Raw genomic sequence first — 250,992 nt, forward strand, 5'->3', positions numbered from 1 at the left:
CTTTATTAGCTAGAACCAAAGATTTTGCCAGGGCTGTAACAACAACAACAACAACTTCTTTTTCTTCTTCTCCTTCTGAAATGTCCCTTCTCCTTCCCAAATTCCTTACAACTTCTGAGTTTGAATCCAAGCCAAAAGCAAAATTCGTGCACTTGTGAGTCCGGTGCTCCTGTCAGATTCTCTGTCTCCCTCCACATCTTCTTACACTTTCAGTCTGAACGCTGTCCTGCCCTGATGAGTTTGACAGAAGAATTGGCACATGTTAAGAGAGCATTTCCCTCCCTCCCTCCCTCCCTCCCTCCCTCCCTCCCTCCCCAGAGCTGGTTTCCTTAGCGCATTTCAATCGATCCCAAGCCCGCAATGATGCGCGCTCTGCCGGAAAGGGGAAACATGTGCTAGTGAACAGCAGCTCAGAAACAATTCTTTTCTAATGTTACCTGCTCTACTTGACTGCTCGCTAACACAAGTCTCATTTTACCATTGCAGGGAGAAGGCTGAAGGAAAACGTCTGATGAGCAGCCACAAAAGGCCTCACTCCCTGCTACACAGCCTGCAACAACCTCGGCAGAGCGGAGCAGCCAAATCACCGCGCTCTCCTTGCCGTGGGCAAGGGTAGAAGATGACTGGGGGAGGCACATAAAAAGAAGGGAAACGCTCCTATAAATGCACAGCCATTTGCTTTCAGAAGCCCAGAGGTCAGGATCTTCTCTAGGAAGCCAGACGTGACATGATATTTCTAAGATTTTCTTCTTCATCGAAGGAAATGTACGTACATACACACTCTTACAAACGTACCTACGGTTCTGGGGTTTTTTTTCTTCTGAAGCTCCAAGAATGATTTCCCACCTTGATTCATTCAGAAGAAACGGCCCCTGTGACTCAGGTCAGAAGGGCGGCCTGCGTTTTTGATCACGACAGCTTTTGGCTTTACCCTGTGAGCAGGAGCAGCCAGAGCTGAGGCTCAGCAGAGGCTGACCCCGGCCAGCCCCTTCCTCCCTTCCCCGTGTCACAATGACTTCCAGGCAGAAGGATGCAAAGCAGGTTTGTGTCTTTTCTCTTCAGTGCCAAGAGGTAAAAGATGTAGGCTTTGAAACAACTAATGACCCTCTCTTGGAACTCTCCCAAGGACAGTTTGAAAGCAAAGACAGAAGATTGCTGCTAAATCCATATGGGATAAGGATGAGAGCAGCAAGGATCCGAGGCCAGCAGCGTTGCCAGGCAGTGTCACGTCCCTGCCACCTTGTGACAAGGCACACAGCTGCAAAGCCCCAAAGCCTGCAAGCCCTGCAGCTGCCGCACGGATAGACCTGGTTCCCTTCCCAGGTGCCCAGAGGGACACCTGAGGGCAGGTGTCGTCCCACGCCCCCCGAGGGCGCACCCAGAGCCCCGGGCAGGGACGGAGTCACTGACGGCTCTCTGGGGACGAGACCCTCCCTGCAGGTGACACCGGCTTGTCCTCTCCCTGTGGCACAGGGACCTCCAGGCTCTAGGACCAGCCTCATTTTGTCAGCATCCAGGTGCTGTGCTAGAGCCAGAGGGGTCAAGGCTTTCCAGAACCATAGGATCCGTAGCATCCTTGCGGTTGGAAAAGCCTTCTAAGGACATCGAGCCCAGCTGCTGCCCCCCCAAATCAGGTCCCTAAACACCACATCTTGACATCCTTGACATGTCTCCAGGCATGGGGACTTCCCTGGGCAGCCTGCTCCTATGCCTGAGCACCCTTTCAGTGAAAAAATTTTCCCTCCAATCCAATCTAAGCCTTCCCTGCTGCAAGTTGAGGCCATTTCCTTTGGCCGCGTCACTTCTTACCTGGGAGACCTCGGTACTTCAACCTTACCTGCTCCTTCCCTAGGCGGTCTCTGGCTTGGCCGGAGGAGAGGAGGAACACTCCCACCACAGGAATGGCAGCTCAGGAGGTCCCACACCAAGGCCAGGGGGAGCAGCCGTCCTCACCAGAGCTCGCACGTCCCTTCTTCTCAGAGATTGGCTCTGCTTTTCCTCCCGGGCAGATCTCTGCTGAGTGCTTCACAATTGCCTGTTTGGAGGAGGGGGGGAAAAGAGGTTAGCCAAGTTTTTTATCCAGACTTAGCTGCTGGCTTTGCCTCCTCCTGACTTCCTTCTGCTAAGAAAACAGCTGCCTTTGGACTTCTAGGGGCAACTTGCACGTCATGCCTGAAAAGGAACTACAGAAAAGCGCCTCATTTATAAAGCCTCAGCCAAGAAGATAGACAGCCATGGCAGGCACCAGGCCAGCTCTGCTCCTCCTTCAAGTTGTTCCCAAAGCTGCTGGAAGAACTGAAGGCTCCTTTGGCCTTCCATTGCTCGGCTTGTCCCGAGAAAGAGCTTTGAGTGTTGTTACCCCTCCAGAAAGGAAGGGCCTTTCTGTCTCACACGCTCGGTGACACAAGGCTACGCAGCCTCTGCTCCAGGTGGGAAGGGCTTCCTTCCTCCTCTGGCACCTGGCTGGCACAGGGCACAGGTTGCTCAGAGGTCCTGGAGCTGCCCCATCGCTGCAAGTGCTCAAGGCCCGTCGGTGCTCTGCGATGAGGCTCTGAGCAAGCTGCTCGATGGAAGCACGTCCCTGCCCACGGCGGCAGCAGCCTTGGAATGAGGTGATCTTTAGAGCCCCTTGCAACCTGAATTCTTCCATGATTCTGGGAACTGAAAAAAGCGGGGAAAGAAATCTGTAAAGGTCACTAAATGCATCCAAGCACATCCCCATGGATCCAATCCTCAGCAGCCCATGCAAGGCAAGGTCAGAACTCTCTGCCCACCGAGGACACGGCAAGCAGCACGGACTTTTCTCCCACTCTCCAGCACGGAGAAGTGCGAAGCCAGAGGGAGTCTGTCTGTTTACAGACACCGGAGTGCGGCGGGACGGGGCGGGGCGGGACGGGGCGGGCGGTCTTACCTTGCAAAGCTGGCGGCAGAAAGGGCGGGCAGCGCCGCCGCCCCGCCGGGATTTTCCGGCCCGCCGTCGCTTCCGCCGCCTGGAGAGGCGCGTGCGCGGGCTCGGGGGGGGGGTGCAGCCCCGTTCCGACGGCGTTCGCCCGCCCCCGCTCGCTGCCCCCGGCCCGCGGAGCGCTGCGACCGCGCCTCCGCCGCCCGCCGAAAGCGGCCCCGCCGGGCCGCCCCCCCCCCGGCCATTCTTCTCAGCCATCGTGTCCCTTTTGCACTCCTGAACGTCTTTCACCCCTCCCGGCCATTTACGGAGCCCGCCCCGCCCGCCGCTCGCTCCCGCCCCTCGCCCTTGCCTCGCTCGGCAGCCGCGCTCTTGCCCCGCCCCCGGCAGGCAGCGGCGAGGGGCAGGGCGCTGGCTCGGGGGGCTGCAGTACCGCGCTCTGGCCACAGGGCGGCAGACTCCCGGGTCAGCGATATCCCCGCCCTTTTGGCCGCCATTTTGAGAAGGTAAAAAAAAAAAAAATCCCGCGACATTGGCGACGCGCCACTCCCAACATGGCGGTCGAGAGAGGCCCCCTCGGGCGAGAGAGGCGGTTACTCACATGCCGGTCAGAAACACGCCAAAATACGCCCGCCCACGGCGCCGCTGACCACACAGCCCGTGTCGGGCACACCTGAAACGCAAGAGAAAATCCCGCCGGGGCCGCGCCGACGTCGGTGTTCCGTGCAGGCAGTCCGCATAGACACACCGGAGTCCTCCGCTTTCCCGCCCTTTTGGCCGCCATTTTCAGAAGGTCAAACAAACTCCCGCGACAGTGGTGACACGCCACTCCAAACATGGCGGCCGAGAGAGGACCCCCCCCCCCCCCCTCGGCCGAGAGAGGCGGTTACTCACATGCCGGTCAGAAACACGCCAAAATACGCCCTCCCACGGCGCCGCTGACCCCACAGCCCGTGTCGGGTACACCTAAAACGCCACAAAAATTCCGCCGGGGCCGCGCCGGCGTCGGTGTTCCGTGCAGGCAGTCCGGATAGACACACAGGGGTCCTCCGCTTTCCCGCCCTTTTGGCCGCCATTTTCTGAAGGTCAAACAAACTCCCGCGACATTGGTGACGCGCCACTCCCAACATGGCGGCCGAGAGAGGACACCCCCCCCCCCCCCCCCCCACCTCGGCCGAGAGAGGCGGTTACTCACATGCCAGTCCGAAACCCGCAAAAGTACGCCCGCCCGCGGCGCCGCTGACCCCACAGCCCGTGTCGGGTACACCTAAGACGCCACAAAAATCCCGCCGGGGCCGCGTCGGCGTCGGTGTTCTGTGCAGGCAGTCCGCATAGACACACCGCCGGGGGCCCTCCGCTTTCCCGCCCTTTTCGCCGCCATTTTCAGAAGGTCAAACAAACTCCGCCACGCGCCACGCCCAAGAGGGCTGCCTGGCGGCGGCGGGCTGCAGTACCGCGCTCTGCCCACAAGGCGGCAGCACTGCCGCCCACCCCAGCCGGGGGCGCCGCGCGCCTTGGGCCTGCGGGCGGCCAAGGCGGCAAAAAAGAACAGGGGCCATCCCCCCCAAAAACTCCTCGAAAAATAAATGCCAAAAACCTGCCTCTTACCAAACAAGAACCAAATAAGCCCCCTTTCTTTCATGCCTTCTTGAAATAAATTTGATAGTTCTAGTTTTCCTAGTTCTATTCACACCCATATTTAGACCGGACAGTGATGTGTTACGTCCTTTATACCATCTATTATGCCTATTCCTATTATCTGTATTTATTCATACTTTGTGGTTGTAGCAATATCATTACATATTGATTGTATATTTCTAGACTTCCATTTAGATTTCTATCATACTTTTATTCTTCCAAAAAAATCCCATCTCTAACCAAACAAATACCAAAAAACCCTTCTTTTCAACTCTATTGAAATAGTTTTATATTTAGAGCTTGCATAATTATATTCACTTTTATAGTCACCGTTTATACTGATGCATTCCATTCATCATTACATAGCACATATCTATTATTCACATCATATAGATAAATCATTATTTTTATCGTGTACCAAATCTACTGCTACAACTTCTTTTTTCTAATAGTTTCAATTTTTATATCCATCTTGATGTATTCATGAGATCTTTTTACAAGTAGATTTCTACCTTTCTATCATTTGTATTTGTAGTTTTTATAATAAAACCCCTGCTTTTGCCAAGTAAAAAACAAAACCATCCTTTCTTTTAAACTACTTTTAATAATGTTGTTGTATTTACAGTTACCATATCTATAATGGTTTAGATATTATATCATAGTGATGTACTAGATTTATAGCTGTTTCCTATAATATACCATCATAAGATCTATACGGTATCGCTTGTATTACGTGTTGTATGGATTTATGTCACTTTACATTTACAATCCTTTAGTAATTTGATATATATATATATCTGCATAGATTCGCAACACATTTCTAGATTTAAAATTTCCTTTGAGCTGCGTTTATATTTAGCATCTCTATTGATATATCTATCAACATACACAATGCTCTTTGAAAAATACAATATCTTATTGGAATATATCAGGACTTAAGTTACCTGTTAAATTTTAAATAGAGATCGAATAGATCAAAATAAAAGTTTATTCCCATTTCTACACATCTACTCGTTTTGTTTAAAGATAGCTATCCTTAGAATTTTACATTTAAAATCCAATTCCTAAATGCAATGACAAAACAAACAGCATCGAATTCCCACCAATGTCTTCCAAAACCATCAAGATACCTCCACCAGCCAAACGACTGCCAGCGAAAAAAACACACAACACTCTTTTCACTAACAGTTCTCATCACAGCAGAAAAATGGAACCAAACGAAAAGAAAACCCTGGAGAAACACACGCAGCAAATCACAAAAACCTCTAAAAAAACCCAAACCAACTCGCTCAACTCCAATCAGTGCCACTGACCATGAACGTTATTTTAAAAACTAACCGAAGTTCTACATCTACACTAACTCAAAGAATAAGCAATACTCTGTCAAAAGAACTTTAGAAAGCGAACTAATGAACGAAATAGAAAAAAAACCAAAAAATCTCAACCACTAAAAAATAAGAAAATAACTGCCTAAAAAAAAAAAAAACCCTACTTAAAAAGACCCACCATATAAATACCCACGTTCCCAAAAATAAAACTGATCAATAACCACCAAATACGTCAAAGGACAACAAGAAACGAAAAGAAAAAAAGAAAAAAAGAAAAAAAAAAAACCAAAAGAAAATCCATTTGTAAAACAAAAGTCCCCCAAACCAAAGCAACTTTAATTTACATCAAAAAAATTATTCCCAACTGAAGAATAAACGCATAGAGCCTCATTCGATCAAAATAAAAATACCACCCAGAAATAAACACAAAGCCGAAAGAGAAACGTAACCATTGACAAGATCTCCCAAAGGATCCGCAACAATAAAACGTACACTACAATCAAACAAACCAAAGAAATAAAAGCCCTGGAAGACGAGAAACACAAACGCAATTAGAGAGATTTTAAAAACCCCGCTGCTATTAACGACACGACGCCACCTCGAACCCACCGAAACAAACGCTACACGCCCACGCTAATAAAAGCCACCGCGACAGAATTAAAATCCGAGCCGCTGCTTCACGCAACGACCCGTAGAAACCATTGCACGCCTTTAAAAACAGAATAGCCCGGCAAAAAAAATATCCGACTACAGAACTCGATTCAAACCAAACCTTGATCGTCACCACCCGAACCGAGAACCGTACCGGTCAGGAAGAACGCCATAGCCCTTAGCGCACACCCGCTGCGACCAGAACAAACCCGTGCGATCGATCCCTACAAAGCCACCTCCGAACCACGACACCCAAGATTTTGCGGCAGCCCAACCCCGCGCTGCCGGCCCCGGACGGAGCGCGGCTCCCGGCGGCAAAGCGGCTCCTCCGGCGGCTGCTCCGGCGCGCAGGGGCGGCGCCGCCCCGGAGACCCCCCCGCCCCCGCCCGCTCCCCCTGCCCGGGGGCCCCGGCGGCGCCCGAGCCCCGCGCCCGGAGCGGACAGAGCGGCCGGCACCGGCCGGGCCGGCGCAGCAGCGCCCGCGCCGCCTCTGCCGCCCTTGGCCGGCCCGGCGCCAGCTGCCCTCGGCTCCGCACGGCGGCTCGCACCGGCAAAGCGGCTCCGCCGCTGCCGCGCCAAATTCCCCCGTGCGCCTCGGCACCCGCCCGGCCCGGGCCGGCAGCGCTCCCGAGCGGCAACGCTCCGGCCCGGGCCGCGGCCACAAGAAGCGCCCTCAAATGCAGCGGCACAGCCCGACTGCAGCCCTGCAAACGCTGCCAGAGCTGCGGCTTCCCGCAACTCAACCCCGAAACTGACGCCGCGGGCGGCGCTCACCTCGCTTCAACAAGGGCAAAGAAATGGCTTCTCCCCTTCAAGTTCATCCCCTAGGAGAGCAGAAAAGAAGGGGCTTTCCTCCAATGAAATCCTTCAAGCCATGTGCAAAGGGGGATTTTGACCTCCATTCAAACCCTTGCAAAGGAGGGACACCAGCGCTGTCCCCTCCATTTAAACCTTAGGATGATGAAAATGGGCTGGCTACCTTCAAATCAAAGCCATCCGATGACAACAATACTTTGCCCATTCCCGTTCAAATGGAACGCAGGGATTCCCTGTCACCCCTGGGATACCCCTAACAGCCGGGAAAAGGCAGCTTTTCCTTCAATCAACACCCTTCGAACCGCAGGTGAAGGCGGATCCCTCCCAGTTCAAACACAGACAATATTAGGAGAGTAGCTGCTTGCCTCTCCTTCATTTCTTTTGTCTTCACAAGCTCCCTTTTTGTTCCTGGGGAAGCGGGGAGGGGGCGCTGCCAAGATCAAATTGAAAAGGGAAAGGACCAAAGTCCCCGCTCCAAATCCACACGCGCTCACCCGTTCGGCTGCTGCTTCCCGGCACAAAGATTCGTCCCTCAGCACCTCCTTGAAGCGATGCTCCGCGTTTCCAAGCGCGTATCCAGGTGTTCGCCCAGACGCTGCGAGAAGCTCTCGCAGTCCTTCCATGAGACAGCCCCGGGAGCCCCCCATGAACCCTAACCCTAACCCTTTCCCATTATCTGCAAAATGATCTGAATTTACAATTCTTTCCATTCTCAGTCATTCTTCTTCAAGGTATTCACCAAAGTCAGAAATGTTTTATTTTGTTCCTATTTCAGAGCTGATTCTAAAAAGCAAACTGGGAGCAGCTCTCCAACTTCTCAAGGGGAAAAAGACAAACGAAGGACAGAGGTGGCAACTGAGTCACAGGGTCTGAAACCTTGGAAAGCACAGTTTAGGTTCCTGGTAGCTAAAACAGTTGAATGTTGGTTGTGCTGCAATCCCTGCACAGACTTTTAAATCTGTGTGATTTACTGTACAGTATCTTTCTAACTAAACTTGTTAGAAGGTTTAATTTAGGATTTGAATTTGGGCCCATTCACTATAAAATCTTGCAAAGGCTGAAGGATTGGGGTGGTGACTGCTCTCAGCAGAGGTTATTTGTCAATATTATGTCAAATTTCCCTCAGCTGCAGGCAGGAAAGGCAAGGGTTAGGGTTGGGAATTCTGCAAGCAAGAATTCCTTGTTACTGTTGATTTATTGTGTGTGTGTCAGTGAACCAGGGCTGGGACAAGGACGTGTCCCTTACAGAGCTGCCACTGGAGCTGTTGGCCCTCGGAGCCATTCTAAAGGTCTGACTCTATCACATTTTGAGGCTATCCAGAGTTCAGTTAGCAGCTGGGTCTCACTCAGGTGCAAGCAGCCAGGGGAGGGTCCTTACCTGGTGCAGCCCAGTGCCCCTGCTCAGCCTCGCTGCAGCTGCTGCTGGCACAGACTGGCACTGGGGCTACAGTTCCTGGGCACTGGGATCGCTGAGGACTGGTGGTGGTGGTGGCACAAGGCGTGTAGGAACCTGTGCACAGGTGTCCAAACAGAAAGTTTATAACACCACACTAAATCTGACCTTCTGTCATGCAGGAATTTCTTAGGATTTGCTGGGTTTTCTCATGTGGTCAGTACAGCGAAGGTAACGAAAGGTCAAGGCAGGAGCATTAAAAATGCTGATGGTGCTGACTGACAGGTGGGGAGGAGTTGCCATCCTGCCTGGAGCAGCATCCACCTCTGCAGGCACTGCCACCTTCCCCTGGAGGCGTGAGCAGGGCTGGGAAGGGTGAAGAGCCCGACACCACGCTCACACTGCCAATGGTGGCCAGCGCCACCCTGATCCTGATCCGGTGCCCGACACGACCTCGCACTGCCAGCTGTGGGCAGCGTCACGCCTGATCCTGATCCGGTACTGCACGGATTGCTCCGGAAGGGCGGAGCTCTGCATCATCCACACCGATCACCTGGAGCAGGGCATCTCACCCTGGGAGAGCTGGAGCACATCCCACCTGCCGGAAGGATGGAGCACATCTCACCCCCGGGAGAGCTCATCTGCTGCTTGTTAACTGGTGAAATGACTCAAACAGGACAAGCTGTCTCGTAGCAACTTGGTTTGGTGCCATGGGATGAACGCTCCAGGCTGACAATGAACACCTTACTGTGGGAGTGAGACCTGGAAAGATGAGCTGGATTTCTCACTGACAGGCACCTCACTTTACTGAAAAAGCTACAAAAGTTACACCAAACTTTCCCAAAGCAGAAATCTTCTGCTCATCCCCTGTACATGTGTGGAGTTTCTCTCCAGAGCAGCGAGCCTGCATTGCAGTTACTCCTCTGGACAGTGAGTGAAAGGACTCTGGGTACACCAATGGCATTTGCTGCTAGGTTCCATTTGACCCGTAATCAATTACTCTTTTTCTTTTGCTAGCTTTAAAATAGGTACCTTGATAAGCACTTTTATGTAATCTACCAGTAGTTCTTCCTTGTTTATACTGTGTAGTGAAGACCTTTTGTCTGTTATCTCCTGTCTGTTCAATAAATACCTGATTTTATGAACTGACCTGATTTGCCATCCTTAGAACTTGCGGACCAGATTTCTTAAATTTAAGCGGTTGCCAAAAATCTGAGGCTAAGGCAGGGCTTGCCTGAAGCACCCAGTTGTTTCATGACATTTTTGGCATAGCTGAAGACAGGATGGCAAACAATTTAGAGAAACAGACAAAAGGCTTAGGAGATCACCTGCAAAGGCACAGTTTTCATATTGAAACTGGTGATCTTTGGCCAGCAGATAACTGGTACAAGTGGGAAAAAATGTAGGAGAAAATAGATGAAAAATGGGGACTGCTGAAAGATAAAAGGGAGTAAGTTTATTTGTAATGCACTGGCACTATGTTTAAAGTCTGCATGGCAATGAAGGGAACAGATGACAAAATGGTAATTTGAGAAATGAAATAAAGGAAATAAATTGAATTGGTATTGTGAAATTGTCTCCATGATACCAAAATGACAAATTGAAACAAGAGTTAAAAGAATCCAAGGGAAAGACAAAAACCTGGGAAGAAAATTTAAAATTGACAATACTAAAAAAACCCAGAGATGATCATATCCCAGGAGATGGATTTTGGAATATTTTATGGAATTGTCTGAGTAGCTCTTACCTCTTATATTTACATGATCTATTCATGACAGGTCCAGCCTGTGCTTCAACTTAGTATCACTCTAAGCCCTCAGTCTGCAGTGAAATTGATGTTTTGGGAAGTTCTTACAGCTCTATTTAGTGCTGTAAGGGTTAGGATGATTTTCTGGGAGCAGGCTGTCTGTCCAGACCTGTTTCCTTCCCTCTCCCTCTCCGACTGTCCCTTGGCAAGGCTGAGGTGAGACCAGGATCTGTACAATGTGACTGCCTGTGTCGTCCTGAGGCTGGAGCCATTTGCTATGAGTGCTGATGGAGGTGCTGAAGATGAAAACCCCTTCTTTTCCCCTGAATCCCAGGACACTGTGCCCATTAGGAGCTCCTCTCTTGGTGGCACTTTAGGGATGCTCCCCAGGGCAGCAGGCAGAGAAACCTGTGATGGGTCAGCATGGGCACAGTCAGGACTCACTGACACAGCTGGAGGTGCTGGGACGAGGTCACCCTTGGGCTACAGTCGCAGGTGAGGTCAGCGTGGTTCCTTGTGAACATCCCATAGGACCATACACAGAATTGTTCCTTGTGAACATTCCATAGGACCATACACAGAATTGTTCCTTGTGAACATCCCATAGGACCATACACAGAATTGTTCCTTGTGAACGTTCCATAGGACCATACACAGAATTCCACCATGGACACAGTGGCCACAGTTCGGAACTTGGTGAAATTGAAGTAAAGTTGAAGGGTTTATCCACTAAGAGAAGTAGTGATTTATAAATTAAAGCAGAGTGGTGATTCCACACTAGCAGTTTGGGATTGGTGCTAGCTAACCTGTGCCAGACTTCCACTCAGAGACCTACCCAGTGAGGCCACCCCTGTGTGGGGAGGAGAAAATCCCAATGATTCAGGGTCCAGACTGCTAAACTGCAAGTGCCATTACTCCATGAAAAGTAAATATTAGCCAGTCTCTAAGCACTTGTCTGTATTCCAGGTCAGCACACATCTATGGAAATGCCTCTGCTTTAAGTAACCTAGGGATAGATGCAGCCAGTGTATAACCATGTGCACTTCTGTTCTCAGCCAAATCAAGCTGGAGACTTTTTATTACTTTCCTGGGAACTTTCTTTGCTCAGGATTTTCCTGGGAGGCATCTGTACCATGTCTGTACAATGTAATTAAGAAGGATTTGCTGCACATCCATACAGATGGGCTGCAAGCACAGGGAAAAAAATCTCACCTTTAGAACAGTGCTTAAAATGAAATTTCCTTCTGTTATTATCACACATTTGTTAGTACATAAAATATATTTAATAGAAACCAAACCATCAAACAGTGAGTAGATTGATAAAGCTCAGAACAGCATCACTTGTGCCCTGGCTGCAGCAGACACCTGGCTGCACACGTGAATGGAACACGTTCTGGGGACCAGTAAGTGCTGCAGATACTAATGCTGCCTGCCAGAGCTCAACATCTAAGCTCTCAACAGATTGATCTAAGGAATCTGGAGGAAAAGAAACTGCCATCTGATTCCCTCAGCTTCAGGAAGCCACAGTGGCAGATGGCAAACTGCGCAGTCAGTTGGCTCCAAGATCTTTAACTCACATGACCAACAGTTACTGCAGAAAGAGAAATAAAAATCTATCAGAGGAAGCAGTTCACAAATAAAAGTCTTCACTCATGGCTCCGCACAAGTTTCTTTATGCTGTTCCTTCCAAACCTTCTGTTTGTGAAGGTCTCATTCATTCAGGTTGCTTTTTCTCTGGCATTTCATCCGCATGTCTTGCATGAAGTTTCTGAAGGCTGGTTCTTCATGACTCTCCTCAGTCACTGGGGGAAGAAACGACAGTTCAGCACTACTCTACCTCTGTTACTGACAAAAGCTAGAGTCAGGATAGTCAGAACAACATAAAACATCCGTTGGATCTTCAACTACATTCCAGGGTAAAAGAAAGAATTGATCCGAAACACCAGTGGAACAGGAAAAGAATGAAGATTAAGTCTGTGAGCTATAGAAGAGAAAAATCACCCTCTAAGGACTTAGGATATTGCTCCAAGACCATAGTCACAGCAAAAGCCACAGCCAGGGGCAGAAACTGTAAGGTGAAGGAGCTGATAGAACAGCTGGGCATCGATCAGGTTCAGAGGTCACTGCATGCCTCAAGCCTAATGAGCTCTCTGGTTTATGTGTGCTATACACCTATCAATTACTTACACAGAAAACTTACAATTGAACTCTCACAGAGGCTGGAGAGTGATGGGACTGACCAAACATTGCAGCTGGGCTTCTGCTATGGATTCTGACACATGCATTTAGGTGACTGAGTGCGTGCTTGTTTTCTAGGCTCTCTTTAGAGGCCACCCAGGTAATGAAATACAGAGGGCATTTCCTGACTGCATGGGCAGTTTCAGGCCTCATTCCCTTACCTTCATGGTCAATGTCGTCAGTATCACTCTCCCTCTCTTCTTCCTCTTCATTGAGAGTTCCTCGTGTAAGGATTAGCTCAGAGGGACCCATTGCAGAAGCATCATCAGGTCCTTGAGGGGAAAAGAAATGGTTGTACACAAACCAGCTTGCTAAAGGTAAGGTATTGTTAACATTGACAGCTTTTATCCGCACATAAACACAACAATTAACACCTATTCTGGATCATGGTCCCAAAGACAGAGGACAGACTCCATCAGCACGTACCTGTAAGGAACAGTGCAGCCAACAGAACAGCTCTCCCATATTCTAATCTGTTTCATCTTTTCTAAAGTCCCTCATTATTTTTACTGTTTGTTGCTTTAGCTGCACTGCAGGGTTTCCTGCATATTTAGGAATACCTAAATGTGGCCAATCCCACAGGAACTAAAGCCCCATTGCTCTAACATGGAGCTGCTTTCACCCTTTTGCTGTGGGAACAGAGAAGCACTTCTCAACACAAACTCTTCAGAAAACTCCTGCAGTGAACTCAATGTTCCTGGTGAGGTACCTGCCAGGGTGCTGCTCTGCATACACACACTGCCCATGTCCTTCCACAAGTGCTCCAGCTGCTCTCTCTTTTGTTTCTCCTGAGCTTCCTCCTGTGGATAAAGTATTACATGTGGATTCTGAGAACATCTTAAATATCAGTAGGAAAGTAACCTCACCCAAACCCAGCATCTGCCCCCAGCCAGAGTGCAAGTCACTGAGCAGATCTCACATTACAACTAAGGTTACACAGAACTTTTGACCAAACACAGACAGCACCCTCCAGTATGGCAGACTTCTAGAACATTTTCAGAAACATCAGGAAGCCAAGCTCAGTGCAGCTGTGCCTGCAGAGAACTATCCTTTGGGCAGCCAGGACTCAAAATGAGCAGAGCTACTGATTCTGGCACTGCAGATCAGTCTCTGTTACTGTTTAAGTGAAACCAGTACACTTTACTGGTAGGAAGATACAAGGACAGCCTCGACAAATCACTTGAGAATTTATTTTCAAGAACTTTCTATCCTTCTGAATGGAAGATACAAAACTATTTCCCAACCATTTTCTCACAATTAGCTTAAATACTAGCACTAAAGCAGCAAACAATATGTGTTTTATAAAACATCTTTATTCTTGTAAAGACATGTTCCATCACATCTAGGGAAAACAAGCAGAAAGCAGATTTCTTCAGGACAGGGGTTTTTCCCACACCGAGTATGACTAGTAAATGAAATGTCAGACCCACTCAACATAAAGGCACTTGTGTGCATTAAAGTGACCTCAAGATACTCTGTCCAGGCATACAACAGCCAAAACCACTTACCAGTGTTTTTCTCAGGCGTTCATATTCTGGACGATACTCTCTGAAAAGATAGAGTGCATTCAGTCTGAATCAACACATGACTTATATTAAATAAGGATCATCTCAGAGACTTCCTTCTACCCCAGAAAAAGTTTTCTCAAGGCTTTCATGTTTGAGAGACATTTCAGAAGGACTAACAGTACTTTTTATCCAGATTGGATTCTGAAACCAATGGATGCAAAATAAGTGAACATATTTAATTGAAACAGCAAGAGTTCAAACCTTGATTGTTGTACAGAATTAGAGAAAAATATTCCTTCACATATTTGATGGCACAGATAGCTTTTGCTTTTTCACTGAACAGCAAACACAAAAATTCACCTCTGAATAGTTCATTTACACTGCCACTTTCTATGCTGATGCTTGAAACCCTAAACTACCTTGGCTAAGGAAGGCGTAGAGTCCTTCAAATCAAAGGAGCTACAAATCAGAACCTTCAGAAGTGTTCCCTGGGCTGACTGTGGCCTTACCGCTCGTATTCATCCACAGCTTTAGAAAGCTGGGTAAAAAACTCCTCCAGTCCTGTGCCGAGCACCGCAGAAACACCAACCACCTGCAAGAGAAACCACACACAACTGCAGAGAAACTGAACCAGTCTCTAACAAAAAACCAAAACCACTAACAAATGATTATCAGTCTAAACCCAACAATAGCCATTTAATCACAGTAGTGGCACAAGAATGTGCTGTACCACTTCTGCTTCTCTCCATCCTGCTTTCAAACTCCTTGTCCACTTGCTGTTCGTGTTTGTTACCTCTGTCTTTTGGGTGGTGCTGGTTTTCTGCTTGGTGAGTTGTTGCAGTATTTTTGGGGGGTGTTTCGGTTTTTTGACAAGTTGGGCATTTCAAGAGACAGTCAGGTCTTTCTGTCACTTACTTGTTTACTGTTAATAATCCAATCTGTTAATACTGTTAATCTGCTAATACTGTTAATAATCCAATCTGTTAATACTGCTAATAATCCAATCTGTTAATACTGCTAATAATCCAATAGGGTTATAAGTAGTTAGTATGTATCAGTGTACTAGAAGTAGCAAAATCAACAGCTGACCTTCTGGCTCTGAAATTACAAATAATACTTTGTATTTAGCCACATCACACTTGGCCACGCAGTCCAACCCCAGAAGTGTGGGGTGGAGAATTCCATCAGTTACTGCAGCAATACATTCAACGTGCACATCTCCTTCCTAACTTGGGCTCGTCTATCATTACACATCTGGCCATTTGTTCTGTCTGTGGTAAATCAGCTATCTAAAAATACATTTCATTAGCACTATTACTAGCCAGAATCGATCATCTTCTAACAAAAATTCTTCCTCTTGTTTGAAAGCAAGACAGTCTCAACTACTCACTACCAAATGGAAGACTTTTTGCAATACAGCCTTGCACTTGGTCATTAATACAGCAAACGTGAGACAGCTCTCCAAAGGATTTTAAGTATCACTATATGCTGACATATGTTAATATTTCTACTTCCCCTGCATTGAAGCACAAGCTGCAGTCTGTGCTACAATCACCACATGACCTGCTCTCCAGTCATGCAGAGAAATAGGACCTAATTAACAAATAAAGAACATGGAGTACTTAATTCTGTAAATGGCATCACTACAATCCTCTCTGAAATTCTGTATATTGTTCCACATAGAACATGTACATCTGGCTACATTCTTATTATTATTATTATTATTATTATTATTATTATTATTATTATTATTATTATTATTATTATTATTATTATTATTATTATCTTTGTGAATAGAATCACTTATTTTCATTGTCTTTCTTTTAATACCCATAAAGCCAAGAAAGCTTGCTTTTCCTTTAGTAAAAGCTAATGACAAACACAATTAGCTGAAACCTTTTGCACAGACTATGGGAATAGTAACAGCCTCTGATGCACAGGGTTTCCTGAGGAACTGGATTACTGTGTCTTCTCAAAACGTGGTTAAGTGAGAAAAAAACCCCAACTTCTTTTTGCCCAAGAAAATATGGGGGGGCAGGGGGGAGAGGGTGTTTGTTTGGGTTTGAGATTATTTCCATTCTTCCTGCGTACTAAATTGCACAACTGCACTGGACACTTTCTGAACAAGGAAAATTACCTCAGACAGGAAATGCTGCAACAAAGAATGCTGCCTCTCACCAGCCTATCTTCTCATGATTAATCACAACATTGAATTATTCAGGGCTGCCACTCAGCCTGACAAGTTACTGAAGTTACTGTGTTCAAATTAGTAAATCCTCAACATGGCTCATCAAGAGACTACAGTTCAAAAGGGCAGTGCAAAGACCCTTTACAGAAGGACAGAATGGGTAGGACTGGGTGATACATCTGGAGATAATCTAGTCCAACTTCTCTGCCCAAAAAGCAGGATTAACTAGAACAGGTTGCCTCATAACTTGGTCTGTCTCCAAGGTTGGAGACTTCACAATTTCTCTGCACTGTCTGTTTCAGTGCTCAATCAGTAAAAATTAAGTAATTTTTTCCTCTTCTGCTCAAACATAGTTTCCTGTATTTCACTTTGTGTCTATTGCCTCTTTTCCTTTCCCTGAGCACCAGTGATCAGTCTGCCTTTTGACTTCCTCACACTCTACTCCCACCCTACATCAAAAACATTATTCTCTTCTCCAGGCTTTGATGAGAGGTAATAAACAAAAACAAGATTCTTACCTTCAGTGAGCTGTAAAATTCATCCAATACTAAACTCATGGAACGAGTCAGGTTACTGACATAGGAGGTCTCTTGATTCAGGGCATCCTGAAAAGTCTCAAAGTCCTGCATCCATTCTACCGCGAAACTGTGGTCGATTATGTCAGTCTGGAAGGAGAAAGGAAAATATTCACCAGTAATAATCTTAGCCGTAGGCTGTTAAGTGGACAAATATAAAAAATCCATGTTAAGCTTATTTTCAAAATGTTAATCTTTTCAAAATACTCAGCCCTGGTCTGAAGTTTCGCAAGTTCTGTTTTTATCAAATCAACTACATGAATATCTGAAAGAAGACAAACAACCGCTCAGGTTTAAGAAGGCAATGACTGTTAAGGGAACAATCACAGATCTAAAGCCTTCTACGACTTACTGCAAAGGAGCATTCAAACACTGCACACTATATAATAAAGCTTACAGTGTAAATAGCAGATTGTATGATTGAGGCCAGGCAGGAGCAGCTCCCACTGAAATCCCAAGCTTTCCTGATTGCCTGGGAGCTGGGGGAGCTGGTGCCCCTTCCTTGCTGGGCAGCAGCCCAGTGATGGGGGCTCTGTAATGCCAGCTGTGCTCCCACCCAAGGAGCTTACAACCCAAACTCAGGGCACAACAATGGACACAAACAGGTGAGATGGCTCCACAGTTTTACATGGACTCATGTGCAAACAGTCTATTCAAAAGTTTCATCAAAATCTTGCCACAGGCATATCTACCCTCAGCACAACATGAGGTGCCTAAAACTCTGGTATGTTTCATTTCCCTGCACCAGTGGGAAGGAGAAAGATGAAGTATTGCCTAGCATTACTCACAAGATTTAAGACAGAACTGAATCCCCCAAGAGTGAAAGCCCAAGTACTTCAAATTCTATAAATAAAATAAAATAATCTCTACAAATTGTGTTTTTTTTTCCCTCTGCACATCTTAAAATTCTAAAATCTGCACATCAATAACTTGCCTAGGATTCTTCAATTGTAATCAAGAGTCAATTTAAAAAAGCTAAACTTAATTACATTTTGTTAAAAATTCTTAAAATGCTGTTGCCTTTACTCTTTAGCAAAGGCAAACGTTAAATTAAAATGAGGTTTGAAGTTACGAATCCTGCGCCTCAGGCCTACCTTTCCTAACGATCAAGTCCCACTTTTAGTCTTTCAAAAGGAGTATTTTCTTAAGAGAGAATGATTTTCCTACCTTGTGCCTTTTTCTAGGGGAAAAAAAAACCCCAAAATCTTAGAAGCTTATCTAAAATTACTGTCTAGAGCTAGAGAGAAAACAGATACAAAACCTTGCTCAGTAAGCAAGCAGGTCCCAAAAGAGGGTTTGGGTCACTGGGCAGACAGGTGGAGCCGGGGCACAGCAGACACTAAAATGGCACAGGAAAGGCATGGCTGTGGGAGCTCTGTGTGTGTGCAGAGAGCCTGCTGTGCTGGGGATACAAACACAAATGATATCTGTGGGCAGCAGCACCCACACCAAAAATCTAACGGCATCCTTTCAATACCTGAAATGATTATGTTTGATTATGTTTTGAGCCGTTAAACTCGAAGCACTCCTTTAGGACTGCAAGTGCCCTACATGGCAGTGGGTGTGTATCTCCAGACTGGCTTCCTCCTCCCAGCAAACACTGGATCAAACAAACACCTTCTGCTGAGTTTTGCCTGGTGCAGTGCGTGGGACTCCCTTCCTCAGAACATGCAGGGGTTACACCACTCCCACTGTGGGTCACTAGCCTGCTGCTGGGTAGAAACAGGAACAAAGCCAAATTCCATGTGGAAAGAGGGTGTGTAAGAGCAACTCCCTCATCTCCTCCCTCTTACCTTACAGGGTTAAGTGTCCCTATAGCCCAGGCTTAAGGTCCCAAACGTGCTTCAAAGTGATGGTGTTCTGTTTTGGGTGCAACTGCCCATCCCTGGTTATTCTTGTGCCTCCTTTAGATTTGGTTGTCAGCCTGCAGCCCCCTCCCAGTCTCTCTTTTATAGAAAAACCTATTATTGTGGTAAAACAAAGACACCGCACCAAAGAAGCTGAGCAGAACAATGTCCCACTAGGAAATGGAAATCAGAGCTTTGACTTACTTTGTTCATAACTATGATGAAAGGTAGCTTTGTCTTGTACAGGATACTGAACAGGGAGACACAAAATGAAAGTTTAACATCAATTTAAAACTCACTAGAATAGAAAGCATGTTAAGCATAAGGCAGACAAGACTTATGCAAGACTGAATACATTTGACATCAAAAGAAAATTATTTTCCTCTGCAGCAATCAGAATGTAATTTTCACCCAGGTCCTGCTTACAATCATTGAACAAATATGCTTCCCCAAGATGTAAGCACACATCTGTGAGGCAGAAAATCTCTGACACACACAGTTGATTTTGGTCACCATTATCTATGTCTCTCAGATCCCAGTTTTTAATTACATTTGCATTTGACTCAGACCTCAGGTTCTGAGAGATCGTGAACTGAGCAATGAATTCAAATACCACAGAACAAATAAAAAGAAAAACTACCTCAACACAAGAGCTCACACACTTATTGCACTGTATATGTGTTCACCTTTTGCTCAAACCAACGTCAGAAAAAGCAGCATGCAGTAAGACATATTTTGCACACTATTATAGTGATACAGCTCCTGATCTTGATACAAGGATTGCAAGGGTTTTTGAAAACCTTTTACCAACATTTACCATGAATTATGACAGCTTTAGCTATGCTGATCATTCTATAGGTATTTAGTCCCTGATTTAACATGAAAGAAAAGAGATACATTCATGTATGAGAAAGAATACAATAAACCAAAATCTCGTTGCTATGCTGAACTCAAAACAAATCTTGAAAAATCTCTTGAAGTATCAATAACATTAAAAAACAGAATAAGAAACTATGTGTTTACAAGAAGAAACTTAAACTAGACTATCTTGATACTTCTTAGATAAATGTGTTTATAAGCAACAGGCAATGTTAAACTTTTGTAACCAGCATCCACCACACCAAGGTCTCAGGGATTATTTAATGCTTTCAGTGGGAGTTTTGAGCCAATGACCTCCCTATGTCCATTGGCACCTAATTTATTCTGCTTTTTCAATGAGAAAGTCACTAAGGGAATAACCAAGGCAGTAGATGAAGTGGATCTGAGACACCCTGGCCTGCACAAAGAGCAGTGTGGGCAGCAGGGTGAGCAAGGTGAGTCTCCCTTTTCCCTCTATTCCCATCCCACCTGCACCAAGAGCAGCGTGGGCAGCAGGGTGAGCAAGGTGAGTCTCCCTTTTCCCTCTGTTCCCATCCCACCTGCACCAAGAGCAGCGTGGGCAGCAGGGTGAGTAAGGTGAGTGTCCCTTTTCACTCTGTTCCATCCCACCTGGAGCTCTGCACCCAGCTCTGCAAATCAGGGTACAACAAAGACATGCAGTGGTACAGTGGGCCCACAGGAGGCCATGGAAACCATCAGAGCACTCTCCTATGGAGACAGCCCAGAGAGTTGGGATTGTTCAGCCTGGAAAAGGCTTCAGGGAAGCTTCATTGCAGCTTTTCAGTATACAAAGAGGTTTATAAGAAAAATGGAGAGTGACTTTTTACCAAGGCTGTCACAGACAACTTTTATGAAAAATCCTTTCCTTAGGATTTTTCCTCCTGAGAAGCTGAGAGGCCTCAGGAACAAAATGTAAACATTGATTATCTGCTGCTGTGGAATGCAACAGGTGGATCTGTGATTGGTCTCATGTGGTTGTTTCTAATTAATGGCCAATCACAGCCCAGTTGGCTCCGACACAGAGCCTGAGCCACAAACCTTTGTTATCATTCTTTGCTATTCTATTCTTAGCCAGCCTTCTGATGAAACCTTTTCTTCTATTCTTTTAGTATAGTTTTATTGTAATATATATTATAAAATAATAAATCAACCCTTCTGAAACATGGAACATCCTCATCTCTTCCCTCATCCAAGAACCCCTGTGAACACGGTCACACTAGGCTTCTAGGGACAGGACAAAGGATAATGATTTGAAGCTGAAAGAGACATGCTGACAAAATTTTTCATGATGATAGCAGAGAGATATTGGAGCACACTGCACAGGGAAGCTGTGGTTCCCCATCCCTGGAAGTGTCCAAGGCCAGGCTGGATGGACCAACGTGGTCTAGGGGAAGGTGTCCCTGCCCACGGAAGAGAGCATGGACTAGATGGCCTTGAAAGGTCCCTTTAAACCCAAACTATTCCATGATTCCCCTCAAAAGTAACTATTAAAGAGACACAGCAATTGAAGCAGATGGGCTGCATTTCCAGCCTTTCTTACCTGCAGGCATAGAGCATGTTGGACATAAAGGTGATGGGGTTGGTACTGCGAGAGGTGTCCATCACATAGACAACAACGGAAGGGAAGGAGGAGGCCTGGGAACACCAAGTCAGAGATAGTTCAGTTAGAAACTCACTGCTCAACAGCCAGGTCACTCAAACAGCTTCACTGTCCAGCCATGCCAAAAGCACTTACCAAGGCCTCAGTTATGATGGTTCCTGATGCTGACCAAGTAAATACCTCGATTTGCCCTGGTGTGTCAATAATAACATACCTGGTAAGAAGTTACCCCCAAACAACAATAAGGAAAAATTAGTTAAGCACAAGGTCCTATTCTGACTAGATTATTACCAGCATACAATGGCAACTGACATGATTATTCTATAACAGATGAGAAAAGCTTCTCCCAAACACTAATGAGATTTATGGGCATGCCTGAAAATCTCCGGTGTGAATTTTGTAACTAAGAAGCATGTAATCTCATGAGTTGAAGGCATCAATTTGCCAGACAGTTAGTAGTGCAAAATTAAAAAAAAAAAAAAAATTAATTGCTGCATATTTGAACAGTGTGTGAGAGAAAATGATAGTCTAATGGAAGACAAGAAAAGCAGGACTGTAATAAGCAGGCTTTATTTTTATGTATGCAAAGAAAATCTAGTTTATCCCTTCTATGCCCTTTTCCACATTAAATTTATAACAAGGCTGAAAAAGCCAGCTAGAAAGCATTCAGAGAAGTCTTTTAGAATTTTGCAATTTTCCCACAATGATCTCAGAAAAGCACAACTCTGTAGAATGTACTCACTTAGATGCATTTTGTCTTTTTTCAATAAACTTCATCACCTGATTGAAAAAGCAGAAGTATATCTTGTATTTCACAACAGGAAACTTTCATCTTCATTTCATAGCAGAAACTACATTAACTTACACAGCTGCAGGTGAATATCAAAAGGTTAAAGTCTTTATGCTTTTCAGAGTGTGAAAATGCCTTAATAAGGAGGGGTGAAAAATGCTCAGATCCTGCATATGTCAAAGACAATCTTGATTTTGTGTGTGTTCTAGTTTCTAGTACCTGGCTAAAGAAATTAGTGCCTGACTAAAGGCAATTGTTCCATTCTCTTCACCAAGAGATCATCTCAACATCTGACAGCAGCCCCCAGCCCAGAGCTCATTTAGTGGTTGATTTAGAAGGGCTCTCAATTATCAAACAGCCCCAGGAAAATTTAACGGGTTTCCAGAAGTGAGCTTCCCTACTCCTAAACCAGAGCATCCACATGAAAGATTTTACAGGAAACACTCTGCAGCAAGAGTCCTGTACAAAGACTGAAGAATGTTCTGGACCTGTGGCTTCTTCATTTTACTTTAAAACAAACAGAAAGCCTGAAATCTCTCATATGAAAGCTAATGTGCTCTGACAGCATTGTAGAATATATAGTTCTGTATGGAGAATAACTCCCCAGAAATATGAGAAGGCCAACCAAACACAGTGCAGTGCCCTCGAGACTGGACACACACAAAACCCCCAAATCCAGCACACATCATGGAGCAGCACACAGAAACCACCTTGTACCTGGTCAAATCTTGTGGCAAAGAGATTGAGAGAGGTCACTATTCCGCCGTTTGGGCCCAGCCCATATCTGATGCTCCATTCAGGAAAGCAGATGGTTACACAGAGCCCAGAGGTCATCTTTGTCACCTCTGACAACAGATGCACTCTGGATACCCTGAGATCAAGGGACAAGATCCCCAATACATGATTAATACACATCTATAAGTCATTCAGCAGGGTAACAAATACTCTCTTACCCAAACACGTGCGACTGGCAGAGGAAGAGGGGCTACGTGGCTTCCCCTCGCCATTTGTGCTTTAACTGCACAAGAACCAGCACTGACTCATAACACACTGTCTTCTCTATCACTGCTCTCAACATCCAGACATCCTCCTCAGGCCCTTATTAACAAGGCACAACAATCTGGATAACAGATGCAGTGAAGCAAATAATGCACTTACATATTAATTTGAAACTTATATTTAGGATGTTCTGCTGGTAACCCCAAATCAAACAACAGCCAAAATCAAGAATCCTATCCCCCACCACCTTTATTCTTGTCTAAAATATTAAATTTAAGAGTCATACTTCCAAGTCAAAACCAAAGACTGTATTGTCTCCATCTGCACAAGCTATTACATAAGAGACCAAGGAACTCCACAGCCCTCTGGAAGTGCAGCCACTTTAGCACAATGTCACTGCACTACAGTCAGCAACACTGAGCAAGAGCAAACACTCCCATGTCTCTGAGATTCAGAAAGACAACAGTCCTTTGGTTATGGCCAAATGGAAAAATTGTTTTCTCCATCTACTACAGGCAAGTAGGAATTTCCATATTTGTTTATGAAAAATAAAATTAGACTAGTTAAAATATGGGGAAAAGGCTGCTGGCTTCCCCAAAACCAAAAAACAAAATAAAATTAAACAAAAGGGCAGAGTCCCTATTGCTTGTAAAAATTTACTGTTAGGCAAAATCATTTTTAGCACAGGAGAAAACCACCTAAGTGCCAAATCTTGTAGAACACACATTCCTAATATCACATGCAAGAAATACACAGTCAAAACTCTTGATCTTCAGGCAACACTCTGCATTACTGCAATCCCCCCCAACACTTCCTGCCCCTTTACCACAGTATCACGCAACAGATTATTTTCAAAAACTTAAAATTTCAAATATCACTATTCAGACAAAAAAAAGGATACTGCTTCATGACTTCTTTATACTTCACGGTGTCCCTGATATCTAGGGGAGAAAGACATGTAAGCAGTTTTCCAACCCCCTGCTGGTCACCATCAGCTAACAAAGTACATCCACCACATCTCCATCTGTGTTCCAGAGATCCAGCACTGGAACAGACACTCTGGTCACTCAACCCCCAGCTGGTCACCATCAGCTAACAAAGTACATCCACCACATCTCCATCTGTGTTCCAGAGATCCAGCACTGGAAGAGACACTCCAGCCATTCCTCTGACAGCAGCGAAACAACTCACACCCCCACACTGTCTTTCTTATCTTTGGGAAGGCTGACTGGCATCCTTCACAGAGGGTAAGAGACAGGATTGTCACAAAACTAGGGATTGGTATGTTCTTTGGAACAGCTAAACATAAGACCTGTTCTACTGCTAAAATGTTTTCTCTAAAATTCACGTGTTTTAAAGTGCTTTAAAGCTCTTTGTTGTTAGCATATTTATATGTAGGGGACCAGACCAAATCTGCTAATCCTTTCATTACTGACAAAAAAAAAAGCCTCCAGAGCCAAAACACCTCCAGTCACACCAGATGACATAAAAAACGTACAAACGCATTGGAAGAATAGCTTTGGTTCTAAAAATACCCATATTAACCACTGTTTGGAGAAAAGTCCTATAATTTTAACAAATAGTCCTCAAGTCGTTTTATTAAAACTCTTAAGGGAACACAAGCAGCCCAGCTTGTATTCTCTCACGTGGAACACATGAAAAGGCTCCCGCGGAACACACGAGAAGACTCTCCGCGAACGGGCTCGGGATCTGTTCAAGGCCCCGCTCCCTCCCAGCGGATCCCCGGTCCCCCATCCCGCAGCGCTCACCGATGTTGGCGGGGAAGGGCAGGCTGTGCACGGCAGGGTCCAGGTTGATCACGTACGGAGGGCAGCGCTGCCCGTGCAGGTGGGCGGCCAGGCGCTGCAGAGACACGGGGAGGCGTCAGCCCCGCTGGGCACGGCCAGCCCCGGGGGCTGACGCGACCCCTCGCGACTCCCGCAGCCTCTCACCTGCACAAAGGTGGTTTTTCCGGAGCCGGCCATGCCCAGCACCAGCACACACACCGGGGGAGCTCCGACCGGAGCAGCTCCCGCCGCCGCGGCCATGTTCCCAGAACCCCCTTGTCCTTCCGGGGCGGGGGCGGCCGCGGCCCCGACGTAACGCGCGCGGGCCCGGTTGTGGCCCCGCTGCCGCCCGGACGCTCCGCGGGCCCGCGCGGCCTCCCTGCGCTGCTCAGCCCGGCGCGGCCCCGGGCGGCTCCCGGCGCTACTCGGCCCGGCGCGGCCCCGGGCGCGCCACAACAGCGGCAGCGCGGCGGGGCTGGGGGCCCTGCTGGGGCCGGCCGGGAGCGGCGGGCGGGACCGCGCGGGCGGGCGTGGCGCTGACGTGGCGGCGGCACCGGCACCATGCGGGGCGGTAGTGGCGGCGGCGGCTCGGTGAGTGCCTGCAGTCTTTTCAGCGATGCTACCGGCGGCTGCCCCGGAGAGCCGGGCTGCTCCGCGGGTCACCGCGAGATGGGTTCCGACGTCGGGATGGCGGGAGCGAGCCGGTTTCCCCGGCCAGCTGGTGGGGCTGTGCGGCCTGGCCCGGCGCCGTGAGCGGCCCTGAGTGGGCGGCGAGCGGGATCGTTCCGGGCTCCCGGGGAGCAGCGGCGGGAGCCGCCCCTCTCCGCCCGAAGGCCAGGCCTGGGGCCGGGCCCGATTCCGTTCGGCCCGGAGGCGGGCAGGAGCCCTGAGCGGGCGCCGGGGGCCTGGGCCTGGGCCCGGTTCTGTTCGGCCTGGAGGCGGGCAGGAGCCCTGAGCGGGCGCTGCTGGCGCCGGGGTGCGCTTTGTCCGAAATGCCTTCGCTGCAGGAGGACGTGGCTGATGGAGTGTGCGGGTGGGAACGGGAACGCGGGGCTGGAACAGGGAGTTCCCCAAAGGATACCGAGCCCTCCTGCTCCTCGCGGGACAGCCGGGGCCCTGAGGATGCCCGTGGTCCCTGCTGGCACCTCCAGTTCCCGTTCCAGCTCCTCCCCTCGGGGAGTATCGATGCTGTGCTTGTGCACCGTCCTGCCGGCTGGATGCTGTCCCCAGCCTGTGCTCCAGCTCACCGGAATGCCCGCAGTCCGCGGGCACACAGAATTCACCATTCCCCTCTTTTCAGGCTCTGGGCCGCTGTTTCACTTTTTCTCACCTATGCGAGGAACGTGACTTTTCTGTTTTCCTTATGTCCAGCTGTTGGGCATTCCTGCATACATTAGGTGTCTGTTTTTTAAGTAGGAAATGTATAAATGAAAAAACACGCAGAACTTAAACACCAGTTTCTATAGATGTTTCCTTCATAATTGCTGTTATTAACTTCTCAGAGAGGAAAGCCTGACAGATCATTTTCACTCTCCTTTTTTATTGCAGATCCTTAACTGCCACCGAAGTTCTTCATAGTAATCTTCACTCTCATGCAAAATTTTTTAGTTATGAAAACCCCATGAATCTTGATACACATGGCATGTTTGTTATTTTGGTTCTTCTAATCCTAGATTAAGCCGGTGAATTGGAGCAGACTCTGCCTGCCTGTTTATTCATTTTTATCATTATAACTTCATAACTTCTGGCTGCTTCTCCACTCACGTAGAGATTTCCCAGACAATGCTGTTGACGCTACTGTTTGGGTGTAAATCATGCAAATACAAACGTCCAATTGACTTTACTTCCAAGGAGGCAAGATTTGATTGTGAAGTCTTTGATCAAGCAGTTGTGAATTTTGTCCTGCTGCTTCCCTAACGTTTCCATGAGGAGACTCTGGGGCTGGAGGGCATAGGCACAGTTTAATCATTCGTGTATTGATGTTAGTGCCTGCTGCTGAACTTCTTAACTGGTGCTTGGGGTGTCTCTCGTGGTTGATAGTGTGAATCACATTTTTCTATGAAGAAGATAGGTAATTAGCCATAATTTCTTTTTTTTCTTCTGTTTTCTTTTTTTGTCTGTAATTTCTTGTTTTGTTTCATTGGATTTTTTTTTGTTTTGTTTTGGCTGTTGGTTTTTTTGTGGTTTTTTTTGGGTCTTCCAGTTTCTTAGCCAGTTTCTGTTTATGGCAAAATACTACCTTTGTTCCCTAGGTTACAGTTTTGGTATTCTTTATACTTCCACTGGGCTGTGATTTTTATTTTCTAGTCTGTATAACTACTGGTTTTGTGGTGAGTTTTCTAATGAAGAATGGCATTCAGTCATTAGTATTTGGAGGAAGGCGGTGGTAGGTGTATGCACTAGGAGCAACCTACAGCAAATGAGATGTTCAACTGGCTTGTACACATACTTTTACAAGGATGTGTTAAATTACATCTCTTAATAGGAGCACAGCAATTGATAAGTGACAAAAAAAATCTTTGTTAAATAAGAAAAAGGATTCTTTGATGTGGATAACGTGAACATCTGGGCAGCTGATGGGGTATGATAAGCGAGATAAAAAGGAGGGCATGAAGGAGACTGGAAACAAGGTTCTTGGCAGGGTAAATGGAAGAATTACTTCATTAAGGGAAAATAAGTGCTGTATAAAAGCTAGCAAATAAGTATCTAAAATATTTGTCATCAAGTGATAAAGTATAGGCAGAAAACATATAAGTATAGGCAGAAAACATACATGGGTGAATGTACTGGAGACAAAGAACATTCCACCACATCCCACTGCAGGGGAAAGGTTTCATATGGGGAGTGTGGAGGGGCTCATCCCTGGTTTGATTCCAGTCCAGTTCCGCTGGAGTGGGAAAGGTTAAGCTCTTCTAGTTGCAGAAAACAGTGGTTTATTTTTCAAAGGGTGGTGAATGCACATCCTCAAAGTGATGTGCAGGTGGTTGTGCTTGGCTGCATGGTGAAACATGCTAAAAGAAAACAAATGATGCTGCTAATGTGAATTGTTCTTCCTTTTTAGGACACCAGGACTGGACATCACAGGCAGCAGAAGCTCAAGAAGTCCTTAGGAAATAAAAAGTATGTGAATGGTTTTTGTCTAGTTTGGTTGAAGGCAAGAAAAAAGCTGAGAATATTCTGAATTTTAAGAGCTGCAACAATTTTAATTAATGTGTTGAGAGTCTCAGCTGACTTCACTTACTGGTTTGTAGGAAAAGTGCTTTTCTGGCACTTCAGTGTGTATTAGCTTTCGTTTATTTTTTTAAAGGATTTCAGCATTATGAAGATAAATATTTTAAGTCCAAAACCAAATGGTGCTCCGAAATGTATGTATTTTGGGTGTTATTGCAACTTTAAGACTTTAATTTGAGAAATCCTCTCCCCATGCTTCTGTAGTACCTCCTGAAACACGGTGTGTAATGACCTGACCTGGTGCCCTCAGCATCCCCCCTTGTTAATTCCTGGATTGATGTGTTAAAGGTGAGCTCCATAGCTCAGCGTATGGACAGAGTGCCCATCACAGTCATCACTCACTCGAGTGATCCTCTTATTTCAGTTGGTAATTGTAGTAGCAATGGGATACATTGCAAAATGTTTGTGTTCCCTTTCTTTCTTCTTCATGTGAATGGTATTTGCCCAGAGAGTAGATACTCTGTGTTTCTTGGACACCTCATTCAGTTTCCTGTCATGTACAGGAATGTAGGTGTTCAGGCATTTCAAGGCCTGAGAGAAATACTTTGGAACAGTGAAGCAAAGTTCCCTCTGATCTCTAGGAAAAAAATTCAGTGCTGCTGATTAGTCTAAAGTAGTCTTAATGCAGTGTGATTTGTAGGTTGGAAGGTTGTCTTCATTGCTGAAAGCCTCGCTAGTTAAAATTCTTACTGGCATGAAATCTTTAATTGCATAGTGCCAGCCCTGATTCTGGGAGTAGAGGCTGAAGGAGATCTTGCCCTTTGTGTGATGGAAAATGTCTCTTTTGTAATGATGGGCTACAGAAATATTCTTATATTCCAAGAATAAATGCACATTTTTAAATTAAGATTCACTTGCTCCTGCTTCTAAAGTTGAAAGCTTGAGGTAGGAGGAATATTTTTTTCTGTTCCTCTTCTGTTCCTCTTTTCTTCCTTTTTTTCTGTTCCTCTCACTAATGTCATTATCGAAAAGATGTACTGAAAAACAACACTGAGGACAGTGTTTTATCTTGCTGGCACTTTACAGGTCCTAAAACTCAGGAGATTCGGTGAATTGTGATATTAAGTTTTAGAATACTTGGGAAGATGAGAAGGATGTTGTCTGTCACATTTATTGTGATTGTGTGCATCCATACACACAGGAATTTGACTTGATGTGTTCCAGGTCTAAGCCACCTGAGGAGGTGGAAGCTGCTGTGGTAGGAGTGAGCAGTGCCTCTGATGACACAGTCACCAACATCTCCCCTGCCTCCCCAGTGAATGGCAGTGCGGAGCCCCGGAGCAAGCGCACCATTCGCAGGCCTGCCTACTGGCTGGAAATGAGAGGAATGAAAAACAGCGTGAACAAATCTTCAGAAAAAAAAGGTATTTATCACTGGTGGCCCAAGGCAAAACTGATTTTCTCTCTGTTTCTTCAGTTAGAAATTAGTTTGCTCATGAAAGACACGCTGCAACTTAGCCAAAAATTACAAGCTTGCTAGTGCTGCTCATGTATTAGAAGAAATGAACTTTTGCCACTGCCCAAATACAGGTACAGTTCTCTGATATTATACAGTTCCTTTTGAGTCCCTTTCTATTAAAGTAATCATTCTGTGCCTGAACTCAGTTTTATCTGTAGAAGAGGTAAGAGTTACACCAATCATATCAGAAATAAGCTTGAAGAGCTTTAAAAATAGAACCATCAACACTAAAGATGTGGCAAATGGGACCATTCAGTAGTATTTGGGATTAGATACAGCTTTTGTGGTTGGTAGATTATTATTTTTTAAGGATGTCTTCATTTTCTCACATTTGTCAGTTAAAATTTTCTGATTTGAAATGGGTCTAGTTTGGGTCTTAGGTTGTTGCAGGAACATTCAGATTTCCTGGCCTAGGATCTGTTTTCCAAACTTCTTGTGTGGCAGAGAGTCAAAACTTCAATCTTCTTTAATGCACTTCCTTCTTACCTCTAAGTCAGGATCCGTATTTTATTCTGTTGTGGGGAGAGGGAAATCTGATCGCTTGATAGAAGTGAGATTGCTGTAGCTGCACACCCCAGGTGCAGTCACTGGCCAGACTGAGTATTCCTGAAGGAACAACACAGACCCACAACAGACACAAACAGGAGCCACGCAGATCAGCATGCACACAAACAGCACCAGCAGCCTCCATCCTTGTACACTCCATCTGCTCAGTGCCTGACCTTTGGATCCCAGTCTCCTCAGTTGCTGGGCCATGGATGCACTGGCCCCTGAGGCCTGTAGAGCCATGCCAGGGGCAGGTGAAGACTCATTACAGACAAGCTCGTACTCACAGACCCTGCTTGGTGTCAGACATGACAGGATTTGTATCCTGACCAGTCACCTATTTACAAGCAGGTGTTCTTTGCTATCCTCTTACACCTCTATTTTCCCACACTTGATCAACTCCAAATTGGGTAATTCTGGCCCTTTCCCTCCCTTTGATAGCATTCCTGATCATCCTAGTCCTGTGTAATCCTGAATTGTTCTCCACTCAGATCCCAGTTGCTACATAACCCTAGGCAGTGACACCATGCTCTCCCTTCTCACTGTTCCCCCTTCCAAAGGGGGCTTCAGAGAGGGCTTCTCACTGACTGATCCTTGTGGGTCTCCTGGGACAGGCTCAGGAGGAAGCTATCTGTTTGTTTAAGTCTATAATTGGTGTTCCCTGCCTACCATTGTGCTTCTGTGCTCACCTGTATTCATGGAGACAAGATTTTGATAGGCTTGGAAATATTCAGGGCAGGCATGATATTATGTGAGTTTCTGTATGCTCCTTTTTGTGTGAGTGCAGGTGAGGTTTCCATCACATAACCTAGTGCTTTCTGCCTCTTTTCCTGAGGATTATTTTTCCAGGCCCTGCTGTGGCACTGCTTCTTCCATACCTGCTGTATCACAGTACTGTGGGCCATGGGCTGCCTAAGTGTTGCTGTGTGAGAAGGTGGTGTCCAGTTCACTGGTGCCCAGGTACCTCACAAGAACGACTGTTTTTTAAATTTTAAATAAGTATTGAATACAAGGACAAGATGAGGCAGCAGTAGACTCAAAGCTGTTTTCCAGACTGAATACTGAGACTGAAGCATATCTGTTCTTACTTATCAGGAGAAGTACTGTTGAAAGGCAAGAGGAAATCTGAGCAAAGGGAAGGCAAAGATGTTAAAGACTCTCCCAAGAAGAAGCAGAAGATTTCGGGTAATACAAATAACTTGTAATTCCTAATTAGGTACTAATTAGGTACTTTGACTTGCCTGCCCAAATGACATCTTCTGGAGTCTTCAAACTCTGTTTTTGATTCTGAATGTTTTGTTCTAGGAAGCCATTGACTAGTGTCTGCTTCATCAGTGGGAGGTGATCTAATTTCAGTCTGTCTTAGAAGTCCAACAAAGGGAGAGAGGAAGGAAATTATGGGAAGTATAGGCCAGTCTGCATCATTTCAGTTTCCCAAAGGATTATAAACTAAATAATCGGATACATTGCTTGTAAACATCTGGAGATTGAGTAGCTGATAACAGTAGTATGGGTTTATTAAGAGGAAGTCAAACCCAAACACTTTTTTATTGCCACAAAGACCAAGGGGAGAAATGTTTGACACCAGAGGCCTTTCATTCCTGCAGAAGGTTTGTCAGTCAGTGATTAGGTGCAAAGGAAGGTGTACAAGTGGTGAAAGCAGGAGCAGGTGACACAGAAGTGTACATTTGCTGTCCAGTCTTACAAGGATGAGGTTAGGAAAGCCAAAGCCATCCTGGAGTTGAATCTGGCAAGGGATGTGAACAGCAATAAGAAAGGATTCTACAAGTACATGAACAGCAAAGGGAAGACCAGGGAAGCTGTGAGTGCACTGCTCCTCAGAGCAGGGGAGCTGGTGACAAAGGACACAGAAAAGGCTGAGGTACTCAATGTGCCTCTATCAGTTAAAGGAATCCTTCAGGAATCCTAGGAACCTAAAACCAGACAGAGGGAAAGTCTGGAACAAGGAAGCCCAACACTCAGTGAAAGAGATCTAAGTTAGAGCACTTAAACTGGATTTACCCAATCATTTGCCTGTAGTCTTGGTTAGGTGGAAAGGTCTGAGAAGACTGGAGGTTAGCCTGGGTTACACCCATCTGCAGGAGGGCTCAGAAGGAGGATCCTCAGAATGGAAACCACAGACATGTTTGTGGCTCTGGCCTTGCTGCCATGGAAGGTCCTGAAGCAGATTGTCTTGGGTACTGTCGTGGGGCATCTACAGGACAGCATGGTGATCAGGCCCAGGCAGAATGGCAGCTACTGCCTGACTCCCCTGATGTTCTTGTATGACAAGGTGATGCACTTAACCCATGAGAGAAAGGCTGTGTGGATGTTATTTACTTGGACTTTAGTGGAGCCTTTTGACACCATTTCCCACATCATTCTTCTGGAGAAACTGGATGCTCATGGCTTGGACAGATGCACTCTTTGCTGGATGGAAAATTGGCTGGATGGTTGGGCCCAGAGAGCCATGGAGCAGGGAGTGACATCCATCTGGGGCAGTCATTAGTTGTCTTCCCCAGGGCCCAGCACTTGGCCAGTCCAGTTTAATATCTATTGATGATCAGGATGAGGGGACTGAGTGCACGTTCAGTAAGTTTGAAGATGACACCAAGTGGATTAGGATGTGGATCTGCCAGAGAGCAGAAAGGCTCTGCAGAGGAAACAGGACAGGCTGGAATGATGGGCCAAGGCCAACAGTGTGGGAGTCAGCAAGGCCAGGTGCCAGGCCCTGCCCTGGGGTGACTGTAACCCCATGAGGCACTCCAGGCTGGGGCAGAGGAGCTGAAAAAAGCCCTGTGAATGTTGGTCAAGTATGGCTCAGCAGAAGCGCAGGTGGGCAAGAGGCAGCCAGTGGCTGTTGGGCTGTGCCAGCTCTGGTGTGGCAGCAGGGCCAGGGCAGTGCCCGTCCCCTGTGCTGGCACTGCTGGGGCACCTCCAGGGCTGGGGACAGCTCTGGGCCCCTCCTGACACGAGAGACCTGCAGGGGCTGGAGCGTGTCCAGGGAAGGGGATGGAACTGGGAAGGGAGTGGAGCCCCAGGAGAGGCTGAGGGAGCTGGGAAGGGGCTCAGCCTGGAGAAAAGGAAGCTCAGGGGGGACCTTGTGGCTCTGCACAATTCCCTGATAGGGGGGGTCAGGCTCTGCTTCCATGGAAGTGACAGGACAAGGGGAAATGGCCTCAAATTGCACCAGGTTTAGATGTGAAACTGGGAGCAATGTTTTGCCCCAAAAGAACTGTCCAGCCTTGGCACAGCTGCCCAGAGCAGTGGTGCCGTGCCCATCCCTGGAGGGATTTGAAGGGTGTGTGGATGTGGCACTTGGGGACATGGGTTAGCAGTGGCCTTGGCAGCGTTGGGGGAACTGTTGGACTCGATGATCTTGGAGGGCTTTTCCAACTTACAATTTATGATTCTAAGTCCTGTAGGGCCTGACGGGGTGCACTGAGTGCTGAGAGCTGGCTGGTGTCATTGTGAGGCCACTCTTGATTATCTTTGAAAGGTGATGGCACCTGGCTGAGGTTCTTGGAGGCTGGAAGAGAGAAAATACCAATTGTATCTTCAAGGACAGAAAGAAAGAAGATCTGGGGAACTACTGGCCAGTCTACCTCACCTCAGTCCCTGGGAAGCTGATGGAGAGAATCATCCTGGAAAGCATTTCCAAACACATGAAGGACAAGATAGGGATTTGGAGTAATCAGCATGGATTCATGCAGGGCCAGTCACGCTTAAATCAACCTGACAGCCTTCTCCAATGAGGTCGCTAGCCTGGTGAAATAGGAGTGTAGAAAGACGGTTCATGGAGTGTCCCTGTTTTCAATTCTGACTCTTGTTTCTGTCACCGAGGACTTGGAAGGATGTAGACAGCCCATAGCTGAAAGTGACGGCAAGTGTACTGGAGAAAAGGCTAAAAGTGAAAGTGGTCTCGACAACAGAGAAACAATTTAAAACTAGAACAGAGAACAGTGTAAAATTAAAGATGATATTGTTTGGGAAGAAACACTGTCACAGCTGAAAACGAGCAGCCTCCCAGGAGCCAGTGCTTCAGAAGAGGATTGAAGATCCATAGCAGATCAAAAGCTGACTGGGGACTGGCAGTGTCAGAGTGGTTCTTTAAGAAGGCAGATGTTAGGAGTAATTCTTTTGCTCTAATGCAGGGTCACCGTGGAGTGCTGTTTCCAGGAACAGGCACTGCGGTTCAGGAAATGTGTGTGACAACTGAAGAGGACAGGGAGATGAGAGCAAACAGCATAACCCATGCTGAAACAATAAGAGGTTTTTAGTCTAAAGAGGACTGGAATGAGTAGAGCAATGAGACTCCCCATGGTTATCATCAGATGGACTCAGCCAAACTGCACAGAGGATATGTCAGTGTGAAGAGTTCACATCCCCTGAGCTTGGAGTGTGAACAACCATAGAACTTACAAGTGTTTGAGTGGGACTAATGCCTGCCACTATAAACAGATCTTGAAATGGAGTAGGAAACATAACCTTGACATTGCTTTAAAAAAAAAAGCATTGAACATTTCTGAATAACTTTGAGACAGCAGACTAAATAGCAGCCTTCTAGCAAAAAAAAAAATCTGTTTTTTATTATAACAAAGCTAGCAGAACTGACTATTCTGGCTTGTCTTGTTTGTGTTATAACAGGGAAAAACCAGCAAACTGGAACAAAACAAAACTCCAGAACGAAACACCACAGTGTTCAGAAAGAGCCAGAAACCTATGACGCAGGTAAGAAGAGGCAGTAGCTAAGAGTTGCTCATGAAGCAGATAAAAGAGAAATGTGATTCCAGGATTTGAATCTGAGCAACAGCTGTGCTTCTGGTGTTCCCATTCAGCAGTTCACTGTACTGTTGGCAGGGAGGAGCTGGCTGCTGGCCTGGCACTGTGTCAGTACTGCAGAGTAGGACTGAAAGGACTGCACACTGCCTGAGTGTAGCTCCACGTGCTTTGGCTATTGCAGAATGTAATGGTGAAAGAGGAATCACTTTTTGAACTGAACAAAAGCCTGTTAAAATAGTTGCATTATTAAACTCATTAAAATATTTATCGTTTTTACTCAGCAGAATATGTTTGCAGGAAAAACTCCGTAGCTGTTGCTGCCAGATCACCTATCCTGGGAGCCAGAGACCCAAGCAATCTGTCCTAGAAAAATAAAATTAGCCTTGATTCAGTGAGTGGAATAACTTGGTGTTTGTAAATTACAGCACTCATTAAACACCCCAGTTTTCTACCAAGTGCTGTTTGATTCACAAACTTTTCCCCAGGAGAGGGACAGCCTGGGTCTGTTATTATTGGGAAAAGAGGAGAGAGAGGCTGTGGATCTTGTTAGGTAAGAATTCAGGCAGATGGCTGCTAAACCACTTTCTTCCTAGAACCTATTTCAGTAGTTTATAATTCTTGTGGATTATTCCAGACTTCTGCTTGGGATTTCATAAAGAGGCCAGAAACTGAAAACCATGCCACACACAGTGCTTTTCCCTGGCTCTTGAGTAACTTGCCCTGATGGTCTGTGACTGCTTTTACTATGAAAACACTTTGGCCAAAAGAAAAGTTTACTCAGCATGCTAAACTAATTGTGTGACAGAAATTAACAGAGGGATATGTTCTGGCCCTGAGGATTAGGTCTTCTAGCACTGGTCAGGTAGAAGAACACACCTTACAAGAGGATGGAAATCCAAGGGTGTTTGTAAAATGCTCCTTGTCAGTGAGTGCTGTGTGCCTTGTGACAGTCCATACCTGGAGCTGTAGAGGAGCTGCACGTGTTGAGGTGCAGCTGGACACAGGTTTGGGAGCATGTGACCTGTTTCTTTTTAGGGTTCACTGCGCACATTGAAGGAGGAAACAAAAAAGATGTTGTGTTAGCACTTGTGTTCTAAACGTTGTGTTTTGACAGGTAGTATGGAAGAACAGTGGTCTCTAGAGATCCAGGACAAAGGCCGAGTTACCTGTCCCACGTGCCGGGCTGTGGTGAGGAAGACTGTAGAAGGGCTGAAGAAACATATGCTGAATTGCAGAAAGGTAAGAATAGAAGAGATGAGCAAGGGTTTCTTTACTCCTCTTCAGCTTACTGATAGAAATACCTGCCTGTTTTGTGTTGTATTTAAAACCAGTTTCATCTCATCACCATGTCCCTTAGCGAGAGTCCCTTATACGTCTGTAAGAACAGTCATTGGTGCTTCTTGCCCAGCCTTTTGCAGGAGGTTTGGGTTAGTGAACAGAGGTGTAGTTATTTCATTGTTCCACTGGATTTTACACTCCGTAAAATCAGTTCTTTGAAGAGAGTTACCAGGCCCAAATAAATTGTTCTGCTCTCCTGCTCCTTTTCCCCAGAGTTATCCATTGCTTTGGTTAATTTACAGCTAAATGCACCTTGTTTATTTGTTTAATTTCTAGGAATTAATTTCCTTGTTTATTTCTAGGAAATGTTCACGTGTCAGCACTGCGGGAAGCAGCTGAAGTCTTTAGCAGGGATGAAATACCATGTCATGGCAGACCATAACAATCAGGTAACACAGCTGCTGAGCATCTGAAACTCCTACAGGCAGAGCAGGCTTTGGTCCTTTCCTGCTACACACAGACACAGAACATGGAGTGCTTTTTTCCAGTGTTCTAGCTGTCCAAATCTAGTTGAACTATTATTTTTCCAGTGAGACTTGACATCTGAAAAACAGTAGAATGTTACCAGAGATGGTAGGCATGCAACATCATAGAACAAGGGATGAATTTCTGTTTAGGCTGGTAATAAGTCACACATAAAAGGCATTCCCAATCAGAAGGGAAAATATTAGGCTGCAATTTTGAATCCTTTGCTAGAAAGGAGGAAGTTTTTCTTCATCCAGAGCAGACTAGATTTGAGGTAAAATAGCAGAAGCAGCAATTAGTTCTCATCTCTCTTTACTTTAAAAATCCTAATCTAACACTAGATTAGTACTAATACTACAATCTGGTTTTCCTCTTTGCTCTTACTTTAAAGAAGGCAGTGTCTCCTGTTGTAGCTGTGAAGAATTAGAACTTTTGAAAAGGTCATTTGGAAGTTGGTGTAAAGTTCAGATAATTCACTCTGAATTTTTTGTGTGATTCCCAGTACTGCAGTTTCTGAACCTAGAGCTGTATTAGTAAATGAATCAGGCCAGGGATCATGTTCTGGCCCTAAGAATTAGGTATGTCACTGAGTTCTATCTTTTTACTCAGTCTAGGTGTAATATTAGGTAAAGTAGTAAATAATATACAGTAACCATCAGAGAGAGAATAAGGGATTTGAGCTGTAATTCTGCACAGATGAGTAATTGTTACAAGCAGTCTACTTCACCTTAGTCAGGCTTTGTGGAAACAGTAGGACCAGTAAATGTTTAAGATGCATAATTTTCTGTCAGTTTACTCCTTTTAAAGATAATTCCTCTTTGGTTTAACCCCAGTCAGCAGCCAAGCCCCATACAGCCCTTCACTCTCTCCCTCACCTACAGGATGGGGGAGAGAATCAAAGTGAGAAAACTCATGTGCTGAGATAAAGACAGTTGAATAGATAAAGCACACAAGCAAAGCAAAACAAGGAATTCATTCACCACTTTGGTAGGAAGGTCCAGGCATCTCCAGGCTCACAGAGCTTCATCACACATAGTGGTAGCTTGGTACAGCAAATGCCACCACTTTGAACATCTGCCCCTTCCTCCTCCTTCCCCCAGCTTTACATGCTGAGCATGGTAGTTCATGCTCTGCAATATCCTCGTGGTCAGTTGGGGTTGGCAGTGTGCTCTGCAATGTCCTCATGCTCAGTTGGGGTTGGCTGTCCCAGACATGTCTCCTCCCAGCTGCTCTTGCCCCTCCAGGCCACTCTGGCAGAGCAGCACGAGAAAAGCCCTTAGCACTGTGCAGGGGCTGCTCAGCAACAGCAAAACCATCTCTGAGCTATCAGCCCAGTTCTCAGCACAGATCCAAAACACAGCCCCACACCAGCTGTCACCCCAGCAAAACCAGCAGAGATACAGAAAGTCATCATTATAGTAAATATGTGTCTGTAAAATCATTAAGTTGCAGAGATTTAATTATTTTAGAAGCTTTCCTGCCCCAGTGTGAGTAGTGAATTCCCTGTGAGGAGAACTGTAAATGCTGAGCATCCTGTGTTTTTCATTCATCTTTCTGCTGTGCTTTAGCCAATTATGAAGGAGGGAGAAGAAGTGGATGAGCAGCTTGAGCGAGAGCGCCTTCGGAAGGTTTTGAAGCGAATGGGAAAACTGAAGTGTGCAAGGGAGGTAAGCTGCATTGTGCAAAGCATCAATTAAACAGCAGTGTCAATTAAACAGCAGTGTCGATTAAACAGCAGTGTTCTATGCATAGACATGGAACGTGAGAGTGCTGTAGAGTGTGCTCTGGTGCTGGCCAAAGCAAGATTTGCTTCAAGATCCCAGCTATGCTTTTAAGGCAGAGTAGCATAGAATCAGAATGGTTTGGGTTAAAAGAGACCTTTAATTGTCATTTCAATGCCAATTCTTTGTTGCAGATGTTGTCTGTCTGAATAGACAAACATTAAAGTTTCCTACCTGCCTGTCTCTGCTCTGTCAGGATGAGTGCTAGTACTTTGGTCAGCAAACTGTGGATCCTGTTCACACTGGGGGTGGAATCCCTTGAAGAATGGTTTTCTTCCATGTATTTTCCTTTTGTGTTGACAGGGCTGCACAGGCAGCTTCACCAGCATAATGGGATACCTATATCATATTAAAAAATGTGGGAAGGCTGCTTCTGAGCTGGAGAAAATGGCTATGAAGTGCCATCACTGTGGGAAAGCATACAGATCAAAGGCAGGACTTGTCTACCACCTGCGATCGAAGCATGGGCCAGTGAGTGCACCCTGCAGTGGGATCAGGGACTGGGGTGGGACTTCAGCCACTCAGGCTTCAGACACGTGTAGGCTTTGTCTACTACTTTGTTGGGTAATTACAGACCACAAATGTTTGCATTTTTCCTGCCCCTGGATTATTTTGTCCTTGATAGTTACCTTCTAGCAGCAGCTGTTTCTTGTCTGTGACTAGGATGAAATTTTTAATAGTAAATCAGCATGGCAGCAGAAAATCACCTGACTTTGGCTCCATGAAAGAGTGATGCTAACATAACTTGTGAGATGCTTTCCTTTGCTCTTAAAAGACTCACCATTGGAGCAGAACAGGCAGTCTTGTTGTCCATGAGGGTTTTCCAGTGAATGATGGAATACCTTTCAAGACTAGCAACTGCATGAAGCTCTCTGCTGGAGCCTCACTGCTGTGATCCCTGTGAGCAGCTCTGGGGGTCTGTCTGACCAATGGGATGCACTTCTGTCCTGTGTCTGTGACAGTAAACCATAGCTGATGCAGCCTGTTTATGAGGAGTTTGGCAAAACATTTATTCCCAGTATTTAGTGTAACTGAAATAGGAAGTAGTGAAAGAGACTCACCTTTTTGGGCCTTCATTGCAGGTCACTTTCCTCCATGAGGAGAGAACAGAGAACCTGAAGGAAATGAAACGGGAGCAAAACAGCGCAGGCAGAGTTCAGAGGAGATCTGCAAAGGTGGCAATCTACTATCTCCATGAGCTGGCAGGAGAAGAGCTGGCCAAAGAGTGGCCCAAAAGAAAAGTTCTGCAGGACTTGATTCCAGATGACCGGAAGGTATAAGGCCTTAAAAATGCACTATGGGGTTCAAGTTTATACCTCCACATGTAATGAGTCTTGTACTGGCTCCTACCCCGTGTTTATGGCACGTGGAAAGCAGTGTGTTGTGTGGGGACTGGATTCTGCTCTCTCTCTCTCTCTCTCTCACAGTATTTCTGCAGCAGCAGTTGCTGTGCTGCACTGTTTGTTCAGGCAGGCTGTAATCACTGTAGAGTCCTGTTGCTGGAATTCCCAGGGGGCACAAGGAACAGGGGCTGTCATAGGCTCAGATCACTCCTGCCATGCTGTAAGGCCCCAGCAATCCTTCCAGTCTCTGATACATGCTGTGCTATTTCACAGTGCTTTAGACTTCAGAGTTTCCAGTAGTGTCCTTTAGGCTGTGAGTGAAAGCCAAAGGAAAACAATGGATCTCAGCAGAGTAAGGACATTTAGAGCAATTGTAGTCAAGGCAATGGGAGGTTTCAGATTCTGATATTGTGGGGTTTTCCAGATTCAGTTATGTTTCTAGAGGGTTGGTGAGACAAGAGAACATTGATTATTGGGAGTTTGCCTGTTAGGGTAGGAGAAGAGAAAGCACTTCTATCTTGGCCTAGAGGAGGAAATTCTGCATAGCCAGCATTACTTCCAGCTCTCAATTCCATCTTTGTCTCAGCTGAAATACACTCGTCCTGGACTGCCCACATTTAGTCAAGATGTGCTGTGCAAATGGAAAACGGAGATAAAGATGTACCGAAGAGTCCACTGCCCAAATCAGGTAATCCTTAACTGTTTCTGACGTCCCAGAGGGGATAGATTTCAAGTCTGTATGAGCCAACAGCTTCCCACAACCCTGAAAGTGCAGTTGGTCTCTCTGTGGGAGACAAATCCTGCTCCATCTCAGTATGGTTGTTCAGTGTAATCAAGGCCCTGTTTAGTCTTGGGGATGTCTGGGGATGCTCCTTTTGTCTTTTGCATCAAAGTGCCCTGGGTTGATCCTTTTGGGAATGTGTGTGAACACCTGAGAGCCAGTAACTTGGTGTCAGGCTGGTACAGTTTTCTCATCCAGGTGGGCAGGTGGTCCATTTGGAGGTTTGAATAGTGGAAAAATTACAGGCCTCTGCCTTTCTATCTAAATCTATTCACAGAAGGAAGGAGTAGAGTTGGAAACACAAGAGTGAGGAGACTTTGTCTGGGACAGCACTAAAGTTTTATACTAGACCAGCTTTAAGGTCTTTTCAACCTGGCCTTGAGCATTTCCAGGCATGGGGCGGCCACAGCTTCTCTGGAACCTCTGCCAGGGCCTCAGCCCCCTGACAGGGAAGGATTCCTTCCCAGTATCCCATCCAGTCCTGCCCTCTGGCAGTGGGAAGCCATTGCCCCTTGTCCTGTCATTCCAGGTCCTTGTCCTAAGTCCCTCTCTGGCTCTCTTGGACCCCTTGGACTGGAAAACTTGGTTTTCCACAATGCCCTACAACAATCACCAGTCAGATCCAATGGGATCAAATGGCCCCACTGGTGGAGGTGGTGGACATCTTCATGTGGTGGTTGCTGTCAGAGTCAAGGAGCAGTGGCAGCTGCCCTCTGGGTTTGGTGTGCAGATGGTGCCTTCCCCGTGCCCTCCCCTACCCTATCCCCAGCACTTTCTCCCAGTATTCAGGCTGGCATCATTCCCAAGGTCAGAATTGCAGCCCTGTTGTCTGTGGAGAGTGTGCAGAGAGCAGCTGTGCTGTGTCACCAGGCAGTGACCCAGCAGCCTGTCCTGCTTCTGCCTCCTGTTGTGGGCCCTGGGCTGAGGGCTGAGCACAGCGTGGTACCCCGGGGCTGGTGCCTGGAGCTCCCCATGGGCCAGGCCTCTAAAGCTGCTGAGATCAAGGCTGTGGGCCAGGCCTCTGAAGCTGCTGAGATCAGGGCTGTGGGGTGCTGTGCTCCTGCTCTGTGCCAGAGACATGAGCAGTGCACGAGGGAGAAGTGTCTTATGTGTGCTCCACTTGAAATTTTCTCCGTTGCACTTCAGGCAGAAAGCAAACTGTCATTTTAGTCAGGCTGTTGATAGAGTATGAGAGTAACTGTTGCAGGGGTCTCTTTTTTTTATGTCCAAACGTGCTCAGAAACTGGAAATATAAATACTGAGGTACTCTTCTAATGGTCTTTTTACCAGAAGCTTTCTGGCTGTGGAGGATTGGTATCTGCCTCCCTCTACCTCTCTTTTGCACTTTTGGGATTGGCCTCCAGACAAAATAATGCTTTATTGTCCAGGAAGAAGTGATTTCTTGCTAGCATGTAGTTCACATGTGTTTTTTCTACTTTTTCAGGGTTGTGAATCTGTGTATGGCAGTGTCTCAGGACTCAAGTCTCACCTTGGCACATGTACCTTGGTTGGTAACCTTCCTCTTAATGTCCATGTCCCTCTGATAACCTTTGCTCAAGCTCTTGTCCTGCCATCTGCTGATCTGAGATCCTCACAAGTTCGTGGATTCATGGAATGGTTTGGGTTGGAGGGACTCTTAAAGATCACCTCATTCCAGCCCCCAGTTTGGGTGCTCCCCTGTGTGCTAAGGGTGTTGCCATTGTAAAATACACAATACTTGAGAGCAGGAGAAAGCCCCTTGCTGCATTCCTTGTAATGACACAGGAGCAAGCCCCTTGCTGCATTCCTTGTAATGACACAGCAGTTCCACCTGTAGGTTCACAGCTACAAGAGCAGCTTTTCCTGATCTCAGGTGCACTGCTGGAGACCTTATGGCATCTCAGAGAGCAGTTCTGTGCTTCACGGGTACAGCTGCTCACTCATGGCAGTGCTGCCGTAGCTAAAGATGTCTGCTATGGATGAGAACTTCTAGTTTTTATTGCTGGGTTCTATCTGAGCAAGATTTAAATGAAATCTATAGGTTTATCAGCCTCCTGGTCCAGCAACTCCTGATGGAATTTTGTTTGTTTGTTTTGGTGCCAGGGAGACTTTGTGGCTGGTAAATACAAGTGTCTCCTGTGTGAGAAGGAGTTCACTTCAGAGAGTGGGGTCAAGTATCACATCAACTCTGTGCACGCTGAGGTAAGGCAGGCAGAGTGGAACCTCAAACTCAGGATGCTGGAGGTGGGGAGAGTGTCTGAAGAAGAAAATGCTGGATGTGTGCCATGTTTTACTTTTTCCTTGCTTACTGTTGGGAAGAGGGTCATTAAACTTAGCTGGTCTTATGTGTTAGTCTGGGGAGTAAGTGTTGTGTCGTGTCACATGCCTTGTCCCAAGCTGCTGCTGCTCTGTTCAGCTCTGCAGCATTTCCTGTTCCTTTAACTAAGCAAATGTCAAATCAAATCTGAATCCTCTGAGGCACAGTGACACCTAAGGAGGCACATCAAAGAACAGAGTGCTGTTAGACAGTTGTCTTTCCAGATCTTACCTTTCAGGGAAACCTTGTCCCACAAGGCAGCTATACTGTAAGCCCTGATAGGCTTTATTTGGTATTTCCACCACGATCAGTACCAACCTGTTGCTTTCTAAACCTGCAGGACTGGTTTGATGTGAACACAACGACCACCAAAAGCTTTCAGAAGCTAATGAAGATTCGCCAAAGGGAAGAGCAGAAGAAGCAACGGAAGAAACGTCCTTTGAGCAGGGGCAAAAAGAAGAGAGCTGGCAGCCTGGCTGCCAAGAAGCTCCCTGCTGCTGGAGCTGATAAAATGAGGAGGAGTAAGAGAGGTCGTCCACCACGAGCAGACACCAGGAGCGCGAGCAGTGAGGAGGGGGCACCCCAAGTTGCACAGAAAGCTGAAGTTCCAAAAACCAGCCGCAAGCGAGGCCGAAGTAAATCCGTAGAAGATGAGAAGGAGTAATCCTAAAGCTTTTCAGCTACAAGCCTCACTTCTGTCAGGCTCATAACCCACAGCACTAATATAAGCAGCTGAATGTCTTTGGGACTGTGCCTCAGTTCTACAGGTGACTTTGACACTGAAACATCTGGTCAGTCATGAGGAATTCAAACCAAAGCTGTGGTGCAGAGGCTGCTTCTGCCAGTGGAGTTCCTTTGGACAGTGGCACTCACAGTGTGCTCAGTGTGATTCCTGCTCTGGTTGCAGCCTCAGTTTGGTCATACTAGTTGCTTGTATAGTGGTTTCCAGTACAGCGTCTGTTTTGTCATCTTCCTCTGATGTGTGAGATCAGGGTTCTTTTTTACAGTTCTTCTCAAAAGGAACTGACTAGCACAATGTTTAGGACTCTTCAGCGGGGAAATCCTTTCTTGCACAGAATGCACCCACACTGAACATGAGAACAGTGCTGTGCAGAATGCAAGTACTGTGGCTTGCCCTGTCACTCTCCTGTCCGTTGTCAGCAAGGCTGCCACAAAAGAGACCTTCTCAGTATTTGCTGTATCCTGTTGCACAAAGCTCTATTTCATACCCCAGCGTTTAGGCTCAACACCAGACAGCACCAGACTTGGAAGGGATGGAAGATGATTATTACCCTTGTCAGGAACCCACTGTTCCTCCTGCATCTGTCTCCTGTAATGTTGGACATTAAACATGTGTAGAAAGTCTTCCAGTGCTGCAACAGCTGAATGCTCTCAAGCCTTTGGAGATTCACCAGCCTTTTAGAGACCTCGGTAATGATGTGCTGAGGTGGCCTTTGTGTGCCCTCTGAAGCCCACCTGTTCTGTGCTCACCTGGGAGCATCCCATGCATCCCTACATGAGCAGCCTGCAGTGCTGGGACCAGGCTCCACGAGGCTGCCTTGCCAGCATGTGGTTCTTTGTCATGCCAGTGCTCCCACAGTGTCTTTTCCCCCTGCTCTGCAGATCCCCCCCTTTATTGTCTTACATAACCTGTTTCTTTTCAGCATCGCCTCTCTGTGCAAATGAGCTATAATAGCAGTGGCTTCCCTGTGTAGAAAAGGTTAAAAGAAGAGGGGTCACCATTTTAAGTCATGCTGTTGGCATTGTCTCTGGATCATAAGGAATAATATCTTCCTGTCTCTATAAATCATAGAGTGTTAAGGGTTTGGAATGGACCTTAAAGATCATTTAGTCTCACCCCCTGCTGCCAGGAGCAGGGACACGTCCCACTAGGGCAGGTTGCTCCAGGCCTTATCCAGCCTGGCTTTGAGCACTGCCAGGGCTGGGGCATCCAAGCCTCCCTGGGCACCCTGTGCAGTGTCTGAATGCAGCAGATGTCACAGAAGCGAGCAGGAAGCACCAGCACAGGCAGTCCTGGTTTTTAAAGAATGAGTTCTCCAGACTTTGTCATCCAAAGACCCACCATTCCAGAAAATTGCAAAATTTGCACTGTTGGACAAAGTTGCTGGTGCTGAGATTCCCAGGGAAGGCATGGCAGTGTGTGGGGAGCAGGCAGGTTTGTACCTGTGTGTCAGTACCAGCACGATCCCATCATTCTGACAGTGGGGGATACTGCAGGGCCGAGGGGCTCTCCAGAACTGCCTTTGGAACCAGGGTCTGCTGCGTTTGCAGGTGCTGTGCTGAAAGCAGATGTGGAGACTGTGCAGGGCGTGCAGAGTCTGCAGTGAGATGGGCAAGATCAGAAGAGAACAAAATAAAATGTCACCAGTGCGACAATGTGGTTTCTTGTCTGTTTGCTGTGTGGTGTTCTTGGTGCCATCCCTCCTCCCCCAGCACAGCCCAGCCTGCTGCAGGGCTGTGTGTCCTGCTGCAGGGCTGTCTGTCCTGCTGCAGGGCTGTCCTGCAGGGTTGCCCTGCATGCTCTGGTGCTGTTCAGCTGTGTTTGTGGTTTCTCTTCAGCACTCCACAGTGCTGTACTTGGAGCAAATGTTCACTGCATTCCCACTGAGTACAATAAAGCCAGGAATTAAAGAAGGTTTTTCATAGTGGTTTTCAGTCTAGAGTCCTGTTTCCTGTCATTTACGAGTTACTAACTAGACCTGCTCTCTAGACATGAATACTTTGTGACCACTTGGGTTTTGTAGATACTTCAGTGATGTACTCTCCACATAACATGGCACAAGGAAAAAAGCATTCTCCCAGGATCCATCCATGTCATCAGCACAGCAGCAGATTGTGGGATTGGCTCAAGCTGGTATGAGCTGGTGGCACTGCTGCCAGTGCACGGTTTGTGAGGAGAGAGCTCTGTCCTGGAGCTCCTGCATGCTGCTGCAGTGGGGCCAGGGCAGCTGTGCTGCTGCATGCTGCTGCAGTGGGGCCAGGGCAGCTGTGCTGCTGCATGCTGCTGCAGTGGGGCCAGGGCAGCTGTGCTGCTGTGCTCTGAGGGCAGGGGATCCAGCAGAGAGACAGAACCACCTCCCTCACCTCACCTGCTGTGCTCGCTGCTGCAGAGGCAGCCCCAGACCCTGGTGCTTCCTGGGCTGCCAGTGCACGGGGCCAGATTGTGTCAGCCCAGTTTCGTTATCCCTAAGATCTTGTCCCCCAGGCTGCTTGCCATCTATGGATTCCCCAGGTTTTTCTGGGTGACATCCCTCTCCAGAAAATCAACTGCACCAAGCAGCTCAGATGGGCAGCAGGCCCTGGAGGAATGCTGCCCACTGCCCCAGCAAACCGGTCCTTGCTGTTACCAATTCTACTGGAGCAAGTACATGTTTGGGAAGAGATCCAGTTTTGAAGGAATCAGAAGTAACAAAAGAGACCGGCTAGTCACTCAATAATTGTTGCAGTGGTTCATTGTACTAAAATGCTATGTCTTCTCTTTGGAACTTGTTTTATTTCAGTCTCTGTGTCCGACACTGTTGAGTCCTGGTAATGGAAATAGCTTTAGGGTAGCAGAAATTTCTTCCTGCATATTTGTAGTCATAATTAACTCCATACATAATTTGCTGTATGAGCTAAAGAGGCTTGCTGGTGTCAGTCAAAACAGCTTTTTGTTTCTGTTGTGCATTGTTCTTTGCTGACATGTTATGTATCAATTGGTGCATTTTTCACTTTTTAAGTCCAGGGGGATGAACCAGGAACCAGCTGCAGTGTTCTGTAACAGTCTGGTTTATGTAAGATACAAGGATGACCTTGCTCTACTCTCACCTACTTCTTTTTGCCCTCAACTCTCTCACTGTTAATATTCACTTTTACCCTCTTAAGCACATTTTTCAGTTGTTCTGCAAATGGCTCTGAGAACTCATTTCTTTTCTAGAAACTCAACAGGGTTTAAGGCCAGACAGCACATGATGAACACATTCTGAAGCATTGTGGTGTATTTCACACAACTACTCTAGCAGATACCTTAATAACTATGTTTTGTACAGTAACTTTTCCAGAAAGCTTGGGTTTAATATGCAGATTCTCTTTGCAATTGTTATATAATTTCATTAACATTCTTGATAAAGATGTCAAATAGCTGCAGAGTATGGGATTCTCTAGGACAAATCCTTATTTACAATTATTTAATATCAAGCATTTAATGTATTCCACCAATGCTTGTATAACATGTGGGGTCAAAAACAAGGCCTTAGAGAAATTTATGATGTCAACAGCTACTTTTACCAAAATGGACTTGTAATTAATTAAAGAATAACATTTACAGAAAACTCTTCTCTGTGAAACCACGTTGGCTGCGTCTTATGATGCTCTTTGATGTCAGTTGTTGGTGTGCCTGGGAGATAGACTGAGCTGTACTTACGCTCATCACACAGTTTGTCTTTTTTTAAATACTGGCACACTTGAGTTTTGCTTTGGGGGCCTGGAGGGGGTTTTTTTTGGAGGAGGAGAGAGAATATATTTTGGTTTGGGAGTTGTTCTGTTTTGGTTTTTCTTAATCCTTAAGGATTTCCCCATTGTTCCAAGATTTGTTAAATGTCATTAATAATTCAGTAATTTTCATGAGATCACTTACCATCCTTCCTGCAGGTTATGCAATGCAGTAGCTTTAAGATTTAAGCTCTTTTAATAATGCCATTTAATAATGTTGCAAAAAAATGGAGCTGTTCTGTTGAGAGGAAACTGTGACACGGGGTGCACTTCACACAGAGATATCCAGTGCAGTTTGTCATTCCTGCCTGTATGGAACAGTCTGGTGCTGAGTGTGGCGTGTGAGGATGAAATCATTGCAGTCATGCACGTAACTCTCTCACTGTCAGCCTGGGGTACATCCCATTTGTTTGGCATTTCTGTATTGGTGAGGACACCACACCTGTGCCAGCTCTTCCTCTGCTTCACTTTCCTTGGAGTGACAGTACCAATGAATCAAATGTTTCCCTGTGCCACTGCAGGTGTTTGGGAGCAGAGCCGTGGCCTGGGAGCAGCTTCTGGAGCAGTCTGGTCCTCAGTGCTTGCTCGGTGACCTGCCCTTCCTGGCCAGTGGAGAGTTAATGCCATCCTGGGATGCTGTGGGACTGATGCTGGTAATGAAATCAGCACTAAACATGACATTATTTCTCCAAGTGTTGCTTGGCTCTGAAAGCCAGCTGCTTTCAGAATTAAGTAGGTCAATCTTCTCATTAAAATATAGTGGAACGAGAATGAGATTGGAGGGGCGGTGGCTGTATTGGACAGCTCTGCTGAGACATTAATTAGCACAGTCCTCTTTTATGCATGCTGTATTGGGTCCAAAAACCCATCTGAGCTACACTCAAAGGTCTTCTAAATTGGAGGCTTCTGTTTTCAAAGAGTGCAGTTGCATTTCAGAAGCAAGCCTCTGTCATCGGAGGAGGTGACAAAAGGCAGGCAGTTATTCAGACACTGGAATATGACCAGAACCAGAGACAGGGTCCCAGTGATTGCTGGGGAGGCAGACCCAAATTAAAGCTGAGGAAAATCACAGCCAGTCCTGTCAGCTTTTTATCCAGTTCTTCCCCATGGCCAAGGAGGCTCTTGGTCCTCTGTGCCCCTGAGCATGGGCTGGGCCCTCACCTGCCCTTGGTCACAGCCCAGGTAGGCAGAGCTGCCCTGGGCAGGACAGGTGGCACCCGTGGTGCTGGGGGTGGTGGCCAGGACAGGTGGGACCTGGGGGTGGTGGCCAGGATGGGTGTGGTGCTGATTTTGTGGGCAGCTCCCTCATCTCAGCAGAGCCCAGCCCGTGCAGCAGTAAGGGCTGCAGGAAGGAGGAGGGCTCATATGCAGGGAAGGATGTGAATGGGAGATAGACTTTGTCTCTGATTCAAGTACTTGTAAAGAGGTAAACCTCAAAGAAGACATTTCCACACATGGAATCATGGAACACTTGGGGTTGGAAGGTTTAAATGTCAACTTCAAATGTAAACTTTAAGTGTCAACCAGGCCAAGGTCCTGCCATGAGCAAGATTGTCTTCTACTAGATCAGGTTGCTCAGAACCCCATCCAACCTGATCTTGAATACTTCCAAGGATGGGATGTTGCATACAGGTAAAGATAGTATAAAAAAAAGACCTTATAAAATATAGTTTAGGCCCTATTAGTCTAGCTAAGCTAGCAGTTAGCTTGTAACTTCCCATATAAAAAAAAATCATAAGAATGAAAGTAGTTAGCATAACAAACTATTCCAGTAAGAAAACTGTTTGCACCTGTAATAAACAAGAAATCTGTCCCATAAAAATCAAAAACCAAAATATGTGAACTAACCAAAAATAAAGAGATTTAACAAACATATACCCCAGTCATTTACCAACCAATAAACTAAATATCAGTATAGTGTTAGTCAATTAAGTCTAACATGGTACCTTCTAATATTTCCTATAAATATAAGCTTTGTAAATAGAGAATGGGCTTTTTCTGCATGAAGAAACTGGATCGCATCTGTTTTACTGCAACATGGGGACACTCACCACCTCTCTGGGCAGTCTGTATGTGTCTCTGGCTCACTCATTGTGAAAAACTTCCTTTCATCTACTCTAAATTGATTCTCCTTCAGTTTAAACCATTGCTCCTGTTCTATTGCACCAGGCTGTACTAAACAACCCATCCCCATCATTCTTGTGGGCACTGGAGGGGCTCTGAGCTTTCCCCGGATCCTTCTCTTCCCCAGACTGAGCCCCCCAGCTCTCCCAGCCTGGCTCCAGCCCTGGAGCAGCTCTGTGGCCTCCTCTGGTCCCACCCCAGCAGCTCCAGGTCCTTCCTGTGCCAGGAGCCTCAGAGTTAAATATCTTCAATCTGATTTTGCTGCAGCTGCAACTGGAATTCCCAAAAACATTTGACAAAGCCCTGGACCTCTTTAAAAAGCAAGGCTGCCATGCATTAAACAGGATGGTTGTCTTGTTAAGGGCTAGAGGAAGCATTTGGATGAGACATTTGGCATTTTCAGGGGAGTGAGGACACTGGGGAAATCCTACAGGGATCCACATTAACACTGGACTGTTCAAAATCTTTCCCTTATGACACAGGAAATAAACAAGCAGGGACTAAGGTCAGGTTTGAGGATTATATGGAGCAGTAAAAAACAAAAGGTAACCATGAGGAAGGGCTAAAGCATCTTAGAATACTGAGTGGCTGGGAGATGAAATGGCAGATGAAATTCAGTATTATAAAATGAAAAGGGCCCGAATAACATCTATATATTGTCCTCGCAGCCCCTCAAAGATGGTTTGCATTGGTGGTCAAAATGGGGATATCCTGAAAGCCTACAGGATTACTGCATAACTTCTTACTGCTGAACTCCTTCCTCATCAGAACATCTTGCCATGCTACACCAAACACCATCGTTCCGGACAGACTCCAGCCAGCCTGGCCCTGGCCCCTGCCCCAGAGCTGCTGCAGAGCACAGGCAGAGCAGGGAGGGCACTTCCAGCCCAGGGCCCTGGCTCCAGCGGCTCCCCAGCCCCTGCCTGCTGCAGGGACAGGGCACATCCCTGGCACAGGGGGCTGGTAGGAGCTCTGGGGCTGACCTGCACCCAGCTGGGTGCCTGGGTCCAGTCTCTCCTGTCCTTGGCCACCTCCCATCACCAGCCCCCGAGGCAAGGACAGCCCCAGAGCAGCCCCTGAGCAGGACAGGGAGGTTCTCTGTGGTGGCACCACACCCCTGCCAGACCTGGTGCACACAAGTGGCTCTCTGTCACAGGGGCTCTCAGTGCCCTGCGTCACTGTGTCAGTGCCTTGTCTCGCTGTCCCATGTCCCTGGCAGCTCCCTGTCCCATGCCATGGAGGTACAGGCACTGCCCAGGGTTCCCCTCCTTCCCCTGCCCCCTTGGCTCTGCCCCAGCCTCGTGGAGCCCAGCACAGCGGGGCAGGTGGGCTTGGCACTGCACAGAGCACAAACAGGGGGCACAGCCAGGCTGGCTGCCAAGCACACACTCTCCCCTTTCTCCAGAACTTCATCTCTGCTCCCAAATTACAGGAACAGTCAGCACAAGCAAACACAAGGAGCAGATCCCAGTGCCAGTGACGCAGCTGGCAAATTACTTTGGCCCTGTCAGAAGCAATGCCAGGGAGAGGGTGTCAGGAGAATGGCAGCAAGAAAGAGGTGCAGGAGTGGCTGGAAACGAAATCCACATTCTGCAGTCTCACCCTGAGAGGACAATCAGCCCTGCTCTCCATGTGGGCCAAGCCAGCAGGGACTGAAGTTCTGCCCCTGATGTGGAACAGGCCATGCCAGTCTCTGCAGCAGCCACGGAGATGCTTGGCAGCTGTCAGGCATTGAAAGAGAAGCTGTCAGCACATCCCCCTCAGTTTCATAGTTTCTAGGCTAAACAACTCAAGCTAATTTAGGCTTTCACCATAAGCTGCTTTGCCCAAAACTCTCTCTTAAGGGAATTGTATTGGGTTTGCACGACAGGGTTTTGGTAGAGGGCGGGTTACAGGGATGGCTTCTGTGAGAAGCTTCTAGAAGCTTCCCCCACGTCCAGAAGAGCCAAAGCCAGCTGACCCCAAGACAGACCTGCTGTTGGCCAAGGCAGAGCCCATCAGCAATGGTGGCAGTGCCTCTGGGATTTAAGAAGGGAAAAACTGTGCACAGCATCAGCCAGAGAGAGGATCGAGGGTATGTGAGAGAAACAGCCCTGCAGTGCCCCAGGCCATGCAGAAGGAATGAGAGGAGGTGCCCCAAGCTCTGGAGCAGGGATTCCCCTGCAGCCTATGGGGACCCACCCACAGCCCAAAAAGATCCAGTCAGGAGCAGAGACCCACCTGCAGCCCACGGAGGGGCCCATGTGAGAGCAGAGGAAGAGTGTGAGGACCCTCCCCTTGAGAAGGAAGCAGTGGCAGAGACATGCTGTGGTGAATTGATCCCATTCCCTGTCCCACTGCACTGCTGGGGGGGAGGAGGGAGAGAACTGGGGAGTGAAGCTAAGCTGGGGAGGACAGGAGGGTTGGTGAGCACGTGGTTTTATGATTTGGTTTTATTTCTCATTGCCCTACTTTGACTTGATTTGTAATAAGTTAAAGTAATTTCCCAAAATTGAGTCTGTTTTGCCCATGACAGTAACTGGTGAGTAAGCTCTCCCTGTCCTTGTCCCAATCCATGAGTGTATCATTATACTTTCTCTTCCCTGCCCAGCTGAGGGGGAGAGTGATGGGGCAGCTTTGATGGGCCCCTGGTATCCAGCCAGGGTCAGCCCAGGGAGCTTTCCAGGCAGTGCCAGGTGAGTTTTCTCCCTTCCTATCGCCCCAGCCCCTAACTGGACACTGAACTCAGAGGAGATCCCAGTACTAACAGGCAGGGAATGGGGCATAGAGCCAGAGCAGGTTCCTTGCAGGCTCTGTGTCCATTGCAGAGGGCCACAACAGCCCCTTTTGTATGGCAGCTGCTCACTGCAGAGCAGCCTTGCCTTGGCAAAGGCTCAGTGTTTGCCCAGTGCTCCGTTCTCTTGGTGAAGAGGGTTAAGTGCCTCACGTTCAGTGCTTTGTGCTTTTATCTGAGCAATAACAAATAAACTTCTTTCCTAGGGGTGGGCTTTAATAGAGCTGCTCATCGACCTTGATCAGCTGTGTGCTCACTGACCATGACACTGCTGAGTGCTTTTGCTGTTAATAGACCTGTCAGATCACTTGGCTTCTCGGCTTCACCAGGCTCTTGGCTTTGGTGGCTTCACGTGCTGTAAATGAACTGGGAAAGGGCTGAGTAGTAACACTATTATGAATATATTGGCACACATCTCAAACACCATATGCTGTCTACTTGTCCCGTACTAAAAGGGTAAAAAAGAAATTATCAGTTGTGAAAGATGACCAGGGTCTGCTGTGCTGCAGATGGTGCAGTGCAGATAGACAGCAAACTGATATTACTTGTTTCTTACAATAGAAGCTAGGAAGCACCAGAAGAAGTAATTGGGCATCTGGTCTTAATGAAACAGAATAAATTACTTTTCACAATGCACATAATTACACAGCAAAACTCTTGACTTCACAATACCCTGTGATAATAGAAAGTATAAATGTCTGTTCTTGGGCAGTACTGAATTCCCCAAATCCAATTATGCAGCAGATGGTAAAAAGATGCCATCACAGGACATATAAACGAAGACAAAAGGAGGATCAGGAATTATTAATGATTAGTGCATATTAATGATTAGGAGACTGACTTTCCCCATTTAATGAAGTTCATGAAGTGTTGATGAAGTGCTGATATCCACAGACTGGTGACAGGTCTGGTCCTGTTCCTTGGCTGAGGACAATAGGGCATTTCCCTGCAGCAGCTTTATAGAAAATGTCTGTGCTTTGCTCTCCATTATTATTATCCTCACAGGGAATCAGTGTGTTCATTCCCACTTCCATGGGAGAGGAATGGAGGACACAGCAGCCAGCACACAGACTTGACGAAGGGGATGGGAATGAACCCTCACAGCATCTTTGGACATTTCCTTTCAGTGAACATGGAGACACAGCTAACACGAAGCAGCAGCCAGGCAGCCCTGGAGAGAGGACACGGTGGACAGGCATGGGGCTGGCTGGGAGACAGGGTCTGGGGGTGCAGGGGCAGGTCTGGCATCCACACACCCTGCCCTGCCCTCCTCCAGCCCAGGCAGGCACTGTCTGAGGGGCAATGCCCAGCAGGACAAGGCCACCTGAGTCACAGCCACAGCTGCCAGCGGCTTCCAGAGGCACAGCTGGGTCACAACTGGCCATGGGAGGCTGTGGAGCAGGAAAAAGGAGCAGCCAGAATGTGGGGGAAAGAATTGCAGGAGTGTTGTGTCCCAGGAGGGGAACAGTCACAGAGCTCCAGGATCCCCAGATCAGGACCCAGCTATTGCAGTCACGTCGTGCTTTCCTAAATCTGTGAATGCTCACCTCACACCAGTTAGCAGCTAACTAAAGCTTAGATTAGGGACACAAAACCCACACATCCCTTGTGGGTTTCATTTAATCAATAACATTTATACAGTACCAAGTATGGGGCAGGTTCTGCACAGGCAGAATCAATCCAAACCTTTCCCAGTGCTGGGAGCTCTTGCTGGCGTGTTCCTCTGTGGGCAGAGGAAGGTGACAGCAGGGCCACGTGATGCACGTACAGGAGGCTCCTGCATCATGGGCAGGACGTTCTCCTGCTGCCAGCACCACCCCCAGAACCTCGGATTTGCTGGGGCAGCTTGGGACTCCAGAGCCCGCAGGCCAGGCTATAGAGGTGAGGCTGAGATCTCGAGGCTGCTGCTGGATTTCCCCACTGAATCCTAAGTATGAGGCACTGCAAGGCATATAATACAATTTAGATGCATTAGTTCCTGATTTGTGATGGCAAATTGAATTTTGCCTGGCCAAAATCCCAAATACTCAAGTGATAATTAAATGTGTGTGGAGAATTTGCACTCTCAGTATTTATTATTTATAGACTGAACCCACAAATACAAATGCCATTACTGCTCCCAAAGCACACCATGCAGCCTGTGCACAGTCACTAAATTCCCAGGATTGTCCAAGTGGCACAGCATGTCGTTTTCCATGTCCAGGACTGATCCGGAAGGTGTGTGAAGCCTGGGAATTCCAGCCAGCCAACAGTGATGCCTTGGGTCATCAGACACAAAATTCCCCAATCACAGCATAATTCTCACCCTGCACAAGCAGTGGGGCTGCACCCTGGAGCACAGGGAAAGGACACAGAGCCTGAACCACTTTTAAGTAGTTTGGGGGAAGGATGCAAAATAAACTGTCCCACAGTGCTAACGCCACCTGTTTCTGCTATCAAAAGAAAAAAAAAAGTAGTATTGCTCACTGATACCTAACACTGACAGCACTGAGCTTTTCAAATAACGTGTCTGAGCACTCCTGCGCAGGCCAGGGCAGTGCTGGGCAAGCCAGGGATCCTTGCCTGGTGGAGGCTATGGAGCAGTCAGCATTAACACCACAGCTAGCTCTGCAATAACCAAGTGTTTCTCACAGCAACCAAGTGAGAAGGGACCTTGCAGGGAAGACATAACTGGCAAACTGTTCCTGTAAAACCACGTGCAGTCACAGTTTTACAGTTGCCAGCTCTACCCTTGGCTTTCCTGAAGTTCCTTCCCCATAATGCAGACAGAGGGAGAAGGAGCTTTGAAACAGGGCTCTGCTGGGAAAGCAGGATCAGGCTCACCCTCCTCCTCACCACTGTGGACTGCAGCACCAATGAAGCTCAGCACAGGAAAGAGGCAGTCCTGATCTGCCAAGAATATCTGAAAAGCAGCATTGAACAACCCAGATGGGACCATTTTGATCACCTCACCTGCTATGCAGCTGCAGATAACGTAAATTCTGACAAGCTTCAGTTTTCACTTGGCTGGAACTTGCCTTTTGCACACAGGCACTGCAGATTAAATCCTTCACATGGCAACATCACTGCCCTGATCTTCCACAGGTCTCCCCAAAGCACAGACAAATTCTCCTGTAACTAGAAAAGGCCTTTTCAAGTGACCAGGTAAAGACTTTTAGGGGCCCTAGGGCACAGAACAACGGATGTATGTGCCCATGTCTGCACACATGCCCGCACTGATGTACTTCTGTTGTGGGCTGATCTCATCCAGGGCATGGTCTAAGCTGCCATTGGGGTCCAGCTATGCTACACAGCAGGACAATGCAGGCTGCAGCCAAGGACATCAGCTGGACAGAGAGGAGCCCCAGCAGTTCCCAAGTCTGCCCAAAACCACAGCTTGGCTGAGGCACCTTAACAGCCCTTGGAACCATTGATTCCATCTTGGCTTGACTCCTCCTTCCAGTCTGCATTGCTCACAGAAAGTAGTAGGTTACTGCTGCAAGGTAATGGAGGATGATTTGGGTTCATTTCCTTATTTCTCTCCTGCTTCATTAGGCACACCCAGCGCTGCCTTTCCTGGGGATGGGGCAGACCCCATGCCTGTGTCCTCAGGCACACGGAGAGGAGCACCCCGGAGGGTCAGAGCACCCGCAGGTGCAGAGGAGCTGCGGGAGAGTGCCGGGGCACCAGCCCGACTGTCGGCATCTGCCGGTGACCAGCAGCGGCGACACCGGTGCCGCTCGCTGCCCACGCCAGGACACGCGTGTTGTGTGCCCGCTGTGGAGCCTCCCGTGCCGGGGGTCACCGGCAGTACAGCACGGAAGGAGCTGGCACTGGGGATGCTGGCGGTGCAGCACGGGGAGAGCGGACGCTCGGGGCTGCCGGGGGTGCAGCCTGCGGCGGGGCTGCCGGGGGTTACCGGAGAACGATACCGGGAGCGGCGCCGATGGCTCCGGGGTTCCGCTGATAGGGTGGGGGCGGTACCGGCGGTGTCGGGGTACGGCTGGGGGCTGGGGGCGGTGCCGGCCGCTCCGGGGCACGGCTGGGAGGCGGCGCCGGAGCCGCCGCGGTGCCGGAGCCGCTGCGGTGCCGCTCGGGGGCGGGCCGGGCCCGGCGGCCGTTCCGCCCCCCCCGCGCTGCGGCCGGGGCTCGGCCCCGCTCCGTCCCGCGGTGCAGGGAGCCGGGCCGGTGCCAGGGCCGCGCCCGGCCGGGCCGCAGCCCCCGCCGCCATGGCCCGAGTCTCGGCGATGATCAGCCCGGTGCTGGTGCTCTTCGGCTGCGACCTGTGTTTCGTGCGAGCCAGTAAGTGCGGCCGGGCCGGGAGGGCACCGGGGCTGCGCGTCCCGCCGGGCCGGGACACCCTGCCGGACACCCCGGGGGCTGCGGTCCTCGCCAGACACCCCCGCCGGCTTCGCTGCATTCCCGGCGTGGCCTTTGCCGCCATCCCCGAGGACTCCTCGGGCACCCCCGGGGCGCCGCGGCCTCCGAGTCCCCTCCCCGGGGCACGGCTGCTGCCGCGCTGCCCTTCCCGGGGCTCCCGCCGCGGGTGGAACGGGCGCTCTGCCCCGAGGGAGCTCCTGCCCCGGGCACGGACACTCCGGGCTGCGGCGGGCTGGGGCCGGCCGGGTGACGGGGATCCTGTCCCTTGCTGCCGGTGTTTGCTGAACATCGAGCTCAGCGTACCCGAGGTACCGCTGTCCTTGTCTCCTTTGACTCGCCGGGGTGGCCTCTGTCAGCAGCCGCTTCCTGCTGTCTGTTTGCCCCTCGACAGGTCACTGAGACATCAAAAAGAATTGCGAGTACCGGACGTGTTCTGTTACATTCTGCCATGTTGCAAAACACGTACTGACGGATTCAGGAAGAGATGCAGTCAGGGGTGTTAAAAAGGGGCCACTTATTTTTAGATGTGCAGTCTGGTGCTTACTCCCTGCTGCAGCAGTAAGTTGGGCAAACATCTGGGTGCCCTTGAGCAGCAGCCCCAAGGGCATGGGCTGGGGGGCAGGGGTGGCCCACTCTCCGGATCACAGCAGGATGGCGAGGGCACCGGTGGAGACGTGCCCCATCCCTCATCCCTCTGCAGCACCACATGTGCCAGCATCCCTCGGGAAGGGTATCTGTCCAGCCCCTTTGCTGACCCATGGAGCTGGGATGCAGGGCATATCTGGTGCCATGTCCAGCTGCCCACCACCCATCCCTCCCACTGCCCACCACCCATCCCTCCCAGTGTCCAGCCATGGGCTGCAGTGCTGCTAGCTCCTGTACACAGCCCAGCTCTTCCCACCCCTTAATCAGGCCCAGAAGGAGCATGCTGCTGTACAGACAGCATAAAACCTGTGCCAGGCCTTAAGTTAGTGACCGTGCTTTCTGTGGGGGTCCTCCTTTTGTAATATGGCTTTAATAAAAAGTGAAGCTGGATCATTTATAAGTGATGTAGAATTATTAGCAGTTAATGCATTGAGATAAACAGTGGCACACTTTTGCCAGAGAGCCCAGCAGCGTCTTGACTATATAGCCAGAATGTGTTGGCTTCAGAGAGCATGCTTTTTGGAGCCCTTGCATTCACAGACCTTTATGGCAACAGCTTTGGCACAGAATGCTCTGATCTCAGCTGCAGAACAGGCTGAACACTATTAGATGCAATGTGGGGATTATACATAAAGCTTTGTCCTTTGGAGGTCTTGTAACAACTTTGAGGTCTCATCTTGAATTTCATAGAATCCTGGAATGGTGTGGTTTGGAAGGGACTTTAAAGCCCATCTCATTCCACCCCCTTGGTATGGGCAATGATACCTTCACTACACCGAGGTGCTCCAAGCCCCATCCAGCCTGGCCTTGAGCACTTTCAGGGATCCAGGGGCAGCCACAGCTTCTCTGGACAACCCATGCTAGGACCTCACCACCCTCACAGGGAACAATTTCTTTCCCATATCCCATCTAACCCTGGCCTCTGTCAGTGAAAAACCATCCCCTTCTTGTCCTGTCACTTTGTTCAAAATCCCTCTCCAGTTCTCTTGGAGCCCCTTTAGGCACTGGAAAGTGCTCCAATATCTTACCAGAGCATTCTCTTCGGGGTGAAAAACCTCAGTTCTCCCAATCTCTCTCCAGAGCGGAGGTGATTTGGATTAGACATTGCTCTGTGTATCTAGGGTGAACTTCCCACGTTTTTTCTGAGGCTTCTTGTCTTGTCTCTTCCTGACGGATGTGCAAATCCCATGTGCTCAGAAGTGTATTTTCTGCAGTTCATTCAGCATCAAACTGATCAAGGCACACTGGTGGTTCTAATGCAGAGCTGTAGCCTGGACACCAGGTCTCCTGTCACACAGGCCCAGGGCTGCTGGCCTGGGTGTGCACCAGGTGTGCTCGGGGTGTGTGGGGTGTGGTGCATTGACAAGCCACGTGCGTGGTGGCTCCGCTATGTCCCTGTGTCCTCTCACCCTTCTGCTGCCAGTGAGTGACAGTCCCTGCACAGGGCCTGTGCAAACTCTGGCTAAATACAGCTGGAGCACTTGTCACACCCGTGTGGACTCAGCAGAATGGCTTGTGGATTGGTGCAGTGCCTTTGTTCTCAAATCATCAAGTGACTCAGTCCCAGGGCAGCAGCCCCAGTCTGAAAACGTCAGCTGGGACAGGCTGAGCACCTCACAGAAGCCTAGAAAATTCTTGAGTAGAGCTGGACAGCTGCTACAAACTCTGTGTCGCAGAGATGTCAGACCCCATCTTTAATTTCCTCACGTACGCTTAGAGGTTGGTAGTCAAACTGTCCCCATCACGCATGTTCAGGACTTTTAAAATTTGTTAGATGTAAAAAAAAAAAACCCACCTAATTCATTACTATGGATGTATCCTGTGAAGCACAATGTCCTGTTCTTGTCCTGAGGCCAGCTGGCAGGGTCTGGTCATACCCATGGTATTAAACTCACGAGTTCCATAGAGGGAGGCATGTCAGTGCTACTTGTGAGGAATGGTTTTCTGGCTTGTCCTAGCTTCCAAGCCGTGCCCAGGAGTGGTTTGGGCACATACTGGCTGGTGCAGACCAAATCAGATCTTGGACCAATCTCCACCACGGGATTCTTGGGCTGTTCTGACCCCATTGTGTCTGCTAGCACAAACCTAGCTAGCAACCTAACTAGTGGTAACCTGGGACAAGTGTTATGCTTGCAGAGAAGCAGAAATGTGCAGCCCCCCATAGAGCCCCCCTTGGAATGCCTGTGTCTGGGACAGGCCAGGCAGGGGGCAGCTGTTTGCAGGCTGACAGGGTGCTGCCTGAACTCGGCTGTGGGCTGAGCAGCTGCCCTGACCCCAGCCTGACCCCAAAATCCATACAGTGATGGAAAATGGCCCAGTGGGAAAGAACCTGGGGGTGCTGGTTGACAGCAGTTAAACATGATCTGGCCAAGAAAGCCAAGAGCATCCTGGCTTGTGGCAGCAATAGTGTGGCAGCAGGAGCAGGGCAGTGATTTCCCCCCTGTGCTGGACACTGCTGAGGCACCTCAAATCCTGGCCACTCACATCAAGAAAGACATTGAGGGGCTGGAGCGTGTCCAGAGAGGGGAACAGAGCTGGGGAAGGGACTGAAGCACAAGTCTCATGGGTGGCTGAGGGAGCTGGGGGAACTCAAACTGGATAAAAGGAAGCTCAAGGGGGGACCTTCTCATTCTCTGCAACTCCTTGACAGGATGGTGGAGACAGGGGGGAGGATAGGCTGTGCTTCCAGAGAACAGGGACAAGGGGAAATGGCCTCAAGCTGTGCCAGGGCAGGTTCAGGTTGGATATTGGGAACAATTCCTTCACTGAAAGAGTGGTTAAGCCCTGGACAGGCTGCCCAGGACAGTGGTGGATTCATCACCCCTGGAAATGTTCAAGAAATGACTGGATGTGACACTTTGCAATACGGTTTAGTGGGCATGGGGTTATGCAGTCAAAGGTTGGAGTTGATGATCTTGGAGGTCTTTTCCAACCACAGTGATTCTCTAATTTAATCTACAGGAAGCTCAACTCCTGTGTTGACAGAGTACCTACACCCAGGCAATGGACAAGGCTGGGTCTGCAGCTTTGTTCAGCCTGTTCTGCTGTTGGCAGACAAGACTTAGAGATTCCCTCCCTCTCATAGGTTAGTGATGAAGCGGATCCCCATAGGAAAACTCTATACAGACACACTCTTTGTGGGATAAAGAATGTTTGAGTGTATCTTTGAATCCTTTCCAGTTTTCCAGACTCGTTTTCTGAAGGAGAAAATCAGAACACTGTGGTGTCGTTATCTTTGGCAACCCTCTCTTCTGGTGGTGTGTCAAACTTCAGGAGACACACTCAGTCCCAAGGTCTCTCTTAGAACATGTTTTCTGGGCTGTCCTCTCTGTTTTAATTTCCCCTGGCAGACCATAACCCTTAATTTCTCAGAGTGGGAACCAAGCCTTCCTCTGGTTTGATCCAAAGCTGGGTATATTCAGATGTGAATGAATGCCCTTAAACAGGTGGCCTGCAAAAATTGTCTTTTTTCAGTCACTCTAACTGGGGTTGTTGCTGGTGTCACAGTTGTCCTTTCTCTTGTTCTCAGGTGCCCCCTGGAACTCTTTTTCTATATAAATCACAGCACTGACCCTGTAGCCATAGTGCTATGCAGGCAGTTGTAGAAGGGCACTGACTTGTGTGTGGGGAGTTGGAACACACAGACAGCAGCTTCAGTGTCTTTCATGTGCTCCTGTGTCAAACTTCCAGACAAAACTTGGCTTTGTATGCAGGACTGTGTGGGATCCTGTTGTGCTCTCAGTGCTGTGAAATCTCAAAGTGGCAGTGGTGCAGACCATGGGTCAGTCAGGTCAGCTTGCCATAGAACAGCAATGGTCAAGCATTGCTGCCAGCTTTGCAGCCAATGGCACTGCACTGCTGGTGATGCCTAAGATTATTGGGGTTTTATACTTTTCATGTGTTTGTGGCTATGTAGATTGTTAATGCATGGTTGTAGCTTCTAGTACTTTTCCTATCTTTCTTCCCCACATTTAAGAACAATAAGCTAACCTTATAAATACATTCCTAAAAATATTGTTTAGTCTTATTCCAAGAAAAGAGACAGCTACAAGGACATTGTCTTTTTCAACCAGAATCTGGACCAGGCATAACAAAAGTGGGGCAAGAGAAACTTCTGGACTCCTTCCAGTGGGGCAGGACCCCAGGAATTACTACCTAACCAACTAACCTTTTAATTAGGCAGTATATGATAAGTATACTAATTGACTAACCTTATAAAAATCATAGCATTACTGTACCACATGCGATTTTCACAACATTGTGTACCTGAAAGCTTTCAAGTAAAGGTTTGCCTATATATGCACTCTTAATGTAGTTGGGAAGATCTATTTTCCAGGCATCACTGGGACAGCCAGCTCTGCCTTTGGCATTGGCTTTATCCCATGCCCTGGAGCAAGGAGTAATTCCGGGCAGAGGAGATGCCTAGATTGAGTGTAGAGTTGTCTATTCCACAATGCCCCATTTTTCTGTCACAATCAATCTATCATCACTGTGTCTGGGCTGCTTCCTACGCAGTTCTGGGTGGTGTGCCAGGCATTTGTGACTTCCCATCTATGGGACAGCCCCAGAGCTCTGCACCTGCACACTCCTCCTGCACAGAGTGGGCAGCTGCATGCCAGCCCAGGAAGCACCGTGCTGTGCATGTGTTGCTTCTGGCAGGGCTCAGGCTTCCCTATCTGCTGTGCCACTCATCTCCTGGGGCTGGATTCACCAGGGAAAGTGCTCCCTGTAGCCCTAGCCAACGTGCTGCCATTGGCAGGTGTTGGAGAGGCCCCAGGGTGATGTGCAGGGCTGAGTGCCTGTTCTGAGACATCTTCTTTTGCTTCTTTCTCGTGCCTCACCACGGTCCATGCCTGGCTCACCCAGACAGGCCACCGTCCCCTGTCAACGTGACTGTGACGCAGCTGAAGGCGAACTCTGCCACAGTGTCCTGGGATGTACCAGAAGGAGATGTGGTCATCGGCTATGCCATCCTACAGCAGGTATCCAGCATCTGTCCCAGGGGACTGGGGACACTGATTACCAGCATGCTCCTATGTCAGTCCTTTTGCCACACTCGGGGGCTCCTCTGGCATCTGCCCGAGGACATCTCTGCTGCTGAGCAGCCCTTGCCAGGGTGCCCCACGTGAGCCATCCATCCTGGTGGAAGGCAGAAGACTGTGGGCTGCATTGGGTATAGTCCCTCCAATAGTTTCCCTGGGATTTCTCTAGGTAAGGATGGTGCTTTGGCCATGACATAACCCTTCTTTGCCTTGCTCCACCTATGCAGCCCTGGGTGATGGTGGCTTCTCCAGGGAGGTGCCTGGCTCTCAGGCCATGCAGGCATGCTGAATAGGCAGTGCTGGCCAGTCTGGCCCACCCTGGGGTGGGTGGTTGCCTGGGAAGGGAGGAGTGAGGCACAGTCCTGCAGCTGGGGGCCTGTGCCTGGTGCAGCTGGCAGCAGCCTCCCGGGGGTGACAGCTCTTCCTTCTGGCAGAGGCAGGATGGGCAGATGCAGCGCTTCATCCGGGAGGTGAACACCACCAACCGTGCCTGTGTGCTGTGGGACCTGGCAGAGGATGCTGACTACATCATCCAGGTGCAGAGCATTGGCCTGTATGGGGAGAGCCAGGCTAGCAAGCGTGTCCACTTCCGCACCCTGAAGGAGACCGACCGCCTGCCTTCCAACAGCTCCAACCAAGGTGAGTCACCTCCTTCCAGCCTGACCAGGTGCTGCTGCTGGGGCCACACCTGGAGGCCTGTACAGCAGATGGGCAGGGATTCTGCAACCAGTGAGGAAGGTGCTGCACTGAGCAGCAGGCTCCTGGGACACGCAGGGCTGTACAGGCTGCTGTCGTGTCCACTAGGTGTCCATGATAATGTCCCCAAGCCATGGTTTGCAGCCCTCCTATCTCAGGTCTCCTATTCAGCTGGGCAGACTGGCCAGGACAGCTGCTGGGGCCTGCCCAGCTGCTGCCTGTAGGAAGCCAGTACTGAACAGACACTCAGATCTCCCAGTCTGCAGGCTACCCAAGGACAAATGACAGAGCACCGTGGTCTCCTTTGCTACTCATGCCTGTGTTGCCTTGGGGTTGCCTAAATGCTGGTCCATGAGAGAGAATCAGGAATCCAAGAGAGATGATGCCCCATAGAGGGCATGGCAGTCTGTCTCCAGCACTAACCATGAGAGGGGTTCTGAGTATGGCAGGACAAGCAGATGGCTTTCCTCAGAACTTTTGTGTTAAACTGACCTGACCTGCCCTGCTTGCTGTGTAGAGAGAGACCTTAGTGCATTGCACAGTCCCTACATGAACCTAAACAAGCCCTTGGAATCCCTGACTGCCTTTGTAGCAAGGATGGTTTATCTGACCCAGGAAGGCCACAGGATGCATGTCTTCTCCCCATACAGGATGTCATCCCACACCCTTCCTTGTTTGGGGGAGGTGGGCTTCTCTGCTTTGGGGTTTCTCAAATCCCACTCCAGTGGGAGGGTATCTGCTGCCAGCCCTGCTTGGGGTCTCTTCTCTGCAGGTGACATCACCATGGAAGGGCTGGACAAAGACCGGCAGCTGCAGACAGGCGAGATTATTATCATTGTGGCTGTGCTGCTGATGTGGGCAGGTGAGTGCCACAAGCAGTGCTCTGGCGGGCTGAGGCAAAGTTACAATCCATGGTTCACAAAGAGGATGTGGCTCAAGAGAGTGCAGAGGCACATTGCTGAAGATCTGGCACCCTTCCTCATCAGTCCCTTGAGAATCTGTAGGTGCTGGAGCCAGTGGGGTAAAAGAAGCAACCACAGGCACTGCTCAGCAGTAATGGCCTGGAGTATGTTAAAGAGCAGGAGACAGAATGGGACCTGGAATTACAGGGTGGGAGCATCCCAGCTGACAGTGACCTTTGAGTTGCTTGGGCCTTAGATGTTGTGACTGAGAACAGTACTGCACTAGCTGGTGGAGGCTGTGCCTCAGTCTGCTAAAGCTGCAGAGTGGGTGGTTTGCTCTAGTATAGCACGAGAGCCAGTGCAGGCAGCGGGCTGCCCTGGGAGCATGGGAGCCTAGGAGGTAAGTCAGCTCCTGACTTGTCACATATAGCTGCTGTGAATGGGAAGTCATTGATCCCCTGCTCCCTCCCCAGTAAATGTGGATTTTGTAGTGGCATCTTGCACAAATTTATCTTTGCCCTGGCCTTGACACTTTCCTAGGGCACTAGGAAAAAAATGCAAGATGACTGCTGGTAGTTTACACCTGGCCCAGGTTGATGTGTCAGGATGCCAGCTGGGAGGAGTCAGGCCTGGTCTGTGTGTGCCTGTGTGTTACCACGCACACACTGGGGGTTGAGTGAGTCCAGCATGGTCACCCCTGGGGGCATTGCTCCAGACTCCTGTGCCCAGGTTCCCAGGTGTGGGACATGTTGCATGGGATGCATGCTGTGAAAGCATTACAGAGGGACTGACTGCACAGCCAATGTGCATAGACAAGGGCTGGCTTTTGTGAGGGTCACAAGCACCAGCTCAGTAACTTTAGTGCCTTGCTGGAGGCACTCCAAAACCCACACAGCTGCCCACTGACCTCACTGTCCCTGTTTGAGTGCCTCAGCATCTGCCTTTGGTGAGTGCTGAGCACCTCATGTGTGGCCCAATGGCTGTAGCCACATCCGTGCCCAAGGAAGCTGGCCTGGCCACACATGCAGAGGTACCTGGGGTGGTGCAGGCTGATGCAGGTGAGGGTGTGGGTTTGCAGCACCCCAAGGAGCCCTGGGCACAACTGCCCTGCAGCTGGGATGCTGTGGGGAGGGCAGACAGGCAGGCACTGCGAGGGATCCTTCATGCAGTGTGTCTTTGGGCAGCGGTGATCGCCCTGTTCTGCAGACAGTATGATATCATCAAGGATAATGACTCCAACAACAACAAGGAGAAGACAAAGCCCTCCTCAGAGCACAGCACGCCAGAGCGGCCGAGCGGAGGGCTGCTGCGGAGCAAGGTGAGTGCGGAGGGCTGGCAGCAGGGGTGGCACGTGGCTGCCTGTCTGCTGGGGCTTTGCAGCCTGCACAGAATCTGGCTCTCTCCAGGAATGGAAACACCCCGGCTTGTGCTCTCACCCCAAAGACTGAGGACTTTTAGGGTTCAGTGAGCCCTGGTCTCTGGGGCAGTGTGTGTACCCCATGGGTGACTGCAGGAGAAACATTGGAAGAGACAACAAGGTGTAACAGCTGGGATGGCTCTTGCACTGCAGGGTGGTACCTGACCTCTGACTGTAACAGAGCCTTCATCACACCCCTCCAAGGCTGCACCTCTCCTGCACACATGGACAAATGGACATGCTAGGCAGCTGTTCTCATGGTTCCTGCACTGGTCTGTCCCTGCTCCCTTTCTGCCTGCACTGCAGCTGGCTCTGAGTCATCACCACACAAGTCATTGCAGAGCCCCTTCCTCACCCTGATGAAGTGCTGTGCCAGGCTGTGGATGGGGAGGGAGCAGTACTTTTGTCTGGCTGTTCCCTCAGCACCTGACATTTCTCCCTTTGTTACCTGCCAAAGACAGTGATTTTTAGCCCCAATGCTCTAATGGGACCATATGTTAGGGTTTTGCTTGTGCTTCACCTGCTGCCTCTGTCAAGGGTGGGAACTCCCCTCCCTGTGTTGACTGACTGCCCCACTGATTCCACATCTTGGTTTCCAGCAGATGTCAGGAGAAGAAACGTCCTGTTTGGACTTCAAATCCCCAGTTCCCCTCCTCCAGATTTTTCAGCTAGCTGATTACCCTTTGCTAGGAGATCCCTCCTCTTGGATCCCTACTCCAAACTGACCCTGCTCTGCTGAGGTCTGCTGGTCTTGATGCCTGCTGCAGGTTGAGGGGCTCTGACATCGGGTGTGATCCCAGGGGTGCAGCAAAGCAGGTTCTTAAAGCAGATTTTTCTCTCATAGAAGAAATCTCCCTCGGTCAATATCATTGAGGTGTAAGTGCAACACCAGCTCTGCCGTCTGGGATCTCGGGTGTCCTGCCAGAGCCACAGCAGGCCTTGGAAGAAGAGGCAGCACCAGGCACGCCGCCTGGAACTTAGCATGCGACGATCCACATACCAGAACTCCCGCTTTCCTGAGGGCACCTGTCTGCGGATGTGCACGGAGCCGGCTCCCAGCCATGCATGCAGAGCGTGGACGTGTCCGTCCCACCCGGCCCTCCTCCCCTCCGGGGGAAGCATGACCTTGAGGATGGGTGGGAGGGAGCCAGGGGGAGCCGATGGGCTGAGGCACGGGCATGAGGGGAGCCCAGTCCCTGTGCACCGCCTTGGCCAAGGCCCGGGCTGCAGCTGAGGCGCTGGATGCCTGCCCGGCAGAGGGGCAGACCTTGCTCTCAGCTGCCCGTTTGGCCTTGGGGTTGCCGCAGAGAGCAGGAGCTGCTCCCCTCAGGGCCCCGGGGCTGCAGGAGCAGGGCGGTGCAGGCACTGCCCTGGCACTGCCAGGAGAGCTGTGGCCTGTAGGAGGGTTTGTCTAGGAGGCCCAGCCAGCATCGGGGATGAGTGGATTGCTGCTGGAGAACAGGGCTCCACTGTACCCTGTCATGGCTGTGCAGGGCCTTCCAATTCTCTGTCTACTGCAGAGGACAAAGACACGAAGGACGATGAGGGGCTGGTGCTGTCACAGTGCCTGGCAGCCCGCAGGGAGTGCTGGGCTGGGGGAGCGGGCACTGTCAGGGCATGGCTGTGGCTGCGCTGTGTCCCCACAAGGGCTCGGTGCTGGCACATTCAGGCTGCTTGAGGGGAGCTGCCAAGAACTTTCTGAGCAGCATGGTGCCTGTGCTGCCTGGAGGAGACAAAGTGGTGAGGCCTGCAAGGTCTCAGTTGGAGGGAATGGGGTGAAACACGGAGGCTACCTGCTGCCCTGGCTGCTGCTCTCCCTCCATGCTCTGCTCTGCAGCCTGCCATAGACAGGCTCTGCAGCCCTGGACTCAAGCATCACAGGATCCAGTGTCTTCCAGGAATAAATCTCCCAGTAAAAGCACTTTCAAGACTTTTCCTTCCAGGTGCTGCTCAGCTCCTGCTGCAGGACGAGGTGGGGAAGGGACAGGATAAGCAACTCCTGTGGCAGGGTCTTTTCAATAAAAGCATCCTGGCTCAAAGGCAGCATCAGAGCTTCAGGTCTCCGTGTGTGTCCATGCATGCATGCATGTACAAGTTCTTGAATGCGCGTGTCCTAGCCCATAGGAGATCTGCTCCTGCATGCTGTGCAAGAGCTGGAGGTCCTCCATGGTCACCTCGCACCCCCCTGGCCATCGAGGGAGAGCTGCTGCTGCTGCTGCTGCTGCAGGCTGGGCCCTGTGGTGCTGCTGGAGAAGCTGCAGGCTGTCCCACTGAGGGTGACATCGTGGCTGCTTCCCTGCAGAGAGCAGACACATCCCAGCAGCAGGGCCGAGAAGGGGGATGGGGTCTGACCCCCTCAGGCTGCTGGCCGGAGGGGCCAGGGCTGCTCCCTGCTTGGGTACCTGAGCACCAACAGCACCATGGCAGTGGGATGCAGCTGCTACTGCACTGTGACCTGGGCTGTAGGGAGCATGGCCACAGCTCTGGTGACATGAACACCTTGTTTTGCCTGCTAGCTTTTTTTAAGGAGGTACATTAGAAAAACTAGGGCTGTCAGGGAAATACAAGAGTTTTAACAATGTTCTAGTGCCCTGGAAAATGTTTAAAAGTTCTGTCTTGGAAAGTCATGGCAGACATGCCTGCTATCATGAGATTTTTTAGCCAGGCCAGAGGCACACACAAAGAATCACAAAGGGTCAGACTGTGTAGCAGAGGTGAGGAACTAGAGCAGGCACAAAAAACCGGTCAAAATGCAGAGGTTTTGACCAAATAAAAAAAGGAACACAAGTCTGACATTAAAAGTAAAATCAGGGTGTGTTGTTGAGGAAAAGGCTCTTTCCCTCTAAAAAACCCAAAAACCAAAAAACAAACAAACAAAAAACCAACAAAAAACCCCCAAACCAAAGCAAACCCCAACTCACCACTTCTCAGACAATGGCTGTGCAGGAGGGCAGGGAAGTGCAGAAAGGAGTGCTGGAAGCTGAGGGCCTGACAATGACCTGCTCACCCTAACAAGTTACATGTTGCTCTGTACTCCCAAGTGAGGGAGAAAAGCCATGAAACCACATTCAATATGCAAAACCTCAAGTGAAAAAACCATGCACAGTTCCCGAGTGATCCATGGCACCCCAGACCTCCCCAGTGCCTATGGCACTTTCTGGGAGCCTGGCCCTGCCACCCCAGCTGCAGCCAGCCCTCAGCGCCCAGCTGGGCTGAGCTCTCAGTGCCACCAGCCTGAGAAGGGCAGCTGTGCAGAGATGTGACAGGAACACAGCAGTGAGGGGCTTGGCCAGAACACAGTTGCAAGCTGTCACTTGCCAAAGAAACCAGACGTGCTGCAGCCTCCCCTGTGCCATCTGGGAAGGAAACCAAGTGCATGGCTTGCCTCTGTAGAGCACAGCTGGGGTGCAGCAGGGCAGAGACACTTCAGAGCAGCTGGCACACAAGGGCTTGTGCCTGCCTTGAGCTCAGTGTGGTCAGCATCAACTCCTGTCAGTGCAGGTGACATTCACAGGTGCTCAAGACACCAGTGCAGCACAGCCTGAACCTGCTCTTCCCAAGTCACAAAGGCACCCTGGGCCCTGGCAGCCCTCAGTGCAAGGAGGAACTGCTCCCTCATGGCTTGCAGCCAAGGAAGATGTGGGAGTTCCAGGCTCCATGAGCTTGGGGCACAGCAACCCTCACCACAGGCAGTGCAGGAGACACAGTGCCCTGCATGCTTATGCATGGTGCCTATCCAGCACTCAAACCCAAATGACAATAGTAAAAAACTCAGTTTATTTCTCTCTAAAGGCAGAGCTTTCCTTTAAAAACCAGGTCATTTCACTTGTGAGAGGGTGTGGGGCTGAACTGCAAGGGAAAGGCCTTCATCACGCACTGCTCCAGGCCAAGAGCTGTTGCTCCCTGAGGGTGGACACTGCCTGCATCAGGCAGGCTCAGGGCATGCAGGATGGCCTGCACGGCCTGGCAGTGAGGAGAGCGAGGAGCACGGGTTCCCTGCCCCAGCTGCATCAGGCAGGCTCAGGGCATGCAGGATGGCTTGCATGGCCTGGCAGTGAGCAGAGCAAGGAGCACGGGTCCCCGCCCCAGCTGGGAGCAGCTGCAGCTCGAGGCGGTTCATGCAGGTGGCGCAGGACAAGGAGCAGGTGCTGCAGCCTCCATGGCAGCAGTGCCAGCAGCCCCCGTGCCAGCAGGGCGGTGCCAGGGCGACGGCAGGCACTGGCTGGCCCAGGTGCAGGCACAGGGTGAATCCTGAGTGGCTGGTCCGTCGTTGCAGAGATTTGGCTTAGCCCAGGGCAGCACTTGGGCCAGCAGTCCTGGTGCCGGTGCTGGGGGAGTCTGCAGCCCCTCCCAGCCCCGTCCAGCTGTCCGGGGGTGGCCCCAGGTGGCAGCACAGCAGCTGTGCTGTAGGAGAGCTTGATGGGGGCACAAGAGGTATTAATCCTGAAAAGGGAGAGAAAGGAAGACATGGACCATAAGGTGTACAGCTGGGAATGCAGCACAGCCTGCAAAGGGAAGCAGATGTTCCCAGGTGAGCATCAGCCCCACCTTGCCTTACAGAGGACATGCCGGGGGACAAGCCAATGCAGCACTGAAGAAACTTACCTGCTGGGCTGTGGAGTCCCCTCCCCAGCTCCTCCATGCTGCTTTGGAAGAGAACACAGCATCCATCATACCCTAAGCATGGCCTCCTGAGAGACACGGCATGCTCATGGCCCTGGCATGGCAGGAATGGCACAGCAGCAGCAGGCACTGGGGGTGCAGAAGGCCCTAAGCCCCCTTGCTACCAAACTCTCCTCCCAGGCCACTTGTCCTGAGATTGCAAAGCCATATCTCCTTCCCATCAGGAGCTCCATGTCCAAAGGGCTGGTGTTTCATTGGGCTACACATAGACCTCCAGCCTGTGCACACACTGGTTCAAGCCAAGCTCAGACATGCCAGACCTAGCTGGGTGCTCACTGCCATGTGCATGGAGAACAGCCATGATGGAATGAGCCTCACAGGCCCAACACCCCCACGTCTGCAGACCTGCAGGTTAATCCTCTGCTGCTGGACTGTTCCATCAGCTCCTCCCCAGCACAGCACACACCCCATCAAGCTCAGCCCACAGCCCCAGGCCATGCAGAAGTCAGCATGACCCGGCCTCCATCCTGGTCCAATCCCCAGGGAAATCAGTGAGAGAAGAGGGACAGCTGAGTCCCATGTGAGAGGCATGTCTGGACAGGCTGGCCTCAGCAAAGACTGGCAGAAACAGAGTAAGAAACATCTCTGGGTGCATCCTAGGGGTCAGCATCTGTACCCCAAATCTCTGCTGCAAAAGCTGGACTGCATGGTCTGTTCCTCCAGCACTCAACCCTCTGTTCACTCGAGCTCTCAGCAGATAGAAGCAGAGAAATACCAGGAAGCTTCTCCCTTGGTTCCATGCAGCTCTCCTCCATGATCCCACCATGCCCACAGCCCGAGCAGCTCCCCTTGCACAGGGTACGGAGAAGGAGACAAGACAGGCTTCATCAGAGAGATCCCTGAATACAAGCAGCAGCTCACCACCTACCCAGACAAGGTTTCACTGACATTATCATCTTCCTCCTCCTCCTCCTCCTCCTGGCAAGCAAACAAACAAAAACCCACCATGACATCTCATTGCATGGGCAGGTCTCTGCCAGGAGCGAGGCTGGGCCCCTGCACAAGACAGTCACTACCCAGGCACAGTACAAAGGTTTCCCACAAGCAATGAGGGGAAGACTGGAGTGCTGGGTTGCCAGAACCCTCTGGGCTTGGGCACTCAAGGACAGACACGCCATAGCTCATCCCACATGCCCTCCAGGTGCAAAGCCCCAAACACAAGCTGTGAGCATGGACCATGCTGACAGAGCTGCTGATACAGTGCATCTCTGCCCAGGGACAGTGGTGGGTGGGCACACCCTGCAGCTGGAGGGGCAGGCAGAGACCACCAGGAGCAGGCTGTGCACAGGTACAACCCCAAGCACTGCCAGGCTAGACTCACACTGGAAGCATGAGGCCAAGGACCAAGCATCCAGAAGTTCCCAGACAGGGATGTAGTGAGACCAGTATGACAATGCTCTGAGTGCTGTGGCCATGCAGGAGGTGCAGGGCGGATGGGCTGGGCTGAGCCTTAAGCTCAGGCTGGCAGGATGATGATCCAAGGGTCCTCTCCTTCAGAGGCAGCTCTCATCCCAGCCATGAAACCAAGTGTGCAGCCCAGGTCCCAGGTCCCTGGTCCCTGTGTGACAGGGCCAGCAGAGCAGGGCTGAGGCTGCAGCAGTGCTGGGCCTGACAGCAGAGCTCCTGGAGCACAGACACCAACCAAGGAACTGCACCTGCTGTGTGAGCCACACAGCACAGTGCACCTCCTCACATCAGGCTGCCACGTGCGACGGGGGCTGTGCAGGTATCAGCAGGGCTCTGGGAGGGCAGGAGCAGGGAGCTGCAGAGGGGTCACTCTGTCCCTGCCCTAATCCAGACAGCCCTCAGCATGGGCCTGGCTTGCACATACTGTACCCCAAAGTGGTGTGTGAAGGGAGCTCTCCCTGCAGGGGCTGGCTCACGGGCTCTGCCGGCCTCACTGCTCTCCAAGACACATGAAGGGTGAAGGGGCTGATCCTGCCTAGAGCCTGGCACGGGGCAAAAGCAGCAGAGTTAGTGCCTGCAACCTGCAGAAAACCCAGCTGGGAATGTACAGGCAAGACTGAGGGTGAGGAACAGGGAATCCCTGCTGTGCTGGCAGGAGGATGCAAACAAAGGTGAGGGGTCACTGCTCAGGCCAGGTACCAGCAGCCCTGAGCTGGGCTACAGCTCAGGCAATGCACAGCAGTTCAGCATAGAGAGCAGCTACAGCTCCCACCCCAGCTGAAGATGGAGTGGCAGAGAACACAGCCATAGGGACAACATTCTCCCTGCCTGGTGTGTTTCACCAGAGAGACACTGATTCCAGAGCTATGCAGTGAGATACATCTGAGAAATTCCTCCTACCTGCATGTGTTGCTTCCCAGAGATCCAGTGCCATCTGAAAGGCCTGGGCCACAGTCAGAGTCACAGCCTGGGCCTGTGTACATGAAAGAGAGGGAATGCCTGCTTCCACCTGGGCCCTCAATGCAGGATAACATTCAGATGGAAGGCCAGAGCTCAGCTCTGTGTCTGTCTGCCCCTGGGGGCCAGCCACCCCCAGGAGCAGACCCTCAGGATCTGGGGCAGGAAAGCCCCCTTTCTCACTCCCTGCCTGTGCAGCACATGAGCACACCTGATCCCTGGCTCCAAACCCAGCTGAGGCTCGCACAGGTAACGGCCTTTTCTTGCTGAAGGGGAAGAAAGCAGGACCTTGCTCCCACCCATACCTCATGGAGCCAAGAGCAGAAGGTAAGTGCTTACAATCTTCTTCTTGGGTGAGAGGAAGGCATGGCACTCCAGTGCCCCGCTCTCCTGGCTCTGAGCAACATAAGCAAAGACTTTGTTCTGCAGCTTGTCTGTTGTGCAGTAGGAGATCCTGTGGGCAGAGAGGAGTCGTCAGGACAATCCAGGATGCTGGCATGGCACTTCTGCTGCACTCCCAGGACATCAGCAAGCACTGCTGACAACCTGAGGCTTTCACCGGCCCAAGCTGACCAGGCAGCCCAAACCCCCAGCAAGGGCCAGAGGCTGCCTGGTACCTGCAGCAGGTAAGAGATCACTGCATCCACAGGCACTCCCTCCTGTGCCATCCCAGAGTGCCCTGTAGTTTTCTGATGGCCAGCTCAACCCAGTGAGTGAATTCAAGCCCTGGGACAAGAGGAGCACAGAAGGGTGGGCAATTGCCTCCAAGGACACAGCTGGAGGCCAGACAGAGAAATGTCCTGTCTCTGCTTCCCATTTAGCCACCAGACTGCACACTTACTGCCCCTCACACCCAACCCACAGACACCCAACCCAGCCAAAGGACAAGTGGCAGCAGGAGAAATCAACATCAGTTCTCACAGCAACTGCCTTTAGCCTTTCTAATAAGCTGCAGCCAGAAGGATGGTCCCATGGCAGTGGAGGCAGACACGCAGTCCTGTCCTAACTGTGGGGCTTTCCAATCACAAGCCTCAAAATCCTGCTGAATGCCAGAATAGAGAGGCAGGGCACAGGGAGATGATGGATGGGCTGATGAACTCAAGACCACCCAGGACCCTGCCTACACTCAGCCTCAGGCAGTGCTGGGAGCACAGCAGAGAGAGGGCACAGGCCTCAGGGAGCCAAGGAAAGACCTAAGCTTGAAGGTACTGCTGACAGAAGGCCCAGCCCTCCCTGGCTGCTCAAATTCCCATCAGTCTTCAGCTGGCTGCTGGGGAACACCCAGCCCATACCTGTGACATGCCCACCTGTAGATGGAGATGTTCTTCACCATCTCCTTTGTGTCTGCATCCTGCAGTGAGATGCCCCTTGGAGACACTGTCAGAATCACCTTCTGAAACTTGCGAGCTCCAACCCGTGCCTGGCAGTGAAAAAACACCAGCAATCTCTGCAAACCTGGCAAGGGTCTTCACCTCACCCACTTGCTGGAAGGAGCCCCACAGACTCTGTACAGTATCACTCACTTGGATACTTGCCACAAAGGCTCTTGCTGTAGGATGGGACAGCAGAGCCTGGCAATCAGGCATGCCCTGCACAGAACACTCCTCAAATCTGTTCACTCTACTGCCACACACACAGGGAGGGACAGACCCCTCTTCTCCCAGTACTTCACCCTTCTCTCCGTGCTGTGGCAGGCACAGCTCTGCTCACAGCTAGGTTCAGGTGTAGGAGCAGGTGGCTGGGGCTGTGCTGCAGGAAGACAGCTTCCCCACAGCACACAGGCAGACACCAGTGGCCTCCTGCAAGCCACCCTCCTCTTGGGAAGGGCACAGTCCCTCACTGGAGCGCTGGGACGCAGACACTTCCCTGTGCAGGATGGGCTCTGACCCCACACACCAGGGCCCCAGGGTCTCACCGTGGCCACGATCCTGCGGATGGCAGCAGCAGCCATGTCTTCTCCTTTTGGTTTTTCTACCAGCGTCATGCCCAGATACTTGAGGGTGAAGCACATCCCCTCAAGCAGCGGCTCCTGCATGTCAGCCCAGCTCTCAGGAAGCTCTGCAAAGACAAAAGCCCTTAGAAGCCATGTGCCAGCAGCCCCACAGCTAGTCCTGCCACAGCCACCCCACCCATGGCTCCCAGCAGCAGTGTTGCTTCCTGCCCTCAGCAGGACACTCTCCTGGCTCTGTGACACTCTCATAAGAGGAACAGAAAGAGTGGGCAGTTCACCCTTGAAGCTTTAGTTCTCTAGCCCTGGAAGTCCAGGCTCTGTCAGCACTGACAGACAGCTCCTGCTTATCTGCACAGGGCTGAGGATGCTGCAGCCCTCATTGCTGTCTGCAAAAACCTTGTGTTCCTGGGTCTCACTTGTTTCATTACAAACAAAATGTTCTCTGTAGTGCATTCATCTCGGCCACCTGAGTTATGGCACACCTGAAGAGCAGCAGCATTCACTGCCACGCTCAGATCAAAATCCCCAGATTGGCCCAGTGTAAGCAAAGCCAAACCCCTTGGCATCTCATCTGCAGCAGCAGGGTGCCAGGGCAGGGGCAGCTTAGTCAGCACTTGTGGTCCCAGCTGGGATGACTGAGGACCAACTGCACCACAGATGCTTTGTTAAGAAAGAGATGGGAACTGCCAAAGTATGTACTGTTCACGCTAAGCTAATACTTTTCAGGGTTATTTTCACCTCTTCCCTGGGATTTGCTCCCTGAGAATTACTGGCACACTTGCAGAAGGGTTCAACTCATAACTGGAATAATCTGAACCCACAGGGAAATCAGGAGACCTTATTTGCACAGCATACTCTTCCACAAGTGACAACTATCAGGGAGGCTGCCTGGCGCCATGCAGGCACCAGTGACCTCCACCCTGTGCAGTAGAACCCTGTGCCACTCCAAACTCTGAGGACAATCCATGTATACTAGGGCTGCCAGGGCAAGTGCTGGCGCTCCAGCAAAGCCTTGGGAAGCTGACTGAGAACAGCCAAACACAGCCCTCCTGTGCCACAGGGTACCTGCAGCAGGGTCATGGGGTCATGGAATCATGGAACGGTTTGCGTGGGAAAGGACCTTAAAGCTCGTCCAGTTTCACTCCCACAGGCAGGACACCTTCCACTAGACCAGCTTGCTCCAAGTCCCGTCCAACCTAGCCTTGAACGCTTCCAGGGATGTGTCGTGGGTCGGTCTCGGATCCTGCCAGGCCGCAGACAGCGGGGGGGGGGGGGGGGGGGGGGGGCTGGCCTGGGACGCTGGCAGAGAGCCAGGCGTGGCAGCCCGAGGAGGTCCCCGGTGCAGTCCAGCGTGTTCCAGCCCTGGCACGGCCGCCCAGGCCCGTCAGCCCCTGGCGCAGGCGACCTCGATTCACAAGTGGGGCAGGAGGCGACAGCCCGGGGAGCGGGGCAGGGAGAGCTCGGCGAGGAGCGGCAGTGCTGCGGTGCCCCGGCCGGCAGCGCTCCGGCCCCTGCGGCCCGACCCGACCCCCCCGCTCCCCTAACCCGACTAACCCGACTAACCCGACCACCCCTACGGCCGCTCTGCCCGCCCAGGTCCTCCAGGCCCCTCGGACTGCCCTGCAGCAGGCAGGGGCCGTATTCCGAGCCCGACTGCGCCGAGCTGCGGGCTCTCTGCCCGGAGCGATGCCCGGCCCCGGCCCCGCACCCGTCCGCACTCACTGCGCCGTCGGCGGAGACCCAGACCGTGCCGGGCGAGGCGCGGGCTCCGCAGCACGGCGCGCCCCGCCGCCCGCAGCGCCTCCATGGCGGAGCCGGGATCGAGCCGAGCCGATCCCTGCCGGTGCGCGGGGGGTCGGTCCCGCGGGCTCGAGCCGAGCCGAGCCGATCCCTGCCGGTGCGCGGGGGGTCGGTCCCGCGGGCTCGAGCCGAGCCGAGCCGATCCCTGCCGGTTCGCGGGGGGTCGGTCCCGCGGGCTCGAGCCGAGCCTGGCCGATCCCTGCCGGTGCGCGGGGGGTCGGTCCCGCGGGCTCGACGCGCTCGCGTCAGCGCGGCGGAGGCGGCGGGGTTGCCACGGCAGCGGGGGCGGAGCGAGGCGGGCTCCGCAGCGGCGGCGGCGGCCGAGCGGGCCCGTGGGACCCTGTGGGACCGGCCCGGGCCCGGGCCCGAACCCGGCGGAGGGCGCGATGCAGCTGCGGCACGTGCGGACCCTGCTGGCCCCGCAGGTCGGACCGGGCCGGCCGAGCCGGGCTGGGCTGGGGGGGATCGGGCCGCGGGGGAGCGGGCCGGGCCAGGCCGGGTCGGGGAGAGCGGCCCTGACCGCTCTGGGGCGCGTAGCGGCGACGCTGAGGCTGTAGTGTGGCTGCTGAGCCGTGTGTGCCCGCTGAGCCGTGTGTGCCCGCTGGGGCTGTTGTGTGCCCGCTAAGCCGTGTGTGCCCGCTGAGCCGTGTGTGCCCAGCCGCTGAGCCGTGTGTGCCCGCTGAGCCATGTGTGCCCGCTGGGGCTGTTGTGTGCCCGCTAAGCCGTGTGTGCCCGCTAGGGCTCGATGTGTGCCCGCTGAGCCGTGTGTGCCCGCTGGGGCTGTTGTGTGCCCGCTAAGCCGTGTGTACCCGCTGAGCCGTGTGTGCCCGCTGGGGCTGTTGTGTGCCCGCTAAGCCGTGTGTGCCCGCTGGGGCTGTTGTGTGCCCGCTGAGCCGTGTGTGCCCGCTGGGGCTCGTTGTGTGCCCGCAGGACGGGACGGCGCGGGTGACCTGCATGGCCTGGTCGGCCAGCAGCGCCCGCTTCGCCGTGTGCACCGCGGAGCGTGTGGTGCTGCTCTACGACGAGCAGGGCGAGCGGCGCGACAAGTTCTCCACCAAGCCGGCGGACGCCAAGGTGAGCGGGGCCGGGCAGCGCTGGGCATGGGCCGGGCAGCGCTGGGGCAGCCGCCTCCCCACGGTCACACCGAGCCTCTCCGCAGTACGGCAGGAAGAGCTACGTGGTCAAAGGCATGGCCTTCTCCCCGGACTCCACTAAACTGGCCATCGGGCAGACAGACAACGTTGTCTACGTGTACAGGATCGGCGAGGAGTGGTGAGTATGCAGTGAGGTCCAGCATGCTCCATTCTGCCTTAGCCTGATCCTCACCCTGGCACACGCTGCAGTGCCCATCACCCGGCCCGCAGGGAGCCACACACGTGTCCGTGGGGAGCAGCAGGTGAGGTTTCCTCGGCAGGGCCCTTACAGAGCCCGGGCTGTGCATGCAGCTAGCTGGAACCTGTGTTGCCATCATGTGTCACAGCTGTGCAGCGGTGGCACACATCTGCCCCACTGCAGCCTCATTTGCTGGCAGGAGTTGTGCTAACGGTACTCAGAAAGGCAGTTCACCAGGAATTTGGAAGCTCAGACTCTAGGGGTCTTCTTGGTTTTTTGCCCAAAGTTATGATAGACTAGCAGCACACAAGATTTCAATGGACTGGCATTGTTTGGCAATATCAAACCAGACGGTGTATAAACGGTAGGGTGATCAGAATGTGTAGGGTTGCTGATAGTAATTTTTGTTTCTATTTTTCTGCAGGGGTGACAAGAAGGTTATATGCAACAAGTTCATCCAAACGGTGAGACCCAGACTTCTGTTTGACTTCATTTTCTCCAGTATATGTTGGAAAAGACAATGAGAGGTCTCTCTGCTCATACTCACAGGTGTATTTGGCCAAACTGTACTTGACCTTTAAAGATCCTAAGAGAATCTCTAAATTCTGAGGCATGTATTGCTCATCAAGCTCCAGAAGTGTCCTAATGCCTGGGTACAACTGAGTAAATTGTTGAACGATCAATGCAGTCAGTTACAAAACTTTGGGGACTACTTTATGCATCAGTGGACAGACTGTTTTAAGGGAGTTGAAAGGGAAAGATATGCCACACTCAGAACCCAACTATTTTTCACAGGTTTGCAGCTCTAAACTCCAAGATGCCTTATTAAACAAAATGTAAAGTGTGCAGAATTCAAACTGTGCAGTTTCCACATGCTCAATTGCCTCAGGTTTATGATTTCCGTCAGGTTTGCTCCTTGGCCACCTCTGTGTTCTGCTGCTCTGGCTTGGCCTGCCTGTGTCACAAAGCAGTCTGCCCAGTAGGTGTTTGCCAAGGCTTGCCTTGGAAAAGGCAAAGGTGTTATGAATTCCTTGCACAGAAAGCCATCAGAGTAAGAAAATACAATGCACTGACTACTTCTACCTTCAGAGGCAAAAGTCCAGCAGCTGCCCCAGGCTTTCCAGGCAAGTGCCACATGGTCTCTGTGTCACCAAGAAAGTTCTCTGCAGGGTAGGAGGAATCATCCTTCATGTCCAAATCCCCAGAAGACATAGAGCTGCTCCTGACAGAGTTGCTGGAGTCTGTGCCAGGCTTTCTCAAGCTGTCTCTCAGGTGAAGGGTAGCCTCAGCCTCTGGGTTGGGTCATGGCCTGCCACTGTGGCTGCTCTGACTGCTGCGGGGAGCATGGAGAATTCTGTGGCTCTGTGACAGGAAAGCTGCTGCTCAGCCTCTGTTTTGTATGCAGTTGAGCTGCTGCACTGAGTGGTCATGAGAATAGAGTGTCATGAGGAAAAGAGAGCAACAGGGGCTTGGTGTCCATTTGTCCCTTTGCTGAGCAGGGTGGCTATCCCCGGTGTGGGCACATTGAGCCTCCCTGCAGAGCTCTTTCCTTGTGTGCTGCTTGCTGCCTGCCCCTCCAGCTGCCAGCCCAGTGGGGGCCTGCTCGCCTTTCACAAGCTCAGATGCTGTGCATGGCACATGTACAGGATTTTGTATTTTTAATATAGAAATTCAGTATTTTTTTCTCCTTTCTCATTTCCCCATGCCTTTTCATAATTTGTAACACATTAAATCCTTTCTTTTTTTCTGATTCTGTATGTCTGGGGTTTTACCACTGTGTCTGGCTTTCTCCTGTAACTAAATACTGTTATTTACAAATTTTTGAAATGTTCAGTCAATATGAGAGGTCATTTATTGAGCCCTTTCCCTCTCCTGCCACTGGGCCCTCTCCCGCTCACAGTGATCCCAGTGTGTGCTCACACTGGCAAGCCAAGCCTCCTGCTGAGAGCCAGGGGGACAAACAATGAGCACATCACCAATGTGTGAGGCTTGTTCCCAAGCTTTTGTTGTGTTAGAATGGAAAATAAGTCTGACAGATAGTGGGGGAAACACACAAAGTCCTGGGAAACAGGGGTAATGAAAATGGGTCTTGGTCATTAGTTGGGCATTTAAATTATGAACAGTTTGGTTACCTTGAGACGTTTTGTTGTCTGATTGTAGCTGTGTTTGCTGATATGAATGATCAGAGCAGGGATGGAAGATGAGATAAATAAATGAGGAATGAATAAATGCTGATATGTATCTTAAGCAGTCCCACATGCTCAAAATGGGACAGAGAGCCAGAGAGGCTGGTGCTGGTGGCTAACACCTGCCAAACACAAGCCCTTCTTACTGACTGAAGTTCTGCAGGGTAGATGTGAAGGGCTTTCCTAAACTTTCTTGGCCCTCTCTTACAGCTGGGTTTTGTGGTCAGCTTTATTCATTCTGACTCCACCTCAGATTCTGAGAATACCTTTGGTTTGGATTTAATGAGCCTGTTTCTACCTGGCCTGCTTGGAGCATCTAATAACCATCTTACTCGTCAGTGAAAAAATAAACACTATTTCTTACTTATCAAATAAAGATCCAGTGGACAAGTATTCTCAGAGCTATTACAGAAGTTGTCACAGTGAAATTATTTTTATATTTTATACTTGTTGCAAAAAGCCTTTTAAAACAGCCATGATTTTATACATGCAGCATGTATGCTTGTATGTGGCAAGCCAAGCACTGCTCAGTAAGTAGTACTCAAAAAGAGCTCCAAACTGAACACATCCCTGTAACTTTTTTGCCCTCCCATAGTCCTCCTGTGCTCAATTACTTTGCCCCAGCTCACTTTACCTAGTTTAAGCTTCAGCATGAAGTAAGGCTTGTCAGCTACTGTAAGGCCTGTCCAAATGCCCCATCTCTCCTGCCTGAACAGTGTCTGTTCATGAATTATTTTAGGTGGCAGTGGGGCAGGAAGCTGGGTAGGGTGGAGCTCTTACCTCTCTTTTTACCTCCTCCTTTGCAGAGTGCTGTGACCTGCTTATTGTGGCCAGCAGAGAATATAATTGTCTTTGGTCTTGCTGAAGGAAAGGTAGAGAAACTTGTTATTTGTGTGACTTTCTTTCCCTTGTGGGGGCTGTCAGGGTCTGCCAGTGGCTGGGCTGAGGGGTAGGAGCCATCACTGGGTGCCCCAGTAACAGCAACAGAGGGATTACACTGTGGACTTGAATTTTCTGGTTCACAGTTAGTCCCTGGAGGTTCTACTGGATCTTTTGGATCTTTCTCCAAACTTTTCTAGAAATGTGGACATGTGACTTCAACTTTTCCACTTCTATAACATACTGGGAGTCAATGAGCTTCCTGTGATTTCTTTTTCTGATAGTGAACAAGGAAACCTCATTGCTTACACTGGAGGAGATCCACATTCTACTGATGAACTCAGCACTGATCATTTTCTCTTTCTCAGGTTCGTTTAGCAAATACAAAGAACAACAAGTCTTCCACCATCTATGGGACAGATTCCTACGTGGTCTCACTAACTTCCAAGTGAGTGTGGCATTGCTTTGGCCTGCCCTGCTTTGGCTCAGTCTCACACCTGCTGCTGGCTTGGCATAACAGGGACCAGTGTGGCAGCTTGCCAGTGTTCTTTTGCTGTCACTTTGTTGTCAAGATAATAATATACTGTGCTCTCCAGAAGGAATTCCTTCCTAAAAATCTGGTACCTGGCTGTGCCACATGGGCAGTCTGTTGTTCAGACACAGTAGAGGATGAAAGTCTCCATGAGCTTACTTATATTCATTGATGTATTTGAATCTGTGACTTTATAAGGATTACATTTGTCAGCTTCATCTAAGTAATAACTAACATTAATCATGTTTAAGGGCTAAAAAAAGTAACATCATTCTGCCAGATAAAACCTTTGACAAGCTGTAATTAGGAAAATAACCATAAAGTGCAATTTAAAATTATTTTCATTAATAAGATTTCATTTCAACTACTTTAGTATTCTTTACCTAAAAATTGAGATGTGTCATGGTCCTAGGAGTGGAATTTTCACTAAATGCTGTCATTCTGGTGACAGGTACATGATTGCTGGATTGCTACAGTGTCCGTAGAATTTGTATTCTGTTCTTGAATCTTCTAATCATCACTAAAAGGTGTTTCCCTGGGTACAAAAACAACAGGTTTTCGGCCTGTTTCTTTTTCTTTTCTCTCTTCTCCCTGCTTGTGTCCAGGAGCACAAGATATCAGTGCTATAAAACATGGACTTGGGCCTGGAGTTTTTGCCCAGGTGTTTTTTGCCTACATTGTGTTTCTTTTAGGGATTCCCAGTATCATAATACCCAGCCTCACTTCTGGAACAGTTCCAGTGCAAGAGCTGTTTGATGCACATTGCTGTAAGCACTTGTGAGCAGAGTCATTATTCCACTGAAGAATTCCACTAGCTTCTGGGTTTTAGTAATACAGAAAGTTTTTTATTGTGATTTTACATGATAAAGACACTTAACTGGTCACTCTCCACTCTGGGTTCTTTTGTCTGCTTTCTTTTTACAGCCACTGGCACAGGTACCTGATGTTTGTCTTGTCTTTGAGGAAGGTTCCTTTGATGAGGAGCATCAACCATGATCCTGGGAATGGCTGCTCTGGGCAGGGATATGAGTATGAAGGTGCATGTGTTCCTGTGACATTGCATCATTCTGTGTTTTTCTGCAGTGTGTCGGGGAGAGGAATCCTGTCTGGCCATGCAGATGGAACCATAGTGCGCTTCTTCTTTGATGATGAGGGCTCAGGTGAATCACAGGTACCAAAGATCCTTCCCAGTGAGCAGAATTCCTATTTGCATAGCCTGCTTCCGAGCTCCAGAGCTCTGGAAAGGGATCAGGCTGTGGAGAGAGTGGAAGTCTGGAGAGGAGCTGCAGGCTGTGCTTGCTAGCAAAGGTTTTGGGAAGCACTGATGGAGGCAGAACAGTGATTAGATGCTTTGGAATACAGTGAGGGTGGTGGTAAGGGGGGAATTCATGTTTTTGTGTATGAGGCATAAGGGTGTTCAGGTGTCTGGAAAGATCTGACGTTCAAGGGTCCAGGAGAAAGATGCTTGAAGAGGTGGGGTTCCATGGAGTGGCTACTATTGTCCCCACACTTAGTAGGGTGTAGTTACCACAGTTAATGTTGAATCTCAGGCTCAAATTTTGTCCTTGGACACCCAGCATTTCTCCTGAGCCTCCTCTATGCCAGGAGTCTCTCTGTGCTTCAGGCTGTGGTGAAGGGGATGCTGTTCTCAGATCTTTTGTCTCCAGCTGAAGCAGTTTGAGCATGGCTGCTCTCTGCCATGCTATCATGAAGATCCATCTATACTCTGTTGTGTTGGGAGTTCAGTCTCAGTCTAGTTAATGGTATCGATCTTCTTACTGGCATTGCAATTCTTCTCACACAGTTGATGAATGTAATAGTTAAGAAATCTCTCAGTTCTGGTTTGTCATCCTACAGACTAGGCAGGCAGACAAAGCTGCCCGGATGAGCTGGGCTTTACAGAGGGTCCCATACTGGTCCCCACTGGGATGGCTGAGAACAGAGGCCAGCTAGGATTTGGGGCCATTCAGATGTTCAGGGTGTTCTTGTCTGTTGTAGGGTAAGTTGGCAGTGCATCCCTGTCCTCCTTATGCCCTCGCCTGGGCTTCCAGCAGCATTGTGGCTGCAGGCTGTGACAAGAAGATTGTAGCTTATGGGAAGGAGGGCAGTGTGATCCAAACCTTCGACTACAGCCGGGACTCGTCAGAGAAGGAATTCACCACAGCAGCCACCAGTCCCAGCGGCCAGTCCATTGTCCTTGGCAGCTATGACAGGTACCACGTACCTGACAGAGAACTCTCCTCTTTGTAGTCCTTCCTTTGACAGCCATAGACAGTTTTTAATGTCACTCTTACCTCCTCTCTCTCCCAGGTTACGGGTTCTGAACTGGAGCCCACGCCGCAGTGCCTGGGAGGAAGGCAAGCCCAAAGAAATAGCTCACCTGTACACCATCACAGCTCTGGCATGGAAGAGGGATGGCTCACGGATCTGTGCGGTTTGTGTTGTCAGTCAGGAGGCCTGAGCCCTCCAGTGTCCCACCAGGGGGATGTTTGTGCATAGAAGCAGCATGCTCTGCTCAGGGGAGGCTTTGATCATGGTCATCCTGGTTGGGCACACCTCACCCAGGGGGAGGCTTTGGACATGGTCATCCTGGTGTGGGCACACCTCACCCAGGGGGAGGCTTTGAGCATGGTCATCCTGGTGTGGGCACACCTCACCCAGGGGGAGGCTTTGAGCATGGTCATCCTGGTGTGGGCACACCTCACCCAGGGGTGCAGGGCAGGCACTGAGGCCAGGACCTTGTGCTGGGGACCTGCTGCAGTCGGGTGTGCCAGTATGGAGCTGCAGAACCTCCTGCATGCTGCTGTGATGGCTCACTGGTTGCAGCAGCCCTTCTCTTTTCTCAGGAGCCTGATGAGGTCAGCATAGCTTCTCCAGAGCAGTCTTAGGAGCGTTCTTTCCTCTGGGCACTCATGAGAAGCAGTATACAAACTGACCTGCTAATCACATTCCGTGTTTCTGTGCTGTGTTTTCAGTTTAGCCTTCTCTTTCTTTGACCTTTAGCCACCAAGCCTTAATCTGCCTTTCTCTAAAGTTAGATTATTCCTTAAATCTCTTTAAATTGATCTTTCTGCATATTTTCTGTAGTAAGTTGACTAACTTCAAACACTTAAATTATTTATGAATTATGTTATTTATGACTTTTCTTTATTAGTTTTTTATGGTTTTATGTTAAACAATCAAGAATCCTTGAAATATTTTCAGACCAAAAATTATTGAACACGTGAACAAATATTTTCAGAAAAGGGGAAGGGGCTAAGGGATAGGAGATCAGTGGAAAGAAGGGGGATGTTATAAAGAAAGAAAGAAAGGTGAAAGGATTCTTCTGGAAGGAAGGCTGGGAGGCTGGGAGACGGAGCAGTGGGAAACTGAGAAGAATAATGGGAAAGATGAGGATAAAGGTGGTTTTTAACCCTGCCTCCTCCCATCCCAGATTCATGCCAGCATTTGGTAATCTTCATTTTTCTGAGAATGGCTCAATCTTTCTGTTGTCTAAAGAAAGTCAAGATAGGGCTGGTCCTCCTGCATGTGGGTGCTTGAGCCTTGTTTTCCAGAGCAGCTGGGACCAGTGTGTTTGTGTCTGACCTCTGATCCTCTTCATGTAAGCAGGGTCTGGAGTCTCTCTCCTTAACAGAGTTCACTGACCGTGTGTTTTTGTCCCCAGGGTACGCTGTGTGGAGGAGTTGAACAGTTTGACTGCTGCCTTCGCAAAACCATTTACAAAAATAAATTTGAAATGACATATGTGGGACCAAGCCAGGTAAGAGAGTATCTAATGAGGTATGAAAATGGGATGTTTGCCAGAACTAGGCATGTTTGGGGTTCTGCACCTGTGGTTTGTTCATACCAACTTGTTGAGAAAGGCAGAGGGGATATGCCTGGGACAGGGCTAAGGTTGGGTGGGAATTGGATAGCATAAGAGACCATGGAGTTCATTTCCTGCCGTGTGAATTTTTGTGAGGTACCTCCATGTCAAGTGCAGACTTCTAAAGTGATTTCATTTCAGCCAAATTGACCTTGTTCAGAATGTGGCAGTAAGGGTGAGCTGGCAGCCTGGGCACTCCTGTGCAGTCAGGGGAGAGAGTACAGGACTCTGCAAAGGAGGCTTATCCTTGGGGGCCTGAATGGGTCTCCAGTTAGGCCAGTAACTTGTAAATGGCAAAAGTAAGAATCCCACATGTCTACTACAGCTGCCATCCTATGCAAAAGGAATAGTAAGGATTTTAAAAAAAGCAGAGGGAAATGATGGGGATATCTAAATATCCTAGTATCATCTGTTGCCTAATCTTCCACAGGGCAAGAAGTCTGTGCTGTTCTCTGTGCATGGCCTCACATTGCTTTTCCTCACTTTCACCAGGTTATTGTGAAGAACCTCTCCACAGGAACCCGAGTTGTGCTGAAATCCCAGTATGGTTATGAGATTGATGAGGTGAAGATCTTGGGGAAGGACAGGTACCTGGTGGCCCATACCTCAGACACGTTGCTGCTGGGTGATGTCAGCTCCAACAAGCTCAGTGAGGTACTGGAAAATCGGTGGCGTTTCTGGAGTGTCAGATGCTTAACTTCATAACTCAGAGGATGTGATTTCTGCATGGGAACAATCCCTCTTTTCAAAGAATCATAGAACAGTTCAGGTTGGAAGGGGCCTTGGGAGGTCTCTTATCAAACTTACTGCCCAAAGGGAAGTCAGTATTAAATTCAGATGATGTTGCTCAGGTTCCACAATTGCTTTAGTCCTCTATTCCAATGCTTTACTGTACTCATGGAGGAAAGTGTTTTTCTAAGTCATCTTGGTATTTTGACTGCTATTTTATAATCATTTTTCATCCTTTCACTCTGCATCTGCCAAAAAAAGCCTGGCATCACTGTATTAGAGGTTTCCTAAGCCTTCCCTTCTCCAGGCTGAAGAAGCCAAATTCCTTCAGCCTCTCTTCACAGTGTAAGTGCTTTGCTCCCAACCGTCTTGATGGGCAGTGTGCTGAACTTGCTCCAGTTTATCAGTCTTTCTTGTACATGGGGGCCCAAATCTGGATATTTTACACATATACATTCCAGATGTGAACGTACAAATCTTGTACGTTCTGTTTTTAAAAGAAACAAAAAATTCTGTGTTTAAAAGAAACAAAATAAAAAATCATCAGAAAACAATTCATGGCTGCATCCCACAGGTCATGCCAGTGCCATTTTTGGTACCAGACAATTCACACAAAATTGTCCATCCCCTGATCCTCTCAGTGCACTGAGTGCTGAGACTGGAGAATGTGGGCAATAGGCTTATGTCTAATAAAAGCATGAAATAGGCCTCAAGGACATATTTGCTTTGTTCACCATGTTGTCACATACCTTTAATCAGACTGATGTGAGCTAATTAATCTCTCTTGGAGCAGGAGCTCTGGAGGTTTGTGCTGGAGAATGCTGATACTTGGTAATATAACTGAGAATTTGGCCAGAATGAAGCTCCCAGCTTTCTCTACATCTTACTGCACTGAGTTCTTCTTTTGATTACACAGCTATACTCAGAAAGAGCAAGGCTGTGAGATGTCCATTTGCTCTCTTGCTGTCTCACTGGGGTTCCTTTGAAGCAGTAAGTTGGAGTTTGCACTCAGTGAGGGAGCAGGGCAGCTGTAGCCTTGGCTTTCAGTTTTCTGCTCCTCTGGTCAAATGTCTGTTGTTACCACAGCAGCTGTTGTGTTACCCAGTGCTCTATGCAAATTTTCAATCAGTTCTTCCCCCACTGGCACCGTGGTGATCAGTCATTGCTAGAATAACCCTAAAAAAAAGGGGTTCAGCTACACATGGTGAGGAGATTCTGCTCCCACAAGTGTTAGCAGTGATTCCATGGGTGTGATTAACAGAGGCAAAGGAGCTGTTTGGGTGCTTTTTTAGTAAAGCTGGTCAGGGGAAGGGGGAGAAGGGCCTGTGAAGGATAGGATAGGATAGGATAGGATAGGATAGGATAGGATAGGATAGGATAGGATAGGATAGGATAGGATAGGATAGAAGGAGTACCTTGTTCCCATAAAGGCCTCTTGTTTGGAAGGCAGTAATGTACTATACAAAGAGAGCTGGAGTCTGAAGCTGAGTCTAGAGAAAGGAGAGGACCATGTGGAATTTGCAAGCTGGGAATGACTGAAAAACAGTGTTGGCAGCTAAAGTGATGGATTATGATCCATTGTGCAGTGTAAGTCATGCTGTCTGTGGGAGCCAAAGGCTGGACAGAGGAGCCCATCACCTGCAGACTGGTGCTGGTGGGGCTGTCAGCCTCAACCCATGGCATTGCTTTGTAGGTGGCCTGGCAAGGATCTGGGGGAAATGAGAAGTTCTTCTTCGACAATGAGAACGTGAGTAGGATGGGACAGAGTGCTCCCCATGAATGGTGTGTAGAGCTGTGTGTGCATCAGCAAGAAAGGTGTCACCTGCATTTGTGGAAAACCCTGTTTCTCAGCAGTTTCTGCATTTAGCTTCTTCATGGAGATCCCAATCTGCTTCTTCCCTGTACTTGCCTTTTCCACATGCCAGGTACAGAGTAAACTCAGTGTATGGACTGATGAGTTATATAAGTCATAACCCTGAAGGAGAGAGAAGCAATAAAAGATCAGTGGCCAGAGAGGATGTTAGAGATACAGAATACAGCTGTCATGGGTAGAGCTTGACTCCTGCAGGACTGATAGGCCCACAATTAAAATCCCCAGCCTTGAGGAAAAGCTGTCAATCATAACAAAAAGACAAGAACAGCTCCTTAGTCATCCCAGAGTATTTAAATTTAGATTTGTGTGCAGCAGAGTTGTTTCCTGCACCCTTCACTGGTAGGTGTGAGTGTTTCTGTCGCTTTACTCTGAAAGTGTATTCCCCTCTCACCATCAGGTCTGCATGATTTTTAATGCTGGAGAGCTGACACTTGTGGAATATGGAAGCAATGACATCCTGGGGTCTGTCCGCACAGAGTTTGTGAACCCTCATCTGGTCAGGTAAGGGTTACATCTGCCTGTGTGACCAGCACAGGCAGTTGGTAGAGTGAGATCAGATATGTAGCACTGGAGGTGTCCCGCACTGCAGCATGCAGCCCTCAGACACCCACTTCTCACAGGGACCACTGATGGGTTTAGTTGCCATGTTACTGGCTGTCAAGTTTTAGAAGCACAACAGCCTCTTTTCCTCTGATCCTGGTGCAGCCTGCCATGGCTGTTGCTGAACCTCCTGTGCATATTCTCAGGCAACTCTGCATCCACCTGCTCCTGGTACAGCATCATTAGGGACTCAGTTGCCAGCAGGACCTCCTCTGTCCCTCCAAAATTCCATACCTCATGTTCTGATTCAGGAGAAGGGATGATCGTGGGCTGCTCAGAGCAATGTAACCAATGTGTTATTGGGGACCCCTGAACCAGAGGGGCAGCTCTGGGGGGAAGCCATGGATCAGAAAGCTTTGTTCTCACTTGAGGCAGCTATAGCTACTGGGCAAGTGTCACAGAGAACTTCCAGAGGCTCCATGTGCTCAGGGAAACTGCAGGGAATCAGGGAGGGACTCTGTGATTCAAACGTGTATTTTGGGAGTAGTGAAGGTAATAGTCATTCCCTTCAAATCACAGTGTCCGTATCAATGAGAGACAGCAGCGGGGCGTGGATGAGAACAAGAGGCTGGCTTACCTGATAGACATCAAGACTATAGCAACAGGTGAGTGTGACCCTCCTTCCCCTTCCCTGTATTTTGCCAGCCTTCCTCATTCCTTTTCATTTTTTGTGCCAGGCAGCACATCCCTGAAGCTCCTCTGTGCATTCCCTGTACCAAGCAGCAGATTCTTGCAGTTCCCCTTTGCATTCCCTCGCCTAGCAGCAGCCCACTGGAAACCAGGCTGTCCTGCTTTGGACAGGATGCTGCCTGTCATGGACACAGCCATGGGTGGCTGGGACTGTGTCCTGGACCCAGACTCTGTGTTGCCTGCACTGCCCATGAGCTGTGCATGCTCACAGACAGTGGGAGAGAGCTGCTGCTGCTGAGAAGGCATCAAAATGAAGTCACTGCTTTTTGGTGTCCATGTCACAGTGTCTTTGCGGAGGGTCTTGTCCTAAATAGGTACCAGGCACCTGATTCCCCTGGCACAGCTGTGGGTGTTGAGCACTTTGAGGTACATCAGGTACTGACACTGTTTCCTTTCTTTCCTTCCCCAGTGGACCTTGTTGGTGGCTACAACACTGGCACAATCAGTCATGACAGCAAGATTGACTGGCTGGAGCTCAATGAAACAGGCCACAAACTGCTCTTCAGGGACAAGAAGATGAGGGTGAGGCAGCCCCTCGGGCCATGTGGCAGGATGGTGTGTGTGGGGAGAGGTAGGGACAGATATGCCTGAATGGAGGGAGGGAGGTGAGAAGCACATCTGAAACACTCCTGATTTTTTGCTTACTGCTCCCTTGGGGAAGATTAGCCATGGCCAGATTGCATGAGCTGGCAGTGTTGCATTCTTGAGTCCTAGCTAATGCTGAACTTAGTTACTGGACATCTTGCTTCATCTCATCACACCTGACAATGAAAATCATAGGTTCTCCTGCATACTTCTCCTGCAGTCTGTGGTATTCAAAAGTCATGTCAGTCAGGTGAAGCCCCAGTGACTGGAAAAAGGAGAACATTGTACCCATCTTTCAAAGGAATAGGAAAGAGGACCCTGGCAGCTACTGGCCTGGTAGCCTCACCTCTGGGGCATGGAAGATCATGGAACAGATCCCCCTAGAAGCAATGCTAAGGCAGATGGGGAATGGGAAGGGATCCAGGACAAGCAGGGCAGGTCATTCAGGACAGCCAGCCTGGCTTCACCAGCAGAGAGTCCTGCCTGACCCACCCCGTGGCCTTCTCTGATGGGGAGACTCCATCAGTGAGCAAGGGAAGGACCATAGATGTCATTTACCTAGATGTCTGTAAAGCCTTTCACACAGTCCCCCACAACATCCTTCTCTCTCATCTGGAGAGAGAGATTTGATGGTGGACTCTCTGCTGGATAAGGAATTGGGTGAGCATTCACATCCAGAGGGAAGTGGTCGCAGCTCAGAGTCCTGGTGGACATCAGTGACAAGCAATGCCCCTCAGGGCTCTGTATGGGCCAGTTCTATTTTATATCCTCATTGTGACACAGATGGAGGGATTGAGTACACCCTCAGCAAGCCTGCAGATGACACCAAGCTGAGGGTGGAATGACACACCTGAAGGACGGGGCCATCCAGAGGAACCTGGACCAGCTCCCCAGCTGTGCCCATGGGAATCTCATGAGATGTAGCAAGGCCAGGCATAAGCTGTATCCTGAACCAATCCCACAGTGAGGGCAGCAGGGGAGGGTGGGCTCTGTTCCTCTGCCCTGTTTGGGTGAGACCCAAATCTGCTGCTTCCAGATGTAGGGTCCCAGCTCAGGACAGACATGGAGCTGCTGGAGCAAGTCCAGAGGGGCCACAGAGATGGTCAGAGGCCTGGAGCACCTCTTCTGTGAGGAAAGGCTGAAAGAATTGGGATTGTTCATCCTGGAGAAGAGAAGGCTCCAGGGAGACCTTAGAGCCCCTTCCAGTGCCTAAAGGGCCTCTAAAGGAGCTGGAGAGGGGCTTTGGACAAGAGCCTGGAGTGAGAGGATAAGGGGGAATGGCTTCCCACTGCTAGAGGGCAGGGTTAGATGGGATACTTGGGAGAAATTCTCCCCTGTGAGGGTGCTGAGGCCCTGGCACAGGCTGTCCAGAGAAGCTGTGGCTGCCTCATCCCTGGAAGTGTTCAAGGCCAGGTTGGACAGGACCTGGAGCAACCTGGTCTAGTGGAAGGTGTCCCTGCCTATGGCAGGGGGTTGGAACAAGATGATTTTTAAGGTTCCTTCCAACCCAAACCATTCTGGGGTTCTATGATTTCTCCAGCCATTTTGGTACAGACTGAAACAGGGACATTCTTGTTCTCTTTTGATAGGTGTTTCATGAGACTAGCACTGTTCTCTCTTCTGTTTCTCATCTTCTCTAGGTGAGGACAATGAATAGAGGCAGTCTGGGACTTCTCAGTCACAAGACATCATATATATAGCAAAGTTATGCCATATGTCAGGTTACACCTTCCAAACTGTTGTGTTTGGTTTGGGGCAGTGTGTTCCACAAACAGCTGACCTCTCACCTTATTGGTAGTAGTCATTGCAACAGGACTGTGCCTGGGATGGAGAGTTCAGCCCAAAATTGCAGAGGAGAGCCCTCCTTGGTCCCTTTGTTTGTTTCCATTAAGGACTTCAGAGCCCATTTTCCTGTTCCAGCTCAGCAGTTGAGAGGCAGCTGAAGTAGCATGAGGCATATTCTGGTTTATATGTGTCTGTGCCAAGCTCTAAGGGAGGCAAGAGTGCTGCAAGGGTTTAAAAAGGTCTTACAGGAGTGTATAAATAAGTATGAGATTTTAGGATGTGTGTCTTGGAAAAGGTCTATTTCCTGATGGGTGATGTCTGTTCCCAAGACGCCTGCTCAGCTCAGTTCCTGCAGTGAGCCTGCAGCCCAGCCAGAGCCCAGCTGAGCCTGTTCTCCCTTCCCTCTGCAGCTGCAGCTCTATGACATTGAGAGCAGCACCAAGACCACCATTCTGAACTATTGCTCCTACGTGCAGTGGGTCCCAGGCAGCGATGTGGTGGTGGCTCAGAACAGGAACAGTCTCTGCATTTGGTACAACATCGATGCTCCAGAGCGAGTCACCATGTTTCCTCTGAAGGTAAAACTCTGCAGACTTTGATTGTCTCCTGCAGGTTCTTCTTCTTCTTCCTCACGTGTGTGGGAGTAGTAAGGGTGGTATGGCAGAAAGGAGACAGAAGGGAACTGTTAGTTTCTTCTGGACAAAATACAAGCTCATTTGTCAACTTTGTGGCAGATATTTCTGGCAGAAGATGGAGCAGGGAGCTGCTTCATGGCTCAGTGCTCAGTGCTCACTCATTCAGAAGAGCCATGACTGGCAGAGCTGTTGCAGTGCTGCCCTCACACCCCTGAAACCCCCCACACTTCAGATGAGCAGGGGAGTATTGACAGCTGGTCCTCTTTCTAGGGGGATATCGTAGGCTTGGAAAGGAATGATGGAAAGACTGAAGTGATAGTATCTGAAGGAGTGAACACTGTGCCCTACACCCTGGATGAAGGTCTTATAGAGTTTGGAACTGCCATTGATGATGGGGACTATCACAGGTAAGCGCTGGATGTGCCAGAGGGGGTGGCAGGTAGCTCATGTCACATGCCAGGCACCTGGGAATCAATGACCCGTGAATGGCAGCAGCACAGCTTTCCACAGTTGAACTTGATGTTGGTGCCAGGTCTGGCTATAATGAACATCAGAATCCTTCAGGAGAGATTTTTCAGCTTTTGCCTCCTTTCAGCTTTGTGGTTTCAGACTCAGGGAGAGACTGGCCAGTCTGGTCCCACAGACATCAGCAGGGCTTTGCTGAAGGTAGCTGTCAAGTAATTGCAGTGAATAAGAGTCTCCAGAGCAGCCAGATGGGCAATCGTGCTTGGGTGCTTTTACTGCTGCCCTTCCAGGGATGCTAGCAGTATCATGGAAACATCTAGGAGCTGTGCAGAGTGAAATTTGACTGCCTGAAGCGCTCATGGCAGCTGCCCGGATACTGCTGACACTCTTAGAGGCTTTTAAAAGTGACCAGGGAAGAAAACTTCACCTGTTCATAGCACTGTTGTGTCTTCAGAGACTTTCTCAGTAGGGACTTGTGTCAGACAGAACACTTTAGATTTGTCCCACACTGCTACAGCCTTCTGCTGATAATCTGCCAGGTAGGAATAACCTGGATGTCTGAATTTCCCCCTGCTCTGTCAGGCTCTGTGTTACACTCTTCAGAGCTGGGCACACCCAGCTGGCTTTGGTTTCAGTGCCACTCTGGTTAGGAAGCTCCCGTCTCAGTCTGGGATTTTCTTCAGAGAGCTCTTCTGTCACTGAAAGTCTGCAAATCTCTGTCTCAAGGGCTGCTGCATTTTTGGAGACGCTGGAAATGTCCACAGAGACTGAAGCCATGTGGAAGACCCTCAGCAGACTGGCTTTGGAAGCGAGACAGCTGCACATTGCAGAGAGGTACATCACACCTTCATGGCTTCAGTGTGCTCTTTGCTGAATCCCAGAAACCAGGGTCCAGCTAAAGATGGCTCTGTGTATGGTCTGGAGTATTCCCTGCATTGGAGACCTACCTGTTCTCTGTGCCAGGCCATGGCTTTGCCTTTTCATCCCAGCTGGTAATGCCAGAACCAGGGCTGGGAACACCTCTGTCTGTAGCATAAATGTTTGTTGATGTTTGCCCAAAGCTGTGTATGGCAAGGACTCAGAGAGCTGACAGACATCAACAAGCACTGCTGAAGCCTGGGGAGGTGAAACATGAGCCTTGGTCATGTTCCTGGATTCTCCCATGGAGCAGGGCTAGAAGGCACATCTGAACATAGGTCTTGGCAAAATCTTTCTCTTGAAGTAGGGCCACTCCTCCTCTCCCATTGCTGAGCTGAGTCTGCTGCCTGGTTTCTGATTTTCTTATCTTGGGCAACAAAACCTGGGTATTGACTAACTGCTTTGCATTTTCCAGGTGCTTTGCAGCTCTGGGAAACATGGCAAAGGCTCGATTTCTGCATGAAACCAATGTCATTGCTGACCAGGCAGCTCAGGAACATGTAAGTGAAACTTTTCCTGCTCTGCAGAGCAGCAGTTTCCCTGCAGACACTCGCATGCACATGATCTTCTGTGTCCCTGCTCACCAGTGTCATGCTACAGACCAGTGTCTCTTCATGTAGAAACTGCTGACATTGTCTTTGTCCAAGGCTGGCCATTTTATACTGTCCTGGCTTGTCACTGCTGTGATTCTCAACTGTCTTTTGTTTCTGTAGTGACCCAGCCTCCAGCTGCAGTGCCCTCTAGAATGTTCCATTCTTGAGCCTGTTCTTTCCCTCAGCACACTGAGCTTGCTGCTGTTGTCTGCAGGGTGGGGATGGCACAGACCATTACCTGGTGCGGGCCCGCCTGGCCATGCTGGACAAGAACTACAAGCTGGCAGAGATGATCTTTCTGGAACAAGTGAGTAAAGGAACAAGGAGTGGAAAAGGTTCTGTTTAATGCTGGGTGGGGAGGTGTGTGCCCTCTACTGTAAGAGGGAAGGAAGATGTTGCTTGTTCCTAGCAGAAGAATTTTCTCCATGAAGTAGAAAAGGTATTCCTTGTTCTGAGGTGTGGAATTACCCTGAGGTGTAGGAAGAGTGTGAGGGAGGATGTATATCCAAGTAATGGAGACAGTACACTTTTCCAAGTGTTTTCTGCACATCTAACCCTGCCTGCTGTGAGAGCTCCTTGGCAGTGTGTCTGCCGGGGTTAACACTTTGCTTTCCAACACAGAACACCCCAGAGGAGGCCATGGACATGTACCAGGAGCTGCACATGTGGGATGAATGCATTGTGGTGGCCAAGGCCAAGGTACAGAGTACTGCTGCACTGGCTATAGGCTGGTCTTGCTTGGTAAATCTTCTGGCTGGGAGTCCATTCCATTCAGGGTCTGTGTTCTTTTCACCTGCCCTACCTTGCTTCTGCTTAGAAGGGCTCCAAGTAGAAGGGAAGGTTGCACTGGTGTAAGTACAGACCTGGATGAACAGAGAGAAAAGCTACTGAAATTGGTTTGGGAGTATCTGTGCTTCAAAAAAGAATGGGTAGTGCCCATTGGTACACAGGGCTGGCATTTTAGTTTCTGATAACTGGGCAACAAGAGGCCTGGTGCTGTGAGCAGCTGCTCAGAGCCTGCAGGATGAGCTGGACAATATCTCATCCTAGCCAGGACTCCCAGTTCTGTGTTTCTCCACAGGGACACCCAATGCTGGAGAAGTTGCGTCGGGGTTACTACCAGTGGCTACTGGATACCCAGCAGGAGGAGAAGGCTGGGGAGGTCCAGGAGGGCCAGGGTGACTACCTGGCAGCCATCAGCTTGTACCTGCGGGCAGGGCTGCCAGCCAAAGCAGCACGGCTGGCCATGAGCAAGGACGAGCTGCTCACCAATGGGGATGTCATCGACAGGATCTCCACAGCGCTGATCAGAGGGGAGCTGTATGAGCAGGTGAGTGCCCTTCCCACTGGGCTCCCAGCTTAGGGGCATCAGGACCCTTACCCCATCCTCTGCACCTGTGAGACTGTATGAGCAGGTGAGTGCCCTTCCCACTGGGCTCCCAGCTTAGGGACATCAGGCCTTTACCCCATCCTCTGCACCTGTGAGACACAGGGGCACTGAGCTGCAAAGTAGCAGAGGTAATTCTGGGTCGATGAGGTTGCAATTAACATTTATGAGGAAATCCTCACTGTGCCCATTGTACATGGGTGAGGTCTAGAATTACTCTTATTAATCAGTAAAAAGGTCACATCTGATTGGCGACATGTCTCCAGAATATAGAGTGTCAGTAATAGTTAAGGAGGCCTTAGGAAGATTTGGAACAGAACAGAATTGTGAATCAAACTGAAAACTTGATATCACTGTGGAAATGTCAGTGCTTCCTCATATCAGAATAAAATATGGTGTAAGGATGGTCTAAATGGAAAAGTTAAGGAAGGAAAACAAAGGAGTTGAAGACTGTCTGGAAAGCCATGAATATCATAAAGAAGGGATGTGATTTTTCTCTGTGTCTAATAACACCAAAAATGGGTAACTTATTGTGACGTGACAGTTTTAAAACCAAAGAGTGTTTTTTCCATAGCACATCATGTTAATGCAAGAAAGCAGTTCTGGGTCTGCCCACTGCTCAGCAGGCTGGCCGACAGTGGCCTCTGGCAGGTGCTTAAGAAATAAGCACCTGCCAGAGGCACTTACTTAAAATAAGCATAAAAAATAAAGGACAGAGCAGGCAAATACAGGGTGGCACTTCCTATAGTGTGTTTTCACTGAACTGAACTAGAGGTTCAGCAGTTTGAAGCCTGTAATATACCTGAACAGCTCTACTTCTGTGTTTGAGAGCTCTTGATAGATTTTACTTCTATGAGCTTGTCAAATTATTGCTTGAACCACATGCAGATTTTAAGTTACAATTTTGGCTTTGAGTTACCCAGTTCAGTTAGATGTTGTGTGAAAAAAAACCCACTGCTTTTTGTTAGCTTGTTTTATGTCTCTTTTATAAATTACATTTCTTTAGTCTCAATTTATCTTCAGCATTTTCTGGCCATTTCAACACAAGACAACTTTGTACTTTTTCAAACCTGTCATCTTTTCTTAAGCTTTCAGTTGAAAGACTAACTGGAGCTCCCAGCTACTGGATGTTGTTACCAAAAGTATAAATAGTCCAAAAATTATTAGACAAATCATGGAGGTAGAGTCTGTCAAAAGCCATTAAATACGATGATCTGAGGGCATCACAAAGTCAGGCAGCTCCTACTGTGCAGGCTGTCAGAGACGGACAAGGAGAGGAAAGGCTGGTATATACTTGCTCTGTTTTTACAGTTCTTTAGATGTGTGGTCTTGCCACCGTTCAAACACTGAAGGGGATGAGCCTTTGGTCTTGCAGGATGGCTGTGCTGGAGTCAGGCAGCAGGAAGGACAGTGGTCTTGGCTCCTGCTGTCTTTCCTAGCAGTTCATCAATCGCCATACACTTGGTTAGCTGGGAGGGCAGGGCTGGTGCAGAGTGTGCATGGAGCTGGTGGGGGTTGGTGGCTCTGGAAACTGGCAGCTTGTCTCTGTCCTAGGCTGGAGACCTGTTCGAGAAGGTTGGGAACACACGAAAGGCTCTGGAGTGCTACGGCAAGGGCAGTGCCTTCCTGAAAGGTACTGTGCTCAATGTGCTCCTCCCACTCATCTCCAGCAGGAGCCTGGCTACTCTGGCCTGGTGGCAGCATGAAATATTGCCCTGGAGCCTGGAGATGCCTGGATGCTCTGCAGCTCCCACCTATCCTATCATTCAGTGTATTTTCACATAGTTGTACTCGCACATGCAGTCCCAGGAGAGTGTCTTGTTCCCAAGCCCTTGGCCATGCTGACTGCAGCAGCATGGATTTGACCCAGCTCCCTACAGGGTCTGGGCTGCTGGGTAACCCATGGGAGCTTAGGCAGTCACCATTCCCCTCCTCCTGTGCCAGGTCCAAGGCCCATGTTTGCCCCACAGTTCTGCTTCCCTGCGGGCCTCAGCATTACAGCTCTTGTGTCCCCTCAGCTGTGGAGCTGGCTCGCCTGGCATTTCCTGCAGAGGTTGTGAAGCTGGAGGAGGCCTGGGGAGACCATCTGGTGCAGCAGAAACAGCTGGATGCTGCTATCAACCACTACATCGAAGCCAGGTGGGAGCAGGGCAGGGCTGTATGAGCTGCAGGGTGCTGGCAGGGCATGGAGTTGATACCTTTGCCTCTGTCAGCTGGGGGTTTGCCTGAGTGAGCCCCCACTACCCCGCTTAGGAGTGCCCCACTTGCTTGTGTGCACCAGCTATTGATTGATGCCTTCCCACATCTCTCCCAAGGTCTTACAGTGCTGATTGCTCTTCCCTGCTGTCCCAGTCCTTTCATCCCGCTCAGCACTGCCAGTTACTCAGCTGCTTTATGCTGCTCTAACTCAGGCAGCTGAATCAGGCAGCAGAGCACTCTAGTCTCCCTGGCACGGTGTAGCTAGAGGAGATGCCTACTGCCTGGCTCTAAAGGCTGATGGGTTTGGTGCCAGGTGCTCAATTAAGGCCCTCGAGGCAGCTTTGGGAGCCCGGCAGTGGAAGAAGGCCATCTACATTTTGGACTTGCAGGACAAACAGACAGCAGCCAAATATTACCTCAAGATTGCCCAGCATTATGCAGCTTTGCAGGAGTATCAGGTGAGGCCACAGACACAGTCACCACTGCTCTGTGTGTCCCTGGGCTGTATTGAGTGTGGTCCTTTCCTGGCAGGTTGCAGAGGAGCTGTACATCAAGGGAGGCCAGACCAAGGATGCCATCGACATGTACACGCAGGCTGGGCTCTGGGAACACGCTCACAAGGTAGAGTCAGCAGCCAAAGCTTCTGTGAGCCTCACTCCACTTGCTGAGATGTGTCTTCCATCAGCAGGTGGTGGTGCCTTGTGCACCAATACCTGATCAGCCAGGACTCTTCCCAGATACGTGAGCAGGGACATCCAGGAGCCAGCAAGAAATCCAGTGTTCCCATCCTGACCTTAGCCTTCCCTCTCACAGCCCCATATGGGTGGACCTCTGGCACAAATGGCCTTCTCCAAAAGCTGGTCCTGTGTGCTTTGTGACAGTGACAAATGACTGCCCATGCTTTGCATAGCATACAGCACAGATATCTGTCTGTCAGATGGGAAGGAAATATGTTTTCCCTTCTCCTTCACTGTCATGTGTCAGGAAATTGCTGTTCATTTCTCCCCTGTGCATTCCTTTTGGCAGCTGGCACTCAAGTGTATGAGCCAGGAGGAGGTGACAGTGCTGTACATAACCCAGGCCCAGGAGATGGAGAGACAGGGCAAGTACAAAGAAGCAGAGAGGTGAGTTTCCTCCAGTACCGGTGTCAGCCCAAGACTGAGCCCTGAAAAATCAGCTGTAGTGAAGAGAAGCCCTTTCCTGGGTTAGAGGGAGAATTTGAGACTGGGGTTTGGAATGTCAGAGGAGCTTTCTCCACACACAGAGAGCTTAAGCTGGTATTTCAGGATGTGGAGAGGTTTCAGGGACTAGTCTTGGCTGAGCTGTTTGGATGTGCTCGTGTTGCCAGGCTGTACATCACCGTGAATGAACCCGATCGGGCCATCACCATGTACAAGAAGTGCAAGATGTATGATGAGATGGTTTGCCTAGTAGCCAAGTACCACAAGGACTTACTTGGAGATACTCACCTGCACCTGGGCAAGGTGAGTGCATCTCATGGCAGGGGATCAGCTAAACCAAGCAGGGGCAAGATTGTTGTCACAGACAAGGTTTTGAGATCGCTTAAAAAATCAGTGGCAAGGGTATGAGCAAAAATCAGGTTTAATATTAAGTATCAAAGCAGAACAAGTTTGTTGTCAAGATTCACTCTACTACTTACAGGACAGCTAAGGCACAACAGGGAAAAACTAGCAACAACAAAACCAACCAAAGTCCAGCCAATCAAAGAAGAAATTAACTAAAAACTATCTATGGGGGTGGGTGTGACAAAAGACAGTGTGGGCAAGGATAAAAAGGAGCACAGCCTAAAAGCCTAACAGCACTCAAATGTAAGAGTACTTTAATTTAACTTACACCTTAAGACTAACAATTTAACATAGGAAAGCATTTAACTTACACCTAACTTAATTTATAGCTTAACCTTAACAATCTAACAGAGGAATAACACTTAACAGCATTTAGCCTAACTTATAACTTTGAAGTTATAGCTTAATTTATAGCTTAACCTTAACAATCTAACAGAGGAATAACACTTAACAGCATTTAGCCTAACTTATAACTTTGAAGTTATACTTAGCAACTCAGCAGAAGAGTAACACTTAGCAACACTTAGCTTATAACTTATGTTTAACAACTTAGCAAGAGAACAACACAGCAGCATTCAAGTAAGTTTATAACTATAACTTAATCTTACTTACAGGCCTAACTTACTTAGATATCCGAGACACTGAGACATTTAAGAAAGCCACATTTCTCCCAGAATTGCTATAGCATGCGTGCATCTTTATGCACCCAGACAGAAACAGTCAGTGCCTACAAGGTACCTGTGAAAAATTCCCCCCAGAGGTCAGTGAAATCCTCACTTTGGAGGCCTTTGCATCTCCCAGTGGGTGAAGGACCAGCCTCAAGGAGTGAGCTACTGGCCCAGGACACATTGTGTTTGGGCAATCCTCCAACAGCAAACCTGAGGTTGCTGGCTCTGACAGGTGTCCCCCCCAGAGGGAGGGTGCTGGTCACAGCCCACTGTGGTGCCAGGACAGCTCGGAAGGGTCTCATTTTGGACTGCTGTTTATAGGATCACAAGGGCTTCAGTCATAACAGTGCTTCATCCTGGCCAGAGGTTGGGTAGGCATTTCCTTTGAAAGTGTGAGAACAGGAGTGTTACGCTATTCAGGCAAGAGGAATATTTTCCAAGGCTGATCATAAGGAAAACAGCAGCAGTTCCTTGGAGCAGGACAGTGTTTCTGATAAGCTCAGGAAGAGCTGAGCCCAGGTGGTGTTTTCAAGGCCAAGGGCTAACAAGCTTTTCTCAGCTCACACTGCAGCCTGTAAAGGACAAGGGGGAATGTACAGGTGTTCACACAAGTGTCACTGCCTCATTGCCTCTGACTGCAGGAGCTGGAGGCAGAGGGGCGCCTGCAGGAGGCTGAGTATCATTACCTGGAAGCCAAAGACTGGAAGACCACAGTGAACATGTACAGAGTGAATGACATGTGGGAAGAGGCATACAGGGTAATAATCACTCACAGCTCCCCACCTGTGCAGGGGTCAGCTTCTGGCTGTGGGATCCTGGTGGAAACTGCTTTGTCTCTGTTCACTGCAAGATCAGAACACTTGGTGTACCCTACCCAGCCTCAGAACTGCCCCAGTCCTGGAGCCCTCTGGGCCTCTCAACCTGCAGGGTTTGAGCCTTGGCCTTTCTGCTGGGCTGCCTTCCTTGAGGCTCTGCCCTGATCACTCATCCTGTGGTACCTCAGGGGTGTTGCTCTGGCCACAGCCCCCCAGCACTGCTCTCCTCCGTGTGGCCATGGAATGCTGGGGTCCCTCCTGCTGTCCAAGCAGTGATGTGGCTCTGCTGTGGCAGCAGCTGTTCTGCTGCACCTTGTGTGCCTTTGTCTTACTGTCCCCCTCACCAGTGCAGTGGTGCTTGCAGAAGGGTTTTTTGGGAGGGGACAGATGGTTTTGGGGCTCCCTCCTGCTGGCAGGCAGCACATGAGAGGGGCTCAATCTGCTGAGGGTGAAACATACACTGGTTTTTTCCATTTCCTTTCCTTTGGACAGGTGGCCAAGGCATACGGGGGTGCAAACTCCCACAAGCATGTGGCCTATCTGTGGGCAAAGAGCCTGGGTGGAGAGGCAGCTGTGAAACTCCTCAGCAAATTTGGACTTCTGGAGATGGCCATTGACCATGCAACGGACAGCGGGTATGCAGGTGCCCAGCACCTCCCTCCCCTCTGCCAACCAGAGAAAAACGTGTGGGCCAAGATAACTGTGTGCACATGGCAGCTGCAGATCCAGAAAATGACATGTCTTCCCACCCCAGCATGCTTCACACAGGCCTTCCACATCCTTGGCACATCCCACTTCTTATCTTTGTGTCAGTCTCTCAAATGCCAAGCCTGAGCTGGCAGGCAAATGCAGTTTGTCCCTCAACCTCTGCAGGGGAAGGCTCGTGAGAGCCTCTGAGCATGAGAGGAGGTGCTCCTCATGTCACTAACATGAGTAACTGTGTGCCACAACGGCTTTGGCCCTGCTCTGCAGCTGGCCAGGTGTCTGCCTGTATGGCCATTCATTACTGCTCTTCCCGAGGCTCCCACATCTCTTGGCTCCTGCCTTGGGCTCTAACAGCAGGTGTGAAGGAGCCACATTTCCTTAGTAGGGACTCTAAAAGCCCCTGGTCAGGAACAGGAGGAACAGACAGTGCTAATTCACTTGGGGCCCCCTGTATTCCCCTCTCTTCTCTCCTAGTGTCTTGTTCTTGATGAAGGCACACACTCACAGCACAGTCCTTCTCTCTTGCATTGCAGGGTCTTCGAATTTGCTTTTGAGCTGGCCCGCCTCTCCATGAAGCAGAAGATGCCAGACATCCACCTAAAGTATGCCATGTTCCTAGAAGATGAGGTAATTTTCCCCCTGGAACAGGTGCAAGTCCTCCAGTCCCTCAGGTAACTGAGCAGCTGTCCCTGGGCTGCTGCAGCAGCCACAGTTGTGGCTGCAGTCCCTGCATTTCCAAAGGGCTCCATGATGACAGTGCCAAGCTCCACAGACCTGTGCTTCATAAATGCTGCCTTGGATGAGTAGAGGAGGTCATGTGATGGTGCCAGAACAGGAAGGTGTGCAAACAAATCACTTCTTCTCCTCTAGGGCAAATTTGAAGAGGCTGAAGGAGAGTTCATTAAAGCTGGGAAACCCAAGGAAGCTGTGCTGATGTATGTGTCCTCCCCATCCTGCTGTGTCTGCTCTCTCCATGCAATTCCAGCCTGGCTGCCTCTCCAGCACTGGGCTGCTCCTTATTATCCTTGTTCCACCTGTTGTCCCTGGTACCTCTCATCCCCCAGGTTTGTGCACAACCAGAACTGGGACGCTGCACAACGTGTGGCTGAGGCTCACGACCCAGACAGCGTGGCTGATGTGCTGGTAGGACAGGCACAGTTTGCCTTTGAGCAGAGAGAGTTCCAGAAGGCAGAGGCCTTCCTCCTGCGAGCACAGAGACCTGAGCTGGCCATCAAGTACTACAAGGTGAGTGCAGCTTGTAGCAGCAACATCATTGCCTTCCTCACTGGACAAGAACCCAGTTTAGATGGAGGAGTGAAATTCACCTCCCAGCTCCCCCTGCCAGCTTAGTAGCCAAAGAGAAACCATTTACTCAGGGTTTCTGGAGGAACTGAATTCTGGCCTGAAGACTGAACCAGTGGATTTCATATCATAGCTTTGCTTTCTCATGGTTCTGGAGGATGGGTGGTCCTTGGGGTAGCACAAGTGGGTGCATTTGGAGGCTGAAGTGCCCATTCCACTGAGGTAGCTGGAATGGATGAACATGTTCCCCTGAGGTGGTTAGGGCAGGTGGACAGACACAGGTGCCATTCTCAGGGAGGAGAGAATTGGGTGGTGCTACTGTGGTTGTTTCTTCTGGTCAGTTTTCTGGCAAGACGAAGATGAGGGGGTAGGTGTGTTATGTGATAGCAGGAGTGTGGGGGATCCTGGTGAGCTGGTGAGAACTTCTCCCCGTTGTGCCTGTGCAGGAGGCTGGCATGTGGAGCGAGGCCCTGCGGATCTGCAAGGAATACCTGCCTGGTCGGCTGGCAGAGCTGCAGGAGGAGTGTGGCAGAGAGGCTGGCAAGAAAGGCTCCAGGTAAGGAGTGCTGTGGTCAGGCTGCAGGAAATAGCCTGGAAGCTCTTCCCCATGGCCATTTTGCTGATGCCTTACAGAGACAGCCTGATGGGATCCCTGACATCCACTTGTTTCCTTCTTGAGGACTCCGGACTTCTTACTGCATAGGTTTCCTATCATCCTTCCTTATTTCTCTGGGAGTCTTATTTCTGCCATCCAAGATCTCCCAGATGGCATCTTGCCCCACTTACCAATCTCCATGGTCTCCTGTAGTGCCATTGCATCTCCCCAGGGTCCTTGGTCAGTTCTTTCCTCAGCACTGTCCATGTTCTCTGTCACATGCCCTGCTCTGTCTGAGCTCCCTGCTTGCCTGTCGTGTGCACCTCCCTGCCCACCCCCTGCACGCTGTCTCAGGATCTGTGCAGCATCCCTGTCCTGCTCACAGCCTGCATTCCTCCTGCAGTGGACCTGAAGGGCTGCTGGAGCAGGCGCGGGAGTGGGAGCAGTCTGGGGAGTACGCCAGGGCCGTGGACTGCTACCTGAAGGTGCGGGACCCCAGCAACAGTGTCCTGGTGGAGAAGTGCTTGCTGAAGGTACTGTCAGGGGCTGGGATTCCCTTCAGCTGCTCTTCTGCCTGGGAGCTCTTCCACGTCCTGAGTGCCCCTCAGAGATGTGTGTCACTGCAGGGCTCAGGAGAGCCTGCAGGGCTGAAAGCCTTCATAGCTGTTCTCTTGTGTCACGACAGGCTGTGCTTACCCTGCGTGGTGCTGCCTGCCTTACTCTGGCACCTCTGCCTGTGGCAGGCCCATGTCTGTGTGCCCACGGCAGAGCTGCACTCTGTGATTCAGCCCTTGCTAGAGGAGCCCCTTCCTGTGCTCCATGCCACCAGCCTTTGTGCTGTGCTCTTGCTCATACTTCTCACTCACACCCATGTCCTTGTACCACCTTCAACTACACTTATGTCCTTGTCTGATCTTCTCCCATGTGTGAAAGTGGCTGGGCTTTGCTCCTCTGACTTGCCATTTCTCCCCTTCCTCCATCATTCAAGTGCTTCCAAGTGTCAGTCTTGTAGCTGGGACGGAGCACTTCCCAGCTTCATCCCACTTTCCCACCATCTTCATCAATTAAGCTGCTGACAATTTCTTTTCACAGGCTGCTGAGTTGGCTGTGAAATTCTTGGATCAGTCACAGAGCATGGAGGTGACACGGACCGTGGCTCCTCAGCTGGTGGCCATGAAGAAATACAGCATGGTGAGGACTGGCTCCTGCCCCAGGGCTGCTCAGGAAGCAGTGACATTGGAAGGGAGAGCTCTGTCCAAGGGAAGGAGGTCAGGTCACATCCTGGGGTGATGGGTGAATGGGTGGCCTTCTCTTGAGGTAGGCTGTGCAGAATCTTCAAAGAGGATGGAAGAGGGGAATTAATCAAGTCCTGGGATAGTGTGAGAGAGCCAGGCCTTGGGAGAAGGCAGGAAGCAGAGGAGAGGCTGATCTTTTGGGAAGAGACTTCCTGTTGTGTCTGTGTGCTGGTCCAGCACCAGCTTCAGCCTGGGACACAGGGAACCCTTGGGGTTTTGCCTCCCATGGAAGCGTCTCTGGCCCTGCAGGCAGCTGAGCTCTACCTGAACCTGGACCTCATCCGAGAAGCTATTGATGCCTTAATTGAAGGGGAGGAATGGAGCAAAGCCAAGCACACAGCCAAGGAGTTCGACCCCAGGTATGCCATGAGCTTTGCAAACTGCACTCTTCCTGTTCCCCCTCCCACCCCCAGCTGGTCCCTTGTCCTGTCCTGTACTGTCCCAGGTTTCCTGGATTCTCCCCACAGTGGCTTTCCCACATTCAACAGGGTCCATTCTCCACCATTCCCAAGCCATTTAACATTCTGACACTTTCCTATTGCCACACATCCCACAGAAACTGTTTTACCCTTTGGTTTCACCCCATCCCTATCTCCCTTTCCTTTGCCATAACTCTGTGCATGCACTTCCTTCTGAAAGCCCTGTGATCCTTTGTTCTCCTCACATATTATGTTGTGAAGAGCTGCTTAGACCCTTTCCTTCCCCGTCCATCTGTGCACCAGCAGCCTGCTAGCAGGACACAGCACAGCTGCAAGACTGCTGATTCCAAAGTTGAATACAGCCTCTGCACTGCTGCAAGACATGAGTCTTGCTGCCTTTTGGGATTCTTTCTGCCCACAGGTCAGAGGAGTACGTGGACCAGCGTTATAAGGAGTACTTGAAAAAACAAGGAAAGGTGGATTCGGTACGTATTTGAGGTGTCTGCAGGCTGGGGAGTGATGTCAGGACCTGTGCAGATCCTGGGGTCTTTGCCTGGCTATGAGTACGAGTGAGGAGTCTGTATGTGCCTGTGAGCAATGGCTACTGCATGCCAGAGCACAGAATCACAGAGGGGTTTGGCTGGGAAAGGACCTTAAAGCTCACCTCAAGCTCATCTCAGTCCACTCCTGCTTTGGGCAGGGACACCTTGCACTAGAGTGGGGTGCTCCAAGCACACATTGCTAGCTCATGTGCAATTTGTTGCCCACCAACACCCCCAAGTCCTTCTCCTCTGCGCTGCCCTCCATTCTCCACCCAGGCTGCTTCTGTGTTTGGGGTTGCTCTCACCCAGGTGCAGCACCTGTCACTTGTTGACCTTCATAAGGTTCACATGGGCCAACCTCCTCAGCCTGAGCAGGTCCCTCTCAGTGAAGATGGGTCACACAGGCTCTGTGGTTTTGTGCCGTGGAGGGGAAGAGCCTGTGTGTCTGGGAAAGAAAGACATGGCTGACCTGGTGCTTGTGTGCATGTGAGCAGGAAGCCCGGCCTGCACAATGAATTCATGGCTGTTTCCATCCTCAGCTGGTGGGAATTGATGTCATGGCAGCTCTGGATATCTATGCAAAGCAGGGGCAGTGGGAGAAGTGCCTGGAGGTGGCAGCTAAGCAGGTGAGTGCTTGTGTGAGCCCTCAGGGACACACCTGGGCTCCTGGAGCCCTACAGTGGGTGGGCAGCATGGAGAGCCACTGCAGGTGGGGGTGCCCCACACCACTGTCCCCATCGTGGCCAGTGAGGCTGAGGGGGGAAGTGCTAGAACCTGGAAGCATATTGTGCTTAAATTTTGTGATTAATGGAGCACTGGAAGAAGCTAAATGAGTTGTTTGGGCTGGAAGTAATTGGTACCATGGAAACAGGGATTTGTAGAAGAAAGCCTTCTTTCTCTGTGTTCTTGGGAGCTGTGGTGTCAGTCAGAATGAGACATCCTAGTCAGGAAAGCAAATCTGACATTTTTTCGGTTTTACTGACCTGAAACTAACAAAGTTACCTCAGCAGAGTAATAAAATGGAGAAAAGCAAAATGAAACTGTTTTACAGTGCTCTTTCAAGGAAGTAGCAGGAGAAGACAGCTCTCAATTACCAGGATGTACTTTGAGGGATGGTTATTGATTGGTGATTGGCTGTTAAACAGTTATTGGTTAAATAGTTGTTGATCATGGAGGTAAGCAAGGGGAAGCAGTTCTTTGGAGTGAGATATTGGTTCAGATTGAATAACAGGGCAGCCTTGGCAACAGCATCTGCAGTTAGTAGGGACATCACAGCTTGTCACCCAGGCCAGCTGAAGCCTTGGAAAAGCTCTGGGAATGTCTGGGACTGTGGTTTTATAACTTTGGTTCCGATAACCTACATTTGGATTCTACTAGAGTGGACTTGGTGTCTCTTAGACTTGGGCTTCTCTGTGATGCAGATGGTCTCTGTTGAAGTCATTGTTCTCTTGGGAGGCTCTCCTATTGATGCTCTGCTTATCAGGAGCCAGAGAATAACTGCACACTCCATTTAATGGGAGAGACTCAGTTTATTGTATTGGGCACCACAAGGCCACGCTGAGTCTAAGATCTTGGTGTCTGCTCCAAGAGAGCATTGGCATGATCCTTTTCCATAACCAGGGCAGAATATAATCACTGTGACTCAGCTGCTCTCCAGTGATTATACAGCAAGAATGGTACATTTATCAAAACAGGTCACACACCAGATATTGGAATATGATCCCAATATTACCGGGTGGAACATGCCTGGGCTCATCTGACCTTTGCTGCTGGACCAGAGGTGGCAACTGTGGTGTTTTCACCTCAGAGACTCCTTTGGCTGGCTGGATGTTGCAGCTGACACTTGGAACAAGTCCAGGCAAGCAGGAACTCAGTTTTACCTCTGGTGGAAAGGCTTTAGGCGATGGCGAAGGAGAAAAGGAGACGGATTCTGCTGGAGGGTTTAATCCGGAGCTTTATTCCAGGGTCACAGGTCTCTGAATCTTGTAACAGCTCCAACAGAATCCCGACCGCATGGTCCCAGTGTCCTTTCAAGCCCCGGGGACAGGGGGAGGGAAGGGGTGGGTGGGAGGGGGGAAGGCTCAGGAGAGAAGTGGCACTTAGGCAGCCCAATGTCCCCAGGGCTGAGGGGCATCTTTTGAACTTTTGCCAATCAGATGATGCCTTGCTGGAATGTCAAGATTGACAGACAGCTCTCAGCAGGAGGCAAGGGGAGGGGAAGGGAGAAGATATTGGTACACCTGGGAACGGACTGGGATAGCTAAAACAGGATATTGCATCAAACTGCAACAACCAGACCCAACCTTTATCCCAGGCTATACTGAGCATGGTGCTTCACCAGCACCCACCTGGGTGTTGGAGTTCTGGGCATCTGCTGGGACACTCGTCCTTCTTCTGCATCATAAACTTGTTTCCATTACTCAGTTTTTAACAGGGTTGCACATTTGGTGCCATTTTCTTCCTCTCATTACTATATTTATGCATGTGTGGAGCAGCTCTTTCCTCCCTTGAATTTCTGTGAGGCCAACAGCAGTTCTCAGCAGTGTCGGTGGGGTGAGCACTGGTGTGAGCAGCACTCTAAGAAGGTCTGCAGTTCTGGAGCTGTGACAGAGCGTGCGTAATGGGCTAGAGCAGCTTTGTAAATTACAAACATCTTCACCCAGGGTTTTAGTTACTTTCTTTGTTAGACTGAGGGCTGCTTTACAGCCTTGTTGACACATAATAGAGGTGCTGCATCCTTCAAGTGTTTGGCAGTATTGCTTTGGCAAGTGGTGGGCAGCTGCAAAACAGCTGTGTTTGCATGTGTGGAGGATCAGCACAGCATCAGCCAGCCAAGACAAAGGTGTCAGTAGGGCTGAAATCAATCCCAGGTGTGCTTAGGGCAGTCTGGCTCTGGCTACCTGTTTGTTTCACCTTTTGGGACTCAGGTATGTGGGGTTGTGCACACATGGCTGCTGAATCCATACCCACCAAGTTCCAGAGCCTCATGCTGCTGCTTTCTGTGTGTCTTCTCCAGAGCTACCAGGTGCTGCACAAGTACGTGGCCCTGTATGCAACACACCTGATCTGTGAGGGCTGCTGGGACAGAGCCCTGCACCTGTACACCCAGCACGGAGCCCCTGCCAACCCCCAGGTGAGGAGGGCACCCCAGCTGGACTGTCCATGTGCTGTGATCTGCTGCAGGGTCTGCTGCAGGATCTGCTGCAGGATCAGGCTCCCACCTGAGCTGGGATTGCTTTGAGTTCAGCGTGCCCAGCCCTGCAGGGCGTTCTTCAGAGGGCTGAAGGAAATCTCCTGGCTTGTTCTCCATGGGAAGGAGCAGGGGAAGTTGAGTGTTTGTATTTGTTTTGAGCACCTTGAGCACCAAGTTCACAGCAAAAGGAAGCATTTGCCTCTCTGAGAGCATTGGCTGCAGGAAGCATCCCTGCATCCTTCCCTGTTTGTCTGCCTTGTCCCCAGCCCCCCTTCCTGCAGCACTGCCCCTCTGCAGCCCTTTTCTTGGCCTGTGCTTGGCAGCAGGAGAGCTCTGGAGTCTGCTGACTCCTCACCTGTCTCCTTCCACACTTGTGTCCTTTTTGTTGCAGAATTTCAACATCTACAAGCGCCTGTTTGTGGAGATGGTGAACGCTCCTGGCAGGAACTGTGCCGAGGCGTACTCGGGCTGGGCTGAGCTGCGGGACGTGCTCCTGGCTCTGGTGAGTGTGGCTGGGGCACCCCTGCCTGCTCAGCTCCTGGGGAGAGGAACCAGGCTCTCCACAGGTGACACAGACAGTGTTTGTAGAACACAAGCTAAGAGTAGAGAGCTGGCAGTGTGGACAGTAGGAAAACAGGATCCTGGGAGGTGGATGTGGCTGAGCAAGAGAAGACAGAGAAGGAGACCCTGTGCTCCAGGCCACATCCTAGGAGTGGGTCTGGACTCCAGCCCTTGCAGAGCTCCAGGTGTTGCTGTGACATGGGAGCTGTTGTGACATCCTCTTCTGATCCCACCCCACATTCAGCAGCCTGCATGGGGAAAGCACAGAGCTACTGAGCCTGGGAAATATGAATTCTCCCCATGGAGGCTGAGAGCCTTCTGCTCCTTGTTCCTGTCCAGAACACCTCAGCCAGAGCCACAATTGCCTTATCTCCGTTTCTGTCCTTACTGCAAACATAAGCAAAATCAAAAAATCCTCCCTTTGTCCATGCAGGCTCACCCCTGCTTGCAGTGCTGGCTGTTGTTGCAGTGCTGGTGACTCCCCCTGGCTCCCACAGCCTCCTTCCTTCAGCATGCTTTCAGAGCACCCAGGCCAGCCCTCATCCAGTCCCTGACGTGTTTGGATATTCCAGATCCTTCTCTGTCCTGACTTCCCTGTCTCATGTGGATGAAGAGTGCTGTCCTGCTCTCCTGCTCTCAGTCCCTCTCATTTTCTCTTCCCAGTGTGAAAGCTTGGTGAAGAGCAGCGAGGCAGACCCTGCAGCCCAGGAGGAGTTTGAGAGGATGCTGCTCATCTGCCACTACTGCGCCGCCCGCGCTGCCGCGCAGGGCCTGCAGCAGCTGGTGAGGCTGGGGAGCTCCTCTGCCAGAGGGGGGACCCCATGGGCATCTGCAGGTTTGGGGCTGTTCATGGGTCACTATTCCCATAAATCACCCATCATGGATGCACGAGAATGGGACTGCAGTAACCTGGGACCCACCACGACAGGCGGAACTGTAGGTGGCGTTTTCCGCTTACCACGGGTGCTGTCCCAGCCTCTGTGGCTGAGCTGTAAACCAGGGCAGGAGCTGATCCTTGTGCTTGGCATGACTTGTGAGAGCAGAGGTGCCAGTAGAAAATTAGGAATCACAAAACCCCTGATCTTCCCAAGAGAGGCATGGCTTGGCTTCCTCTCTGCTCTCCTGGCCTCCAAGAGCTGCTGGGCTTCACACGTGGGCTCCAGAGCAGATCCTCTGCCCAGGGCTTCAGCAGGTACTGGTGCTGTGTGCTGGGCCTCCTGGGGGGCTTTGGGAGCTCATGGGCCTCTGTGGGGGCATCACAAGGCCCTGTGACTCTTTTGGAGTCTCGTGTGTGCTGGGATTTGTTCTTGGCCTCCCTGCTGAAGTCTTGATCCATGTGGGATTGTGGAATTGTTCCAGAGCTCTGGATGGATGTGGCACTAGAGTTGTGATGCAAAAGGCTGGGAAAAGGAAAAGAACCCCTGTGAAAGCCACAGGGAAGACTAGGACTTCCCCATGGCTGTGTGTGTGGATGTTGGGGGTCCAGAGACATGTCAGACAGCAAGAGCCAAGTCTGATGTCTTGGAAACCTGTACAGATCTGCACAGCTGTGGAATGTTGGGCTGGGCAGTCTGCTTGGGATCATAAAGAAGGGGTGGCCTTGACAGTTCTTGTGTGACAATGGGTATTTGGCAGCAGAAAAGTGAAATTACCCTTCAATTCCTCACCCCTGCTCCAAAATTCTTACATAATTGCATACAAGAAAAAAATCATTGAGACTGTGGCCGGAATAGGTTTGTGGAGAGGCTGGAGAGTCTCCATTCCTTGAGATGGTCAAAACCTGACCAGGCATGTTCCTGAACCAGGCATGCAGCTGCCTCTGCTTTGACTGGGGCTAGGGGCAGGATTTGGGGACTGCCAGCAGTGCCTTCCAACCTCACGTGTTCTGTGACTTAGATGGGGATTGTTTGGGTGTGGCCTCTCGTGAAAAACAGCAAGGCTTATAAAGCAGAAGAATTTCACCCTCAGGTGACAGTCCCATGTGTTCTGTAGTGAGGGAACTCAGGGTCAGGACTGAGGTTTTTGACCTTTTTTACCTGTAAGGCCTGTGTGGGTGCAGAATCCTTGGTGTGAGTGTGGGGGATCTCCTGAGATCCCCTCCAGGCTGTTTTCTCTTTGCTGAGTTTGTGTCTCTGTGCCCCAGGACACCATGGCTGCCCAGCTGTCCATCTCCCTGCTGCGCCACACGGACCTGATCCCTGCAGACAAGGCTTTCTACGAGGCTGGCATGGCTGCCAAGGTGAGAGCTGCCTGCCTCTGCACCAGGGAACAGCACAGGACCCCCTGGGCTCGGGGATTCTCAGCTTTATCTTCCCAAATCCTGCACTCTCACTGGAGGCTGTTCCTCAGGCAGCTGGCCAGACCTCAGCCAGTGAGCAGATGGGACCTACAGCCCCAGGGGTGGGCAGAGGCCACGTTCTGGCTCTGTCAGTGTGGATGTGAGGCTGCTCTGCATCACCCAGGTGTCCAACAGTCTGCCTGGCAGCTGTGACACCTGGCAAGGACAGCAGCATGTCCTCACTGCCTGCAGTAATAGAAACATGGCATGGTTTAGGTGGGAAGGGACCTTAAAGCTCTTCTTGTTCCATCCCCTGCCATGGGCAGGGACACCTTCCACGATCCCAGGCTGCTCCAAGCCCCATCCAGCCTGGCCATAATGCCTGTCTGCATTCTGTGGGACAGCCTGTGGTGATGAGCTGGTTGGGCACTGTGGCACACACAGAGCCACCTCCTTCCCAGCCCTGGCTCTGGGAGAAGAGCTGGCTCTGAGGATGTGTGCCAAGGTCACATTTAAAGGGAGGTGGAAACTGAAAGTAGATAACATTTTACTCACCAATAAGTGACCCTAGGGGATGGGTACTGGGGGATGGACATTTAGGACAGCGTGTGGGGCAAGGCTTGGGGGGCTGACCCCTGGCCTCTGGCTAATCACTCAACATCCTGGACCAAAGCTTCTGGATGGAGGGGATGGGAGGCTGAGTGATTGACAGAGAGCCAGGGTGGGGGTTTGGGGATGATCTCATCCTGGGAGAGGGATAACACAGGTAAAGGGAAGGGGGTACAGTCTGGGATAAACCATTTGGGAAAAATACGGGGATGCAAAACAAAACTACTTCAAAGTATTACAAAAACTACTTTAAGGATGAGCTGCCCACTCTCACTCAGGGTTCCTCTCCATACCAGGCAGTCAGCTGGGAGAACATGGCATTTGTCTTCCTGAACCATTTCCTGGACCTCTCAGATGTGAGTATGCTCTGTGGGGCAGGCAGGGCTGGCTCTCTAAGGGGACAGTGCCATTGCTGCCACAGGGCCACCACAGACCCCCAGGCCGGGCAAGGCTCACCTGAGGCTCCTGCAGGGCAGCACATTGGAGCTTGGACTGATGGGGAGAGCCCCCAGACCCCACCCAGAGTGTGCCTGGAGCAGGGGGCACCCTCACACTCCCTGTGGGAGGCTCTGCCATGCCCTGCCCAGGTCACCCTGGGCATGCCAGTGCCACTGTGCACGTGGCAGCAAAGAGCACATTGGCCTGACAATTGAGGCCTGAAATCCTCGTGGCTGCAGATGCCATTACAGCTTTTAGGGTGATCACTCAGGTTGTTCCAAGGGAAGAAAAACTACTTGGGAGGTGGAGGCCATGGCCCAGTGCTTTGTCCACTGTGATAAAGGACTCTGGAGTCCCCTCAGTCCCCTGCTTGTGCAGCAGGCTGGCCACCAGAAACACCAAATCCAAGGGAGCTGGCACACCCCACTGTGCCACACTCTCAGGTGCTGTCAGCAGCAGCTGGGGGAAAACAAAAGCACCCAATTGCATCTTTTCCTTCTTCAAGGCCACCTGCACAGGGCAGAGTCTGAGACACTGCAGAGTGTGGTCATGGGTGACAGGAGGGCCTGGTCACCACAGCACCAACAGGCAGGGGCAGCCTGGCCATGAACTGTCCTGTGAGCTCTGCAGCTGGCATTGCCTAGTGCTCTACCCCTTCTTTCCAGGCCATTGAAGAAGGGAACCTGGATTCCCTGGACCACTCTGATTTTCAGCAGACAGACATTCCCTTCGAAGTGCCCCTTCCAGCCCATCAGCACGTGCCTGTGAGTGCCACCTGTCCTCTTCAGCAGTGCTGCTGCTGCAGGGCCTCTAACAGGGAGTGGGGTGGGGCTGGGACTGCAGAGGCTGCAGGGATGGAAACAGACCCAGAACTGGCACCTCCTGCCTGTCCCTCCACTGAGCACACAGACACACACACAGACACACACACCTGTACACACGCACACAGACGTGTGCACCAGCTGTGAACACACACACAGAGACATGTGCACACAGCTGTGAAACAGACCTGTTGCACACATCCACACAAACACACACCTGTGTGCCCACCCACACCTGTGTACACACATATTGTTCTTCTATTTCTAGAGTCCCATACTGTTGTATTGTTGTGGTTCTATTTCTAAAGTTCCATACTGTTGTTATCAAATTTCTAAAGTGCCATACCTCCTCGGTGCGTTCTTATGGCTGCAGATCTTCACAGCACAGACTCCTTCTTCTGCATGCTGCTCTTTCTCAGTTCAGGACTCCTTCAAGGCTCTCCCTGACTGGCTAACCCACCCCCTTTTATCCCAGTTATCTTCATTAGTCACAGCTGCAGCCCAATTAAGGACATCACAGCTGCAGCCCATCAAGGACAACCGGGACCTGCCTCTACTTGAATATCTGTATAGAGACTTTGCCTCTAGACAAGAGGCAAAGCCTCTGTACAGATATTCAAATACAATACATTTCCTCTACTATACACACAGACATACCTGTACACACACACACCTGTGTGCATACACACACACCTCCATGTACACACACTCACACACGCCTATACACACACACCTGTACACACACACTCTCTCTCTTGTGCTCCCCAGCACACATACATACACACACACCCCTGTGTACACACACAGAAAAACACACACCTCTGTATGCACACACACCTGTACATACATAGACACACACTCACACCCTCTCTCTTGTGCACCCCAGCACACACACACCTGTACACAAACGCACACGCATTCTCTGTCTCTCTGTCTCTCTCTCTCTTTCTGTCCCTCTCTCTCTCTCCCCCCAGCACACACACACACCACACACACATCTGGGCCTGCTGCCTGGATTGTGAGCTGTTAGCATCTTTCCATTATCATAATCATGTAATGAGACTGATGCTGAAAAAATAAATAGCTCGAGACACTTTCCATAGCAGCTCCATCCTGTTCACATCTGTAAATAACTTGCTAGCGTCACAAACACACACACTCTCTCTCTCTCTGTCCCTCTCTCTCTTCCCCCCAGCACACACACACACACACACACACACACTCTCACTCTCACTCAAGCCCTGCCGTGCACCATGCAGTGTGTGCTGTGTGCACATGGTGCACACCTGTCCTGCTCTCCCCTGTGCTCCTGCTGCCCTGGGGCTGTGCTGGGGCAGCAGCAGCAGCCCAGTTCAGCCTGGCACTGGCTTTGCCCGCAGGAGGAGCAGCGGGAGGAGGTGAGGGACTGGGTGCTGACGGTGTCCATGGACCAGCGGCTGCAGCAGGCGCTGCCGCAGGACGAGCGCGGCTCCTACGAGGCCTCACTGGTGGCAGCAGGGACAGGGGTGGCCTCCCTGCCCTGCCTGCTCACAGGTGAGCTCCAGGCCAGCTTGCTCAGACAAGGGATGACACAGTGCCCTGCTGGGAGTGGGAACGGCAGGGTGGGTCTGCAGGAGGCCTGGGCTGTGCTCTGATAGCAGTGGAGGGACCGTGTGGCTGTGGGGAACCAGCTCTGCTGCAGGAGATTGGGCATTTTTACTGTGGGGTGAGCGAGCACTGGAACCGGTTGCACAGAAGTTGTGAGATTGCCATCCTTGGGGACAGTCAAAAGCTGTCTGGACACAGCCCTGGGCTGGGGTGGCCCTGCCTGAACAGGAGGTTGAGCCTGTTGCCGTTATGGTGTGGCGACCTGGTTCGGGGGGTCTGGCACGGTGACCCAAGGCCCAGGGTCACTCGGTCCAATGCTACATACACCAATGTGGTGGACAGCAAATGGCGTTTATTGAGGGGTCTCAGGGGTATTTATGGACTGGGCAGTCTGTGTCACTTCCCTCTGCTCACGTCCGGCCGGGTGTGGCCAGGTACAGAGCAAAGGTCAGACTGCAGGGTGAGGGGGGGCTTCCTATCTACCCGTACAGCCCGAGATCTTCCGCACGCAGATCCCTAGCTCTCCACATGAGCCATACAGACCCCAGAGCAATTCTGAGCTCAGACACTCTGTGGTTCAGGGATGGCTCAGGCTGACACAGCTCTGCCTGGGGACTCCAGGCTGGCCAGCACAGTCAAGAATGGGCAGCACCTGGCCCTGCTCTGTAGTGCAGGACTAAAAAAGGGTCAGAGAAGGGGGAGCAGGAGAGGGCCACCAGGAAGAGGGCTGTGGCTTGAGAGTCAGAAGCTGGGTGCCATTGTTGGACCTACACACTTGGGTGTCATTGCCCAAGGACAGTTCAGCCTTAATCTTCATTTGATCCCCCCACTTTGAACACCCCTTCTCCACTTTGGTCTCCTAGAGACCAAGGCAGCATTATTCCCCCTACACACCGTGCTGTGGGGCAGGTACAGCACAGGGAAGGGGTGCCCCAGGTGGGGGGATGGTTGCTGTGGGGCTGAGCTTGTTCTGAATGTGTCACTTTGTGCCCAGGGTACCCAGTGCTGGGAAACAAGATTGAGTTGAGGCCAGGCCGGGAAGTGAAGAAGGACGCGTGGTACAAATTCGTGATGGCTGTGAAGGTGAGCCAGAGCCCCCAGGCAGGGGACAGGCTGTGGGTGGGTTCAGCCCCTCGTGCTGGCAGTGCAGCATCCTTGGGTGAGTCATGGTCCCAGGGCATTCACTGCAGCACTGACAGTGCTGCTTGCTGGGGATCAGCAGACCCAGCCCTGCCAGCCCACTGGGTGCCTTTCAGGCAGGGGGCACCGGGGTCAGTCCCTTCCCGTGCCAAGGCCTGTCTCTTTCTGCAGACATCCCACAGCCCAGCAGGCCAGGATGTGATCGAGTTCCTCCGACGGTGGTGTGGGGGACTCCCAAGCACCAGCTTCTCATTCCAGTGAGCGGGACTAGGGCAGCTTTCAGGCCTGTTTTTCAGCACCCTCCACATCCAATAAACATGTTATCTCAGCCCTGCAGTGCTCCTGTTTGCCAGAGGATGCTGGGCCCAGAACACTGCAGCTGCTGGGTGCAGTGCACATCCATGGGTGTGTTCCACACTGAGGCCACAGCTCTGCCACCATCCCTGTGCTTGGGGAGTGGCAGGCACAGGGACAGGCTCACAGAGTAGCTGCACTTTCCTTCCCTTGGCATGCCTTGCTCCCAGCCAGCACTCACCTGGCAGAGCCACTTAGAACAGCCAGTGTAGAAAGGAAAAGTTTATTTATTCAAAAAACTAGAGATCTACACCAAAGGGATTCTTCCCTTTCTGTTCCCTGACACATCTGAGCACAGGCACAGCCAGCTGCCATGCCTGCCATGGCACCAGGACTGCCCACCCCCATCACTGCTGCCAGAAACCAAGAACCTTCAGCACACCAGGAAGGGCCCAGCAGCTTGGGGCGAGGATGGGAGAGCATCAGGGCCCACGGCACCTGCAGACCTGCAGGGGCTGTCCCAGGTGGGGAGGGAGCAGGACACACCCTCACCCCTGCAGCCCACTGCAGGAGCTGTGACACCACCTTGGCCCCAGCCTTGCTGGATCACAGCGCTCCTGCAGCATCACCTGGGAGCAGAGGAGCAGTGTCAGTGCCAGGCTGTGCTGCAGGGCCCAGCATCACTGACTCCTCTGCCTGTGTTCTGGGGGGCTGGTGTGGGCATGGGCCCTCTTGATGGCAGAGCCTGCTCCCTCCATCCCAAGCATGGCCCACGTGGGGCACTCACCTCTCCAGCTACACTGGAGAGTCAGAAATTCCTGCCAGGAGCTGCTGCCTCTCACAGAGTGGCTTCTCCATTGCTGTACTTGGCCTGGCCAGCTAGAGAGGAAAAAAGAAGACAAAAAGAAGTTAGGGTGGCAAGGACACATGATGGGCAGTGTTCTCACAAAAACGAACAGGCCTGGCTACTAGGGGATGAAGAAGAGGGTCCCTCTGCAACTCCCCATGAAGGGGTGCTGGTCTGGCACTTAGGCTGGCTAGGAGAGGTTCCAACTCAGCACCCCCCTACTGCTGCACAGCCTCCTTGTTTCCAGCAGAACCCAGCACCTTACAAATGCAGCACAAAGGCAGCAATCACAGGGGAGGGAGATGCAGGGAGATCTGTACCTGCTCTTTGGCATAGCTGTGTGCACAGGGCCCGATGCCCCGGAAGACCAGAGCCACCAAGCAGCTCCTGCCCGAGAGCACGGCTGCTGCAGCTGCCAGCAGCAGGGAGAGGAACCAGAGGGCCAGGGCTGTGTCCTGTGGGGCAGGGGGTCACAGCAACGTGGGCACTGCACCAGGCTGGTTGAGCACACTCAGCAGAGACTGTGTGGATAGCAGGGCGAAAGGGGGAGAGGGAGAGAGAAGGGGAGCGGGAGGGAAAGTGAAAAGAAAAGACGAGAGGAAGCAGAAAGAAGCTGCTGGGAGGGGTGGGGCTGTGCAGTGACTCACGTAGATGCGAGTGGTGTTGAAGGGACAGTCGTTGGTCGCGATGGCTGCACGGGCGTCCAGGGGCAGCGCGGAGCTGTTGCAGCCCCGGACCAGGTGCGTGCCCCGGCTGTGCACCGTGAGGGCAAAGGCCAGCGCCAGCCCCACGCTGCACGCCGTGGACAGCAGGCAGTTCAGCAGAGAGACGCCCAGCAGAGTCCAATGCTGCAGGCGGCAAGAACACGAGTGGGATGGCAGGAGCTCGGGGAAACGCTCGGGCCGGGCACCGGCGTCTCTGCAGAGCCGCTCCCCCGAGGGGCACCCAGGACCTCTCGCCTCTTCCAGGATGGCTCAGCCACGCCCTCGGATGAGGCTCTCGCACCTTTCGCATCCTTCCACCCCCTGTGAGCTCGGCACCGCCGGACGCCCCTTGGCTCGGGCTCCGTGGGGACCCCCGGGCAGGCTCGGCCGGGCGCCGGGAGCCCCCAGCCCGGCGCACCCGCCCCGTGCCCGCCCACCCTGCGAGCCCACGCGGGACCCCCGACCCGGCCGCAGCTTCGCCCCCCGAAGCGCTTCTGCCCGAGAACGGCGCTCCCGCCCTCTGGGAGCGGCCGAGCGGGGACAGGCGGCACCCGGAGCGCCGGCAGCCGCCGCCGAGGCGGAAGGAACCCGCGGGGCCAAGGTCCGCGGCAGCGGCTGCCGGCGGGGCAGGGCGGCGCCGAGGCCCCCCCGCAGCCCCGCACTCACCAGGACCGCCCGGGACAGGTTGTGCGACACCAGGATGGCCACGATGCCCGCGGCGATGCTCTGCGGGGAGAGCAGCGCTCAGCGGGGCCCGGGCGGGGCCCGGCCCGCCGCCCCCCGCCCGCTCCGCTCCGGCGGCGCTCACCAGCAGCCCCGAGCACACCGACACCACGTTGGCTGCCGCGTACTCGGGGGTGACGGCGCGGCGGGCGCCCGCCACGTGCCGCAGCACCGAGCCGTGCACGATGGCGCCCAGCACGAGGCTGCCGTGGCCCAGCACGATCAGCCCCAGCCCGGTGCGCATCAGCCGCCGCGGCTCCGCCAGCGCTCCCGCCGCCCGCCGGCCCCCGGCCATGGCCGCCGCCAACGCCGCTCGCACCGCCCCGGGGCAGGGACGGGCGGCTCGGCCCGGCCCCTCCAGCCCGCCCCGCCCCGCCCGGCAAGAGGCGGCACTCGCGTCTTTACAAAACAGTTTATTAAAAATAGGAAATGATAGAAATGAGATGCAGGAGCCGCGGCTCGGCCCCGCCGCGCGCCAGGATGACACTGGAGCCCGGGGCCGCTGCAGCCCCGGGAGGCCCCGGTAAAGACCGGGGGCTGCGGGGGCCGCGGGGCCGCAGCCGGGGCCAGCACACGCCGTGACCCCGGCGGTGCGAACCAGTAAACAAAGTGCAGCCGGCGGCGGGAGCGAAGCGCCGGGCGGGGAGGGGGGACGAGCTCGGCCACCCCTGGGCCCGTGGCGCGGGAATGGGGGGGAGTGACCGGGGATGCAGGGCTTAGGGGCTCACCCCTGCTTACCTTTAAATTAAAAAAAAAAAAAAAAAAAAGAAAAAAAAAAAAAGGAAAGAAAAAACCCATTTCTGTGCTGTGCAAAAGACACTTTGTACAATTCAAACAGAACAAACTCCATGCACATGAGTGGGGCTGCAGAACGCCCCAAGCCAGGCCTCAGCTCCGCAGCACAACCTGGCAAATCCCAACAAAAACAGGGCTGGAAATAATACTGATGCGCAAAGTCCCCTTCAGGAGGTGGGCAGGGAGGACTGTCGATGAGCCCAGCCACGGCACATGCAGGATGAGCTTCCAAGCACTGCAGCTGGGGTCTCGCGGGTGCCCGACAGCGAGGGCAGACACAGATGGTCGCAGGCAGCGAGGCCACGCTGGCTGCCCGGGAGCCACGGGGCTAAGATGACACAGTCACAGCCGTCAGGGCTCCGTTCCGAGTGTAGTAGAACTTGCTAAATGCCTCTTCAAGTAAACAGGTGAGTCTGCTCTGGTCAGCCTGGGCAGAACAAGGACAGTGAGGAGTAAGCCCCATCCGCTCAGAGCTAAGAGCAGGGCTGGAGACCCCCAGGGCAGGGACCTGGCTTATTCCTCCTGCCTCCAAAAAGGGCACAAACCATTGAACTCTGAGGAAGGAACACAGGCCCACAGCCCTACCTGAGTCCCTGCTTACCTCGCTGATGAACCCAAGCTGGACCAGTTCAGCTGCCAGCTCCTGGATGTTGTCATCTGCAACACAAGGAAAGGTGTCAGTCCTTGCTCCAAGCGTGCTGCTGGCCCAGTGCACCTGGCAGGGGCAGAAGGTACTTACTGGGCTGAAGGTCACAGCTCAAGTGTCGATTCAACTTGTCTTCCAGTTTCAGCAGCAGTGTCAGCTGCAGGGCAAAGAAATTCTCATGAGGAATTGCAGTCCTGCAAGCTGCCATGGCAAGCCCAAAGCAACTGTAGAAATGCCCCTTGGGATGGGAACCACCCCTCCAGAGCCCCACGGGGATCTAACAGAAGAGCTACAGCCAGTTCCATCCTGAACTGCAGCTGTCAGCACCATCCAGGGCCTGGGGGTGGGCCAGGGGCCAGGTCAGCAGCAGGCACAGGCCTAGGACAGGCTCTGGGTCCTATGGTGGCAGCTGCAGCACTGCAGGGTTACCCCAGGCACCAGCAGCACATCAGAGCCATGAGCCCTGCACAGCCATAGAAACCTACGTGGTGCTTCACGCCCTCCTCCACAGACTCGATGTTGCACTGCATCAGCACCACCTGGAACAGAGGCACAGACGCCATCAGCAGCTGCCCCACAGCCCTGCCTGGCCATGGAGAGCGGGGCTGAGCCCCTCCTCAGCCAGGCTGAGCCTTTACCTTGCGGGTCTCCACCTCGGCGGGCTCTGGAGTTGGGGTTTTCACCGACGGGGGAGCAATGGGAGATTTCACCACCACCTGCTGGGGCTGCTGGGGCCGTGGCATCCCAAAGGCTGTGAGGGGATAGATTCCATTCCTACAAGGAAGGAGCAGCATCTGAGGTTACACCTCTCCAGAACTTTTCCAGTCTCTCACACACAATGGAAGGTGTCTTAAAAAATCCCTCTTACCTCACATCCTCCAGGAACTTGTCCAGCTCCAGTGCTGGAGATTGTGAGAAGCTGGAAAACAAAATGTCCTGAGATGAGAAATCGTCTCATAGGACCATCCAATGGGGTCTCTTGGGGTGCAGTTTCAAATCCCCATGTCCTGGGCTGTGTCCACAGGCAGGATGGTTATGGACAGGCAGCCACTGGTGTGACAAGCTCTGATCTTCCCTTAAGGACATAACCACCGACGTGAGCTGAGGGTGAGGCAGCAGCTCTGGCAGAGCCACTCTCACAGCCCTCACACTGTGCAATGCAGTCATTTGGAGGGTGGCCCAGTGACAGTGCCCCTGGTGAGCTGTTTCACAAATACCAGCCGTACCAGGTCCCTGGTTGCAACAAACACTTGGAACAGCCAAACACCTGCCTCAAGGCTGCTCTGAAGCATTCCAGAGATGAGGCAAGGACTGCAAAACTGCTGGAAGCCTGACAGGATTTCCTCAGGTGCTTTATGGGCTGCACACCTGCCTCAGCTCCCAGATCAGCCTCCAGCCCCTCCCACAGCCCCAGCAGCTGGGATCATCCTATCCTCTGACACAGCAGTAGGTTTCAACAAAAACTTCCAATTTTTCTCTAGCAGCTTAGTTTGCATGGCAGTCTGATGAACCATCCAGAAATGATGCTGACATTTCAAGGGATTGCTGCTTTCTTTCCCTTTTCCAGCACCCCTGAGGTATGGCACTAGCAAAAGGAAAGCTCCAGGCTGGCACCCCCTGACAGCCCAGGCGTGTGAGGATCTCTCCTTACAGCTTTGGTTGTTCACTTGTTGTCCTCCATTTTGAAACTATATCAAAAACATTCCAAAGGGAATTTCATACCACATTTCCTAGCACTATGACAAGTGGAATGTCAGCTTTTGGAAGGGTCTCTGTGGCTCAGAGAGCTGCTCATATGGACGGAGCTGTTCTTCCTTGTCATCTTACTCTTGTTCAGCAGCCTGAGCATCCCAGAACTCTGGGCTCCCTGGAAGCACCCTAGGCTTCTCTGGGAATACAGTATTCACATCTTTGTCTTCAGCTAATCCCTTGACTAGCCAAGGCTTTGTTATCCAAAATGTACCTCACTTTTTTGGCACTCTGCTTGCTCGTATGTATTACAGACACTCTCTTAGGGGCCACCCCTACAGTGTAAGTGGTGCTGTGTGTCACTGCCAGCTGCCTCAGCTGCCTTTCCCTGTGCATAGCGTGGAATAAGATGCTCCATTAGGAAAGCACTGAGGAACCCTTTCTCTGAAGTGAGAAAGTGACTCCATCTGGCCAGTCTGTGATTGGTCAGAGCACCTTCCCAAACTGTTCAGCCATGTTTTGCTGGTGTTCTGCTCCAACCACAGCATGTTCATTTAATCTGTCTATTTGGGGAACAATTCACCTCAGCTGCACAGAATCTACTCCCAGGAAACAGGTGCAAGGTCTCCTTCCACCCAGGAATAACCCTTCCCAGAGGGGTGTGTGCCCAGACAGGGACTGCTCCTTCACCTCCAGCTCCAGCAGCTCCCACTGGCACCCAGTCAGTGGGGAAACACCAACTCTGAGGTGATGGGAGGCGTCCCAGTGCCCACACCAGTGCCCCAGCACTGCTCCCTTGAGCAGCCCCCTGAGCACACCATGGGGACTCACATCATCTTGACTCCTTCCCTGTCCTCGTGGTTGATCTCTGCCAACACTGCGTTCATGTCAAGGTTTTTGGTCATTTCTTCTAAAGCATTTTCAGGAATCATATCTATTAAAAAAAAAAAAAAGGAGTAACTTGCAGCAATTGCAGTTCCTCTCCAGCCTTAGAAAAGCAATGAAAAGTGCAGAGATGCTCTCAGAGCAGAGATGCTCTCACAGCCCTCCCAGCCCTGTGTCCTGCAGAGCAGGCATGGGGAGGGTGTTCCCAGGGTGCCAGCTCACGGGGGGCACTGACAGCTCAGCCAAGCTCTGCAGAGCCCTGACCCACATGGGCAGGTGGCTGCCAGGGCTGGTACTCACGCTGGTGCCCAACGATGCAGTGAGCAGCCAGGAGCTTCAGCGAGGGCACCTCGAACAGCGCCTGGTGGAACAGGAGCTCCCGTGCCGTGGGGCGCCGGCCAGGGTCCTGCTCCAGACACTTCTGGATGAACTCCTAGAGAAAAAACCTGCGTGAGACCACGAGCAGCAGCAGCAGCAGAGCAATGCAGAGCAATGCAGAGCCTGAGGCTGTGGCTCACCCGCTGCAGAGGGTCCTCCAGCAGCTGGATGGCACTGTTGATGGCTTCCTGCGGCACGTAGGAGGACTCCCCATTCCCCTGGATCTCCAGCACTGCCATCTGCAAACACAGAGAGAGCATCAGACTCCACTGGGAGTGACAGACTGCAGGGCAGACAGGCTCAAGATCACTGCCAAGCATGAGATCACTGCAGCCAAGCTGTTTGGGGGTACTTGAGGTCACATTTGGAGAGACAGAGAGAATAGAATGGCTGCCTCATTACAACAGCTTGCTCCTAGTACCCCAAGACTGCCCGGGAGCCCTGGGAACTCTGCCAGCAACAACCTGGACAGTGTCTCCATTTTGAACCCCATGATCCATTGGCCTGTTACTCTGTTTGATAATTCCATAAAGAAGTAGTGACTGGATCACTGCCAGGGTCTGACAGTGTCCCTTCTGGCTGTGTGAATAGCTCTGCAGCACAGAACAAGAGCAAGCACACAACACATCAAGAGTGGGCTCCAGCCAACTACACAGACATTCATTCCCAGCTAAGAAAGGCTGGAAAATATTGCAGAGTGTCTCTGCCTTCAGCTTCAGTTTTGTTTCCTAAAGTTGTGTCTTTCCACAGTTCCCTTCCTGCTTCACTAATGGAATGTGCAGCACAGGTTGAGAGTTCCTTGTGCTGGCTCTTTCTGACAATTCTCAGAAAATACTCCTAACAACAGCTCCCATTACCTGCACTTGGACCTACTGAGTGCAAGGACAGGGGAAGCACAAAGCTCCTACAACCAGGTATGTCAGACTCTCACTGACAGCAATCAGCACCGCCATCAGATGGGCACAGGCTGGCCCACACAGTGACAGATTACAGCTGTCCTCTGCCCCAAACACCCCAGGCAGTGGTCACATACATGGACACTACATAACAGTCTGCAGCAGTGACTATTCCCTCCAGCCAGTGAGTCTGACCTCAGGACTGGCCAAGTAACCATTGGGAATTTGGGAAGAACTGCAAATCCCTGAGCCATTTACTCCTTAGTGAGGCACTTGGGAGAGCCTCCACAGGGATCCCTCCAAGGCAAAGTGCACTTGGCTCTGAGAACAAAACACACTTGGCACTGAGCAAACCCACCCATGGCCACAGCCCTTCCAGAGCTCTCTCCTTCCTCAGATTCATCATCTCTATCCTAAAATCCATGTTTGACACTCACCTCCAGTGCACACATCCCAAAGGAGTAGATGTCCACAGCAGTGGTGACATTGGCAACTTCTGTAACACAGAAACAGTATTGTTATCAGTCAGCTCTGCATGCAGCAGCACCACTCTGCACCAGGCTGGGACGGTCCTGCAGCTTCTCCCTCCTCTGCCACCAAAGAACAGAGGAGCTGAAGCATTTCATCAGGCAAATGGCTCAGAACTCCTGGCATCTGTCAGGAGCCTGGAACTGAGAACAAGGTGCAGGACAGCTTGGAAGCATCAGTGAGGACAAAAAATCCCCAGGCTTGCAGCCAGAGCCACAGCATACCTCCATATTCTGGGGCAAAGAAGTGCAGGTTCTTCTGCTCCTCACGACAGGTCTTCACGTGGTTGTTAATTGTGTCCGGCGCCACTAGAAGAAAACCAGGAATGCTTAGGATGCAGGAAACCACATCCCATCCCTGATGAAATCCCAGGGAACGCCTGCAACTCCAGGCCCGTGGTGCCCAAAGGGGCAGAATGGTGGCATTAAGGTGAGTGTTCACAGCCTTCATCTCTTGTCACCTGCCCCAAACCAATACATTCCTGCACTGTTTCCTTGGCAGCTTAGCATCACTCTCCAAGGGCAAACCTGGAGACCACAACTGCTGCCCGCCAGGAGGACAAGGTGGGAACAACTCCCAGCAGAAATGCCTGACTTCAAAAAGATCCACAGCATTTGTCACAAGCAAGTCTCTCATTCAGAACAGCAGCCTGAGGAGCAGCCAGAGGTGCCAAGGTCACTGCAGTTGGTCACCACCTCGGAGCTCAGGGAGGATGGACCTACCACACAACTCTTCCACATTTCAGGAGGATGCTGGTGCCAAAGCACCTCCAGACAGGAATCAAGCTGCTGAGGGAAGGGAGGTGACCACCCAGACAGCAGAACCTCCCAGCAGCCAGCGCCTCTACAAACCACTCACAGCTGTGGGGAGGAAATAACTTGCAGCCACAAGAACAGTGAGCAGAGCCTAAGTATGGACCCTCATGAAAGATAAACTTTTGGGACAGCCACCTCTGCAGAGACTGCAAGCAACTCTCTGGAACTAAGCAGCTGTCTGCCAGGGAGAAACACTGAGCACCACCTGTGCTCAGTGAGCAGGGAGCACAGAGCCACCACCCATTTGAAGCTCTGGAATGTGCCCAGTGCCACAGTCCCATGTCCCACCTGGCCACCCCCTGGACAATCACCATCAGAGATGAATTGTAGAAAAAGGTTCAGCCAAATCCGGTGTCTGAGCAGGACTGGTGATGGGAAGAGGTGTGGAGCACAGCAGAGGGTAGGGCAAGCAACCTGTCTCTGACAAGCTGAACTCAATCTGGGCACTCCTACAGGAACATGCTGTAGCTGGTCAGACCTCTCAAACCCTCAAGAATGTGCAAAAGGAGTTGGCCAGAGTAAGGGGGCAGCCTGTGTGCCCCCTGGCTGCTAGCAGGGCCAGCCAAGGAGGCAATGGTGGCACTCCTTCCTAGCTGTGCCCACAGCAGGCTCAGCAGAGCTGCCCGGGCATCCAGCCCTGCTCTGAACACTCCATGCTGCAGAGGACACTTCCCTCCTGTGCAGTGTCCATCTCACACCCCATCTCTACCTTTATTCTGCACTCAGAACTTCCCCTTGCAGGCAGCAAAGCTCTCCTGTCCCACAGCCCTGCTCACCTCCTGCAGCAGCCCCTGAGCTGTTTGGGTTCTTGTGAGCACGCAAAGCAGAACAGGACAGCCCTCCTCAGCCAAAGGCCAGTGCCCTGGCCAACAGAAAGCAGGGGAAGCAGTGTCAGTGAAAGGATCCACAACTGATCTCTGAGATTGTCCCAGGCTTGCTGTGCAACCCAGCAATGGGATTGTACCACCAGGGACCTAAAAATTATCAACTGACCCCAAGACCACGCTCTGCAGCTGTGAAGGGGTGGCCACAGGGCCAGGAGAGGTGTGAGGCCACATTATCATCCCCTGCACTCACATGCCCCGGGCACTTCCACGCCTGCAAAAGGGTACAAGGCTGCACAAACCCACGACGTTGGAGTTTCCTTTCTCTGCACACAGCCATGACAAAAGCTTTTCTATTAGGGAGAGCAAGGCCTAGAATATAAGGAACTAGGAAGTTATTTGGCATAAAAGGAAGCATACAGCCATTAAACAAGGAGTCAAACAGGAAGAAGTGTCATATTTATGCTGATCACAGAATAAAAGCTCCCTACAGCCCTCAGATCTGTATCGGGGATTGCAAACAGTGCAAAATGTTTGCAACACTGAGTCACCAGAAGGAACAGGATTTTATTGAGGTTGAGTATCATTAGCTGAAGATAGATTCAGTGTATGAAAAGTTCACCACACACTGTTCCCAGTGCAGGTAAAGCTTACACACGTATGCACCCATCTACTGACATGGCTTCCCAGCAGGAAACCAACCTCTGCTAAAACACTGCCCACGGCTCCCTCCAGAGAAAACACTGCTGGAGCAGCATCAGGGGTACTGGCAACAGAGAGGTAACGTCACACAAAACTGGAGAAGGCTACTCTCCAAAGAAATTAACACAGAATCAAAATCATGGCATGGTTCTTGTGGGAAGAGACCTGCAGAGGTCACCTTGTCCAAGAGCCCTGTTCCAGCAGGGACACCCAGAGCTGGCTGCCCAGGACCATGTCTAGATGGATAACTCCAGGAATGGAGACTCCATCCCAGCCTTGGGCAACCTGGTGCCACCACCACACTGAGAATGCCTGGGATCCAGAGGGACCACCTGGGCTCCAGCCCATGCTGTGGCCTGTGCTCCTGTCCCCGGGAACACGGGGCTCACCTGCACAGCCCTCCCTGCAGGTGTCACAGAGCCCTCCTGGAGGTGAACCCCACACCGGGGCTCACCTGCACAGCCCTCCCTGCAGGTGTCACAGAGCCCTCCTGGAGGTGAACTCCACACCGGGGCTCACCTGCACAGCCCTCCCTGCAGGTGTCACACACACCGGGGCTCACCTGCACAGCCCTCCTGGAGGTGATCCCCACCCCGGGGATCCCCGGGCCCTGCCCTGCCCTGCCCCGGGCTCAGCAGCCGCAGCTCCCTCAGCCTCACCCGGCAGAGCCGCTCCAGCCCTGCAGCATCCCAGGCTGCTCGGGGCTGTCCCCAGCCTGTCCCTGGCCCTGTCCCTGTCCCTCCCAGCCCTGCAGCATCACAGGCTGCTCGGGGCTGTCCCCAGCCTGGCCCTGTCCCTCCCAGCCCTGCAGCATCCCAGGCTGCTCAGGGCTGTCCCCAGCCTGGCCCTGTCCCTCCCAGCCCTGCAGCATCCCAGGCTGCTCAGGGCTGTCCCCAGCCTGTCCCTGGCCCTCCCAGCCCTGCAGCATCCCAGGCTGCTGGGGCTGTCCCTGTCCCTGGTGTCCTGGGCACCCAGCGCTGGGCCTGGATCTACAGAGGGGCTGCACTGAGCAGAGGGCCAGGACCATCCCCACCCTTCTCTGCAAAATTTTGCCTAATGCAGCCCAGGGCATCATCAGCTACTCCTAGGGCCAGGGCACACACTCCTGTCAGAGAGTCACAGAGGGGCAGGACCACACTGTGTCATGTTTCTCATGAAGCAGCAAGTGGTATTTTTACATTTAAAAGATTACTTAAGAGTTCTAAGTTGACGTGTCTGACCACATGCATTACCTGGAAGTAGAAAGTAGAAGGAGTCAGAGCAGGAACAACAAGAACAGATAAAAAAGAGCTGTAAGATTAGTACCTGTCAATCCTGGCTGCATGCAGGCTCTTAAACAGTGACTTAGGAGCTTATTGGCACTTTATCTGGAAGAATTCATGATACAAACAACTTCATCCCTAACAAAGTGTTGGGAGATCTGCAATCTGCGCCCAAAATCAAGTTTCACATTCTAGACCAGAAGAATGAAGGTTTCACTGATCATGCAAACCCCTGCTTGGGCTACACCAATGCAATATTGCTATGAAAAAGATTTACATGTTCACATCACAGTGCAAGAATTACATGCCACCAGAAAAACCAAGAACAGACATTCACTGAAATGCTACAGACTGAGCTACTCTGGAGGAGCCATCTGCTCCCAGAAGACAGATGTGCACTAGAAAACAAGCCCTCAGAAACACCACTGTGAAGATGATCTGCTGTGAGCAGCTCTGCTTAACAGAAGCAGGGGCTGAACCAATAGAAATGTACACTCTAAAATGCAGTTAGGGCCCACAAGATCAAGAATTTCAAGTACAACTTTCCCAGATTTCAAACTCCACATCTTTGATTATCATTGTTCCAGAACGTGCCAAAGGACCCTGGGAGGTTTAAGCATCAGCAAAGCTCACCCTTGGGAGCAGGTGCCAGAGTGCCAACACTGCTTGGCCCACACAGCTCCAGGCCTGTCCCACAAACCTGCCCAGGCTGGGAGGGACCTCTAGAGAAGACAGCACAGCCCTGCCCAGGCACAGCCAGGCCCCACAGGCCGCCCTTGCTGCCCGGTGTCTGAGTGATCTTTCCAGAACTGGCACGAAGGAGCTTCCTGAACTGCTGGGGTTCACAAAGCCTTCAATCCAAGGGCCCTGAAGGAAGAGACACCTGCAACTGCTGTCTAGTATGAGAATGGGTGAATGAAGACCTGGATGACTACAGTTCACATCCCCATGCCCACTGGGAAAGTCACATAAAAGCAGAGAAAAAACAGAGCTGAACAAAACTGAAGCAGCAATGCCTTCAGTGCAACACAGAAATAACAATGACTTCAGAAAATGGATGTTCCATAACCTGGAGCACTGAACAGAGACATTTAAACCTTTCAAAATATCTTACTTAACTGAAAACAACAACCATAGTTTTCTGGTGTTTTCAGGAATGAGGTCAGTCACAGCAGCACACAGAGGGTACTCTGAGCTAGGGAAATATGTACTAGGAGCAAGAGCTGGCTTTTAAACCTTCTGAAAAATAAAAATGAGTTTATTACTATCACAGCACAGAAGGAGGAAAATCTTTGCCACAAGGCCACCAAGGTCACTGGTTCCTCCCACTAAACCAGACCTTAAAAATGCTACCACCCTCCCCCAGACACACACACACTGAACCTGAGGTGAGCAGGAGGCAGCTGGAACTTCCAGCAGGACAGAACCCATGCACTGCCACTCACCCATGGCTGCTCCTCCTACTTTAACTCTGTGCTCACAGAAAAACCCAGGGCAGCTCTCTGGAACTGCTCCTGCCCCTCGAGTAACCACAGCAGCAGCCACAGCACTGCAGCACCACAACTGCATCATTGTACCATCACCATTAAAATCAACCTCATGCTATCCAACCCAGTTTGTTAAACAGTTTCTCAGGAGCAAGCCAAATGAGAAGTGCCTGCACTTGGATTTTTTGGCTGTTACACCAAGAGTTTCACAGACAACACAGACCCTTGGCAGTCAAACCCTTAAAAGAAAATCCAGCCCCCCCCCAAAAAAGCAGCCTGGATTCAACCTTGAACTTTCTTCTATATGAGTTCCACTCAAAACGATTTCCTTGCCCAATCTCTATCCCAGCAGCACCTGTAGTCACAGAAAAATCTTATTATGAATTTCTGCCTTAGTTTTGCCAAGTTTCTAAGGAGCCATAAATGTTTGGCTTGGTAGACAATGTGCTTGACTCACATAAAGCTGTACAGTTAGAAAAGCTAAACTACATCTATTCATGTTACATTTTCCTAAATCAATGCTAGCATGCCATTTTTATGGCAGATTTTTCTATGTCTGATGACTTAAATTATCCATTATTTTCCTTTTAAAACCACACCTGCCGTAGTTGAAAAAACAAAAAAAGCCAGATCCAAGATATCCTACTAACCTCTTATTTCTACATCACCTCAGGTGTCTGTTAAGAATGTGGAAACCAGCACAGCGTTTAAAGATCAGGCAACAAAACCCAAGGGAGTGAAGTGATGACTAAAATGAGATTAGTTATGAAAGCATGTTACTCACAGCCTCATCAGCTCAACGCTCCAGCAAAACAGAGCCTTACACCCTAGATTTAGTGTTTTCAAACCCAAATCACTGCTCAAGATTTAGTGTTTTCAAACCCAAATCACTGCTCAAGATCCCCAGCTCTCATATCAACAGTACCTCCTGGTACAACAGAGTGCTAGAACAAGTTCACAGCCCAGGAAAGCTCAGAGTTCCAAAGCCATCTGATGCTGTTCCAGCACAGGTGAGGCACCACAGCATCTCCTCGTGCCTGCAGAGTGCTCGTTCAGGCTTCTCCTGTCCTTCCAGAACCAGGGCCCTTGGTTCTGCTCACAGGGGTGCCTGATGCTGGAGGAGGGGCTGGCCAGCCCTCAGCCTTGCTGCCCTCAGGCTCAGCTCAGGCTCAGGCTCAGGCTCAGCCCCAGGCTCAGCTCAGGCTCAGCCCAGGCTCAGCCCAGCCCCAGGCTCAGCCCAGCCCCAGGCTCAGCCCAGGCTCAGCCAGGTCCCCACTCTGTGGGCTCACTCCTGGGCCAGCTCTCTGGCTGCTGCTCTGCCACCCTGCAGCCGCCCCCAGGGACACCTGCCCTCCTCCGGCCTCCAGCCCTGACCACATCCCCATCCCCCTCAGCCACACCAGATCCCAGACTGAGCTTCCCGGGAGCCTCTGCCCCGCTGGCAATGCAGGGTGGCACAGCACAGCCTCCTGCCAGCCTGGAAGGCACAGAGCCCATCTGGTCAGGCTCTTGCCCTTTCCACCACTTCAGCTGATGGTTGGTAGGTTCCCAACTCAGTAGAAACAAATTCTAACCATCGAGAATAACCCTGATGGCAAAAAATAAAATAAATCATTATTTTAAACGTAAACACGGTGTTCTATGCAATAGGGTTACAAATTGCAGCACTCGAATCCTTCTCTGGCTCCCACCAGCCCAGCTCCCTCCTCATATGCACAGATCTCCCCAAAACCAGAGATTTATCTAGGGAAACATCAATAGCCAAGCTTACTTCAATCCAGGGACTCATTTGGGGCAGGAGGGATCTGGCCATCAGGAGCCAGACACATTCACTGAAACATTCATCTTAAAACCAACACATCTAAGGAGTTCAAACTACAAGCAAGCAATTGGATAGCCAAGCACACAGTGGGGGCTAGTCCAGGGCTGGGCCCCAACCAAGGGCAGCAGAGCAGCAGCAGGGAGGAGCCTAATGGACGTGGGAAGTTCAGCTGGGAAGAGCTCAGCACAAGGCATGGCTTGTTGACATGCAGGAGCTGGCATGCACGGGCCCCGTGGACTAGCACACGCTAAGAACATGGGGAGGGAGAGAACTAACAACCAGGAGACTTCACAAAGGGCAGTGCTCCCTCTCTGTAAGGCTCTGGCCAAGAGCACGAGGAACTGTTTGCATCCCAGCACAGAACGTGAGCTCTCCAAGCAGGATGCACCTAAGCCAAACAGTTTTACACACAGCCTTATAGCAAGGGAACACTGTGAATACATCAGTGTGTATGTCTGTGTGTTACAAATATAGATACACACACATATATATATAAATATATATATACAGATACACACAGAGATAAAATCATGTACATGACATAAGTGGAGTCACATCACAGGAGCGGAGAAGTTTGCTCACCATTAGCAAATATCCTATGAAAGACTGTTGTAACAGAGCAGCCCGTGAGCGGGAAGTAAAACGAGATAAAGTCAATGAGTTGGTGAACAGCAAAGCACTTACATCCATAGAGACAGCTGGGTCAGAGTCAGGGCACACAGGGACAGGACTGAGCACCGGGCCCTGCCTCCAGCCACCTCTTCAAATAAATTTACCTAAGGAACATCAGGGCTTCTACCTGAGAACCAGACTGGGCAGGGGACACAAGGCATCTCTGACCAAGCAGAAGATCATGACTGACTGAGACCAAGAAGCCAGAAATTCTGTTCCTCTGTGAGTGGCCTACAGTCCCACCCACCCCACCCCTTCAGCAGAGAATTCCCTTTCTCTAATCCCAGCAGCTTCTGGCCACAGATCTCAGCAGGAGAACCCACACTTACACACCTGGCCACGTGATGCCACAGCAGAGCTAATACCCATAAGAGTCCTGCCTCATGGCCTGGAACTGAGGGCACACCCTGAGCAGACACAACTAAAACAGACTGAGGCTCAGGTCAGGTGTGGTGCAGGCAGGAGACACAGCAGCAACGCCTGGGGGCACAAGGGGGAAATCTGCACTGCACTCCACGAGCCTCCTCTGTGCTCCATCAAGGTGTCCCTCAGCAGATGCTGACACATTGCCATGTCTCAGGAGCACCAGAGGACACTGAGACCCTCCAGCCTGAGGCCTCCCTTCTGCTGGGGCACTCTCAGAGCTGCCCAAAAGGAACTTAATTCAAAGACATCACTTCTTTCCACCTGTGGATGGTTCTTACACTGCCAGAGGGAATTCCAGGAACAGCTCCCGGCAATGCCAACAGGAGCAGGCAGCAGCACCAGGCACCCTGTGTGAACACCCTGTGTGCACACACTGTTCTTGCCACTCAGAGCAGCTGCAGATCCCCTTGTCAGCCAGCACAGACACCCACGGAGGCACCGCTGTGCTGCACCTGGGCTCTGGGAACACCACACAGGGCACAACTTGGACTTATCACAAGGAATGCTTTCATCTGACCACAGCTCCACAAAGCAGGTGGAACATTCCAGTCTCTGGGAATACCAGTGGCAAGTTTAAGAGCTGTAAGTGTCATTCCTATCGTCATCACGAGTTCTCTGAAGCTCTCCACTCATTTGAAACATTCTCCTTAATTCTATAAACTCTGCACTTTATGGAACTGGAGAATAAAACATTAGCAAATGAATGGATTATGGATGGCTTTTGCATTTAAGCATTATGCAAAATCTTTCCTCCTTCCCACTCCCTTTTTCTTGCACAGCTGACCCCCAGCACACAGATTCCCACGTGAACAGAGAACCAGTGCCCAGTGCAGCCAGGGCACGTGCTCCTGCCTCTGAGGGAGCAGCAAGGAGCAAAGGCTGTTCCCACCCTGAACGAGTGTCACAGGAACACCATCAGGCATTTCCAAGGGGGTGCTGCCCTCCTGGCACGCCCTGCCCCAGCAGACAGCAGGATGTCCTGCAGTGCACACCAGCAGCTGCCTTAGCCAGGTTTTTGCCCCACATTCAGCAAGTATTCTCTTTGCCAAAGCCACAGGGAGAGGAACTTGGGGAGCAGCATCCAGCACAGTACTGGGGACAGAGACAGCACCAAAGCACAGCTCATAGTGCACTGAATCCTTGTTCCCCATAAATCCACAGAAATCACTGTACTGCTGCTTTAAGTAAACACAGGGAAGGGCTCAGATACCAGCCAGCTGTACAGAACAAGGACAGGAAGCAGCAAACATGAGCCTGGCATTGTCAGTGACCCTGGAGCAGCTGCTGTTCCAGGCCCCAGACTCAAACCCAGCCCATGTTGGCACTGCAGAGGCAGCAGTGCCAGGGAGAAAGGCTCAAGCTCCAACACAACCAGCACTCCTGGGGATGCAGCTTTGCCTTTTCTGGTTGGGTGGGCATTGCAGGAATAGGAATACATCCTGCAACACTGCCAGCTCCAATTCCAGCCTGCACTGGAGCCACAGCTTTCCCACCCGGAGGATTCCTCTTCTGACCACGAGCCCACTTGCAATCACTTCCTTTTTTATTTAGGAAAGGACCAGAATCTTTTAGATAAATTACTTCACTTCTGAATGTGAGGTGAGGCAGGCAGCCCACAGCTGTGAGCAGAGGGGTCAGGAACAGCTGCACATCAGCACTGCAGCTGCAGCCACACTCCTGCAGCACATCCTGCAGCTGTAACAGCACAGACACTTCTCCTGGCACGAGCACACACACGTCCCTCCTGCTGCACCTGGCAGCAGCAAAGCTTTGTGAAACTGAAGGGAGCCAAGGTGCAACAGTGCTGAGGCCACCATGTGTACCCACAGCTGAGGAGCCACCTTCCTACACAGCCTGTGAACAGCAGCCCTGCAGCTGCACACCCTGGGAATGGCAGGACTGAGGAGCTGCAGGATCTCCCTGTGGTGAAAGCCGTGGCTGCAATGCCAGCTCCATGGGTTTGCTTTTACAGACAGCACTGGCTGCCCTGCAGAAACATGGCAGCTGCATGGTACCTTGAAACTAAACTAAAAAAGGGAGTGTCTTGAGTACTCAAGTCTTCCCATCAGTCTGAACTGAATGCCAGGGAGTTTGCCAGCATACAGGTATTGGATGTCCTCACTCTTGGAAACCTCTCCCACTTGGACAAAGTCAGGAAAACACAATAAAGCCTGTGTGATGACATGATGACATCAGCTTGTGTCAAGAGCAAGTCCCCAAGTTTACAGGCAGGTCAGGAGCAGAGTGCTCCTTCTGCCACAACCCTGTCTCCCTGGTACAAGCACACACCTGCTACCCCAGTTCTGGAACAACACAACAACACAGGAGTTCTTTGATGGGAAGAAAAGCCACAGGTCTGCAGCTGATGGAGAGGCTATTTCTGGATGACAGGTGATGCAGAGCATCCTTCCCTGTACACTCCACATCAAAGCAGAACTCACACAGACAATAGCTCCAGGAAAGCAGAGACCTATTCCTCAGATTGAGAATACTTGCCGAAGTTGAACAACAGGTAGCAAAGCTGTCCCTTGAAAGGTCACATCAAGGTGTGAAATAATGCATCCTGACTGCAGACAGATTTTTAGAGACATGGGAATAGCAGGAAAAACCAGAGCATGCAAGGATGCTCTGCACTGCCAGGAACATCACTGCTTACTTATGAAATAAACCATTTTGGCACAGGGTGGCTGCTCCAGCAGGGCACGTGTGTGCCAAACAGGCTGAGGGCAGCTCAGCAGCCTGAAGGCAGGTCCATCATCCCATGGGATAATGGCATGCTGGATAAGCCACTCGCTGCTGCCAGTCTGTCCACTTTGTTACAAACATGGGCTGCTACAAGCAGCACTCTTGTACAGCTCCCAAAACTCCACAGTGCTGGGAGAAGAACTCCATGTATCAACATGAAAATCCTGAACAGAGCAGATGAAAACACAGATTATGTGCTTACAAAACCTCCAGGTTTCAGCATCATTTCCTGTGTCATCCCCTTGAGACAAAAAGCTAAAGAAGAGGCTAAAGAAGAGTCACTCCTGCACCTGGCAAGGGCCCAATCACGAGTGAATTCTGCTCCTAGTCTCTGGCACATCTGATGTGGAGGTGGAGAAGCACATGTACACACATGCCTATCGTGCCAGGGAGCCTGGAAAGGAGCAGGTGCCTTTCTCTGTTTGGGCAGTCTCTGATAAGGCAGGGGCACCCTCAGCAAGCATTACCTGACCCGATTTTGATCAGTCCGTTGTGCTGGATGAAGATGGTGTCACAGGTCAGGTTGCCATGGATGATGGGAGGATCACAGGAGTGGAGGTAGCTGGAGATGCAGAACAGAGCACTGGTCAAGGCCTTGAACCCCTCCCTTCACACCCTCCCACGTCAAGAAACACCAGGAGAGAACAGGAGAGCAAAGGGCACATGCCAGGGATTTACAGCAGCTGGGAGATACAATTCCATGACTGTACATCAGCCTCTGGCTGAGAAGCAGGAACAAACAGGAATTGTCTCTAATGAATCTCCACAACATGGCAGAAGGGAAGAGAAATCTTTCTCCTATCAGTTCCCATGAAACTCAGGGTACCAGAGGTAAAGACACGATTTCATCCAACCCAGTACTGCTGAGTGGATTCTAAAAGGGTTACAATTTCATTTTTATACCAAAAATATCAGAGCCTTAGTCTGTCCCTACTCGAAGGGGCACTTAATGCTATACACACACAACTGGGCATGTTTGTCAGCAGGCACAAATAAAGCTTTTCAATGCTGGGTCCCAGGTACACTCTGGTTTTGCATCTCACTCTGCTTGGGTTTATGTTAGCAGCTAGCTCAGTCAGCTCCCAGAAGCCAAGTGGCACCAGAGTTTCCTCTATGGAGCACAAGCCATGCTCTGTCATACAGGCTATTGTTTTTAATAAGGTTCTAATTAGCTACTCACCAACTCTAGCCCAGGTGGAAAAGAGTTTTTAAAACCCACACCACATTCTACTCAGCTGTATTGCACTAAGATGGCTGCACAAGAGCTGCACCATCAAGAAATGCACACACACATCTAACAACACCATGCCTCAATATCCATGAATCCAGTGCCTGCAACCTGCCAGCTCTCTGGAAGTTTTTCTAAGCCCCCTCACATGGAACTTGAATTCCCTGTCATCTTTGCAACATCCTCCTGACCAAAGAGAAACTCAGATTATAAAGCTGGGTACTCTGGAGACCTCCCTAACACTTGACTGCCACATCAGTCCCAATGGCTGGGACCTCAAGGTCAGTGCCCCACGTACCTGAGAGCAGAGAGGATCTGGGTACACCACCGCTTCCATGCCTGCAGATACAAGAGGAAAAGGAGAAAATCATCCACAAGGAGCTAATCAGCTAATCTGTAGTTCTGTGATTCACAGCCCACTCGTAGGAAGCAATACCTGCTCCAGCTTTTACTCAGTGCAGGTGTAAGGAATCAGTACTCCTACAGTCAGCTTGTTTCTACATACTCCCATTGGTCCAGAAACACACCTGTGCTCCAGTCTCCCGGGTACAGACACCTTCCCCCCTCCCTGTGAGGGCCCTGGACAGGGCCATGCCTGTCACACCACACCTGAGAAGCTGCAGAGCTGCTGGCAGTACAGCACCCAGCACAGAACTGCTGTCCCAGGGAACCTGCAGCTGCCCTCGGTTACAGGGACACAGGGCAGCTGCAGCAATGTGTCATCACCAGCTCTCACTGGATCCTCTGCTGAAAGGGCTTTCCAGGGGCTGATGGCTCTAAAGAGTTATGGTCACACAGAAAACAAGAGTTACCTTTTCATTCATAGTTTTGTGGTTTTTCTTTGTCTTCTTCAAGAACTGTTTCAAGCTCCCTGAAGACATGTACTCAGTGATGAAGATCACCTGTGGGGCAGCAGGACACGTTACCCTCCACCTTGTTAATTACCTAACAATGAGAACCCAACAGCCTGATGGCTGCACTTACCCTGGCCTTGTTCTCTTTGACATCAGCCCAGTATTTGTGGAACTTCACAATGTTGAGATGATCCAGCTGAATCAAGTTGTCAAACACTGCTTTAACTTTTTCCTTAACATCAGAAAGACAAAAACATGTCCTGTCAGAGACCACACCAAATATCCTTCTTTCTTCTTGGGTCTTGGTCCCCTCAAACACTAACATATATGTCAAGCCCCTATGCTAAGAACAGGCAGGATCCCATTTCCTTCTGCTCTGCATCTCACAGAGTGTGGTTTCATTGCCAAGTCTAAATGAGCACAAGGGCTCATGGAAATAGCACAACAGTCTTCCAGGACATTTCCTTTACAGGCCAGGCTTAAGGCAAATTTGCTACACTTGGACAGCACAGCATTCCAAACCCAGCCAATAATCAACACAAAAAGTATCCATAATCCCACCCCAGGGCAGGGTATGCTCCTCACATCCTGTTGGGAGACACATCAACTCACTTCCTGAAGCTTGAAGTTCTTCCTCTCAGAAAACTGAACTTCATTCCAGACAACCTCCACGCCTTCCTCAGTATCCATGGCCAGGTAGGCACTGTCAATGCCCGGGACATTGCGCTGGTTCACCTGCAGGGAAGGGTGGAGACACCTGTGAGCATCTGTGAGCCCCACCTGAGCACTGCCATGCAGCACTCACCATAAAATCATCAACTCTGCTCATTAACTTTTAATTAAATGAGAATTCCAGGACAGGATCTGCACATGTATCTTGGAGCAGAGCATATCCCAAACATGAGTCACTGCAGAGCACGTGAGCAGCAAGTCCTGAGCACGCTGGTGGGAAAATCTCGTGTGCACAAACTGTGTTGCAGCAAAGCTGCCTTCCACCAACAATATATTAAGATTTTCATGGTTCAGGACACCTGCCGCTCATTCCACCACAAAAAAACCACTCCAACAATACAAAAGGGATACAGAAATGTCTCAGTAACTCAGATACAACTTTGTGAAGGAATCCTCTGAAAGGTGATGACACCTGAAACTCAATCAAAGCAGAGAGGAACAAGGGGAAAGCTGAAGGTTCAGAGGTGGAAACCTGTTGTGTTGTGTCCGTATAGGTTGGACTGTTCTGTTCCCCCTATCATGCAATGGCTCTGTCCTGGTTCTCCCTTCCCTCCTTTATGCTGTCAGTTATCCCAACTCCTCCCCAGTTGCCTTGGAGATTAATGTACCCTTTCTCAAATCCCTCCCCGGCTCCCTGTCCCTCACTCAGCGCTCCCACCCTCTCTCTAGAACTCTCTAGAAACTTTCAGCTGAGCATCGAGTGATTGGCTCAGGGGCTGGGGCCCCACCCTCAAGTTATCCCCATTGGTGTTCTCCCTAAGTCAATCTTTTGTATCCCACTCCCCTCTGAAACCCTATTGGTCCAAGGACTGACTCCTCCCCTATTGGGCCAAGGATTGACTCCTCCCCTGTGTCCCTCCCTCCTTATAAGCTGCTGCAACCCCTCCTTCGCTTTCTTCGGTTGTCAGTTTCCCGTGGGGCCCAATAAACCTGGATTCACCACAGCTGGAGAGCGCTCTCTGATTTCTGCTGACTGCAGCCATCAGCCAAGCCACGTCCTGCCACAAGGTAGCACTGCTGTCACGGCACAGAGCGTTTGCCTTAGGTGTGTCCCGAATCATGGGGATCAGGATAGTGCCCCCGTACTGCTGGCGGTGCTGGACAGCCAGCAGGGACATCCCAGAAGGACAATCAATCAACCTTTCTCCAGCTGGACCGCGTCAGAAACAATGACACCACTAGAGTAATTTCTTTAGTTAATAATTGCAAACACTGACCCAGCACAAGTACATCTACACTGAATATTAAAGACACAGATGAGCACTCAGAAAGCAGCAAGGTGAGGGGATTGAGAGTTCGGAGCCCAGCATGAGAATGGCAAGGGCTGGGAGGACATAAGGCTGCAAGAGCTTCAGAGATCAGAGGTGAACCCTGCTCCCAGCAGCAAAGCTTTCTGTAACACTGTTCTTCTTCAGATATGCAGCAGCATTCAAAGGTGAAATGGTCTCTTTCATCCAGCATCCATGGCATTTACCGTAATGCCTTTGCCAGGCAACTTCACAGGCACGCAGCACTCACAGTCATGGTGGATATCCCCCTGCAGCAGGCAACGTGCAGTGACAGAACTGGATTCAAAGCACGCAGAGAGGACGAGAAGGTAGAAATCACCTTTTAATTGTCAACCAGCAATCATTACTGTTCCCATCTGCTGACCACACACCAGGGATCACTTCACAGATCCATAGCACGACCTGAGTTGGAAGAGACTCCCAAGGACCACTGCAGTCCAGCTTCTGGTCCTGCACAGGAAAGCCCCAAGAACCCCACCCTGTGTCTAACAGCACTGTCCCAACACCCCCTCAACTCAGACAGGGCTGGTGCTGATTACCAGGCCCAGCAGCTTCCAGCTGATGCAGTTTTCCCCCTGAGGTAACCGTTAACACAGATTTGCCTGGCAAATCCAGACTCATCTTCTATCACCTCCAAAACTCCTCCTTCTCATATTGTGTCACCTTCTCCTCCCTCACTAGGGACCCCATCAGCATCCTATTGCTGGAAACTTCTCACCTTATATAAGAGCTCCCTCAAAAATCCCTTCTCCCTTGGCAGCCACTTTCACATGATCAAATTTACCCAATTCCATCATTCCAGCTGAGTTACTCTATCCCATTCTACTCCCTCCATAGCCTGACCACACAGAGAACACAGGTGGGATTCTTTATCATCTCCCAAGGGACTCTGAACAGGCCCAATGACATTTAATACTCTGGCACTGCAGGTGACACTGCAGGGACAAAGGGTGCCAAGCACAGTAAAAGCAGAGTGATACAGACTTCTCTGGCAACTCAGCAGTAAATGAGAATGACACAAGCAGCTTGCTGCAAGGCGTGGCACGGGCAGGAATAGGGGTAGAGGCCATAATTACACAAGGAGAGCCTGAGCTACAGAGGGCAGCTATGGAAAATCATCACAGGAGGTGACAGCCCAGTATGAACCACCCCACTTCCTTCCACTTGAGCTGCCTACATAACTGAGGGGAGAAAGGACTGAGATTTGGTTTAGGAAGGTGTTCATATTGATCCTAAAAACTTGATTTTTTTAAATGTATATATATGTATATAAACACACTGATGCCAACAGGCCAGGCCTGTTCTGTTTCATCATTAAAGAAAGCTGAAGGAATAAAAATAATTAAGGATAGAAGATTTATTCCTTCAAATTTTAGAATAACTAATATCTTGGGGATGACAACAGCATAAAATCACCCAGCACAATAACTAAAGCTGAATGGCAAAAGGCTTTAACTTCAGGGCAGGTTAAAGAAGCCCAAGGCAGCAGAAAGGCAGGAGTGTGTGGGCAGTGCGGGGACAAGGTGACAGCCACCACACTGACACCCAGTGCCCCTGCATCCCTTTGGATTCTCCTTCTTCATCCCACCCAATGTGTTCATTGCTCACAGGAACACCTAAATGATGGAGTCCAACAGTAAAGGCCCTCTACTCAAAGGCATCCAGCTTTACTGGATTGAGTAAATCCTCAGGTACCAGCAACTGCTGAAAATCTGCCCCAGGAATGCAGCTGGGGCTGTGGACCTGTCACATCTCCCATTTGTGGCCAAGCTCCCCGAGCACAAATGATTTCCATGACTCATGGGCAATATCCCAGAGCACCAGATATGACTCAGGACACCAAACCCAGCTGACATCACCGATGGCAATTCTGTTCCTCAGGAGATTCAACAGCTTGGGGAAAAGAGCAAAAGGGGAAAAACGCAGACAGACAACTGAAAGGCAACAGCAGCCTCCTCCTGCCTGCCAAATCCCTACTGCACATCCCTTCCCATGCTCGGCAAAGCAGAACCCTGAACCCTCGTGAAAGCACTGAGACAATTTATTACTCTGGTGTTTGTCCCAGAGCAGGCAGCTTCTACACTCTGGGGGAGGAAGTGAGCTGAGCCCAGCTTAGCCCCAATTTCTGCAGCACAGCACAGGAAGCAGCTCTGCACTACACAAGTACAAACACAGCTCTGAGTCCACGGAAGCAAAAGGCAAGGAAACTCAATGAGAATTTCAAGTACTTAAAGGAGTATGGGTGAAGTGGCACAGTAGCTCTAAGGGGGAAAAAGCCTGGAAGTTAAATTTCCCTTTGGAAAGTTATTCCATTGTCCAATGCATATTTTTTCTATAGCTCTCACACATCTGTGCATCTGCTGCTGAAAGAGCACAGACTTTTGGAGAGACATTCTGTAGTTCACATGATGTGTCAATTAAATAAAAAATAACAGCCTAAATCACAAGTCACAGTGATGATTTACAATCTAGGGATAAAAGGTTTAAAAGCTGGGGAAAAGTCCACAATAACTAGAGTATCAGTACAGAATGGACTTGCACATTGAAAAAGAGCTGGGGAGAGGCAGCACACCAAGGCTTCCCTCTCACAAGAACCCCCAGACCTGGTTCAGAGCAGCATGAATATGTCACCCAGTTTCCCTGGCCACTTGTTTAAGCCAGAGAAAGGTGAAAGCTCTGTCCAGCCACCTGGGAAATGGTTGGGACTAGAGATAAGAGACCCCCAGAGCCAGCAGCTGGGCCATGAGGAGCTCAACTTCTCTTTGAGCTGTGGGGAAACTAAAAGCAGCAAATTTACCAACAGAAATTGAACAAAAAGGGCTCTCTGGGATCTGAGGCTAATCCAGAATGCAACACAATAAAGAATGCCAGCTCCACTGCAGGCAAAGGGAAAAGAAATCCAACAAAGCAAAGAAACAATGCTACTTCATGTTTTAATTAAACTGACACACTGGCCTTGGCAATTACAGTCATGGTAGTGAAAAGCTGAAAGGCTTTAATTCAACAAGAAAATTAAAATAACCAGTTTTAACACCAATTTAACAGCAGCAAGGAGAGGAAGATATTGATTATTACCTTGGCTGTACAGACACATCATGCAGCAACTAAACTGCAAGGAAAAGACAATCTGACCATCAGCAATTCAGCAATTGGTTCTTCCAGACATGCTGCAACGAGTAACAGGACCAAACACATCAGCAGGAAGTTAGTCTGTTAACCCAAGGCACACACCTGGACCATTTAAAGACAGAGCTGAAAGTCCTCCATGTGCTGAAGCTCTCCCTCACTCCTGCCTTCACTGGCCTGGCCTCAAACCCAGGCCAAAGCTGACACTGTGAGTCCCTGTCACCTGCCACGGTCCTGCTCTGTGCTGGCCTGCACAGCTGAGCCCTGCTGGGAGCCAGGACACCCTGCCTGGAGCCCTCCTGCCAGCCAGGGCTGCATCTGCTCTACAGGAAAGGGACAAGTTTGGAACCCCTGCATGGTGCCACCCACCATTCTACAGCCTGTCACCCAGTGCCCATCCAGCCTCTCCAAAAGCACTCTAACAATTCTGGCTAAACACCACACTGCAGGACAGACCTAACTACAAATTCCCACCAGGAAACTCCCCAGGCAGTAGATCAGCAGTTTACAAAAGCACAGAAGTATGACAGGAGTCAAGATACTTTGAACAGAAACAGCACTCCTCTGGATGCAGTCACTGCAGCCTCAGATCACCGAGTCCAGCTACTCCCCAGCACTGCCAAGGCCACCACTAACCCACCCTGCACAGTGCCACATCCACACAGCTTTTAAATTCCTGCAGGGATGGGGACTGCACCCCTGCCCTGGTCAGCCTGTGCCAAGGCTGGACATAGCTTTAGGAAGGAGTTTTCCTTAATACCCACCCTGAGCCTGCCCTGGCCCAGCCTGAGGCCATTTCCCCTTGTCCTGTCCCTGTTCCCTGGGAGCAGAGCCCGACCCCCCCTGGCTGTGCCCTCCTGGCAGGGACTTGTGCAGAGCCACAAGGGCCCCCTGAGCCTCCTTTGCTCCAGGCTGAGCCCCTGCCCAGCTCCCTCAGCCCCTCCTGGGGCTCCATTCCCTGCCCAGCTCCCTCAGCCCCTCCTGGGGCTCCATTCCCTGCCCAGCTCCCTCAGCCCCTCCTGGGGCTCCATTCCCTGCCCAGCTCCCTCAGCCCCTCCTGGGGCTCCATTCCCTGCCCAGCTCCCTCAGCCCCTCCTGGGGCTCCATTCCCTTCCCAGCTCCCTCAGCCCCTGCTGGGGCTCCATTCCCTGCCCAGCTCCCTCAGCCCTTCCTGGGGCTCCATTCCCTGCTCAGCTCCATTCCCTTCTCTGGACTCTCCAGCCCCTCAATGTCTCTCTTGCTGGGAGGGGCCCAGAGCTGCCCCAGGATCTGAGGTGCAGCCCCATCAGTGTCAAGTATCCCAGAGGGAAAGAGGCCTCATTCCACCCATTTAATGGATACCAGAAATGAATAGGAATTGCAAGACCAAAGGGAGGAGTGCTCAGTTTCACTCGGTGCTTCAAAACAAACAAGGAATCCAGTGGAGTCCAAGAGCTCAGTCACACTGAGCTGGTCTGTGGCAGGAGGAAGAGGCACTGATTCCTCATCCCTAACTCCCAAAGGGAAACAGAAACAGCACAGCAAAATAAACAAGGGAGTGTGGAAGAAACCCCAATATCTGTGAATAAGCCCATTCAGACAGTTCATCAGGAAGGTTCTGGTAACTGCACTGGGAATGAGTGCCAGCAGTGTGACACTCCAAGGAGAGAGGGAAAACCAGACAGGACAAACTCCATGTGAGCTACTCCCAGTCTGCTATAGCCCATCCTGTTCTCCTGTGATACTTTCACTTGGCAGAGAGACCTTCAAATCACTGCAGGTAACTCTGAACAGCATCAATCAGGCAGGAGGGGTTGAAAGATCAGTACTCTGAACAGAAAATGCCATGAAAATTGGTATACTGTGGAAGTACCAGTCTTGGGACCAATCCCTGAAGCCACATGAAACACTAATGAAAAGTTATTATTTCATGTTTTCTGATAATACTGGAGAAAGCAGGCAATGAGGTGAGCAAACATCACATTTTGAACAGGACCATGAACACCTTATCTTGACACACATCTATAAATGGCAAAGCTGACTGCCATAAGGTGTCAGAAGTAAAAATGGCTGCAAGGTGAGATTATCAGTAATTTTGAAATGGAATAAGAGTATTTGGGTACACTATTGATGGGATGCTTGAGGGAACTTCCAAAAGTACACAAAAAGGACGATCAAGGCAAGTGTCAAGGCAAGCCCTTAGGCCTGTCACCATCACCTGTACTGTCTTTTTGGTAAACTCTTTTTCAAACTATTTTCCGTGCCAATGTGCTTCTCAATCTCTGTGTATGTGCACAGGCAAGCACATCTAAAAGCAACCTTCGCACCAGATGAGCCAGAGCTGGGACGAGAGCTCTTGGGGTTGGATTCTGCAGAGAAAGAGGGCCTGGGAGGGAGGTACCAGACACCTGAAATGGGATTTTTCCCGAACACTGGTAAAGAGAAACAGGATACAGCTGTCCTGCCATCCATGTCACTATGGGATGCCTGAAGAGCACCAAGGGATGCTGAAGAGCACCATGGGATGCTAAAGAGCACCACGGGATGCTCAAGATCACCACGGGATGCCGAAGATCACCACGCTTTCATGGCTAACCCAGGCCTGGCTGTGCCTCTGTCTATCAGGATCTGCCAGGCACCTCCCTGCAGGCAGGATCAGGAGTCAGAGCCAGCACACAGCCTTCCTCTCCCCTGTGCTGGCCCAGCAGGAAGCCTCTCCCCAGTCAGCCCCAGCTCCACCAAAGCTGTGGCAGCTGCCAGGACACCACGATGGCTGCCTGGGCTTCCCAGGACAGAGGGCTGAGCAGGGAAGGCTTTGCTGCTGCTGCAGACCATGGCATTTTTAGAACAGCTCTGTAAGGAATGCAGAGGGAACTCCACGGCTCAGCTGCAGGCAGCCTGTGACTGTGTTCACAGGGGTCTGAGGATGAGGGAAGAGACGAGGATCTGACTCCATGTTTCAGAAGGCTTGATTTATTATTTTATGATATATATTACATTAAAACTATACTAAAAGAATAGAAGAAAGGATTTAATCAGAAGGCTGGCTAAGAATAGAATTAGCAAGAATGCTAACAAAGGTTTGTGGCTCCACTCTCTAAGCCAGCTGGGCTGTGATTGGCCATTAATTACAAACATCTAGGATGGGCCAATCCCAGATGCACCTGTTGCATTCCACAGCAGCAGATAATCAATGTTTACATTTTGTTCCCGAGGCCTCTCAGCTTCTCAGGAGGAAAAATCCTAAGGAAAGGATTTTTCATAAAAGATGTCTGCAGCAGCAGCCCAGCCCCTGCAGCCTCCCAGGAGCTCTGGAGAGCTGCAGAGCAGCCAGCCCTGCTCCAGCCACTGCCAGCTGTCCTGTGAGCACGGACACAACGGGGCTGTGACAAATGCTCAGCCCCCTCAGCCCCCTGAAGCGCCCCTCAGCTCATTCTGGCACTTCCCAAGGGCTCATTGCTTTCAGGAAGCCCCCACATGAGCCAATAAAAATGTTAAAAGGCTTCACAAACTCCCTTCTTCTTAATACCTTCCCTGTGGTCAAGGAATGCTATAAAAACTACAGCATGGCATTAGTTTTCTGCACCAACTGGAAAAAAAATAGACCCATTGTCAAAGCCTGTCAGGGAGCTGGCAGCCCTCTAAGTGCCAGCTTGCTTGGAGGACTGGTGCTTATCTTTTACTACCTCAGCAATTTCTTTCCAGTCACAACAGAGGCTGAGAAAAATCAGGCTCCAGCATCCCAGAATCCAAACACTCAGTCTGTTAGGACTTTTTCTCCAAGAATCCTGTCCCCTTGAAGAAATGTAAATCCAGAGGTACAAAAGTCACCAACTGCCTTCAAATGAAAAATTATTCAAGCAACTGAGACTCCCCCTAGAAGTGAGAAGACAACAAAGAGATAAAGATGCAGCAGACCCAGTGTTTCAGCTCCTGTCTGAGTTCAGGTCCTCGTGAGTCACAGCTCTTTTTTTAACATTGGATAGTTCCAGCATAGATTGAGAGCATCTGGAAGCCTGAGCACTGCAATCCAGCTGTAACATCCAGCCATCAGCAGCTGAGGAGTGCCAATCCAAATGACAGGCAGATCTTCCATAGAAAAAAAGAGAACCAAACTCATGGCAGTGTGCTGCCTAAATGAATTTTTTAACTTTCAGTATCCACTGAAGAACAGCAAGACTGGACTCACATGCACAGGTGCACAGTGTCTCAAACTCTGCTCCCTGAGCTCTGCTCCTGAGCTGACAGCCAGGCCCACAGGGAACTCAGCCCATCACACGGTCACAGTCTGCACGCCACCCTAAGGGAAGCTGAGAAGGGTGAAAGCTGCACCTTTCATCCCAGGGTGAAAAACCCCAGACAGAAAAACAACAATTACTCAACGTGGCAACAACCACTGCATGCACAGCCACACTGACACATGAGGCATGTGCCCAAAGATAAGGCAGGAAGGAACATCTTGATCTCAGCAGCAACTGGGCAGAACACGGAAGGTGCAGCAGGGGAAAGTCCGGCAGCTGATCCACAAGTGAGTCAGTAACACATGAGCCACAGAGCAACCATCAGCCACAAGGTCACCCTTGGCTATCAGGAACTGAAACGTCCCCTTCAGCCAGCCCAAAAATCCCCCTCAATGCTCCAGAGTCCGTGGGACAGGTGCCCAGCCCCTGTACAGGACAGCACAGGACAAGTTTCCAGATGATGGACAGGACACGAGCAGGGCTGCAAGAACTGCACGCTTGTCGCAGACATCTTTTAATGAAAAATCTTTTCTTTAGGATTTTTCCTTCTGAGAAGCTGAGAGGCCTCAGGAACAAAATGTAAACAATGGTTATCTGCTGCTGTGGAATGCAACAGGTGCATCTGTGATTGGCTCATGTTGGTTTGTTTGTAATTAATGGCCAATCACAGCTGGCTCAGACTCTCTGACCGAGACAGAAGCTTTGTTATCATTCTTGCTAATGCTATTCTTAGCTTAGCTAGCCTTTTGGGGAAACCTTTTCTTCTATTCTTTTAGTATAGTTTTAATGTAATATATATCATAAAATAATAAATGAAGCCTTCTGAAACATAAGAGTCAACATTCTCATCTCTTCCCTCATCCAAGAACCCCTGTGAACACCGTCACACACAGGGTTCTCCCACTGCTCTTGAGCAGCCTGGCACATTCTCTGGGAAAAGTTAAAGGTATTTAAGCACAGATCACTGCTCAGTCTCCCATTTTCTGCCTCTTCTGCTCCAAGTGCCAGGCTGAGGTGTGCAGCAGCACTGGATGAGAGCAGCACCACCCTGAGCAGGCTGTGCCTCGTCAGGAGCCCCCAGAACTGGCAGCCAGGCCCAGGCCTCTGCCCTCCTCACCCTGACAGACACACTCATACACCCTGAAAAGGGGACCTGCTTGTGCCCACACACACGTGACACAGACTCTTTCTCTCCAAAGTACACTACAAAGATGTCAACAAAGTACTTCTTATAAAGCCTTGGCTCACACAGTCACACGGTGTTCTCCTCCCCAGAACATGCACAGAGAGAAACTTGGTCAAGAGGCAGCCCTGACACACAGCAATCCCAAGACCTTGAGGCCATCTAGGAGGGGCTGAGCCTCTCCTACCCACACGAGCTTGCCAAGCCAAACGCCATAAGGCTGGGCTGAAAATAAAGATTCTGCTGCAGCAGTGCACAGCTCTTCCTGCAGTCATGTGTCATCCACAGAGCTTCCAGCAGGGACAGCAGGCACGGAGCTCTCAGTTTCAGGAGGCTAAACCTGACCTGCTAATGTGGTGCTGCAATCCTGCTCCATTAGGAAGTTTCTATTCCTAGGAGGCACAGCAGATAATTCTCGAGATACTTGGACAACCCAAGAAAAGCAAGCTGTGCATGCTGCCTGCAAGAAGGAAATGGAAATGTCCTGTCACAGCAGGGCAGCAGAAACAGAGGGGTTGGGATTCCAGGGAGAGCAAGCACAAGAGAGCCAGGTGAGCACAGGCTGGGAGACCCCACCAGCCCTGCGACCACCCCGCCCTCATGCTGTGGGGCCTTGCCCTGTGCTTCAGCCACGGGACAAGACGCTCTGTAAAGCCTCACCTGTGTGCTGGTCAAGAGAGAAACCAGGGATGTGGGCACAATTCCAGAGACAGATTCAGCTCTGGGAGGAAAGCAGCACAGTCCACAACACTGCAGGAAACACAGCTACTTCCCCATGTTGCACAAAAAATGGAATTTGGGGAACACAAGCATTTTCTATCTTGTTAAAAAGGGTTCCTGATTAAAAATGTCACAAAAGCATTTGATTTTATTAAAACTACTCTAAACTTTCATGGGAATTACACTCTTTGCACTACAGAAGCTCCCTGTTTATAGGATGATTTATAATCAATTAACTCAACACTCAATCCTTTTTTATGAGTGAAATTTAAGCAGGAATATCTGAAATTTAAGCAGGAATAGAATACAGAAGACCCAACTGGAAGGGACCTCCACAGATTTCCTGGTTCCACTGTTCAACCCAATCAGGGCTCACCCATGTCACAGCATGCTGGGCATTGTCCAAATGCCTCAAACACGGACAAGGCTGGGGCACCGAGCTCCTCTCTGGTTAGCCTGGGGCAGGTGTGACCCTCTCGTAAGGAAATGCTCCCTCTTGTCCAGCCTGAGCTTCCCCAGATGAAGCTTGGAGCCGTTCCCTGGTGTCCTGCCCTGGATCCCAGGGAGAATACCTACAGAGGGAGCATCCCCTCTCATGAACATCTGGCTCTGCTGTGGGGTTCTGTGCCATCCCACGCTGCTCCTGCCTGGACGAGGTTTGCCCTCTCGATGCAGGGCACATGCTCGCTCCAGCCCAGCTGCTGCCACCCAGCACCCGGTCCCTGTGGTCCCTTTCTGCAGGGCTGCGCTCCGCCCGCTCCTGTTCCCCGCAGCGTTTCCCCTTGTGAGCCGGTGTGTTTCCGTTAGCGGGCACGGCTCAGCTCCGCTCGGTCCCGCTCGGGCCGGCGCTGCCCCGCTCCTGTCCCGCTCAGCCCTGTTCCCGCAGCATTTCCCCTTGTGAGCCGGTGTGTTTCCGTTAGCGGACACGGTTCGGTCCCGCTCCCCTCCCCGAGCCCGGCGCAGCCCCGAGGGTGTGGCCGTCCCGGGGCGTGGCCAGAGCGAGCCGCAGCCAATGGAAGCCGCCGGCGGTGATGTAACGCTCCGCGCCGCTTGCCATTGGCTGGCGAGGCCGACCCGCGGGCCCCGCCCTGGCCCCCGGCCCCGCCCCGCGGTGCCCCGGGACCGGCCCTGGTTCTGGTCCCGGTCCCGGTGCCGGTCCCGGTTCCGGTTCCGGACGGGCCGCGGGCGCTAGCGGGGGCCCGAGGCCGCTTTCCCCGAATCGGGAGCAGAGGCCCGGGCGTGCGGGGCCGGCACGGCCAGCGCGGGCCGTCCTGGCCCCCGCCACCGTTCCGGGACCGGCGGCGCGGGCACCGTCCCGCCGAGAGCTGCTCGTTCCGGTAAGCAGGCACCGACATCCCCGGCGCACAGCCAGCCTGCCCCTCCCTGCGCTGTCTGCACAGCTCCACCTCTGCTGCAGCGAGTGCATCGCTCATGGATGGTAAAACTATCTTTAAAAAAAAAGTAAAAAAAAAAAAAAAAAAAAAATTTAAAAAAACCTATCTTAAAAAAAAATTAAAAAAAAAAAAAAAAGCGAGGCCATTACATTTCAAAACCTATACCCGGAGCACGGCACTGGGAGCAAGCAGGAAAGGATGTCACACATAGGAAGTACCAGAGCAGAGGCAGAACACGCTGTCTCAGTCATGTGTGTGCACCCATTCCTCTCCAGATTATCATGTCTCATTGTTTCCACGGTGCCAGCTCATCCCACATCCAGCAGACACTGCTATAATAAAAGATCGGGATTGCATCACTGGGAAAAGGTCAGCAAACGCTTTTTCCACAGAGTAATTCCATCTCCCAGAGAGCGGTAGTGAGTAAGAGCCTGTTAGCACACTGCACAGACAGGAATAACCAGTGTGGACTGAGGAAAGAGGGCACTCTGCTCTGGGACACCCAGCAAAGCTGTTACACCAAACAAACTCCAGGTTAGGACATCTGCAGTGCCAGTTTGCTCCAGAGAGCAGATCAGCCCAAATGATTATGACAGCAAAGAGAGTCTGCTGTCATGCAGCTCAGGCAATAAAAGCCTCTCCACAAGCTGGGGGCTGAGTGAGACACAAACTCACATGTGAAATCCAGAGACACAGCAGGATTTCACTGCAGGGTCAGCTGCAGCTGAGGCTGCTCCCAGTCAGACACACGTCTGTGCTGAGTGAAGGCTCCAGCAGCAGCAGCAGCCCCAAGCTCACCCAGATCACCCAACAAAAATGTGTTCTGCAGCCCCAACGCCCGTCCCTCAGCCTCTGGTGGTACAGCAGAGCTCTGACCTCCACAGTGGCAACCTGAAGCCATAAGACAATCATTTAGCCACGCCAAAATGTCAATAAATTTCATTCGTCCACTGAGGGCGGACTGAAATCCAAAGAAAACACCAGAGCCTCCCAAATGTTACTTGTGGTGTAGGAGAGCACAGAAAACGCTGTGTCTCTTTGTGTCAAAATGATCAGTACTAAATAAAACAGATTGAAAAGACAACACAAATCAGCTTTGTTCTCCAGCATGTGCCCCTTCAGTGCAGAGCAAGTGATAAAGCATTTCAGGTATGGATTATATTGTGAAGGACACAGCCAGACATTCACACTTCTCTAAAAAAAAGAGAAAAAGGAAACTTTTTTTCCTGTTAAAGCTACATTTGTAACCAATCTGCAGAGCCACACCGGAACAGGCACATTCTGAGCACACCAAGCCAGCGTTTGGCTCACATTAAACCAAACTATGACAGCCCTCAGAAAGCAAAGGTGAAGAACTGCAGGGAATCCCTGACCTTACTCTGACCTCCAAATTTACATCAGAACAAACGACTCTCTCACCACCCCCAGGGTTTGCACTGCCCTTTTCGCAGCGGTGGACAAAGCAGACAAACCCCTGTGCTCAGCCCGAGCTGGCTGAGAAAAGCCCCATCAGCACTTGTGCCTCAGCACGTTGTGCGGCTGTCAGCACCTGCCAGGGCTGCACAGCCTGCCCAGCCAGGGGAGAGGCACCGTGCCAGCACAGAGCAGAAACCAGTTCGTGCAGACAGCCCCCAGAAGAAAAACAGAGCCCAGCAACGAGCAGAAAAAAGGAGAGGTCCCAAACACCACGATCTAATCTCCTCGTGCCCTGACACAGCATGCACAGCACACGCACTGAGGGCGGGCAGGGCAGCACAGGCCGAGGAACGAGGCTGTGTGAGCTCACTGTGCTGCATCCTGGCTGCAGACCACAAAGCAGAGCGAGCTTTCAAAGCTGAGGAGCCCGGGGAACCGGCTCGAGTACCTGGCCACCTCGGCAGCAGGTACACCCACTCCCTAGAGAACACCCAGAGCTGTCCAGTCACTGCTCCTCACCGCTCCCAGAGAGAAAGATCTGTGAATCTTTCACCGGGAGAGCCACTCCCCGCTCCGCAGCAGCAGCTGGCCGTGACAGCGGCCTGCGGCAGGGCACACATCCCTGGCCGCGCTCCAGCCCGCACGCTCCGGGCCGAGAACGGCAGCGGGAGGCAGAAGATGGGCCACGCATCTCCCCGCCTCCCGGGAGCGCGGCGGGCCCCCCTGCGGGGCCGGGCTGTCCCGGGAACAGGTGGCAGAGGCCCGGGGATTGGGGGGGAAGGCGGGGGGAGGCGGGACGGGCGCCCGCCGGGCCCCGCCCGGGCTCCCCCCCAGCCCCGCTCTGGGAACCGGCTCCCGGCACTGACCTCCTCGCGCCGCTTCTGCCAGCGGCCGCACGGCGACTCCTCCAGGATCTCGGACTCGTCCTCGCTCTCCTCCTCCTCCTCCTCTGGGGGCGCCGCGGAAGTCACCGGCGCAGACACCGAGGTCATCCCCGGGCCAGACGAGGCGGGCTCCGGCTTGGGGTCGGAGCCGCTACTGGGCACCTGCTTGGACTCACCCTCCGACATGCTGCGGTCGCACACCCTGAGGGAGAGGGGCGCTCCGTGAGGCGGCAGGCCGGGCCGGGCCCACTGGGCCGGACCGGGCCGCGCCCGCCGGGCCTGTCAGCCGGGGCCGCGCCCGCCGGGCCTGCCAGCCGGGACCGCGCCCCGGGCCTGCCAGCCGGGGCCCGACCCGGCCGGTCCCGGGGCGAGGCGGGGAGCGAGGGGTGGGAGCCCCCCCGCACTTACCGGGCCCGCAGCACCTCCCGGTCCCGAGCACGGCCCCGCCGCAACCGCCGCGCTGCGTAACGCCGAGCGGGGTGGGGCCTCTGCCGCAGCCAATCAGCGCCGCGAGCGGCGCGTCAGCACCCGCCAATGGCCGGCGGGCGGGGCCCCGCGGTGCGTCACGACAGGGGGCGCCCTGCGCGAAGGGCCGTGAAAGATCGTGAATAGGGCGGGGCAGCCTCGTGAAACAGCCAATGAGATAGCGAGAGGGGGCCCTCGGGGTCGCTGATTGGTTGGTGGGCGTGACTCAGCCTATATAAGGCGCTGTGTGCGCAAAGGCCCCTCATACAGAGGGGCTGAGCAATAATTCTGCTAGTTGTGAGCCTGCGCGGTTTTATCTGTGTGAGTAACCGCCCGCGGCACCGGCTGGCGGCGGCATCGCCGGTCCCAAGTGCGCTGTTCCCCCGGAGGAGTCTCAGGGCAGGTCGAAGCCGCCTGCGGGCCGTGTAGGTAGTCCCGGGGCGGAGCGGGCCGCGGTGCCGCTCTAGCCGCGCCTCTATGGTCGGCGCTTCCGGCCGCCGAGCTTCCGGCCGCGCGACTTCCGGTCGCCGCCCGCCGGTGCGAGGTCCCGCCGCCTCCGCAGTCTGCCCGCGCCCCCGGTCCGGTCCGGTCGCCGCCGACCGAGGCCGCCGCGGCCGCAATGGGCGCCTACTTGTCGCAGCCCAACACGGTGAAGAGCTCCGGGGACGGCGCCGGGCTCGGGCCGCGCCCGCTGCACTTCGGGTTCAGCGCCATGCAGGGATGGCGCGTCTCCATGGAGGTGAGGGGGTGAGGCTGGCGGGGCGGCGGCGTCCGTGCCCGGCGCTCCTCGGGCTCCTGCCCCGAGCGGCGCCGAGTCCGCGGCTCTCGGTCACCCCGTCCCTCCCTCACGAGGCCGGCGGGGACACTTTGCCGCTCCCGGTGCCGCCCCAGCCCTTCCCGTATCCCGCACGGCAGCCGCGTGTTCCGGCTCCTGCCTGGAGAGTCCCCGCGAGTGGTGGGGGACACGTGCGGCGGGGTACATCCCTGCGAGAAATGAGGAATTCGGGGTAAAAAATGAAGGGAAGGAGCGTTTGATTGAAAGCGAGTGGGAGATTCTCAGGGGAAATGCCTGGTTTTGTCCCCTGAAATGAAGTGTCGGTGCTTTGCTGTGCTTCCTCCCTGCTTTTCTTTTTTTATAGGGAAATCTGTAGGAAGAATCCTCATGACTGCTCTCAGTCTCCTGTTGCCAGTCCTGGCTTTGCTGGATTCGTTGTGGGCAGATGAGCTGCCCCAGACCCACACCTGGCTGAGGTTCCAGGTGTTTCCCTGCATTCCCACAGTGTAGGAGGCTGCAGGAACTGCCCTTAGAACTCTTGGTTGGTGTGAGGGCAGTGTAGGGCTGCTGGCCCTGCAGGTCTGTGAGCCTCAGACCCTCTGTGAGTACCGGTAATGTGCTGCTTTGTTTTCCCTTTGGGGCAGCCAGCTCACAGCTGAATTCAGTAAGGATTAATCCCTGCAGCCACCCCAGGTGCATCTCTCAGTGTTTGCTTCGTAGCCCTGTGGCTGGTTTGGGGAGGATCTCCTGTTCAGGCTGTCAGGCATTGAATTTTTGCTGATCTAGATCCATAAGCCATTTTGTCAGACATTTCACTGCCTCTTGGAGTGCAACAGCGGTCACACAGGTGACAAATCAGTGACCAGAGGTGCTTCCTCCTCTCTGTGTGTGCAGCCCTGGGCTCTGGTTCTTGGGTAGAAGATGCAGAAGTGGTGCCTGTGCTCCTCACAGGACATGTGTAGAACTGGCTGGCAGGGTCTGAGTGCTCCTTGCCAGTGGCACAAGGACATTGCTGGGGCACTGAGTGTCACCTCCAAGGGATTTACGTGTGTGTAAGCAGCTCTGGCACAGAGCTGGGGGGTGTGAGAGGGGCCAGTACAGAGCTGGGGATGTGAGGGACCCAGCACCCCTCTGCACAGAGCTGGGGTGTCTCAGGGACCCAGCACCCCTCTGCACAGAGCTGGGGGTGTCAGGGGGACCCAGCACCCCTCTGCACAGAGCTGGGGGTGTCAGGGGGACCCAGCACCCCTCTGCACAGAGCTGGGGATGTCAGGGGGACCCAGCACCCCTCTGCACAGAGCTGGGGGTGTCAGGGGAACCCAGCACCCCTCTGCACAGAGCTGGGGTGTCTCAGGGACCCAGCACCCCTCTGCACAGAGCTGGGGGTGTCTCAGGGACCCAGCACCCCTCTGCACAGAGCTGGGGGTGTGTGATGGACCCAGCACCCCTCTGCACAGAGCTGGGGGTGTCTCAGGGGGCCGGGCTGGGATGACGGAGAGCAGAGGGACCCTGGTTTATGGTGTGGTGGGGTCACTCAGCCCTCCCCCAGCTGGGACAGGGCTCTGCCTTCGCTCACCTGGGGCTGTCCCTGGTACCTGAGCAGAGGCTGGGCCAGGCCCCAGCTGCGGGTGTGGGTTCTGCACTACCCAGCACCTCTGGTTCATCCCTGCTGGCACAGGCAGCTCTGAGGCCATCAGTGTGGATGTGGTTTAGTTGAGTTATCCCAAGAAAGAAGCAGATGGCAGGAGTTGAACCTGCTGCAGATTGCTTCTGAACCTGAGAGAAATGAGAATTTCTGGGAGAGAAATGTGTGTTTTATACACAGCTGAGCCGTTTTCTTGCATTCCAGCACTCTGTGTTCTGCTCTCTGTCTTACCTTGTTTTGTTTTGTCATTCTCTTCCTGTTCAGTTGCACTTTTGCTCTTCTACAAGGCTTGGAGAAAGCCCTGAGCACATGTTTGTGCTTATTGCTGCAGTTCTGTGTGTGTTGGTGAGGCCAGTCAGTGTGCACCTGGTGAGACACAGGTGTTTTGGGTGTAGGAGCTTTTTGTCACCTTGTACTTGGGTTTTAGGAGCCTTTTAAGTGAGGTGGGTGTACAGCTCAGAAGAAACACTCTGGCTTAGTCCAGAGAGGTTCCTTTGGGAGTGAGGAAATGTTTGGGGCAGATCAGGGACCCCAAGGATAAAGATACAAAGACAAATGGTATTAAGTACTAGGAGCAACAAAGGAAAGGGCTGAAGTCAGTTTTATGGCGCAGAGGAGTGCCCTGGGATACAGTGGGAGGCACAGGATGTGCTTGGCTGGGGCTTCTCCAAACTCTGCTCCTGCTTTGCCTGTACCCCCCAGCGAGACGGCCCCAGTTTGCAGCTTCACTCCTTTCCCAGGCCTAGGGCAAAAGCCCTTGCTGCAAAAACTGAAAGAGATTGGTTCAAAATACGGAGAACTGTTAAACGAGCGCTCAGGTTAACTTATTAATTTGCTTGCTCATTTCAGCTGAATTGTGTGTTTGTTTCAGACAGTTTTTCACCAGTGTTCCAGTAACCACTCAGGCGGCTGGGGAGAGTGAGGGATCCCAGGGTGGCAGGAGCTGATTTTGGGAACCTCCGCGAGCTCTTCCAGCACACGAGATGACAGTGAGAGGGCAGGGCTGGCTGCGCGCTGCTCTGGCAGCACCTGGAGGCTTCAGAGCCCTGCTGGTGGCCTTGGCAGTGCCAGGACCTGGCTGTGCCCCCGGGCAGGGCCCACAGCCCCGGTGCCGGAGCCGGGATCAGGGCCCGCAGCCCCGGTGCCGAGCCGGGATCAGGGCCCGGTGCCGGGATCAGGGCCCGCAGCCCCGGTGCCGAGCTGGGATCAGGGCCCGCAGCCCCGGTGCCAGGATCAGGGCCCACAGCCCCGGTGCCGAGCTGGGATCAGGGCCTGCAGCCCCGGTGCCGGGATCAGGGCCTGCAGCCCCGGTGCTGAGCTGGGATCAGGGCCCGGTGCCGGGATCAGGGCCCGCAGCCCCAGTGCTGAGCCGGGATCAGGGCCCGCAGCCCCGGTGCTGGAGCCGGGATCAGGGCCCGCAGTCCCGGTGCTGAGCCGGGATCAGGGCCCGCAGTCCCGGTGCTGGAGCCGGGATCAGGGCCCGGAGCCGGGATCAGGGCCCGCAGCCCCGGTGCTGAGCTGGGATCAGGGCCCGGTGCCGGGATCAGGGCCCGCAGCCCCAGTGCCGGAGCCGGGATCAGGGCCCGCAGCCCCAGTGCCGGAGCCGGGATCAGGGCCCGGTGCCGGGATCAGGGCCCGCAGCCCCAGTGCCGGTGCCGGGATCAGGGCCCGCAGTCCCGGTGCTGGAGCCGGGATCAGGGCCCGCAGCCCCAGTGCCGGAGCCGGGATCAGGGCCCGCAGCCCCAGTGCCGGGAGCGGGGCAGGGCCAGTCCCAAGGTGCTGTGACCGGAGGCCTCCCCGTTTGCCAGCCCTGCCCATCTGCCCCCCGGCGGGGCTCGGTGAGGGGACAGATCAGGACAGGCCCCGCGGGGCTCAGCAAGGGCAGCACGGTCTGGTTTTGGTGCCAGTGCTGGGTTTCCTCTGCAGCAGCATTTGCATCTCTTTAATTACGCTGCTGTTTGGTCACCTGGGGCTTATCCCAGTTCCTGTGTTGGGGGTTCAGTGTCTGTCTCACTGGCTTCTGTGAATGCTCAGAAAAGTGAGCTCTAAAATGCTGCATCTTGGTTTATCTCTGTTTTCATTTGCTCTCCAGTGAGGCTTGGGGAAATTTCCTGCATTGCCGTTCGGTCATTCCTCGTTTTGAGCTCAGATGGTCACTTGCCTGTTCAGAAGCTCTCTCCATCCCAGTGCCAGCAGTTCCATTGCAAAGAGTGCTGCATAAACCCAGAACCTCACTGTTCCTGTTTCCTGAGCAAGGAACAAAGTTCTCTTTTTACAGAAAACTGCAGCTCTGGAGAGTGAAGAGACCTTATCCAAGGAGTCATACCTAAAAAAGCAGTAGAGCTTGGTGGCTGCTGGGCTGTGATCTAGTTCTGTGTGTGTGTAAATTTTGGAATATTGCTGGTGGCACAGGCACATCCAGATGTTTGAGACTGCTGTCTTGGTGTAAGGCCAGTGTTTTGGGGCAATTGTAGCACATTGAAGGTGATGAACTACAGAAAAGATCACATTGTTGAATATATTACAGGATACATGTTCTTCCTGACCGCAGGAGTGGGGATTGTGTCAGGTGGGGAGGGCTGGATTGAAGGAATGCCTGGGGGTTAGCTGGGCAGGGAAGGGCCTGGGAGAAAGGTTCAGCCCGGCCATCTGTTCCAGGCTCTGCATTGCAATAGCCAAGGTGGGCTTGCCTGCCCACAGGGGAAGGAGTTCAGGCTGTAAAAATCACGGGGGTGCCTTCCTCAAAGGTGGCTGCTCCACAGAGCCCTTATGGAGAGAAGGGCTGTGCTCTGTCCACGGCCTGTGGAGTTGTTGAGCCTTGAGCTTTGCCCAGAGATGGGAATGGAGCTGGGGAAGGGTCTGGAGCACAAGAGTGGCTGAGGGAGCTGGGGAAGGTTCAGCCTGGAGAAAAGGAGGATTAGGGGCACTTTCCACTCTCTGCGACTCCTTGAGGGGAGGGTGCAGCCAGGTGGGGATCGTGGACAGGAGAAGAGGAAGCAGTCTCAAGCTGTGCCAGGGCATGTTCAGGTTGGCTGTTGTGAGGAATTTCTTCATGGAAAGGTTTGTCCAGCCCTGGCCAGGGCAGGGGTGGAGTCCCCATCCCTAGAGGGGTTTAAAAGCAGTGTGGATGTGGCACTCTGGGGGCGTGGGACAGCCCTTTGGGTTGGCAGTGCTGGGGCAATGGTTGGCCTCAGAGGGCCTTTCCAACCCAAACAAATTTGTGTTGCTATGATTTTCTGTGGGTCTAATGCAATCCCTGTTGTTTCAGACCTTTGCTTCTCTCTTTCAGGATGCCCACAACTGCATTCCCGAGCTGGACAGTGAAACAGCCATGTTCTCTGTCTACGATGGACACGGAGGTAACTGCACCACTCTGCTCTGTCTGTCCTTCAGTGGCACCCCCTGGGCCATCCATCTCTTGTTGGGAATTCTGCTCCTTGATGGAAGCATTTTCTTTCATGGATACCATCAGCAGAGGTTCTGAACTCTTAGGGGTCCTGGGAGGAAGGTCAGGGTTTGATCTGAAATTGAAATCAGATTTGTATTCCATCTTTTATACCTTCTGAGAATGGCTGCTTTTGTGGTGGATAAGCTGGGCAGGAGAGTCACAGAAAACCTGGTAAGAAAAATCACCTGAGATTGACTCTAGGCAGTGTGTTCTAGTGGATGCCCAAGGAAAGAGTGAAAATCAAAACAGGCAGATCCATTCCCTGTAAGGGTTCCTTAAACTGGAGATTGCAGCCATTCCATCCTGGAGACATGGTGGAGTCTTCTGGATGAGCTAACTCTTCACAAATTTGTCTGATTGCATTTTAAGAAGGTTTCTATGTTTGGTGATTGTTTACACTGAGCATTTTGCATAGAATCATTATTTGAAAAAGATATGGTTAAATCTGCTGCCTGATAATTTCACTGCAGTATCCATGACACAAGGAAAGAGTGAATAATCACCCTGGTAAAACTTTTCACTTTTACTTTTGGGCTCTGTGTCTTTTTTTTTTTCCCCAGTCCAGAGGAGTCCACAGCTTCTCTCTGCTTGTATGACTGAATATTGCTATTAAATATTATTGCTAATATTATTACAGAATTTGCTCTGCCAATATAATGTAAGAGCTCAAGACCTTGCTGTTAAATCTTGCAACTTATTTTGATAGTCCTGAGTTATCCATCATGGTTTCCTGACCTTTTTTCCTGTTAATTTATGTAGATGTTGAACAACGTAGCTTTTCAAGGAGCTCTCCCAGTGGCCATCCCCCATTCTGAAAACTGCTCCTATCTGTCCTCCCTGCTTTTCTTGTGGCAGCTTAGTATGGAAATGTTTGATGGTTTATCTGAAAGCTCTTTGAAAGTCTGTGTGCAGAACTGAGCTGCCTGTTTGCTCCTGTTCCCTGGCTCTGTGACAGTGTCCAGCTTGTGGCTGTCACTGCTGCTGATGTAGCAAGCAGCTCTTCCAAAGAGGTCATCCCACTCTGAAGAGTGTATTCCATGTCCTGAAATTACATTTTCCTGAACTTCATCTCAGAGTGTGCAGAGACCCCTGTGGAGCAGTCACTGGTATCCTGAAGGGTCTCTTTGAGAACGTGGGGATAATGAGTTGGTGCTGAGAGGCAGGGAAGGACAAGTGAATGGGATGTAGGGATCACTCACCTCAGAAACTCTGTGTGTGTATGTCAGGCAAAACTAAAGACAAGGAGCATCTCCCAAAAATGGGTCAAGAATGAAGAGTATCAAAGCATCTGCTCTCCTCTGAGCTCAGTGTGTTGGGTTCTCAGCTGCCAAGGTCTTAACCATGTGTTGGGTTTTAGAGAGGCTTTGGACATTCATGACATTCCTGTTCGTATAGGACATTAAATACTGTGTTTGGGGTTCTAAATACAATAGGGAAGATCTGAGATAGACCTGGGATGGCAAAGCACTGGCAGGAGTTTCTAACTCATATTTTAGATTTCTATGATTGAATCTCTACAGCTCTCCCTGGACAAGCCATATCAGGAAGGACAGGGGTATGGTTGAATCTGAATTAGAAGAACAGCTTTTGCCCATCCCCTGCTATTGTGTGGTTTTATTGATGCATTAGTTCTTAAGTTTGAAGCAATTTCTCAGGTCTCTCCTATGTAAGGGTAGAGTTTTGGGTGGGAACCTTGCTAAGCTTTATTAGCCAGCAGTACAGAATCTGAATTTACCTTCTCTTATATACCTTGCCCATCTCTCAGCCTGGAACACTCCAGTAAACTTCCTGCTCCAGATAGGTTGGGAAAAGCTTTTATTACTGTCTTATTTGAAAAAGGGTGAGTTTGGGAGGTTTTTTACACATTAGCATTTTCCATTTAATTGATCAGTTTGTCTCTTATGTCTCCCCCTTCTGGGCAAGCCTCTCGGTGTTTGAAAGATGCTGCTGGGCCAGTTTTTTGCCTTCCCCATCTCCTTTTTGATGTGCTCTGGCCTCCCTGCCCCCAGATTCTGGAGAGTGACATTTGGGCACTTGAGTGGGGGGCAGGGAGTGTTTGCTCAGGCCCTATTGCTGTCTACCTGTGCTTCAGCCTTTATTTTAATAATGTGTCTTCACTGACATGTATCTTGCATTGCTCGTCTGTCTTGAGGTTTATTTCTCTCTCTTTGCTATTTGCCTTTTCACTACAAAAAAAAATTATTATTGTTGTTTTAAACTTCTCTGGACTCAAGGGCTTCCTGCTTTTACTCTTCCAGTCCATTCCCCGGTTCCCTGAGAGGTGGGCAAGTGGCTGGGTGGTGCTTAGTTGCCCCCTGGGGCTGAACCACCAAGCAATCCTTTCTTGGCACCCACCATGGGGCTGGAAGGGTTGGAGCAGCAATGGACAGAGCAAGCCAGAGGGGTTTGTGTCTGTCAGCAGCTGCAGGTGACTGTGCTGGTCTGGTGTTCCCAAGAACCAGAGGGGTTTGTGTCTGTCAGCAGCTGCAGGGGACTGTGCTGGTTTGGTGTTCCCAAGAACCAGAGGGGTTTGTGTCTGTCAGCAGCTGCAGGGGACTGTGCTGGTCTGGTGTTCCCAAGAACCAGAGGGGTTTGTGTCTGTCAGCAGCTGCAGGTGACCGTGCTGGTTTGCTGTTCCCAAGAACCAGAGGGGTTTGTGTCTGTCAGCAGCTGCAGGTGACCGTGCTGGTTTGGTGTTCCCAAGAACCAGAGGGGTTTGTGTCTGTCAGCAGCTGCAGGGGACTGTGCTGGTCTGGTGTTGCCAAGGTCACCTCACCTGACCCACACCACACTCTGTTCTGTGCTGGGCCTGTCAGAGGCTGCCTGGTTCCTGCTCTTTGCTGGGCTCTACAGTGATTAGTGATGTTTGATCATTGTTATCTGTTATTCAAGATCTCTTATTCAAACACTGGCCTTGAGCCTCAGCTGGCACCTGGGCTCTGCACTGAGGACATCACTGTCCTTCAGCTTCCATCTCATGGGGACAGATAACCTTTTTTCACCTCCCTCCAAGAGGTGTTTTTGGAGAAAACATAGAATGGACAAGGCCTCACAACCCTCACAGGCAAGACTTTCTTCCTAATATCCCATCTAGCACTGCCCTCTGTCAGTGTGGAGCCATTGCCCCTTGTCTTGTCGCTCTAGGCCCTCTCCAGTGTCCCCAGGTCAGAGCCAGTCTCTCTGTTCCCTGTACCATGGAATGCTTTGCAGCACGATGTGGCAGCAGCCATTTGGCTGCTTCTGTTCTCTGTCAATGGCCACTTGATCCCTCCTCTGCAGGTGCATTGGAAAAGTTCCTTGTCTGTCTTTCTCCCAAATCTCCCCACTTCCCTGCTTCCCACTATGTTCTCTTTGCTGAAGGATGCCTGGCTGCTGCTTTCCTCTCACTTCCCTTGCTCCCCATTCCCTCACAGAGCTTTGCCCCTGCCTGCACAGCTCTTCCTGATGCCCAGCTGCCCCAGGGTCTCTGCTGGGCTCAGAGAAGGGCAGGGAAGTGCAGCAGGAAGATCAGGAGTTGTGTGGCTGGTCCATCCTGTGAAAAACCCTCCTGTAGCCCAAAGGAGAGGAGCCCACGTGGCTCTGGTGGTACCTACAGGAAAGCCCCAGGTGCAGGTAGGCTCTGCCTTGCTGTGCCCTGCCACCCACATTGCTGCTTCTGTGCCCTGTGGCAGGGAATGGCTGGTCCAGCACAGCCTCAGGATGTTCCTGGACCCTGCAGTGGGACCCTCCACCTGCCTGCAGCTTGCCCTGCTCCTGTCCCTCTTTCTGTGCAGTCATTTCATTTGTTTCTCAGTTTCTGGCTCTAATTTTTCTTCTTTGTGAGGCGTGAGCCACGTCCACATTCCTGTGTCCTACATTGTTCTCATGTAAAAACTTCAATGAGTAGTGTGATCTCTTACAACTCACACTACTCTTTCTTGCCCTGTTCAAGATAAACTACAGAAATTCATCATCCCTCAGTGTTTACTCTTCCTTCTCTCTTAAATGCACCTTCAGGATCTAAACAAATGCCCCCCATGCCCTGTTCCATACCTGACACCATTACTTACCAAGCTTGGGGAGTTTCTGGCTTTTCAAAATCTTTTGGCTGCTCTAGGATGAGCGCTTGACTGGAGCTGCCTCTCAGCACTGTTATCCCCTGTGCTCTCAGCACAGTGTTCTGGCTGCTGTTTATCTTGCTGTGCTCTTTCCCGTAGCGAGTGACTGCCCTGTCCCCTGAGAGGTTCATCTCAGTCTCTGGGATCTCTTTGCCCTTGCTCTGGAGCACACACCAGGAGACAGAACACTTTTTATGTGCTCACTGCACAATGGTAATGCTCCATGAGAACCTGCAGTGAGCAAAAGCTTCCCTTTCCTTCTGCTTCCACTGACACTTGAAATTAAATATTTCCAGGTAGGCTGGACCTAAAGAGTCAGCCTAAGCTCCCTCTCAGGAAGTCACAGCATTGGCCAAACCTGGTGTTTTGGAGCTCTGAGGTGTGCCAGGGCCATCTGCACATCCCACTGGGGAGGTGTCAGCAGGATCCCCACACTCAGCTGCTGTGTCACTGCTGTGTCTGGAGCAGCTCTGGCTTCTGTCCCAGGATTTACCTCAGGAATTCAGCTGCTCAAGAGCAGCTTCTGTCTGGAAGGAGCAGCCTCCTTAAATAGTTTCTGCTCTTTTTCAGGAGAAGAAGTTGCCCTGTACTGTGCCAAGTACCTCCCTGAGATCATCAAAGACCAGAAGGCCTACAAGGAAGGCAAATTGCAAAAGGTGAGGAGCCAGCTCTGCCCCACACTGAGTAAGTGCCAACACAGAGGAAAGCCCTTGTGTTTGTCCAGGGAGGTGATGGAGTCTCCATTCTTGGAGCTGTCCAGAGCCTATCTGGGCAGAGTCCTGGGTGTCCCTGCTGGAGCAGGAGAAGCCCCGGGTCCCTGCCAGCTGCAGCCGTGCTGTGGTTGGTTGCAGTCTGCAAGCTGCAAGAGACTGGATTGCACAGCATGGCATCCTGTGGGGAAGGGGCAGCTGCCCACTCGTGTCTTTGTTCACACTCAGGCCCTGGAAGATGCATTCTTGGCCATTGATGCCAAGCTCACCACAGAGGAGGTGATTAAGGAGCTCTCTCAAATGGCTGGGCGGCCACAGGACGATGAAGATGAGAAGGAGAAGGTTGCTGATGAAGATGATGGTAAGTCAGATGCCAGTGCACAGACAAGGCTGCAGCTCTAGGACAGGGATGGAGAGCAGCAGGGTCAAGTCTCCTTGGGCACAAGGTTTTCTGTTCCAGTTTCTCAGTTAAATTTTGGCTGACTTGAGCTACTGCCCCTTAGCATTGTCCATAGCTTTGGGCAGGTGCTAGGGGGGAACCTTTATCCATTTGCAAGCTTAATGCTATGGATAACAAAACAGCCTGTCCCCATTTCCTATAGAGCTTCCTCCATGGGTTGCAGGGTTCCAGGGTATGTCAGGAATTCTGAGCTGGACTCAGATATGGAAGGGAAATGGTGTGCAGTTCTCAGCTCCCCCCGGCCGGTGGCAGCCACCAAGTGCAGATAGGATTGAAGCAGAGCCTGGTCTTTTCAGCAGTTCTTCTTCCCCCAAAGAAGCAAGTGTTCCACCAGCAAGTGGCTGCCAGCCCAGGAGGTGCTTCCTGGGCTTCCCTTCCAGCCTTGTGACAGATGCAAGGTGATCCTGTCACCTGGAACAATATGACAATCTGGAAATGCTGAATTTGTTGTTTTGCTTTTTCTCCAGCTGACAGGGATGAAGTGGGTGGGTGGGGTTTCTTTCTTTTTCTTCTGTATTTTCAGGAGCATTTGGGATATCTGTATTTGTTTTCCTTTTGGGATTAAATAGCAAAGCAAACGATATGCAAGGGGATGTCAGTAGGGAGCAGTGGTGTTTGGCCCATGGTCAGTGGGGAAAGTCATCCCACTTTCTGTCTGGTCCCACTTGGGGGTGGCCAAAGCTGTGCTCTCACCTGTTGTATCTGTCCAGATGACAGCTGGTGGGGATCCCTGGGGTGTTTCAGCTGTTCTCTTGTTCCTAGCTGCAGCATTAATGACCAAACCTGTACATGGCAGTGGTGGCTCTGCTTCCCTGCAGCTCCCAAGGAGCTTGTGCTTGGGCAAGTGAGGCTCTGCCCCCTGGGCACACACCTGATGTGCACACTGTGCTCCCACCAGCCCTCATGATGGCTGATGTAGACACTCTGTGGTGCTGTCAGTGGGCCAGGAAGCACAGCTCTGGGGCTCCGAGGCTGTGCTGTGCTCAGAACTGTTCCCATCCTGCTCACCTGTGGCACCTGGAGCTGTGGGAGGGCACGGGCCTGGCTGTGTGCTCAGAGTCAGCCTGGGGAGCGCTGCTGGGGCTCTGCCAGCAGCAGCCTCAGCTGGGGTGGCTCAGCGCAGGACCCAGCTGCTCTCTCACCCTCTCTGTCCCTGTCCCCTCCCTCTTCCATTTGCAGTGGATAATGAGGAAGCTGCTCTCCTGCACGAAGAAGCCACAATGACCATCGAGGAGCTTCTCACACGTTATGGACAAAACTGCACCAAGAACCTCAAAGCCAAGTCTGTAGCTGCAGCTGGGGATAGCGCTGTGGAGGGGACAGGCAAGCAGCATGATGGGGAGTCAAATATGAATGGAGAGGCTGACCCAGGGGAGCTTCCCGACCACAAGGAGAGGAAGAACGGGAAGCCAGACGAAGAAATCACGGGTATTTCCTCCACCTCAGACAAAGCCAGCGCTGGAGGCAACAGCCCTGCTCTGCAGAAGCCTGAACTAGGCAAAGGTGACGAGGCCGTCACCTCTTCCACTGGGGAGGCCGGGCCCTCCTGCTCCTCCACGGGAAAGCCCCAGCGCACAACCAAATCCAAATTTTTTGAGGACAGTGAGGATGAGTCAGATGAGGTTGAGGAAGAGGAGGAAGACAGTGAGGTAGGAAACAGCACTGGAACAGAGTGGCCTTCTGGCTGGGCAGAATGCATTGCTTATGGTGGTACTTGAGACGAGCCTCTGGCTCATCCTAGGTGTGTTCCTAGGAGCAGGTGTTTCAGGCTGATCCTTTGAGGCCATCCCATGGGAATGTTTGGGATTTTTGAGCTAACCCCGAAGGACACACCCTCATCCTGCAGCAGCCATAGCTGATAGCCCCTGGTCCTGCTGCATGCACCATCCCTTCACCCACTGCTGTAGTGATAGCAGCTGCTCTGGTTGTAGCCAAGTGTGGGGGACACGTGGCAGGTCACCTCACACCTCTGGGGGAACTGACCATTGGTCCCCAGGATGGAGGGACCAGCGGGGGGACAGCACCAAGGGTCCTGTGTGACTCCTGTGGTATCTCTCCTTTCTTGTAGGAATGTAGTGAGGATGAGGACGGTTACAGCAGCGAAGAGGCAGAGAATGAAGATGATGAAGATGACACTGAAGAAGCAGAGGAGGATGAGGATGAAGAGGAGGAAATGTTGTTACCGGGCATGGAGGGGAAAGAAGAGGTGCACACCCTGGTTCTGTGTTCTGCAGCTTAGCGTGGAGCCAGGGGCTCTTGGGAGACTCAGCTAGGGGTTGTTCCTGTTCAGGTGGGGACAGAACACCCTGTGCACTCTCCTGGGGCTGAGGGAGCTGCTGACAGCCTGGGTCTGTGCAGAAGCTGAGGGATGGGCCTGGATCTGGACGGCAGGTTGAGATCAGAGGCTGATCCTGTTGCTGGGTGTGAGGTGCTTGGAAAGCACTGTGGGGGGAGAGCATGGGCAAGAGCAGGATGGCTCTGCTGGCACCACTGCTCCAGGGCACAGCACGACTCCTCACCGGGTAGGGCTGTGGCTCTTCAGCCCATGGTGGTGCACTCAGGGACCCAGGGGGCCAGGAAAAGGGGATGTGGCTTCCAAGGTGCCAATTTCTCCCTTTGGTAAAATGTCCTGACCTGAAGCGAGGATGTGCTCAAGCTGGGCTGGGGTTGGAATTAGCACATTAGAGCAGAGGATACAGACCTGTGGAACACCACAGAATCCTGACCCAGCACGCTGCATGGCACTGGGGTGGAGGTGTTGCCCACCCCTGCCCCTCAGTGAACACACTCCTGGTGTTTCCCACTTGCCTCGGGCCTTCTCCATTGCTCCATGTGTGCTTACCCTGGGATCTGGGACACTGCTGGGGCTGTGCAGCTGGTGCTGGTGTCCTTTGTGACCTGACAGGGAGACAGAGAAAGAAATCTCACCAGAACTGTGTCCTGCAGCCTGGCTCAGACAGCGGGACCACGGCCGTGGTGGCGCTCATCCGGGGCAAGCAGCTGATAGTGGCCAACGCCGGCGACTCGCGCTGCGTCGTGTCCGAGGGCGGCAAGGCCGTGGACATGTCCTACGACCACAAGCCAGAGGACGAGGTGGAGCTGGCCAGGATAAAGAATGCTGGTGGCAAGGTCACCATGGACGGGAGGGTGAACGGCGGCCTCAACCTCTCCAGGGCCATCGGTGAGCAGGGAGGGGTGGTGGCAGGGCTGGCCTCAGGAGAGCCACACTGACAGCACTGCCAGCCACTGAGGCTGGGGAGCGATTTGTAATGAGATGAGTGAAGCCTCTTCAGTGTTTGATGGGAGACTTCAGTCTAAGTGGAGAAAACAGCCGTGAAGCAGTTGGACACCAGTGGAAAGCAGCATCTGACACATCCCAGGCTGCTGTGCCAGCAGCTGGGTTGTCAGAAACCACCTCATGTAAACTGTCCCAAACCCAGACTGCTGCCTCTGGAACAGGACTTTTCCTGCTCACTGGGTTATTGGGGAATCTTGGTGTGTTGCTTCCTGGGGACCTGGCTTCATGGCAGTTTGAGCCCATTTATTTGTCTGAGTGTGTACAGAAGGACCCAAACCACTAAAATCATTATCTTAGTGTAAAGATATGAAGTTGTTTATCTAGGGAGACGCTGGCATTCCCACCTGCTATTTTGTGGTGGCCCTGGAAGTCCCTTCATAGGATGATTCCCGATAAGCTGCTAGTCAGAGCTGAGGGCCAGTTTTCTCAAGGGAACTTTGAATCATACAATGAACCCTGGAATGGTTTGGGTGGGAAAAGGGACCTCAAAGCTCAACCAATTCCAGCCACAGCCATGGGCAGGAACACCTTCATTAGACCAGGTTGTTCCAGGCCCCATCCAGCCTGGCCTTACACACTTCCAGCCCCAGCCTCTCCAGAGGTGACAGGTGCTGTGTGCTGTTGGCCCCAGGAGGTGGAGAAGGGGCACTTGGTTTGGAATAAAGACAGGCTGAGCTGGCCAAGACCCCTCTTCCCTGGGCTTGCCAGAGCTTACACCTGCAATGGTTCCTCTGCTTCGTGGCCCACAGCCTGATCCCAGGTTGTGGGGAGCACCCACTGATCCCACTGGGAATGCCCTGTGGCTGGGCACAGCACTGCCTGTGCCCACACATCTTCCTCCCCACCACAGGGGATCACTTCTACAAGCGGAACAAGAACCTGCCTCCAGAAGAGCAGATGATCTCTGCCTTGCCTGACATCAAAGTGCTGACAATAAACGATGACCACGACTTCATGGTCATTGCCTGTGATGGAATCTGGTGAGTGCTGAGGGAGCTGTTGTGCCTGGGGGCATCACTGCTCCAGCCTTCCTCCAGAGCTGAGCCTGAGGAAGGCCTGTTGGACACTGTGGCTTGTGTGCTCCCTTTGCCTGCCTTCCTGACCTCTCTGCTCTGCAGGAACGTGATGAGCAGCCAGGAAGTGGTGGATTTCATCCAGTCGAAGATCACCCAGAAGGATGAGAATGGAGTCCTGCGGCCACTCTCCTCCATTGTAGAAGAGGTAAGAGGGGGAGCTCTGCTGTCCCTCCAGACACGTGGCATTCCTGCATGCCTGCTCTGTGCCTGGCTCTGCCCTCCCACTCCCTCAGATGGGTTCCCTGGGCACTCCAGCCAGTGTCTGACCCCAGGGGTGCTGTGCAGCCCTAGAGGTTTCTGCCCACATTCACAAACCTGGGGCTGCCAAGGCCATCTCTGCCCCTTGCCTGGTGGGAGCAGCATTTGACTCCTGCACAGGTCTGGCCTGGCAGCCCCTGACCACTGTCAGGCGCTGGAGCGGGCCCAGTGCCTCAGCGTGGTGTCCCAGCGTGTGTCTGTTCTCTGTGCTGACTTGCCCTGTCCCTCCCCAGCTGCTGGATCAGTGCTTGGCTCCAGACACCTCAGGGGACGGCACGGGCTGCGATAACATGACCTGCATCATTATCAGCTTCAAGCCCCGTAACACACACCCACCTGCTGAGAGTGGGAAGCGGAAACTGGGGGAGGCAGTGGCACCAGCAGAGGAGAACGGTGGGGACAGCACCAAGAAGGCCAAACTGGAGTAGCAGGGCCCACCTGGGGACTGGGCTGTGCTCACCAGACTCTCGTTTCTTACCCATGCTGAACTCAAGACTGCAGGTCTTGTCCTTTTTTTAGCCTTAGCAGAGGCCTTGTTTGTCCGTGTCCTGGTGGGGGGTGGGCGGGTCTGGTTAGCAAGGGCATGTCCACTGTTCATCCGTAACCATTCCAAAGAGGGAGCCGGGATGAGCCGCGCCCGGGAGCGCCGCGCCGCACGCTCCGTGCCGAGAGGAGCAGGAGGAGGATGTCCCCCCATTGTCTCCATGTGGTTGTTGCCATTTCTGTGCCTGTGAATTTCTGTTTGGAGGGAAGAACTTTTTCACTGTTGAGGTTTTTTTAATCTGCACCCGATTATTTAAGGCCCTTTCTGGTTTTTTTTGTGAAACAATCTGGTGGTGGTGCTGCGGCCACGCCGTGTTCAGTTGTACACTTTCAATCAATACTTTTTTCAAACTAAAAGACCAGAAAATACAGGTGTGGTCTTGGTTGTTGGTTCTTTCCTGGAGGGGGAGGTGGGGTGGGCAGGAGAAGATTTGTCCCTGTGGTCTTGGATCAGTTCAGGGTTTTGGCCTGTGGCTCCCAGTTTCCCCACGATGGCTCTTCTGAGGGGTCTCACACAGAGTGGACATGAGCCTCTGGAGAAATCTGTGTCAGCTCAAGGGACAGGGGCACCAGGCTTGCCCCTGAGCTCCCCTGCCCATAGCAGCCATGGAGCTGAGAGGCAGCTCCTCCCTGATGCACAGCTCAGACAAGGGCGGTCAGTCCCTGTGGCTGCTCCGGCAGGAGCGAGCTGTGGACTGTGAAACACTGATGGAAGGGTGTGGGCCATGCAGGTGGGCTCTCCCTGTGTAGCAGACAGAGCCCACTGGGAAAGAAGGGCACTCTGTGGTGATCCCTTATTTCTTTTCACACACAACTGGCTTCTTCTACGTGCATTTCCCACACTTGTTCTTTCCCCCAGTCCTTCCTTCCCCTGCAGCCTGGAGCTCTCCCCCCTGCCCCAGGATTCCAGGGAGCCAGAAGCTCTGGGCAGCAGACCCATTGCTGCTGGGGGGCCCCTGGACCTCAGGCACCCCTCTCTGACCATCCTGGGCTCCTGTGACAGCCAGAGCCACCTCCCTGCACAGCCCCAGGATCCTGCGCTCCTCTGTTCCTGGTGAGCTGCCAGCACTGAGCCTGCCAGGAAGGCACAGCCCCCCTGCATCTGTTCCCTGAGCAGCTGCAGCTCTGAGGGCCTTTGCTGTGGCACAGGACCCACCACAGAGCATTCTGAGTAAAAATCAGCATGACAGAACATCAACAGAGCACACAGAAAATGGTCTACAGGTTACTAATGTGAGGTTACCACAAATCAGAGCCATTTTGGGGACTCCACAGAGACTGGAGACTGCATCACAAACCTTAATGACCAGGAACAGTTTAAAACCAAACCCTCTGAAGATGGATGCCTGGAACGGGCATGCAGCAGGAATGGGATGACACCACATGGCAATTGAGGCAAACTGGTTTTAATGTCACCAAGCAAAGCTGCCTCAGCTCAGGCTCCCAGGGACTGCAGAAATAACCAATACTCTGGGGCTGCTTGTCCCTATGACTATCCATTCTGTTTATTCAAAATCTGGAGTAGCCTTGACCAGGATGTTGATAGCAGGGAGGAAGTGTGAGGTCCCTTCCCAGAGTGACCCCAAGATAAACCCAGCTGGCAGCAAGTGGAAGTTGTGCTGAGAACAAACCCACTTTTGCAAGGGAAAAAAGTCTTCCTGAGAGGTCTCCTCAGGCAGCCCCGTTCCAGGGGAACGTGGAAACAGCCTGAGGAGCAAATCCAGCTGCAGCACTGGGGTGTGTGAGGCTCTGAAGCACCAGACTCACACAGGGCTGCAGGGGCCCAGCCTGGACACTGCAGACACCAGAGCAGGTCAGGACTGGACAGTTCAGTGCAGAGCCACCAGGCAGGGTGGGGAGCTGAGGCTTGGAGGGAGAGGCAGCACCTGGGCTGGTGAGGGACAGCCTGAACTGCAGAAGCCAAGACAACAGCCCAGGACCAGCAGGGTGGAGTTCATCATCGGAAAGGGAAGATCTGTAGTGCAAGGCACTGCCAAAGGCACAGCCTCATCACATGGGAATCCCAGAGCAGCTGGAGGAAGCTGTCAGGTGAGCCAACTCACAAACCTCACTGCTATGGAGACAGGCTGGGACAGCTGGGGGGCTTCAGTCTGGAGAAGGATCCAGGGAGACCTTGGAGTCACAGTGCCTAAAGGGGCTCCAGGAAACACGGAGGGACTCGGCCAAGGGCCTGGAGGGACAGGCAAGGGGAAATGGCTTCCCACTGCCAGAGGGCAGGGTTAGATGGAATATTGGGAAGAAATCCTTCCCTAGTGAGGCCCTGGCACAGGTTGCCCATGGAAGCTGTGGCTGACCCATCCCTGGAAGTGTTCAAGGCCAGGTTGGACAAGGCTGGAGCAACCTGGTCTAGTGGAAGATGTCCCTGCCCATGGCAAAGGACAGCAATGAGCTTTATGTTCACTTCCAACCCAAATCCTTTACTCATTCTGTGACTGCCCACCTCTGAGCAGCAAAACATTCAGCAGCAGCTTTTTTCTCCCCACGATGCTGAGGTGGAGTCAGAGTGGCAAGGATCCCAGGGCCTGAGACTATGAAACGCATCTGGCAATAGGTCCCCTACAGCCCATGGTGCTCCCTCCACACTGGCCTTGCTGCAGGATGGATCCCTGTGGGGCCCAGCACCAGAGATGGGAGCTGGGGGGCTGCTGCCCTCCCCTAACCCTGCAGCCTGCTCTTGGGGCAGATCAGCTGGTACAGGCAGGGCAGAGGCCACTCCAGATAACCCCTGCATCACCTGGGTGGCCTCTTCCTCACCCAGGTCAGATGTGGCGCCTGTCGTGCACACCAGTGGGCTGCCAGGGGGCCTTGCTGTCAGGGGACTTTTGCCACAGGAGACAGAGCAGCTTTATTTCCTAGTGAAAAGAAAGCAGAGCAGCTTTATTTCCTAGTGGTGCCTCTGGGAAAGGGGTGGACAGGGCTAGTGCAGGGTGCAGCAGTGCTGGGTGCAGCTGGCACCCGCCCAGGACCCAGCTCCCAGGGCTGGGTGTGCTGGCAGAGGGGGCCTGGCTCTGCCAAGGAGGGCACAGGGCCCGTGTGTGGGTCAGGACTCTCCCCCTCAGGCCCCCATCACTCCACAGGGACACCCACGGAGCTGCCCCTGTCACTGGTGGCTCCCAGGGAGTCCCCAGAGAGGCTCTGCCCAGACAGGGCACTGCTGAGGCTCTGCTGCCGGGCAGAGCGTGGCACCGCTTCCACCGACACCTCCACCTCGATGGTGACGCCTTCCCTGCAGACAGACAGACAGACAGACACCGGCCTGAGGGCAGCGGCCCCAAGGGGAACAGCCCCATCCCTGCCCAGCACAGCAGGGACGCTGTTTGAAGGGATGTGCCGCCCCCAGCCCCTCGGCACCCTGCCTACCTGTCAGAGGTGTCCTGGCCCTCACTCAGCATGCTCCCAGCGAGGGCCACCGTGCTGGCTGACTGGCTGTCCCCTTGTGGCCGTGCCGGGCGCGGGCTGCGGCCGCTGCTGGGCAGGGAGAGGGAGGCGGCGGCGTCCGGAGCTCCGTCCTCGGCCGCTCTGGGGCTGGGCAGCGCCGACCACAGCTCGTTCACTGCGGAGAGAGAGAGAGCACGCCGTGCCACGGACTGCCCCGCTGCACAGGAGGGCACAGGCCAGGCCTGCCAGCTCTGCGGGACCCACGCTTGGCCAGGTTGTCCAGCTCCACCACGCCGAGGTCGCCGGGTGCGCGGCCGCCCCTGCAGCCCCAGCGGCTCCGGCACAGCGACAGCACCACGGTCCCGTACACGTAGGTGAGCACCAGGGGCACGCCGACACCTGCGGGCACACAAAGGGTCACTGCCCAGCCCAGCCCAGCCCTGCTGGCCCCAGACATCCCCCACGGTGCCACCCCCACTGTGGGCAGGGCCCTCGGCACTCACCCACAGTGAGAGCTGTTATGATGGGGGACACAAAGAGAGACAGGAGGACACTGCTGGTGACAGAGAGGCACTGCTGGCACCCGGAGAGGCTGCTCCGCCGGCTCTGGCCCAGCACCTCAGGGACAAGACAGAAAAGTGAAGGGCACTACAAAGACACAGCCCCAGGGACTCAGACCCTTCCCAGCCTGGCAGAGCTCCAGCCACAGCCACCCAGACACCCCTCCCTCTCCCCAGGGACAGGCAGCCACCACAGCACTGCCACCACAGCACAGGTGTTCCTGGAAAGCCCATCTAAAACCCTTCCTCCTTTCACCCACCCTGACCCACTCCCCAGGCTGAGCACACCTGCAATGGCAGGGGCTGCTGGGGGCAGCAGAAGGTCCTGGCAAGGCAGGACTGGGCTGTCAGGGGTGGCACAGGGATGTGCTGAGGGTGGTCAGGGGGTGGTACAGGGATGTGCTGAGGGTGGTCAGGGGGTGGCACAGGGATGTGCTGAGGGCAGCAGGGAGCACCGCAGGTCTGTCCAGGCCAAGAGCCATGGGCTACCAGGCTCAGCAGGGAGCAGGACCACAGCTGCCAGTACCTTCCTACCCATGTAGATGGGGATCCCAATGGTGATGACAGGGACAGCAATGCCTGCAGCAAGGGAGATGACCATGGGCGCTCCCAGCACCATGCCCAGCTGCCACAGGATCCTCCGTGTCCGGGACCAAGGCCTCTTCCCCCAGAAGGTGCAGCCAGAGGGGCTGTGGGCACAGAGCGGGGCTGAGCCACGGCTTCTGCGAGTGGCAGCAGAGACCAGCACAGCCTGGGCCCATGTCAGGGACATCCACGAGCCCACCTGAGAGCCGGCAGCCAGGCTCCCCAACCCTGAGCTCCAGCTGCCTCCCACAGCCCCAACCCTGCCAGAGCCAGCAGCACAGAGCACCCTGCTCCCCCTGGCTAACCCCAAACTTGGGGCAGGGCCTGGCTGCCCCCATCCCAGCTCCCCATCCTGTCAGGGCTCCCAACCTCGGCCAGTGCAGTCCCACAGACCCCCCAGCTCCTGTCAGAGCTGCCAGCCTCAGCCCAGGGCAGCCCCACAGACCCCCAGCTCCTGTAAGAGCCCCCAGCCCCCAAGGCCCTGCACTGACCTCAGAAAGTGCACATCAGAGATCTCCTGCAGGCAGAGCCAGCAGAAGAGGCAGCCACAGACCGTGCAGTTCATGCGGTTGCAGCTGCCATCATTGATCTTCATGATGAAGGCGCTGCAGCGAGGGCAGACCTTGATGTCCTCGGCCTCAGCTGGGGGGAGACAAGATGGGATGGGGGAGCAGGACAGAACAGTGTGCATCCATCCCAGCCTGTCCCTGTCCCAGTGTGCATCCATCCCAGCCTGTCCCAGTGTGCATCCATCCCAGCCTGTCCCTGTCCCAGTGTGCATCCATCCCAGCCTTCCCCATCCCACAGAAATCATGGGGGGAGCCAAGGTCCCTCTACACCAGAGCTGTGAGATGCAGCAGAGGGAACTGTGGCTGGAACCTGGCTGCAGCAGCCCCCCAGGCAGGAGGCACAGAGGCACAGGGGCACAGGGCTGTGCCAAACCCCAGCCCTGCTGCTCCCACCCTGTCCAGGGTGGCCTCACCGTGGGCCGGCTCCTCGGGCTGTGCTGAGGGCGTGGCCAGGCTGGGGGTCGGTGGAGCACAGGGGCCCTCGGGGTGCCAGGGCTGCCGGCAGTGGTAGCAGAACTCAGTGCCACAGCCCTCACGGCCGCAGGTGAGGCGGGGACACTCGGCACAGCCATGGGCAAGGACAGCGTAGCTGCGGGGAGAAGGCAGCAGGGGCTGGGGCACAGCAGGCACCAGCTGGGGCTGGGGGAGAGCAGGGCACCCCTTCCCACACAGCCAGGCTGGGCCGTGCCAGCCCTGGTCCTGCACTGAGCTGAGCCAAGCCCTGGCTCAGGAGAGCTGGGACCCACCCTCAGCTGTGCTCCCACCGCGTCCAGCAGCCCCAGCCCTGGGGCTCACAGAGTACCTGGCACAGCCAAGGGCACCGGCCCTGGCAGACAGAGCTGCACAGGCTCTGCAGCCAGACCAGGACTGGACACTTCCCGGGCACAGCCGGCCCAAGACAGGACAAAGGGATGGGAGCCCAGCCTGGGAAGGGTTCACAGGACACGGGCAGGGCCTGCTGCCGCAGGAGGGGGCCCGGGAGGGGGCCCACCCCGCATTCCCGCCCGTGCTGCGGTACCTGCAGTCAGGGGCAGGGCACCAGCGGGTTCCGGGATCCGCCACCAGCAGCCGCCGCAGCAGGAACTCCTCGTACTTGTCGCGGAGGGCGGGCTCGGGGAGGAGCCGGTGCACGTCGTGGGGCTGGATGGCGGCGGGGCAGTGCGGGCAGGCCACGGGCACGCGGCTCTCGGTGACGGCCAGGCGCAGGTACTGCTGCAGGCAGCCCCGGCAGGAGCGGTGCGAGCAGCAGCCCAGCCTGGGGAACGCCTCGGGGGGCTGCGGCAGCAGGCACAGGGGACACTCCTCCAGCGCCCGGCCCTCGCCCAGGGCCAGCACCACCCGGGGCTCCTCGGGCTCCGGCGGCTCCGGTTCTGGCGGTGTCTCCCCCCCGACGGGCTGTGGCTTCCTCCTGAAGCAGCCCAGGAGGCGGCGGGGCCCGGGCACACGCGTGGGCTGCTCCATGGCGGCCCGCCGGGGTGGCCAGGGCTGCCGTGAGCTACGGAGGGCAGCGGGGAGGAGCTGGCCCGGCTGCAGCCCCCATGGCCCGGCTCCTACCCGGGCCTCACCACGGGCGGCAGCGGAGCCATCCCCAGGCGCAGTCGGTGCCGCTCAGCCTGCAGAGGAACAGAGAGAGAGGAACTGAGAGCCAGCCTGTGCCTGGAACAGCCCCCGAGCCTGTTCTGCCCCTCAGTGCAGGACCATCCTGCCTCCTTCAGCTCTGCAGGAACCACGGAGCTCCCAAATCCCCAGCGTGGGGAAGAGAGTGGCAACGCCGAGACAGCCAGCCCAGCCACAGGGCAGGGTGACACTCACACCCAGCCCCTCCCCAGGGTGACACATGGCTAAAGCACCTTTCACTGCAGTTCGCTAGCCGAGGGACCCAGTTCATTCAGTGACCAGGAGCCAGGCAATTCCTGCAGTGGGGTAAATGTGTCCATTTCCCTCGCTTAGAGCTCACAAATCCATGGCCACAGCACACTCCCTGCCCGTGGTCCTTCCCTCTGTCCACCCCAAAGCTGCCCCTGCCCTCCCCACCGCAGCAGCGCTGCCACAGCCCACGGAGCACTCCCGTGCCAGGGCCAGAACCAGCGACACTCGGGTGAGGCTGAGGAGCCCCAGCACACCTGCTCTGCTGGGCCGGGCACCGGGGGGCTCTGCATCCCCACAGGGGACACGGCGGCGCTTCCCGGGGAGAGGCCAGGGGCAGCCGGGCAGCGGCGGGATCTCCGCGGTGACCGGGGAGCGACAGACGGCCAGGGCTGTACCTGTCAGCGGGGAATCATCGCTGGCAGCACGGCACGGCCACGGCTTCCCGGGACGGCCCAGCCCGGCACCCGCAGCGCCCGTGGGACCTGCGAAGGGAGAGCGGCGATCCGTGAAGGGCCGAGCGCGGCTCACGCAGCCCGGAGGCGGAGCGGAGCCACCGGGAGAGCCCCGCGAGTGGGGCGGGTGGGGATGGCACAGCCCGGGGACACGGCTGGGCTGCACCGGCCTCCTTCGGGACCGGCCAGAGCACGGCGGCACCGGCCGGCCAGCGGCGCTCGGGCCCAGCGGGCGAGACGCCAAGCCCCGGGTGTCCCCGGTGTGACCGCGCGGGGACACCGGTGAGGACTCACCGGGGCTGCCCTCCGCGCCGCTGCTCGGCGGGGCCAGACCCGGAGGGCACCGGGGGAAAAGCCGTAGCCGCCCCTGAAGGGGCGCAGAGACCGGCAGCGGCAACGACCCCGGCCCCGGTCCCGGTCCCGCCGCTGCCACCGCCTCCCGCCGGCCGGAAGGGGCGGAGCCGCTGCTGTCCCGCCCGAGCCCCGAGCGCTGCCCGCCTGTGCCGTGTGCCGTATTCGGTCCCGTCCCAGCCGCTCGCCCCCGCCGGGCCCGGGCCCGCTCCCCTCATGCCGCAGCCGCGGGGCGGGCGGGGCCGGGGGCGGCACCGCCTCTGCGCACGCGCCCGCTCCGCTTCCGGGTCGCGCGGGCGCTTCCGGCCCTGCCCCCGCGCGCCCGGGGGAAGCGGAAGCGGAAGTGTCCGGTCGAGGCGGGGCGGCGGCGGCCGCCCCGGGCTGGCGGGGGCGGCTGGCGGGCCGCGGGCGGGCGGGCGGCGGGGCCGGGCCGGCGCCGGGGCCCGCCACGATGCCCCGGCGGAAGCAGAGCCACCCGCAGCCGGTGAAGGGTGAGTGCGCGGCGGGCCCGGGGGGCGGCGGCGGCGGCCCGGCGGGGACCCGCGGCGCTCGGAGCGCTGCAGCGGACGCCGAGGATGGCACCGAGGAGACGGCAAGAGCGGCGGTGGTGCTGCCCGGGGACCTGCTGCTGGGCCGTGGCCCGGCCTCCGAGAAGGGACCGCCAGGTGCGTGCGGCCCCCGCGGGGACGCCGCCCCTCTCCGGCAGCCCCGCCGGCGGCGACGCGGCCCAGCCGGGCCGTACCGGGCCCGCGCTCGGCGCATCCGGCCGGGCCCGCCCTGCCACGGGCCCGCCCGGCGCGGGCGCCGGCGGAGCTTCCTCTCGCGGGGGAGGCCCGGCCCCCGACGGGGCCCTGGGGTGGGTTCCGCCCGCCCGGCATTGACCCCCGGCACCGATCCCCGAACGCTCCTTCCCGCCAGGGGCCCGGGCACGACGCGTCCCCGCGGTGGGTTCGGGGCCGCGCCCCGCGGCCGGGCTCATCCCAGAGCCAGCGCAGCGCTCAGCCCCGGGGTCCCGTTCCACCGCTCCCCTCGGCGCTGCGGGCCGAACGGAGCGCGCTCAGCCCCGGCGCCCCGGCTCGGTGCCACGGGCAGCGCCTGTCCCGCCGCGGCTCCCGAGCCTGGTCAGCCCCGGCCGAGGCAGCCGGAGGAGCGAGCACTGCTCAGCTCCAGGGAGCTGCTCGCGGGACTGGCGGGAGGCGCTCCCCGCCCCGGGCACCGAGCAACGCGGGAACGGAACGGCGAGAGAGGAGGGCACGGACTGTCCGGCCCCGTGCCCGTCCCCCCGCTGTCCCCCGGGGCTGTGCCCTGCTCCGTGTGCTCGGCGGCTGCCGGACTGTGCCGTGTCCTGCTCTAGCACTGAGGGATGGGGCTGCTCCCAGGGCTCTGCTTCCCTGCCCTGGAAGGGCTGCTTGGCAGCCCTGGGAGCCTGCCGGGGTTCTGGGGACAAATTCCACCAGGAACACCTGTCCTTCCCAAATTCCACCAGGAATTCCTGTCCTTCCCAAATTCCACCAGGAATACCTGTCCTCCCATTCAGCCCCAGCCCGGGAGCAGGACTAGCTCAGCCCACTGACCCAGGCAGGACAGACAAGCTGTGCCATGTGGGCACAGACACGGCCCTTTAGGGGACAGTGCTCTGGGGATGCTGTGGCACTGCTGGCCTGAGGGGACAGGGGTTCCGTCAGCGTGGGACTGGCCCGAGGGCACAGGTGGGTCCCTTGGTGTGGCTGGGGCTGAGCTGAGGAGAAAGGGGGTCCCTTGGCAGAGGGCTTGGGGCAGGGTCAGGAGTTCCCCCGTAAGAGCCAGGCCTTGGCAGGATGCCCTTTTCTGGTGTCTGTGTTTCCAGCAGTGCTTGTAGAAGGGCTTGGGAGGCTGGAGGGGCTGCCCCATCCCACAGCTTAGGTCAGCCTCATCAGCTGGACACAGCCAGGGTGGCAGCAGCAGGGGCACAGTCCAGGGTGGTCCCAGGACAGTGGGCAGCTGCTGAGCCTGACAGGGCCCAGGGGTGCAGGGCAGGCACAGAACGGTGCCAGCAGAGCACGGCTCTCAGCTGGTCCTGCTGAGCTGCCCCTCCAGCCCTGAGCCTGGGGGCGCTTGTGGAGCACAGGGGCTGCAGAAGGATGAGTCTGTGCCCAGCTGGGAAGTTCCATTTGAGAGCCTGGCACAGCCTTCCCCCTGCTGCCACCGGACAGGGCTCTGTGGGGGCAGGGGAATGTTTCCTGCAGGATGGAAGGGGCTGGTGTTGGAGCTCCCTGGTGCCAGCCATGCGAGTGTGACCAGCTGTAACCCCCAGGGCTGGGCCAGTGCCACAGTGAGAGGGGCACAGAGCAGCTTTATGGGCACCCCTTTCTCCAGCCTGGGCCGGGCTGTGCCCACCACCCTCTACCCCCCAGGCCCAGCAGTGCTGGTGGGTGATGGATCCACCCATCCTCCCACCCTTCCTGGTGCCGGGGTCCTGGCCAGCCATGAGAAGTGTCAGGGTTTCCTGAGACACTCAGAACAGGCCCTCAGCAGGGCATTGGGACAGGCTGTGGCTGTGGGGCTCCTCAGTGCAGTGCACAGTGTGGTGAGCTCCTCCTGGGTGCCCCAGGGTGGGACGGGGTGCAGGCAGAGGGGCAGTGCCCAGGCCAGCCGGGCTGACACCGCCCCATCCCCGCGGTGTTCTCAGCAGACACACTGGTGGGGAAGATCGCTATCCCAGCGTACGCCCTGAGCGACGATGACTGCTCCTCCGGGTACCAGCAGCTGAGCGTGGAGAGCGACCCCGAGGAGGGGGGCGAGCCGGGCCCCGCCGCGCTGCCCTGCCGCCAGTGCGGGCTGCAGCTGGCTGCCAGCCTGGGCCAGAGCTGCCTGCAGTGCGCCGGCGCCGAGGGCGGCCGCAGCCAGCGCATCGTCTACTCCTGCCAGCTCTGCCCCTTCGCCTCCCACTACTCCAGCCACCTCAAGCGCCACATGAAGACACACAACGGGGAGAAGCCTTTCGCCTGCCCGCAGTGTGCCTACGCCTCTGCCCAGCTGGTGAACCTGACGCGGCACCTGCGCACGCACACTGGGGAGAAGCCGTACCGCTGCACGGGCTGCAGCTTCGCCTGCAGCAGCCTGGGCAACCTCAAACGCCACGAGCGCGTCCACAGCCAGGACAAGCCCTTCCAGTGTGCCGCCTGCGACTACCGCTGCAACCAGAGCCGCAACCTGAAGCGGCACATGCTCAGCCACCGCCTGCCTGAGGGCGAGGGGCCACACCGGCGGGACAAGGACCCAGGTAAAGGTGGGAGGCTGTGGGGACGTGGGGAGAGCTACATGGGGGCTTTGGGGCTGGCACAGGGCACGGATCCTGCCACTGACCTGAAGTCAGCTACTGCCAGGCTCACCAGGGCACTGGGGCTCATCATAGAGCCAGTCCTCGCTGGCACTGGGGCTTGTCACTGAGCCAGTCCTCGCTGGCACTGGGGCTCATCATAGAGCCAGTCCTCACTGGCACTGGGGCTTGTCACAGAGCCAGTCTTCAGTGGCACTGGAGCTCCTCACAGAGCCAGTCCTCGCTGGCACTGGGGCTTGTCACAGAGCCAGTCCTCGCTGGCACTGGGGCTCGTCACAGAGCCAGTCCTCACTGGCACTGTGCCACCCAGCTCACAGCCCCGTCTCTTTGTCCCGCAGAGCCCCTGCTGCCAGAGCTGAGCCTGCACGTGGGCAGCGGCAGCGGCCCCTTCCTGCCCGGCTGTGCCCGGCTGCGGGGCGAGGAGGCGGCCGCGCTGCCCGAGCTGCTCTTCCCCTTCACGTGCCGCATGTGCGGGCTGGTGCTGGACGACGGCTTCGCTCAGGACGAGGGCCTGGCCGAGCAGGTGTGCGGGCGCTGCAGCCTGGCGGTGCTGGGCACCGAGCCGGGTGCCAGCCCCCGCAAGGGCACCGGGGACAAGGGCTTTGCCTGCAGCCTCTGCCCCTTCGTCACCCACTACCCCAACCACCTGGCGCGGCACATGAAGACGCACAGCGGGGAGAAGCCCTTCGCCTGCCCGCTCTGCCCCTACGCCTCCGCCCACCTGGACAACCTGAAGCGGCACCAGCGCGTGCACACGGGCGAGAAGCCCTACAAGTGCCAGCTCTGCGACTACGCCTGCGGCAACCTGGCCAACCTCAAGCGTCACGGGCGCATCCACTCAGGCGACAAGCCCTTCCAGTGCAGCCTCTGCAGCTACAGCTGCAACCAGAGCATGAACCTGAAGCGGCACATGCTGCGGCACACGGGCGAGAAGCCCTTCCAGTGCCGGGACTGCTCCTACACCACTGGGCACTGGGACAACTACAAGCGCCACCAGAAGATCCACGGCCACACGGCCGAGAGCTGGGTGAACCCACGCAATGCCAAAGCCCTCCTGGCGCCCCCAGCCGTGGGCACGGCCCTGCCCTGAGACAGCACTTAGCCCGGCAGGGGGCCTGGGGTGCCTGCCCTCCCTGGGGGAGGGAGGACAGGCGGGCACCTCCACGGGGGCTCAGGGCTGCCTTGCACCAGGCCCAGAGGCACACTGGGGCCCTGGCAGCCCTGTCCTGCCTGGGCAGGGTGAAGTGACGACCAGTGGCTCTGACCCCTGCCCGTGTGGCAGCACGGCCACATCCCCAGCCACCCCAGCTGCCTGTTTCTGCCTGCCGGAGCCTTCCTCTGCCGGGGTTTGGGGAAAAGGGGGGAGGGGGGAACAGGACTGGTTCCATGGCTGTCGCCGTGCTGGTCGGTGTAATTTATATTGTGTATAAAAGCATTAAACAGTCAGTTTTGTTATCTGCTCTTCACCCTGGGGGCCTTGTTCTGCTACAGAGGACAGCACGGGGCTGGCACAGAGAGGGGAGGGACAGCAGCCACCCCCCAACAGACAGCCTGGTACCAATCAGAATCCGTTTTAATCATTGTTGCAGTGTGTAAACATCAGTTACTGTCCATTAATGCTCTGTCGGGCTGAGCAGCAGGAGATACGTGGTTACAAGCCTAGATTATGCTGGCGTCTATGAGCGGGTTAGAGGGGACTCTGCGCGGAGCCCCCGAGACAGCTTACTGCACTCTGTCTCGGAGCACAAACCTAAATGCTAATTTGGCATTATGGAGCCTGCCTGGCTCTGCCCCCAGGCTGGGCCAGGCCTTCCCAGCTGGGACAGGAGCAGCTCTGCCCCCAGGCCGGGCCAGGCCCTGCACTGCAGCTCCAGGGCTCTGCCCGGGCCAACTGTTCAGGTCAAACGAGCCCTCTCCCAGCTGGAGCCAGCAGCGGGAGGAGTTCAGCTGCCCCCACCCCGAAGGCAGTGGCGGGCTGGGGGTGAGCTCCCAGCCCCGGGGAGCAGGGAAAGGTGGATGTAGCAGGTGAGAGGCACGTTGATTGCAACCTGGCTGCAGGTCGTACATTCCTCAGCAAGGCCCTCGCTCAGGCCGGGGCTGTCCTGGGAAGGGGGCACTACAGATCCTCATCGCCAATGCCCTCAAAGGCGTAATTGCCGTGGAAGTCGTTAGCGCCCACGTCGTTTGCAGAGCTGGAGTGGCTGATCCCACGCAGGCTGACTGAAGTGAGCTTGCTCTGTGGAGAAGAGAGATGGTAATGAGGACAGCCCTAGCTCCCCTGCCCGCTTAGCCTGAGGTCTCTGGTGCACCCGCACACAACTCACCGAGAGTTTGGCCATGGGCTCCCAGGAGGCATCAGGTGAGTCCTGTGAGGACAGCACAGTTGGGCAGCACAGGGTCATGGGACACAACGCCCACCCCTCCTTCCACCTGCCCCCCTCCATCCCCAGGGAGTCTGGCTCACTGAGTTGGTCCAGGACCTCTTTCCCTTCCCAGGGCTCTGGAAGCAGGGCACCACAGCCCTGCTGTCCTCTGGGCTTGCCCCAGCCCTGCCACAGGGCAGTGCCTCTTCTGGATGCAGTGAGTTCTGGTTCACAACACATCAGACCCTGTGCCTGCACGTGTCCCCTGCCCAGGGCTGCAGGGTCCCACTCACCAGCAGCGGGGGTGACTTCACAGCTTGCTGGCTGTCCGAGCGCCGCAGGGCCCCGTTCACCCGCCGTCGGAACATCTGCAGGAGCAGCTCAGCTCAGCCACAGGGGCCCCGTGTCAGCCCTGGGCTTATAACCAGCCCTGGGATGCTGGCCCCATCCTGAGGGGAGCACTCAGGACCCAGTCCAGGCCCTAGGAAGTCACAGGGCCAGGCTGGGATCCCACTCCAGAGCCATCATCCAGCCCCAACCCTCACCTTGCGGATGCTGCCTCCAGATTTTTTCACCATCAGCTCATCCACCATGGACTGCAAGCAGATGCTCAGCATGATGGCCTGCAAGGGAGAAGTGTCACAGGGCTCTATGCACCCCACAGCCTTCCCACACCCTATGCAGGGCTCAGCCCTTCCCCTCACAGCCACCCCCAGCCCGCCATGCAGGCAGCTCCACCTGTGGGCTGGTGATGGTGACCCACTGCAGCCGGTCCTTGCTCATCAGGTACTCAAAAGCCAGCTCCAGCTTCACCTCGGACTTCCCTGGGCTGCTCCCCGAAGGGCCATTGTTCATGGGCACCTGCAAGGACACACAGCAAGGCTGGGAGCCTCCAGAGGGGAAGGAGCAGCTCCCCAGACACCAGTGCAGCTCGAGGGCAGCACCAAGCCAAGCACACCTGCCCAGTGCCCACCAGTCCTCTGCCACTGTCAGGTCCCCTCCAATGATCCCCTCAGCCCCAAAGCATGACTCAGACCCTCTCCAGGCCTACTGGGCTAGAAGCTGGCATCAGAGCCAGCACCTTTCCTAGGAAGAGGTGCCCCCCCAGCCCCCTCCCTGCTCTCCCGGCCTCACTCACCGAGGACGTGACCCGCCAGCACCGCATGCGAGTGACCTTGAAGCTGCCCTCCTTGATCTGCTCGTTGGGCAGCCGCACCTGGAAGTTGAGCTCGTTGTTGCCGGCGCTGACGACGACGTGGCAGCCCCTCTCAGGGAAATCAGTGACACAGGGGTCGAACTTGAGATAGCCGTAGTACTTGAGGGTCTGCGCCAGGCGGATGAACTGCAGGCAGGGCCAGGGGTGCTCAGCACTGCCGCCCGCCCGGGCCAGGAACAGGACACCACCCGGTACCACACATGGAGAAGGGCTGGTGCAGAGCCAGAACTGCCCCAGCTGTGGCACTGTTCCCTGTCCTACCTCCTTCTTGGAGACCTTTTCTTGCAGGGACTTCAGCTGCCGGTGCTGTTCCTTGTTGACAAGGATCCATCCGTGTTCAATGTCTGACACCGTCTGCAGGCAGCAGAGGTTGATGAGCACCTGGGACCGGAGCCCCCCGAGCCCCTGCACAGTGTCTGTCCTCACCTGGCTGTGCCACACCAACCCTCACCTGTGCATACAGCAAGTTCAACCCCACACGGTGCTCCATCACATCATCGTCATAGGCCGAGTCCCAGTAGCTGGAAGGGAACCACAGGGGTTAGCCTGCTCTCCACTTCCTGACAGCAGTGAGGAGAAAATCACCCTCCTGTGGTCTGGCCAGCTCCCCCCTAACCATCAGTCACTGTGCCCTGCTCCCCCCTAAACCGGCTGCCATGGGAAGGCAGGAATGAGCTGAGCACAGCAGGGCAACCCCTGCTCCAGTGTCACAGTCAGGGATGCTCAGGTGCATTCCTGGGGGCCAAAGCATCAGTGGGCAGCAATGGCAGGAGGGGAGGGTCCCTGTGTGGAACCAGGAGCCCTGGGCAGCAATGGCAGGAGGGGAGGGTCCCTCTGTAGAGCAGGGAGCCCTGGGCACCACCCCAATGCTGCCCTGCTCACCTCTTGCGCAGGATGATCTGGAACTCAGGGTTGTGCAGGCTGGTCACTGACACGTAGGGCAGCTCAAACTCCTGCAGCTTCCTCACAACTGCAGGGAAACAAGGGCTCAGCAGCACCTCTGGGTAGCAGGAGCCCCATGGCCCCCAACACCAGGGTGCCCCCAGGAGAACAGCTGTGCCCCCAGCCAGGGCAGGGCCCAAGCACACAGCCCTCACTCCAGGCAGGGGCACAGCACATGTCCCACCACAGTGGGCTCTACTCACAGGAGAAAGCTCCATCCTTGGTCTCTCTCACTAGGAAGAGGCTGAAGTAGCCAACCAGGTCATCTGGCAGATCCAGCTTGGAGGCCACAGCCTGGGAGGAAGAGCAGCATAGTCCCAATATAGTCCCAACATGGTGGCAAGACCCAGCCCATGTGCATTCTCCCAACAGCAGGAAGGCAGCACCTCTGCTGCCCTGTGGCCAGGCCTGGGCTCCTTGCAACCAGGAAACAGCGACCCCAAACACCAGTCTGGACCCAGACACACCCTGCAGCACACCCACTTCAGCTCCCAGCTTTCAGCCCCACCAGGTCAGCCCTGCTGCAGGGTGGGCAGATGGGAGGGGAGGGCAGGGGGGGCTACCAGGCTGAGAGAGCCCCACACAAGTGGGAAACCCCAGAAGGCAGCAGGAGGGGCTGGTCCCAGCCAGCCGGAGAGCTGTGGCACCTCAAGGACATCCTCTGTCTGGTCCGACGTCAGGATGGTGACCTTGACCTTCTGCCCATTGGAGAGCAGCACCTCCAGCACCACCTCCTCTGTGGGGATCTGCTGCGTCTCCTGCAGAGAGGAACAGCACTGGCACCCCAGCCCCTCACACAGCCTGGGGGCCCCAGAGCCGCCCCAGGTGTGCCCTCACCTGCTGGGCCTTGCGCAGGAAGCTGTTGAACGTCTCGCTGCCGCCCAGCGTCGGGTCCTGCCGCACTGCAGGAGGGGCACGAGCGGTCAGGCATCCCGTGGGAAGGGACAGGGACACACACCCCTGCCTGGCCCTTGTGCAGCCCCTCAGCTCACCCTCAGACTGCATGCTGGGCCAGCCTGGGACCCCCTGCACAGCCCCACTCTGCCAGGGCAGGGCAGGGGCAGGAGCTGGCACCCAGGGGACGAGGCCATCAAACGCCAGGGCTGCCCTGGGAGGTGCAAGAGGCACCACAGGGAACGGAGCAGGGCAGGGAGGAAGCCATGGGCCGTGCCCTGCCCAGCTTACCAGCCTGCATGTACTTCTCCAGCTGCTCCCGGCGCTGCTCTACCTCTGCTGGGGTGAGCGTGAAGATCTTCTTTGGGGGAAAGGCTGGGACCACGTTGGCGCCATACTCCTTCCTTAACTAGGGCAAGAACAGAGCGCTGCTGCAGGAGCCCCCCGAGGGACAGCGGCTGCCCTGGTCCCCACCCTCACCAATCCCCAGGACTAGCGAGGGGAGCAGAGAGCTTCCAGCACCCCTGATCCCCGTGGGAGCCCAGTGGCACCCAGAACCCGCTGGAATGTGAGGAGCAGGAGCTCTGCCCCGGTGTCCCCGTACCTGCTCGTGCAGGCCCAGGAGCTGGCTGTAGCGCACCCGGCAGTGCAGCACCCCGTTCACGTGGATGTTGTAGGCCTGCAGGGAGAGAGGCCACTCAGAACCAGCCCCTGCCAGCTGGAGGAACCCAAGGAGCTGCCCAGGATGCCAGGGAGCCCCCAGGAAAAGGCAATATCCCTGAGCACCCTGCCGAAGGTCAGAGTGGTTCAGGAAGTGTGAGCACACCCAAGAGATGTGCCACTGGACACCTGGAAGGTCTAACCCTGTCTGCCCAGCCATGGGGAGCACAGAGCCACACTGCAGCCCCACGGACAAGGACAGCCCTCCCCACTGCCAGGGCTTCACAAGGAGCAGGTCCTGGCTGAGCTCTGGCTCAGCTCCTGCTGATGCCACAGGCTGAGCACAGCTGTGAGTGCAGAGCACACAGGGAACACCTGGCAGAGCACAGCTGTGAGTGCAGAGCACAGGAAACACCTGGCAGAGCACAGCTGTGAGTGCAGCACACACAGGGAACACCTGGCAGAGCACAGCTGTGAGTGCAGAACACACAGGGAACACCTGGCAGAGCACAGAACACACAAGGAACACCTGGCAGAGCACAGCTGTGAGTGCAGAACACACAGGGAACACCTGGCAGAGCACAGCTGTGAGCGCAGAACACACAGGGAACACCTGGCAGAGCACAGCTGTGAGTGCAGAGCACACAGGGAACACCTGGCAGAGCACAGCTGTGAGTGCAGAGCACACAGGGAACACCTGGCAGAGCACAGAACACACAGGGAACACCTGGCAACTCCACGGTCCAGCTCCCGGCAGCTCACTGTAGACAGAGAGTCCCTGCAAGGGACAGCACTGTCCTCCTGCCACCCCCACAGCACAGTTTGGGAGGGGCGAGGATGGCCATGAGCCCCCAGCCTCCCACGGATGCCCCAGTGCCCTCCTGCTCCTGAGCACTGCCCAGCCAGGCTGGGGCTCACACGGGCACCTCCCCACCCAAACCAGCCCGGTGCCCCGGGGCTGCTGCGGGGGCACCGGGAGGGACGGCGGTGGCACGGGCAGCAGCCACACCTGCCCAGATCAGGGCTCTCCATCAGGCACAGCTCCTGCCCAGCCCGCGGGCTCTCCCCCAGGCCCGAGGAGCCTCGGCAGCCGCGGAGGGCAAAGGGCAGGGGGGTCACAAGGACGAAATGCCTCGAGGGCTGCCTGCTCCTGAGGCCCTTGAGCAACTGCAGCTCCCGCCGATCGCCAGGTCTCTGCATCGCCGCTCACACCGGGACCGGGCTGCCCCACCGGGACCGGGCTGCCCCACCGCAGGGTCCCGGAGAGGGATTTGGGCACGGGGAGCAAGCGTGGGTGTTGAAGCCCAGGGCTGCCCACCCTCCTCCCGAGAGCAGCGATCCGGACCCTCCGCGCAGCCTGGGGGCTCTGCCGGCCCCGGGAAGGGCTCTGGGCACTCGAGAGCCGCCGCCACCGGGCGGCCGCGTCCCGGCTCCGCTCCGGAGGCGCTCACAGCGCAGGGACCAAAACAGGAAGCCGGGACAAACGGACGGACGGGCGGGCCAGGATGAGCCGGAGCTGGGGATGGGACCGGACGGGGCCCCAACGGGCTGCCCGCCCCCGCCCGCGGCACCGGGCAGGGCAAGGTCCGGACACCCCCGGGGCTGCTCCGGGACCTCCCGCGCCCGATCCGGAGCCGCGGGGGCGGCGGGGCCCGATCCCTGCTCGGCCCTGGCACAGGGCGCCGGCCGGGGATGGCGGCGGGCCGGGACCTGCCCGCCTCGCCCGGCCCCGGTCCCGCTCCCGGTCCTGATCCCGACCCACCACCGCGCCGGGGCTGCGGACCCGCACGGCCCCACCGGGGCCGCACCGCACCCGGGCCGAGGAGCCGCGCCACCCACTCGGCTCTGCGGGGCGGCTCCGTTCTGCGGGACAGCTCCGCTCCCTCGGCCCCCGCTCACCACGTAGGCGGCGGCGCCGCCGTCCCCGGCGCGGGTCTCGGTCTCGGGAATGGAGAAGTGCATGGCCGGGCCGAGCGCACCCCCGCTACCCGCCTCCCGCCGCCGCCATCTCGGGCCAGCACTCCCCGCGATGGCGCGGCCGGCAGCACCGCCCGCCCCAGGGCCGCCCCGCTCCGCCCCGCCCGGGGCCGTCGCTCTTCGCCCGCCCCGCTTCGCCCCGCTCCGCCCGCCCCGGGGCCGCCCCGCCGTGCCGTGCCCGCCCCGCCCCGAGCGGCCCCGCCGCGCCGCGGCTGCAGGCGCGCCCGCAGCGCGTGCCCGCGGCAGGACGGGACCGGGGGGCGGGGCCCGGAGGGAGCCCCGGGAACGGACCGGCCCGCACCGGGGGTGACGTCACCGCGTCACGGAGAGGAGCGGACGTGCGCGCTCATGTGGTGCCGCCTGGCCGGCAGAGGGCGCTGAGGGCGGCGCCATGGCGGAGTGGGAGCGTGAGGGTGAGTGCGGGACCGGACACGGGGACCGGCTCCGGGACACCGGGACTGGCTCCGGGGCGAGACCCGGCCGCGCTCACGCTCCCGGAATTCTAGATGGGAACCCCGAGGGAGCTGCGCCAGTGGCGGCGGGACCGCAGGTGAGCGGAGCCGGGGCCGGTGTGAGGCCGGGCTGCGGAGCGGGGCCGGGGCCGGTGTGAGGCCGGGCGGCGGAGCGGGGCCGGGGCCGCCTGACGGTGTGTGCCCACAGGCGCCGGAGCTCTCCCGGGAGGAGAAGCTGCAGCTGCGGAAGGAGAAGAAGCAGCAGAAGAAGAAGAAGAGGAGCGAGAAGGGGCCGTCGGCCGAGCCCGCGGAGCTGGGTGCGCCCCCCGAAGCGGGGCAGCCGCGGGGTGAGCGCCGCCGTCTCCGCGGGGCCCTGAGCGGGGCAGCGCCGGGCCGGGCCCGCGGCTGTCCCGGGCTGGCAGCGCCCGGAGCTGGCCGTGTCTTCCAGCGGGACCCCTGGGGTGTAGCCCCGGTCCGGGTCCCGGTCCGAGCCCTCGGCCGGCCGCGCTGCCGTGGGGTTTGCAGTACAGAGATACAGACCCCTGCCCCAGGAGCGCGGGGCTGCCCCGGCGTGCCGTACCCCCGGCGTGCCGTACCCCCGGCGTGCCGTACCCCACCCCCGGCGTGCCGAGTCAGCTGCGCCGTGCCGAGGGCCTGGAGCCCCTCGAGGGCCTGGAGGGCTCTCCCTGTCGCGGGCTGCCCCTCGCACTGGGCTGCATCTCCCGGCCAGACTGGGCACAGACTCCCCCTTCCTCCCCGCAGCAGCCGCTCAGCCCACGACCCCCCCTGCCCCGGCTGATGGCCACGGTGACGGCGAGAAACCCGCGGGGGGCAAGAGCAAAGCAGAGCTGCGAGCAGAGCGCCGGGCTAAGCAGGAGGCTGAGTGCACCCAGAAGCAGGCCAGGAAGGCAGAGCTGAGCCAGGCAGCCACGATGGCCAAGCCCCGGCAGAGCCCCACCGAGCCCCAGTCCAGTAAGGCTGTCAGCACCACAGGGTGGTGAGCAGAGGGTGGGCGAGCAGGATGGCAGGGTCTGGTGTGGGCCCAGACGGGGGATGCCTGTGTGAATAATCCGTGCTCTGGGTTCCGCCTGTCCCTGGGTGCTGCCCTGCCTTCCCTGAATTTGGGGCTGCACCAAAGCAGCTTGGCCTCATCCCAGCTGTCCTTGCAGTGGTGAAGCGGCTGCCGGAGCATGTGCAGGTGGATGACCCTGCTGCCCAGAGGAAGCTGGCCAAGAAGCTGGAGAGGCAGCAGGTAGGAGGAGGACTGGGTGACAGGCTGCACACTGGGGCAGCTGTGCTGCAGAGGGCCTGGGGGGCACATGGTGGGACCAGGGCCTGCTCTCTGAAGGGCAGAGGGGAACTTTGCGTGCCCTGAGCAAGTGCTGGGTGTGACTGGTGGCCCTGGAATAAGCAGAGCACTGGGTGAGCCATCACCACACTTGGCTGCAGGTACCTCTGAGGCAGGACTATGGCACCAAGGTCAACCTGTTCTCCCACCTGCACCAGTACAGCCGGAAGAAGCCACTGACGCAGCAGATGAGGTACAGGGCCTCCCCAGCCCAGGGCTCTGCTTTGGCTGGCCTGGCTGCAGGATGGCTATGGAGGAGGGGTGTCATAGTCCTGCATGTGGGATACACCTGATGGAGTGGTGGGGGACCTTTTGCTCGCTCTGGGGAGTGGCAGTAGGGGCAGCCCAATATCTTTCCTGTGGGGAGAGTGCAGGGCCACAGGAGAGGGGGCTGTGGGGTGAGCCTGGCTCCTCAGGTTGCTGCCAGCCCCCTTCCTGGGCTGTCCCGTGGGTTGTTGGGCTGGAGCTCATAAATGTTGAGTGTTCTGGGCCGCAGAGGTGCTGACAGCTCCCTCCCCCTGGTCCCTGCAGCATCCCCTCCACAGTGATCCACCCCGCAGTGATGCGCCTGGGCCTGCAGTACTCGCAGGGCATCATCAACGGCTCCAACGCCCGCTGCATCGCGCTGCTCGAGGTCTTCAAACAGGTACCTGAGCAGCCACCTGGCAGCAGGGGCTCTGTGCTGCGTGCAGGAGTGTGTTCTGTACCCTGACTGCTGGGGCTGTGTCTGTGGTCAGTCATCCTCAGCCTCTTCCTTTGGGTTGTGCCACAGCAGGGTCCTTGTGTGGCACTGCCACTGCTGGTTTGAGTCCCTGGAGCAGCCTTTGTCCCTCCGGGCAGCGTGTCAGGCTGCGCAGGATGTGTGTGCCCCAACATGTGTGTCCTGAGATCATACTCCCTTTCTTCTTGTCCCAGCTGATCCGGGATTACTCCACTCCCCCCAATGAGGAGCTGTCACGGGACTTGGTGGCCAAGCTGAAGCCACACATCAGGTGAGGGCTCCCAGTGCCAGAGCAGAGGGACCAAAGCTCCGCAGAGTGTGGTCCATTGGTCACCTCTCTGGGTTGGTGTCCACCCAAACTTTGGCTGACTTTCCTAGGCTTCTGCCTTCCTACCCACCCTCCCTCTCCCTGTCTTAGCCCTCCAGGCTGCTTTGGAGCTAAGCCCATTTCTTCTGCAGCTTCCTGAACCAGTGCCGGCCTCTCTCAGCCAGCATGGGCAATGCCATCAAGTTCCTCAAGAAGGAGATCTCATGCCTGCCTGACACCCTGAGAGAGGATGAGGTGAGTGGCCTTGGCTCCAGGCCCTGGGTGAAGGAGCTGAGCAGGGATGGGATACAGACTCAGAAAGTGCTGCAGTGGAATTGAAAGCTTGTTGCTAGGAGGAAGAGCCTGATGCTGACCTGGCTCAAATCAGGGAGATGTTGAGAGCAAGAAAATCTGTATGTGATGTCTCTCCCCAGGCAAAGGAGAAGCTCCAGGACGTGATCGACAAATACCTGCGAGAGAAGATTGTCCTGGCAGCTGAGGCCATCTCAAGGTCTGCCTTTGAGAAGATCAATGACCACGACGTGATCCTGGTGTATGGATGGTGAGCACGGAGCACAGGCAGCTGATCCCATGGGTAGGAGCAGGGAATGGAGCAGTGTGGGAGGTGAGGCTGTGCTGGTCCTGCACAGGGCTCAGCACTGTCCTACCTGGTGTGAAGTTGGATTCCAAGAACCCCAGAGCCACAGCTCCCTCCACCCAGGGCACTTACAGAACAGCCAGGGCTGTTCACTGGATTTTAAACAAACTGCAACAAAGTCAAATGTCAGGAAGCAAAAATACAGAAGTTTGCATCCCAAGAAGTAGAGGTGGGGAAAAGAACCAGAGATTGCTGCAGCAGGAGTCCAGGTATGCTGTGTATGCTGGGCAGAGCAAGGAGCAGGGGCAGGAGGCCAGTGCAGGCCAGGAGTGTGGTGAGAGGGTGTGGAGTGGCAGAGTCCCTTGTGCTGTCACAGACAGGGAGGTCAGTGCTGCTTCCAGGGAGGGCTGAGACCTTTCCCAGGGTGTGTCCTTGTGCAAGGGCAGGGAGACGTGCCCTGGGAGCCATCGTGACAAGAGGGTTCTGGAGGGGCAGCGCTCACCAGGATGAGGGTGGGTATGGGGATGAGGGTGGGTATGGGGATGAGGGTGGGTATTGGGGATGAGGGTGGGTATGGGGATGAGGGTGGGTAGTGGGGATGAGGGTGGGTATGGGGATGAGGGTGGGTAGTGGGGATGATGAGGGTGGGTATGGGGATGAGGGTGGGTAGTGGGGATGATGAGGGTGGGTATGGGGATGAGGGTGGCATGGTGGCCAGGTGGGAGCCTGCTGTGGCGGGAGGGCAGCTCCTGACGGGAGGGCGCCCTGCAGCTCCTCGCTGGTGAACCGGACGCTGTGCGACGCCCACGCCAAGCAGGGCCGCGCGTTCCGCGTGATCGTGGTGGACAGCCGGCCGCGCCTGGAGGGCCGCGAGACGCTGCGCCGCCTGGTCCGGCACGGCATCCACTGCACCTACGTCATGATCAACGCCATCTCCTACGTGCTGCCCGAGGTGAGGGGCCTGCCCGGGCCGGGCAATGCGGGGTTTGTGAGGGCCCCCAGGACGAGGTCAGAGATGGGAATCTGACTCCAAGTGCTCAGAAGGCTGATATTATGTTATGGTATGTTACATCATCTACCGTATCACATTATACTACATTACACTATGTTATATTACATTATGCTATATTACATTACATTATGTTATATTACATTACGTTTTATTATATTGTATCATATCATATAATCTCATCTCATATATATTATATCATATATCGTATCACATTATACTACATTACGCTATGTTATATTACATTACACTATATTACATTACATTATGTTATATTACATTACATTATATTATATTGTATCATATAATCTCATATCATATATATCATATTATATCATATTATATCATATACCATATCACATTATACTACATTGCACTATGTTATATTACATTATATCATATCATCTCATATCATATATATTATATCATATTACATTATATTACATTATATTACATTACATTATATTACATTATATTATATATATTATATTATAATATTATGCTATACTAAAACTATACTAAAGAAAGAGAAAGGATACATCACAAGGTATAAGAAGAATGAATAATAGAAACCCGTGACTCCTCAGAGCCTTGACACAGCTGGACCATGATTGGTCATTAAATTAAAACAATTCACATGCTGGATGAACAATCTCCAAATCACATTCCAAAGCAGCAAAACAGGGAGAAGCTGAAGCTTCCCAGGAGAAGAAATGCTGGCAAAGGGAAAATACCACAGTGACAGGGGAGGCTGCAGTGTGACCAAAGGTGCTGAGAGAGCCTGTGTTTCCCCGGCAGGTGTCCAAGGTGCTGCTGGGAGCCCACGCTCTGCTGGCCAACGGCTCCGTCATGTCCCGCGTGGGCACCTCGCAGATCGCGCTGGTCTCCAAGGCTCACAATGTGCCCGTCCTTGTCTGCTGCGAGACGTACAAGTTCTGCGAGCGGGTGCAGACAGATTCTTTTGTCTCCAATGAGCTGGGTATGGCTTCTGTCCCTTTCCCCCCACCTGGCACCTCCTCTCCCAGTCCCTGCTGTGGGCCACGACAGGCTGCTCAGCCCTGCCATCCCTCCTCCTGGGCAAGGGGTCACTTGCAGGCGGGGGCACGTGGCAGATGGTGGTGGTGTGTGCTGCTCCAGGGGCAGCATGGAGAGGTGCTGTCCCTCTCCCGATCCTGATTGCTTCTCCACTCTCTGCAGATGACCCTGATGACCTGATTGTGCTCCGGAAGGGCCAGGCCCAGCTTGGGGGCTGGGCAGAGAACAAGTCCCTACGGCTTCTTAACCTGGTCTATGATGTGACGCCCCCAGACCTGGTGGATTTGGTCATCACAGACTTGGGCATGATCCCCTGCACCTCAGTGCCTGTGGTCCTGCGCGTGAAGAATGTGGATCAGTAATCAGAGCAGCTGCATGGACACTAATAAACCAGGCCCCAGTACTCTGTGTGTGCCATCTGTGGTGTGGCAGAGCCCTGGCACCCATGTCATCCATGTCACCACTGGCACAGCTCAGCACCTTCCTTGGGGCCTCTCCTCCCACTCCAGGTTGCAGCCATAGATGAGTCTTCCCTGTCCTTATGCCCCTTCTGTGGGGAAGCGATGACAGTGTGGCGATGGGCCCTGGCTTACCCTCCTCGGAGATCTGGTGGCACTCGTGTGCTTCTGGCGGACCCCGAGCTGGGCTGGTGGGGGACGGCCCGGGTCCCTCTGGAACCAGCCCCGGAGAGGGCCCGTACCCGCGGGGCCGGCCGGTCGGCGGGCGGTGCCCGGGGCGAGGAAGCGGGACCGGCGGTGCCCCGGGGCTCGAGCAGGAGCGGCACCGGCGCGCGGCTCCCGGACCGCCGGGGGCGGCTCCCGGACCGCCGGGGGCGGGGCCTGTCTCCGGGGGTGGGGCTATGCAAATCGCACCGCTGCTCTGGCAGGGCCAGCGGAGTCCTCACGGGGCGTGCCCATGCAAATTAGATCCCGCCGCGCGGCATGACGGGACAGTCCCTCAGAGACCCCCGCTGCCCTCGCGTGTGCGGGCCGGGCCGGGCGGGAGCTGCGGACTCACAGCGCAGGGAAGGAACTAATACCGGGCAGGTCGCTGCACCCCGGGTGTGCTGGCCCATGCGACATCACCACTGCAGCGTGACTGAATAATTTGTGTTAGGGGAGATTGTCCTCGCATTCTCCCTGATTTCGTTGTTTCGAGGGGGAGCTGTAATCAGGTAATGTGCACATGTTGTTTGTTGGTATTCCCAACTGCAGCCGCCAGGATCGTTTACAGACGCAGCAGCAGTGTTGCAAGCCCGACTCCACGGGGCCTCGGTGCCCATCCCTGCCCCACTCCATGTCTGCAGAAGCGGCCCAGCCTCGCCTCTCCAGGCTCCGGCCCGCGGGTCCAGCAGCGCCACCGGCCCGACTGCGCGCTCGGTGGGACGGCAGGACTCGGGTTAGCGTCCCGGCCAGCCCTCCGACCTCGCGGGAGGGACGGACAGGGGCAGAGACTTGGTCCGACTCGGGGCGCGCCAAATTCCCGCTCTCTGTAAGTCCGGCTGAACTCGCGGACTCGGCCGGGTGTGACCCACACAGTGCTCACCGAGCAGCACCCCGTTCCCGGCGAGGACCCCTTTCACCGGGGTGTTTCCCTGCTCCTGCAGACACGGCGTGGGACAGGCCGGGATCATCCCGCCTTCGATGGCAGCAGTCCATGAGCGAGCCCCCTTTAGGGATCTGCTGCCAAGTACTGCAGGGAATGGGATATGTCTCCCGGGCACCGGCACGGCCTGTGGAGAGCGCGCCGTGGGATGCCCCTGAACCCACGGCTATCCTCGAGCCGCACACCGAGAGCACGACCGGACCGCCCTCGCTGCTTTCCCGTCCTGCTGGGGAATCCCAGACCCCTCGCGAGTCGCCTCCTGCATACCCCCGGGTCCCAGATCCCGCGGCTCCCGTGTCCATCACCCCATCCTCGATGCAGCGCCGGGTGTACACTGCCCTGCCACCACTCACGGCTACAGCGCCCGCCGAACGTTTTAGGCTTCGCTGGACATCGAGGATCAGCGAGAGGACGGAATGCACGCATTTAAGTGGGTACTTCTCCCCACATCTTTTGTCGTTACTTAATTCTGTCATTTACAGCCAAACCAGGGGAGAGCGCGAACGCAGTCCCCCACTACCACAAATTATGCAGTCGAGTTTCCCGCATTTGGGGAAATCGCAGGGGTCAGCACACCCGGAGTGCAAGGGATGAGCCTCGCCCTGGGAAAACCACCTGCCTGATCATGGTGTCTCCCCTGCCAGGTAAGTATGCCCGAACACCCCCACCGCCCGCCTGCCCCGCCCGCCGCACGCCCGCCCAACACACGCCCGGCCCCGCCCCGGCCCCGACACCGCCCGGCCCCACGCTGCGGCCCGGCCCGCACGGTTCGGCACGGCCCGGCCCGCGTCAAGGCCGCGGACGCGCCAGGACAGCGCGGGCACGGCGCGGGATCGGGCCCGGCATGCACCGCGCGGCGGGGCGAAATTTGCATGAACGCGCCCCGTAAGGGCCGGTTAATGGCCCGGCCCACCTCACACTCGTCGCGTCCTTTTGATGTCATCAATTGGCCGTCACCGGTTCCGGTTCGGTGCTGGCGGCGCGGCGCGCACCGGGCGGCGGCTCTGGGAGCCCCGATGGCGTCAAGCGCCGCCCGCGGGCCGCCGTGCCGGGAGCGGAGCGGCCGGGAGCGGCCGGGACGACGATCGGGTTCTGCCGGGCGGAGCCGGAGCCGTAGTGGGGAGCGGGAGGTTGAGCAGAGAGCGCTCCGTATGTACCAAGGGGGGGCGGAGCGAGGCGGGAGCGCTCCCCGGGGTGCGAGGGGGTGCCGCCGTGCCCGGTGCTGCGGGACACCGAGTCGTGCCGAGGGGCCTTGCTGCGTGCTGGCGCTAACCGCGGTGTTTTGGGACAGGGGAGGAGCTGCCGGCGGGAGCTCTGGACGGTGAGGATGGAGCACCAGCCGTCAAATCCCCGAGGAAACCGGGGCGGCCCCGAGCCGGTCCCGACGGCGCGGCGGAGGGGCGCGGCGAGAGCTCCGCCAACGGGGCAGTGGCGGCGCCGCGGGCTGGCGGGCGGCGCGGCAGGAAGGGCAAGGCCGAGGTGCTGCTGCTGGAGCTGTCCCGGGCACCGGAGCCCCTCCGGGCGGAGAAGGCGCTGGGCACCGGCGAGGACGGGAACGGCCCCGAGAGCCCGCGGGGCGGGCGGCCCAAGAGGAGGGCGGCCAAAGTGTAAGTGGGGGTGGCCCGGGAGTACCGTGCTCTAGCGACACGTGAGAGAGCGGGAATAGTTCAGGCTGGATAAGAAAAGGCTCCAGGAAGACCTCAGAGCCTCTTAAAGGGGCACAGAAAAGTTGGAGAGGCCTTTGGACAAGGGTTGTAGGGACAGAACACAGGGAATGGCTTTCCACTGCAAGGGTTAGGTGGGATTTTGGGAATAAATCCCTCCCTTTGGGGGTGGGCAGGCCTTGGCACAGGCTGTCCAAAGAAGCTGTGACTGCCCCATCCCTGGAAGTGTTCAAGGCCAGGTTGGATGGGCCTTGGAGCAGCCTGGGCTCGTGGAAGGTGTCCCAGCCCATGGCAGGAGGTGGAATGGATGAGCTTTAGGCCACCCCAAACCATTCCCTGATTTCATGATTCTTGGATGGAATCTGTGTCCCCAGAGGGTCTCAGTGTCTGCCCTGTAGGACTTTGTCCCCTGCTGGTGGGATGTACTGATTCCTCACAGACCAATCCTTTCCCACTTTAGGGAATGTGTTTGGATCCAGGAGCCCCTGGCAGGGCGCAGCAGCTGCCTGTGGCAGGAGGAATTTCCTTGCTTCCTGACAGAGCAGGAGGAATTGTTGGTGGTAGCAGGGCGAGCTGCAGGGAGTTCAGGGTGGGGGAGGCTGGCGCTCAGGCTCAGCTCATTGCCCCGAGCACCACGGCCTGGGGGAAGGAGGGCGGCAGGGCTGGCCCACCCGTGCCGTGCTGTGCTCACCTGCAGGCGCTGCCCTGGCCTTGCAGGGCCCTGCTGTACCTGCAGGAGCTGGCCGAGGAGCTGATGCCGGCATGCCAGCCCCCTGCTCCCGCCAAGGAGCCCGAGCGCGGCCAGAGCAAGCGCCGCAGGAGGAGGAGGAGGGAGGAGGACACGGACAGCGACGACCCCGCCCGGGACGCTGACTTCGTGCCCTCGCAGGAGGTGCTGCAGGCAGAGGAGGAGGAGGAGGAGGGCAGCGACACGCTCAACAGCGAGGCATCAGAGCCAGACCTGGAGACACCCCGAGGGCACGGCGGGAGGACGGCGGCCACGGGGGTGAGGGCAGAGCTGGGGCTCTGCCTGGGTCCCTGTTTGTCCCTGCACCCACGGCTCCAATGGCCCTGCTGTCCCACAGGATCCCTGTTTGTCCCTGCACCCACAGCTCCAGGTGGCCCTGCTGTCCCACAGGGTCCCTGTTTGTCCCTGCACCCACAGCTCCAGGTGGCCCTGCTGTCCCACAGGGTCCCTGTTTGTCCCTGCACCCACAGCTCCAGGTGGCCCTGCTGTCCCACAGGATCCCTGTTTGTCCCTGCACCCACAGCTCCAGGTGGCCCTGCTGTCCCACAGGGTCCCTGCTGCCAGGGACAGGGTGGCACATGGGGAGGCACAGGGCCGGTGGGAGCAGGGACAGGAGCTCTGGGAGAGGGAGCAGGGCCTGCACTCCTGCTGGAGCAGGGGGAGAGGCAGGTCCTGAGGGGTCCTGGCCTCCTGGGAGTTCTCCCAGGGGCTGTGTGTCTGCAGCCCAGTGCTGACAGTGGCTGGGGAGGGCTCTGTTCTCGGGGGCTGTGGTGGTTCCCTCTGGGACAGGTGGTCCCCCAGGGCTCAGGGCCTGCTCTGAGTCTGCTCTTGTGCCCAGAGATCCAAGCCCCAGTGCCGAGGCCTCGCCCCCAATGGCTTCCACAACTCCATCATGGCCCCAGTGGAGAAGAGCTCCAGCCTTACCTGCAGCCTGTGAGTGGGAACTCGGAGTGCTCGAGGCTCAGGGGGCTGCAGGGGCAGTGGGTGTGTCCTGGTGCCACCACTGGCAGAGGTGCAAGGCTGAAGGAGCACGTGCCTCGGGAATGTCACTGTTCTGCTGGGGTGGGAGGGCTGCCAAGGGCAGGGGTGTGCTGCAGAAGGGGAGGCTGTGCCACAGCATGCAGGCAGGGGTGCTGCTCGTGCCTGGGGAGGGCTGTGAGGAGGGTGCTGGACATGCCCGTGCAGGGCCATGGCTGAGCTCTGGCGTGCCCTGCAGGCGGGAGCAGAAGCACTCGCAGTGGGAGTTCCCTGACTGGATCCCAGTGGCACACAGGTGGACGTGTCTCTCTGACAGGTACCCTGGGAGCAGGGAGGGAGCAGGGCCAAAGGAAAAGTGGGGCAGGTCCCAGCAGTGGCTGGGGTGAGCAAGGGGATGGGTGGCCTGTGCTCCCCCACCCCTCTGTGGGTCTGCTGTGGGCTTTGGGGGTCTCTTGGGTTTGGCTGTGGAGGAACACAGCGGGCAGTGGGGCCTGTGTGGGGGCTGGGATGGTGCTGGGGTGGTTGGGGAGGGGTGGGAGAGCTGCTCTCACTTGTGCCTGCACAGCGAGGCTGCCCCGTACCTGCCCGCAGAGGAGAAGTCTCCCCTCTTCTCCATCCAGCGCGAGGGCATCAAGGACGATGGTGCCTTGTACAGGCTGAACAGGTGTGTGATGGGGTGTCCCCAGGACAGCAGGCTGCTTGTGGCTTGTCAGGGTGTCCCCAGGCCCAGAGAGACAGTGGCTGTCAGGGTGTCCCCTGCCTGGCATGGCAGTGGCTGTCAGGTGTCCCCTGGCCCAGAGGGATGGTGGTGGTTAGGGTTAGCATGTCCCCAGGCCCAGAGAGACAGTGGCTGTCAGGGTGTCCCCAGGCCCAGAGAGACAGTGGCTGTCAGGGTGTCCCCAGGCCTAGAGAGACAGTGGGTGTCAGGGTGTCCCCTGCCTGGCATGGCAGTGGCTGTCACGGTGTCCCCAGGCCTAGAGGGACAGTGGCTGTCAGGGTGTCCCTAGGCCCAGAGGGACAGTGGCTGTCAGGGTGTCCCTAGGCCCAGAGGGACAGTGGCTGTCAGGATTAGGGTCAGGGTGTCGGCCTAGAGGGATGGTGGCTGTCAGGGTGTCCCCAGGCCTGTCTGGACCAGAGGTGACCAGAGGTTACCCCAGGGCTGCACCCATGGGTTGGGCACCCTGGGGTGCCGCCAGCCCCTGGCCCAGCTCTCAGAAGCCCTCACCCCTGTGCCCCCCAGGTTCAGCTCTCTGCAGCCCCACCCGGAGCGCCGGGATGTCTCATTCTTCGTGGGCGGCCCGGTGTGGGCCATGGCGTGGTGCCCGACCCCGGAGGGCTCCGCAGCCCCGCAGTTCGTGGCCGTGTCCTGCCACAGGAGCATGGAGGAGACCCACAGCGTGTCTGGGCTTCACTCAGGCCCTGCCCTCCTGCAGCTCTGGGACCTGGGCACGCTGCAGACAGAGCAGGGGTGAGTGGCCAGGCCTGGGGCTGGGCCCTGCCTCAATCTTGTGTCCCTCCATGGCTGTGTGGGTGGTGAGGCTTGGCCTCTCCAGAGCCACCAGCCCCAGCCTGAGCCCCGAGGAGGCTGTGCTGCTGGCCAGCTCTGCTGCGGGTGGTGTACCCTGGAGTGTATTGGAGCTGCTGGGCACCGGCTGCCATGTTACTCACGGCCAAACTCACACCCACAGCTCTCCCAGCAAGGCCAGGCTGGCTTATGCCATCGCTGCTGACCATGGCTGTGTGTGGGACATGAAGTTCTGCCCCAGCGGTGCCTGGGAGCCGCCCACTGCAGCCCGCATGGTGAGTGCTGCTCAGGGGCTGCCCCTGGGCTCCCTGAGGGTCCTGGGAGGTGCCCCCATCCCTGTCTGAGCCCGTCTGTCCATCCCCAGCACCCCGAGATGAGCCGGCTGGGCCTGCTGGCCGCTGCTTTCTCGGACGGCAGGGTGGTGGTGTACGCCCTGCCGCACCCCGAGGCCCTGCACCACGCCAAGGCAACCCAGGTAAAAGGTAGGAAGAGCCACACTGCCGAGCAGGGCGTCCTGGCCCTCCTCCACCCGTGCCAGGGTGGGACTGCCAGCCCCGGGCTGGGCACCTCTGTCCACAGGAGCCTGCTGTGCTGGGGAGCTGCCAGCAGGGCTGTGCCCAGTCTGGGAGCTGCGTGGTGGGGAATGGGGGCCCTGCTGTCCCCAGCCTGGCATCTGGCACAGGGATAGTGTGGGATCCCAGGCTGCTTTTGGTGCTGGGGGTCTGCTTTGAGTACCCTTGTGCCCACAGATCCAAGCCCCAGTGCCAAAGCCTTGCTTCAAGCAGCTTCCACAATTCCATAGTGGAATTCCAGGGGAAGAGGGCTCCAGCCTTACCTGGGGCTCATCCAGAAGGGCCCACAGCCTGTGTGAGAGGAGGCCATGTGCCGAGTGCTGCTCTGGGTCTGTCTCAGGGACGCTGCAGCAGCCTGGCTGGGATGTAGCTCAGTGCGGGCAGCCCCTGGGAGCTGGGCACTGGGAGGGGGCTCTCAGCAGCATCACTGTGGCCACAGCGGGCTGCAGGGTGTGGCAGTGCAGTCACAAAGTGTGTCCCCAGCCATTCCCCATCTCCCTGCTGCCAGAGCTGCTCCCTCCAGTCTGCTCCGTGTGTGAGGACAGGACAGGGAGAGCTGGGCCAGCTCAGGCTAATGGTGCCTGTAATGACTGTGCCGGGCTGAGCAGGATTGATGGCCGGCGCGTGCTGGCGGTGGGCACTGAGCCGTGACCAGCACACAGCCCTCCCTCCTGGCAGTGAGGAATGGCTCCCTGTGCCCCCCCAGGCTGGCTGTGGGCACTGAGCCGTGGCCAGCACACAGCCCTCCCTCCTGGCAGTGGGGAATGGCTCCCTGTGCCCCCCATGCCCCCCCGAGCTGGCTGTGCCCACGCTGCTGCAGGTGCCTGGCGCTGCCACAGCCCCTGGGGCACGTCGTGAAGGCCCCCCCATCATTGGCTGCGGCTGCACACACGGTCCTTGTGCTCAGGGCTGGGCTGGAGCTGCTCTCCAGCCACAGCAGCAGCGCCAGGCTCTGCTGACAGGCCCTGCTGGGGGCTCCCAAACTGTGCTGAGGCACTGGGGACCCCCATCCCTGTGCTGTCCCTGGGGCACTGGGGACCCCCATCCCTGTGCTGTCCCTGGGGCACTGGGGACCCCCATCCCTGTGTTCCTGCCTGGCAGAGCTGGGGTTGGTACTGCATCCTCACAGCTGTGGCCAGGAGGATGCACAGCTTCTCCATGTCTCCCCCCATGGCTGCCAGGCTCCAGGCTGTCGCTGTGCTGGGGGACAGCCCCACACTGGGGGTCAGGGACCCCAGGTCCGATGGATGTGGGACAGGTCCCCACAGCTCCCCTCTTGCTGGGGGAGGATTCTCTGGTAGACAGAGCTGGTGCGTGGTGCTCCTGTGGGTATCCTGCCCTGAGCTGTTGGGTGTTGGGTCTCTGCAGCCTGCCCTGCCCTGGAGTGCTGCCAGGCTGCTCCAGTCCTGTCAGCCATGGAGCAGATACCCTGCACAGCTGCTCCCTGCCTCCCTGCAGTGCTCAGAGTCAGGTCTGGCCCCTGTGTGTCGCTGTGTCACCTCAGCCTTGGTGTTGGCCATGGTGGGGCAGGAGCCCATCATCTCTCCCTGCAGAGTGTTTCAGGGGCTGCTGCCTCCAGCACAGAGGCAGGCCTGGCTCCTGGGGGCCCTGTGCCACCTGTTTGCTCCTCCCTATGCTTCAGCTCCTGCTGTGCTGGGGTCACTGCTCTGGGGAATGGTGGGACAGGGACTGGGAGCCCTGGCCAGGGCCGTGAGGAGCTGCAGTCCAGGCTCCAGGCAGGGAGCTCCCAGGACAGCCAAAGCCTGCCCTGACCCCCTTCTGCTCTCTTCTAGATGGGTCCCTCCACAAGCACCTTATCTGCAAGGTCAGTGTTCCCTGCTATGGTGATCCCTGTCGGGTTCCCCAGCAAGCCCCCAGCGTGCAGGTGGCACAGCCTGGAGAGCCGAGGCACCTGCAGAGTGTTGGAGGGGCAGAGCATGGCAGTGCTGTGCCCACCCCAGGCCTTGGGGCACGGGTGGCACCGTGCAGGGCTGTGACCCAGGGCTCTCCCTTGGCCCCCAGGTGCAGTGCATCACCACGCTTCAGGTGGGCTCCGTCCAGGCAGGTCATGCATCTGAGTGTGGGCAGTGCCTCAGTCTCTCCTGGATGCCTTCCAAGCCCCACCATCACCTGGCAGCAGGGTTTTATGACGGTGAGTCTCTTTCTGTGCCCTGCAGCAGCACTGGGGGAGCAGCCCTTGCCCTGGCAGAGGCACTGCAGCCTCAGCTGCTCAGCCTCAGCTGGTGCTGGAACCTCTGCCCAGCCCTGGCTCAGGGGGAGGCTTCTCTGGGCTGGCTGTTGTCATTCTGACATACCTTCAGGCTGGTCACTGATCATCCCTGTCTGTGCCTCTGGGCTTGTCCACATCTGTTGAACTTGCCTGGGTGGAATTTTCTGCTGGGCTTGCAGTGATCCACAGCTCTGTGCTATGTTGCCAGGACCTGCTACCATGCTGTCTGCTTGGAGTCCCAGCTCCAGCCTGGCCCCTGTGCCCTGCCTGTGCCCTGTCCCGCTCTCAGCCGCAGCCCCAGCTCCAGCCTGGCTGCTGTGCTGTGCAGCTCCCACAGCCCTGCCTGTGCTGCTGCTGGTCCCCTGCTGAAGCACCTTTGGCATTGTCAGTGCCTCATGGACACAGGTCTTTCCACAGGCACCGTGGCAGTGTGGAACCTGCTCACCAAATCCCTGCTGCAGTGCGTGCACCAGCCGGACGCCTCCCTCAAGCTCTACCCTTTCCGGTGTTTCCTGGCCCATGACCAGGCAGTCCGGAGCATTGAGTGGTGCAAGGCTGACAGGTGAGGGCAGGAGCAGCCACAGGTGCTGCCAGGAGAGGAGCTTCCTCCTGCAGAAGCAGCTCTTTTGTGCAGAAGGGCTTGAGAGGCTGTGGTGCCAATGGTCCTCTCTGCAGCACCAGAGGGGTTGGGTTGGGCTTTCCTGGGTGAGGGCAGTGGAGTCACTGCAAGGCTGGGGCCACCTGGGCCCTGTGCTGGGCCAGGGCACGGCTCAGTGCCGGGCTCTCAGTGCTGCCTTTCTGCTGCTTCTCAGCAACTTCCTGGTGACGGTGGGCAGCGACCGCAAGATCAAGTTCTGGGACCTGCGGCGGCTCTACGAGCCCATCAACAGCATCAAGCGCTTCCTGAGCACCGAGGTGGCCTGGCTGCTGCCCTACAACGGCATCACCGTGGCCCAGGACAACTGCTACGCCCCGTGAGTGCTGGGGGCCAGACCTGCTGCCAGGCCTAGTCCAGCTTCCCTGGGGCCCCTCTGGCTTCCCCCTCCCTGGGACTGTGCAGCTGCGCCATGGCAGGGGCAGGGTCTGCTTGTGTCACACTGCAGCAGCAAAGTGTGGCATCCCCTCTGCCATGCCACCCTGAGGCAGAGGCAGGGTGGGCCAGGGCATGGCCTACCCCTGGACTGGGCAAGAGGTGTGCTGCTAAAGGGGTTTGGGAACTCAGTGAGTCCTTGGCCTCTGGGAGCTGCCTTGCCTGTGCTTGCTCTGGACTCTGTGCCGTGCTGCTGGAGCAGGAACAGCCCCCTCACCCTGGGCCAGTTCTGTGGGGAGGTGGCTGTGCCTGGCTCTCACATCCCTGGTGACAGCAGAGTTAGGCACCCCAGGCCTCATTCTGTGCCTTCCCCCACAGGTATGGGCTCTGTGGGATCCACTACATCGACGCCGGGTACCTGGGCTTCAAGGCCTATTTTGTGGCCCCTCGCAAGGGCACCGTGTGGGTAAGGGCCAGGGCAGGGCCACTCTGTCCCAGTGGCCAGCTCAGAGCCAGCTGGGGCCCAGGGCTTGTGGTGGGAGCCCCGTGCCCTCCAGCCCTCTGTCCCTGCAGAGCATCTCTGGCTCGGACTGGCTGAACACGGTGGCTGCAGGTGACATCACCGGTGAGCTGGTGGCAGCAGTGTTGCCTGACCTGGCTGTCAACCCCCTCAACATCAAGCGCTCCTCAGACCGCAGATTTGTAAGAGACCATCGCTCCTGGGGGGCCCAGCCCAGCACACAGGGCCAGCAGGGGCAGGGGACCACAGGAGAAATGTCCTGGGCCCCCATCCCACTGGTGCCTGGTGGTGCCTGTCTGCAGAGGAGCAGCAGGATCTGTGCCTGCCCTCCCCTGAGCTGCCTCTCCCCCACAGCCCGTGTACAAGGCTGACCTGCTGCCATGCAGCCCTGAGGGGCCCGAGGGCAGCGAGCAGGCCCTGCCCAGGACCCATCGCTACAGCGAGATGGCAGCCAGGAGCTACCTCCGCTTCCAGGACACCGACCTGGTACGAGAGGCTGGGGCAGCCAGGGTCTGACCCCGAGCAGGGCTGGGGGGCTGTGGCTGGGCAGGGGATGGCAGGGTCTGACCCCGAGCAGGGTTGGGGGGCTGTGGCTGGGCAGGGGGTGGCAGGGTCTGACCCCGAGCAGGAATGGTGGGGCTGTGGCTGGGCAGGGGATGGCAGGGTCTGACCCCGAGCAGGGTTGGGGGGCTGTGGCTGGGCAGGGGATGGCAGGGTCTGACCCCGAGCAGGAATGGTGGGGCTGTGGCTGGGCAGGGGATGGCAGGGTCTGACCCCGAGCAGGAATGGTGGGGCTGTGGCTGGGCAGGGGATGGCAGGGCTGGCCCCGAGCAGGGCTGGGGGGCTGTGGCTGGGCAGGGGATGGCAGGGCCAACAGATGCTGCTGGGGCAGGGCTGAGGTCGTGGTGCATGCGCTGCTCCTGCCCTGGGCCCGCAGCCCAAGGTGGTGCCTCCATTTGCAGCGCAGCTTCCAGAACTTCCCGAGCCGGGAGCCCATGCGGCGCATGCATGTGCAGGAGCTGAAGGCAGAGCTGAGCCTCGACCGCCTGCAGCTGGAGGCCCTGCACAAGGTGGGTGTGCCACATGAGCCCAGCCCTGCGCTCAGGTGGCTCTGCTCTGCTCTGCTCTGCTCTGGGGCCGAGTCCCAGCACCCAGCCCTGTCCCTTAGGGGCTCCTCTCTCCCACAGGTGCGCTTCAGCCCCAACCTGGACTCGCAGGGCTGGCTGGTGTCGGGCGGGCAGGCGGGCATTGTGCGGGCACACTGCCTGGCAGGGCTGGCCTCCGTGGGCCACCAGCTGCTCCCAGAGTGCCAGGCCCGCTTCAGCGTCCTCTATGGGGACACACCCAGCAGCCCTGGCCCCCCTGAGCCCTCCCTGCTGCCAGGGGAGTAGGGTGTCAGTGCCTCACCTGGGCAGGGCTTGGGGCTGGGCCAGCTGTGCTGGCATGGGGCTGTGGGCCCTCTCGGTGCTGCTTTCCTGATGGATGTCTGCTGCAGGGGGACAGCTGCTCCCAGCCATTCCCTGGGATGCTCTGGACACTCGTCCTCATGCTCTGGGCCTGGAAGGGTCTGTCTGCACCGTTTGGTCTGAGCTGGGCAGGGGTGGTGGGACTTGGCGTGGCCAGGGCTGAGCTGTGGGTGTGACCCTGTGGAAGCCCCGTGGGCTCCACCAGCGTGGAGCTGTGCTTGTGCTCGCCTCCATGCCCAGTGAGTGCCCGAGGGCGGGGAGGAGCCGTGGAGTCGCTCACATTGAGCTGGTGTTCAGCTGTGCAGAATAAACGTGGTTGGTTTTGTATGGCTGTGGTGGTACTGGCACCTGGGCAGGTGTGGCTGGTTGCTGTGGCTGTAGGGGCCCACCATTTCCCTCCCCTTGCCCCTCTGTCTACTGCACTGCTGCTGCTGCTGCTCCAACACATTTATTGGCAGCGCTGGCACCGCTGCTGGCACAGATGGACAGATGGACACCAGGGGCACAGGCACGACTCAGCAGAGGGAATGGGTCAGGGCCAGGCACAGGAGGGTTCAGATGGAGCCCAGGCAGCAGCATGGGGGTCTGAGGTCCCCCATGGGGGATGTCCCTTCCTGCCAGGACAGACAGGCTCCCTGGGGACCAGGTGGTGGGGCAGGATTCCATCTCCTCAGGAGCTGTGGCACAGCAGGGAGTGGAAGATTCCAGGGAGCCCCTGTGCTCCACAGGCCAGGCCATGTGTCTGTCCCCCCAGGACACCACACTGGAGTCACTGTCCCACCCCAGGGCTCCGCAGCAGTGGGGTGGGTAGAGGGGAGATGGGATCTCAAGCACTGCCCTGCTCTAGCACAAGGAGCTGGGGCCAGGGCCACATCGGGCCCAACATAGCAGCAGGTGGGGGTCTCAGGTTTGGGGGTCCTGGCAGTGGGGACAGCCTGCTGACTCCTCCTGGTGCTGCTCCACCTGCACCGTGCACAAGGCAAAGCCAAACCTGCTCTGGAGCCGGGCGGTGACCTCCTGCAGCACCATCTCCGTGTCAGCACCGGCATCTAGGAGCAGCAGGGCAGGGGCTCGTTCCTGGCACGGCCCGTGGGACCCCGGCCATGCCCCGTGCAGGTCACTCACCCACGGCCACGTGCACCGACACGGCGGCGTGGTTCAGAGTCAGTGCCCAGAGGTGCAGGTCATGGACACCCCGCACGCCGCGGGCCCCCAGCAGCGCCTCCTTCACCGCATCGAACTGCAGCCCCCGTGGAGCCCCTGCCAGCACCCCCTGGTCACACAGGCCACCCTCGGCCCCCAGACACGGCACCCGCCTGGCTGAGGCTGGGGCTTCCCCAGGGCAGCCAGGCTGGGCAGGGCGGCTTTGGGGTGAGACAGGCCTCACCCTGGGGCCAATGCACCTGGCTGCGCTGGAGAGGAGGAACTGGGGGGGTTCAGGTGGGGCAGGGGAGGCACAGAGGAGGGGAGCTGCCTCATGGCAAAGTGCTGCAGCAGATGGAGCTCCAGGAGCTCCTGTGCCCACCCTGTGCCTGGGTCTCACCCACTGCTCACCTTCCATGAGGACCATGAAGACGTCTCTGAGGATGGTGATGGTGGAGCCAAGGACGAAGACAGAGAAGAAGAGGGTACTGATGGGGTCTGCAATCTTGCACTGGGGCTGCAGAGAGGGGTCTCTGTGAGGCTGGGGGCAGAGTCCACGTGGCACCCTGCATGGCACCAGGACAGCTGCTCCCACGGGCAGTATTGGGGTGGCCCAGCCTGGGCACCTTGAAGTAGATGATGGTGGCAGCCACGAGGACGCTGACGCTCTGCAGCAGGTCACCCACCACGTGGACGAAGGCTGCCCGCACGCTGGTGCTGCCGGGCAGGGGGCTGGGCTGGCAGGACACAGAGCTCTCCAGCTGCTCGTAGGCCCCCGGGCCATGGCCGTGGCCAGCAGGGGACTGGTGCAGGATGTAGGCCATGCTGGAAGGAGCAGGGCTGGCTCAGTGCCGCACTGACAGGGCATGTGTGGGGGCCCTGCTTGGGCAAAGGGGGCACAGGCAGTCACACCTGGGGCTGGGGACAGTGGGAGAAGTGGGACTGGAGCGCCAGCAGGGCTGGAAGGTGTGCAGGAACAGGGCAGGGGTTTGGTCCTGGGGCTTGTGACAGGGCTTGGGAGGTGCTGCTTGGGGGACCAGGGAGTGTGGGGAATGGGGACGTGGGCACATGGACTGGAAGCCTTGAAAATGTGGGGGACAGGGAAGTGGGGGTGGCAGCGTCTGGGGACACGAGGCTGGTGCATGGGGACACAAAGTGACCTGGGGGCACATTTGGGGTTCCAGGGGCACGGGGGACAGGACTCAGGCTGATGGGGGCCATGGGTGCACACGTGGAACGTACACCAGATTGACACCAACGGCACAGGCGGATGTGGCCAGCATGGCTCGCGCCTCGATCTCGTAGTCGTTGCTGATGATGCGGGCGGCCGCCAGGTAGACCAGGGCCGCGGTCACAACCCAGATAGAGAGGACAGAGGCCAGCGCACCCAGCGTCTCTGTGGGGTGACACCCATCAGCACCAACCCGGCCGTGGGGGCCCCGGAGCCCGCAGGGCCGCGCCCCTCAGCTCACCTGAGCGGTGCCAGCCGAAGGTCATGGTCTTGGTGGGCGGGCGGCTGGAGACCCAGAGGGAGAAGAGGCTGACGGACATGCTGCCCACGTCCGTCAGCAGGTGGGCTGCATCCGTCATGATGGCCAGGCTGTGTGCCAGGTAGCCGCCTGCGGGCACAGAGCAGCTGGCACCCCGCGCCGAGCCCGCAGCCCCGCGCCCCGGCCCGCCGCGTTACCTATCACCTCCCCGACCATGAAGAGGCAGCAGACGGCGCAGGCGACGCTCAGCTGCCGGCGGGCCTGGAGCCCGCCCTGCCCGGGGCTGGGGGTCGGGGGGCTGCAGCGGCAGCGCGGATCTGGAGCCGGGGGGGCCGCCGGTGCTGAGGAGTCTCCAGAGCCTGTGAAGAGACTGGGGGCGGGGGTCACTGCCGGCAACGCCGGCTCGGGGGCTCCTGCCCAGAGCCCCCGAGGGTCCTGCTGCCTCCCCCTGGTATGCGGCCAGGCGGGGCACCGGCGGAACCCCCCCCCCAGCGGGACGAGCAGGCACGGGACGGAGCCGAAGACGGGAGTGGGGCGGGTACCGCGGGGAGGTGCAGGTGGGAGCGAGGTGTTGAGCCCGGGGCCAGGCTGCGGGACGGGCCAGCGGTGCGGAGACGTGGGGGGACGGGCCAGCGGGGAAGGGGCGGCGGGGGCCGGGGTGCCGGTGCGTGGGGCAGCTGTGCGGAAGCGGCAACGGGCAGCCCACCGGGACGGGGGCTAACGGATGAACGGCACCGGTGTGGGCGGGTGATGGATGGATGGATGGTACCGGTGTGCGTGGGTGACGTTTGGGCGCCGATAAGTGCGGGACAGACACCCGAGGGGGGAGCGAGGCTGGCGCACGGCGGGGCTGGTTCCGCTTGAGCGGAGGTGCCGGCGGCGGGCTGAGCGTGCCGGTGGCGGGGTGACGGTGCAAGCGGCGGACTTGCAGAGGGCTGGCGCGGGGACTGCGGAGGTGCCGGTGTCCGCTCGGATGGATGAAGGCACGGGGGAGGGCGGGGAGGGACGTGCCGGGGGTGCCGGTGTCGGCGGTGGGAGGTGGGAGCTGCGCGACGTGCCGGGGGTTTGCGGGTGCCGGAGGAGCCGAGGGCGATGGGGGCGATGGAGGTGCCGGGGATGATGGGCGAGCGGGTGCGGGAGGACCGAGGGTTGCAGATGCGGGAGATTATGGAGGTGACGGTGCGAGGAATTGCCGGGGAGCCTGGGAGGTGATGGGGTGCCGCGGGTGGCGGTGCCAGGGTGATGGGGGTGCCGGTGATGGACGTGCTAGCGCCGGTAATGGGATTGTCGGGACGATGGTGTGCCGGTGCTGATGGAAGTACCGGTGGTGACCGGAGTGTCGGGGGTGCCGGTGATGGGAGTGCCGTCGGTGCCGGAGGCGCCGGTGATGGAGTTGTGCTGGCGGTGGTGGGGATGCCGGGGTGATGGGTGCCGGTGATGGGTGCCGGGGCGATGGGATGCCGGGGCGATGGGTGCCGGGTGCCAGGGTGATGGGTGCCGGGGTTATGGGTGCCGGGGTTATGGGTGCCGGTGATAGGTGCCGGGGTTATGGGTGCCGGTGATGGATGCCGGAGCAATGGGTGCCGGGGCGATGGGTGCCGGGGTGATGGGTGCCGGTGATGGGTGCCGGTGATAGGTGCCGGGGTGATGGGATGCCGGGGCGATGGGTGCCGGTGATGGGTGCCGGAGCAATGGGTGCCGGTGCCGGCGGTACCTCTTGAGGCGCAGGCTGCCGTCGGCGCGGCCGCCCCGCGGGCTGACCAGGCGGGCGCTCTCGGTGCCGGTCGGGGACTCCATCCCGGGAACGAGCGGCGCCACGGGCACCGGCACCGTGGGCACCGGCACCGCCGAGCCCCGCCCCTGCCGTGACTCCGCCCCCGGCCCCGCCCCCGCGCGGGTGGCGGGGCGGTCCCCCCCCCCGGTGCCACCGCTCCGGGCTCGGGGCGGGGGCGGCCCGGCGGGTGCGGGCGCTGCGGACCGGAGGATCTCCGGGAGAATACACCGGAGCTGCGTGTAAGGGCGCTGCTTTCGCGGGAGAAGCTCTTCGGGGACAGGGCTCCGCCGCACCTCCTGTCCCCGGCAGGTGATGACACAACTGATCCTGGAATCCGCCTGAGCACGGGAAGGACACGAGAGGAGCTGTGGAGAAGCCGGCACGGCGGGGATCGTGCCTGACCATGGGGATCACCTGCCGCGGTGCCACGCCGGAGCCGGTGCACAGGGGAGCGCAGGGCACAGCGTCTGTCCGGGCTGCAGGAAGGATTTTGGCGCTGGTCCCCTGCGATCCTCCGAGAGAAGCGCTGGGAGCGCGGGCTGGCTGAGCCGGAGGGGCTGCACTGGCAGGGGCTGCATGGCCGAGCCCAGAGCAGAGCGTTCAGTGCCCAGGAACCACCAGCGCACCCCGGGGTTGGCGCTGGGTCCAGCCCCGTCTGCGGCCAGGCAGAGCCCCCCCAGCGCGGCGACAGATGACACGGCCCGTGCTGCTCCGTGGTGCGGAGAGACTCAGGATGGGCTGCGGAGCCGGGGGCAGGAGCCTGGGGAGGGTCAGCAGGGGCAGGGCCGGGTCCTGACCGGGCAGGAGCAACCTCAGGACAGGCAGGGACAGCCGGCTGGGAGAAGGCTCCAGGGGTCCTGGGAGACACCCGGCAGACAGTGAACCAACAACGCACCCTTGGCGTGTCCTGGACACCATCCCGAGGCGCCGGGCCCAGCGCTGGGTGCCCAGAACACGAGGGACAGGGCCAGGGACAGGCTGGGGACAGCCCCGAGCAGCCTGTGATGCTGCAGGGCTGGAGCGGCTCTGCCGGGTGAGGCTGAGGGAGCTGCGACTGCTGAGCCCGGGGCGGGGCAGGGCGGGGCAGGGCGGGGCAGGGCAGGGCAGGGGAGGGCAGGGCCCGGGGATCCCCGGGGTGGGGATCATCTGCAGGGAGGGCTGTGCAGGTGAGCCCCGGTGTGTGTGACACCTGCAGGGAGGGCTGTGCAGGTGAGCCCCGGTGCTCCCGGGGCGCCCGGGGCGGGGCCTCGGTAAGGGGCGGGGTCCCACTAGGAGGCGGGGCACCGATCAGGGGCGGAGTCTAACTATGGGCGAGGCTTCACTCAGGGGCGGGCCCTCATTCAGGGGCGGGGCCTGTTCCCCGTGCCGTGCGCAGCCCGTCCTGTCCCGGCAGCCCCCGCGGCCCGCGCGGCGATGGCGGCGGCGGGCGCTGAGGAGCGGCGGGGGGCGGCGGGGCCGGAGCGCGCCCACAGCTCCGCTCCCGGCCCCGGCCCGCTGGGCTCGCTGCTCAGCCGCTTGCCGCTGGCGCCTGCCCCGGCCCCACGGCGTCGCACCGCCAGCCAGTGCAAGCCGGAGCCGCCGCTGCTGCGCACCAGCAAGCGGACTATCTACACGGCCGGGCGGCCGCCGTGGTACAGCGAGACCGGCGCGCCCGTAGACGAGGCCTTTGTCATCGGTGAGCGGTGGGACGTGGCCGGGGAGGGGATGGAGCCGGATCAGAAAGGAGATGGAGCCGAGAGCGGGCCGGGAGGGGATGGAGGCCGGACCGAGGCCGGGGTCGGGCTGCGGTCGGGAATCGTGGAACGAGGCCCCGAAGGAGGGGCTGGGACCGGGCCGGAGCCGGAGCCGGATCCGCGGCCGTGACGGATCCGGGCCGGGGCGGTGCCCCCGCCGCTCCCCGCAGGCCTGTGCGGCGGCAGCGCCTCCGGCAAGACCACGGTGGCGACGCGGATCATCGAGGCGCTGGACGTGCCCTGGGTCGTGCTGCTCTCCATGGACTCCTTCTACAAGGTGCGCGACGGGGCCCGGGGCAGCACTGAGCCGGGCCGACACTCCGGTTCCAGTGTGCCGCTGGGTGCTGCCGGGGCTCGGGGTGCGGGGATCGGGTGCGGCTCTGAGCAGGGCTGGGGTGCCGGTGGATGCCAGGATCCGGCACGGCCCTGAGCGCTGCCGGTGCCCCGGGCCGGGCGGTGCCTGCAGGTGCTGGATGAGGGGCAGCAGGCGCTGGCAGCCCGCAGCGACTACAACTTCGACCACCCCGATGCTTTTGACTTCGAGCTGCTCGTCAATGTCCTGCGCAAGCTCAAGAAGGGCAAGAGCGTGAAGGTGCCGGTGTACGACTTCACCACGCACAGCCGGCGCCGCGAGTGGGTGGGTGCCAGGGGCCGGGCTGTGCCTGGCTGGCAGGGTCCCGGGAACAGGGAACACCTCCGGGCCCTGCAGGGCCTGGAAGGCTAAAGGGAGGGGGCGGCTGGGGGTCATCAGAGAGGGGGACTGGGGGGATGGCATGGAGCAGAGTCTTGGGATCTAGAGCAAGGTTCGGGGTCTGTCCTGGCCTGGAGCATCATGCACAGGTATCAACTATGGCTCCAAGGCATTGGGTGCTGCAGGATGGTTATGGGGAGCCTCAACACAGTGGTGAGACCCCAGGGGGGTCAGTGCCCTGTCTGTGTCAGTGTTGGTGCTGCTGTGGCATGTGAGAGAAGCAGGACAAACCCAGCTCCTGTCTGCCTGCAGAAAACAGTGTATGGGGCCAACGTCATCGTGTTTGAAGGGATCCTGGCCTTTGCCAACAAGGAGCTGCTCAAGGTATCGCTGCCTCAGGTGGCCGCTGGCCCAGAGGGGATGATGTGGTGCAGCAGGACAGGCACCGGCCCTGGGTGCCACTGCAGCACCGCAGTGGGGGCTGTGGAGGGAGAGGTCACCGCGCTTGCTGGCAGAGCACTGCGTGTCACAGGGCTCAGGGGAGGTGATGCTGGGTGCCACTGCGGGGTGGACGAGGGGAGTAACACAGGTGTGATGGGAGCTGCATAGGGGGTGCTCACCCCTCCCAGTTTTCCAGCTGCTGGACATGAAAGTGTTTGTGGACACGGACTCCGACATCCGCCTGGTGCGGCGGCTGCAGCGCGACATCATGGAGCGCGGGCGCGACGTGGCGGGGGTCATCAAGCAGTACAACAAGTTTGTGAAGCCGGCCTTCGAGCAGTACATCGAGCCCACCGTGCAGGTGGCCGACATCGTGGTGCCCAGGGGTGAGGCCAGAGCTGAGCCCACCGTGGGGAGCGGGTGCTGTGGGGCAGGGCGGGTCAGCATCCGCCCCACCTGCCTCCTCTGCTCCACCCTCAGGTGGGGAAAACTTCGTGGCACTGGACCTCATTGTGCAGCACGTGCACAGCCAGCTGGAAAAGGTGAGCCAGGGCTGAGGAGGGGAAGGGTCCTGCATGCAGAGGGCAGGATGTGGCTGCACACAGATCTGTGCTCTGGGAGCACCTGGGGGAGGTGTTGGCATCACCTCTCTCTTCTCAAGAGGCCCCAGCATGTGCTTGGGAGAGCAGATTGGTGAAGTGGGCACTGGGGAGGAGGGTGGGGAGCTGGGCTGTTGGGGCGGCTGTGCTGGCCTGTGGGTGACTGACAGGGTGTCTGTCCTTCCTGTTCCCCTGCGCTGCACCGTGACCTCTGCACCACCCAGCGGGAGATTACAGTCAGGTACGTGGGACCCACGGCTGCAGAGGAGCCTGTTCTGGGCTGGGGGGGCTGCTGGCACCCACTGGGTTCCGTGTCCCTGCTGGCAGAGCTTTGCTGAGGTGCCTGAGCATAGCTGCTCCTCCCCAGGGCTGCAGGGGCTGTGCTCAGCTCCTCAGGGCCTGTCTGGCTGCAGCCCGGGGCTCTGTGTGACTCACTCCACACTGTGGCTGATGCATGTTGCCAGCTGCCTGCCCTGCTCCTGTCCCTGTCTGGAGCAGGGATCCTCTCCTGGCTGCTGAGTTACCCTGAGCTACTCGCTTCTGTGGGAGAAGTGCCCTGCATGGTCCCTGTTCCTGGCACTTCATGTCCCCTTTGGGCAGGACAGCCCTTGTCCCTTGTGTTGATGCCCCGGTCCCAGGGTGCAGAGAATGTCCTGCCCTGCAGAGCTGCAGCTTCTGGTGCTGCAGAGGCTGCAGCAGCTGTGGGTGTGGTCTGGGAGGTTCACCCCAGGCTTTTTGGGCAGTCCAGCTCTGGGGTACCAGACTTGGGGTGTTCCTCAGGATCCAGGCAGGAAGGCCAAGCATGGTGCTGACCTTTCAGAGGGGTTTTCCTGGAGCCTTCCTTTGGCAGGGCCGTGTCCCTGCAGGGGCCCAGGTCTGTGAGTGTGTGTGTGCTGCAGAGCTGTGAGCACCTTCCTCCCTGCAGGGCAGCCCTGGCCTCGGCCCACCAAGGACAGCCCCTGCCCAAGACCCTGAGTGTCCTGGAGAGCACGCCGCAGGTGCGGGGCATGCACACCATCATCAGGTACATCCCTGCCCCTGGCCCTGGTCCCTGCTTGGTGGCAGCACACCACAAGGCCTGGTGTGAGTTTCTCCCCTTTGCCCTGGGACTGCAGTCGTGGGGCTTGGCCTGGAGCAGAATGGCTGAATGGAGCTGGCCCTGGCCCTGTGGGCACTTGTCTGGTGACCAGAGCTCTGCACACCTGCTTTGGGTGATTCCTGAGCCAAAGGCAGGCTTTTCCTACAGTGGGAGGGGACTGGTTGGCTCTTTCCTCACTGGAACACAGGTGGAGCAGCTGGTGGCATGGAGCAAGGTACCCCTTGCCCCTCTCCCAGGGCACTCGGGTTTAGAGCTAGCTTAGAGAAGAGACAGGGGCAGCTGCTTCTATGACTGCACCACTCTTGAGCTTTTCTTTCCCCTCTGATGCTCCTTTTTTCCAGATGACAGTAGCATCAGGTAGTGAAGGGTCAAGGGCTGAGGCCTTTAGGACTACAGAGAGGTTCATTGTTTTTGCAGCTGCAGAACCTGGCAGCCCTGGGTGTGTTTCTCCTCAGCAGAGAGGGGATGTTAAGCTCAGCCAGGTCCTCCTGTGGCACCTGTATGTTGGTTTGCAAGGTGTCAGCTCATGTCCTTGTGAGAGACCTGGAGAGGACTGGATGCACTTTCAGTAAGCTTGCAGAGGATAGCAAGTGGGGTGGGATGTGGATCTGCTGTAGAGCTGGAAGGCTCTGCAGAGGGGTTGGGACACTCTGGATCAATGTGCTGAGAGCAGCAGCGTGAGGGTCACCAAGGCCAAGTGCCAGGCCCTGCCCTTGGGTCACAGCAGCCCCATGGAGCACTCCAGGCTGGGGCACAGGGGCTGGAAGGGCCATGGGAGCGCTGGTGGACAGTGGCTCAACACGAGACCAGGTGGGCAAGAGGCCATTGGCACCTGGGCTGTGCCAGCTGGGCACTGCTGGGGCACCTCCAGTCTTGGGGGCAGCTCTGGGACCCTCCTGATAAGAGAGACATTGAGGGAGCATGTCCAGGGCAGGGAATGGAGCCCCAGGAGAGGCTGAGGGAGCTGGGAAAGGGGCTCAGCCTGGAGAAAAGGGGGCTCAGGGGGCACCTTCTCATTTTCTACAGCTTCCTGACAGGAGGATGCAGCCAGGTGAGGGTCAGGCTCTGCTCACATGGAAAAAGGGACAGGACAAGAGGAAGCTGCCTCAGGCTGTTCCAGAGGAGATTTAGGTTGGATATTGGGAGCAGTTTCTTCATGGAAAGGATTTTCCAGCCTCAGCACAGCTGCTCCAGGTGATGGAATTTAGAAACCACGTGGATGTGGCACTTGAGGCTGTGGGCTGGTGGTGGCCTTGGCAGTGCTGGGGGAGCAGCTGAACTTGATCTCAAAGGGCTTTTCCAACCCAAACAATTTATGATGTTCTGATACTCATGGCCACGTCCAGGCTGAGCACCTCCTTTCCTTCTCCTGACTCTTCCTCCTGTGGAAGCACAGGCTCCCAGGCAGGTCCTGGCAGCAGAAGAGGTGATGTGGCACCTCAGGTGTGCCAGGCAGAGCCCTGTGCCAGTGCCCTGTCCCTCCCCTGACTGTGGCTCCACCTTTGTACCACAAGCGCTTGGTGACCTCAATCCGTGAGGCTCAGGGCTGTGCTGGGCTGCCCTGGGCTGGGTCAGGCTTTGCTGGGGCTGCAGGGCTTTGGCACCTCTGGCCTCACGTGGCTGTGCTGATGCCATGCAGGAGCAGGGCCAGGGCCAGGGGAGGCACTGAGCCCATCCCAGGTGGTGTCTGAGAGGTGCCACATTTCTGAGGAGCATCGACTCAGCCTGGCAGCTGCCCCCCGAACCCTGCTGGGCCAGTGCCTCTCCCAAAGCTCTGAGCCGAGGAGCTCTGCTGGGTCTGTGTCAGAGACAGGCAGCATGTGTATCTGGTGAGACTTGGTGGCACTTGTTGGCTTCTGTGTCACTTGGGCACGGCACGGGGCTGTTGCTGGTCACCAATGTCACCCTCTGCTCCTGAGGTGCTGTTTGTGCCTGCTGCCCTTCTCTTGGGCTCCCACAGCCACATTTCCTGCACCTCCATGTGCAGTTATTGCATCTTAGCAGATCTGTCTCTTGTATTTATTAATATATTTTATGTTTAGACTCATGTGTTTATTATTTTTTATCAGTGAAACAACCTCACAATGATGAGTTCCACAGTCTTTCATTAACAAAGCACAAATTAGCTAACTGTCTTTTCTTACAAAGCCTTTTAAGACTAAACTATCTAATTGAAAAATAACACTTAGATTATTTTCCCTTTTAACCTAATAACTAATCTTCAAAGCCATGCCCAGCCCAGCCTCTCTGGGTGCCTGGATTTGTCCAGCCCAGCCCAGCCTCTCTGGGTTCCTGGGTGTGTCCAGCCCAGCCCAGCCCAGCCTCTCTGGGTTCCTGGATGTGCCCAGCCCAGCCTCTCTGGGTGCCTGGATGTGTCCAGCCCATCCCAGCCTCTCTGGGTGCCTGGATGTGCCCAGCCCAGCCTCTCTGGGTTCCTGGATGTGCCCAGCCCAGCCTCTCTGGGTGCCTGGATGTGCCCAGCCCAGCCAGCCTCTCTGGGTGCCTGGACGTGTCCAGCACCACTGCAGAGCTGTGATCCAGGGTTCTGCTCCCTCCTTGTCCTGTCTGGTGCTTCCCAGTGCAGCTCTCTGGGGTGCCAGTCCTGCATGCTGCCAGCCCCATTCCCTGGGGTTCCTCACCCATCTGTCTGCTGGGAGGGTGTTGGTGGCAGCACATGGGCATCATCGTGGCACATCAGGCTGGCAGCTGGGGGAAGCACTTTCTAGAGCAATTTTCTGCTGTTGTGGAGAGACAGAAACTGAAAATGAGTCCCACACTGGAATAACTGCACAGTTGGAGTTGTGAGGCTGAGAATAGATGGAGTGTGAAGGATGCAGTGGCAGGATGAGGAGGACTGGTATCCCATTGCCAGAGGGCAGTGTTACATGAGATGCTGGGCAGGAGTTCCTCCATAAGGATGGTGAGGCTCTGCCACAGGTTGCCCAGGTAGCTGGCTGCCCCAAGGACAGGCTGGACAGGCTTTGGGGGAACCTGGTCTAATAGAAGGTGTGGCTGCCCATGGCAGGGTGGTGGGACAAGGTGACCTTGAAGGTCCCTCCCAACACAAACCATTCTGGGATTCTGTAGCCCATTCACGCCCAGATTTCCTGGTGCCTGTACCAGCTGTCTCTCAGCTGCAGACAGTGCAGTTCATGCACAGAGCTGATGCTGTGATCAGGCCCCAGGCAGATGCTCCTGGTCCCTCTGTCATCTCCTGAGCATGCTGGGGAAGGCTGAGGTTGTCAGGAGCGCCGGCTGCAGTGCTGCCATGCTCAGCTGCAGGCTCCCAGGGTGCTGCAGTGTGCTGAGGTTCATCTGCCCCCTCTGTGGATGGGAGCAGTGTGTTTCCTCAGGCTTCACCCAGGCAGTCCCCTTTGGCAGAGCTCTGCCAGCTGAGGGGTGGGATGGTGGCACTGATGGATCCTGGTTACCTGCTGCAGCTCAGCATGTGTGGGCTGCCCTCCCTGTCCCAGCCCTTCCCCTGCCCTGCTTGTGCCCTGGGCAGGGAGAAGCTTCAAAGCTTCATGGTTGTGTCTGCCCTGGGGTTTCCCAGGGGTTCCCTATCCCCAGAGGTGTCACCGTCGGGTTGGATGTGACATACACACATGTGATCAGGGTTTAAGCCCCTCCATACAGAGGAACCTCTGCAGGAGCAGTGTGGGGCCTGTCCCAGCCAGCCAGGGGCCAGCGCAGCTGGATTGGGTCCCAGTGGGGACAGCTGGCTGGGACAGGGGAGGCAGGGATGCTGCTGGGCCATGCTGCTCCCAGCACAGCTGGGCTGGGTCCCAGTGGGGACAGCTGGCTGGGACAGGACGGGCTGCAGGGGAGGCAGGGAGGCTCTGGCTCGTGCTGCTCCCCGGCTGCTGTGGGTTGATGTGTGGGTGCAGCCCACCTGTGAGTGCTTGCTGACAGCTCACGCTGGGAGCCGTAGGCAGGGTCTTCCAGACCAGAACTGGTTTTTTCCCCTTCCCTGGGGCTGTTAGCTGAGCCCAGGGGTTTGGGAATGTCTGTATTGTCTGTATGCCGTGGTCACTGCAGATGCTCAGCTGTGAGTGACCCTGGAATGGCTGCAGGAGCACTCGAGGACAGCAGTGACTGCTCGTCCTCCTCCAAACGCCTCAGTGGGGCTGTCTGTCATCCACCGAGGTGTAAGAAATGGCAGATGATGTCTTAAAATACAGAATAAAAATATTCAATATCCTTCTGCCTCTTCAGGAGTGTTGCCAGCTCCACTTCTTCCATCTGGGATCGAGCAGGTGTCTGTGGGACTTCTTTGTCCTCGTGTTCCCCACAAGGCTGGTGGCCAGGGTACTCCTAGTAGGAAAAGTCATCTACTTTCCCTCTGCTGTGGGGTTAGTGCCCTGCATGCAGGGCTGGCTTTACCCCTCCTGGGCAAGGGGAGAGGTTTCCTGGGCATTGCAGCCCCCTGGCAGCTTTGTTGTGGTTTGTGTTTGTTTCACATCTCGATGCCTTCAGTACATCAGAGCTGTGAGAAGAGCACACAATGGCATTTCAGAGTCACCTGGTTCTTGGCAGTGCTTTATCTCTGACTTGGGATGTAGAGGGGAGAGCTGGGGACATGTGCAACTCTTTTCTGTCACCCAGCATGCTCAGCCATGGTGCACTATGTCCCCTTCCACAGTGGGGTTCTATCCTATCCTGGCTCTGCTCCTGAGTTTGTGCTACCCCAGGACCAATGGTCCTGCCTGACCTGTCCCTACTCCGTATTCTCTCCTTGCTCTCTCTGATGGCTGTAAGTGGTGTTGCACCTCCCTCCAGGGTAGCTAAGCCACTCTCTTGCCTCTGTAGTCCTGTCTAAGACAGAAGCTGAGGTGTCAGTGACTATGTCACTCCAAGAGTGCTCTGGCTCCCACAGCTTGGGGCTGCCGTCCATGCTGGTTGGCCCCTGGAGCCCCACGTGTGGTCTGCAGGGCATGGCAGGGGCTCTGCTCCCACCTCACCTCTGTCATCCCTCCCAGGAACAAGGACACGACCAGGGACGAGTTTATCTTCTACTCCAAGCGCCTGATGCGGCTTCTGATCGAACATGCCTTGTCCTTCCTGCCCCTGAAGGTGAGTGCCCACTCCTGGGTGCAGCCACAGCCCCAGCCCAGCGCCTTTCTGGGTGCCCCCCTCCCAGGGGTCTGGCTGCCCCCCACTCTGTGCTCCCCTCCTGCAGTCGGTCACGGTGGAGACGCCCCAGGGCACCACGTACGAGGGGAAGCGCTTCCACAGGCAGCGGGTGAGACACGACCCCGGCTCCTGCTCCCCATGGGAGCACAGCTCCTGGCTCAGCATGCACCAGGAGCACCCAGCACCTGTCCCTGCCCCTTTCCCAGATCACGGGCGTGTCCATCCTGCGGGCAGGTGAGACCATGGAGCAGGCCCTGACTGCTGTGTGCAAGGACATCCGCCTAGGCAAGATCCTCATCCAGACCAACCTGGACACGGGAGAGCCCGAGGTGAGTCCTGCTGCAGCCTGGCACACGCAGCCGTGCGCTGCTGGCACGCCACCAACCCTTCCTTCCCTCACCAGCTGCACTACCTGCGCCTGCCCAAGGAGATCAGCGAGGACTACGTGATCCTCATGGACAGCACGGTGTCCACGGGGGCCGCGGCCATGATGGCCGTGCGCGTGCTGCTGGTGAGGCCCGGGCGCGGGCTGGGGCAGGGATCCTGTGCGCCCCGCCGGGCTCTCACAGCTCCCTGTGCCGCAGGACCACGACGTGCAGGAGGACAGGATCTTCCTGCTGTCGCTGCTGATGGCGGAGATGGGGGTGCACTCCGTGGCCTACGCCTTTCCCCGCGTCCACATCATCACCACCGCTGTGGACAAGCGGGTCAACGAGGAGTTCCACATCATCCCGGGCATCGGTGAGGGGGGCCAGGGTGTGCTGTACCTCTGGCTGGGACCAGCAGCCCTGGGGGCAGCCTTGCAGCCACACCAGAGGGACGGATGCTGGTGGGGCTGGCGCTGCTGCCCCTTCACTTTGTCCCTTTGTCCGCCAGGTAACTTCGGAGACAGATACTTTGGCACCGATGGCCCCTCGGCCTGGTGTGACAGCGACAGCGTGGACTGCTGAGCTGGCTGGCCTCAGGACCAGGGGCTGGGCTGGCTGCCGGGCTGGCTCCCATCCCTGCCCCCAGGAGAGGCCCTGAGCTGCAGCTGTGCCCACCTGCCAGCCCCTGGCTCTCTGGACCTGCACGACACGGCCCTGCTGCTGGTCTCCCTCTGCCCCCAAGGACCAATCCTCCCCAGGGAGGAGGACAAGAGAGGGATGGCCTCTCCTGCGGACCACGGAGAGGGGATGTTTAGGGACATTCCTTGCTCCCAGAGCCCTGCCTCTGGGCCTGGGCCAGCCGTGCCTGCAGAGGGAGTGGTGGCCTCCCCGCGGCTGTGCCTGAAGGGGTGCTCACCATCTACCCAGGGGAACAGGGGCATGGGGTCCAGTTCCAGGCAAGCTCCATGCCTGAAATCCGTATTTATTTGTATTTATTGTGAGCGGCCCCCAGCTCCAGTGGGACCCTCTGACGTCAGGGACTGGACCTCCCGGATCCACCCCGTCCCTGGCAATCCACACTCCATCCCTGGCCCCAGGAGCTGGGGGTCGGCATGGGGCTGCCTTCCCGGTGCTGTCATCCCCGGTGCGCAGAGTGCTGCTGGTGCCCAGGGAGTGCTGAGGTGTCCCCGGTGCTGCCCTTGTTGCTCAGGTTCTTTTTCCAAAGGGCAGCGGCAGCCTTGCCCCCCCTTGCCCCCGCCACCGGCGGCAGCAGGAAGGTCCGGGGCTGGGGCTCTGTCCCGGGCCCGGCCGTGCCGCCACCGCCGCCCTCGCCGCCGTTTTGTACCAATAAAGGAGCAGCGCGATGCCCGTGTGCCGCCTCCTGCTGCCGCCGGACCGGGGCGGGCGGTGCGGGCTGTCCCTGGGGCCGGGCGGGCTCTGCCCTATACCGGGCGGGCCGTACCGTGTACCGGGTGTCGCCGGGCCGGGCTGTGCCCTGTACCGGGCCGGGCCGCGCCCCGTACCGGGCGTCGCCGGGCCGTACCGTGTACCGGGTGTCGCCGGGCCGGGCTGTACCCTGTACCGGGCGTCGCCGGGCCGTACCCTGTACCGGCTGTCGCCGGGCGGGCCGTGCCCCGTACCGGGTCACGGGCGGCGCCTGCGCAGAGCGGCGGCGGAAGCGGCGGCGGGCAGGCCCGTGGCGGCGGGGCAGGCCCGTGGCGGTCGCTGCCGCGTCCCGTCCGACCCCGCGACCCTCGGCGCGGCCATGGCGGAGCCCCCGCGGCCGCAGCGGAAGCTGTCCCGGGTCGGGGAGAGCCTGTACCGCGTGCTGGGGCTGCAGAAGGGCAGCTCCCCCGAGGAGATCAAGAAGGCCTACCGGTACGGGGGGGTCCGCGGGGCCGTCCCGGGAGCCCAGGCATGAGGGGCCGTCCCGCCAGCGCGGCCGGGGTCTCGTCCCGGTGGCCAGGGTCGGTTCCAGGAAGCGAGGTTGTGAGCCTATGCCGGGAGTCCCGGCTCCATGCAGGGGTGTGGGCTGTCCGGGGCAGCGGGGCTGTGAGCCCATACCGGGGGTCCTGGCTCCATGCAGGGGTGTGCGCTGTCTGGGCAGCGGGGCTGTGACCCCATACCGGGGATCCCGTGGGCTGTCTCGGGCAGCGGGGCTGTGAGCCCATACCGGGGATCCTGTGGGGTGTGGGCTGTCTCGGGCAGCGGGGCTGTGAGCCCATACTGGGGGTCCTGGTTCCATGGCGGGGCTGTGAGCCCATCCCGGGGGTCCCCCCGCTGCACCCACAGGAAGCTGGCTCTCAAGTACCATCCCGACAAGAACCCCGATGACCCAGCGGCAGCCGAGCGCTTCAAGGAGATCAACAGCGCCCATGCCACGCTCAGTGATGAGGACAAGCGCCGCCTGTACGACCAGTACGGCTCCCTCGGCCTCTACGTGGCCGAGCAGTTCGGCGACGATGCTGTCCGGCACTACTTCCTCATGTCCAAGTGGTGGTTCCAGGTGAGTCTGGCATGCCTGGGGTTGGCTGCTGGGGCTGGCGGGTCGGGTGAGCTCAGGGGTTTGCCCTGCTGGCAGGCTGGTGTTGGAGTGGGCTCTCAGGACTGGTGTGATGGGTCAGGGACTCGGGTGAGCTCACAGCACGTCTGTCCCTGATGCAGGCACTGGTGCTGTGCTGCGGGGCCCTCACCTGCTGCTGCTGCTGCTGCTGCTGCTTCTTCTGCTGTGGGACGTGCTGCCAGCCCAAGGAGGATGAGTCCTACAAGTACGTGGACCCCAAGGACCTGGAGGCACAGATGCGGGCAGAGGACAGAGGTGAGTCAGGCGGGAGCACCTGTATTTGCTTTGTGGGGGCTCTGGGGTCTCCCCATGTCCCATCTCGTGTGGGGGACAGAGCTCTAGCTCAGGCCTTGGGTTCGTTTTAGCCACAGCTCTTACTTGCAGCCAGCCCTTGGTGTTTCCTGTGTGGGCCAGGGCTGGTGACAGTGACAGAGGGAGACACTGCATGGGCCATGGGTACACACCTTCTCCTTCCCTCTGAACAAAGGCCCCCTGAACAGGCCTGAAGCTTAGAGACCCTTTGGGGCACAGAGCATGGGAAGAGCAGCTGTGCTCCAGGCCAGCTGTGTTCTGGCACTGGCCATACTGGTGTCAGTGGGGCTGGGTGGCTCCTACAGGTTCCCTTGGGGTCGGGGCACCCCAACAGGCCTCTGCAGTGGCCAGGGGTGTGGGGGCTTTGGGCTGTGGGAGCCCTTGAGGCAGTGCTGTGACATTCCTGCTCACTGGCACCACAGGCTGGGGCAGAGGCGCTGATGTGCAGCTTTCCTTTGCAGATCCTCAGGACCCTGTGGTAGCACAGCCCCCGCCTGCCAGCACGGAGCCGCTGCCAGCCAGCGCCAGGAGCGATGCCTGAGGCCGGCCCCACCCCGCCGGCTCCCCAGCACTGGGCAGGGATCCTCCTCCCTTGGGACTGTCACTTTCTGGGACCATGGTCCCGCCCCCCGGGCTGCCTCATCAGCCTCGGGAGGGGTAGAATCTCAGGTTAATTTGGCCAGCATCAATGCACAGGCTCCTGGGCCCCTGCTCGAGCTCCAGGGCAATGCCCCTGTGTCCAGCACTGGTGGTGGCAGTGGCCTGGAGCCCGTGCTGCCGTGGCCCCACGAGTGCCTTGCCCGTGCCCAGGTCGGGCACCGAGCACCAGGCACAAGCAGAGATGCTCCGGGCCGAGCCCTGTAGCTCTCTGTCTGAGACCATTAGCACTGTAACCTCGGGGCTGGGCTAAGCCCGCCCCTCCTGCAGCCCTCCCGATGGGTGCTGGGTGCCAAACGCTGCTGTGGGCTTGGGGTGCTCCTGTGTGTACCCCTTCCCTCTGCCCTCTGGGTTTGTCTGGGTTTTTGTGGGCACCATTAAAGGCCGACGGGAGGGAAGCGTGTGTGTGTGCCTGGGCTCTGTCCAGGGCAGCAGGATGTGCCTCTGCCTGGTGGTTTCCATGCTGGGGCTGTGCTCGTGGATCCTGTGGGGTGCTGGACTCCCTGGGGTGTGGTGGGCAGGTCACGTCCTGTGTGGAGTGGCCATGTGGAGTGGAATGAATGTCACTGTCTCCTGTCCCTGACCTGGTGCCACTCTCTGTGCCCTGCTGCTGGCTCCCGCGGGCTCTGCTCTCCCCACTGCTGCTGCTGCAGTCCCGGAGCCGTGCTCCCCGCTGCCGGCACCGCCCCTGCTCCCGCCCTGCTCCCTGCGGAGGGATGGCACCGAGGGGCACGGGGAGCCGCTTGCTCGTTCTTCCCATCTCTGGTCGGTCACTGCCTCTGCCCGCGGCTGCATGGGCTCTGCCTCACTCCCTAAATATAGCCAGGGTGCCAGGGCGAGTGAGGGTGGGGTGTCCTGGCACCAGCCCCTCCGCCTGCCCTTCGGGGGGGCTGGCACCGTGGGATCTGCGGGACCCCAGCCTCCCGCAGCCCTGCTGCCTGCAGAGCCGGGCACGTTCTCCTCAGCGTGATGCCAGCCCTGCAGCCCCTGCACCAGCCAGCCTGGTCCCCCCCGGGCCTCGGCCGCTCCTCCCGGGCAGGGATCAGCGGGTCCCGGAACGCAGCCGGTGCCGGGACCAGCCGGTCCCGAGGGAGGGCAGGAGCGGTGACTCAGTGTCACCCGACGCCGCCGACAGCTGCGGCCCCGGCGGGGCGGGGGCGGCTAAAATTAGCGCCGGGGGCCGGGGCCGGGGCCGAAACAAAGCGGGCACCGGGCGGCCGGAGCGGAGCCGCGGGACAGGACCGGGACGGGCCGGGCCGGGCCGGGACCGCGGCCATGAACTTCGCGGTAGGGCTGAAGCCGCTTCTGGCGGAGGCGCGGAGCATGGAGAGCCTGGAGAAGCAGCTCATCTGCCCCATCTGCCTGGAGATGTTCTCCAAGCCCGTGGTCATCCTGCCCTGCCAGCACAACCTCTGCCGCAAGTGCGCCAACGACGTTTTCCAGGTGGGAGCCGCCGGTGGGGCGGGGGGAGGCACCGGCACCTCGGTCCCGGGGACCCCAGTCCGGCGGGGCTGGCCCCGTTATCCCAGGATATCCAGGATGCCCGGCCGGCGAGGCGGAGGGGCGGGCGGCACCAGGAGCACCGGGAGCCTCTTCACGGGGGCCTGGTCTGGCCCTGGCGCCGGGAATCCGGCTCCGGGAGCAGCCGCTGGGAGCTCCTGTGGGCTGCCCCGGCTGGCGGGGACAGTGACCGGGAAGCAGGGGCCATGCATGAGCCCTGGTTTGTGTCCACACCCGGGGCCGTGCTCTTGCCCGTCTCCGTCTCTGTCTCCGTGCCTGTGGCCGCGCCCGGCTCCGCGCCGGGGGCTGTGGGGCGCAGATCCGGGGGGGTGGGAGGTGCCGGGGGTGCCGTGGTTGCGGGGGGTGCGGGGTGCTGGGGTTGCGGGGATACGGGGGTGCCGGGGGTGCTGGAGGCGGGGTGCCGGGGGTGCGGGAGGTACGGGGTGCGGGGTCTGGGGTGCGGGTGTGCCGGGTGCCGGTGGTGTGGGGGTTACTGGGGGTACGGGGGTGCCGAGGGTGCCGGTGGTGTGGGGGGTACGGGGGTGCGGGAGGTGCGAGGTGCCGGTGGTGTGGGGGGTGCTGGAGGTGCGGGGTGCCGGGGGTACGGGGGTGCCGGGGGTGCGGGGTGCTGGCGCTTGATCCCCCGCGTCCCCCCCAGGCCTCCAACCCGCTGTGGCAGTCGCGGGGCTCCAGCGCGGTGCCTTCGGGCGGGCGGTTCCGGTGCCCGTCCTGCCGGCACGAGGTGGTGCTGGACCGGCACGGGGTGTACGGACTGCAGCGGAACCTGCTTGTGGAGAATATCATCGACATCTACAAGCAGGAGTCGGCCCGGTCCGGAGGCGCGGGGACCCCGGGACGGGGCGGGGAGGGCGAGAGCTGCGGGGGGCAGCGAGCCCACCGAGAGGGCTGGGGGGGATCCCAGCAGGACCTGGGGAGTCATGGGGACCATACAGGGCCAGGGAATATCCCTGGGGCCGTGGCTGTTTCCAGGGACAGGGGTGTTTCTGGTGCCAGCAGCGTCCTGGGGCTGAAAGGTCCCTGGGAGCCAGAGGTGTCCCTAGGGCTGGGCAGGACCCCGGGCTGGTGCTGTCTCTGAAGCTGGGGTGTCTCTGGAGACCGGGGTGTCTCCCTGACGCCCCCAACGCCGTGCAGACCCCTTCATGCCAAGGCTGAGCAGCACCTCATGTGCGAGGAGCACGAGGACGAGCGGATCAACATCTACTGCCTGCGCTGCGAGGCGCCCACCTGCTCCCTGTGCAAGGTGTTCGGGGCGCACAAGGACTGCGAGGTGGCCCCGCTGCCGGCCGTCTACCAGCGACAGAAGGTGGGGGGCCCCGGGGGTTTCGGGGGGCCGGGGGTACCCCCAGAGCCACCCTCACGCCCAGCCTCACTCCCAGAGCGAGCTCAGCGATGGCATCGCCATGCTGGTGGCGGGGAACGACCGGATCCAGGCCATCATCACGCAGATGGAGGAGATCTGCCACACCATCGAGGTGGGCACCGAGGGCTCCAGCGGAGGGATGTGCTGGCACTGGGCCCGCCCAGCCCCAGGGCCGTGCCGGGGCACACGGAGCAGCCCTGGCCCGTCCCGCAGGAGAACAGCAGGCGGCAGAAGCAGCACCTGGGGCTGCGCTTCGACGCGCTCTACGGCATCCTGGAGGAGCGCAAGAAGGAGCTGCTGCAGAGCATCGCCGCCGAGCAGGAGGCCAAGCTGCAGCGGGTCCGCGGGCTCATCCGCCAGTACGGAGACCACCTGGAGGCCTCCTCCAAGCTGGTGGAGACAGCCATCCAGGCCATGGAGGAGCCCCAGATGGCCGTGTACCTGCAGGTCCTGCCAGGGGAGCAGGGGGGCTGGGACTGCCCTGGGGCAGGGTGGTGGTGCCTGGGTCCCTGAGGGGCGTGGGGCTGCTCGCAGGGCTGAACAGGGGCTGTGCTCACCCAAAAGGATCTGTGGATGCCCCTGGGATGTGCAGGGGTGGACCCGTGCTGGGGGTGATGTCCAGGAGACACTGATCCCCCCTCGTTTTCCTTCACAGCACTCCAAGGAACTCCTGAAAAAGTGAGTGGGGACAACGGGGGGTGAAGGCCCTTGGCTGGAAAAGGCCCTGCAGCTCCCGGGTGCCTCTGCCCTGCAGGATCACAGACATGTCCAAGGCATCAATGAGCAGCCGCCCTGAGCCCGGCTACGAGAACATGGACCACTTCTCCATCAACGTGGACTACGTGGCTGAGATGCTGAGGACCATCGAGTTCCAGACAGGTGCCTGCCCTGGGGAAATGGCTGTGCTGTCCCCAGGGGCACTGGGACTGCCTGGGGTGCCCAGAGCCCCGGGCAGAGCCCCCTCACCACAATGCCCTCCCTGTACGGGGATCCCACACAGGACTGGGGACTCCCACCTGCAGCCCCACCCAGGGGCCCTGGAGGGTCAGTCCTGCCCCAGGCTCTCCTGGCTCACACACTGGGCTGGTCTCATTCCTCCTGGGGACACCCTGGAGTGTCCTGGGGTGTCCCATGATGAGGGAGGGAGGGGAGGGAGGGAGGGAGGGAGGGAGGGAGGGAGGGAGGGAGGGAGGGAGGGAGGGAGGGAGGGAGGGAGGGAGGGAGGGAGGGAGGGAAGGTCCCACCTGAGCTGTCCCTGCCCACAGAGCCCCTGGGTGAGGATGAGGGGGATGGACCTGGGGATGGCAGTGAGGCTGCAGCAGACGAGGACCGGCTGGACAGCCTGGAGGTGCCCGAGGCTGCTGAAGGTGAGTGAGTGCCTGCCATGACTGCCCAGGGCCGTGTCCAGGGCCAGCCTTTGGCTGTGCCATGGTCCCCGTGTGGCAGCAGGGTCCTTCAGGGTGCCGGGGCATCCCTGCCTCGATCTTGTCCCTCTCTCCCTCTGCAGATGTGGGGCCGAGGCAGAAGCCAGCGAGCTCTCCCCATGGTGAGACCCTCATGGGGAGTGAGATGGGCACGGCCACGGGAGGCTGTGGGGCAGAGGAGACCTCCTGGGAGTGGGGATGGGGCTGTGCAGGGGCAGGTGACACCTCAGGCTCCCCCAGGCCGTCCCTGTCTCCCTGCTGCAGGGGGTGGGAAGGGGGTCCCGGGGTCTCAGGGCTCAGCTGCTTTTCTGCACAGGTCAGCACTGAAGTGAAGCCGTGGGGTAAGGCTGGCATGCCCTCAGCTCTGCCTGTCCCTGTCACACCCGGCTATCCCTGTCGCTGTCACCCTGCCTGGCTGTGGCCATCCCGCACTCAGGCGAGCTCCATCCCTGCTGCTGGAATTCCCCTGATGGGCGCTGCCCCTCTCCAACATTAAAAGTGTGTGAGGACACGTTCTGCCGTGTGCTGTGGGGTGGGCTGGAGGCCAGGGCCGCCCCTCAGGCTCTGGCCCAGCGCAGCCCCTGCCCCATCACCCCAGCAGTGCCCCCCGAGCCCCAGTGCAAGGCGGGCTTTGAGCCCCGGGCCCTGTGAGTGGGGCTCTGCCCTGCCACAGCCCCTGCCGGGGGGCGGGGATGGGATGCGCCGGGAGCGGACACGGGCGGGATGCGCCGGCTGGGTACACACGGCAGGGATGGGCTGGGTACACACGGAGCCACCGCAGCGCTGCCCCGGGCCGCTCCCTCGGGAGCCGCGGCTGCGTCACCGCCGGCCCGGCCGCCGAGGCGGCAGCGCGGCCGATGATGCACATGGCCAGGGGTCCCGGGATGGTGACACACATGGCCAGGGGTCCCAGGGCGATGATGCACATGGACAGGGGTCCCGGGATGGTGATGCACATGGACAGGGGTCCCGGGATGATGGTGCACATGGCCAGGGGTCCCGGGATGGTGATGCACATGGCCAGGGGTCCCGGGATGGTGACACACATGGCCAGGGGTCCCGGGATGGTGATGCACATGGCCAGGGGTCTCCGGCCGGGGTCCCCGCAGCCACACCGTGCCCAGCCTGGGGACAGCGAGGTCTGAGCCCTGCGGACACCCAGACCGCCAGGGGAGGGGTCCCGGAGGGTGGCAGAGGGGACAGCTCTGCTCTGCTCTCCGTGTCCCCGAGCTGCAGAGGGGACAGTTCAGCTCTCTGTGTCCCCCAGGTGGCACAGGGGGACAGCTCTGCTCAGCTTCCCGTGTCCCCCATGTGGCACAGGGGACAGCTCTGCTCTGTGTGTCCCCGATCTGCAGAGGGGACAGCTCTGCTCAGCTTCCCGTGTCCCCGAGCCGTCACCCCAAGCCCAGCCCCAGCCCAGCTGCTCCTGCACACACCAGAACCGTGCCCGGGCGGTCCCTGGGGAGCTCGGGGGGCTGTGGCTGCCCCGTGCCTGCCCCAGCCCTTCCTGGATGCAGCATTTGCCTTCCCCCTGCTCAGGGGTGTTCCCTTGTGGCTGTCACCCTGCAGAGGTGGCTGGGAGGGACTCCCCAGCACTCACAGCCCCTCAGCTGAGTGCCACGGGTGCCTCCCCAGAGCCTGGGAGGCCTCAGGAGAGCCCCAGCCCAGTTCTCTTCTGTTTTGGGCAATTTTCTCCCTTGTGCCTCATGTCTAGATGCTCAGCCCCTGTCACTGCCCCCTCAAACCCCCTGGGATTTGCTGACTCCTCTGCTTGTCCAGTTAAAGGGCACCCCCACCTGAGATCCCAGGAATGCAATCTCTGTGCACTGAGCATGGATTCTAACACATTCCAGCACATTCCAGCACACAGCCTGCTCCAGCTGCTGTTCAAGGGACAAGAAGCATCATTATTTCTCTTTATCCTTCTCCATAACCATGCTTCCAAAGGCCCTTTCCTCCACGAGGAGCATAATGATAACATTCCTAAGGAATATATTTTCACTTTCCCCCACAAACACAGATGGGTTGTCCCCCTGCTGTGGTCACTTACCCAGCTACATGCTCCGTTCATGGAATTTTGTCCATTTTGTTGGGTTTGTACCGTGTTTGGGTGGCAAGGTTTTGGTGGTGGGCAGATGGCAGGGGCAGCCTCTGTGAGGAGCTGACAGGAGCTTCCCCCATGTCCAGGAGAGCAAAGGCAGCTGGCGCCAGGAGGGACTGGAGCTGCTGGCCTGGGCAGAGCCCCTCGGTGGCAGCAGCAGCAGCACCTCAGGTGTTGTTGCATGTTGGGGGAGATGAAACAGGAAAGCCTTGTAAATATGATTGCCTGGCAAAAGATTTTGAGAATATAGAAACTATAAGTGAGATTGAAATGAAAGCAAGCTTTGAGATCCCTCAGTTACTGAACAACTGGAAAACAATGGTGTGGCCAGCCGAAGGTAATCCCCTTTTGATGGAACAACACCCTCTGCTTGCAGACAGGCCCAAGGCTCAGAGCAGACCCTACAGCTTGGCAGAAGGGGCCCAAAGAGGAGTTTATAGGGTTTAAAATGTAACACAGTGTGGTAATGGAATGATTCTTATAGGCTGTATGGAAATGCTGTAGGATTTGTATCTTGGACTAGATTGGTCAGTGAGAATTAGAATATTCAACACAGAAGAAAATTTATTGTGTTGTAACGGGAACCTCACTCTCTTACCCTTTTACTCTCTCACCCTCTCATCCTCTCTCCCCTCTCTTCTCTCAGGCCTGGTCTGAGCTGTGGCTGCAGCTCCAGCAGGGCCCTGCCCCAGGCCCTTTGCAATGAACCCCAAATTCCACGATCTGGCTGCAGAGATCTCTCATCTCCACCCGTCCCCACCATCCTACCCCCTGTCGCTCTGACAATTGTACATTATCAGGGATAGTGAATTCAAGGAGGAAAGAAGAGCTCTGGTGTGGAGGGAATTGCAGCCAGAGAGGAATGATGGTACGAGAGAGCAAAGCCCTGGAGCCCCTCAGGTCAGGGCAGCAGGAATGAGAGGAGGTGAGAAGTCAGCACCTCAGCCTAAAACTGGGGGCTGCAGTGCTCCAAAAAAGCCAGCTGGAAAAAATCAGACACCACTGGGCCAGTCACACTGCAAAGGCCAATCCCAAAACTCTCATATGAGCTTAGTGCCAAAGGCTGAAGCCCTTTAAACACTAGCCCATGCTTTAAATTCGTTTGAAGTCTGCAATATGGACCCACATAACCCGTTTATTACAATTAAATGCTCCTTTTATCTTTGTGTTGTGTTAAAGTAACTGCACCTTGCCTTTTGCCAATCCCCTAACTATTTCAGAAAAATAAAAAAGGTTACTCCCCGTCAGCTGTAAAATATTTAGCACCCTTTCAGAACTGAACAATACCTACCAGCAAAGGCAAACATCAGGTCAAACGGACTGTTTAAAACATGATCCTCACTGCAATCGTATTTACTTTTGTGCCGCAAAACTGTGTAATTACTGCTTCACTTTTAAATTGTTAATTGTCATGTTTCTCTTCATCTTTTCTTTCCAACGAAAAAAGGGTGAATTGTGGTGTTCCATTTTAGTTCAGTGGTTTGCTCTGTCTCACCCCTCCAAAATGCAGGGTTTATTCCAAGCCTGTGATCCTCCCCTGGAGTATCATGGATCTGTAATCCCATTGGCCCAAATCTTATTCTGCGCCCACCCTGAGCTCTCTGTGGGCTGTGAGAGGGAGATGCGAATCTCTCTCTCCACCCTTTGCTCTCTTGGCCCTTTTCCCCAAGGCTCTCCCTCTCTCCCCCTGCCTCCTCCTTCTCCCTCAGAATCCATGCTGCTCCCGGGGCTGGGACCCCCAATAATTAGCACCCTCCTCTAATCAGCACCCTCAGAAGCCGTGTGGAGTCTCCCTGCCTGCCTGCTGCTACCAGCGAACACCCAGCTCGGGGGGCTCCCTGGGATCCCCCAAATGAACCCCAACAGAGATGCTCCGAGAGCTGGAGCAGGGATTCCCCAGCCTGGGGAGCCCCCGCGGCAGCCGAGACCCCCCAGGCCCTGGGGAGCTCTCGCCAGGGCAGGTGGGTGCCCAGAGGAGGCTGAGACCCCCTGGAAACTCCACGGGAGCAGGGTCCCGGCAGGGACTGTGGGGAGAGGAGCCCATGCAGGAGCAGGGTCCTGGCAGGGATCAATGGGGAGAGGAGCCCATGCAGGAGCAGGGTCCCGGCAGGGACTGTAGGGAGAGGAGCCCACACAGGAGCAGGGTCCTGGCAGGGATCATGGGGAGAGGAGCCCATGCTGGGGCAGGGTCCTGGCAGGGATCCATGGGGAGAGGAGCCTCAGGCTGGAGCAGAGTCCTGGCAGGGATCCATGGGGAGAGGAGCCCATGCTGGGGCAGGGTCCTGGCAGGGATCCATGGGGAGAGGAGCCCATGCTGGGGCAGGGTCCTGGCAGGGATCCATGGGGAGAGGAGCCCATGCTGGAGCAGGGTCCTGGCAGGGATCATGGGGAGAGGAGCCTCAGGCTGGAGCAGGGTCCTGGCAGGGATCCATGGGGAGAGGAGCCCATGCTGGGGCAGGGTCCTGGCAGGGCCTGTGACCCTGTGGGTGCCTCAGGCTGCAGCAGCCCCTGAGGGACGGTCCCCATGGAGGGGACACAGTTTGAGAGGGGCCACAGCCCGTGGAAGGAGCAGCCTGCAGAGGGCCGTGTCCCTCTCCCGTGGGGCTCCTCTCCCGTGGTGATCACACATCCTCTGGACAGACAGACACAGCTCTTGCCCAGGGTTTTCCTGGGAAGCTGGGAGAAAGCTCACAGGGAATGAGAAAAAGATTCTTGTCTATCTCCACTTGCTGCACCTGCTGTTGTGCACACGTGGAATGTGTTATGGAGATTGTTTACCAAAGAATGGTTTCTTAGCTGGACGCTGGTGGTGGTGTTTGGATTCACTGACCAGTTGGGTCCATGTGTGTGTGTTGTACCTGTCTGCAAGGGCGATGGACTTTTCCTGGTAGGATGGAAAGGCACAGTAGCATAAAGGGATTGATCAGCCCTCTGCAATGGTGGAGTCAATGCTCAAATGCTCATCATTGCCCAGGGCTGCTCTGCTCTGCCCCAGCAGGAGCAGAAACCCCGAGCTGGCCTGGGTGTGAGCCCCACCTAAGCCACTGCACCCCGGCAGGGAAGGGGTGGAGAGCAGGGAGTGAAGCTGAGCCTGGGGTGGGCAGGGGGGTGAGGCCAACCAAAACTCAGTGGTTTTAGAATTTATTTCTATTTTACTTTTAAATTTTTTTAAGAATTTATTTTACTTCTTGTTACCCTACTCTGATCTGATTTGTAATAAATTAAACTAAATTAAAATTAAATAATTTTCCTGAATCAAGACTGCTTTGCCCAGGACAGTAATGGGTGAGCTTTCTCTGTCCTTATCCTGAGCCATGAGCTTTTTTTATGTTTTCTTTTTTTTATGTTTTCTTTTTTTTATGTTTTCTCTTCCCTGTCCAAGCGAGGGGGAGTGATGGAGCAGCTCCGGTGGGCACCTGGTGTCCAGCCATGGTCAACCCATCCCACCTGTAATGCCAATTACCTTCCTCCTGGCCTAGGTTAAACGCCATGGAAAATCCTCACAGGGTCTTGGGACTCAAGGAGCGATGCCAGATTTGAATCTCAGATTAAAATTCCCCAATCCAAAGGGTCCTTCACTGATTGTGACACTGGGAAATCCATCAGTTTTACTGCTGGAGTTGGAATTTTCCTGATTGATTGGACAAGCTGTAACGTTACCGCAGATTATGTAGTGGATTACCATAAAATAACAATATATTATATACTGTATCTCCACAAAGTAACAATATATTATATAACGGATCACTAAAAAGTAACAATATATTATATAATAGATCGCCATAAAATAACAACATATTATATAATGGGTCACCATAAAGTAACAATATATTATATAGTGGATCACTAAAAAGTAACAATATATTTTATAATGGATCGCCATAAAATAATAATAATATATTAAATAGTGGATCACCATAAAGTGACACTACATTATATAATGGGTCACCACAAAATAACAATATATTATATAGTGGATCACCATGAAATGACAGTATATTATGTAGTGGATCTCCATAAAGTAGCAATATATTATAAAGTGAATCACCATAAAATAATGACGTATTATATATGGATCATCATAAAGTAACAACATTTTATGTAATAGATCACCATTAAGTAATAACATATTATATAAGTACTTTACTTGCAAAATTAATTTGCATAAACAGATTTAAAGAATAAAGAACATGCCTCTGTGTGCAGTTGAAACTTCAGGTCTCCAGTTTGGTGTGAATTCCATGGATCCTGTCCAGGCTCAGGGATGTTTTTCACACGTGCCATGGATCCAGGGGTTGGTTCCTGTCCTTTTCCCTGCAGTGCACACCCTGAGCGCCCTTGGGAAAGCATCTTCCCCCCTTCCCCCCTTCTCACCTTCCCACCTTTCCACCTTCCCCCCTTCCCACCTTCCCACCTTTCCCACCTTTCCCACCTTTCCCACCTTCCCACCTTTCCCACCTTTCCACCTTCCCACCTTTCCCCCCTTCCCACCTTTCCCCCCTTCCCACCTTTCTGGTGGAGCCTCATCCTTCCATGTTCAAACACTTCCCGACATTGCAGGGACTGTCCAGGGGTACCTGAGGGGAGGGTGGGGCTGATTCCAACCCTGGATGGGGATAAAGGCAGGAGAGAGAACTGGAATATTTCCTTGTGGCCTCACACACCTGATCTCCGTGTGGGCACAGGGCTTTGCCTTCCAGGGTGCTTCCAAAGTGCTCATTCCTGCTCTGATCTGGGACTGACACACTCCCGTAGCAACCAAAAACGATGCCCCACTGCAGCCCTTTGTTGTAATTTGGGTATTTGCCCCTTTGTTGTAATGTGGGTATTTGCCCTTTTGTTGTAATTTGGATATTTGCCCTTTTGTTGTAGTTTGGGTATTTGCCCCTTTGTTGTAATTTGGATATTTGCCCCTTTGTTGCAATTTGGATATTTGCCCCTTTGTAGTTTGGGTATTTGCCCCTTTGTTGTAATTTGGATATTTGTCCCTTTGTTGTTTAGTTCATCTTTCCTGCCTTCCACTGGACTGTGGGATCTGTGAGGATGCACTTCTCAATTAGACGGTGAAAATTTGATATTTCCTGCACCATTTCTGCTGTAAAGTTGGGTTCATCATCTGCAGAAATTCCTTCTGGGACACCCAGTCTGGGAATTATTTCTTTTAAGAAACCCTGTTCGTTTCTCTGTTCTGGTTTGTGCAACGGGGGAGAGCCCTGGTGTCACAGAAAATTGGGAAATAAACTCTCCAACCAATTTGCCAGGCTGGAAAGTTAACACAGCTTTATTAGGAGTGCTGGATGTAGGGGATTCTCCCCAAAGCACACATGCCCAGCAACCTCACAGACCAGGTTATATTCCTGAAACTAATAATATTCATCACATTTCCTGAATACAAGCATATATGCTAATAATTTCTGAGGAATTATTTTGGTGTGGCTCCTGATCCTCTGATGAATCTTTTCTCCTTGACAGTATTTAAAATATGTGGTCAGGTCATAAGGCACCTCTCTCATCATTCTTTGTTCTGACACACAATCCTTGCTCTCAAAACTGAGATGTTGGCCAGTGCCTATTAATCATTGATATCAGTTAATAAGGAAGCAGAGGACTCAGTCACAGGCAGCTGCCTTTCCTCACAGTCCTGGGTGTGCCCCCTGATTTGATGTGCATTGTTCTTTAAACAGGTTTAAAGGCACTTTTTAATAATGCTTTTTATGAAACCTGTTATTTTTACACTCAAAACGTGAAAAATTATTTTTACTCTGAAAACCTCAATGCTTGTGCCAGACTCCATTTCCCAGTGAGCTCCCCCGTGTTGCTCCTCTCCCGTTTTCCTCCTCAGGTGCTGGGGAATTTTCACCTGTTTGCAGGATGCAACCCACCGTCCTTCAGGGCTGTTTCCAGGACCTAAATTTGCCACTTTCTCTCATTGTCAGCCAGGCCTTTTCCAATATTCACTGGGTTTCTCTGAGTGGATGAGCTTTGCGTTGCATTATTGACACTTTCTGAGGTGGCTGCACGCCCTCTAACCATCTCTGTTTCACTTCTTGTCTGGCTTTGGAAAGCCAGGTCTCTGCTGAGGAAGGCAGGAGTCTGCCCTGAAACGGAAAATGCAAACCCCCTCCCTCTGAATTGTTATAATTTTAAAATTAAGGGGCTCTCAGGCAAAGATATGGGAGCAGGAATAACAGTTTTTTATTAGGAAATAAATAAAAATAGTTCTTTATTAGGGAAAAATAAAAATAAAATAAAAATGCAATATATATATAATAAAAAGAGAGATATAAGATATAATATATATGACATATGACATTAATATATATGATATGATATGATATGATATGATATGATATGATATGATATGATATGATATGATATGATATAATATAATATAATATAATATAATATAATATAATATAATATAATATAATATAATATAATATAATATAATATAATATAATATAATATAATATAATATAATACAATACAATAAAATACAATACAATATAATATAATATAATACAATACAATAAAATACAATACAATATAATACAATACAGCACTGCCAGGGTCAGACCATGCCCTGCCCCCTGTGTGTCGGGGGTGGCACAGCCCCATCCCATGGGGGCTCAGCCCTCCTGCAGTGCCAGCTGTGGCTCTGCTGGAGCAGGGATCCTGCACAAGGGGGGAGTTTTCCTCTGCAGCTCCAGGGCTGCTGCAGATGGGCCTGGGCTCCCTCTGGCCATGCAGGGCAGCAGAAGCTGCTCCTCTGGCAATGCACTGGGCAAAGGCTGCTGGGGTGTCCCAAAGCTCAGATTGTACCCAGGTAGGAATGCTTGGCTCCTCCCCTGGGCGGAGCATCTCCCCATGGGATGATGGGATTGGATCAGCCCTGCAGGGACACTCAGTGGCCATGGACAGAAGATAATTAATAATTAATGGCCCATGAACAGCAGAGATCTCCTGGAGGGAGGATTGGTTTGTGGAGGAGATAAACAAAAACTGCCAAATGAACTGAGGATGGCTGCCCCACCTCTGACAGATGGGAACAGAACACACACATGCCTTGGAATCCAGGACACCTGTCCATGTTCCCTGGGGGATCCCTGGGGGGCTCACAGCCCCCTCTCCCCTTGCAAAGGACTCCACAGGCACAGAGACCTCCCAGAGCACACCTGGGGCCAGCCCATCCATTCACAGCATTCCCAGAGCACACCTGGGGCCAGCCCATCCATTCACAGCATTCCCAGAGCACGCCTGGAGCCAGCCCATCCATTCAGGGATTCCCAGAGCACACCTGGGGCCAGCCCATCCATTCACAGCATTCCCAGAGCACACCTGGAGCCAGCCCATCCATTCAGGGATTCCCAGAGCACACCTGGAGCCAGCCCATCCATTCAGGGATTCCCAGAGCACACCTGGAGCCAGCCCATCCATTCCCAGAGCACACCTGGGGCCAGCCCATCCATTCACAGCATTCCCAGAGCACACCTGGAGCCAGCCCATCCATTCAGGGATTCCCAGAGCACACCTGGAGCCAGCCCATCCATTCAGGGATTCCCAGAGCACACCTGGGGCCAGCCCATCCATTCACAGCATTCCCAGAGCACACCTGGAGCCAGCCCATCCATTCAGGGATTCCCAGAGCACACCTGGGGCCAGCCCATCCATTCACAGCATTCCCAGAGCATGCCTGGAGCCAGCCCATCCATTCACAGCATTCCCAGAGCACACCTGGAGCCAGCCCATCCATTCAGGGATTCCCAGAGCACACCTGGGGCCAGCCCATCCATTCACAGCATTCCCAGAGCACACCTGGAGCCAGCCCATCCATTCAGGGATTCCCAGAGCACACCTGGAGCCAGCCCATCCATTCCCTCTGTCAGCGTTCAGGAACACATAATCAGGAATGATTAAATGCAGGTGCTTTTATTGAAGAGCTCTGGGTGTCAGGAGTGCACAGAACCAAATCTGACTCCGACATGGGTTTGGGCTGAACATGTTTTATATTCTATCATTGTAAAACTTACATATTACTTATTAAACTGACACTGTTCTATTGTACACATTGATTTCATCCAAGCATGGGTTTCTCTGATCCCCCTCAAACTCCTAACATAGTTCCTCATGATTCTTTAGACAATAATTACATCTAATCACATTTCACAATTATATCATTTATCATATCCTGACTGCACAGGTGCAGTTTCACATGATACAAGCCCTAACATTTCCCAGGGCCTGCCTTTAACATTTTCCCTACTAAGCGTAACTTTCTTTCTAGCTCCCTGAATTTTCTGTGATTTTAAAATCTTTTACTATCACATCCATTTACAGCATTCCAGGGCTCTGCCAGCTCCTCCAGCTCTGCTCTCTGAGCCCACGTTGGGGTCAGAGCTCAGCCTTCTCCTGCCCCACGCTGAGCCAGCGCTGCATTCCTGCCTTGGGGCAGCCAGAGCTGCATTCCTGCATTGGGGCAGCCAGAGCTGCATTCCTGCCTTGGGGCAGCCAGAGCTGCATTCCTGCACTGGGGCAGCCAGAGCTGCATTCCTGCACTGGGGCAGCCAGAGCTGCATTCCTGCACTGGGGCAGCCAGAGCTGCATTCCTGCATTGGGGCAGCCAGAGCTGCATTCCTGCCTTGGGGCAGCCAGAGCTGCATTCCTGCATTGGGGCAGCCAGCACTGAATTCCTGCATTGGGGCAGCCAGAGCTGCATTCCTGCATTGGGGCAGCCAGCGCTGCATTCCTGCATTGGGGCAGCCAGCGCTGCATTCCTGCCTTGCAGCAGCCAGAGCTGCATTCCTGCATTGGGGCAGCCAGAGCTGCATTCCTGCTTTGGAGCAGCCAGAGCTGCATTCCTGCTTTGGAGCAGCCAGGGCTGCATTCCTGCTTTGGGGCAGCCAGAGCTGCATTGCTGCATTGGGGCAGCCAGAGCTGCATTGCTGCTTTGGGGCAGCCAGAGCTGCATTCCTGCTTTGGGGTAGCCAGAGCTGCATTGCTGCATTGGGGCAGCCAGAGCTGCATTGCTGCTTTGAGGCAGCCAGAGCTGCATTCCTGCTTTGCAGCAGCCAGAGCTGCATTCCTGCTTTGGGGTAGCCAGTGCTGCATTGCTGCATTGGGGCAGCCAGAGCTGCATTCCTGCTTTGGGGCAGCCAGTGCTGCATTGCTGCTTTGCAGGCCCCACCTTGCCCAAAGCTGCTCCCGTCCATGCAGGGGTTGCCATCAGCTCCTTCCAGAGGAGTCTCCTGCAGATCCTCTTGGCTGGGGGCGCCTGTTCAGGGGTGGGTTCTGCATCCCAAGCCCATCTCTAACCTTTCTGCTTCAGGTTCAGGACTCTGCAGCAGATTTCACAGATTTCACAGATTTCACAGATTTCACAGATTTCACAGAATTCACAAAATCACTGGGTTGGAAGAGACCTCCAAGACCATCGAGTCCAACCCAGCCCCAACACCTCAACTCAACCCTGGCCCCCAGTGCCACATCCAGGCTTTGTTAAACACACCCAGGCATGGGGACTCCACCACCTCCCCGGGCAGAACATTCCAGAACTTTATTCTGGGTTTGTTGCTGCTGAAATGGCTCCCAAGGTATTAAAGAGTTTTTTCCCAGCCCCGCACTAGATTAAGAAGTCAGGATTCCTCTGCTCTGCTTTCCAAGGTTGTTTATTTTCTCTTATTTATTGTGTATTTTCTCTGACCTGCTGAGATCTGTCCAGCAGGTCGGGTTGTGGCACAGTCCCTGCCCTTGGGGGGGGGTTGGCTTTTTACACTGTGTGTGCTTTATTTGCAATAATTTCCCAATACCCATCCCCTATGTTAGACAGTCTGCCTCTACCCTAAACCAATCCAGAAGTGCCACCATCACAGCAGGAGATGGAGGACAAGGAGAAGAGGGACAGGACACGCCCAGATTCCTCCATCTTGCCTCCTGAACTCCCATTCTAAATCCCCAAAATTCTACATTTTCACCCTGTGACAAATTCACCGTCATTCTACTCAAACTCCTGTGGCTGGTCGCACAAAGCTGGTGATTGTTCCATGGGCTAAAATCAAAGGCACAGGCGGCTTTGGTGGTTCTGTGCCCCCTGCCAGGGCCTGGAATCACCTGGGGCAGCCAGAGGAATGGCCTGGGTGCTGACACTTTATCGCCCTTTCTGTAAAGAACTTTTCCTGATACCCCACCCATATTTCCCCGGGTGCAGCTTGAGGCTGATCAGACAGACAGACCTGGGCTCCCAAAGCCTTTTGTTCAGGAATATGAAGTGTTTGGCAACATCAACCAACCAGAAAAGTGCCTGATGAACACCAACAAATGTTTGCAATAATTACAGCTGGGTGATTGTGTAAAATCCATTTAACAATTTCTCAGGGGTTATTCCTTGCTTTGTGCTTCCTCCTTGTATTTGCTTTCTTGTTTTTGGATGATTAACACAGCAAATGATAAATTTTTAACTGCTCTGCCTGCAAAACTTCACATCTTGCATCCAAAATATGTTTTGCTAAAAGCAGGGATGCATCTGCTCCTGTGTGTGTCTCTTGGTGCAGCCTTTTAAGCTGGATTTCCATTATCTCCAAGAGCTGCTTTCCAGGTGTTTTCCACCACCCTTCTTTAGTACAGTCAAGCTTTTCCCCTCATTGTTTCTCTCCTTTGGTACAATTTGTTGGAGGTGAATCTACACAGGTTTGTGGAATCAAAGCTCCTTCACAGTTTGGTTTCCTCAGTGCAGCTTCTTCCACTGCTGGATCTGCTCTTCTATTTCCCTTTTCAACATTTGGATTCTTTTTTCAGGGGGGCTCTGCAATGCATTGTTGTGATGTTCTTTGGCTGAAGAACTGCTTTCCCTGTCTTTGGAATTTCAGCTACATATTTTTCTGAGCTTCCCTCTGAGGTCAAAGCTCCTTGCTGTTCCCAAACTGTTCCACGAGCTTGGGCTGTGCCAAAGGCAGGTTTTGAGTTGGCATATATTTATATTTATATTTATATTTATATTTATATTTATATTTATATTTATATTTATATTTATATTTATATTTATATTTATATTTATATTTATTTCTATCTCTTCCTCTCCTCAGCTCAATGCCAGGGCCCAAGGGAGAGCTCCCACTCTGGTTTTCTGGAGGCAGTGGATTGTTTTCCAGTGTGCCCACATGTCCCATCTCCATTCTGTCAGTAAATACCTGCACAGCTGGCACAGCTGGCACAGAAATCCCTCCCCAGCAGTGCCACAGGACACTCTGGCATGTAGAGAAGGGGATGGGGCCACTTTGTGCTCCCAGCTGTGAATTCCCTGGGATGGGTAATGTCTGAGGGGTTACCTGCTGCTGAGGAATCTCCTCCCTGAGCTTGCTCAAAGGTTCTAAAGGAACTGCTCCACGATCCCCTGGAGAATCCATTGTTTCATTCCCCAGTTTAACTGGAATCAAAGGGTTGGACAGGGAAATAGGAGATGCTTCTGTTCCCTTTCAGTCCAGCCCAATTTCTGCTCTTTTCTGGTTTTTCCCTCTGTCTGTCTGTGAGCTGGGGATGCTCCTTTTCCCAGAGCCTTTCCTGCCTTTGGGCGGGTGTCAATCCCCAGCCCCAGCCTCACCCCGGGCACTGCCTGCCCTGACAATGGCCTCAGTGATTTCTCTTGGCTCTTCTCTTCCACCTCTTCCCTGTCCTCACAGGCATCACTTGGGAAATACCCATCCCCTCCATTTCTCCTCTGTTCTGGGTTTCTGTCTAATACCTGGTGCCAGCTGCCCAACCAAAATCCTGTTTAACAGCATCCTGCTTCCTTCCCTTGCTGGATCTGCATCCACCCCTCTGGGAGCCACTTCACACAACCTTCCATCCAAAGCCAGTGCAGCCTCCTTTGCTCCCTCTTCCCTTCATGCAGCTTGGCAGGGTGTTTCAGTTCCTTCACTTCCTCCTAGAATCCCAACAAAATTATTTTCTAATTTAATTCTAGCAAATCTCACCAGCACTCTGATGGAGATCCCACTTTGGGTCATTCTTAGGATGAAATTTGTGAGGATTTGGGATGCCATGAACCTTTGATCTAATCCTGTTTTCCTTCTTTTCAAACGTTTTCTAAACTGCCCTCCATTCCTCACTGCTTTAGCAACTTCTGCAAACTGTGCCTGAGACTCTGAGTTTACACTTAGTAAATGTTAAATACTAAATGGAGGAACTTTTTCCTTTCCATGTGAGAACAGTGCAGTGGGTGAACTTTTTATTTAACCTCATAACAAAGACGTTGACATGGCATTATTATGAGTTACTCTGTTTCTTGAAGATTGCTTACACCTGGACAGGTGAAATAAGTGAGGAACTAGAAGCAAACAAATATTCCAGGAGATCCTGGGTGTCCTCCAGGTGTGGATCATGGATTGACATCGTGGTTGTGATCACACTGATTTGATTCCATCAGGATTTCTGTGACCCTGCCTCTGATCCAGCGAGTCTGGGCTGTGACCGGCACCTGCGCATCCACCTCCTGTCCCTCACCTCACCTGCTGCCCTGAAGGCGAATGCAATTCCGAGTTTCCTTTCTCCCTGAGCCTGCTGGAAGCGGGGGATGTGTCAGACCCAGGTTTCATGGCCAGACCCACTGCCCACCTGCAGCTCTCATCCCTGTGTCAGAGGAGCTGCCAAGCTGGGCTTCAGGTTTTGGTCCCTTTTATCTTCTTGCTCTGTATGACAAGTATCTTTCTCCTCGTCTTCTTTTCTTCATGTCCTAAAGAATATATTCCATTTTGATACTTTTGAATCTACTAAACCATATTTTTTCTTACTTTAATAATTATTTCTTAAAGTGAAAACCAGATCTACATCAGGGACTTCATCCCATTTGTTTTGCCCCCTACAAAGTAACATAAACTGTAAAATTGTATTATATTTTAAAGACCTGTTGTTTTCCAGCCTTTTTTCACCATCATCTAATTCAGAATGAGGCAAGCATGATTATAGTATCTTTTCAATATATCTTGAGTCATAGGGTCACCCTGACTCTTCAGGATGCATCCTAGAGGAGAGCAAAGTGGAATTCCCATGGAAGCAGAGGAACCCATTTCACTTGTGGAACTTCCAGTGTTTCATACACTATCCCAATGGTGTATGCATGTATCCCAACATCCAAACCCCAGTTTTCACATCACCAGCTCTGCATGTGAAAACACATGTGCAAACACCAAAAATCCAAGACATGCATCACCAAATTGTAGAAACAAAAGATTTTTACTTTTTTCTTCAGCTTATGCAGAGCCCAGCCCCAAACTCCTGTTTCTTGGCGATTTCCAGCACCCCTTTCATGGAGGAAATAAATACCTCTAGAGGATGTGCCTTTGGGTCACTGTTGGTCCTGATGTCAGGGCTGGTCACCCCAGGTGCCCCATCACGAGGTCAGTGGGCACTGGAGCTCATCCTGCCAAGCCCCCCGGCCTGGAGTGGCCTCTCACTCGGGGCAGGGCGCTCTGGCTGTGCCCTCTGGGCCAGCAAAAACAGCCCTGGGCTTCCTGGTGGGCACTGACAACCACAAATCAAGGCAAGGGTTTCTGGTTTATTCCAGTGAGTGCAGAGCCAGCGGCTCTGGGTCTCCCCAGGGCTGCTCCCTGAGCATCACAGCTTTACACTTTTATACATTTGAGCAAAGAACCAGCCCTCACTGGTTACCAATTACTGAACTCTGTTATTAATTAGGACTACAGCTTCTCCTTGCTGGGTGTATCTCCCTCCTCGTGTGATCACCCCACAGGTGCAGCTCCTCCCTCCCTTTGAGTTGGGGTCCATTCCGAGTGGGTGGTCAGCGGTCAGTGGGTGGCTGTGATCTCCTGGTGCCAGAATTACCTTTGGCCTGGCCCTGTTCAGTCTGACCACGCTCCTGGTGCCTCTCATCCAGCCAGCCCACTGCTCGTGGGATGCTCCTCTCTTTTCCTTAGAAGAGGAGCTCAGCCTGTGAGGTTCTTAATTATTAATCACAAGTGTCCAACTATGGCTCCCGAGGGACAACAAAATGCTCAGTGGTGGCCCTGAGCAGGGAGGCAGCAGTGGCATCCCTTCCCAGTGGATCCAGGTGGAGAACAGCCCACGGCTGGGGAGGAGGAAGGGAGGGGAGCCCTTCCCTCCATGGGGTGTGGAGAGCTGTGGGTGCAGCACCCAGGCCAGGCTGGGGCTTCCTGCAGCAGGGATGGGACATGTGGAGTGCAGGAAAGGCTCAAGGCAGTGCCACAGGACTGGAGCACCTGCTGCATGAGGAGGAGCTGGAATGCTGGGGCACCCGGGTGTTTACTTGCCTAAGGGGAGGGAAGAGGAGGGAGCCAGGCTCTCCCCAGGGAGCCCAGTGACAGGAGCAGCAGCAACAGGCACAAAGGGCCTCCAGGGATTCGGGGTGTTCTTGCAGAGAGGCTGATCACACAGAGGGTGCCCAGAATGGGCTGCCCAGAGGGGCTGAGGGTCTCCAGATCCCCACCAGCCCCAGCCCTGCTCGTCAGGGTTGGCTGAAGGAGGCTGTCCAAGTCACTGTCCAGTCTGGGATAAATGTCTCCTGGCAGGGATTGTCCCACTACAATCAGCATGGCCTTCCAGCTGCAGGGTACTGATGCTGTGGGGGGATTTCCCCATTCAATTCCAGTAGCCACAGCAGGAGCAGCTGGAGCAGGGCCTGGAGTGGGGATCTCCAGCCTTGAGCTCATTCCCAAAGGCTGTGCTCCCCAGCTCCTTTGTCCCTTGGAGGAGCCTCCTGCCAGGGCCAGGGGGGCACTGAAAGCAGCTGCTGTGGCGTGGGAGGGCTGCACACCCTGCCCTGTGCTGCCTGCAGCCCTGAGCACTGACCCCACCGCTGCCACATCCCCATATCCTGCCAGGAACACCCTCAGAAGCAGCACCTCCCGCTCCAGCCCTGCCCTGCTGCCCTTCCTGCAGGTGTTGGGAGGTTATCAAGGAATTTCTGGCTGGTTTAGGTGGGAAGGGACATCCAGGCCCAACCACGGCCACAGGCAGGGACACCTCCACAGGCCAAGCTGGAGACCCCAGTGAGGACCAGAGCTCCCCACCAGGAGGCTGAACCTCGCCCAGCTGCCTCAGAAGGCTCCATCCCTGTCCTCTTGGTTGAGAGCTGAGACACAGAGCCCACCACAGTGCCCAGCCCTGACCCACCCAGCAGCACCGGGTGTCCCTCAGGGCTTTCCCCCCACCCCTGGAGCTCCCATGTGGGTTTGGCCATGTTCTCCCACAAAGGGCCTGTGTCTATCCCTTCCCAGCTCCCCCATCCTGGGAAGGAACTGCTTCCCTGCTCATGTCCCACCTGTGGGCAGGTGGGTGCAGCCCCCTGTGCCTGGCTCACGGGGGTGAGGACCCCTTGTTCCCATCCCTCTGCCCCATTTGCTTCCCACTGCTCCCACTCTGGGGGGCTGTGAGCATCTCCTCCCCCCTGAGGAAGGTGGTGTCACCTCCTGGCCCAGAGCACACACGGCCTCGTTCCCTCTGCCGGGGGGGTTGTGCTGCTGGTCCAGCTGCTCCCACCCAGCCCTGGCCCAGCTCATCCTGTCCTGAGCCCTTAGTCCCTCCCCAGCGAGCCCTTTCCCTACTCCCAGTGAGTCTGTTTGTCCCTTCCTGGTAAACCCATTCCACCACTCCCAGTCAGTTGTTTCCCCATCCCTGGTGAGCCCTTCTTCACTCCCGATTCGCCCATTCCCAGTTCCTGGTGACCCCACTCCCTCTGTCCCACGGAGCCTCTTTCCCCATTCCCATTGAGCCTGTTCCCTCATTCCCCATTCCCGGTGAGCCCCTTCCCAGTTTGCCCAGTCCCTGGCCCTGCACAGCCCCAGCTGCCCGCACCCCACACTCGCTCACGCCTCGGTTTCCACCACGTTTTATTACAAAACCGGTGCGGGCCGGTCCCGGGGCCGGTCCCGCTCCCGCTGGCCCCGGCGCGGGGGCCGAGGCGGGTCCAGCCCGTGCCGGTGTCGGTGCCGAGCGCTCGCAGCGCGGAGGCCGAGGCGGGGGCTGGAGGCCGGTGCAGCCCCGGGGTCCGGGGGGTTCGGGGTGTCCGGGGGGGCTCAGCGCCCCACGGCGTCGAGGATGCGGCGGTTGGAGTCGGCGCGGGCGCGCTGGCTCTGGGCGCGGGCGAGCAGCAGGAGGTGCCGCAGGAGGTGGAACGTGAGGTCGATGGAGAGCGGCGGCTCGTCCCGCCGCCCTCGCCACTGCCCCGGGGGCGGCGGCGCCAGCGGCGGCCACAGCGGCGGGTCCTGATCGCCGGTCCCGGCCGCCGGGATGGAGCCGTCGGTGGTGGCGGGGCGGGCGGCGGCGGGCGGCGGGCGGGCGAGCAGCAGCAGGAGGGTGAGCAGTGCCCGCCGCATCCTCGGTCCCTCTGCACCTGCGGGGCAGGGGCTCAGCGCCACGGCAGAGACCGGGGCGGCGGCGGAGGCCCGACGGGAACCGCGGCCCCTCCGCTCCCGGCCGCCCCGTTCCGTCCCCTCCGCGCGCCCCGGCCCCGGTGCCGCCCTGCCCGGTTCCCCAGCCCCGTCCCGTACCCGGTGCGCTGTGCCCGTGCCCTGTTCCTGCCGGTGCCGGCGGCGCAGCGAGCGCGATCGGTCCCGCGGGAGCTGAGCCGGCGGCGCGGCCGGGGGTTATATCGGCCCGGGAGCCCGGGCTGACGTCAGCGCCGGGCACGCACCGGGCGGCGGGGGCGGGGGACACGGGGGCACCGGAGCGGCGGGGAGCGGCCCCCCGGCGGCGGGACGGGGGTGGGGGACGGGGGGGAGCGGCAGAGCCCGCTCTCGCCGGTTTCGGGAGCCGCTGCTCCGGCTCTGTTCTGATGCCCACCAAAGAGGCACGGCGGGGCCGGTGAGAGCAGGTGCCTTGGGCCGTGCTAACCCTCGCTTCCCCGGTTTCCCCGGTCCCCCGGTCCCCCCGAACCCTCTCGCGGCGCTGCCGCATCTCCAGCCTCATTCTCCGCCGCTGTCCGCGGTGCTGAACGGCCGGGACGCGCTGGGACACCGGGGCCGGTGAGCTCCCGGTGAGCTCCCGGTGAGCTCCCGGTGAGCCCGCAGTGAGCTGTACCGGGCTGAGCCGCGGCTTCTCGGCGTGGAACCCTCGCGTTCCCGAGCGGAACGGCCGCGCCGAGCAGCGGCGTCCAAAGCAGGGCTCGGGACGGCGGGGGGGATCCCTGGGCGGAGGCGGGGACACCCCGAGCACCGGCAGCTCCGGGACAGGACGGTCACGGGTGGGACCCCCAGCCCGGCCGTGGCTCGGTGTCCGGGCAGAGCGGGCGGTGCCGAGGTCAAACCGCGGGGCCGAGGCCGCAGACGCCCCGAGCGCAGCGGCAGCACCGGCCAAGTCCTGTGAGTCATAGAATGAAGGCACCGGAGCTGGCAGCGCCGTGCTGGATGCAGGGTGTTCCGTCGGGGCACCGGCACCGCTGCCAAATGGTGAGGTGGCTGCTGGGGCTCCACGCTCTTGTTGGCAGCCCCCCTGAGTGCACCACACTGCTGGCATTCTCCCCGAGCGCCCCGCGTGGTGTCCCCAGCCCCCGAGTGCCCCGAATGGTGCCCGCAGCCCCCGACTGCCCTGAACGCTGCCCGGAGCCCCCCGAGTGCCCTGTATGCTGCTGGCAGACCCCCGAGTGATCCACACCCCTGCCCGCAGCCCCCCGAGTGCCCCGCATGGTGTCCCCAGCCCCCGAGTGCCCCGCATGGTGTCCCCAGCCCCCCGAGGGCACCACACTGCTGGCATTGCCCCCGAGTGCCCCGCACGCTGCCAGCCGAGCGCAGCCGAGCTGACTCCCCCAGCTGCGGTGCTGCAGGGGCCGGAGCAGCGGGGCCGAGCCGGGCACAGGGGCTCGCCCGGCCCTCGCACGGTGTGTCCCAGCCCGGGGGCACGGCGGTGGCGGGGCACGGCCCTGCCCGCAGCGAGCAGCACACGGTGTCGTGCCCCGTGACGTGATCCGGCACGAAGGCTGGCACCGAAGGCTGGCACCGGCACCGCTCCCCGCAGCGGCGGGGCAGAGCCCTCGGCAGGGGCCGCGCTCGCCCCCGAGCCCCGGCAGCCCCGTGCTGCGCCGGCTGCTCCTGGGGACAAGCGGCTCGCTCCACGTGGCTCCTGCCGGGCGCGCCGCTCTCTCTGCTGACAGAGCCTCCTGCACGCCCAGGGGAGCTGCAAGAGGCTCAGCACCTCAGAGCTGAAATCCCTGCCACCCACAGCACCCACCCCGCTGGCTGCAGGGAGCCTGAGCCCCACAGGGAACCGAGACCCCCAGGCACCGCTGCCCTCCATGCACGGTCCCATCACGGTGTGACACAGCCCCACACAGAGCCTGAGCCCCACACGGAACTGAGACCCCCAGGCACCGCTGCCCTCCATGCACGGTCCCATCACGGTGTGACACAGCCTCAGTCCTGTGCTGCTGGGGGGCAAAGGGCTGCAGCTGCAGCCCCTCCTGACCCTGCCTCACCCCCCAGGCCTGTGCAGGGTTTGCCCCCTCTGTTTTCCAGGCTGTATCCACCCGGCTGGAGCAGCCCCAAAGCTGGCTCAGCACAGAACCAGACTGTGGAGAGGATGAGGAGGGAGGACAGATGGTGAATACTCTCCTGAAGGCCATGCTGGCAGAGCCCAGGGGGTGCTGCAGCATGGGGATGGCTCTGTCCAGCTGTGTGAGGCTGCAGCAGTGCAGTTGAGGGGCCAGGGCTCCACGGAGCTGAGAGGAACCAGCGTGGTGCCACCAGATCCAGATCCACCGTGGTGCCACCAGATCCACTTGGAGGCCCTGGGTGTGCTGGGCAGGGACACTGTGGGACCTGGACACTTTGTGTGGGACACTGTGTGTGCTCACTGCCACTGTAGGGTGAGCATGGACACACATCCCCAAACATGGACACACATCCCTGGGCATGGACACACAGCCCCAGGGCATGGACACACATCCCTGGGCATGGACACACATCCCCACAGCATGGACACACATCCCCAGGGCATGGACACACATCCCCACAGCATGGACACACATCCTCACAGCATGGACACACATCCCTGGGCATGGACACACAGCCCCAGGGCATGGACACACATCCCTGGGCATGGACACACATCCCCAGGGCATGGACACACATCCCCACAGCATGGACACACATCCCCAGGGCATGGACACACATCTCCAAACATGGACACACATCCCCAGGGCATGGACACACAGCCCCAGGGCATGGACACACATCCCTGGGCATGGACACACATCCCCAGGGCATGGACACACATCCCCACAGCATGGACACACATCCCCAGGGCATGGACACACATCCTCACAGCATGGACACACATCCCCAGGGCATGGACACACATCCCCACAGCATGGACACACATCCCTGGGCATGGACACACATCTCCAAACATGGACACACATCCCCAGGGCATGGACACACAGCCCAGGGCATGGACACACAGCCCCAAACATGGACACACATCCCCAGGGCATGGACACACATCCCTGGGCATGGACACACATCCCTGGGCATGGACACACATCCCCACAGCATGGACACACAGCCCCAGGGCATGGACACACATCCCCACAGCATGGACACACATCCCCAGGGCATGGACACACATCCCCAAACATGGACACACAGCCCCAGGGCATGGACACACATCCCCAAACATGGACACACAGCCCAGGGCATGGACACACAGCCCCAGGGCATGGACACACATCCCTGGGCATGGACACACATCCCCACAGCATGGACACACATCCCCACAGCATGGACACACAGCCCCAGGGCATGGACACACAGCCCAGGGCATGGACACACATCCCCACAGCATGGACACACATCCCCACAGCATGGACACACATCCCTGGGCATGGACACACATCCCTGAGCATGGACACATATCCCCAGGGCATGGACACACATCCCCAAACATGGACACACATCCCCACAGCATGGACACACATCCCCAAACATGGACACACATCCCTGGGCATGGACACACATCCCCAGGGCATGGACACAAATCCCCACAGCATGGACACACATCCCTGGGCATGGACACACATCCTCACAGCATGGACACACATCCCCACAGCATGGACACACATCCCCACAGCATGGACACACAGCCCCAGGGCATGGACACACATCCCCAAACATGGACACACATCCCCACAGCATGGACACACATCCCCAAACATGGACACACATCCCCAAACATGGACACACATCCCTGGGCATGGACACACATCCCCACAGCATGGACACACATCCCTGAGCATGGACACACATCCCCACATCATGGACACACATCCCCAAACATGGACACACATCCCCAAACATGGACACACATCCCCACATCATGGACACACATCCCTGAGCATGGACACACATCCCTGGGCATGGACACACATCCCCAAACATGGACACACATCCCCAAACATGGACACACATCCCCACAGCATGGACATACAGCCCCAGGGGCAGCAGGCCGTGGCAGCTCTGTGAGGCTTCTCTCTGGCATGACAGGCAGGGTATCTCAGACATGGCACAGGTGGATTGTCTCCCTGGCCCAGACCCAGCTCCAGCCCTATCCCCAACCCTTCCTGAACCCTCCCTGGACGCACAGCCCTGCATCAAGCAAGCTCTGACCCCAGCTCCATCATTTGGCTCCATCAGCCTCATTTCACTGCTCTGCAGCTGTGGAGGCACCATCACAGCCCA

At 55.1% G+C, this 250,992-nt stretch overlaps 19 protein-coding genes, 1 long non-coding RNA gene, 1 other non-coding gene and 1 pseudogene across 39 annotated transcripts in view; 10 read left to right on the forward strand and 12 right to left on the reverse strand.

Annotated features, from left to right (window-relative positions):
* The window catches only part of LOC143693761 (uncharacterized), a 3,045-nt gene extending 18 nt beyond the window's left edge, over positions 1–3,027 (reverse strand). The window contains exons 1-3 of one of the 2 annotated variants that reach the window (XR_013181695.1): positions 2,912–3,027; positions 1,838–2,035; positions 1–231 (exon numbers count right to left, since the gene is read on the reverse strand). The exon at positions 1–231 is cut by the window's left edge and continues 18 nt beyond it. This is a non-coding gene — a long non-coding RNA (uncharacterized LOC143693761). Of the gene's footprint in view, positions 232–1,837; positions 2,036–2,774; positions 2,871–2,911 lie in introns of those variants that run through there. The other variant, XR_013181696.1, reaches the window with a different exon arrangement.
* A 7,135-nt stretch (positions 3,028–10,162) lies between these two features.
* On the reverse strand, positions 10,163–25,286 carry GPN1 (GPN-loop GTPase 1). 2 transcript variants are annotated; one of them, XM_054653014.2, is made up of 15 exons: positions 25,052–25,286; positions 24,869–24,962; positions 24,001–24,040; positions 22,818–22,884; positions 22,053–22,090; positions 21,446–21,524; positions 21,251–21,345; positions 19,036–19,081; positions 16,928–17,074; positions 14,731–14,813; positions 14,222–14,261; positions 13,423–13,513; positions 12,875–12,985; positions 12,168–12,277; positions 10,163–12,066 (listed from the first exon to the last, which is right to left on the reverse strand). In XM_054653014.2, exons 1-14 carry the CDS (start codon positions 25,145–25,147, stop codon positions 12,186–12,188), a joined length of 1,119 nt encoding a protein of 372 aa, XP_054508989.2. In that variant the 5' UTR covers positions 25,148–25,286; the 3' UTR covers positions 10,163–12,066; positions 12,168–12,185. The 2 variants fall into 2 exon arrangements, with proteins under 2 accessions (XP_054508989.2, XP_054508988.2); XM_054653013.2 differs by having other exon boundaries at positions 10,163–12,277.
* An 8-nt stretch (positions 25,287–25,294) lies between these two features.
* On the forward strand, positions 25,295–45,584 carry ZNF512 (zinc finger protein 512). 2 transcript variants are annotated; one of them, XM_054653001.2, is made up of 14 exons: positions 25,295–25,477; positions 27,948–28,006; positions 29,282–29,481; positions 31,218–31,307; positions 34,770–34,853; positions 36,019–36,143; positions 36,545–36,631; positions 38,276–38,374; positions 38,792–38,959; positions 39,571–39,762; positions 40,418–40,519; positions 42,057–42,119; positions 42,695–42,793; positions 43,249–45,584. In XM_054653001.2, the coding sequence occupies exons 1-14, from the start codon at positions 25,448–25,450 to the stop codon at positions 43,570–43,572; spliced, it is 1,722 nt and encodes a 573-aa protein (XP_054508976.2). In that variant the 5' UTR covers positions 25,295–25,447; the 3' UTR covers positions 43,573–45,584. The 2 variants fall into 2 exon arrangements, with proteins under 2 accessions (XP_054508976.2, XP_077032491.1); XM_077176376.1 differs by lacking the exon at positions 31,218–31,307.
* Positions 45,585–56,312: 10,728 nt separating this feature from the next.
* On the forward strand, positions 56,313–67,408 carry FNDC4 (fibronectin type III domain containing 4). 3 transcript variants are annotated; one of them, XM_054652983.2, is made up of 6 exons: positions 56,313–56,577; positions 62,167–62,282; positions 62,777–62,981; positions 63,811–63,900; positions 65,125–65,258; positions 66,202–67,408. In XM_054652983.2, exons 1-6 carry the CDS (start codon positions 56,505–56,507, stop codon positions 66,235–66,237), a joined length of 654 nt encoding a protein of 217 aa, XP_054508958.1. In that variant the 5' UTR covers positions 56,313–56,504; the 3' UTR covers positions 66,238–67,408. The 3 variants fall into 3 exon arrangements, with proteins under 3 accessions (XP_054508958.1, XP_077032496.1, XP_054508959.1); XM_077176381.1 differs by having other exon boundaries at positions 56,316–56,577; positions 62,171–62,282; XM_054652984.2 differs by having other exon boundaries at positions 56,353–56,577; positions 66,205–67,408.
* Positions 67,409–69,111: 1,703 nt separating this feature from the next.
* Positions 69,112–76,370, reverse strand: LOC129133280 (uncharacterized). The gene is made up of 8 exons (XM_077176379.1): positions 76,078–76,370; positions 74,320–74,462; positions 73,712–73,824; positions 72,744–72,858; positions 72,348–72,420; positions 71,877–71,989; positions 70,909–70,958; positions 69,112–69,800 (listed from the first exon to the last, which is right to left on the reverse strand). The coding sequence occupies exons 1-8, from the start codon at positions 76,160–76,162 to the stop codon at positions 69,368–69,370; spliced, it is 1,125 nt and encodes a 374-aa protein (XP_077032494.1). The 5' UTR covers positions 76,163–76,370; the 3' UTR covers positions 69,112–69,367.
* A 47-nt stretch (positions 76,371–76,417) lies between these two features.
* IFT172 (intraflagellar transport 172) lies at positions 76,418–116,290 on the forward strand. 3 transcript variants are annotated; one of them, XM_077176377.1, is made up of 49 exons: positions 76,418–76,580; positions 77,086–77,229; positions 77,315–77,427; positions 77,912–77,951; positions 80,480–80,545; positions 80,921–81,000; positions 82,168–82,255; positions 83,083–83,297; positions 83,395–83,518; positions 84,749–84,844; positions 85,442–85,603; positions 87,372–87,425; positions 87,949–88,052; positions 88,671–88,756; positions 89,251–89,363; positions 91,622–91,789; positions 92,117–92,253; positions 93,038–93,145; positions 93,645–93,729; positions 94,037–94,129; positions 94,444–94,521; positions 94,904–95,152; positions 96,764–96,842; positions 97,228–97,348; positions 97,722–97,866; positions 97,940–98,029; positions 98,435–98,532; positions 98,757–98,892; positions 100,304–100,420; positions 100,970–101,112; positions 101,716–101,809; positions 102,053–102,117; positions 102,247–102,427; positions 102,931–103,040; positions 103,164–103,187; positions 103,483–103,612; positions 104,172–104,270; positions 104,624–104,733; positions 105,215–105,278; positions 105,875–105,961; positions 108,352–108,468; positions 108,920–109,030; positions 109,753–109,872; positions 111,233–111,328; positions 112,273–112,332; positions 113,080–113,178; positions 114,615–114,768; positions 115,817–115,905; positions 116,134–116,290. In XM_077176377.1, the coding sequence occupies exons 1-49, from the start codon at positions 76,542–76,544 to the stop codon at positions 116,221–116,223; spliced, it is 5,271 nt and encodes a 1,756-aa protein (XP_077032492.1). In that variant the 5' UTR covers positions 76,418–76,541; the 3' UTR covers positions 116,224–116,290. The 3 variants fall into 3 exon arrangements, 2 of the variants coding, with proteins under 2 accessions (XP_077032492.1, XP_054508927.2); XM_054652952.2 differs by lacking the exon at positions 103,164–103,187; XR_013181698.1 differs by lacking the exons at positions 108,920–109,030; positions 109,753–109,872; positions 111,233–111,328; ... (3 more) ...; positions 115,817–115,905; positions 116,134–116,290 and adding an exon at positions 107,030–107,193.
* Positions 116,291–116,525: 235 nt separating this feature from the next.
* KRTCAP3 (keratinocyte associated protein 3) lies at positions 116,526–118,827 on the reverse strand. Of its 3 annotated transcripts, XM_054652948.2 has the most exons (6): positions 118,616–118,827; positions 118,474–118,533; positions 117,751–117,951; positions 117,424–117,558; positions 117,044–117,135; positions 116,526–116,885 (listed from the first exon to the last, which is right to left on the reverse strand). In XM_054652948.2, the coding sequence occupies exons 1-5, from the start codon at positions 118,823–118,825 to the stop codon at positions 117,052–117,054; spliced, it is 690 nt and encodes a 229-aa protein (XP_054508923.2). In that variant the 5' UTR covers positions 118,826–118,827; the 3' UTR covers positions 116,526–116,885; positions 117,044–117,051. The 3 variants fall into 3 exon arrangements, 1 of the variants encoding a protein (XP_054508923.2); XR_013181700.1 differs by having other exon boundaries at positions 118,474–118,827; XR_013181699.1 differs by having other exon boundaries at positions 117,424–117,624; positions 118,474–118,827.
* Positions 118,828–118,930: 103 nt separating this feature from the next.
* Positions 118,931–152,708, reverse strand: NRBP1 (nuclear receptor binding protein 1). Of its 2 annotated transcripts, XM_077176378.1 has the most exons (19): positions 152,557–152,708; positions 152,131–152,350; positions 137,797–137,919; positions 137,315–137,416; positions 137,143–137,232; positions 136,629–136,669; positions 135,570–135,664; positions 131,842–131,865; positions 124,572–124,655; positions 124,257–124,315; positions 123,064–123,162; positions 122,846–122,978; positions 122,492–122,594; positions 120,840–120,890; positions 120,610–120,745; positions 120,457–120,510; positions 120,065–120,128; positions 119,927–119,982; positions 118,931–119,752 (listed from the first exon to the last, which is right to left on the reverse strand). In XM_077176378.1, the coding sequence occupies exons 2-19, from the start codon at positions 152,332–152,334 to the stop codon at positions 119,654–119,656; spliced, it is 1,617 nt and encodes a 538-aa protein (XP_077032493.1). In that variant the 5' UTR covers positions 152,335–152,350; positions 152,557–152,708; the 3' UTR covers positions 118,931–119,653. The 2 variants fall into 2 exon arrangements, with proteins under 2 accessions (XP_077032493.1, XP_054508920.1); XM_054652945.2 differs by lacking the exon at positions 131,842–131,865.
* A 175-nt stretch (positions 152,709–152,883) lies between these two features.
* PPM1G (protein phosphatase, Mg2+/Mn2+ dependent 1G) lies at positions 152,884–169,294 on the forward strand. Of its 2 annotated transcripts, none has more exons than XM_054652942.2 (10): positions 152,884–153,038; positions 158,323–158,392; positions 163,149–163,234; positions 163,517–163,649; positions 164,928–165,397; positions 165,817–165,954; positions 166,695–166,929; positions 167,897–168,026; positions 168,165–168,267; positions 168,614–169,294. In XM_054652942.2, the coding sequence occupies exons 2-10, from the start codon at positions 158,365–158,367 to the stop codon at positions 168,806–168,808; spliced, it is 1,518 nt and encodes a 505-aa protein (XP_054508917.1). In that variant the 5' UTR covers positions 152,884–153,038; positions 158,323–158,364; the 3' UTR covers positions 168,809–169,294. The 2 variants fall into 2 exon arrangements, with proteins under 2 accessions (XP_054508917.1, XP_054508916.1); XM_054652941.2 differs by lacking the exon at positions 152,884–153,038 and adding an exon at positions 153,071–153,352.
* Positions 169,295–170,136: 842 nt separating this feature from the next.
* LOC143693755 (uncharacterized) lies at positions 170,137–171,485 on the reverse strand (annotated as a pseudogene).
* Positions 171,486–171,800: 315 nt separating this feature from the next.
* Positions 171,801–176,796, reverse strand: LOC129133308 (E3 ubiquitin-protein ligase RNF19B-like). Of its 3 annotated transcripts, none has more exons than XM_054653025.2 (10): positions 176,652–176,796; positions 176,301–176,387; positions 175,055–175,649; positions 174,450–174,625; positions 173,959–174,109; positions 173,409–173,571; positions 172,826–172,940; positions 172,587–172,721; positions 172,305–172,497; positions 171,801–172,170 (listed from the first exon to the last, which is right to left on the reverse strand). In XM_054653025.2, the coding sequence occupies exons 3-10, from the start codon at positions 175,495–175,497 to the stop codon at positions 172,011–172,013; spliced, it is 1,536 nt and encodes a 511-aa protein (XP_054509000.2). In that variant the 5' UTR covers positions 175,498–175,649; positions 176,301–176,387; positions 176,652–176,796; the 3' UTR covers positions 171,801–172,010. The 3 variants fall into 3 exon arrangements, with proteins under 3 accessions (XP_054509000.2, XP_054508997.2, XP_054509002.2); XM_054653022.2 differs by having other exon boundaries at positions 176,160–176,387; XM_054653027.2 differs by having other exon boundaries at positions 172,034–172,170; positions 173,417–173,571; positions 176,160–176,387.
* Positions 176,797–176,924: 128 nt separating this feature from the next.
* On the forward strand, positions 176,925–181,493 carry ZNF513 (zinc finger protein 513). Its single transcript, XM_054653017.2, is given in 4 exon segments — positions 176,925–177,137; positions 177,139–177,373; positions 179,377–179,970; positions 180,366–181,493. Coding segments are annotated over 4 exon segments (1,794 nt in total). The 3' UTR covers positions 181,118–181,493.
* An 89-nt stretch (positions 181,494–181,582) lies between these two features.
* On the reverse strand, positions 181,583–188,192 carry SNX17 (sorting nexin 17). The gene is made up of 15 exons (XM_054653028.2): positions 188,002–188,192; positions 186,047–186,121; positions 185,734–185,851; positions 185,386–185,450; positions 185,196–185,306; positions 184,752–184,842; positions 184,489–184,576; positions 184,058–184,127; positions 183,868–183,960; positions 183,529–183,732; positions 183,129–183,251; positions 182,936–183,013; positions 182,684–182,758; positions 182,352–182,393; positions 181,583–182,263 (listed from the first exon to the last, which is right to left on the reverse strand). Exons 1-15 carry the CDS (start codon positions 188,062–188,064, stop codon positions 182,144–182,146), a joined length of 1,416 nt encoding a protein of 471 aa, XP_054509003.2. The 5' UTR covers positions 188,065–188,192; the 3' UTR covers positions 181,583–182,143.
* Positions 186,254–187,995, reverse strand: LOC143693762 (uncharacterized). Its single transcript, XM_077176386.1, is given in 3 exon segments — positions 186,254–186,477; positions 186,716–186,903; positions 186,906–187,995. Coding segments are annotated over 3 exon segments (678 nt in total). The 5' UTR covers positions 187,303–187,995; the 3' UTR covers positions 186,254–186,384.
* Positions 188,193–188,325: 133 nt separating the features above from the next.
* EIF2B4 (eukaryotic translation initiation factor 2B subunit delta) lies at positions 188,326–193,952 on the forward strand. Of its 4 annotated transcripts, XM_077176384.1 has the most exons (13): positions 188,326–188,492; positions 188,586–188,629; positions 188,740–188,878; positions 189,294–189,503; positions 189,701–189,783; positions 189,981–190,072; positions 190,411–190,525; positions 190,795–190,871; positions 191,060–191,162; positions 191,342–191,469; positions 192,277–192,457; positions 193,313–193,493; positions 193,712–193,952. In XM_077176384.1, exons 1-13 carry the CDS (start codon positions 188,471–188,473, stop codon positions 193,909–193,911), a joined length of 1,575 nt encoding a protein of 524 aa, XP_077032499.1. In that variant the 5' UTR covers positions 188,326–188,470; the 3' UTR covers positions 193,912–193,952. The 4 variants fall into 4 exon arrangements, with proteins under 4 accessions (XP_077032499.1, XP_054508929.2, XP_054508930.2 ...); XM_054652954.2 differs by having other exon boundaries at positions 188,326–188,629; XM_054652955.2 differs by having other exon boundaries at positions 188,326–188,629; positions 189,297–189,503.
* Positions 193,953–195,642: 1,690 nt separating this feature from the next.
* LOC129133313 (U1 spliceosomal RNA) lies at positions 195,643–195,806 on the reverse strand. The gene has a single exon (XR_008535944.1). It is a non-coding gene; the product is annotated as a U1 spliceosomal RNA (small nuclear RNA).
* Positions 195,671–206,214, forward strand: GTF3C2 (general transcription factor IIIC subunit 2). Of its 3 annotated transcripts, XM_054652953.2 has the most exons (18): positions 195,671–196,303; positions 196,446–196,761; positions 197,536–197,824; positions 198,405–198,499; positions 198,783–198,860; positions 199,110–199,208; positions 199,785–200,012; positions 200,233–200,344; positions 200,434–200,551; positions 202,435–202,466; positions 202,664–202,793; positions 203,289–203,433; positions 203,684–203,845; positions 204,280–204,367; positions 204,475–204,603; positions 204,776–204,907; positions 205,384–205,491; positions 205,609–206,214. In XM_054652953.2, exons 1-18 carry the CDS (start codon positions 195,805–195,807, stop codon positions 205,810–205,812), a joined length of 2,964 nt encoding a protein of 987 aa, XP_054508928.2. In that variant the 5' UTR covers positions 195,671–195,804; the 3' UTR covers positions 205,813–206,214. The 3 variants fall into 3 exon arrangements, 2 of the variants coding, with proteins under 2 accessions (XP_054508928.2, XP_077032497.1); XR_013181701.1 differs by lacking the exon at positions 205,609–206,214 and having other exon boundaries at positions 204,475–204,526; positions 205,384–205,489; XM_077176382.1 differs by lacking the exon at positions 199,110–199,208.
* A 102-nt stretch (positions 206,215–206,316) lies between these two features.
* SLC30A3 (solute carrier family 30 member 3) lies at positions 206,317–210,425 on the reverse strand. Its single transcript, XM_077176388.1, has 8 exons — positions 210,235–210,425; positions 208,718–208,890; positions 208,503–208,649; positions 208,273–208,426; positions 207,657–207,855; positions 207,442–207,547; positions 207,013–207,147; positions 206,317–206,936 (listed from the first exon to the last, which is right to left on the reverse strand). The coding sequence occupies exons 1-8, from the start codon at positions 210,315–210,317 to the stop codon at positions 206,791–206,793; spliced, it is 1,143 nt and encodes a 380-aa protein (XP_077032503.1). The 5' UTR covers positions 210,318–210,425; the 3' UTR covers positions 206,317–206,790.
* A 1,119-nt stretch (positions 210,426–211,544) lies between these two features.
* On the forward strand, positions 211,545–221,722 carry LOC129133274 (uridine-cytidine kinase-like 1). Its single transcript, XM_054652974.2, has 14 exons — positions 211,545–211,969; positions 212,198–212,304; positions 212,494–212,664; positions 213,031–213,102; positions 213,356–213,545; positions 213,640–213,701; positions 213,983–213,999; positions 214,684–214,782; positions 219,837–219,930; positions 220,037–220,099; positions 220,197–220,319; positions 220,394–220,501; positions 220,575–220,731; positions 220,867–221,722. The coding sequence occupies exons 1-14, from the start codon at positions 211,708–211,710 to the stop codon at positions 220,938–220,940; spliced, it is 1,599 nt and encodes a 532-aa protein (XP_054508949.1). The 5' UTR covers positions 211,545–211,707; the 3' UTR covers positions 220,941–221,722.
* LOC129133275 (dnaJ homolog subfamily C member 5) lies at positions 221,722–224,572 on the forward strand. Its single transcript, XM_054652976.2, has 4 exons — positions 221,722–222,236; positions 222,651–222,864; positions 223,023–223,176; positions 223,695–224,572. The coding sequence occupies exons 1-4, from the start codon at positions 221,722–221,724 to the stop codon at positions 223,772–223,774; spliced, it is 963 nt and encodes a 320-aa protein (XP_054508951.2). The 3' UTR covers positions 223,775–224,572.
* A 196-nt stretch (positions 224,573–224,768) lies between these two features.
* On the forward strand, positions 224,769–228,706 carry TRIM54 (tripartite motif containing 54). The gene is given in 10 exon segments (XM_077176387.1): positions 224,769–225,333; positions 226,049–226,221; positions 226,543–226,782; positions 226,784–226,883; positions 226,985–227,218; positions 227,427–227,449; positions 227,526–227,650; positions 228,037–228,138; positions 228,279–228,317; positions 228,512–228,706. Coding segments are annotated over 10 exon segments (1,521 nt in total). The 5' UTR covers positions 224,769–224,859; the 3' UTR covers positions 228,523–228,706.
* A 17,430-nt stretch (positions 228,707–246,136) lies between these two features.
* Positions 246,137–247,921, reverse strand: UCN (urocortin). Its single transcript, XM_077176390.1, has 2 exons — positions 246,814–247,921; positions 246,137–246,656 (listed from the first exon to the last, which is right to left on the reverse strand). The coding sequence occupies exons 1-2, from the start codon at positions 247,775–247,777 to the stop codon at positions 246,340–246,342; spliced, it is 1,281 nt and encodes a 426-aa protein (XP_077032505.1). The 5' UTR covers positions 247,778–247,921; the 3' UTR covers positions 246,137–246,339.
* Between the last annotated feature and the right edge of the window lie 3,071 nt (positions 247,922–250,992).

Source organism: Agelaius phoeniceus, chromosome 3 (assembly GCF_051311805.1).
Source record: "Agelaius phoeniceus isolate bAgePho1 chromosome 3, bAgePho1.hap1, whole genome shotgun sequence".
NCBI lineage: Eukaryota > Metazoa > Chordata > Aves > Passeriformes > Icteridae > Agelaius > Agelaius phoeniceus.

Excerpts from the sequence above, each read along its gene's own strand:
- NRBP1 (XM_077176378.1), bottom strand. The coding sequence starts at position 152,334 with ATGTCGGAGGGTGAGTCCAAGCAGGTGCCCAGTAGCGGCTCCGACCCC. Across the intron at positions 123,163-124,256 it reads TTGGGATGTGTGCACTGGAG|ATGGCAGTGCTGGAGATCCA; the intron begins GTGAGTGTCAAA and ends CTGTGTTTGCAG. Across the intron at positions 120,511-120,609 it reads CCGAGGTGGAGACCCGCAAG|GTGGTGCTGATGCAGTGCAA; the intron begins GTAAAGGCTCAG and ends CCTCTGTTCCAG.
- UCN (XM_077176390.1), bottom strand. The coding sequence starts at position 247,777 with ATGCCAGCAGTGTGGTGCACTCAGGGGGGCTGCCAACAAGAGCGTGGA. Across the intron at positions 246,657-246,813 it reads GCACGGGCACAGCGCACCGG|GTGCAGAGGGACCGAGGATG; the intron begins GTACGGGACGGG and ends CCTGCCCCGCAG.
- FNDC4 (XM_054652983.2), top strand. The coding sequence starts at position 56,505 with ATGGCCCGAGTCTCGGCGATGATCAGCCCGGTGCTGGTGCTCTTCGGC. Across the intron at positions 62,283-62,776 it reads GCTATGCCATCCTACAGCAG|AGGCAGGATGGGCAGATGCA; the intron begins GTATCCAGCATC and ends TCCTTCTGGCAG. Across the intron at positions 62,982-63,810 it reads TTCCAACAGCTCCAACCAAG|GTGACATCACCATGGAAGGG; the intron begins GTGAGTCACCTC and ends TCTTCTCTGCAG.
- LOC129133275 (XM_054652976.2), top strand. The coding sequence starts at position 221,722 with ATGCCCGTGTGCCGCCTCCTGCTGCCGCCGGACCGGGGCGGGCGGTGC. Across the intron at positions 222,237-222,650 it reads GAGATCAAGAAGGCCTACCG|GAAGCTGGCTCTCAAGTACC; the intron begins GTACGGGGGGGT and ends CTGCACCCACAG. Across the intron at positions 223,177-223,694 it reads GATGCGGGCAGAGGACAGAG|ATCCTCAGGACCCTGTGGTA; the intron begins GTGAGTCAGGCG and ends TTTCCTTTGCAG.
- SNX17 (XM_054653028.2), bottom strand. The coding sequence starts at position 188,064 with ATGCACTTCTCCATTCCCGAGACCGAGACCCGCGCCGGGGACGGCGGC. Across the intron at positions 186,122-188,001 it reads GCGGCGCCGCCGCCTACGTG|GCCTACAACATCCACGTGAA; the intron begins GTGAGCGGGGGC and ends CTCTCCCTGCAG. Across the intron at positions 183,252-183,528 it reads GCTGGCGGGTCACGTCCTCG|GTGCCCATGAACAATGGCCC; the intron begins GTGAGTGAGGCC and ends GTGTCCTTGCAG.
- IFT172 (XM_077176377.1), top strand. The coding sequence starts at position 76,542 with ATGCAGCTGCGGCACGTGCGGACCCTGCTGGCCCCGCAG. Across the intron at positions 105,962-108,351 it reads TGGAGGTGGCAGCTAAGCAG|AGCTACCAGGTGCTGCACAA; the intron begins GTGAGTGCTTGT and ends TGTCTTCTCCAG. Across the intron at positions 108,469-108,919 it reads GAGCCCCTGCCAACCCCCAG|AATTTCAACATCTACAAGCG; the intron begins GTGAGGAGGGCA and ends TTTTTGTTGCAG.
- PPM1G (XM_054652941.2), top strand. The coding sequence starts at position 153,233 with ATGGGCGCCTACTTGTCGCAGCCCAACACGGTGAAGAGCTCCGGGGAC. Across the intron at positions 165,955-166,694 it reads GCATGGAGGGGAAAGAAGAG|CCTGGCTCAGACAGCGGGAC; the intron begins GTGCACACCCTG and ends TGTGTCCTGCAG. Across the intron at positions 168,268-168,613 it reads TCTCCTCCATTGTAGAAGAG|CTGCTGGATCAGTGCTTGGC; the intron begins GTAAGAGGGGGA and ends GTCCCTCCCCAG.
- LOC129133308 (XM_054653025.2), bottom strand. The coding sequence starts at position 175,497 with ATGGAGCAGCCCACGCGTGTGCCCGGGCCCCGCCGCCTCCTGGGCTGC. Across the intron at positions 174,626-175,054 it reads TGCCCTGCCCCTGACTGCAG|CTACGCTGTCCTTGCCCATG; the intron begins GTACCGCAGCAC and ends TTCTCCCCGCAG. Across the intron at positions 172,171-172,304 it reads GGCCAGGACACCTCTGACAG|GGAAGGCGTCACCATCGAGG; the intron begins GTAGGCAGGGTG and ends GTCTGTCTGCAG.
- ZNF512 (XM_054653001.2), top strand. The coding sequence starts at position 25,448 with ATGCGGGGCGGTAGTGGCGGCGGCGGCTCG. Across the intron at positions 36,144-36,544 it reads ATATGCTGAATTGCAGAAAG|GAAATGTTCACGTGTCAGCA; the intron begins GTAAGAATAGAA and ends GTTTATTTCTAG. Across the intron at positions 36,632-38,275 it reads TGGCAGACCATAACAATCAG|CCAATTATGAAGGAGGGAGA; the intron begins GTAACACAGCTG and ends GCTGTGCTTTAG.
- KRTCAP3 (XM_054652948.2), bottom strand. The coding sequence starts at position 118,825 with ATGGCCGGGGGCCGGCGGGCGGCGGGAGCGCTGGCGGAGCCGCGGCGG. Across the intron at positions 117,952-118,473 it reads ACCTGTCCCGGGCGGTCCTG|CATTGGACTCTGCTGGGCGT; the intron begins GTGAGTGCGGGG and ends TGCCGCCTGCAG. Across the intron at positions 117,136-117,423 it reads ACAGCTATGCCAAAGAGCAG|CTGGCCAGGCCAAGTACAGC; the intron begins GTACAGATCTCC and ends TTTCCTCTCTAG.
- LOC129133280 (XM_077176379.1), bottom strand. The coding sequence starts at position 76,162 with ATGGAGGCGCTGCGGGCGGCGGGGCGCGCCGTGCTGCGGAGCCCGCGC. Across the intron at positions 74,463-76,077 it reads GGGTCTCCGCCGACGGCGCA|AGCTTCCTGAGAGCTGGGCT; the intron begins GTGAGTGCGGAC and ends TTGTCTTTGCAG. Across the intron at positions 69,801-70,908 it reads GTCAGTGAAACCTTGTCTGG|GATTAATACCTCTTGTGCCC; the intron begins GTAGGTGGTGAG and ends CTCCCTTTTCAG.
- GPN1 (XM_054653014.2), bottom strand. The coding sequence starts at position 25,147 with ATGGCCGCGGCGGCGGGAGCTGCTCCGGTCGGAGCTCCCCCGGTGTGT. Across the intron at positions 22,885-24,000 it reads TATAAAGAAGTCATGAAGCA|ATATGGGCTGGGCCCAAACG; the intron begins GTATCCTTTTTT and ends ATGGAGCATCAG. Across the intron at positions 19,082-21,250 it reads AACATGCTCTATGCCTGCAG|TATCCTGTACAAGACAAAGC; the intron begins GTAAGAAAGGCT and ends CTCCCTGTTCAG.
- LOC129133274 (XM_054652974.2), top strand. The coding sequence starts at position 211,708 with ATGGCGGCGGCGGGCGCTGAGGAGCGGCGGGGGGCGGCGGGGCCGGAG. Across the intron at positions 213,103-213,355 it reads CCAACAAGGAGCTGCTCAAG|CTGCTGGACATGAAAGTGTT; the intron begins GTATCGCTGCCT and ends CCAGTTTTCCAG. Across the intron at positions 213,546-213,639 it reads CGACATCGTGGTGCCCAGGG|GTGGGGAAAACTTCGTGGCA; the intron begins GTGAGGCCAGAG and ends CTCCACCCTCAG.
- EIF2B4 (XM_054652954.2), top strand. The coding sequence starts at position 188,471 with ATGGCGGAGTGGGAGCGTGAGGGTGAGTGCGGGACCGGACACGGGGAC. Across the intron at positions 188,879-189,293 it reads CGAAGCGGGGCAGCCGCGGG|CAGCCGCTCAGCCCACGACC; the intron begins GTGAGCGCCGCC and ends TCCTCCCCGCAG. Across the intron at positions 191,470-192,276 it reads GTGATCCTGGTGTATGGATG|CTCCTCGCTGGTGAACCGGA; the intron begins GTGAGCACGGAG and ends GGCGCCCTGCAG.
- GTF3C2 (XM_054652953.2), top strand. The coding sequence starts at position 195,805 with ATGCCCGAACACCCCCACCGCCCGCCTGCCCCGCCCGCCGCACGCCCG. Across the intron at positions 203,434-203,683 it reads GAGTGGTGCAAGGCTGACAG|CAACTTCCTGGTGACGGTGG; the intron begins GTGAGGGCAGGA and ends GCTGCTTCTCAG. Across the intron at positions 204,604-204,775 it reads GCTCCTCAGACCGCAGATTT|CCCGTGTACAAGGCTGACCT; the intron begins GTAAGAGACCAT and ends TCTCCCCCACAG.
- SLC30A3 (XM_077176388.1), bottom strand. The coding sequence starts at position 210,317 with ATGGAGTCCCCGACCGGCACCGAGAGCGCCCGCCTGGTCAGCCCGCGG. Across the intron at positions 208,427-208,502 it reads CTTCGGCTGGCACCGCTCAG|AGACGCTGGGTGCGCTGGCC; the intron begins GTGAGCTGAGGG and ends GTCACCCCACAG. Across the intron at positions 207,856-208,272 it reads GCCGTTGGTGTCAATCTGGT|CATGGCCTACATCCTGCACC; the intron begins GTACGTTCCACG and ends TGCTCCTTCCAG.